The following is a 260,465-nucleotide window of genomic DNA, read 5'->3' as shown; positions in this document are numbered from 1 at the left end:
TTCTACAAAAAGTACCTGAACGTGGTGAAAGGCACCTATAGTCCCAGCTACCCGGAAGGCTGAGGCAGGAGGGTCGCTTGAGCCCAGGAGGCAGCGGTTGCAGCAAGTCATGATTGCATCACTGTACTCCAGCCTGGGCAACAGAGTATTTATGGATATTGTGGGGTTCTTTTTTCAATTAACAGTACAAATTCAGGAGAATCTCAGACAAATTATTAAAATTAATAAGACAGGGCTGGGTGAGGTGGCTCACACCTATAATCCTAGCACTTTGGGAGGCTGAGGCGGGTGGATTACGAGGTCAGGAGTTGGAGACCAGCCTGGCCAACATAGTGGAACCCTGTCTCTACTAAAAATACAAAAAATTAACCAGGCGTAGTGATGGGTGCCTGTAATCCCAGCTACTCGGGAGGCTGAGGCAGGAGAATTGCTTGAACCCGGGAGGCGGAGGTTGCAGTGAGCTGAGATTGTGCCACTGCACTCCAGCCTGGGTGACAGGGACAGACTGCGTCTCAAAGGAAAAAAAAAAAGTTTTTTTTGTTCCTGGCTAGCTGCTCCACCCATTGTCTTCATGTTCCTGGAATATGTGTATAAAAAACAATGGATAGCCAATCAATAGCTTGTTATTTTAATGTAAATTTTTGGTAAACAATTCAGGAACTCCCCTTCTTTTCCTTTAAAAATCATCTAGTAACCACTACTAACTGGAGTGGATATTCAGGGCAACTTGAATGCATGCTCCGGGTTGCAGTCCTCAGGCTTGGCCCAAATAAACTCTCTACTTACATTAATTTTTCCTCAGCTTCTTCCTTTTAGGTTGCAAACCAAAAATAAAATCCTGGCCAGCCATGTTGGCTCACGCCTGTAATCCCAACATTTTGGGAGGCCAAGGCAGGTGGATTGCTTGAGCCCAGGAGTTCAAGATCAGCCTGGGCAACATGGTAAAACCCCTTTTTAAATACAAATACAAAAAATTAGCCAGGCATGATGGTGTGTACCTGAAGTCCCAGTTACTTGGGAGGCTGAAGTGGGAGGAATGATTGAGCCCGAGAGGTCAAGGGTGCAGTGAGCTGTGGTTGCACCACTGTACTCCAGCCTTGGCGACAGAGTGAGAGCCTATCTCAGAAAGTTTTAAGGGCCAGGCACGGTGGCTCACGCCTGTAATCTCAGTACTTTGGGAGGCCAAGGCGGGCAGGTCACCTGAGGTCAGGAGTTTGAGACCAGCCTGACCAATATGATGAAACCCTGTCTCTACTAAAAATACAAAAATTAGCTGGGCGTGGTGGCGGGCACCTGTAATCCCAGCTACTCGGGAGGCTGGGACAGGAGAATTGCTTGAACCCGGGAGATGGAGGTTGTAATGAGCCAAGATCACACCATTGCACTCCAGCCTGGGAGACAAGAGTGAAACTTCGTCTCAAAAAAAAAAAAAAAAAAAAAGCTTTAAAAATAAAAAAAAATAATAAATAAAATCCTAAGCCCCCCAGTGGACTGAACAGACCCCTCTTGGCTAAGGGGACCCCAGAGAAACCTGAAAAACATCATTCCTGGCCATGACGAGAAGGGAGGCTGGACATGCCTCATTCTCCCCTCTCCCTTTTGGAGTTTAGGCACCACCGGCCAGCATCATTAAAATAGAGGTCATGAGACTGACAAAACAGACTTTTTTTTTTTTTGAGACAGAGTCGTGCTCTGTCGCCAGGCTGGAGTGCAATGGCGTGATCTCAGCTCACTGCAACCTCTGCCTTCTGGGTTCAAGCGATTCTCCTGCCTCAGCCTCCCAAGTAGCTGGGACTACAGGCGTGCGCCACCACGCCCAGCTAATTTTTGTATTTTTACTAGAGACGGGGTTTCAACATGTTGGCCAGGATGGTCTCCATCTCTTGACCTCGTGATCCACCTGCCTTGGCCTCCCAAAGTACTGGGATTACAGACGTGAGCCACCACACCCAGCCAAAACAGACTCTTTATGGCAACAAGATACCAAATTCCAACCAGACTCTTGTATAGCACCACATGACAGATAGCAGACCCTGAAGGAAAGGAAAATATTTTACCTCAAAATATATTTCTTTTTTTTGTTTTTTTGAGATGGAGTCTCTCTCTGTCGCCCAGGCTGGAGTGCAGTGCCATGATCTTGGCTCACTGCAATCTCCACCTCCCAGGTTCAAGCAATTCCCCTGCCTCAGCCTCCTGAGTAGCTGGGATTACAGGTGCCCGCCACCACGCCCAGCTAATTTTTGTATTTTTAGTACAGATGGGGTTTCACCATATTGGTCAGGCTGGTCTCGAACTCCTGACCTCAGGTGATCCACCGGCTTTGGCCTCCCAAAGTGCTGGGATTACAGACATGAGCCACTGTGCCCAGCCCCCAAATACATTTCTTTGACATATTTTGGAATGGCCCTGCAAAGCCATCTTCTGTGGGGGAAATTTGCATCTGTAAAGAACCTCCATTAGGAGCCTGGCCTTTCCTTTCTAGGCGTTTCCCAGATTTAGGAGAAATTAAATGAGAGTCTAATACAGGTGGGTCTGATCTTTTTTTTTTTCTTTTGAGACAGAGTCTCTGTCACCCAGGCTGGAGTGCAGTGACGCGATCTCTGCTCACTGCAAACTCTGCCTCCTGGGTTCACACCATTCTCCTGCCTCAGCCTCCCGAGTAGCTGGGACTACAGGCATCCGCCGCCACACCCGGCTAATTTTTTGTATTTTTAGTAGAGACGGGGTTTCACCGTGTTAGCCAGGATGGTCTCGATCTCCTGACCTCGTGATCTGCCCGCCTCGGCCTCCCAAAGTGCTGGGATTACAGGCGTGAGCCACCACACCCGGCCAGGGGGGTCCAATCTTGTAGCATCCCTAGGCCACATTGGAAGAAGAAGAATTATCTTGGGCCATGCATAAAATACACTAACACTAACGATAGCTGATGAGCTTAAAAAAAATCACAAAAACATCTCATAATATTTTAAGAAAATTTATGAATTTGTGTTGGGCCACATTCAAAGCTATGCTGGGCCTCGTGTGACCCATGGATCACAGGTTGGACAAGCTTGGTCTAACACCTTTAGGGTCTGAGAAGAGACATTCACCCTCTATTATCTCTAAGGCTGCTACTTGGAGGCTTCATCTACATAATAAGAACCTCGGTGTCCATAACCCCCTTTACCTTAACTCGAGCATTTTTTTTTTTTTTTTTTTTGAGATAGAGTTTCACTCTGTTGCTCAGGCTGGAGTGCAGTAGCGCGATTTCGGCTCACTGCAACCTCTGCCTCCCGGGTTCAAGCTATTTGTCCTGCCTCAGCCTCCCAAGTAGCTGGGATCACAGGCGTGTGCCACCATGCCCAGCATATTTTTGTATTTTTAGTAGAGATGGGGTTTCACCATGTTGGCAAGGCTGGTCTCGAACTCCTGACTTCAGGTGATCGCCCACCTCCACCTCACAAAGTGCTGGGATTATAGACTTGAGCCACCACACCCAGCCAACTCAAGCATTTCTTTCTACTGACTTCAAGTCTTTAGACAAAGCTTCACTCTTTCAACCAGTTGTCAATCAGAAATTCTTTGACTCTACTTATGATCTGTAAGCCCCCCTCAGCTTCAAGACCTCCCACCTCTTTAGGCTGAACCAATGTAACCTTCCATGTATTGATTTATAATTGTACCTATATATCCTGTCTCTCTAAAATGTATAAAACCAAACTGTAACCCAACCACCTCGACGGCACTTTCTCCGGACCTCTTGAGACTGCTTTCTGGACCATGGTCACTCATTGGCTCAGAATAAACTTCTTTAAATATTTTACAGCTTTTTTTTTTTTTTTTTCGTCAACAAGGTTGACACAAGGTTGCTTGATGGAAAATTAATCTACAGAATCAACTCCTGTTCTAAATGACAGCAAAAAGCAGAAAACAAGTGTTTAAAAGATACCATTTACAGGCCAGGCGTGGTGGCTCACGCCTGTAATCCCAGTACTTTGGGAGGCCAAGGTGGGCAAATCACCTGAGGTCGGCAGTTTGAGACCAGCCTGACCAACATGGTGAAACCCCGTTTCTACTAAATATAAAAAGTTAGCCGGGCATGGTGGTGCATGCCTGTAATCACAGCTACTTGGGAGGCTGAGGCAGGAGAATCCCTTGAACCTGGAAGGTGGAGGTTGCAGTGAGCCGAGATTGCACCATTGCACTCCAGCCTGGGCAACAAGAGCAAAATTCCGTCTGAAAAAAAAAAAAAAGATACCATTTACAATAATTTCAAAATATATCAAATACCTAGAAATGGGGATGGATGCCCCATTCTTTATGGTGTGGTTATTCCACATTGCCTGCCTACATCAAAACATCTCATGTACCCCATAAGTATATGTATCTATTATGTACCCACACAAATTAAAAATTAAAAAATACCTAGGAGTATTCAGGACTTCACCAAAACTTTATTTTATTTTATTATTATTATTTTTTTGAGACAGAGTTTCGCTCTTGTTGCCCAGGCTGGAGTGCAATGGCACGATCTTGGCTCACCACAACCTCCGCCTCCCAGGTTCAAGTGATTCTCCTGCCTCAGCCTCCTGAGTAGCTGGGATTACAGGCATGTGCCACCACGCCCGGCTAATTTTGTATTTTTAGTAGAGACGGGGTTTCTCCACGTTGGTCAGGCTGGTCTCAAACTCCCAACCTCAGGTGATCCGCCCACCTCGGCCTCCCAAAGTGCTGGGATTACAGGCATGAACCACCGCGCCCGGCCGGCACAAAAACTTTAAATGGAGAAATTTTATGAATGGAAACCTCACTATTTAAATTCAAAAAAGATAGCAACTATAGAAATCTGACTAAAGTATGCACTTGAGTTAATAATAATGTATCAATATTGGTTCATTAATTCTCACAGACCACACCAAAGTAAGACATCAACAATAGAGAAAATTGGTATTGGGGCTATATGGACACTGTACCATGTTTGCAATTTTTCTGTAAAACAAACTCTTCTAAAATTGTTAAAGCTTATTAAAATATACCTTTTAAGAGTGAAAAGGAAAGCCACAGAACGTGAGAAGAAATTTGCAATACATATGATTGCTATGGAACTTATATTCAGAGTCTATTTGGAAGAGAGAAACCACACCAATCATTTGAACTGGGAGAAATAAATATAAGGAATTGTTCGCTAAGTACAAAGTTGTTAAGTTCAGAAGAAAAAAATAACTCTAAAATATCCTAAAGTAGCACCTGCAGGAAGCAACTACCACCACCCCTAGGGATAAGGAACAAAGGGAAGAGGCTGGAATGATGAAAACCTAGATGCTTAGAGGAGGGACCCATGAAGCTGCCAGAAGTGTCCAAACCAGAGTGACTCCATCTTGAATGAGAGAAAAATATAGTGAGACCTGCTGGGTTACATTCCCAGGAGGTGAAGCACTCTTATGGTTGAGGGATCAAGTTAATGATGCTTAGTAACTAAACAGACCCAGTACTTCTGGAAATGCCCTGATGTCCTGATATCTTAAGAACAAAAACTTTCTTAATTTAAGAATAGGTTTGGGCCGGGTGCGGTGGCTCAGGCCTGTAATCCCAGCACTTTAGGAGGCCAAGACGTGTGCATCACCTGAATCCAGGAGGTTGAGACCAGCTTGGGCAACATGGGTGCCATCTCTACCAAAAACCAAAATTAGCCAGGTGTTGTGGCACACACCTGTGGTCCCAGGTATTCGGGAGGCTGAGGTGGGAGGATCATTGAGCCTGGGAGTTTGAGGCTGCAGTGAGCCATGATCAGGCCACTGCCCTCCAGCTTGGGTGAGGGGAGTAAGACTCCCATCTTAATAAAAAAAAAAAAAAAAAAAAAAAAGAATAGCTAGATACAAACATACACATACTTAATAGGCAAGGGAATCTATGGAGCTGTTACAAGCCTTGTTCCTGCAACCAGTCCCGAGGTCACAGTGTATCACAGTCCCGAGGCCACAGTGTATCACAGTCCGGAGGTCACGGTGTATCACAGTCCCGAGGCCACAGTGTATCACGCAGTGGGCATTTCCAGGGTTCCTCCACCAGCCAGCAGAATCTCATCTGCTCAGGGTTCTTTAGCCAGCAGGCTGACTTATGCTTTCGATCCCCAGGGGCATGAACCCGCGATTACACTGCCCTTTATATGTTTATGTTCAGTTGCTATAGCTTTCTGTTAGCCTCTACTGTTGGGTAGAAATGCTAAAACGCACCTCAGAAAATCCCCTGGGCTCCCACATACACTGAGCCTCAGTGTAGAGCCGCGACTCACTTTCTACTTGGCATTAGGCATCAATCATCCCAGCTAGTAAAGTCATGTGCTTCTTGGTTTGGTTTTGTTTTTGAGACAGGGTCTTGCTTTGTTGCCCAGGCTGGAGTATAGTGGTTCAATCACGATTCACTGCAGCTTCCACCTCCTGGGCTCAGACGATCCTCCTGCCTCAGCCTCCCTAGTGGCTGGGACTGCAGGCATGCGCCACCATGCCTGGCTAATTTTTTACTTAATTTTCTTTTTATAGAGACAGGGTTTTTCCATGTTGCCCAGGCTGGTCTCGAACTCCTGGACTCAAGCAATCTTCCTGCCTTGGCCTCCCAAAGTGTTGGGATTATAGGCGTGAGCCACCGTGCCTGGCCCTGCTTCTCGGTGTTTTGATGCAGTGTAATGAGGACACCAAATTGCCAGGTGGTAGTCTCATTTTCCAAATCAGAGGAACCATCATTGAATTCCTCGGTGGAAACATTCCTTGCTTGAGAACCAAGACTTCGGAGCCATCAGATCCCACCACTGTGGGTGGGCAGGCTGCCAAGTTAAAGGCTTATCAGAAGTACCAGTCATAGGAGCCACTGCCCTTCTAAGCCCCGGTTCCTGGACACATGTCGTCCAGCTGCTGGGGAGACAGCGTGATCTGTTTGTCTCTGGTTCAAAGCATACACTTTAATCTGCAGATGAGGCCCTCGAACCTCCATGACGGCGTTTTCCAGAGGTGCCGTCACTGTCCTCACTTGGTAACAGCACGCTAACCACGTGGCCTGTCCATTCCTTTTATCAGGTGGCACTTCGGGAAAGGGGCCTATAGTCAGTCTAGTGACTTCTTTTGCTCAGGAGTGAGTTTCTTGCTTGGAAGCCATGTTGTGTGGGACACCATGGCAGCTGGCAAAGCATCTTGGCGTGGATGGCAGGGCTGGCAGAAGGACTGCGTGCAGGAAAAGCAACCGTGTCTATTCCAATGAGGCCGAGCCCCCTTCTCCTCCATGGGGAACGAAGTCCAATGGCATCAACCTGCTGCCACTTGGCTGTCTGCTTCCCCAGGTGATGGTGTCTTACCAGGAGCTCAGGGCTGGGTTCATTTTTCTTTTTTTTTAATCAGCAGGTCAGGTGTCCAGCAGTGACAGTGCGCAGGTCAGCTCTGGAGGGGGAGGTCCATGCTGCCGTCCATGCCCAGCCTCCACCCTTCCCCCACTCCACACTTGGAGCCCATCAAACATGCACGGGAGAGCTGGCAAAAGAGGCGGATGATGCCTGCAGAAGGGGCAGCTGTGGAGATCTGAGCACCGAGAGCCCCTCTGAAGCGAACAGGCCTCAGAGACACCCGCCCGGCACAGCTATACCCACAGCTGTCCATCTGGTACTTGGTCCCAGAACTCCTGGACACTTGCTCCCAATCCATTCATTTCCAAGTCCTTAACCATCCTAACCATCCTAACCATCCAGCCAGACATTCACAACTGCTCAGGAGTCAGTGTGGATGCATGCATGCAATACTATCCAGGGATTAGGAAGAAGTGAAGGGCTGGAACATGCCAGTAAACCTGAAAACAATGTACACAAAGTACACAGATTATATGGCTCTGTTTCTGTGAACTGTCTGGAGCAGGCACATTCGGAGAGACAGCCAGTGGGTTTGCGGTTGCCAGAGGCTGGGGTTGGGTGGGGTGGGGGAGAATGGAGAGTCATGGCTAATAGGAACGGGGTTTCTTTTAGAGAGATAAAAATCTTCTAAACTTCAATTGGGTGATGGTTGCACAGGTCTGTGAATATACTAGGAAGCTTTGAATTATACACTTTAAATAAAGGAATCTTATGTGAATTATATCTCAATAAGGCAGTTTTTTGTTTATTTTGTTTTGTTTTTGAGTTTTGCTTTTGTTGCCCAGGTTGGAGTGCAATGGTGCAATCTCGGCTCACTGCAGCCTCCACTTCCCAGGTTCAAGCAATTCTCCTGCCTCAGCCTCCTGAGTAGCTGGGATTACAGGTGTGTGCCAGCATGCCCAGAAAATTTTTGGATTTTTAGTAGAGATGGGGTTTCACCATGTTGGCCAGGCTGGTCTTGAACTCCTGACCTCAGGTGACCCACCCACCTCGGCCTCCCAAAGTGCTGGGATTATAGGCATGAGCCACCGCACACCCAGCCAATAAAGCAGTTTTTAAAAAGTTAATCATGACTTGCTCAAGGATATCAGCAAAAATTGTGGAGCAAGGAACTCCCAATTCTGCCCCTTCATAAAGGCAAATGAAAAAATCTGCAAAAATTGTTACAGTAAAATTGTTTTGCAGCTCAGGAAATTCACAGGAAGCTTGCAGCCACTTAAGGAACAGTGATTCAAAAAGAATGGCTGATGTTCATTAGGAACGGTGAACTTGGTGGCTTTTTCATTTATCCCAGTCACATACCCCACTTCCTACAAAGATTTTAAGAGAATTGGACTAGGATCAACACAGCTAGCTTGGCCCCAATGGGACAGAGAAGGTACAGAATGAAAGGAGACCTTTTGCCCCCAAGCTTCTAAGGCAGGAATGAAGTTAGGCTCAACAACAAACACAACACAGCCCTCCAATACCATGTGACGCCCAACACAGATGCCATGTTGTGCGGGACACCATGTCGCAGTTACAGGAAGGAAAAAGAATTTGTGCCAAGAACCATGAGGAATCATTCCTGGGGGCTCCACGAAGGAAGTGGCAAAGTGCCCCACTGGCTTTGAGAAATGATGGACTTGGGGCTGCTATGTGCTCCCCCCAGCCTGTGTTCCCACTCTTCGAACTGGAGGGTCTATAGCAGCTTGTCCTGTGTCCACTGGGTGTGCAGTCATTGGGTGTGGGGCAGACAATCAGCCTCTTAGTCTTCCGTCCGCATTGGAGAGGAACTGTAACAGGTAAGCTGCACCTGAGGCCTCTCATTTGCACCTGGACCTAATTATATCACAAGCGCAGGAGGTCATGATAGATGCAGCTTTGTGGGGAGGGGTGGGTGTATTCTGCATGTGCAAGGAATATAAGTAATTCATGGCTAGAGGATGGACTGCTTTGGATTTAAACACGTCAAATGCCTTGACACTTCTCTCATCAAAATTGCAGCATAAGCCAAGGGTGGTATTGCACACCTGTAGTCCTGGCTACTCAAGAGGCTGAGGCAGGAGGACCACCTGGAGGTCAAGGCCTGGGGTGTCAAGGCTTCAGGGAGCTGTGATGACACCACTGTACTCCAGCCTGGGGGACAGAGTGAGACCTTATCTCAAAACAAACAAACAAAAAACAGGCTGGGTGCGGTGACTTGGGAGGTCAAGGCAGGTGGATCACTGAGGTCAGGAGTTTGAGACCATCCTGGCCAACACGGTGAAACCCCGTCTCTACTAAAATTACAAAAATTAGCCGGATGTGGTGGCGAACGCCTGTAGTCCCAGCTAGTCAGGAGGCTGAGGCAGGAGAATTGCTTGAACCCGGGAGGCAGAGGTTGCAGTGAGCTGAGATTGAGCCACTGCACTCCAGCCTGGGCAACAGAGCGAGACACCGTCTAAATAAATAAATAAATAAATAAATAAATAAATAAATAAATAAAATTGCAGCCTAAGCCTTCTCCCTTTGAATGTGTGCTATTCTGAGTGACTCGTTTCTTTTTTTCTTTTCTTTTTTAGGGGACAGGGTCTCGTTCTGTCACCCAGACTGGAGTGCCGTGGTGCGATCACAGCTCACTGCAGCCTCAACCTCCTGGGTTCGAGTGAGCCTCCTGCCTCAGCCTCCCAAAGTGCTTGGGTAACAGGTGTGCACCCCCGCACCTGGCCCCTTAGTGAGTCCTTTCTAAGGAGTGGTATGTGGCAACAGCAACACTGCGTGGCTTCTTTGGCTGGGTGGTGGCCTCCATCTGGCTGTCTTGGCCTTGGGACGCTTGCAGGGGCTTCTCCTGGACTAGCTTGTGTTCTTTGTTGCTCTCTGCACTGCACGGCTCCTGCCCATTTCCAAGCCTGGGCTTGTGAGCTTCCTAGAGATACTGTGAGCTACTGATATTCTTTCCTGATCCGTTCGTGGGGTGTTGGATCCTCTGACTTGCAGGTAAGAGCTCCGTATTGGCCTCCTGGGGCTACTGTAACAAACTTCACAAACTTGGTGACTTCCAATGACATATTTATTCTCTCGTTCTGGCAGTCAGAAGTCTGGAATTAAGAGGTCGGCAGGGCTCCCCCACTCCAGAGGCTCTGGGGGGATTTTGTTCCGTGCCTCTCTCGGCTTCGGGAGGCTGCCAGCAATGTTTGGCCTTCCTTGGCATCACTCCAGTCTCTGCCTCTGTGGTCACTGAGCATCCCCCTCTTCTGTCTGTCTCTCCTCTGTTTATCTCTAACAAGGACACATCATTGGATTTAGGGCCTACTCAGATAATCTGGGATGATATCCTTAGTTAATTACATCTGCAAGGACCCTTTTTCCAAACAAGGTCACACGAACAGGTTTCAGGGATGTGATGTGGATGTATCTTTTGGGAGCCCACCATTCAACCCAGTGTAAACCCTAATGCAGAAATTGGTGCAGAAAAAAATGGGGAGAATCTGGGATTGGCTATCTGGCCAGGCAGTGGCAAAAAGCAATGAAGATACTGCTTGTCTTAGGGAATGGGACAAAGGGTGGTCCCTTGGGGTCCCCTGGGAGGAGGAGCCCAGTGAAAGTCTCTGGGGTTTCAGGATGGTGCCCCAAAAAGAATTCAATGGCTATGTCTATGGTGTGGGATACTTTTAAAATAGCTCTTCAAGAATGAGAATAAGGCCAGGTGCCGTGGCTCATGCCTGTAATCCCAGCATTTTGGGAAGCCACGGTGAGCATATGACTTGAGCCCAGAACTTCAAGACCAGCCTGGGAACATGGCAAAACCCTATCTCTACAAAAACCAAAAACCAAAACTGAAAACAAAACCTAAAAAAATAGCTGTGTGTGCCGGTAGTCCCAGCTACTAGGGAGGCTGAGGTAGGAGGATCGCTTGAGCCCAGGAGGTCAAGGCTGCAGTGAGTTGTGATCATGCCACTGCACTCCAGCCTGAGCAACAGAGTGAGTACCTGTCTTAAAAAAAAAAAAAAAAAGGCCAGGCCTGGTGGCTCATGCCTATAATCCCAGCACTTTGGGAGGCCAACGCGCACGGATCACAAGGTCGGGAGATCTAGGCCAGCCTGGCCAACATGGTGAAACCCTGTCTATACTAAAAATACAAAAATTAGCTAGATGTGGTGATGGGTGCCTGTAATCCCAGCTACTCGGGAGGCTGAGGCAGGAGAATCGCTTGAACCTGGGAGGCGGAGGTTGCAATGAGCCGAGATCATGCTAGTGCACTCCAGCTTGGGCAACAGAGCGAGACTCCATCTCAAAAAAAAAGAAAAAGAAAAAAGCCAAGATTCCTAAATTTTAGTTCAAAGAACAGACCTATAGCCCAAGGTGCCGTCTGCCTGAAGCCGACCTGTGGCACCGCATCCAGGAAGGGGCCTCAGGGCAGCTTCCAGCAAGGGGCCCATGCCAGCCTCTAACAGGCCCAGAGGTTTCTTTTTTCTTTTCTTTTTTTTGAGACAGAGTCTCACTCTGTTGCCTAGGCTAGAGTGCAATGGTGCGATCTTGGCTCACTGCAACTTCTGCCTCCAGGTTCAAGTGGTTCTCCTGCCTCAGCTTCCCAAGTAGCTGGGATTACAGGCGTGCACCACCATGCCCGGCTATTTTTTTGCATTTTTAGTAGTGACAGGGTTTCACCATGTTGGCCAGGCTGGTCTCAAACTCCTGACCTCAGGTGATCCGCCCGCCTTGGCTTCCCGAAGTGCTGGGATTACAGGCATGAGCCACTACACCGGGCCAGGCCCAGAGGTTTCAGAGGGGTCGTGAGGAGTATGACTTTTGGGTGTGTTGCCCTAGGTGTCCCTGACCTGAGTCTGTGGCCACACTGGGTCCCAGTCAGGGTCCTGCTGTTGACCGAAAAGACTTGCTAAGCTTGTGAATCTGCCCTTCTCTAGAGCTCCTCAGCTTGGGCTGGGCCAGATCTCAGCTTTTTCTCCCTGGCAGCCACCAGAGCTGAAAGCCTCTTTATAGAAGCTGCCAAAGAGGTCCTCTGGCTTTCCTGCCTCACTGGAAAGGGTGATTAATGGCCCTCAGCTGCTCGCTGACTTTCCTCAGTGCATTCAGGGCTCCCTGCAACAGCCATCCATGGCCACCCATCTAACGATGAACCCCCAGCTGCTCAAAAGTCTGAGGCATCGCAGCCACCAGTATGTTCCCTCCCATGGGCGTCTCATCGCAGCTCACCACTGGGGAAGGTTTTAGCGATTGCTCCCTTGTGCTAGGGACTCTCCATGCCCACCTGCCCTCAGCAATGGGGTTCTTTAAGGTGAGCCAGCCCATAATAGCATGCAGGGGTCAGCGTCCTTGGGCTCCTCCAGGCACTAAGTGGTGGGAGCGGAGGGGAGGGGGCAGGACGCCACTGGCTACTGGGGCATAGCAGGGTCCATTTCACCTGGAGAAGAGGCGGTGGGGCCAGAAAGCCAGTAGGTCCCTCCTGGGGCGCGGCTGGCAGCACTGCTTGACCCTCTCGGGCCATGGTAGCAGGAGGGCTGGGGACACAGCTGGGTGTGGGGATGTGGGGATGGCGGCCATTGACAAAGGCCTGTCGTAAGCACCATAAGAACATCAGTGATCAGCACCTGGATGCAGAGCTGGCCGGGTTCATGACACCCCAGGCTGCCAAGGCAGACAGATCATCAGTGATCAGCACCTGGGTGCAGAGTTGGCCGGGTTCATGACACCCCGGGCTGCCAAGGCAGACAGATCATCAGTGGTCAGCACCTGGGTGCAGAGTTGGCCGGGTTCATGACACCCCGGGCTGCCAAGGCAGACAGAACATCAGTGATCAGCACCTGGGTGCAGAGCTGGCTGGGTTCATTACACACCAGGCTGCCAAGGTGGACAGATCATGAGGACCATGATCTGCATTTTGGCCCTGGAGGGTCAGAGAAGGGAAGCCGTGGGCTGGGGGAGGAGAAATAATAATGCAGTGCCTGGTGCAGTTCAAGTTAAATGTTCCACAGGAGGACACACCTGTGTTGGTGCATGTACCTGTCGCCGTGGGACGGCCCCATGTCCAGGTGGCAGTGGCGAGGGTGTGAGCAGGGGCCTCAGAGTGGCCACCTCCAGGCTCACATCTGAGGCAGCCAGGGCCTGGGAGGAGCCAGGCCAGCTGGGCCACACTCTGGGCCAAAGGTTCCTGGTGACAGACACAGAGGGGAGCTGTCCAGGCTGCACGTGACCTGTGGGGGCTGAGCATCCACCTCCCCACTGCCTGCCTTCTTTGTGGCAGGGCGCTGGGACCCTGGATGGCCCCACTGGTGTTTGAGAGAAGCGGGTCCACCCTCTGCCGAGTAAGCCCGTGGGAGCTTGGACCATTCAGGGAAGTGGAGGTGGCTATGGGAGGGACTTCCTAGCGTCGCGGCAGGTGAGCACGGAGCTCTGAGCTCCGACCCTGGAGGAGACTGCATGGGCCCTGAGCCAGGGGAGGGTCAGCTGTCCTCAGCGCTGGGCATGCAGCCATCTCAGGGCCCTGGGTACCTGCTGTGCCCATTTCACACAGAGGCCAGAGGCCAGAGGTTTTGACTCGCCTGCCCAGGGCCTCAGAGTGACTGGGTGGAGCCCCCACTTGGGGAAACCCCTGGCTCTCCGACAGTCAGCCCCGAGCATGTGTGAGAGGCTGGGGAGGCCAGACCTTGGGGTTCTTCTCAAGGGGTTCCCAGTTTCAGGAGGCCATTCCTACTAGCCTCTCCCATCCTGGATGTACCACAGCCATCACTGGGGTCTGAGATCAACATCTCCAGCCTGAGCCCACCCCTGGGCCCCACAGAAGCTGCAATCAGACCTTCAAATTCTCCCACGGGATGGAGCCAAGAAATTCACCATGGCCCTAGAAGCAAAACCCACTCCTTTGGAGCCAGGCTGAGCCTGGTGACCCTGGGAGAACACTTGCCTTGGAGACCTCTGTTAGGTTCAGCACAGTTGCCACACAGCATCAACATGAAGCTCAGGGTGTGTGGTGGGATGGGAGAGGGCTCAGGGCATCTGCAGGTGTCTAACTCTGCTCAGAAACAACACAGCACCCTCTAGGACCCCTGGGACCTCCCTAGCAGACAAGAGGCCAGGGCGGCAGCCTCTGTTTCTCAGACACATCTGACACCTCCCTCCTGACACTGTGACAATCCTAGACTGGCTCTGCATCTCCCCAGGCTTTGCACAGGGTGGATGGATGGATGGATTGATGGATGGATGAATAAATGTACAGATGGATGGATGGATGGATGGATGGATAAATGTACGGATGGATGGATGGTTACATGTACAGATGGATGGTGGATGGATGGTTGGGTAGATGGATAGACACATGGGTGGATGGGTAGATAGGTGGATAAATGGGTGGATGAATGGATGGATGATGGATGGATGGATGAGTGGATGGGTAGGGGGTGGATGGATAGATGGAGGGCTGAGTGGATGGATGGGTGGGAGGATGGAATGGTGGATGGGTAGGTGAGTAGAAGGATGGATGGATGGGTGGATGGGTGGATGGATGGGTAGGTGGATGGATGGGTGGGTGGATGGGTGGATGGATGGTTGGGTGGATGGATGGGTGGATGCATGGATGGATGGATGGAGGGATGGATGGATGGATGGGTGGATGGATGGATGGATGGATGGGTGGATGGATGGATGGATGGATGGGTGGGTGGATGGGTGGATGGAGGGTGGGTGGATGGATGGGTGGATGGATGGGAGAATGAACTCATGCTGGTATCTAACTCTCATCAGTTGTGCTCAGAAACAACACAGCACCCTCTGGGACCCCTGAGACCTCCCCAGGAGGCAAGGGGCCACGGTGGCAGCCTCTGTTGCCCAGAGACATGCTAGACCCTGTTCTGGGTGCTGGGAGGTAAGCCCACAGGCCAGGCCCCCAGGAGGCCACCCCACACCCGGGCAGACATTGCAGGACCTCTAAGCAAGGTACAGAGGGCACTGGCGGGGCCAGGAGATGGTCCCTGAGGGAAGCGATGGCTGAGCTGGGTTTTAGGAGGCATACACATTTCCTGGGGGACCAACCTCCCCTGGGCCCACTGCTGGACAAAGCCAGACGCAGCTTGGTGCGGAGAGAATTTCAAGAGCATGAGTGTTGTAGGATTTGGGGTGGGTCTGGAGAGTGGCATAAATTAGACTGAGAGGGCTGTGAGGGGTGCAGAGGGCCTTGAGAATCATGCTTAGGAGGCTGGATGTGCTCAGAGGACGGGGGACCCAAGATTGTTGTTTTGTTTTGAAATATAACAAACAGCTTTATTGAAATATAAGTTGCATACTGTACAATCCACCCACAATTCAGTGTACAATTCAGTGGTTCTTAATGTATTCACAGAGTTGTGCAGCCATCACCACCATCAATTTTATAACATTTTCATCACTCCCCAAACCCCTGTACCCATGAGCAGTCACTCCCCCTCCCCACCTCCTGGCACCTCGCAATCTACTTTCTGTCTCTCTGGGTTTGCCTGTTCTGGACATTTCATAGAAATGGAATCATACAACGTGTAGCCTTTGTGTCTGGCTTCTTTCACTGAACATAAAATTTCAAGCTGCATCCATGTTGTAGCATGGATCAGGAAACTTGATTCCTTTTCAAGGCTGAGTAATATTCCACCATATGTTTATCTGTGTTTTTTGTTTTTGTTTTCTTTTCACTCTTGTTGCCCAGGCTGGAGTGCAATGGCACGATCTCGGCTCACTGCAACTTCCGCCTCCTGAGTTCAAGCAATTCTCCTGTCTCAGCCTCCCAAGTAGCTAAGATTACAGGTGCCCGCCACCACACCTGGCTAGTTATTATTGGTTTGTGTGTGTGTGTGTTTTTAGTAGAGACGGGGTTTTACCATGCTGGCCAGGCTGGTCTCGAACTCCTGACCTCAGGTGATCCACCTGCTTTGGCCTCCCAAAGTGTTGGAATTACAGGTGTGAGCCACTGCACCTGGCCCCGTGTTTTGTTTTGTTGGACTTTTGGGTTGTTTCAGCATTTTGGCTGTTTTGAACAATGCTGCCATAAATACAGGTGTGTAAGGTTTTCTGTAGACACAAAGGTGGGCTTTGAGCAGCAGGGGGCACGATCACATTTAAAGGGGTCATTCTTCCTGCAGGTGGAGATGGGGGTCAGGTGGAGAAAAGAGCCCAGAAAGGCTTGGCCAAACCTTGGGGAAGTATCACCCACACTCTCTCCCCAGTTCCCAGCGAACGCACATGCACACGTACATGTATGTGTGTACATCTGAGCAGCCTCCAAGGCCTGCTTTTGTTGAGCCTCCCAGGGACAGGCAAAGCTGGCCCAGTTCTGAGCTGATGGAGAAAAGTCTCTTCAGTAGCAATCCTTGCATTCTTGTATTGATATGGGGGGTCAGCCTCAGTGCGGAACTGTTTACATCCCCGCTCTCCCAGAACCCCTATGGCCACGGGTGGGGCAGATTGCAATATGGCCGCTCATGGGAGAGGAGACAGAAGGTCATGCTGGTGGGGCAGAACCAGGCTTCAGGCAGGTGGACCCAAGTCCAAGTTCAAGATATCAGTGGCCACCAGGCATGTGTGGCTTCTGAGCTGTTGAAATGAGGCTTGTCTGACTGAGGAACTGAACCTTTATCTAATTTGTTTTTTGTTTTTTGAGACAGGGCCTTGCTCTGTCTCCCAGGTGAAAGTGCAGTGGTGCAAACATTACTTGCTGCAGCCTCGACCTCCTGGGCTCAAGCGATCCTCCTACCTCAGCCTCCTGAGTAGCTGGTACCACAGGTGTGTGCCACCATGCTTGGCTAATTAAAAAAAATTGTAGAGATGGGATCTCACTGTGTTGCCCATGCTGGTCTCAAACTCCTGGCTTGAAGCAATCCTCCTGCCTTGGCCTCCCGAAGTGCTGAGATTACAGGCGTGAGCCACTATGCCTGGCCTCTAATTTTAATTAATTTAAAAATTGATACTCAATTTCATTTTTGGCAAACTTCTAAGTTTATGTGAAACAATTTGGGTATGCAAATCTACTTTTTCAACTGTGAATTCTGTGAAACCTAAACACATATCAAATGCGTCTGATGAAAATTTAGGGTTCAAACTGAAATATGCTGTCAGTGCAAACCACATGCTGGATTTGGAAACTTGGTGAGAAAAAAGAATGTCAAATGTCTCTCTAATACATTTGTACATTGATTACATATTGAAATGACAATATTTCAAATATACTGGATCAAGTACAGTGTATTACTAAAGTTGATTCCACTTACTATTAATTATTTGTCAGCCATAAAAAGGAATGACATCCTTCCTGGTGCACGTTCATGGTGAATGGAACTTGGCATTGTGCTGGAGGGAAGAAGCCTGGCACAAAAGGCCACACGTTGGCTGATTTCATTGAGATGAAGTGTCTTGAACGGGCAAATCCATAGACACAGGAAGCAGCTTAGTGGTTGCCATGGCTGAGGGTGGGCAGGGTTGAGGAGGGCAGCTAAGGGCTACAGGGTCTCTTTTGGGGGTGGCAGAAATGTCCCAGAGTTGGAGTATGTGAGCTGTGGTCTGGCAGGGATGCTGTCTAGCAGGGTAGGGGTGGGCATGTCTCCTTGACAGTGCCCTTACTGCCCCTCAGGAGGTGCTGTGGCTAGAGGACAGCTGGAGGGGCCCAGGACAGGGTGGCATTGAATGCCATTAAGGGTGTGGACAGGCTTAGAGCCCGGTGTGTCTTGGCTGTGTCTTCCTAACACCAGGGTGTGCTGCCTCCCTTTCAATAACAGCCAAAGCTTCCAGAGTTCAGCAGGCTGAGTCTGCCAAGGAACACATTCAGGAGGCTCCCCAGCCTCCCCCTTGTATCGCATAACTCATAACCCATTCCCATAACTCACAGCTGGCCATGTGGGGCTTGGCTCATCCTCCTAGCTGGTCTGGGCCTTGCCTCCCTCTTCTGCATTGCGTTGGCCTGCTGGGCTGTGATGAGAGGGCTCCTGCAGAGATCTCAAGTCCACCTCCACACGCTGCCCAGCCTCCAGCCTACACGTGCATGAAGTCTGTTCATGTTCACGGAAGGGAAGACTGTTTTCCCCTTCTTTAAAGCCTTGATTAGGTGACCCTGAACTCATGAGCTCAAAGACTCAAGGCAGTGCTCACAGAAAACTGCCCCGGTCTCCTAAATAGTCACTGGAAGGTGTCCAAACAATGGCCACTTGGCAGTAAGATTTCAGAGATTTCAGTTTAGGGTACGATCCATGGATTATGGCATTTGATTTAATTTTGAAAGTTGAACAAAAAGTAAAAAATCTATATTTTGCCCTTTCAAACAAAATGTAAAGGCCCCCACCCAACAATTCAGTCGGGCATACTCTGACTCCATGGTGGGCCAGATGGTCTTTTTCTACACCTATAATTTCCCAGAAATTGTGACAGCTGAATTTGCATGATGTAGCTACAAATGGAATTTGCACAATGTGTGTGTTCATGTGGTTTGGACATGAGAATAATTCCCTTATCCCGTCATGCTGGGAAGAGTCAAAACATTCACTTACCCTTCCTCATGAGCTCAGTCAGTATTTTCTATGTGGAGGATGGAAGGATGGGTGGAGGGATGTGAGAGGGATACACAGAGGGATGAATACAGGGATGAATGGAGGGATGGGTGGGGGAGGGGTGGAGAGATGAATTTAGTGGATGGAGAGACGAATAGAGAGATGGATGGGTGGACGGATGGAGGGATAGGTGGATGCATGGAGAGATGGGTGGAGGAATGGATGGGCGGAAGAATGGGTGGAGGGATAGATGGAGAGAGGGATGAATGGGGGGGTGGGTTGAGGGATGGATGGGGGAGTAATGGGTGAAGGGATGGGTTGAGGGATGGGAGAAGGGTGGAGGGATATAGGAGGGATGGGTGGAAGAATGAATGGAAGGATGGGTGGAGGGATGGATGGATGGAGGGATAGATGGAGGAAACAGTGGAGGAATGGATTGGTGGAAGGATGGAGGGATAGGTGGAAGGATGGGTAGAGGGATGGATGGACGGAGGGATGTATGGAGGGAGGGATGGGTGGAAGAATGGATGGAAGGATGGGTTGAGGGATAGATGGGGAAGGATGGAAGGATGTAGGAGGGATGGGTGGAAGAATGGATTCCAGGACGGGTGGAGGGATGGATAGAGGGAGGGATGGGTGGAGGAATGTGGGAGGGATGGATGGAGGGGTGAATGGAGGGAAGGATGGAGGGATGGGTGGAGGGATGGGTGGAGGGATGAGTGGAGGGATAGGTGGAGGGATGGGTGGAGGGATGGGTGGAGGGATGTGGGATGGGTGGAGGGAGGGATGAGTGGAGGGATGGATGGAGGGAGGGATGGATGGAGGGAGGGATGGATGGAGTGATGGGTGGAGGGATGGGTGGAGGGATGAGTGGAGGGATATGGGATGGATGGAGGGAGAGATGGATGGAGGGATGTGGGATGGATGGAGGGAGAGATGGATGGAGGGATGGGTAGAGGAATGTAGGAGGGATGGATGGAAGGAGGGATGGATGGAGGGATGAGTGGAGGAATGTGGCATGGATGGAAGGATGGGTTGAGAGATAGGTGGATGGAAGAGTGGGTAGCAAGATATAGGAGGGATGGATGGAGGCGCAGATGGAGGGATGATGGACAGACTCCAGCCTTGGGTGGAGCTCCTTTGAAGAAGCTTCAGTCTATCCCTGGGACACTGGCTGTGGAATGAGGGTCCCCTGAGCCTTGGACCTTTTGATGAGAAGTACTGAGACCTTGCAGCAGGTCTTGGTGTTTTGTTGGGGAAAACTGGACTGAGAAAGTGCCCAGTCTGGCTGTATGGAGGTTCTCTGGGAGGGCCTGTATGGAAAGAAACAGTCTTGAATGAGAGGTAAACTCTCAAGCCCTTCCACTGTGGCACGTAACGCGCTAAGGGACACATGTATTCCTGTTCAGAAACCAGACCCTGGGGCTGCCCAGCGAATGAGGACACCAATTTGATGAGGGCAGCTCTGCAGAAACCCAGGAGGGGGGCACTGGGCCAGTCGTGGACTCAGATTGTCCTGTGCCACTGCCCTTGAAATCATTATTTATCAGCAGAAAACAAAAGCAAACCTCTCAGCTGGAGGCATGGGAGAAGGTGGACCTGAGTTCGAATCTGAACTCTGCCAGTTGCATAACCTTGGCCAAGTCACTCATGCGATGTGAGCCGACCTCATCTGTAGCACAGTACAATGACAGTCCTTGCCTCCTAGGGTGTGGGTGGTCCTGGCTCAGGGCCTGGGTGCAGGAAGGACATGCTGAGTGGTAGGTGGAGCATCACTCGTGGTGCGAGTGACTGTCTGGGCAGAGAAGCCAGAGGGGAAGCCCAGCCGACATAAGGGCAGCCACCTGTCTACCCACTCCTTCCTCCAAAGGTCTCCTCTCTGGGACCCCGAGGATCCAAGAGTCACCAGGCTTCCAGGACCTCCAGGATGCGTGGAGATACTTCCAGCTGCCCTTCCCTCCTTTAAGTCAGATTTGGACCCTTCGGCTCCTGTTTCTCAGCCTTGCTACTCCTGCCTGTACTAAGGGCTCATTTCGGTACCACAGTGGGGGGTGTGTGTGCCTGTGGGCTCCAGGCACTGCGCTCTGTTGCTGACTCAGTATCCACGTGTTCTAGACATCAGATCATTTTCCCTCCCTCGTCACCTCCCCATCCACATCAGTGCATTAAGGGAAAGCAGAAAGTTCTAGGCGTGGAAAGCCCTTTCAGCAGCAGCCTCTATTTGGGGGTGCACGCAGGTGTCAATAAGGCCTGGCATTTGGACTTGGCTTTTTCCTGTGTTGGTGGGTGACCTTGGGCAGCTCACCAATGTGCTTGGTGAGTTGGTTTTTATGTTGGACCACTCAGTACAATAACAGTGACTAGAAGTGATGGAGTGGCTTGTGGTTTAAAGGAGGTGACCATCACCTAGGCCAGCCACTCAGACTCAAGACACAGGATTGGTTACTGCAACTATGAATGCTGTTAAAATATAACGACTTGAAAGTGACAATGTGCGATGTAACTGCAATCTTACGTAGTGGAACGTTACGTAGTGTGACGTTAATTCACATAGCGATAGTGTTAAAATATGCCACAAGTCAATAAATAAGATTACATTGCCTTTTGTTTATTTTTTATTTTTTTGAGATGGGGTCTCACTTTGTCACCCAGGCTGGAGTGCAGCGGTACGATCTCGACTCGATGCAACCTCTGCCTCCTGGGCTCAAGTGATCCTCCCACCTCAGCCTCCCAAGTAGCTGGGACTATAGGCGTGCACCACCATGCCAGGATAATTTTTGTATTTTGGTGGAGACAGTGTTTCACCATGTTGCCCAGGCTGGTCTTGAACTCCTGGACTCAAGGGATGTGCCCACCTCAGCCTCCCAAAGTGCTGGGATTACAGGCATGAGCCACCACTGTCCAGCCTCCGATTACATTGCCTTTTATAAGCTGTCTTTGGATCAGTTTAACGCATCTGTGGCTTCTGTGAAAGAATAAATTGGATTTAAAAATCACAGTTACAGTGATTTACTAGATTTTACCTCCAGTGAGGGGGAAGCCCAGAGGGCGCCCATCCGTGCAGAAGAGAGACAGGGTGTCACTGAGGGCTGACTGGGTCCTTGCTGGCTGCGGAGGACAGGTGGAAGGGTGGAAGTGGGTCCAAGGAGAGGGGGCCTGGGGCTTGGTGGGGGTGGGCCAGGAGTGGGCAGATGCTGGACAGAACAGGAAGGTGGACTGCTGGGACTCGCTGTCCACATGGCTGCTGGGGAGAATGAGACAGGAGCTCAGGAGGACACTGCGGTTTATTGTTCAATGCCTGAGATCATGGCAACGCTGAATTCCTTTGTGGTGTAAAAATCAACTCCTGCCCAAGCCCACTCCAGGCAGAAGTAGTTCTCCCATGTCTGTCCCTCCATCCTCCATGTCACCGTCTCGTAGTCACCGCAACCATGATCAATCTCTGGTTGTCAACTCAAACCTCAGTTTCTCCTGGAAGCCTTGCCGCCCCCTCCCTGGGTGTGCCCTGCCTCGTACCCTCCTCCACTGCCTGTGACCCTCCCCCATACTTGGGGTATGTGGCCCATGCTGGCACTTCCCGCTCCCTGGTTTAATCTACTGGGCTGGACTGGCAGCTGCTCACTGGCAGTCTGTGTAAGCAGCTCCCCCTGGAGCCCATCTCCAAGGTGTGATGGGCCTCTCGCCCCGTGGAGGTGTGCAGCCGGCAGTCCTGGCGGACAGCCCTGAGTCCAAGTGGACGTGGATGGTGGCAGGATTTTCCGGAACAGCGTCCCCTCTATTAGTCTTCCCGGCATGTGCCTTGAGTCCACACAATCTTGACCTGCTCATTACACTCACACTAAAGGTTACAAAGGGAGCTCCTGCCCCATTTTCTTTACCTTTTATTTTATTTTCAAGACAGGGACCCACTGTGTTGCCCAGGCTGGTCTTGAACTCCTGGACTCAAGCCATCTGCCTGCCTGAGCCTCCCAAAGTGCCGGGACTACAGGCGTGAGCTGCTGTACCTGGCCCCACCAAACTTTTATTCATTGATTCACATCCATCCTGCCCTCAGAGCCTCCAAGGATTCTGGGAGGTGCACAGGGCTGGTGAATGTCCTGTGCAGATCAGGACCTGGGAACCAGGGAGGCCTGAGTGGCTCAGGGCCACTGTGGTGAAGTCTGTGTCTCCTGACTTGGGTCTTCTCAAGGGTCAACCCCAGATTTTCTGTGCAGCCCCTCCTGGGTGCAGCCAGGTGCCCCGTGGCGACAGCACCACCAGGGGGCAGCAGGTACCCATGGCATTGTTGGCGGGAGGCTGCCTGGGTCCCAGACCTGGCCGGTCCTCTTGGCCAGAGCAGGCACGCCCAGGACAGTGAGGAAAGAGGCCCCCTTCTTGCTGAGGGAGCCACCTGGGGAAAGAGACATTTAGTGCATCAATGCGCCGTGCTCCAGGTGAGGGGTTCGGAGAGTGGGTAGCTCTTCCTCTCTGAGCCCTTTCTGTCCCAGCATAGTGGGAAGCCTCTGGATAATCTATCCGTCCATTCTTCACAAGCAAGTCTGGTGGGAGCCGGGTCTCCCCACTCTGGAGACGAGGGGATGAGGCTTTGCACGAGGAGGGATCAGTGCAGGTTCTCAGATGGGGCTGGAGGGCCCCGCTCAGGTTTCACTCCTGGCTTTCTGATTTCTTAGGGAGATGCTGATGGGTCCACCTGCTGCCCCATCTTGCTTCGGTGAGGAAGGCTCTCCCCCTTGCCCTAAAGGTGCCCACTGCTGCTTCCTCGGGGAAGGGCAAGAGACAGGAGCCCCCGGCTCACCAGCCACCTGGCCTGAGTTTACTGCTGCAGGGGCCAGCTTCTTCCTGACCTCTCTCTACGGGCCAGACCCTAAGCTGGGACCCCCTGCTTCCACCTCAAGTGGAGAAGGTGTGAGTCTGACTCTCTGCAGAGGCCAATTTCCACGACAGGACCCCCATCGGAGGCCCTGGGCCCAGGGGACCCTCTCTGGGCTCGCATCCCCGTTCCGGCCCCTGCGCAGGGAAGCCACGGGGTAAGGGGTCGGGGGGCTGCCCAGTGCTGCCGCAGCTCATACAGGCCCAGGATTCCACCGGAGTCCAGGGTGGGAGCCCTCAGAAACCGCACCCCAGCCTCCGGGCTGAGCCAGTCTCAGAGAAGGGCTTGGACTTGCCCGGTGTCCCCCAGTGAATCAGCAGTGAAAACCCGCGGTTCCCGGCAGCTGAGCCAGGATCCATATAATTTCAGTTGCAGAATCTGTTTGTCCTTGAAGCCCCTCCTACCGTCACACGTTGCCAGCTGGACAGACCGCGCCCCCACCACCCAGGGACCCTGGGCCGGAGAGCACCTTCCTGCCCTCATTCTTGTCACGCATTCCGCCCTGGACGCCAGGAACTGCCCGCTGGGCAGCTGCGAGTGGCCAGGACTCTGGCCAAAAGCTGGAGAATCCTGGCCTTTATGCAGGGTCGGGGGTCTTCCTGTGGGACCCCGGCCAGGGCGGAGGACAGGAAGAGGGCTCTGGGAGTCCTGGGCCCGTGTGCCTTCAGCCTCAGCCTCGGGTATTCTGCCGGGGCGGCTTGATGGCCAAGGGGGCTCAGAAAGCTTCGGCCCAGCCCGGTGCCCCCTCCCGAGTCTGTCGTTTCCGAACGGCCATGCGAGGGCGCCCGGCCCGACAGGGACCACCTCCTGACCTCCACGGAGGACCAAAGGCACCCGGGGGGACGCCCGGCCATCACTCCACGGGCGAGGTCGCTCCCCCAGGGAGAAGGGCTCCCCAAAGTCCGAGCGCCCTTGGAGAAAGTCGGCTGGACCTGGGCTTGCGCCGCAATCCCCGCCCACCGCAACTTTCGCGGGCGGTAGCGGGGCAGGAAGTGGGGGGGCGGGGGCGGTGCTTGGGACGCGGGGAGGTGCCAGGCTAGTGCTCCGGTCCCGCCCCTGCCCCGCCCGGCCGTGGCCGCGCCCCCTGCGCCCCCAGCGCCCCGGAGCCGCGGAGCTGCCTAGCCGCGGAGTCGTCGAGTCGCAGCGCCGGGCGTGGGGACTGCGGGTGGGGCGAACAAAGCGGCGGCGACGCGGGCGGCCCAGGCCCGGGACGCGCGGAGCGAGCGACCCCGCCGGGCCTTTGTCTCGGGCGGGGCAGGAGCGGCGGCGGCCGCGGGGCGCCCCGAGCGCAGAATGCGGCGCCCGGCGGCGCGGATTGGGGAGCGCTGCGGCGACTGGCTGCGTGGAGCCCGGCCCGGGGCCCGCAGGCACTTGCGTGTGTGAAGCGGGGAGATCCGGCGCGCTGCCCGTTGCCCGCCCCGCGGCCGCACGTGGGCGGGAGCGGCGGCCCGAGAGGAGCCCGAGGAGGAGGAGGAGGAGGAGGAAGAGGAGGGGACGCGCGGCGGCGCAGCGGGGGACCTGGGGCAGCCCGCGCGAAGCCCCGCCCCGGCCCTGAGCCCCGCGCGCGCGGGCGGGATGCCCCGCGGCCGCTGCACTTTGGCTCGAGCACTGCCCTGAGCCGGTCGGGCCCGCGGGCGCCATGGAGCAGTGGCGGCAGTGCGGCCGCTGGCTCATCGACTGCAAGGTCCTGCCGCCCAACCACCGGGTGGTTTGGCCCTCGGCCGTGGTCTTCGATCTGGCGCAGGCGCTGCGCGACGGGGTCCTTCTGTGCCAGCTGCTGCACAACCTCTCCCCCGGCTCCATCGACCTCAAGGACATCAACTTCCGGCCGCAGATGTCCCAGGTGAGCGCCCGGCGCGGCGGGAGGGCCCCGGGGCTGCGGCGTTGGCGCTGCCGGACGCGCGGACTGAACGCGGAGGTCGCAGCGGCGGCGGCCCAGGCGCCCTGGCTGGGGCGGCCGGGCTCCGGGACGCGGGCGGGCGGCTGGAGGGTGCGCCCCGGGCCTCCGAGACGCGACCTCTGGAGGCGCGAAGTTGGCCAAAGTCCCTCCAGCCTGGGTCGCGCCGCCGCCGCCCCGCACTGCTCTGGTGCGCCGGTTCCGCGGTCTGCGCGGCCTGGGATGGGGGAGGCTCCGGCGCTGCGCTCGCTCTGCGGGGCCCTGCGAGTGTCCCCTCATTCCCCAGGGAGCCTGCCGAGCCGGGTGTGCGCGTCGTGGGTCGCATCCTCGGGCCTCGCGCCTCCAGGCCGGACGCCGGTGGAAGAGCGTGCGCTGTCGCTGCGCCGGCCCGGGGCGCGGGGCGGGAGCCCTCGGGGCCGGAGGGAGCTGGGTTCGCCCCGGGCACCGCCCCCTCGCCGGCCTCCGCCTCTTCCCGGACCCGGACCCGGGCCACTTGGCGCCAGTCCTGGCTCCGGGATCGAGCCGCCTCGAGGATCCCTAGGGCCACTTGGCTCCAGTCCTGGCCCCCATCGCTTTCCCAACACCCCCACCCCTCCTTCGGGCGCTGAGTGTGGCCTTTGTCGCGGCGGAGGCACGCGTGCGGCCGCAGGGCCAGGCAGGAAAATGCCTGCCCCGCCGAACGGAGCTGCTTTTCTTGGTCTCTTAAAGGGAGCTTGGCTAAGACTTGAGAGAATCGAGGCTTCCGTCCTGTTCTCCGGGGGTCGCGGAATCCTTTACGGGAACAGCTTAGAAAAAGTCGGGGGAGGCAAAGGGGGTGCCAGCCGGGTCCAGCCAGCGCCGACGAGGCGCGACCTTCCAGCCAGCTCAGCAGCCCCTCACCGCGCGCAGTGGCAACTCCTTGTGGAGAGAGACCATTCACCATTGGGACTTAGGACGTGGTTCCTGGGAAGGAGGGAGAGTGAGTCACCAGCGATTCCAGGCTGGGCTGCGAGGCCTCTGCCCTTTGGCGGTGACTACGTTTCCTAGGAGACCGGGCCCTTCTCTGCTGGGTTGGGGGGCGCTGACAAAGGCAAGCCCTGAGGGGAAGGGGCCGCCTTCCCACTGGGTAATGATTACCCAGCACTGCCTGGACCGGCTTAGCAGGAGCCCTCAGGGGCCTCCCTGGGAGCCAGCCCCTCTTCCCGCAGGATGCCAGTGGTCAGGTGCAGGTGGCGGAGGTGGCGGTCACCGCTGCAGAGAGCTTCCCCAGTTCTGTTCTCAGAGCCCCACGGGGACTGGGAAGTCTGGACTCCATTTTATGGCTGGAGAAACTGAGGAGAAGGGTAGCTGTGGGGGAGCAGGGCTGGGCCTCGAACCAAGGCGGCTGCCTTTGGTATGAGTTCCAGGGGCTGCCCGGGCTGACTTGCTCGGTCAGGATTCCCTGCTGCTTGCAGGCTGGGGCTCAGGGCAGAGGCAGGGCAGCTGGGTCCGCACAGAGGAGGCTTGGGAGGAGCCCAGCCTTGCCTGGTGGACTCGCTGGGTCCGGGGGCTGCCCCTCCCCAGCTGTGGTTTGGGAAGATGGGAAGAGGAGGGGGCCGTGGCTGTGGCAGGTGGCTTGGCTCAGCCCCTGCACTGGAAGTTCAAGCCAGAGACTTCCTGGGGTCTCTGGAGCCATTGGCCAGGCAGCAATACGAACCCTGATAGAGGCCCTTTGAGCCCTGCTGCTGGGTGGGTGGACGGGTGTCTAGGGGTCGCGCTGCTGGGCCGGTAGAGGGGTGTTTAGGGGCCCTGCTGCTGGACTGGTGGAGGGTGTGTAGGGGCCTGGATGGTAGGAGGACCAGATGGGTGTGTGTCTGTGTGGCTCTCCACTCTGATTGAATCCTGGCACTGTTCCCTCCCAGGTAGGCAGTGACCTCCAGAGCCTCAGTTTCCCCATCTCTGTCATGAGAACAGTCATAGCAGTCCCCTCTTAGCCATGCTGTGAGGATTTGCTAAGGGCAAGCACAGAAGGCACACTCTTAGCACAGTGCCCAGGAAATGACCATCACCTGGACACTGGTACATATTGCCCTGTGTAGCTGAGGCTGATCTTGCCATCCACTCCTCTGTCCCGTGGAGGGTGGGCCACCTTTGTACGGCTGTTGCCTGCACAGGGATGGCTGCAGGTGCTCCCTTAACCCTCACGCTGGCTGTGACGGCCCTGCCTGTACATTCACACGTGGAGAAAGCACTTTACTGCATCTGGCTGCACACAGGGGTTGGGAGAGGGACTTCGTTTCTCTGTATTGCTGGTGTTTGTTATCTGGGAAACTCACTTTTTTTTTTCTTTTTGGAGATGGAGTCTTGCTCTGTCGCCCAGGCTGGAGTGCGGTGGCACAATCTCAGCTCACTGCAACCTCCACCTCCTGGGTTCAAGTGATTCTGCTGCCTCAGCCTCCTGAGTAGCTGGGACTACAGTCACGCTCCACCACGCCCAGCTATTTTTTTTTTTTTTTTTTGAGATGGAGTCTCGCTCTGTTGCCCAGGCTGGAGTGCAGTGGCGTGGTCTCGGCTCACTGCAACCTCCACCTCCCGGGTTCAAGCAATTCTCCTGCCTCAGCCTCCTGAGTAGCTGGGATTACAGGCGCCTGCCACCATGCCCGGCTAATTTTTTGTATTTTTTTTTTTTTTTTTGAGATGGAGTTTTGCTCTTGTTGCCCAGGCTGGAGTGCAATGGCGCTATCTCAGCTCACCACAACATCCACCTCCCGGGTTTAAGCGATTCTTCTGCGTCAGCCTCCCAAGTAGCTGGGATTACAGGCATGCGCCACCATGCCCGGCTAATTTTGTATTTTTAGTAGAGACGGAGTTTCTCTATGTTGGTCAGGCTGGTCTTGAACTCCTGACCTCAGGTGATCCACCCGCCTCGGCCTCCCAAAGTGTTGGGATTACAGGCGTGAGCCACTGCACCCAGCCTGTATTTTTAGTAGAGACGGGGTTTCACCATGTTGGCCAGGCTGGGCTCGAACTCCTGACCTCGTGATCCACCCGCCTAGGCCTCCCTAAGTGTTGGGATTACAGGCATGAGCCACGGTGCCCAGCCTACGCCCAGCTATTTTTTGTATTTTTAGTAGAGATGGTGTTTCACTATGTTGGCCAGGCTGATCTCGAACTCCTGACCTCATGATCTGCCCGCCTCGGCCTCCCAAAGTGTTGGTATTACAGGCGTGAGCCACGGTGCCCCACCCACACCCAGCTCTTTTTTGTATTTTTAGTAGAGACGGGGTTTCACTATGTTGGCCAGGCTGGTCTCGAACTCCTGACCTCGTGATCTGCTCACCTCAGCCTCCCAAAGTGCTGGGATTACAGACGTGAGCCCCCGTGCCTGGCTGAAACTCATGTTTCTTAAGGGGTGGGGATGGGAGAGGGAAGAGGTCATCTCCACTCTTGGTGGTTGGGTCATAGACAAATCACATCTGCCCTTTCTTCCCTGCCCTGCTGTGGCCTAAGCACAGCCCTAGGTGGGTTGCCACCTGTGTTTAATAGGTGAGGCCTTCAAGGTTCGGAGAGGTTGAGTGACTCCCCATCACCCCACCACTCCTGCCCAGAGCAGTAAGTGGCAAAACCAATATAGAGATTGCAGTCTCCCTCCCAGAACTGTTTAAATAAATGATGACTGCAGGCCTTCCTAAGCTAGCTTACTCTCTTGTGGACTTTCTGAGGGATGTCCCTGGCCTCATTCTTGGGTTTTGGGTTGTCATGGTGTGTGTCTGTTTTCATGGGGTGGCTGGGGTGGGGGGTGGGTGCCTGTGATCCCTGGCTGGTGAGTTGCAGGGCCCCTCGAGGGCACACGGCGAGGAGTCGCCCACCTCCCTGCCAGTCATGGCATATGGGGCCGTCTAGCCCGGAGGCCTGCCTCTATGATGTTCCTTCCTTCCAGAATTTGCCCTGGCTTCTCATGGTGACATCCTATTTTCAGAGGACTTGGAGCGTCCCTCCCACTTTGAGTTTAATCTGGGCTGGGTTATTTGCCCTAATGGAGCATCATAGCAATGTGCATTTATGCAGCACCTTCTGTGTGCAGAGCCGGGTGCTAGGAGGTGATCACAGAGATCCCAGTTGCCCACCTGGTTATTTCTTCTGAAGCTGGCAGGATCTACTTTATTTTATTTTGTTTTTTATCCGAAGTGCCTGGAAGCCCCGTGGGTTTAATTAAACTAATTGGGTATGGCCACAATCTGCTGACCCTAACAAGAGATCGGGTATGTCTGGAGAAGCTTCGGTTGGGAGGTCCTGAGGTTGCCTGTGCCAGCATCTGCAGTTTGCACCCTTAAGGTACCACCCGCCGCCCAGCCTCTGACTTGCCCACTTTGCCCTGGTGGCCTCCTCCCCATAAAACAGATCAGGCAGCCATTGCTGGGACACCATGCAAAGGCTTGGCCCTGGGCCTGCCAGAGTCTGTCCCCCACCTCCACCTCAACTCCTTGTGCTCCCTGCCTCTTCCCGGACACGCCAGCCTGGCTATAGTTTTGGCATGCCCTCCCCCCCCCAGGCCTTTTTGATGTGTGCCATCATGAGCTGTGCCCTTGCTGGAAGACCTTATCTCCTTCTAGCCTGGTTCTTCCCGTAGGAGCTGGTATAGGGGCTCCCTCCCCTTGACAGCCTCCTTGGGTTTCAGCCTCTCCCCACCCTGTCCTCCACGCGCTTTGAACCTCGATCTCACTCCACTGTTCCAGGTTTCTCTCTGGCCTCGTCGTCTCCACTCTTTGTTTCATTACACGGTACCCTTGCTGCTTGTTCTGCAAAACTCAGCAGATGGACAGCTGGAGAGTGTGAAGGATGATCCTAACGAGAGACCGAGTGTGTCTGGAGCACCTTTGTGTGGCTGCCCCCCTTCCAGGTCTGAGCCCCTCCAAGGCAGGGCCACGGCTGGGCTTCCTCCTCTCTGGGTCCCTCAGAACCGTGTGCCTTCATTCGAGAAATAATAAATAAATAAATAAATAATAAATAATAATAATAAATAAAATAAATAAATATAATAATAATAAAACCCTGCTGTGTGCCACGCAGGCTTTGTGCCTGCAAGGGGAGGGAGAACAGGCTGGGGCTGTCCCCGCTCTCATGAGGCTTCTGGTCACGCAAGGACCCCGGTGGATGTTGATGAGGTGATTGGTGACTGAAAAGCGACACGAAAGTACCCGAAGGGCCCCCAGTGCCAGCAGAAGGGGCTTGGCTGGTGTAGCCGAGGTCCACAACACAGGGCTGCTGGGAGCAGAGGAGGGAATGCCAGTTGTAAGGAAGACAAGGGCATCTTTTCTTTTTTGGGGGATAGATTTTATTTTCTAAAAAAATTTGAAAATATCTCAGTCGTAGGAAAAGTTACGAGTACAGCGCAGGTAACTTTTTCTTGAACCATTTGAGGGTAAGCATGGGGCATCAGTGCGTTTCCTACAAACAAGGGCATTTTCCTCTGTAACCACAGCACCACTGTCTCCGTCCAGCCAACAGCAGCAATCCGTGACCCGTCCACTTCTCTACAATTGTCCTAGCAAATGCCCTTCACAGCATAGAGCAGCCTCAGGACTTTGGGCTGCCTGTTGCTGTGTCCCCCTCTGTCAACCTGGGGCTGCTCCTCAGCCTTTCTTTGACGTTCATGACCTTGACTCTTTGGAAGGTTACAGCCTCCTTTGGTTACAGAATGCTCCCCCATCAGCAGGGTCAGGCCATGCACCTGTAGGGGTCTAGCTCAGCCTCCACGCTCCATCCTTCTTGCCTCCTAGCAGGTGGTGCGGGGCTTGGCTTTGCCCCATTGCGGGTGATGTTCTGTTTAGTTACTTGGTGAAGGTGGAGTTTGCTTGATTTCACTGTACAGTTACTTTGTTTCCGTTTGCTGTTAACACATACTTAAAGAAGATACTTTGAGGCAATATAAATATCTTGATATTTGCTTCTCCTTTTCTCCCTCCTTTCCTTCCTCTCTTGTCCTTCTCTGCTCATCTCTCTCAATCTTTTCTTCCTTTTCTTCTCATCCATCTCTGCTTTTCTTTTCCCTCTCTCCCTCCCTCATTCTGTCCCTTCCTGCCATGTCTCCAGTTTGGATTATGGTTTCCTATTTTATTCCATGCATATAACCTGTTACCATCATTATTTATATATATTGATGCTCACATAGTCTCAGGTTTGAACAGTGGGAACTGTGTTACACCAGCTTGCTTCCCTGTGTCTTTTGATTCGTCCTCATCATTCTTCGAGCTGCAGAGGACATGTGAATACCGTGCCTGACTTTCTGGCTGGTAACCCAGGCTGGTCAACAAGATGTTCCAGGCTCACCTTGCATTTCCATTGTCCCAGCTTAGGAACCAACTGTTTGTCCAAGGAACTCTGGTTCCTTGGTAGTGGAGAGGGGTATTTAGAAGGCAAGATCAGGGCCAGGTGCAGTGGCTCATGCCTGCAGTCCCAGCACTTTGGGAGGCCTAGGTGGGCAGATCATTTGAGGTCAGGAGTTTGAGACCAGTCTGGCCAATATGGTGAAACCTCGTCTCTACTAAAAATGCAAAAATTAGCCAGGGGTGGTGGCATGTGCCTGTAGTTCCAGCTGCTCGGGAGGCTGAGGCAGGAGAATTGCTTGAACCCGGAAGGCGGAGGTTGCAGTGAGCGGAGATCGTGCCACTGCACTCCAGCCTGGGTGACAGAGCGAGACTCCATCTCAAAAAAAACAAAAACAAAACACACACACACACACACACACACACACACACACACACACACACAAAATAAGGCAAGATGGGATGAGGTGTGCTCAGTGCTGCTGGGGTGTTCCTGTTTCCAGGCACTCTCAGTGTTCACACCTGGGGAATTGGTGTATGTATGTATATGTATTTATTTATGTATGTGTCTCTGTGTCCATATATGTCTATACATGTTGACATGGGTGTTTGTTTTCTGTCTATATCAGTGCTGCCAGACAGAAATATAATGTAAGCCACATCTGTATTTTCAGAATTTTGGTGGCTGCAATAAAAAAGCAAAAAGAAATGTGTAGCACTGATTATAATAATATATTTTACTTAATCTATGCTTTTTTTTTTGAGACAGGGCCTCCCTCTGTTCCTCAGGCTGGAATGCAGTGGCACAATCTTGGCTCACTACAACCTTTGCCTGCCGGGTTCAAGTAATTATCACATCTCAGCCTCCTGAGTAGCTGGGACTATGGGCTTTTGCCACCACGCTTGGCTAATGTTTGTATTTTTAGGAGAGATAAGCCTTTGACACGTTGGCCATGCTGGTAACCTATGCATTTTCAACAGGGGCATTACTGCTCTTGAGGGGGCAAAAATAAAATCTTTGGGGATGAAGAAGTATTCTTATTATGAATTATTTTTAGAGACAAGGTCTCACTCTGTTGCCCAGACTGAAGAGCAGTGGTGTGATCGTGGCTCACTGCAGACTTAAACTCCTGGGCTCAAGGGATCCTCTCACTACAGTCTCCCAAGTAGCTGGGACTACAGGTGTGTGCCACCGCGCCCAGCTAATGTTTTAATTTCTTGCAGAGATGAGAGCTTGCATGTTGCCCAGGCTGGTCTTGAACTCCTGGGCTCAAGTGATCCTCATGTCTCGGCTTCCCAAAGTGTTGGGATTACAGGCATGAGCTGCTGCAGTCAGAAGAAATCTTATTTTCACAAATAAACTACAGATGTGCATGCCACACAAAACACAGAGACAGACCAGGTGCAGTGGCTCATGCCTGTAATCCCAGCAGTTTGGGAGGCTGAGGCGGGCGGATCACCTGAGGTCAGGAGTTCGAGACCAGCCTGGCCAACATGGTGAAACCCCCGTCTCTGCTAAAAATACAAAAAATTAGCTGGGTGTGGTGGTGCACACTTGTAATTCCAGCTACTTGGGAGGCTGAGGCAGGAGAATCACTTGAACCCAGAAGGCAGAGGTTGCAGTGAGCTGAGTTCACGCCGTTGCACTCCAGCCTGGGTGACAGAGTGAGACTCCATCTCAAAAGAAAGAACAAAAAACCCACAGAAACAGTGCATCTGCAGTATTAAAATTTCTTTCAGGGAGGGAGATTAGGAAAAATATCTGAAAAGGCTCCTTGGAGGGACAGTAATGAAAATGAGGGTGAGAAACTCTCATCTTGCAAGCACTGGCATTCCTGCTGGGCAGGAGCCAGGGAGCATGGGGTGGGGTGGGAGCCCTGGTTGTTAGTGACAGGGACTGACTGGGAGTGGGACTTGAAGGCTGTGTTGAGTGGGATTCCAGGCTCAGGCCTGGGGTCAGCAGGAAGGACCCTAGGCTGCAAGGAGGGCATAGCCTGGCGTTGGCGAAGAGAGAGAGTTCTCTGCCGAGTGTTGTGATTGCAAAAAACAACCTGGCATTGGTGTGGGGTAGGATGAGACCGGGAGGAATGCTGGGTGTGAGGTGTGGAGGCCGCCGTGAGAGTGACCTGCATCTCCCTGCGGTTTGGGCCTTGGAGATGGGTTGGGGCCCTGGCATCAGGGCGGTGGACTCCTGGAGGCAGGACCTTCTTGGGGGCCTGGTGTGGGTGAGCATCCGCCCCACCCCTGTGCCTCTGTTGAGCCCTTTCTTGCTATGAGGCACAGGTCATGAGGCTGTCTCCTCCTGGAGGAAATCTTCCTGGTCTTCCTGGAAGGATGCTGGGTTCTGGCCTGGGTGGTGGGCAGTATGATGCCCTCTTTTGAGGAGACTTGTGGGGACACATGTTCGTCCCTGTGTCCAGGCCATGTCTGTGGGCTGTGGTTTCCCAGTTTGAAGGGTGGGACTCCCAGGACAGGGACAGCGTTGGCAACCCGGTGGGGCCAGTGTGGAAGACCCTGGCTTTATGCAGATGCCCAGACCCGAGCCCCCAGCTGAGGCCCCAGCAGGCCTCCCTCCTGACTGCTCCTGAAGTCACCTCCTTCTCTCCTGGTGTCCCAGCCCAGCCACTGCTGTCTCTCTCCTAGAGCAGGCAGCGGTCTCTCCCGGTGTCCCAGCCTGGCCACTGCCGTCTCTCTCCTAGAGCAGGCGGTGGTCTCTCCCAGTGTCCCAGCCCGGCCACTGCCATCTCTCCCGGTGTCCCAGCCCGGCCACTGCCGTCTCTCTCCTAGAGCAGGCGGCGGTCTCTCCTGGTGTCCCAGCCCGGCCACTGCCGTCTCTGTCCTAGAGCAGGCGGCAGCAGATGTTCCAGCGCAGGGCTGGATGGTAAATATTTTAGGTTTCGTGAGCCAGACGGTCTCTATCACGACTATGCAACTCTGTCCTTGCAGCACGACGGCAGCACTGGGTGGTCTGTAAACGGAGGAGCGTGGCGATGCTCCCATGAAGTTGATTTTTGTAGAATGAAATTTGAAATGTATTATCATTTTCACATATCATGAAATATTATTCTTATGCTTCCCGCACCACCTTGCTCAACCATTTAAAAACGTAAAAACCTTTCTTAGCTTGCAGGATGTACAAACCCAGGCGGCAGCCAGAGACTGCCGCACCCTCCTGCCCCGCCAGCCAGAGTCTGCTGCGACCCGTCCTAGGTCCCCTCTTGTGGCCTCCTGCCTGGCCAGCCTGGTCGGCCGTGCCCCGTCCCAGGTGCCCCTGTTGCGGCCTCCTGCCCCACCAGCCTAGTCTGCGGCCACGTGTGCCGCAGCCACGCACAGTTTGGTGCTCCTGCCCTGGAGGCACCCCCCTGCCTGCCGTCGCCCCTGCCGAGTCTCCCTGGCCTTCGGTGCCCCAGCCTCAGGCACACTGGCCACCTTCCTGTGCCTCCCGGTTCAGGGCCTTTCCCCTGCAGTTCCCTGGAGGGGAACCTTCTTGCCTGGCTCCCTGCTGCCGTCTGCTTAGAGGCCTGTCCTGGGAAGCCTTTCCTGCCCCCAGGCCCGCTTGAGTCCCCTGACAAGGGCTCTTGGTCCCCCGGGCTTTCCCCTTCCGGGTCGCACAGTTTGTTGCATTTACTGTTCCGTTTGTATCTAAAGCCTTTGGCAGGGGCTGGTCAAACAGGAAGTGCTCAGTAAGAGCAAAGCTTTCTCCCAGGCCCTCTTCGTGCCAGGAGGCGGGTTGAGCGCCTCCATGACCCCCACCCCCACCCCCACCCTTAGGGCAGTCTAGAGGGGGCTTTGCTCTCAGCCCCATTTTCCTGATGGAGGCCTGGCTCCTCGTGTCTGGAATGACACTGCCAGAAAGAGATCCTTGGAAATGCTTGGAGACATGATGAGTGGCCCGCAGGGGCGGCAGTGGGGACCACACTCGCCTGCTCGGCCACGCTTAGCATCTTCTTGGTGGCCGTGTCCCTCGAGCTCAGCCTCCTTGTCTGAAATGGGGTGACGGTGGCCACCTTGCAGACTCTTGGAAAGATTTGGTGCAAAAAGTGTGTGCCTGGTGCCCAGCGCAGTTTCTACCCCACAGCAGGCCCCACTGAGCCTCAGGACTCGGCACCCTCACCCCGAGCCCAGTGGCTCACTCCCAGAGAAGGACACTGGCCCTCGCCCGCCGCCTGCCCTCCCTCAGTATCAGAGCAGAGTGCAGCGGGCGGCCTGAGGGAGTGGCTCTCTTCCTGAGACTGCCGCCTCACCACCCACCTCTCTTCCCCTCCCCTCTGGCCGCCAAGTGGAAGGTGAAGCCCTGGGCACACTGCTGGGCACACCTGGACACCGCACTGGTATAGTGGGGGGGGGGGTGGCTGTGGTCGCTAGTGCCTGTCTGCAGAAGGAGGCATTCTGGGGCAAGCAGAATCAGGTGAGCCAGATGGTCCTGCAACACCTAAGTCTGAGATGGGGAAGGGAGCTGTTAATAGTCACATGAGGACCATGAGTGAGGAAGAACCTGCCGGCGACGCGGGATGCTGAAGAAGGAGCCTCACCTCGTCTCCTGCTTCTCCCCAGGGCCTCCTGGGTTGGACTGGGCAGAAGATGGGGCACGTGCAGGCTTTACTGTTGGCAGGGTCAACAGCAGGCTGTGCTAGTCCTCAGCAAATGCGGTATTTAGATCCCTGGGGGCAGGGTGATGGTGGAGAGCTTCCTGGAGGAGGTGGCACTTGAGATGCCCTGAAAAGTAGATAGCTTTTGGTAGCTAAGGGTTGGACACACGTGGTTGTTCTACAGAGAGGGCTCTGTGTGGCCACAGACTGGAGGCGCTGCTACACTGCTTCATCTGGATCATTGCTGGAAAGGGTGTTGCAGTTTTTGAAATCCACGTTCCAGCAGCAGTTGGGGCAGAGGAAGCTGCATGCCACCAGCTCTGATGATTAGAGACATAAGGCAGCAGCCACCGCTCACTGCAGAGCTCGACCTGTCTGGCACTGGGCCACCTGCTTGGTGTCCTTCCCTCTGCCTTGCAGGGGATGGTGTTTCCCTGCAGCAGCAGATGAGTCTGAGACCCAGGGAGATGCGTGATAGAAGGTTCCAGAGAGGTGGCCATGCCCCATGGCTGGCCGGGCAGCTGGGTGGTGATCAGCCTCTGCGGTGTCAGAGTCGGGGGCAGCACCCCAGTGTCCTGGGGAAAGATCTGGTTGCCAGGGCCCCTCTGCCCTGACACACGCCCTTTCTCTATTCTGGGTGGGTTTGTTTCAGGACCGCCCAGCACTGGCACCTCCCCTGGTCCTTGGAAGACTCTGGGCAGCATCAGGTGGGGGAGGCTCTGCCCTGGTTAATGGATGAAGGAGGGACAGGTGACGGGCCAGTCTGAGGTCATGCAGTTGTGTGGGGGTTGAGGCCTTGTGCCAGCCGTGCAGGTCTCTTGCCTCTGGAGTGCCATTCGCTTCCCTCCTCCACCAGCAAAATGGCCCCGTGGGTTGGTGGGAGGTTGGGAGACAGAGAAGCAGGTGCCTGAGTCCAGAGATGGCCCCAGGGCTGACCAGCTCTGCCCTCTGGCCACATGGCTTCCGGTCCTGGGCCTCCTGCTCCCGGGTGGCTGTTGGCCCAGCCTGTCCTCCACCCCACTCTGTTTGTCGTGCACTGGCTTGTGGCATTGAGCAGCAGAGGCAGAAACCCTGTGCTTGGTGTTGCTGGCTTTCTGGAGGGTGCACAGAATAAGGATGAATGGAGAGAGGAAGACGGCACTTTCAGATGAGAGAGAGAAGGCAGGCAGAAGGCAGGGCTGCCTTCAGGTGACTCCGGCAGGCTCCCTGACGAGGTAACAGGGCGGCGGGGTGTGCAGCTGGTGCCGCCTTCCCCTCACCACTAGCACCTGTGCTCCCCGATTGCTGTTTCAGCTGAGTGAGTTCAGCTGGGGCCTGTTGGGGAGCTCAGGGCCCTGGCAAAGTCAGCAGGCTGACAGCAGGAGGTCCTCGTGGGCCAGAGGTCAGTGGTGGGGCTCTGGGGCATGGCCGGAGGCGGGGCCAGGCCCGGGTTAGTGCCTGGCTGCCTGTCCTGCCGGCGGCCGTGGCTCTGGGCTCTGTGTCTCTGCTGCAGGAAGTCTCCATTTGCTCGTCCTCCCGCCCTGTTAACATCCTCTGTCCGAGTTCCGGACGGCTGCGGCGTCCGCTCCTTCCTGCTGCCCTGGCAGCCGAGTCGTCCTCATGCAGCCCCTGCCTGGGGACCCATCTCCTCTGCGCCTGGCTTCGTGTGTGGTTGGGCACTGAGCGGCCCACACATTCCTAGGGTGGAGACTGCACAGCGTTGAGCCTCTGACACCCGCGTTCAGATCCTGGCTCAGCACCTTGTGGCAGACCCATGGTGCCTCTCTGGGCCCTGCATTCTCCTCTGTGAAAGGGGGTATTTTAGGAGCCCCTCCCAAGGGTTGGCTGAGGACCCGGGTCTCAGCCCGGTGCCTGGCAAGTGGGAAGCGCTCGGCTGACATGTCCCCCAGCCCCTGCAGGGTGGAGCCATGAGCTCGCCTCTCTGACACCCCCACCCCTGGCACGGAAGCTCTTCCCAAGCCTCAGTGCCCCTCCCCACGTGCTCACTTGACATGGCTGGGGTGCGCTCCAGGACCTGCAGACCTGCTCTTACACTGGGGTCAGGAGCTGGCTGGAGGAGACCCTAAACCCAGCAAACTCCCCTGCCCTGACCTCGTCAGCTCTGATGAACCCCCTTCTTCACCAGGGCAAGCCCCATGCTCAGGTGCCCGGTTTTTGGTCCCCTGAAGCTTCATGCTCTGAAGGACTCTTCGCCTGGAGCTGCAGACACTGTTTGGCTTCTGAATCCAAAAGATAAACAAGAATGACAAATACAGGACCACGGAGGGGACAGGACTGGGCAGTGGGAGCTTGAACTTCGGGCCAGACTGAGTGGCCGCACCCGAGTTAGGTCTCCCGGTGCCTGGCAGCTGCAGGTTTTGCAATCCTGATGCTGCTAGAAACAGTGTTTCTGTTTTGTGGGGTTCATTTGTCAGTCTTTAAAGAGTTTGTGTAAGGATGAAGAAAAATCATTTTAACAGACCCACTCCTTGTCCCCCTCGGCCAGGTTGGCCTTGAAGTCATCAATATTTCTGTTGGTTTGTTTTGTACTTTTGGTTTCAAAGGCAGCGCGAAAACATGGTATCTTTCCTTGACCCGCCAGGTGCTTGTGGGCCGTGGCCTTCCCAGGACTGGGGAGCCGGTCTCCAAGTTTCCTGAAGGCCTCTGAGCCCTGTGTTCTTTGAAATCTGCACAGGGGTGGGGAGGGGGTGCCTGTCTGTCTTCTGTTGTTAGGGACTAAAAAATGCGGCGTTGGCTGCCTCCAGGGTCATCCTTCCACAGGGGGATCCTTTCTGCAGTGGCTGGAGTAGGAGAGGGTCCCCCAGCCCGCAATGGAGGAGGCTGCAGTGAGATCCTCCTAGTGGACCCTGGGACCAGCATCCTCTGTCAGGCGGGCCAGGGAGGGCAGTTTCCCCAGCCCTGCCTCTCCTGGCCTCACCCTCGAACACCGTGTGCCTCCCCGCTCCTGGTCTTGGACGCGTGTCCAGTTTTCAGCCACATTTGTGGGACCATCACATTTGTCTCATACACGTAGGACATCTTCAGAGGCAGGGGGCATGGGAGCTGTATGCCCCAGGGCAGGTGGACGCCCCATCCCCTTTGCCAGCCGAGGGGCAGAGGCCTGAGGCACTGAGCCACCTGGATTTGGCGTGGCCTTCCTGACTCAGGCGCTGCCCCCTTGAGCTCGGCTGCTCCCCCGTTTTGAGGCCTGTGTTTTGGTTTTTCTGCCTTGTTCTGTTCTCTGGCGTGTCTGTGGTTGGCGTCCGGCAGGGGCTGCAGGCTGCGTGTTGAGGGGCAGGCTCTGGACACTTGCCTGCAGCTCCAATGTCCCACCTCCGACTGTTGTCAGGAACCAGAGGTGCCAGGTGAGTGACAGCTGTCATGGATGGGGATGGACCGCCTGTCATGTCATTTGCCTGGGTAAGTGACAGCTGTCATGCATGGAGGGTGACTGGCCCCGGGGCCATTGCCATGTGTCCCCGGTGCACAAGGTGCCTAGACAATCCTTGTCTGGCAACATTCTGTGTCCCAGGCCCCCTGGGGTGGCGGAAGGTTCTAGTCCCTCATGCTCATGAGCGCCGCATCCTGAGACCCTCCTGCCCCCTGTGACTGGGCCATCTGTGCCTCCCTGCCTCAGGCCCCAGCTCATCTTTCTGCTGGGACAGGAGAGAGAAATGATCCCACAGTCATTTTGGTGAAAGCCAAGACCCCCTTCAGATCTGAGCTGTTCCGTCTACAGCTGCTGGGCTGCTCCTCAAATGGACACCAGGCACCCACTGGATGCCAGAGGTCCGCGTGGGATGCTGGCGGGGCCTCACTCTGCCTGAAGTCCCTCTTGGTTTTATTTGTTTTCATTCCAGAGCTGGGAGGAGGCAGGCTTGGGGCAGGGCGGCTGGGCGTGGCCCGGGCCTGGAGCTGGGCCTGCTGGGCTCCGCGACTCCCGGCACCTCAGCCTCACTGCATCGTCGCTCCCCTCTGGCCAGAGTCCCTGGCTGTAGGAGAGGCACACACTTCATCCCTGGGGTGTCCAGGCACAGGGCAGTGTGGTTAGGACCTAGGGCTGGAGTCATGGAGCTGCTGACACTGTGTGCTTTTGAGCTTGACCTTCCAGGAGCCTCAGTTTCCTTCTCTGTAGGATGGGGATAAAAAGAGTGGCTTCCTCAGTGGATGAATGGGGGATCCACACAGAGTCCATCCATGCAGTAGAATATCTGTGGATGAACCTGGAAAATGTAATGCTAAGGCGGGGAAGCCAGGCCTGAAAGACAAATCCTGCGTGATTCCCTTAAAACGTCCAAAATAGCCACTCCGTCGCAGAACAGAAAGCAGATGCGCAGCTTCCGGGATGAGGCGCTGGGGAGAGAGTGCTCAGGGGCTTGGGGGTCTGTTTGCCGGGCGTGAAAAAGTTCCACAACTCCATAGTGCGGAAGGTTTGTGGCATTATGAATGTATTACACTAAATATCACTAACGGTAAGGTTTATGTTGTGTGTACTTTACCACAATTAAAATAAATAGCCTTTCCCTTGTGGGGAATGAAGGCCTCATTTCATCAACTGCCCCCCTGAGGCAGAGCCCATCTTCTTACTAGGGCTCCAATCTAGGGTCTCACTGTCTCCTCCTCCATCGAAGGTGAGGCCAGGAGAGGCAGGGCTGGGCGGGGCTGGGGGGACTGCCCCCCCTGGACTGCCGGCCGGAGGATGCTGGTCCCAGAGTCCACTCAGAGGATCTCACTGTCGCCTCCTCCATCAGGGGTTGGGGGACCCCATCCTAACTGCTGCAGAAAGGATCCCCCTGTGGGAGGATGACCCTAGAGGCGGCCAACATAGCATTTTTTTTTTTTTTTTTTGAGGTGGAATCTCGCTCTGTCACTCAGTCTGGAGTGCAGTGGTGCGATCTTGGCTCACTGCAACCTCTGCCTCTTGGGTTCAAGCAATTCTCTGCCTCAGCCTCCCTAGTAGCTGGGATTACAGGTGCCCACCACCACGCCTGGCTAATTTTTGTATTTTTTTTTTTTTAGTAGAGATGGGGTTTTACCATCTTGTCCAGGCTGGTCTTGAACTACTGACCTCCTGATCCACCCGCCTCAGCCTCCCAAAGTGCTGGGGTTACAGGTGTGAGCCACGGCGCCTGGCTAACATAGCATATTTAAAAGTCCCCTGACAACAGAAGAAGTGTGGGAGGATTGGAGGAGACCCCTCTGCCTTCCTGGGTCCCTCTCTCCATGACAAATATTGAAAGTCCTCTTCTGTGACTGCACTGGCATGAAGGTGAACGTGCAGGTATGAGATACTTAAATATCCTCTTAGAGCTCAACACTCTCTTGGACCCAGGACACTGTGCCTCTGTGCTCTTGGGTGAGCAGCCCCATGTGGGCTTCCCTTGGCCATGCCAGGCAGGCTGGGGGCTCAGAGACTTTGGAGGGAACTAGACTTTGTGTCCTTTGTCATTTCTCAGTTGTGTGATTTTGGCCACATCACTTCTGAGCGTCAGTTTCCTTATCTGTAAACTGGGGCTGTTGCTGCTGCTGATAATACTTTCTGCAATACATGTCGTGTTTTGAAAGTTGAGGGGTTCGTGTGAGTGACAGTCTCTGCCCAGGGCTGGCAAGTTTTATTTAATCCTGTTTTGTAAGGCTCTGAGGCTGGGCCCCCCAGAAACAGACCCCAAGATGGGAGGTAAGCCAAGTGTGGGAGGCCAGGCAGGGAAGGAGAGAGGCAGATAACATTGACCCAGCAGGTTCCTGCCGTGGGCGACAGGCTTGGCCCTCTGAGCACTGAGCGAAGATGTGGGTTTGTGTCCAGCCCTCCTAGCTCCTGGTCGGGGAGGCCATGGATATGGAGGGGTGCCGGGGCAGGCTGGGGTGCCTGCCTTTCCTAGTAAGGGGATGGGTTCTGCCTCGGGGTAGGAGTTGATGAAATGAGACCTTCATTCTATGAAATGGCCTGTTAGTGCTTTCACCTGCCTTGGTTGGCGTCAGCAGGAAAAGGCTGTAAAAAGGGCCTTGAGGTGGACCACACCCGCTCTGGGCCATGATGCACGCTGGGTTCTGCCAGGGGCATGAATCACGTGGAAGGCCTTGCAGGAGGAGGGTGGGTGAGGCCCGCTCCCCATGGTACCACAAGGTACAGACCTTGAGGGAAACTGTTGGCCTGAGAGATTGGAGGTTCTTGGAAGACTTCGGGGGCCAGTCAGAAAAGTGAGTGTCCTGTCTGGAAGTCCTGGAAGCAGAAGCCTTGTGTGCTGACCTGTCTGTCCATGGTGCAGCGCTGCGTGCAGTGCTGGGCGCAGGGCGTGACCTGTCTCTCTCTGGCGCAGTGCTGGGCGCAGGGCGCAGGGAGTGTGTGGATTTTCTGAGTGGGTGAATGGCACAGTGAGGAAGAGGACCACGTTAAGGGAGCTGTTTCCAAGTCCAGCTTGGAAACTGTAGCTTGCTCATGCCCTTGGGCAACCTGATCCACCTTTCTGAGCCTCAGTTTACCCATTTACACAGTAGGAAGGTGGTGCACTCCCCGTCCTCCGGGTGGATGTGGAGTGGTTACACCTGACACAGGGTGCAGGTGTGTGCTTGGCCCAGCGCAAAAGCAGGCAGCAAACAGAGGCTACTGCTGATGTGACTGCTGCTGCCCTGTGCCCTGGTCACCTCACCTGACGTCCGCTCCCACCTGGCGAGTGGCTGCCTCAAGGAGAGGCTGGAGGTTGGAGGGGCACTGTGGGCCGTTCTGGGACCACCTCCCTGTCTAGGCCCTTGTGCAAGGGAGCCGGAGTTGTGGTGGGCCTGGGTATTCACTCACCCAGCAAGCGTTACTGACCGCTACCCCGGGCCTGGCAGCCCTGCTTGCGGCCCAGGAGGACACAGGCAGATACCACACAGGCAGTGTGGAGGGAGTGTGAGGAGATGCTGGGCCCTGCCAGGAATGTGGCCAGCGGGTGGGTGGGGCAGGGTCTGGGGCTTCCTGGAGGAAGTGACCTTTTAGCTGAGCCCTGCGTGACAGTGCACCAGGTGAGTGTGAAGGGAGTGTTCTGGAACAGGTTCACAACACCCCAGCCCCCACCTTCCTGGCCTGGTGATCTGGGGTCAGGACTCTGACCTGCTGGATCCTGCTTCCGCGTGCTCATTTTCCTCCTGAATTGCCGTGTTGTTTTTCTGCCCTGCGGTTCTTTCCCAGCAGTCAGCTGAGTGGGAATTCGATGCTTATCCCAAGGCCTGGGGGGGCCCTGCATTTTGTCTTCCTCTTTAGGGACACGCAGGTGTCCTTTCTCATGATGGAGGTGTTGATGGGTGGGTAGGCGTGGGTAGCCACACACTGGCAATGTCCTAGGGACGAAGGGCGAGGGCGTCACCCTTGCGCGGGGTGTCTAGGGTTCCTCACCCGCCACCTTGATCACTGGAATTGGGAGGGAGAGCTCATCGTCCTTCTCTGTAGGGCGCGCGTGGGTTGGGCACTGTCAGCTCATCCGCCCCGGCTTCTTTGGGTCTCCTTCCTCTCTGGGGGTGGTTTTCTGCACCGTTGCCCTTTGCAGATGGCCTTCCGGGGAGGGCTCACCTCCAGGGTCAGGACCAGAGGCCAGCGGCATAGGAATGCCGGGGTGACAGGATAACTCTCCAGTCCCGCCTGGGGGGCGTGGGAGGGAGGCTGATGTTACCATACACCGGAAGCCTGTTCTTTCCTGGTTGTGGGACTTTGGCACATTTCTGAACTCCGAGTTTCGCGGTACAGCGCCAGTTTTTCCTGGGCAGAGTGGGTGTGAGGATGCAGGGAGGTGATGCCCTGCGCAGGCTGAGCGCTGGCCCAGGCGGGCCAGATGCCGGACAGAGGTCTCTGCATCTGTGTGCAGACAGGGGGCTTGCAGATCCCCTGTGCCCGTGGACCTTCCTTGGGCCCTCCTTGGCACTGGGTCTTCACTGCCCGCTGACTCGGTACCGAGGCAGGGCTCCCTGGGGATTCCTTACCGTTCCCTTCTCTCTCCAGGAGGGAGGCTGGTTGGTGAGCCAGGCAACGGCTTCCCCAGTGCCCGCCTCCCACCTTTCCCTTGGCATCTTCAAGGTGGTGATGGGGAGCTTCTCCACGGACTTGGGAGAGACCCCTTATCATGCGAGTAGCCAGTGCCTAACTCCGGTTAAGTGATGAAGGAAGATGGGTCCAGTGGGCACGTGAGATCTCGGGCCACCTGCATCATGCCTGGGCCTTGGTTGCCTCATCTGTAAAAGGGGGCCATCATTTCTGCCTGACGCCTCCAGGAGTGGGTGGGAGGCGGGCTTGGGCAGGTGTCTGCAGTCAGGTTCCCCTTGCTGGAGTGAGTGGCAAGAGCCGCCCCTGCCTTCGGATCTGCGTGTGTGATGACTCTTGCGGGAGGCCCTGCCGATGACTCCGACTGTCTGTTCTGTGCTCTGGGTGACAAGTTCCCTCTTCTGCTGTTTCTTAAGGAGATGTTTCTCAGCGGGGCTCAGGCTTGCAGGAGGCGGGCCACCCCTTGGCTACATGTGTCTGCGGGAGCCAGCGGCAAAGACAGTGTTTGCTTTTAATAATGACATGGGCTCTCCACTGCTTTCTTTGGGTGAATCTCCGTTTTTCTACATTAGCTAATGACGCAATGTGTTCCTGGAGCCTCCCCCACCCCTGCCCTGCCCCAGCATTGGGGCGCCTGGGCTGCGAGCCTGGAGATGTTCTTAGAGAAGGGTCGGATGGACGGGTGCCCAGCAATTTCTGACTGTTTAGTTAGCGGGAGTAGAGGGGCGTGCCTGGTGAGGACAGGTGCCTTATCTGGGAGTGAATAACCGCGTCAATAAATCCAGGCCATAAACCTCACCTTTCGAAGCAGTCATGTGTGTGTTTTATGGGTTGGCTGATCTGTGCGGCCCGAATTCTTGGCAGCATGAATTCTTGGGACTTTGGGGTGTGTGTGGGTGCGTGTGGCTGTGGGTGAATCAGAATGGCCTTTGGGGACAGGAATTGGGGCTTGGTCTGCATCCGCGCTGTGTGACCAGGGGCAGAAGACTTCCCTTCTGTGCCTGTCTGCGTCTCTGGTGAATCCGGGCCATGCCGTCCACTTCCTTGAGGTGGTTTTCTGCCCTTTGAAGTGACCAAGGGCTCGGGGATCCGCAGCCCCAGGGGTCTTTTTTGCCTGCAGAGGTCTGTGTACTCTACGGGGATGCCCTTTCTGTTGGGGGAAGCCCTGGCCGCCTCCCCATTGTGAGTCAGGACCCGGGTGGTGCAGGTGGCTCCAGGCTGTGGGCTTTGTTGACAGCTGGGGACCCGTGACTGGCTCAGCCCACACCCTGGACCGGCTCCTGGGGCCCCTGTCCTGCCCTGCTCCTTCCCGCGCCGGCCTTGACTCTGCGTGTCAGCAGCCTCCACGTGCTGGCCATGGTTGTCCTTTGCAGCATGAAATGAGTGGCCTGGGCAGGAGGCCAGTGTCACAGTCACGACTCACCTCCCCAGTGGAGCAGCTCAGGCCCCCCAGCCTTTCTCTGGTGTTGCTGTCTGGTGGCCTGGGTGGGCGGGCCGGCTCCTGGGCTGCCCCTCTGCGTGTGGGTGGGCCGTGGGCCTGGCCAGAACGGTTTCTAGGCTAGAGAGTCATTGGCCTAGAACATGTGGCCCCTTCCTGGGTTCCTGGGTTCCTGGGGCACAGTGGAGTCACCGGTCCCATGGTGCCTGCTTGCGGCTGCCCCTGGGCTGCTGCGGCGACCCAGATGGTGATGATCAGTTAAACACCGAGGGGCCAAGTGGGCCTGGCCCCCAGAGGTCTTTCCCTGCCCTCGACAGCGCCTCACAGCAGTAGTTACGACTGTTCCATCCGCAAGCTTTGGAGACTGAGGCTCAGAGGGCACACGGACTCTGCGTGAATTCGCCGGGGGGAGCGGTGGTGGGAGCGGAACCCAGGGCTTCCCGGTCCAGACCTTGGTGTCCCCCCTCCCCGCAGGAGGCACCGCGTGCTCTTGAGATACTGTGACTTGCACCTGTAATATATATATATTTCTTTCAAAAAGGACAAGATAGACTTTTCACACACCATTCCCTTCTCATGCAAATGAACCTTGGGAGAAATCGGCCTGTCATCTCTTTGGGTGTATTTTGTGGTAATTTAGCTGCTTAAACGAAACATCTGTTAACCAGGGAGAGCCAGGCTGTAGACGAAAGCAAGAGTACAGAAGCCGTTTGCATTTACTGTGATTGAGGAGTGGCCTGCTAGGTCAGGGCTGCCCTGCAGACGGACAGACGAGACCATTTGACACGAGAGGCTGTGGGGCAGGTGACAGGCCCGAGGCTTTCTGCTGCCTGCCCCTGGGGCCTGAGGAGAGGCAGCTTTCTTGTTGGTAGCTGGGCCAGAGGCTGGGGCTGGGCTTCAAAGTTGGAGGTGCTGGGCCAGCAAGGCTGGGCCCAGGGAAGGAGCCGCCCCCATCTCTGCAGCCCCACATGTGTCTGTCAAAGGGACCAGGTGCACCAACCACAGGGCTGTGGGTGCCGTGGACAGCCTTGTGATCGCCACTGCCACGCCTCTGTGGGCTCCTCTGTAGAACGGGCTGTGGGGGTGGTCCTGTGAGTCTCGGTGGCCTCGTGTGGGCCAAGGTCCCTGGCTCCCAGCAAGCACCAAACGTGGTGCCATCCCCCAGCCTCCGCTTGGGAAACTGCCTTTTTACGAGACTTGTATTTTCAAGACATGGCGGGTGGGGGTTTTCATCACGTCGCTTGCTGTGTGGGGTCATCAGGTGGGGCCCTTCCCCAGGCTTTCCTGTGCCCAGGGAGCTGAGGACCTGGCACTTGTGAGTGATTGGCCCTTGGGGCAAGGGAGAGATGGCTGAGACTCGGTCTGCCCTTCAAGGAGTCCTGCAGAGTCTGAGGGGAGCGGGAGGAGTGTGGCCATTGTGGGAGCTGTTGAGTGAGCAGGGAGGGTGGAGGCCCAGGACAGCAGGAGCAGCGGGTGCTGAGGCCAGGGGGTGCAGACCACCCTGCACGTCTGGGGGGTGGCAGGAACTCTGCGCCACTGCCTCGAAGGCTGCAGGGAGGCAGGGCCGGCTTCATCCTGGGTATGCCAGGGAACGCTGGGCAGGGTTCGTGCAGACGTGGTGTGCTCAGATTTGACTTTGGAAAGCTCCACTGTGTCCGCACTACAAGGACCGCTGGAGAGGGAGGCCTGGAGCCCCAGAGGCTGGGGCAGAGGCAGATGGGGGTGTCCAGGCTGGGGGGTGGGGAGAGAAGTGGGAATGGAGAGAGATGGACGGCCCCGCTGGAGCGCAGGAGGAGTGGGTGGGCTTGGGATGGATTGGACTTGGGTGATGAAGAGGGTGCTCTGGGGTCAGGCTCGAGCAGTGCGATGGACAGTGGGGCTCATCTGGAGTTGGCCCTAGGGGTTCAAGTCCCCCACTGGCCAAGGTTGCAGGGATGTCTGGGCTCTCCCAGCAGCCTTCCTGGAATCTGCTCTGATCAGGGTTGGGGTGTTTCAGCTCCACCCCTGAGGTTCCCTGGTTGGCCTCAGGCTTCTCGTCTCAGTGGCACTGATGCTGGTTGGTGTCCAGGTTTGCTGGACTTGAAGGTGGGAGGTCAGTGGTCTCGGTGGGTCTGGCCGCAGCCTGGGAGTGACCAAACTTAGCAGCCTCTGGCACAGTCAGATCCCTGGAGAGAGATGTCTGATTGGCACAGACTGAATTCCAGATCCCCCCTCCTTCCCTGTTCGTTGTATTCCCTACCATGCGAGCAGCACAGCCGTGAGAAGCCGCAGTTCATCCGGCAGGAGGGAAGCAGGTGCAGACGCTCGTCCTCGCAGCCCTGGCGGGCACGGTGGAATCCAGCTCTCTGGGGAAGTGTGAATCCCGGCATGTGGGATTCATCTCAGGCAACAAGACGGCTTTCACCGACACCCAGCCAAACTGCCTCAAAACCCAAAACAGTTGTCTCTTATTTTTAAGTGGTTTTTGCCTGTGGAAAGAGTGGTTTTTCTTAAAAAAGGGCACTGCCTTAGATTGATTTTTGGGGGACTCGTTTATTGCTATTGATCTGCTAAAGCTTTAATCGGGAAATAGCCTCGTGATGGTTCTGTTGAGGTGGAAATAGCCTCGCGGTGGTTCTCAGTGAGGCATATTTGCTGCAACCGAGGGTGGTTGCGCTGTCGTGAGCCGCTGAGCCAGCCAGCCAGGGGTCTCGCCCTCCAGATCTGAGCTGGGGACAGGTCCCCAGCTGAGCTGCCCTGGCAGGTCCCAGGAGTGAGCCCAAGGCTGACAGAGGACAGTGCCATGGTCTGAAGCTGCACGAGAGGCAGAGGCCGAGGGTGGCTCTCTCTCCCGGCTACAAGGCTCTGTGATGGGACAGTGTGTGGCTGGAGGATGTCCCCAGGCAGCCCCGGAGCCCGGGTGGCGTAGGCTTTGCCCTCTAGAGGACTGGCAGCTCTGTCCAGGCCCCCCGGGATGGCCCCAGGGGTAGGGACCCTGGGGACCATGGGACTGGCCCCGAGCGCGTTTCTCTTCCTCTTTATGTTGCCTGGTGCATGGGTGGCACCAGAGCTTTGACAACTGCATCTCTGAGCCTCTCTTGCCTTTTGGTGGTTTTTTTTTTTTCCCCACAACCTTTTAAAATGTATTATTTATTTAATTGGTACATAATAATTGTATGTTGTTTATGGGGTACGTGTGACACTTTGTTACACATATACCGTTGTTTATGGGGTATGTGTGACACTTCAATACACATATACTGTGTATAATGATGAAATGAGGGTCATTAGGATGCCCATGATCCCAAACGTGGCATTTATTTGTGTTGGGAACATTTCACGTCCTCTCTTCTAGTTATTTTGAAATATGCAATAAGTTATTGTTAACTATAATCCTCCTACTGTGCTTCTGAGCACTAGGACTCATTCCTATCTAATTGCATGTTTGCCCCCATTAACCAACCTCTCTTCACCTTCCTGCCGCCCCACCCAGTCTCTGATGTCCATCATTCCACTCTCTGCCTCCATGAGATCAACTTTTTTAGCTTCCACATATGAGAGAGAGATCATACGATATTTAGCTTTTTTTTTTTTTTTGTGATGGAGTCTTGCTGTGTTGCCCAGGCTGGAGTGCAGTGGTGTGATCTTGGCTCACTGCAACCTCCGCCTCGTGGGTTCAAGCCGTTCTCCTGCCTCAGCCTCCTGAGTAGCTGGGACTACAGGCGTGCACCACCATGCCTGGCTAATTTTTGTATTTTTAGTAGAGATGGGGTTTCACCACGTTGGGCAGGCTGGTCTCAAACTCCTGCCCTCAAGTGATCCACCAGCCTAGGCCTCCTAAAGTTCTGGGATTATAGGTGTGAGCCACTGCACCCGGCCCATATGATATTTAGCTTTCTGTGTCTGGCTTTTTTCACTTAACAGTGACCTCTATTTCCATCCACATTGCTGCAATGACAGGATTTTATTCTTTTTCATGGCTGAATAGTATTCCATTGTGTATATATGTCACATTTTCTTTATCCATTCATTCACTGATATTTAGGTTGATTGTGAATAGTGCTATGGTAAAAATGGGAGTGCAGATATATCTCAAATACTGATTTCCTTTCTTTTGTTTATATGCCTGGTGGTGGGATTGCTGGATCAGGCATATCTATTTTTAGTTTTTTGAGGACCCTCTGTACTGTTTCCTATAGTGGCTGTATTAATCTACATTCTGACCAGCAGTGTACTAACGTTCCCCTTTCTCTACATCCTTGCCAGCATCTGTTGGTTTCTTGTTGATAATAGCTATTATAACTGGGGTGAGATGGTATCTCATTGTGGTTTTGGCTTGCATTCCTGTGATGATTAGTGATGTTGAGCATTTTTTCATATGCCCATTGGCCATTTGTATGTCTTTTGAGAAATGTCTTATTATTAACAACAGATTATTTACCCGTTTAAAAATCAGATTATTATTATCATTACTATTTGCTTTTTTTTTTGTTTTTTTTTTTTGTTTTTTTGAGGCAGAGTCTTGCTGAGTCACCTAGGCTGGAGTGCAGTGGTGCGATCTTGGCTCACTGCCACCTCCGCCTCCTGGGTTCAAGCAATGCTCCTGCCTCAGCCTCCCAAGTAGCTGGGATTGCAGGCGCCCGTCACCACGCCCAACTAATTTTTTGTATTTATAGTAGAGACAGGGTTTTAGCATGTTGGCCAGGCTGGTCTCAAACTCTTGACCTCAAGTGATCTGCCCGCCACGGCCTCCCAAAGTGCTGGGATTACAGGCATGAGCCACCCGCTCGGCCCTGCTATTAAGTTGACTTTTTTTTTAAGTTTTAAATTTTTTGTGTTTTTTGAGGCAGGGTCTTGCTCTGTCACCTGGCTGGAGTGCAGTGGTATGATCACAGCTCACTGCAGCTTCTACTCTACCTCCTATGCTCAAGTGATCCTCCCACCTCAGCCCCCAAGTAGCTGGGACAATAAGTGTGTGCCACCACACCTGGCTAGTTTTTGTATGTTTTGTAGAGACGGGCTCTCGCCATATTGCACAGGCCAGTCTGGAACTCCTGGCCTCAAGCCATGTTCCCGCCTTGGCCTTTCAAAGTATTGGGATTATAGGCGTGAACCACCTCACTGGACCGCGTTCTTTATGTATTCTGGTTATTAAAAATCCCTTGTTGGATGAATAGTTTGCAGATTTGTCCCCCTATCCTGTAGATTTTCTCTTCACTCTGTTGATTATTTGCTTTGCTGTGTGGAAGCTTTTAGCTTGATGTAATCCCATTTGTCTATTTTTTGTTTTGTTCTGTCCGGTTTTGAGGTTTTACCCAAAAAATCTTTGCCCAGACCAATGTCCGGAAGCATTTCCCCAATGTTTTCTTTCAGTAGTTTTATGGTTTTGGGTCTTATGGATAAGTCCTTAATCCCTTTTGATTTGATTCTTGCATGTGGGGAGACATGGGAATCTAGTTTCATTTTTCTGCATATGGATATCCAGTTTACCTATCACCATTTATTAGAGATTGTTCTTTCCCCACTGAATGTTCTTGGTGCCTTTGTTGAAAATGAGTTGACTGTAAATGTGTGAATTCATTTCTGGGATATTTTGTTCCATTGGTCTAGGTATGTGTTTTGTTTTTATGCCAGTATCATGCTGCTTTTGTTGCTGTAGCTTTGTAGTATGTTTTGAAGTCAGGTAGTGTGATGCCTCCAGCTTTGTTGTTTTTGTTCAGGATTGCTTTGGCATTTCAGGGGCTTCTGTCTTTTCAATATGTATTTTGGGGTTGTTTTTTCTATTTCTTTGAAGAATGTCATTGGTATTTTGATAGGAATTGCATTTAATCTATAGATACTTTGGTAGTGTGGTCATTTTCAAATTATTAATTCTTCGAATGCATGAACATGGGATGTCTTTCATTTTTTGGTGACCACTTGAATTTTTTTAATCAGTGTTTTACAGTTTCCCTTGTAGGGATCTTTCACCTCCTTGGTTAAATTTATTCCTAGAAATTTTAATTATTTTGTAGCTGTTATAAATGGTATTGCTTTCTTGACTTTTTTTTTTTTTTTTTGACAGAGTCTCACTCTGTCACCCAGGCTGGAGTGCAGTGGCATGATCTTGGCTCATTGCAACCTTCATCTCGTGGGTTCAAATGATTCTCCTGTCTCAGCCTCCCTAGTAGCTGGGACTATATAGCTTCCCACCATCATGCCCACCTAATTTTGTATTTTTTTTTTTTTTTTTTTAGAGATGGGGTTTCACTATGTTGGCCAGGCCGGTCTCAAACTTCTGACCTCAGGTGATCTGCCCACCTTGGCCTCCCAAAGTGCTGTGATTAGAGGCATGAGCCACTGTGCCTGGCCTTTCTTGATTTTTTTTATTCTGCTAGTCCATTGTTGGTGTATGGAAATGCTACTGGTTTCTATATGTTAATTTTGTATCCTGCAATGTTACTGAATTTGTTATCAGTTCTGGGTTTTTTTGGTGGAGCTTTTAGGGTTTTCTGTCCATGTCTGCAAACAGGGACAGTTTGACTTCCTCCTTTCCAATTTGGAGGCCCTCTGTTTCTTAATTGCTCTGGATAGCACTTCTAGTACTACGTTGAATAAGAGTGGTGAAAGTGGGCATCCTTATTTTGTTCCAGTTCTTAGAGAAAAAGCTTTCAGGTTCTCCCCATTCAGTATAATGTTAGCTATGGGTTTCTCATATATGACCTTTATTGTGTAGAGGAGTGCTCCTTCTGTACCTAGATTTTTGAGGGTTTTTTTCCCAAAGGGATATTGAATTTTATCAAATGCTTTTTCTGCATCTGTTGAGATGATCATATGGTTTTTGTTCTTCATTCTGTTGATGCGATATATCATGTTTATTGATTTCTGTATGTTGAGCCATCCTTGCATTCCTGGGATAAATCCCATTTGATCATGGTAAGGGATCTTTATATTGTGTTGTTGGATTTGGTTTGCTAGGATTTTGTGGATGATTTTTGCATCTATGTTCATTAAGGTATTGGCCTATAATTTTTATGTTGTGCTAAAATGTATTTTTCATTATACATATATGACATCCATTATAAAAAGCATACACATGCAAAATTATATATGTTATATAATATATACATAAATATGTATATGTATATATATTTATGCAAATGTAAATACATATATTTCTGTGTATTTGTACAAATGTAAATACATGTATTTGTGTGTGTGTGTGTATATACATGTGTATATATATATATATATATATATATATATATATATATATATATATATCAGGGCTCACTGCAGCCTTGACCTCCCAGGCTTAAGCCATTTTCCTGCCTCAGCCTCCTGAGTAGCTGGGACTACAGGCGTGTGCCACCGTGCCTGGCCAATTTTTGTATGTTTTGTAGAGACAGGGTTTTGCCATGTTGCTCAGACTGGTCTTGAACTCCTGGGCTCACACAATCTGCACCTTGGACTCCCAAAGTGCTGGGACTACAGGCATGAGCCAACTTGCCTGGCCTATTCATTCATATATATATATATAATTTTTTTTAAAGTTTACTAGTCTTCTTATCACCTAGCGGAGAGCTATTTACATTTAATTGTGGGCACCCATGTTTGATTTACAGAACTGGGCTGTGCTATACTTTCCATTTAGGACTCAGCTTTTCTCATATCCTTGCCTATCCTAAATGGTTTTCCATGTACTTTATTTCATTGATTCCAAGATGACATAGTTTTCCTTGCATGTTCTGACATCTCTGAAGCCAGAGCGGGTCATGGAAGCCTTGTAATCAGAGGCATAATTAGAGTTTCACGGGCATTTTTTCCCCTGGCGACACATAAAATCATGCCGTGTTTCACGTGTGACAGTCCTTGGATGTGATACAACGTGGCGTTTTATATTCTTGTTTCAATGGCTTTCTGGTGCTTGGAAGTTCTGGAGTTGACCAGACCAAGCCCTTGTGATTGGATGCCCACAGCCCTGCTGTGTAGAAAGCCTACCTTGGTTATCCCCAACACAGGGGACAGCCACCCTGAGAGCTGCCTGTGGGCATGACTGGACCCTGCTGGCCGACTTGGAGTGTGGAGCTCATGTGCAGGCTCTCTGTTGACACAAATTCTTAGCGAGCCGTCTCATGAGGACAGGCTGCACCGTCTCTGCCCACCCTGGGTGCCCCCAGCCCTCCCCGTTTGATGGCCTCCGTGTCCTCTCTCCCTTGGCGTTTCCTGGGTCTTCCTGGCCGTGCTAGTAACCCTGGGCTGCTGACTCTGCTGAGGGCTCAGATCCCTGATTGGTTGATTATTAATTGATACTTACTAGAGGAATACTGTCTTCACAGAGCCTCCTGGTGCTGGGTCCTGGGGAAGCTCTTGTAGCTTCGACCCCAAGTTCTGCTGGGCACCATCCCGGTTTCCGTGCAAAGGGCCTTTGCTCCAAGACATAATGACTGCCTTTAATTAAGTTTTAAGATGCTTATTGGTAGAAATAATCAGTCCAAAATAAAAGTGACTGTTAATAAAGCTGTACCCAATCACGTTATTGACTAAAGTGGATGAAAAGTCAAACCTCTTGGCGAAATTGAGATTTGCAAAATTTGCTCTGGAAAAAGAAGACTTTTAGCAGCCATGAAAGAACCTCAGGAGGGAGGAAGGTCAGAGGTCTGGGGAAAACCCAGGGATGGAACCAAGCCCTCAATGTGGTTTTGAAGCAGAAAAGATACTCTTAATAACATAAAAGGGAAAGTTGAAACCTACAAAATCAAATAATGGTATCTAGAAAACCATTCAAGGAATTAATGCACTCGGTAGAGCTCAAATCAAATGGTGCTTTCAATTTCCTTAATGTTGATGAAATTATCACTAAAATGTTGGTGTTCACAGCACCGCGAGCTTTGTGGGGGGTGGGGCAGGGGCGGGGCTTCTGCTAACTGTGCTTGGAGTGCTGGAGCCAGGCCTGGGTGGGCGTCCCAGGGTACCTGATCTGCAGGACCCCTGCAGCAGCCCAGGTGCCCCGGGTTGGGGGATGAAAAGCCCCTCAAGACCCAGGGAAGTAGGGAGGACCCAGCTGCTCCCACCAGCTCCTCTCTGCAGGGACACCCGCACCCCTCTGCCTCTGGATGGAAAGCCTACCTTAGTTACCCCAGCTGACAGGGGACTGCCACTTTGAGAGCTGCCTGTGGGCATGGCTGGACTCTGCTGGCCGACTTGAGTGTGGAGCTCAAGTCCAGGCCCTCCTAGAAGCTGGGGCTTCCCTGCATCTCCCTCCTGCCTTCAGAAGACACTGGTCATTGAATCTGGGGTCCACCCTGATCCTGGTGGCCTCATCTTGAGATCCTTACCTGTTACCCCTTCTTCATCCCCCTCTGTGCCCAGGAGGGTCCCGTAGAGGAGCTGGTGGACAGGGTGGGGTTGGAACTCTAGTGGGGTTCTGTCTGCTCATCCCCTCTACCCCCAGTGCTGAGCCAGCTGGCTTTGCTATGTCAGTGCCAAGCCTCTGGCTTCCATGAGGCCATCAAGGTGGGGATGGTGGTGGCTGAGGACCATTCAGGAAGAGGGTCCCCAGCACTCGGCATGGGGGATGATGCTGGGTTCTGGCAGGGGCCACTGTGGGGTGAGGAGTCAGGGTGGCGGCACCCTCTGGGTGGATGAGGCTCACGGTGAGGGTCTCCCTGTTCCCAGCCTAGGCCTGGGTGGCCACCAGAACGAGGGGCCGCTCTGCTCCTGTGGGCAACCTGGTGTACGCCATGCAAGCCCGGGTCTTCTCCCTGAGCCACTGGGCCGTGGTTGTGTCCTGTGTCTTTTCTGCAGCTGGCTCGGGAGTTCGCAGGCAAACCGGCGAGGGGTTTGCAATGGGAAGTAAAACTGGCTGAGGCTTATGCGTGCTCTGGGGACTGGGGCAACTGGGCTGGGCCTCCCAAGCCAGCCCCATGGGTCTTTGTGAGGTCAGAGGGCATTAAAGACCCTGGAGAGGTGAAGCAGCTGTGCTTCTGTTGAGTGGCGGGTGGGAAAGGGCTCCCTCCGTGCCTCTGACCTTGGGTCACTGAAACCCGACTGGGTTGGAGAAGGGGATTCCAGGGCCCTCTGTGGTCTGCAGCCCCAGATGCTGGTGTTCCCCGACCCCGGTTCCCATCAGAAGCCTGACCGGTTTCTGGGTGCAAAACCACACATTGCTCATTCCACTGCCCATGGTGTTTTGGCCACAGGCCGAAGCTTCAGCCCTCATTGGCTGACTCGAGTCCTGGCCGGCGTCCCTGGGAGGCCTGCTCTGAGAGTGAGGGACCCTACTCTTACTGGACACTCCTCCGAGATCAAAAGTTTGACTATTCTGTTGGACTGCGGTGATTGTTTCTTGGGGACCGCTTGGTGAATGAAGCCGAGGTGGCCTTGGTCCATGTTGGGCTAGCTAAAAGCGCTCAGCAGCTCCCACCTGGAGAGCTCGGGGCCGCCCGTGATGTGTGCCGGGTGTGGGCCAGTGGAGGCCCCTGCTCCCTCACCTGTGCTCCCAGGTAGGCGTCGCATTGCAAGGCAGCAGGTCTGTGGTCACTGTTCCTCTCCAAGCATGCCCTGTCCTGCCTCTGTGCTCACCATCCTCCTGGGCTTCTCCAAGGCCGGCTCGAGCACCCTTCCCATGACGGCCTCCTGCCCCGTTGGCTCTGTCCCCAGGGAGCCTGGCACCAGCCAGCGTGGAGTAGGTGGCCCCTGAGCTTTACTGATGAGAGTCCTTCTTCCCTCGGGGAGGCTGCAGCTCCTCTCTGGGTTCGGGACTCCAGCGTTCCACAAAGGGTGTTACAGAGTCAGGCAGACAAAGCGCCACATGCCGGGGCTGGGGGAGGAAAGAGCCTGGCCCGGATGCCAGGCACCTCCCTTTTCTGTGCCAGTCAGCAGGGCGTTCACTGAACTCCTAGTGAACAGGAAAAGAATGCACTTTATTTCCCGTTTTCTCCGCAAATAAGTCCTTGATCCCCTGGCTTGGGAAATAATTGGTGGCCGCTATTAAGCGGAGACACAATTTGGGGGAGAGGCTTCGAGGAGCCACTTTCATGACACCTCCCACACATGTGGGAGTCAGAGGCTCCCGTGGCCACACTCAGGGTCAGCCTGCAGGGTGTGAGGCTCCAGTGGGGTCCCCCAGCTCCCCTGAGCCTCTGTCCAGTGTGGAGACCTTGCCAGAGACCAAGGAGCAGGTGGCCAGTGCAGGCAGGAAGATTGAGAATTTAAACTGAGATGATGAAAACCCCCACGGATAAGAACTTTCTGGCCCCGGAGGGCGCCCTGACCTCACAGTGCACCTGCAGCGATGCCTGTGGGAACGCGTCGTCTTGCTGGGATCTGCTGGACTGTCGGCCGCAGCTTGGTTCATTTGCTGCTTTTTTGCAGTTCTTTCTCCTGATAGAGAGTGGAGCAATGAGTGGTAGCCCCGGGGCAGGGGCGATGGCAAAGAGGATGCCTCAGAGACGAGGGCCTGGCGGCTGTAAGGTTTGGGGGCACCCGTCTTCCTGGCTCTCACTGTGTGCTTTGTGGCTGCCACAGCAAATGACCACAAACTCAGGAGCTTTGGACAACAAACGTGCATTCTCCTCCAGTTCCGGAGGCCAGAGGTCCGAATTCTCAGGGACATCAGGGCTGCAGCCCCTCCCTCTGGAGACACTAGGGGAGGGTCCCCCTGCCTCCTCCATCTCCCGTGGCTCTGGGCCCTCCTTGGCTGGCCAGCCTCTGCCTTCATCTTCTCAGGGCCTCGTCCCTATGCCTCTCTCCTCTTCTGTCTCTTAAGAGGATGCTGGTCATTGGATTAGGGGCCCACCCTAACCTGGGATGGCCTCTTCTTGAGGTCCTTACCTCAGTTACATCTGCAAAGACCCTTTTCCTAAATCAGGTCACGTTTGGAGGTTCTGGGAATCAGGACAAGGTGGGGGACGTGGTGCACAGTCCAGCCTCCACACTGCTTACTCTTTCCTCCATCCAGACGGTCACGGGGTGCTTGGTGCCTCTGTGCCCTGGGCTCCCTGGTAGGGAGGGGCCAGGGTCAGAGCCTGCCCTGAAAGCTCAGGCCTGCAGCAGAATGGTGTGTGAAGGGGGTGGTGAGAGGAACAGCTTGAGAGCTGGGCACCCTGGGAAGGAGCAGTCTGGCGCAGAGGGTGGGCAGGAGCTTGGGGAGGTCACTGTCGGGGAAGCCCGGAGCGGAGGCCTGAGTGGGGCGGGTCGGGGAACAGGGCCTGGGTCTGGGCCTCCCAGCTGTGCCTCTCTTGTGGCTTCCGTGCAGCAGCTGCCCCAGGTGACAGCCAGGGGCTTGGCCCAGCAAGTTCTGAGCATCTCTCCTGCAGCCTGGGGTTGAGGACTGTTGGTGGCAGTGGGACCATCTCTAGTGCCTATGGATTTGCCATTTTCAGTAGCTGTCAGCACGGAGGAGAGCTCAGTCAGGAACCCCATCGTCTGGGGCTGTCTGTGCTGCAAGCCCTGCCCTGGGCCTGGGCCCCTGGGGCTGTGGCCATTGAGGTGGCCTGTGCTGTTTCTCGGCACTTCTCACTTCCCTGGGAGGCCCCTACCCCCTCCTCCAAAAATAACACCTGGGGCGGGGCAGGGAGCACCTCGCAGGCCTGGCCTGGGAACCTCGGGTTGTGACTGTCTCTTCCTGTGGGCAGGGCCCAGGGCTTTCTTCCTGGTGCCTGGAGCCTGGCACAAAGTAGGACCAGACACAAGATTGAGGAATGAATGAATGAAGGATGAATGGATGAATGCAGGTGGTGATGGAGCTCTGCTCTGCGGCGTCCTCGTTGGCTCCACCATTTTTACTTGGTGGAGCTCATCTTGGCCATAGGCTCTCGGGTTGTGACAGTCACTTGGAGTGGCCCGGGCAGGGTGTCCCGGCTGAGGTGGGGCCAGCTGTGATGGTGACAGCGGGTGCAGGGAACTCAACACTCCTCCATTTCCTGCTCTGCCCACGGGGGTGACGTCCCTCTTGCCCTGGCCAGGCCCGCCTGTCCCTGGCCTCCCCTCCTCGCCCTGCCCTGCAGCCGGGGAGGCAGGGAGGTGGGACACCTGTGCTGTCAGTGAGGGGGTGCCGGGACTCAATATGCTGTATTATTCCCAGTAGTCAAATACGTAGAAAACACCACACACACACATAAAAAAACCCGTAAAAACCCAGAGTCAAGAGACGACAGAAAAACGCCCTCAGTGGTTAGTGGTGTTTTAGGATGGGAGTTCTTTTCGGTTTCATGTTATTCCACTTCCTGCCCTCATCCAGGCGGGGTTATTTCTATACCGGGAGAAAAAAACAAACCCGTTTCATCCCAGGGAGCAGCGTCCTGGGGACACATCCTTCCCTGGTGAAATGAGACCGGACCTGCAGCAGCTGGTGCAGGGGAGGCCCGTAACTGCCAGGCCGAGCCTCCGTTTCCCCACCTGGTAAAACAGGGACGGTTGTCCCAACCGGGAGAGCACCGGAGGGTAGGCCTGTACAGAGTGAGGAACCAGAGAGACACCGGTGGCGTTGGAGAGAGTCCTGGGTACCCGAGGCAGGTGGGGAGCTGGGCGGGGAGCTGGGCAGCTGGGTGGGCGCTGCAGTCTGCCCTTTTTGTGACTGCGAGCAGGTGCGCCCAGGACTGGAGTTCAGCTCCCTGCTGAAGTACCAGCTCTGGCACGGCTTTCCTGCTTGAGGACGGCCGGGTTTCCTCCCTGGCCTGTCCTCCGCAGAGGGCTCGGTCCCAGGCCCTGGCAGGGGCAGCCTCCCTCCCATTGGGCTCCCGCCTGGGTGGGGGCGGAAGGCGAGGCTGCAGCTGCAGCATTCCTGACCTTGTCTGGCCTAGCTGTTGGCCTGGCAGCAGGGAATCCCCCTCCCGCTCCCTCGCCCCCTGGTGCTCTGCCCGCCAGCCGAGGGGCCTGGTGCTGGTTCGCCTGGAATTTCCAGAAAGCACAGCTTCTCAATTGATCTTCGCATTTTGTGACTTCTCAGAAACTAGCTGGCTGCGTGCTTTTTATACATTCACAGGACTCCCTCCTCCCTAACCCAACCCAAAGCTGAGATAACTTTTTAAGAAATTCTAAAAGTAATGTCTACTCGTTGGAAAAAAACAAAACGAAACAAAACAAAGCAAAAGAAGAAACTCAGAAAGGTGGAAAGACAGAGTACCCTAGAACCCCTTTCCCCACCAGGCCCCCAGACCCGCTGGGCCCAACCCCACGGCTGAGAACCAGAGACCCTCCCCAGGGGCTTGGGCTGAGGGTCACAGGGTAGGGACGGGCTGCGGGGCCCAGGGGAGGCTGGGTAGACGAGGGGATCATGGCACCTCCGGAGATCATCGAGTTCCTGGCTTGCAGACCTGTTTTAAAGTGTCGGAACCCCCTTCCCTCCCTCTCTCCCTGTGAACTAGTGAGGAAGCTCCCTCCTCCTCAGGAATCCAGGGAATTCATTCAGAGCCACTGGGTTGGGGAAACTGAGGCTCCAGGAGGGTCAGCGACTTGTCCGAGGTCACCCGGGAAGCTGTGCTTTGTGCCTCCTGGCCCCGTGGGCTCCAGGTCTTGACTCTGTGAGTAAGCAGGAAAGGAGCAGATGGGCAGTGAGGTGCTTGCTGCCTGTCCGAGAGTTCCCCGGAGCAGGGGCCTCCAGCAGGGGCCGTGCCCTTGTGCTGAGCGGAAGAGGCAGGAACTGAGCTTCACTGAGCAGCCTGAGCTGGAGGGTTTAGAGGGCTCCCCTCGGGCTTGGGGAGGCCAGAGCTGTGGGGAGGAGTGGGGAGGAGTGGAGTGCAAGTGGGGGGAGTGGGGAGGAGCATGGGAGGGGCGTTGGGGGGAGTGGGAAGCAGCGTGTGGGGAGTGTGGGGGAGTGGGGAGGAGCGTTGGGAATGGGGAGCAGTGTGGGGGGGCGTGGGGGGTAGTTGGAGGAGCGTGGGGGGGAGTGGTGGTGTGGGGAGGAGCATGGGGGGAGTGGGGAAAAGCGAGGAGGTGGGGAGGACCGTGGGGAGTGGAGAAGAGCGGGGGGAGTGGGGAGGAGCGTGGGGGTGGGGAAGACCATGGGGAGTGGGGAGGAGCATGTGGGGAATGGGGAGGAGCTTGGGGGGCATTGGAGGGACTGAAGAGGAGCATGGGGGGAGTTGGGGGAGCGTGGCAGGGGGAGTGGGGAGGAGTATGGGGTGAGTGGGGAGAAGCAGGGGGGTGGGAAGGAGTGTGGGGAGTGGGGAGGAGCGTGGGGGGGGGAGTGAGGAGGAGTGTGGGGAGCGGGGAGGAGCGTGGGGGGGGAGTGAGGAGGAGTGTGGGGGCCGTGCTTCCGACTCAGCTTCAGCAGCCAGGAGCCTCGCCTTGGCATTGGGCAATGGGGCCACACTCCCTGGCTGGGCTTGTGGAGGGTGGCATGACTATGTTGCTCCCCGTGGGGTCCCCAGAATCTGAGTGATTGAAGGGTTAGGACCTGAAGGGACAGGAGCTCCCCACAGGAAGCAGAGTCTGGCTGGAAATAGCCTGGTCAGGTTCTGCCCTTCCTGTACCCCTGGCCGAGCCTGGAGGCGACCTCACCGCTGCCTCCCATCTGCAGGGGTGCCCTAGTTTCTCATGGTGTGGGTGTCTGTGGGGTAGCCGGAGGAAGGAGTGTCTGCCTTCCTTTTTCCTCACCTCAGTGCACTTGCATTCATTGCACGCAAACAGCAGTATAATGAAAACGAAGTAACGTTTAAACAACAGGAAAAATCTGTTTACATCTTACCCTCCACCTGTTTGGAGTTCAGAATGATTTATCTCAGTCCTCGCTCTCCTGCAGATGTATTTTTGCTTAGCTTTATTTATCATAATGCAGACACACACACCACACATACATACATCACGAGCATGCACACATACTCACATGTGCACACACATGAACACACACACACACCTGTACACCCTCATGCACCTGCACACCCCCACATGTATGTGCATGGGCACCCCATACGCATACACATGAGGACACACACATCACAGACCTTGCCCTGCTCGAGCGTCAGCAGCATCCCCTACCTGCCCCGCAGGTGTGTGGCACCCGCTCCCCCCAACCTCCCATGGCTGGACCTGCGATGCCTCCTCCGGAAGCCTTCAGGCGCGCGTGGATTTCACTCAGATTCACTGCGCACCTGCGATGTGCTGCTGCGGCGCTGAGCACTTTGGGTCCTTTCCAGCACCAGGCGAGAAAGCTCCTTGAAGTGCAGGCCCCTCTCCTGTTGGGCGTCTCACACGCACTTGCTCCTCCTTGTGCCTTGCTGCCCCATGGTGACAGAACTGATTTGGCAGCCTGGGCCATGCATGCAGGGCCACAGGCCCTCAGCAGGTGCTGGTGGGCGGATGGACAGATGGACAGAGGGACACCAGGCACACGCCACTTCTCAGAAATCCCTGGAAATGTCTGGGATGGTAACAGAACATCACAATTGACTCTTTCTTCTCTAAATGATTGGTGCTAACCACGGAGTGATTCCCCAGCAGCAGACAGGTGCGGTGCTTTCGGTGACAGTTTCGGCCGTGTTTGTTGCACGTTGAGAAGGGTGTTTTACATCCCTTGGCATTTATAGTGCTAGGATCTTCAGAATGTCACACGTGCAGTGGGTTGTCCCACATGTGGGGCCACCTGCCTGTGCAAGGGGTGGTGGGAAGCACTGCCTGTCAGGTGCTGGCTGCAGCCTCTGGCAAGCAGTGGGTGCTTCTGCAGAGGGAGGACACCTAGGGATGGAGGCCCACAGGTCTTGGTTTTGGGGTACTCGGGCCAGGTGCCTTCTTTGGGGAGGCAGCTGTTGGACAGGCAGGCCCGGGAGCCTGAGACGTGTGGTTAGCCTGGAGCCGGGGTCGTGGGAGCTGGGTTTCCCAGGGTGGGTGTGGGGGGCCTTCAGGATTTGAACCTGCATCTCCCTGCCGGAAAGGTGCCCCACCCTGTGCCTGAGCCCCCGTCCCCACTCAAGGGTGTCTGAAGCTGGGCCCCATGGTGGTCAGAGGGAGCTGGGTCTGAGGTTCCACACAGGTGCTTCCTGACTTCCCACCCTGCCAGAGTCCCTCTGGGGACTTTGCTTCCCAAAGAGCCCTGAATTGAGCCCGGGGATCGAAACCACATTTTCAGAGGGCCCCAGTGTGCCAGGCCCAGGGCCTCCCAGCTCCGAGCTGGGGTGCAGGGCAATGCGAAATCCATGCTGGCATGAACGGGAACAAAGGGTGGAAGAAACTAGGAGAACTCTTGCCTCAGTTTCTCATCCAAGCCCTATTCATTCCATCGTGTGCCCATTCATCCCACAGTCACTCCAAGTGCCTGTTGTGGTGGGCTTGGGGGACACAGCACCAAGGGCACAGGACTGCCTGCCACCAGCTGGCCACCGGAGTTGCCCAACAAAGAACCACAGACCAGCGCCTTCCAGCAGCAGCCCTGGAGGCCACGAGTCTGAAACCAAGGTGTCAGCAGGGCTGCGCTTCCTCTGGAAGCTCTAGGTGTTGGCGGGGCTGTGCTGCCTCTGGAGGTTCTAGATGTTGGCAGGCTGTGCTCCTTCTGCAGGTTCTAGGTGTCTGTGGGGCCGTGCTCCCTCCAGGTTCTAGGTGTCCCAGGGGCTGTGTTCCTGCAGGTTCTAGGCGTCTGTGGGGGCCGTGCTCCCTCCAGGTTCTAGGTGTCTCAGGGGCTGTGCTCTTTCTGCAGGTTTTAGGTGTCCGTAGGGCCGTGCTCCCTCCAGGTTCTAGGTGTCCGTGGGGCCGTGCTCCCTCCAGGTTCTAGTCCCAAGGGCTGTGCTCTTTCTGCAGGTTCTAGGTGTCCGTGGGGCCATGCAACCTCCAGGTTCTGGGTGTCAGTGGGGCCGTCCAGGTTCTAGGTGTCCATGGGGCCGTCCAGGTTCTAGATGTACATGGGGCCGTGCTCCCTCCAGGTTCTAGGTGTCCGTGGGGCTGTGCTCCCTCCAGGTTCTAGGTGTCAGTGGGGCTGCGCTCCCTCCAGGTTTTAAGTGTCAGTGAGGCCGTCCAGGTTCTAGGTGTCTGTGGGGCCGTGCTCCAGGTTCTAGGCGTCAGTGGGGCCGTCCAGGTTCTAGGTGTCTGTGGGGGCTGTGCTCCCTCCAGGTTCTAGGTGTCAGTGGGGCCGTCCAGGTTCTAGGTGTTCAGGTTCTAGGTGTCAGTGGGGGGCCATGCTGCCTCCAGATTCTAGGTGTCAGTGGGGCCGTGCTCCCTCCAGGTTCTGGGTGTCAGTGGGGCCGTACAGGTTCTAGGTGTCTGTTGGGCCGTGCTCCCTCCAGGTTCTGGGTGTCAGTGGGGCCGTCCAACCTCCAGGTTCTAGGTGTCAGTGGGGCTGTGCAACCTCTGCAGGCTGTAGGAGAGGATCCATCCTGCCTCTTCAAGATTCTGGTGGCCCCAGGAACTTCTTGGCTTGTGGCCACATCACCCTAATCTGTGCCTCTGTTGTCACACGGCCTCTTGTCTTCTGTCTTCTAGGGACACTTGGATTTAGGGCCTACTGGGTAATCTGAGATTATCTTATCTCCAGAGCCTCAGGTTTTTTTGTTTGTTTTTGTTTTTTCGAGACAGAGTCTTGCTCTGTTGCCCAGGCTGGAGTGCAATGGTGCAATCTCGGCTCACTGCAACCTCCGCCTCCTGGGTTCAAGTAATTCTCCTGCCTCAGCCTCCCGAGTAGCTGGGATTACAGGTGCATGCCACCATGCCTGGCTAATTTTTTGTGTCTTTAGTAGAGATGGAGTTTCACCACTTTGGCCAGGCTGGTCTCGAACTCCTGACCTCATGATCTGTTGCCCCGGCCTCCCAAAGTGGTAGGACTATAGGCGTGAGCCACCGCACCTAGCCTTGAGAGCATCAATTTAATTTTACCTGCAAACACTGTTTTTCCGAGTAAGGTCACAAATAGGCTTCTCAGGGTCTGGATTCAGACCTGCCTCTTTGGGGCCCACCCATTCAACCCATTACACTTGCTGTTATGGACTGAATGTTTGTGTCTCCCCAAAATTCCTGTGTTGAAGCCCTACCCCAAAATGTGACGTTATTAGGAGCTGGGGCCTTTTGAGGTAATTGGGTTTAGATGAGGTCATAAAAGCGGACCCTTCATGAATAGGATGGTCCCTTTTTAAGAGTACCAAAAGGGCCTGCTTCTCTCTACTCTTTGCTGTGTAAGGAGAAGCCACTGGAACCTGACCATGCTGGCACTGGGCTTCCAGGCTCTGGAACTGCAAGAAGGAAGCCCCTGGGTTTATAAGCTTCCCGGGCTGTGGGATTTTGCTGTAGCATCCTGAGCTGCTGCCTAAGACTCTGGGCAGATAACTACACTTCCTGAAGCTGCTCTCTGCTCATCTGTAAAATGGGGAAAACGCCTCTGCTTTCCTCTGCTTTCCTCTGCTTTCCTCTGCTTTCCTCTGCTTTCCTCTGCTTGCCTCTGCTTTCCTCTGCTTGCCTCTGCTTGCCTCTGCTTGCCTCTGCTTTCCTCTGCTTTCCTCTGCTTTCCTCTCCTTTCCTCTCCTTTCCTCTGCTTTCCTCTGCTTTCCTCTGCTTTCCTCTGCTTTCCTCTGCTTTCCTCTGCTTTCCTCTCCTTTCCTCTCCTTTCCTCTGCTTTCCTCTGCTTTCCTCTGCTTTCCTCTGCTTTCCTCTGCTTTCCTCTGCTTTCCTCTCCTTTCCTCTGCTTTCCTCTGCTTTCCTCTGCTTTCCTCTGCTTTCCTCTGCTTTCCTCTGCTTTCCTCTGCTTTCCTCTGCTTTCCTCTGCTTTCCTCTGCTTTGGAGATCATGTTCCTGTAGCAGAGCCAAGCAGCCTAAAAGCCTTGTCCCCAGCACAAGGTGAGTGACCCACCCGTGGTCTGGTGTCAGCTGCTGTGGGTATGACTGCCACCTCTGCTTGACAGCTGAGGAAACTGAGGCTCTGAGAGGTGAAGGGCAGGTCCCAGGGCTCCAGGCTGAGAGGGGTTCTGGTCTAGCGCTCCCAGCTCCCACATATGGGCCTCACGAAGCACAGGGACTGCTGCGGAGGAAGTGCCACATTGGGTCCAGCTGGGGTGGCCTGGCGGGTGACAGCCACTCCCCGGTGGGTGGGGCTTTGTAGGCACCTGCAGGAGAGGCTCCAGCAGGAGCTCCAAATGGGGACATGGCAGGCGTGAGGGACTCTTTCAGGGTGAAAGCCCCACAGTGCCTGTCCCACTCCTGCTCTGACCCTGCTGGGTGCCAGCTCTTGTCCTCCAGCCTCCATAGTTGCCCGTTTGGCAACTGGCTAAGAAGAGTTTTTGACACTTTGCTGTTGCGTGGCTGGCTTGTGGCCTTCCGCAGGGGAAGAGGCCGCCTCCCACCTTGCTGCCTCCATAGCCGGGGGCCGTGCCTGCCTTTGGTTTCCGATCATGGAAGGAGGCTCGGTTTCACCCCCCTGCTTGGGAAGCTTTCTGGTGCTGCGGTTGCATTTTACCTTCAATATTTTTAGCCCAGCAGGAAGGGATAATAGCGAGAATCATTCCTTCAGACTGGAGAGCGATCATCCAGTGTCTGCTGGCTGTGAAGGGATCCATTTGGCTTTAATTTTAGTGGGCGGTGGGGGAACGGGAAGAATCGCGCCCTCTGCTTGGGTCCGTCTGGAGTTGGATTGTCCAATTGTGCTGGAGATAGGGCGCTCCAGAGAGCGTGCGAATGCCCTCATGTTGACCTCGGAGGCCGCTTTCCGGAAGGGGGAAGAAATGGAGAAAATGAGGTGGCAGAGACAAGAGCCCGTTTCACAGACGGCTTGTGGGCTGTAGCAGAGAGGAGGGGCTGAGGTCCTATGAGAGCAACCCGGAGGGCCGAGGCGCAGGCGTGCATCTGGGCTAATTGCTCAGAGCCAGGCGGCCAGATAGTAGGATTTGAACCCCCCGGCACTCAGAAGCCGGCTCAGGGAAGATGGTTATAAAGAGAAATCCTAGAAAAGTAATTTCCTGCTAGCTTTATAGAAAACCTTTGGTTTGACCCTGACCTTGAAGTCCTGATGATGTGGGCCACTCTTTATACCCCCCCGCCTTGGCTTAAACCCACCGTCAGCAGCAGAGGTGGGTCCTTGGAGGGCTTCGGGGGAGCAGGCGTGGAAAGCTGAGACCTCTCTCAGCTGCTGGCTCTGAACAGGCACAGCGGGGCCGTGGCCTAGCACGCGGTAGGTGCTGCCTATTCGGTGTCTGACTGTGGACTGGAATGGGGAGCAGAGTTGGATAGGAGCCTCCCAGCTGCCCACCTGCTCCACTCAGACTTCCAAATGAGGCTTTTCCAGAATTGATTTTTCTTGCTCGGTTTCCCCTCGAGTGCTGCTGAGGAAGGACTTGACCGTCAGAATGGAGGGGGCAATTCTGCAGCTTGGCCTGGCCCTGCCTGCATGTGCCCAGGGCTGCTGGGCAGCCAGAGTGTCTCTCTTTTCTTGAGATCTTGACTTTTCAGCCTTTGAGAACCCACTCCCCATGGCTCAGGGGCTGTGGACAGACAGACCCTGGCAGCGGGTGGGAGCCCCAGCACTGGGGATCCTGGACTTCATGGCTGCTGGTCCTTGCTGGTTCTCAGCGGCTGGGCGCTTGAAGTTTGCAGCAGAGCTTGTTTGGAAATCAGGCTGCACAGGAGCGGACTGTGAGAAAAGCTGAGCGTGAAGCCCCTAAATAGCAGGAGACACCCGGGGCGGGGGCAGGTGTTCTGCCTCTCTGGGACCTCCTGGCCTTGAGCCACAAAGCAACCTTGCCCTATCCCTTTTTTGGGAAGATTCTGGGATTCTGGACCCAGCGCTGCCTGCATGCTGCAGGTTGGAGTTTGGGGTCTGAGCTCTGGTAGCAGACATTTCGAATCCATGCCTCCAGGGCCCTGTTTTGGAGACAGCTGGCTGGGCCCTCTGAGTCTTCTGGCATCTTCTCTGGGAAGCCCGTTTCCCATCTCGCAGCAGCATTGCCTGGAGTGTGGTGAGCAGGTGACCCGCCATTCGAGGGGGCAGCTACAGTGGAGGAGAAAGGCCATTTCTTCCTTTCATGAGCTGGGCTTGGGTTGAAAGAGACTAGGTCAGGAAGCGGGGATAGGGAACAGTACTCAGGCCACAGGAACTGCATAGTCAAAGGCTCAGAGCCCTAGCGGGTGCCAAGTGTCAGCCACGTGTACGCTCCAGCATCCAGGGCCCCCAGCCCACCTTGGATGAACCAAAGCCGGAAAGCTGGGGGTGGGAGTGGCCAGGAGACCTCGTGGAAGGTGACGGAAGGCACCGGAATTGGGTCGGGGCATCCTGGGGGAAGGAGGGGAAGTGTGCAGAGACAGGGGTCCGGAAGCTTGCTAAGGGCAGGGACTTGTCTCTGTGGGTCTGACTTGGAGGGCTCCCTCTACCAGTGCTGAGGTGGTGTAGTGCGTTGTGAGTCGCGTTTTGGTAGTCATCCTGGGAGGTGCCCTGGGAAGCAGGAGGGCCCAGCGTAAGGGAGGAGCATGTTTCCCCCAAGGAGCGCCGGTGTCAGAGGGATGGAGAGGCACCCACCGACAGAGCCGGTGTGCAGCTAGCTCTGCCTTCACCCGAGCCAACCGGGACCCTCCCTCCTCCCAGGTTGTCCGCAGAGTAGGCTGCCTCTTGCCTATACCGTGGGGCTCCCATGGGGACAGGACCACACCACCTGGATTAGACCTGGGTCCTCCCCTCACTACCCCGATGAGCAGGGTGGTCCCCGAGCCATTTCTGCACCTGTAGACCAGGGATACGTGACAGCTCCTGAACACGTTAGCAGGATGAACCAGAGAGGAATGTCAAGGGCTTAGTGCTGTGCCAGGCACGGACTCAGCGGGCGCTGTTTGTTATTGGAGAAAGTGGATGTGCCACCGGACATTGTTTTAGCACATTGAGTGTTGGTGAGACTCAGAATGCTGGAAACCTTTACAGAATAGTGAAATGAGACATGCTGTTGATGCAGCCCTTTCTGTCATTCCTGTGGACAAAGGTAGCAGCCATGGCTCAAGCTGCCTGCTCTTGGTGGGGGGAGCTCCACTCCTGAGGGCACGCGGGCCGCCTGCCCTGCTGATCTGGCCTGCCCCTCTCTCTGCCAGTTGCCTGCCCCTGACCTGGGGGCAAGGCTGGCCCCTGAAGACCTTGATGTGCACGAAGAAAACACCACCCCACTCCTCCAGATCACAGCAGGTAGAGCAGCTCCACACCCCAGCTGGGCAAAGGGAGACACACATGTGAGGCCACGCGCAAAGGCAGGTCGGGTTCATTACTCAGCCTGCTGGCCTGACGCCTTGGCCCTAGTGCATGCACAGCTGAGGAAATGGGCCCGAGCGAAGGAAGTGTTCATGTTCAATTGTCCAGACAAAATCGACTCGCGACACTCCTCGGTCAATCCCTGGCTGAGCTGTGCTTTCCCTGCCTGGAGCAGTGAATGAGCTGGAGCGGGCTCGGATGTCTGCCTTGGGAGCCCTGCACTGCAGCGTCTCTTTAAGGGCTCAGTGTGGTCTGGGCATGGTTGCTCATGCCTGTAATTCCAGCACTTTGGGAGGCCGAGGCAGGTGGATCACTTGAGGCCAGGAGTTTGAGACCAGCCTGGCCAACATGGGGAAACCCCGTCTCTACTAAAAATACAAAAATTAGCTCGTCATGGTGGCACAGGCCTGTAGTCCCAGCTGCCCAGGAGGCTGAGGTGGGACAATCGCTTGAACCTGGGAGGCGAAGTTTGCAGTGAGCCGAGATCACGCAACTACACTCCAGCCTCGTTGATGCAGTGAGACTCTGTCTCGCACACACACTCACAAAGGCCTCAGTGCGGGGGCCCTGGTGATGGCCTGGGAAGCCTCTCAGTGTTGATGATGACTGTCAAGTTAGACCAGTTTTTTTTTTTTTTTTTTTTTGAGACGAGTTTCACTCTTGTTGCCCAGGCTGGAGTGCAATGGCACAATCTTGTCTCACTGCAACCTCCACCTCCCGAGTTCAAGCGATTCTCCTGCCTCAGCCTCCTGAGTAGCTGGGATTACAGGCATGTGCCACCATGCCTGGCTAATTTTGTATTTTTAGTAGAGATGAGGTTTCACCATGTTGGTCAGGATAGTCTCAAACTCCTGACCTCAGGTGATCCACCCGCCTTGGCCTCCCAAAGGGCCAGGATTATAGGCGTGAGCCACCGCGCCCGACGACAGACCAGTTTTAATGCAGATACAGGCCTCCCTGAGTCTCGGTCTCCTCGTCTGTAAAATGGGCGATAAGGGACCACCCCCGCCCCACGCTAGAATCGTTATTGGATCTGACCAGCTAATGGGTCCCTGGTGGGCTGGTGTGTGGAGTTGTGCAGGTGACATTGATGTGTGCAGGAATAAGGGGTCGAGGCCAGACCCTACGTTCCACCTGCTTGCTTGTTTTCGGAAGAGTTGCTTCTGGAAGCGAGGTTGCCACCTAAGCAGCAGTGGCTGTCCTTGGGGGCCCCGGACGCCTTGGAAGGCATCGTGGACTCTCTGCTGCTTGAGGGGAAAGCAGGGCCCTTTGAGAGGTGTCAGCAGTCAGAGGGCACCTAAGAGTGCTTCCTAGACATTCATTCATTTGTTCATTCATTAATTCATTGGTTCATTTGTTCGTCTACCAGATACTGAGCCCCTGTGATGGGCTAGGCATTGTCCAGGGCATTTGGGACCCAGAGGGAGCAAACGGCTTCAGCTCCTGTCTCCGTGAGCACCTGGCCAGCCTGTCACCCAGGGTCACCTGTTTATCTACCTGATGGGCCCCAAATTTGATCCATTCCATCAAGCTGCATCTGTTGAATAGTAACCAAGCTATTTTAAGTGGTTTTTGGAATGAGCATGGCATAAATAAAACAGGAAATTAATTTGTTTTCCCATTTTTTTATTGATCAAAGACATCCTCAGCTGCCAGTCAGAGCTTCTGATCAGCACGTTGCAGCATTGTGGCCCCAGGGAGTCAGCACCACTCCAGCCGGAAGCAGAGCAGCCAGGCGTGCAATCGTTCTCTGCTAAGCGCAGTGTTAGTGACACTTGTTGAAGTATTTCAAGAAAACGCACTATGTCTATCTATGTCTGTGGGTACTTCCTGGAGCCTTTGCTGCAGAGCGTGGAGGCTGCACATGGAGATCCCGACTTGCTCAGAAAGACGCAGGGGCTTGAAAAGAGAGTGCCTGTTCTCCTGAGGCCCAGAAGCTGTGGTGCCCTGTTTCTTTCAGGGCTGTGGTGCCCAGGTTCCCTTTTGCAGCAAGGGGCACGTGGGGTGGGGGTCTTCACCTCCCAGTTGCTGGGCTGCTCTGGCCACGAGCAGAGAGCCTGAGGCCGGGCCCCAGAAGTCCCTTGTCGGCCTGTGTCCCTCCCCCAGTCCCTGGCAGCTGCCTTGAGGAGCTCTGCTTTGAACTAAAGGCCAGTGGGGTGGCGGGCTAACAGCTCCAGGGTGGGACCATGGTGATGAAGGGCCCAGGTTCTCGTGCGGTGTGGCTGCTCCTCAGCTGCAGCCAACTGTGCCCCCCCCAACCCCCCTGCCGGCTCTTCCAGTGACCAGTGTCTCAGGGGACTTCTGGACTTCCCCAGTGAGGTGGCCTCAGTACAGTCTCTTTATTTTGAGTGAGAGTCCCAGCATTGTGGGAGTCAGAGGGCAGGGTTCTCCTTGCCCGTTTTACAGATTGAGCAACTGAGGTACAGAGAAGCTGTGTGGCTGTTGAGTAGGAGCAGGCCTGGGTTGTCCCCACCTGGAGCACCTGCTGTGGGGTCTGCACTGGAATGTGGTTGTGTGCAAGAGGCCGGGGGGAGGTAGGACTGTGCAGGACAGGAGTAGGTGGTTCAGGGATGCCAGCCAGAGACCTGGGAGGAGCCCTGCCTGTTGGTGACAATCTACATGGATGGGGAAGGTTGGGCCAGGCAATTTGGAGACCCCAGCTTGGGGCTTTCCCTGCAGGACCCCACCCCCAGCTGAGTGTCACTCCTGGGACTGAGGACACCCAGGCCCCTGACCTTCCTGGTGGGGCAGCCAGAGGGACTTTCCCGGGGGTGGGCCTGCCAGAGGCTGGGGGCATCCTGAGGGGAACCGGGCCTGGGTTCAGATCGCGGGTCACCTGCCTTCTGGTGCCTCCATTTCCACATCTGACGGAGCAAATGTGGATGTGAAAGTGCTAGCGGGCTGTGAAATGGCGCATATGTGCTAGTTAGTTATTGTATGCCGATCAATCACCTCAGCCCCCTCCTCTCTGGCCCCATTCCCAAGCCTTGGTTTCTGTGGGTGGGGCCTGCCCCTCAAGCCCAAAGTCCGGGCTCCTACACTCAGTGCCTCCCCATCTCCTCTGAACAGACTGAGTTTTCGTCAAAGTACTGTTGTCATTTTAAAAAACAAAAAAAAATGGGATTTCCCTGCCCAGAAACCCATAGACAGGATAGCTTAAAGGCCAGCAGTCTGGCCTTGGGGGTCAAACCATCCCAGATCTGTTGTTAGCTCAGTTACATCCTTGCTAGTGACCTTGGGCAGGCCAGGTGACCTCCTGAAACCTCAGTTCCCTCATCTGTGAATTAGGAATTGCTGCAGTGACTCAAGGGAGCTCTTAGCCCAGTGCCTGGCCTTCTGGAAAACCTGGCGGCCGTGGAGCGCCTATAATCACTGTGAGTCAGCGCACCGAGACGCGTAGCCAGTCTTGGCCGGAAGGGCTAGAGCTGTGTGCCAGAGCCTCACTGTGCAGATGAGGAGACTTGTCCGAGCTCTTCTGGGAGGAGGGGGTAGCGAGGGTCACCTCCCATAAAGGTCAGCCCGGCCCCACGCTCCTCCTGCATGGCCCAGCTGGGGCCGGGGAGTCAGCCCCTGAGACAGTGTGGCACCTGCCTTGAAGATGCAGGCCTTTTGCCGCCGTCCTTGGCGAGACAGGACTTTCTTGCATCTCCTTAGGCGGGGGCCTGCCTCCCTTTCGCATCCCGGCCACTCCATTTGCCCCTGAACCCTGGGCCTACCCGTGAGCTCACTGCCTGGAGCTTGGTTGTCTGTCTGTGCATGGGCCAGTGCACACCTCACAGGCTCTGCAGGTGGTGAGTGAGTTGGCTGTTGGTGCACGTCAGCATCCACCCTGCCTGTGGTCATTGTCAAGCTCTGCCATTACTCTATTCCCATTGCCCAGGGGTCGATGGCCAAGCCACCTGTGTTCAAACTGCAACTCCCCAGCTGAGGTGGGCTGGCTGTGTGACTCAGGCAAGTGGATTTGCCTCCCCCGGCTTAGTTTCCCCTTTTGTACCCCTCTCAGGGCAGGCCAGCTAGATGCCAGCTCTGGAGGGCGAGGCAGGCCTGTCCTGTGTCCCACTCCAGCACTGCTGGTGACCCGTTGCCAGTAAGGGGCAGTAGAAGGGCCCAGATAGGCTGAAGGGTGCCCCGCTCTCGGTGGGCTGCCGTGGGTTCTGCAGGGCAGAGAAGCCTGTCCCTGCCATTGTGTCCCCATCACAATAGATTGTTTCAGAGACCCTAAAGAGACGTGACTGTCCTGTGAGCATGTGAGCTTGGCCGGTGAAGCTTGCCATCCAGGATGCCCTCGGGCCTCACCTGTGGCTCAGACCTGGGGTCCTGGCTCTGGGGTCTTGGCTCTCCAGCCCTGCCCTGCCTCTTCTGTCTGTGACGCCCCGCCCTGGTGGCTTGCAGGAGCTGAAGGACAGTGCAGCTGAGCCTGGGGAGGTGGGCGGCTGGGCATGGAGCCTGTGTCACCACACTAATCCGATTTCAGCCTGATTAGATCTGCGGCTGCCGATGAATGGGCCGGAGAGAAAGGGGCTGACGTTTCCAGGGCACACTACACGCTGCCTCTCATTGCAGCGGCAGAGCCTGGACAAGGGATTCTTGGGGCCCAGGGGCGGGAGCCCTCCCTGCAGTCTGCGGCTGTGGAGAGCAGGAGGTGGGGTAGCCCATGCCCCCTCAGAGTGCCCTAGACAAACACAGTGGGGACCCCATAGCCGCCAGCCTGGGGGAGAGGGCACTCAGCCCTGGGACCCTTGTCACAGGGCTTGTTTTCTGGGGACAGACCCTTGCTGTGGCCACTCAGCTGGACTTAAAGTCTAAGATGTTCAGCTGGACCACAGGCCACTCAGCTGGCCCAGGATGCTGGGGGAAGCAGTGGCTGCCTTTGTGGGGGGTCCCGAAGGCCAGGTTGGATCAATGAGAGAGAAGAATGTCGCTTGCTCCTGCAGCCACAGGTGACAGCTGAAGCCAGCCCCCACAGCTTGGGCATGGACAGGGGACTTTTCACCTGGCACTGACCACCATCTGGGCCTCCCTTGCCCACTGTCCCTTGGCCTGTGTCCTCAGTGGGCCCCTGTGGCCACGATGCACCTGCAGCAACCTCAGCCTTGGGTCCAGTCCCTGCCAACCGTCAGGGTCTCTGTCTAGAACCTGGACCTTGAGGCTCTGATTGGCTCCGGAGCGACCACAGACCTTGCAAACCGGGCCACTGAGGAAAGGGGTGCAGGGATGGCAGGAGGGACCCGGTGCCTGCCCACACACCCGTCCTCTCAGAGGGCCTTTGCCCTGGCCGATGCCGACATGGCTTCATTCTTGGTGCTGCCGCCCTCTGGTCAGGTGCCCATGTCCTTAAGTCTCTGTGCCTCAGTTTACCTTCGTGGAAAATGGGATGAACTGTAGAAAGCACAGGAAACGCTCCCTGAAGGGAGGCCGGGCCGTGTGTGGCCTCCCTCGAGGTGGAGCCTGGCGTGGCCCCCAGGCTTTGTCCCGGTCTCTGTCGTCCCCGTCCATGCAGTCCCTGTCCCTGCCATCTGCATCAGCCTGTGTGGCTCAGTTTTGCAGAGACCACCCTGGGTTGGGCCCAGAGCTGCACCAGGAGGACTTCTTAAAGGTTAGGGTGGCCAGAGTGGCCACGGGTGGGGCCGGGCCAGGCACAGCAGTTGCTGGGCCCACGGGAAAGGGGTGCTCTGGCCCCATCCTGCGCCCAAAAGGAAGCCTGGGCCTGGCCGGCTGTGATTATGGTTGGGATCTGTGTAATTAACTCTAAACTTAGGAGGCTGAGGAAGAATGAAAATAAATGCTTAGTGGAAATTACAGACAAGCCATATTCAAAAAATAGTCGCGCCGGGCTGGAAGCTGCAGCACGCGCGCAGCCCCTGTCCCAGCTCAGGCCTGCTCCCAGCTCCAGTGCCTGGGGCTGTCCTAACCAAGCACCATCGACCGTGTCCCAGCTCCAGTGCCTGGGGCTGTCCTAACCAAGCACCATCCACCGTGGTGGCTTCAAGCAGCAGAACCTTATTGTTCCCAGGGCTGCAGGCCAGCAGCCTGAATCAATTGTGTGTGGCAGCAACAGCTCCTTTGTGGGGCCTCGGAGGAGAGCCCGTCCCACGCCCTCTCCCGCTTCTGGCGACAGTGGCCACCCTTGGTGTGGCTGGCCCACAGCTGTGTCACTCCCAGTTGCTAAGGAAAGGGGCCCATCGCCACATGCACTCCTCGTGGGTCTGTGTCTCCATGTCTCTCCTAATTAATCTTTTTATCGTGGTAAAATACACGTAACATAAAACTCAGCGTCTTCTCCGGTCTTCCTCTAGAGCACCGTCCAGTAGCGTCAAGCGCATTCACTTTGTTGGCAAGCGCCATCACCACCATCCACAGAACTCTCTCGTCTTCCCAAGCAAGAGTTCTGTTCCCCACGAAACCACCCCATCGCTCAGCCCTTTGAGGGCGCCCACCATTCTCCTTTCTCTCCTGTGGATCTGACAGGGGCCTCATGTAAGTGGAATCACGGCCGGGCGTGGTGGCTCACGCCTGTAATCCCAGCACTTTGGGACGCCAAGGCAGGCAGATCACCTGAGGTCGAGAGTTGGAGACCAGCCTGACCAACATGGAGAAACCCTGTCTCTACAAAAAATACAAAAATCAGTTGGGTGTGGTGGTGCACGCCTGTAATCCCAGCTACTCCAGAGGCTTAGGCAGGAGAATCGCTTGAACTCGGGAGGCAGAAGTTGTGGTGAGCCGAGATCGCACCATTACACTCCAGCTTGAGCAACAAGGACGAAATTCCGTCCCCTGCCCCCTAAAAAAAGTGGACTCACACAGGATTTGTCCTTTCGTATCTGTATTCTTCAGAATTAACAGGTTGTGAAAAACAAAGATCATGGAGTGTTTTATATTCACGTTGTCTAAACTAGCAGTTACTAGCCACATGTAGCTTTAAAATTTAACTTAAAATTAGCAATCTAGTTTTTCAGTAGCCACTTTTTTTTTTTTTTTTTTTTTTGAGACGGAGTCTCGCTCTGTCACCCAGGCTGGAGTGCAGTGGTGCGATCTTGGCTCACTGCAACCTCCGCCTCCTGGGTTCAAACGATTCTCTTGCCGCAGCCTCCCAAGTAGCTGAGACTACAGGGGTGTGCCACCATGCCCGGCTAATTTTTGTATTTTTAGTAGAGACGGGGTTTCACCATGTTGGCCAGGCTGGTCTCAAACTCCTGACTTCCAGTGATCTACCCGCCTCGGCCTCCCAAAGTGCTGGGATTACAGGCGTGAGCTGCTGTGCTCGGCCAGACTAGCCACATTTCGAGTGTTCGGTGGGCACAGGTGTCTAGTGGCTGCCCTATTGGATGGCACATGGATAGAATGTTCCTATCATTCCAGAAAGTTCTGTTGGAGAAGATTGTACCAGATTAATGGAGACTGAAGAGGCATGGTGGCGAAAACTGTGTGTGATCCCAGATTGGAACCTGAGCCAGTTTTTTTTTTTTTTTTCTTTTAGCTATAAGGACATTTTGGTTGTCCTTTGTGTATTAAGGAAATGCAAGTAAGGTCTATAGATAAGAAAACCGTGTGGTGTCCATGTTAATTTCCTGGTTTTGCTATAGGTACTGTGATTATGGAAGAGGATGTCCTTGTTCTTAGGAAATACACACTCAGGTATTTAGGGATAAAGGAGTATCATTACTGCAGTTAATCTCCAGTGTTCAGAAACACACACACACACATACACACACACACACACACACACGCGGACAGAGAGGGACTCTAGGATAAAACAAATGAGTCTGTTGTCTATGAACAGCAGCCGACCCCTGCTAGGATGGAGGAGTGGCCTGAGGCAGAGGGGGCTGGGGTGGGCACTGCCTGCTGTGAGGCAGGGGAAGGGGCTGGCAGGGGCGTGTGTCCTGGCTGGGGGACCCTCTGCTCCCAGGGCGTTCTCAGTGCTGCTTGGTTTATGCTCTTAGGCTTTGATTCTGACCTGCACTAGGTCTAAGTCTGTCTATTTGTCTAAATTTCCAGTGAGCAGGGACAGGCTCTCTGAACTTCTCTTGGAGCTGGGCAGTTTGTCCGTAGGGGACGGTTATTGATGAGGACAACAATCCTGGGCTTTTCTTGGACCGTGTGTGCCACGCCCTCCCCTTATGAATCCCCATGCTGAGCCGGATTGGGGGGCTGATGGCTCCCACACCCCAGTGCCCACTCTGGTCATCAGGGCACGTGATTAATCCCTTGAGGCAGGTGGCGGTAGGAAACCAGGCCTGGCATAACCACTCACCCTGGTCTCCCTGCTGGAGTCAGCAGACAGGATTCCAACCTGGGGCCTGAGTGACTCCAGAGCCTGCCCCCCGGGCCACCTCACCTGCTGCATTATAAGTTTCCTTACCAGCTGTTTCTCCACGAGGACTGGGCCCCTGTGGCACATCAGGCACGGTGAGGGCCGAGAGCTCACTGGTTGGCAATGGGCAGAGAGGAGATGACCCATGCATTGATTTGGGAATTCTGGCTTTTGTGCTTCCTCCACCCTTCCACTGTAGTTGGCACCTGCCACTCTCTGGGTCCTCCGTGGCTTCCTGGGGGTGGCCCCTGGCTGTTGGCTTTGTCACCCATGATTAGGAAGGATGTGTTGGTGTTTGTCAGAAGCCTCGTGTGTGTACGCACGCCTGTGCACGTGCCCACGTGAGCATGCGCCAGCCATTCTCGTTGACTCAAGGCTGGCATATTCTGCCCCAGCTGTGACTGTCGGCCTCGACATGTGCTGGGTGCGCCTGGGAGGGCTGGGTTGGATGGTCATGGAGGGCCCAGGGCGCTGCCTTGCCGCCCTGACCAACCGTTACGGGGAGTGGCGTGTCTTCTGAATGCAAAGGCCTTGGGGGTTTTGCAGCTGTGTGATGAGAAGGCTGGGGGTGGTGGTGGTTACACACTTGGACGTGGAGCTGGGCTGCCTGCTTCCACTTCCATCCAGGCCTGGCTTCTCAACCCCCAGCCTTGGGACGGGGGGTTTCATCATCTCTCTGAGCCCATTTCCTCCTGAGAAAACAGGAATGAGCTTGGATGTGTTGGCGCACGGAAGCCAGAGCTTGCTGCTGTTGCTGTTGTGGTTTTTACAGGCTTACAGTTTTAATAAGTTTTTCCTTGCCCTTTGTTTTTTCCCTTTAGTTCCTGTGTTTGAAGAACATACGCACCTTCCTGAAAGTCTGCCACGATAAATTCGGATTAAGGAACAGCGAGCTGTTTGACCCCTTTGACCTCTTCGATGTGCGAGACTTTGGAAAGGTGAGCAGTCACTTTCTCCAGCCTCAGTCGCCCAGCTGTGGTGTCCGATTTGCTGGCTCAGCGGCAGGTGGGCCAGATCCATGGAGCAGCCTGATTGGCTCCAACACAGAGCCAGTGGATTTCTGCACCCTCGTGTCTGGGAGGTGCAGGCAGGTTGTGTTAGAAACAGGAAGGTGTGGAAGCCAGATTTGTATGTCGGGGCTGGGACAACGGGATGGCCCCTTTCTCCCTCCAGTTAGGGTGAGGCCAGGCGTGGTGAATTCAGGCGGGTGGGGGAAGAGCAGAGCGCAGACAACCTTGGCCCTGCGGTTCTAGCCAGGGGACCCTGAGCATTTACCTCCTGCCCTGAATCTTGATGCTTCCTCTGAGAATGGGCCGAAGTTAGCACCACCTCCTAAGGGGTTGGGGAGATGAGGTGGGGAAAGCATCTACTGTGTGCTCTGTGAATGGATTATCTCAGTTACCCTGGGACAAGCAGAGCTGTCTTTGACTCCGGGAAGATGTTGGGCAAAGAAGGGGTATTCTCCAGTGGTGACCCTGGGAAGTGTCTCTGTGTTCTCAGGAAGCCTCACATGGCACCAGTCCTGCAGGAGCCCGGCTGGTGCACATGAGGGGACCCTGAGGCTGGCAGGTGCAAAGGCCCCGGGAGGCTGTAGTTCATTGATGGCCTCCTGGTGAGCCTGGGTACAGAGGGACGCAGGGGCCACCTGCCTTCCAGAGCCCAGCAGCTCCACGGTTACTCTTTTGAAATGGATGGGATCAGGGCCTCGATAGCTTCCTGATGGATTCCGGGCTGGACGCCGGAGGTGCTAACGGTGGCCGAGGAGGCCCCAGGCCCCAGGCCCCTGCCTGCTGTTGGGCTGCCTCTAGGAGACACTGCTTCCTGGACCACCGGGAGAATGGATTTCCACCTGCTGATGGGAAATAACAAGATATTTACTGCCTGGATTATTTGAGCATCATTATCAGGGACTTGGTGTCTAAGGAGATGCTCTGTGAATGCGTGATTTGTGAGGCGCAGAGGGAATTTGGGTTTGCAGTGGCGCGTGCTGAGAAGTCAGTTCTGAGAGGAGCGTGTGGAAGTACTGTACGGCCTCAGGTCAGGACCTGGAACAAGGGCATTCCTGGAGCCACCAGGCCTGGTGCTTCCCTTCCTCGCTCCTGGAATTCTCCAGACATGAGATCTGGGGACCTTTCCATGAGCCCGTCTCTGTGTAATCATCGAATTCTTAGAAGTTTGTGTCTCTTAAATGACTCACTGAGGCCCCCCCTGCAGCAGCGCACGTGCCTGGGAGTTTGATGGCCTGTTGAGGCCCGTGGGTCCTGCTGTCCAGGGGCTTGCCTGCTGGGCTGGAGTCAGGGAGGCTTGAATGGCCTGGGCCTGTTTCTTTCCTGTAAGTGGCTTCTCAATTCCTACAGATTTGTTTTGAAATGGTTTGGAACTCTCTCCTGCTCCTTCCCTGCAAACAGCAGAGATGAATTTGCCTGCAGGGCCCTGGGTAATGGAGAGGCTGATGGTTCTGGACTTAGTGAAGGTCCTTCAGAACACACACACACACACACACACACACACACACACACACACACACTTTCTTGTACCCACCCCACACATGTTCACACTCACGCTCAGACACACACAGCTCACATACACACACACACACATTCACAGACATGCAGTCTCACACACACATTGACACAGACACCCATGGACACACCACACACAAACACACATACACACACTTGAACCCATCTTCCATGTTCACACCCACACCCAGACATGCGCAACTTAACACACACACATTCACAGACATACAGTCACCCATACACATTCACACAGACATCCATGGACAGCCCCCCAGCACGGACGTATCAAACACATTCACACACACACAAGTCTTACATGTACACACATACTTATACACGCAATTGGTATTTATAATAACTGTAAAGAGAAAAATATAGGAAAACCCTGGCCAAATCTACTTCTTGGCGAACAGTTAAAATGCAGCGTATTCAGTATATAATTTCATTTTGCTTTTAATTTGCTATGGCGGAATGCAGTGATGTAAGACGTACATAAATTTGGATTAAACTCTCATTATTCAACTTGCCAGCTGTGTGGCCAGGCAGTTTGCAAATGGGCAGCCCTTGTCATCGTCCGTGGTTTCCAGTGAGGCGGCTGCGGCTCTGAGGGGCCGCAGAAGGGGCTTCTTCTCGTGCTAGCCTCTGGTCTCCCCACGTCTCACCGTGGCGGTCAGTGATGGTGCTGGCCAAGCTGTGGCATCTCTCGTGGAGAGCTGGGAGTAGATGACGGGTTTGGACCATGAGTCATGGTGTGGGGTGCTGGGAATGGAGATGATGTCACCGTGCAGACCCCTGGGCTGAGCTGAGGAGCCTGGGTAAGGCCCACAGGAGGTGTTTGTGAAGCGCAGGTCGCTGCTGCCACCGCCCCCACTGGTCGCTTAAAACAAGTCCAGACTTCCACACACAGATGGCAGCGCCTACTGTTTTTCTCTCCATTATTTTATACATAAAGATGCAATGGCTGGGCCGGGCGTGGTGGCTCATGCCTGTAATCTCAGCACTTTGGAAGGCTGAGGTGGGCGGATCATTTGAAGTTAGGAGTTCGAAACCAGTCTGGGCAACACGGTGAAACCCTGTATCTAATAAAAATACAAAAAGCAGCTGGGTGTGGTGGTGGGCGTATGCAATTCCAGCTACTCGGGAGGCTGAGGCAGGAGAGTTACTTGAGCCCAGGAGGCGAAGGTTGGAGTGAGCAGAGATCACGCCACTGCCCTTTAGCCTGAGTGATAGAGTGAGACTCTGTCTTAAAAAAAAAAAAGACGCCATGGCTGCACCTTTGGGAGACAGAGCAGGTGGCTGAGCACATGGACTTGGAACCCGGCAGGCTGGCTTTGAGTCCCAGCCCTGCCATCTCCAGGGTGCGGCCTCACCCAAGTGACTCAGCTTCTCCAAGTCCCATTTGTAAAATGGCAGTGACACTCCCACCCTCAAAGGTCCCTTGAGCAGGTCAAGCCGTGTGTGCAGGGTCTCAGCGCCGCATGTGCCCCAGGGCCCCACCACTCTGGGGCCTTGCTGCTTCTGGTCTCCGCATCTGAGCCACGCCCTTTGCCTCCTGGAGGCTGCGTGAATGTGGCCTGTGGTGTGTTCGGGGACAGCTGGCTGGGGACCGGGCCCCCTGGGACCATGTGCTGGGTCCTGGCGCCCTGGGAGCAATGGAGCCGGAGCCCGCACTTGCCCTCCAGGGTGGGCCTGGCCTTGGCCCCGCCAGCCCTGTTCTCTGTGGCGGTGCTTTCTTCCTTCCCTGGATGTTTTTCCTACCGTGGTCAAGCTGTGGTCAGCACTTCCAAATGGAGTCTGGCCTGGGGCCAGCGGAGGCTGGGGAGCCGGGACGGTCACCACAGTCTGGAGCCTGACGGTTCTGCTCTGCCAGCACCTCCTGGCTTCTCCGGGACAGGTGCTCTGGAAAAACAAAACACAAGCAAAAGCCCAGCTCCTCCCTGCGGCCTGGTCTGCCCAGGTGCTCAGACTCCTGGGGACCTCTTGCCGGGCCGGGGCGTATTTGTTGCAGTCCCTGCCGTGGACAGGGGGGAGGAAGGGTCAGAGCAGGGAGGGGACTTGCCGAGGCTGCTGGTCTCTGGCCTCCCGGACTCCCAGCTGAAGGGGTGGGTCGCCCCTCCACACCTGTGGGTGTTTCTCGTTGGGTGGAACGAGAGACTTGGAAAAGAAAAAGACACAAAGTATAGAGAAAGAAATAAGGGGACCCAGGGGACCAGCGTTCAGATCCCCGTGGCTTCTGAGTTCCCTTAGTATTTATTGATTATTTGTCGGTGTTTCTCAGAGAGGGGGATGTGTCATGGTCACAAGACAATAGTGGGGAGAGGGTCAGCAGACAAACACGTGAACAAAGGTCTTTGCATCATAGACAAGGTAAAGAATCAAGTGCTGTGCTTTAGATATGCATAGACATAAACATCTCAATGCTTTGTTAAGCAGTATTGCTGCCCGCATGTCTCACCTCCAGCCCTAAGGCGGTTTTTCCGTATCTCAGTAGATGGAATTGGGTTTTATACCGAGACATTCCATTGCCCAGGGACGGGCAGGAGACAGATGCCTTCCTCTTGTCTCAACTGCAAGAGGCATGCCTTCCTCTTATACTAATCCTCCTCAGCACAGACCCTTTATGGGTGTCGGGCTGGGGGACGGTCAGGTCTTTCCCTTCCCACGAGGCCATATTTCAGACTATCACATGGGGAGAAACCTTGGACAATACCTGGCTTTCCTAGGCAGAGGTCCCTGCGGCCTTCCGCAGTTTTTGTGTCCCTGGGTACTTGAGATTAGGGAGTGGTGATGACTCTTAAGGAGCATGCTGCCTTCAAGCATTTGTTTAACAAAGCACATCTTGCACAACCCTTAATCCATTTAACCCTGAGTTTGACACAGCACATGTTTCAGAGAGCACGGGGTTGGGGGTGAGGTCACAGATTAACAGCATCTCAAGGCAGAAGAATTTTTCTTAGTACAGAACAAAATGGAGTCTCTTATGTCTACTTCTTTCTACACAGACATATTAACAATCTGATCTCTCTTGCTTTTCCCCACACCAGCTTGTTGACCACAAGGAGCCGGTGTGGAGGGCGGGGCTGATATGCCTGGTTCCTTCCTTGGCCATTCCATGCATCGGTCCCTCTGGCCACAGAGGTGAAGAGCGAATGCCCCTTTCATTTCTTCAGGGCGTTTACTGAGCATTTCCTACATGTCCAGATTCATCTTTTGTCGTTCTTGAGCTCAGCCCAGTAGGGACGCCCTGGCCATTCCAAATGAGCTCGGTGGCCTCCAGCAACCTCAGACCATGAAGATATGGCTGCATGCCCTCCCCCTGTTCCTCCCACCCTTGGCCTGCCCAGGAGGGGGGTGGCAGCTGTTTCTCCCCAGAACACAAAGCTCTGCAGTCAGAACTGACTGCCGTCTGGGGTGGGTGAGGCTGGTCAGGGGTAACCGAGGGGATGTGGGGCTGGGGACTCCAGGGCTACCAGGGGCAGAGCTGACTGTCTTACTCCTTGTCTGATCGGCTCCTACTTACATTCACAGCATTCAGGGCTGAAAGGAGCCTGACGGACTGGCCGGTGCATTAGTCAGGGCCCTCCAGAGACCAGACAGACAGAAGCCGCCGGATAGAGGCAGACAAGAGGGGCTGACTGGGAGCATCGGCTCTTGCGACTGTGGAGGCTGAGGGCCCCCAGCAGGCTTTCTGCGAGCTGGAGACCCAGGAATGGGGGTGACAGGGCTTGGCCCCAGTCCCAAAGCCTTAGAACCGGGGAAGCAATGGTGTGATCTTCAGTCTAAGGCCAAAGGCCTGAGGACCTGTGGGGCAAGTCTTGGAGACCAAAGGCTGGAGAGCCTGGAGTTCTGATATCCAGGGGCAGGAGAACAAGAGTCCCAGCTCCAGGAGAGGGAGAGGGAATCACATTTTCTCTGGCTTTTTGTTCTATCTGAGCTCCCAGCTGCTTGCATGGTGCCGCCCACAGGAAGGGCATCTCCTCACCTGCTCACAGGCCAGTCTCCTCTGGAAACCCCTGCACAGCCACACCCAGAAACAATGCTTCCCCGGTTCTGCAGGTGTTCCTTCATCCAGTCAAGTTGACACCTAAAATCCACCATCACAGCTGGCTGGTGTCTCTGGCTGGTTTAGGAAATGCCATTTCCCCTATTATTTAAGGAGGTTTGTGGTGTTTCAGGTCTTGTCTAGGCTCTGGGTTTGTTGTCATTCATTTTCTAAACAACTGCCTCCCGGCTTCCCCAAGTCTCTCATGGTGTGGGAGTCATTCCTTGGGAAGACAAAAAGCATTCATTTATACATTCATTCACTCCTCCATCCATTTATCCATCCGTCCATCCATCTATCCATCATCCATCCATCCATCCACCCACTCACCCACCATCCATCCATCAGTCATTCATCTATCCATCCATCTACCCATCGACCCATCCGTCCATCCATCCTTCCATCCATCTACCCACCCATTCACCCGTCCTTCCACCCATCCATCCATCCATCCATCCACCGTCCATCCATCCATCCACCACCCATCCATCCATCCATCATTCATACATCCATCCATCCACCCATCCTTCCACCCATCCACCATCCATCCATCCATCCACTCATCCATTCATCCATCATTCATCCATCCATCCACCATCCATCCATCTATCCACCCTCCATCCATCCATCCACCCATCCATTCATCCATTCATCCATCCATCCACCATCCATCCATCCACCCACTCACCATCCATCCATCCATCAATCATTCATCTATCCATCCGTCCACCCAGCCACCCATCTGTCCATTCATCCATCCATCCATCCACCCACTCATTCACTCGTCATTCCATCCATCCATCCATCCATCCACTCACCATCCATCCATCCACTATCCATCCATCCATCCATCCACTCATCCATTCATCCATTCATCCATCAGCCATCCATCCACCATCCATCCATCCATCCATCCATCCACTCATCCATCCATCCATCCACCCATCCATTCATCCATCCATCCACCATTCATCCACCCATTCATTAATTCATTCATCCATCTATCATTCTGTTAAGCATATAATTTACCAAGTATTTAGTAAGCACTTAGTATGCTGGAGTTAAAATGAGGAGACTCACATAGTCTTTGCCTTCACAGGGACCCCCAGATTAGCTGCTGAGCAATTAATGGTAGGAGAGAGGAGTGAGAAAGTGAAAACTCTGGAGCTTTGGCCTCGAGGCCTCCTGGCTCTGGCCCACATTCAGCCTTGGACACTGGAGTCTTTCCTCTGTGATTTTATCATGGAAAGGATCACTCCATGTGTTAAAGGGACACTAACGTGAATGAGACTGTCTCCCTCTCCCAGGGATGGCCCCATGTGGAGGCTGGTTTGGCCAGTGTTTTCCCTGCTCATGGCCCTCACTTGCCGCTTAAGGGCGGTCTCCGCCCACTGGCCCTTGGGTTTTTTCTTCTGCCTTCCCTTTGGGACAGGTGTAGAGGGTTTCCTTAACCCAGGAGGAGCATTGGGAGGGGACCCACCATGAGTCAGCCAGGTTCCCTCTGCTCCTGGCCCCTGCCACCTGGGGAGACCTGGGCAGCAGGTGGATGGACCCCTGGAAACCCTCCAGGTTTTACAGCCCTGGGAAGCCTGCCAGGTGGTCCACTGCACCTGCCTTCTGGTGCCTCCTCTCATCCAGGCTCCGTGGAGCCAGGCGGGCCCTGGAGGAGGCAGGCGGGTGAGAGCAAAGCTTCAGTCAGACCTGGACGCGAGTTGGACTCTGTAGATACTTGGTCTTGTTGAGCCTTTGTTTCTGCAGGGGTCAAATGAAGCTTGAGACTGTCCCCTTGGAGGTTTTGCTGTAAAGGACTCAGTGAAAAAATGAACAGCAGGTCCTAGTCATTTTTATTAGCATTTTCTTCCTCTTCACTCACCCCGCAAGTTCCAGTAGGAACTAAAGGATCCAGAAGGTTTATTCCAGAAGTGTTTCTCTTCTGGCTGCCTATCCTGGTATTTTTTTCAAAGGGTTGCATTAAAGAGATTAGGTTTTGGCTCAAATAAGTTGTGTCCGGCTTCTTGTGCTGCCCGGGGTGGGCGTGCTCGGGCCGAGTTATGGCCGAGCGTGAAGAGTGAGTCCGCAGCCCTTGCTGATGGGAGCTGTTGGCCCTGCTCCCCACCACGGCCCGTAGATCCTTTCCTGTTTTCCTCTGTGCCCTGTGTCTGGGTGGTTTGTCCAGTTGCCCAGCTGGGAAGGAGTGTGGAGAAGCCCATGGGTCGCCAGCTCTGGCGGCTTCTTCCAGGGCTTGGTTTGCCCCAGCTTGGAATCCGGTCGGGCATTTGGAGGGAGGATTCTGGTGAGGCTGCGAGGTTTCTGTGGCTTGCTTCTGAGATTCTGGTCCCTGGACTCTGCAGATCATGATAATTCCTACCGTAGGGACTCTGATCTCCTTATTGCGAGCTGGGACTGAGCACGGGTGTGCGGGACGGCAGGAAGGCACCCCGGCAGCGCACTGATTGTTTACCATGCGCTGTAGTGTCGCCTGTCTTATCCCCACCTAAGCAACTGGTGCACGGTCACGTGGCTGTGTTTCTTGGGTCCTCAAACCCTCGCTGTCCTCCCTCCCCAGGTGCCTGGTCACGGCATTGTCATTGGGATCCATCCAGCTCCTTCGCGGGGCCCTGGGCAGGTGGCTTTCCCTGAGCCTGATGTCCTCTCCTGTGACGTGAGGACAGTGGTCCCGCTTCCCCTGTTGATCAGAGGCTCCTGGGCACCGGGTCACAGGCAGCTCTTTGTGTAGGGCTGGAGCAGGGTGAGCAGAGCGTGATGAGGATGCCGTTGGCTGTCTCCCTTTGTGGGGACAGTCGCCATTGACAGTGTGCACTTGCACCCTAGGTCACGGGACAAAGGGACAGACTCATTCAGGAGGTGAGGGCTGCACTTCCAGGCAGAGGACAGGGAAGGCAGGCGGGCAGAAGGGAGGGAGAAGGGAGGGAAGAAAGGAGGGGAGGAGGGAAGAGGGAAGGACGTGTTTCTCCTGAGCAGCACAGGGTGCTCCCTGCCTGCAGGAGGGGGGCCCCCTGGGCGCAGGTGCTTCTGGTTGTCAGAGGGAAAGCTCCGTCCTCCCTGGTCCCTGCCCCTTGCTCCTCCTCGCTGCTGTGGAGCTGCTTCAGCCCCTCCTGCTGCTGGGCTCTCTGGCTGCCCCCTGCCTGGAAGGTTCTCCCCAGAGCTGCTGGAGGCCCTGCTGCAGGCCGTTACTCAGCTCTGGCCCAGCAGGGCCTGCCCTGATGGCGCCTTGCCCTGTGCAGGGACAGGTTTCGGAGTGAAGTCTGATGCTGCTTCTCCGGTGTCCCAGCCCAGGCCACCCTGCCCGGGCCACCCAGCCCAGGCCACCCTGCCTGGCCCCAGGAACCTGCGGCGCTGGCTAGGCAGTGCACTTCACTCCAGCCTCACTCGGGGCGGAATGAACCTTCCCAGAGGAAATCGCTAGGCCGCTTCTCTTGCTCGAGTTAAAGAGCAGAGCGCACCTTCCAATAAACAGGCTTAATTCTCCTATTTATTATTCATTAAAGCATTTTGGGAGGCTCAGAGACTTCTGAGGCAGTTAAAACTGGCTCTCAGCACTGTCTGGGGGCGGCTCCATGGCTGCTTACAGATTCTGAAGTGCCAGCTGGCGACACTGGACACACACCACCGGTCACCTGAGTACCGGCCTCTCCTGCTGCCCCTCCCTCCCTCCTCCATGGGAGTAATCACTTGTGGCTACTGGACCTTTATGTCCACGAGCACCTGCACCCTACAGGGACCTTAAGAAGTGAGGAAGGAAACAGGCACAGAGAAGATGCATCTCACTAGTGCTCCGCAGTACAGTGGAGCTGGGGGCATCCTCAGGTCCTGCTGATGGCAGGGGCCCCGTTTTTATCTGCTCAGCTGTGCCCTCTTCCCTCCGACTAGCAAGGCAGCTGTTGCACACGGCACAGTTGGCTGTATGGAAGGCGCACGGAAGACAGCCAGGATGCCGGGAGGCAGAGAGGAGGCCAGTAGGCAGAGTGGAGGCTGGTGGGGCTGTCTGGGGAGAGGAAGTAAAAGGCCTGACCCTGGAGGGGAGGGCGCTGACCAGCAGTCTTTAGGGGACGCAGCACAATGACCACCAGTGTCTGTGCTGACGGTGTTAGTGCAGATATGGATCATTCCCTTCAGCTGAGAATCTCAGACCACTCTGCGCCTTCTCAAGAGGCTGGGAGGAGGAAGGGAGGGCAGGGCCCTGCTATATTGGAACAGCTCCACTTTTATCTGTTTTTTATATGGCATTTTGCTGACATTTTGCTTAAAGAAAGGGTTCTGAAGAGGCTAAAAACATAGTTGGAAACCATTGATCCATCACAGCTGAGGAAACCTGCCTCCTTTGAGTTGGGCCTGGGGGCGCTGGTGGTGGGGACCGGCCGCTGGGGACGCTGGCTGTGGGGACCGGCCACTGGGGGCGCTGGCGGTGGGGACCGGCCCCTGGGGGCGCTGGCGGTGGGGACTGGCCGCTGGGGGCGCTGGCGGTGGGGACAGGCCACTGGGGGCGCTGGTGGTGGGGACAGGCCGCTGGGGGCGCTGGTGGTGGGGACAGGCCACATCACTACATCTAGGATGACGGAGTCGGCTGTGCACCTGCTGCAGATGATGGACGGGCAGCTGCGGTCATCCCGGTCCCTCTGGCCCTGGGTTTGTCAGCAGCTGAGAGGCCCCTTGGCTTTTGCAGGCAGGCAAAGGGGCCCTTCCTCCTTGCCGGAGTAAGACCCCTCCCTCACCACCTCTGTTCCTCTCCTGTTCTGCCTGGGACCCTTGTCCATCAGCCTTGGGTTCTCCCAACCCCATGGAAGCGCCTGGCACGTGCTGTCACTCTACCCACCTGAGCCAGGGCAGGCACCTTGAATCCATCCTGGCACCTCCCACCTGTCAGCACAGCACCCCAGCACCCTAGCACCTGGCAGTCATCAGGAACTGGCACAAGGGGGGACCCCAGTTTGTCACCCTGGACTCCCCATCCGCTCCCCGGTTGTTGCCACAACCCCTGCCATTGCCCCTTCCCCCCCACAAACACCCAACCACTACTGTCCGGACTTGACCTTGAGGGCTCAGTTTGGAGACTGCTGGTGCTTCTGGGGCCAGGTGAGAGTGGACCCGTGAAGACACCATTGAGGGCTGGGGACAGGTTGTGATGCCGAGGATCAGGCTGTCATCAGGACCCAGTTTGTCCCACAGGTTGCTTCAGGTCTCGCAGCTGTCATTTCCCCATCTGTAAAATGGGTCTAAAGATTTGCCTCCCCCATGCCGAGGGCTGTGGGAGGGAGATTCCAGATGGTGCCACTGCGTGTCTGCATGAGGCGGGTCTCCTAAGGAAGCTCCTGGGAGTGGTGCTGTGATTGTACCAGCTGCGTTTGAGCACGTGGGTGATGACGCTGGCAGTGGGCAGGGGTGCATCTGATGGCCATTCCAGTGGCTTGGAGTGCCAGCCTCATCCTGCCAGTGCATCCTGCCCCACACCCACCATCCACCTGCCCTGTGTCTGGGGCTGGACAAGTGTATCCAGATGCCGTCTCAGCCATGTCATTGATTTCTCCATTTTACATCTGCATTGATGAATGTGTCCCGCAGGCTCTGTCTGGCCAGGGGAGAACACAGCAGTAACCTTGGGGTATCGATCCAGCACCCCTTATCTCCACACCCAGGCCCCGAGGCTGCACGTGTTTGTTCATTTCCTCTTCGTATTTGTTCATTAATTTGCTGAGTGCAGAAGACTTTGTGCTCACCCGAGGCCTTTCTGCCAATCGGTCTGATGACTCTTAGATGCTGATGCTGCGGTGAGTTCATTTGCACTCCCTGCCTTAATGCTGGCAGTGAGACGTGCTAGTCTTTTTAGCAGCATCCACTCTGCACTAATTACTTATTAAAATGCAGTCGCTCCTCGCTGGGGAGGGGAGCCACCTCGGGCTCCCGGCAGAGCCCGGCGCAGGGGCTGTTGGCAAAGGCCTTCAGAGTTTCTGCTTGAAAACATTTCCTCTTTTATCTGCTACTTGTTGTCACTTCAGGACGTTATTCACCCACCCACTTTCAGATGAACTTGACAACCAGATATGCTGCACATGGTCACAGACACACACATGCACGCACACACACAGACATACACACATGCACATGCACACACACACACGGAGTCTGTAAGCCCATCGGGTGCTGACCTGCCGTTTTATAACTGGGGATGGGAGAGGTTTTTCTCTGCTTTCTTTTCCAGGCGGGAGCCATGGCCATCATTACCTTCACACCGGGCAAGGGTGGAGGGTGGTTCAATTTTGGTAGCCGAGTCCCTACAGGTCTGATGAGCTGCGTGCCTGGAGGTCAGGCTCAGCCCACTGTGCTTCATGTGAGGTGGCTGAGCCTGACGCAGCAGGCCAGGAAGCCTGTGGGTCTTTGCCTCAACCCTGCTCACAGGATCCTAGGAGGCTGTGATTTCAAGACCTGAGTTCAAGCTCCGGGAGCGGCCTTGGCCAATGAGTGGATCCCTTGTTCTCCATGCCAGTGGTGTGAGGTAGAGATTCTTGCTCCTGTGCCAGGAAATATGGTCTTGTACCTGCTTGAGGGTCATTACTGTTGGCTTTTTATAGAAGGCTAAGGGGTGAAGGAATAGAAACCAGAGTGATAAATGCAGAGGGGAGGATCTGGGGGCCGGTTGGAGTGGGGCCGACTCCAGACAGAAAGGCAAGGGTGCAGGGGCTGAGTTGGGGTGCTGGGTGTGGGTGTGTGTCCAAGACCTCAAGAACAGTGTTTCAGTGAATGCCAGGCCCCACGGGCCACCCAGCACATGGATATCCAGTTTTCCCAGCCCTGTTTGTTGAAAAGACTGCCCCATGGCATCGGGACAAGAGCCTCTGGGCTGAGCCTCTGCTGTGTTCTGTGACCGTGGGTGGCCTCCCATCTCTTCCCTGTGCCTACTACATCAGTAGAGGTAGGAGCCTAATTGAAGACTTGGTTAATCCTGATCGATTGGTAGTGGCTGACTGGAGGGCTCAGCTGAGAAGGGTCCCGAGGCTCAGCCATTGATTAGCGTTGTCTGCCATGGGTGTGGTGTGAGGGCATGGGTACATGTGCTAGGGGTTTCCCACTCCTGGGCTAGCTGGTCTCAGGTTTCGTGTCCCCAGAAAGAGGAGAGAACACAATAGCTGAGGGGTGCTTTCCAGAAGACTGCCTTGTTCTTGCCACCACTGGTAAGGTAGGTCCTGATAAGAGCATGTGTGGGGGGGACTCAGCCTGAGTAAAGCAAGGACTGGATGCTGGGTGGGCACCTGCAGAGGTGCTGTGGGTGTCTGTGACAGGCTGCCTGGTGTCTGCAGAATTACATTGATTTTTCTGAGACGGCTGAGGTTTGGGGAGTTGCTATAGTTGTGGCCAGGGCTGGTGCTGGGCCTCCCCATCCCTCCGCAATGGGGCTGTTCACAGGAGGGTGGCCGTCTCTGCTTCTGTGTGCTCTGCTCAGCTCAGCTGGTGCCAGGACATGCAGCCTCAGATTATTGGAGCCTGGGAAGACAGGGAGCCAGGGACCACTGCCTACTGTGCAGAGTAACAGGGACTGTGGTGGGCAGAGGCGTGTTAGACAGTTGAGCTGGTCCAGGAGGGCTTCCTGGAGGAGGTGCTGGGGTTCGAGATGTGAGCTGCAGTTCACCAGGTGAAGGTGGTGGTGTGGGAGGACTCAGGGGCAGCATGTGCAAAGATCCAGAGGCTGGTGGCGGTGGCCTGGCCTGCTCAGGTTTAGAAGAGAGGTCTGCTTGGAGTAGGAGACTGGGAGGGGCAGGAGCTAGGGCAGTGCCAGAGAGCCCTACCAGAGAGATTTGGGGTGCTGTCCTGGGGCTTTCAGAAGGGAGACCCATGATCTACAAAGCGGCAAGCCAGCTCGTTCGAATTAGCAATAAGAACTTAGCACCTGCTGGGCTGCCGTGGGCTGGCGCCCTGGGGAGTGATGCCCACCTGTTGTCTCCCTTCCCTCTTAGGACTTGGCTTTGGGAAGAGGGGCCTCTGGGTGGCTGTGGTGGCAGCAGCCCACGCCTGAGGACGCACTAGGAGCAGAGGAGGTGTGCTCAGGCCCTGCCATTGTTCCTCATTGTACGTGGACTGGTCACTGCTCTCCTCCCTGGGCCTCAGTTTCCCCATCTGGGAATCAGTCCATTTGGTTGGACTAGCTGGATGACCTCTTGGGTGGGTCTTTGTCACTTCTCTTTCTCAGCCACCCCATTGGCTGAGAGCTTGCATTTTCTTAGCTGGTCCTGGTGCAACTGGTGCATGCTTTTTTTTTTTTTGGGTCCATGTGCGCAGTTAATTAAGTTTTAAATGGCTAATTGTTTCTCCCCAGTGCCCCCAAGACATTAATTGTGTCTGTTGGAGCCTGACAATTTGATGTTTGCAGCAGAAAAGCCGAATGAGACCAAGAAGGAGAAAAGAAAAAAAAATACCAAAGTGGAAATAATTAATTATAACAAAGTGTCATTTCTTGGCACCCTGGAAGACCTTTCTCCAGGAGTACTGGTTTTTTGAAGGTAGATAGGAGTGGGCGGCTAGCCTGGGAACAGGTATCAGCCATGGAGTCAGGCCCTTGGGGTTGGGGAAGGCAGCGGCTCTGGAATGACAAAGTGTGTGGCTGTGAACTTGCTGGGCTTCCCGGATCCCCAGCAGCAAGGGCGATGGAGAAACATGCAGATTCCTTGGCCACTCTGCCCCTGGGGACTTTGGGGCTGGAGCCCTGGGTGATTCTTTTGATTCTCAATCTTTAAAAAAAATTATTGTGGCGGGGTACAGTGGCTCATGCCTGTAATCCCAGCACTTTGGGAAGCCGAGGCAGGTGGATTGCCTGAACTCAGGAGTTTGAGACCAGCCTGGACAACGTGGTGAAACCCCGTCTGTACTAAAAATACAAAAAATTAGCAGGACGTAGTGGCGCCCACCTGTAATCCCAGCTACATGGGAGGCTGAGGCAGAAGAATTGCTTGAGCCCGGGAGGCGGAGGTTGCAGCGTCCCAAGATTGTGCCACTGCACTCCAGTCTGGGCAACGGAGCGAGACCCTGTCTCCGGTGGGGGGAAGAAAAAATTATTGTGATAAAATAACATAACATAAAAGTTACCATTTTAAAGTGTGCATTTCAGCAGCATCGAACAGATTCACAGTGTTGTACAACCATCCCTCTGTCTTGTTCTGGAATTTTTTCATCACCCTGAAACAAAATCCCATTTCCTCTTGCCCCATCCACTAGTTCCTGGTAACTACTAATGCATTTTCTGTTTCTGTGGATTTGCCTGTTCTGGACATTTCATGTAAGTGGAATCCTACAATATGTGGCCTGTAGCGCCGGCTTCTTGCACTGAGCGTGGTTTCAGGTTTCAACCTGCGCTGTGGCAGCCGCCAGTGGGTCATTCCTTTTTGTGGCTGAATCATATTTTACTGTTTGGATCGACCACAGCTTGTTCATCCATGCACCTGTCGGTGGACACTGGGCTGTTTTCACCTTCGGCTCCTGTGAATATTCATGGTCATTTAGTCCTGAGCCCTCTGGCCCATAGCTCCCCTCCCTTCCAGGGCTCAGGAGACCATCACCATGAGGATCCCAGGAGGTGACATTGCCCCTTGGACCCTGAAGGCTGTTCCTCTTGAGGGAAGAGCTGGTGGTGACCGGCCTCCTAGTGGATGTGTTCTTGTCCAAGCTCACGGGCAGGCCTGCTGCAGTGTAGGTGGCTTAGTGTACAGATTGGAGCGGTGGGTAAGGCGAGGCTGGGGGCTGTTGTGATGACTGCTCTTGTTAACTGTAGCACGAATAATAAGGGCCAGGCGCAGTGGTGGCTCAAGCCCGTAATCCCGGCACTTTGGGAGGCCGAGGCCAGTGGATCACTTGAGGCCAGAAGTTCGAGACCAGCCTGGCCAGTATGGCAAAACCCCATCTCTACTAAAAATACAAAAATTAGCTGGGTGTGGTGGTGCATAACTGTAGTCTACCCCAGCTACTCGGGAGGCTAAGGCAGGAAGATGGCTTGAACCCGGGAATTGGAGGTTGCAGTGAGCAGAGATATACCACTGCACTTCCAGCCTGGGCAACAGAGTGAGACTGTCTCAAAAAAATAAAAATAAAAATAAATAATGCCTTCAAGACCCCGCTTTGAATTCTTTTTTTAAAAATTATACTTTAAGTTTTAGGGTACATGTGCACAATGTGCAGATTTGATACATAGGTATACATGTGCCTGTTGGTTTGCTACACTCATCAACTCATCATTTACATGAGGTGTTTCTCCTAATGCTATCCCTCCCGCTTTCCCCCACCCCACAACAGGCCCCAGTGTGTGATGTTCCCCGCCCTGTGTCCAAGTGTTCTCATTGTTCAATTCCCACCTATGAGTGAGAACATGCGGTGTTTGATTTTCTGTCCTTGTGATAGTTTGCTGAGAATGATGGTTTCCAGCTTCATCCATGTCCTTGCAGAGGACATGAACTCATCCTTTTTTATGGCTGCATAGTATTCCATGGTGTATATGTGCCACATTTTCTTAATCCAGTCTATCATTGATGGACATTTGGGTTGGTTCCAAGTCCTTGCTATTGTGAATAGTGCCGCAATAAATATATGTGTGCATGTGTCTTTATAGTAGCATGATTTATAATGCTTTGAGTATATACCCAGTAATGGGATAGCTGGGTCAAATGGTATTTCTAGTTCTAGATCCTTGAGGAATCGCCACACTGTCTTCCACAATGGTTGAACCAATTTACACTCCCACCAACAGTGTAAAAGCGTTCCTATTTCTCCACATCCTCTCCAGCATGTATTGTTTCCTGACGTTTTAATGATCACCATTCTAAGTGGCGTGAGATGGTATCATTGTGGTTTTGATTTGCGTTTCTCTCATGACCAGTGATGATGAGCATTTTCTCATGTGTCTGTTGGCTGCATTGCTTTGAGTTCTTTTGGCTATATACCTAGAATTGGAGTTGGTGGATCATATCACATAGTAGTTGTATGTTTAATTTTTTGAGGAGCCTCCGTACTGTTCTCCCCGGTGGCATCACCGTTTTCCATGCCTACCAGCTGTGAGCGGGGCTCCCATTTCTCCACATCTTCACCAATACGTGTCTTTTTGTTTGTTTGGTAATAGCCATCCTACTGCCTAGGTCTGAAGCTCATTGTGGTTTTGCTTTGTATCCCTGAATGATCAGTGATGTTGAGCATCTTTTCATGTGCTTGTTGACCAGGTTTACATCATCTTTGGAGAAATATCTATTCAAGTCTTTTGCCCACTTTAAAATCAGATTTTGTTGTTGTTGAGTTGTAGGAGTTCTTTACATATTGTGGATATTAACCCCTTATGAGAGACATGGTTTGCAAATATTTGCTTCTATTCAGTAGACTGCCTTTCACCCTGTGGATGAGTTCTTTTGCTGGGCAGAAGTTTTAAAGTCTGATGTAGTCTCATTTGTCTATTTTCGTTTTTGTTGCCTGTGCTTTGGGGTTATATCAATAAATCATTGCAAATCCAATGTCATGAAACTTTTCCCCTATGTTTTTGTCTAAGAGTTTTATAGTTTTAGCTCTTATGTTTAGGTCTTTGATCCATTTTGCTTTAATTTAATCTTTGTATATGGTGTAAGATAAGGATCCACCTGCATTCTTTTACATATAGGTGTCCAGTTTTCCTAGCACTATGTGTTGGAACGATGATTCTTTCCCACTGAATGGCCTTGGAATCTTTGTGAGAAGTCACTCAGCCATGTACCTGAGGACAGGTGTTTGGTTCATAATATAGAGCCTGCGGGTTGGCAGCCAGTAGCCGTCACCTGATGGGCAGGAAGGTAAATGCTCACAAATGACCAGGTCAGCTGCTCACTGTGAAGGGGCTGCCCCGCCAAGCTCAGTTCTTTTCTGCCCCGTGCCCCTACATTTAAATTCCCCCACCCCGGCATTTTCATCACCAGGCCCCTTGGTCCACTGGGCACATCTGCTTCCCCGTGGGTGTCAAGCCCCTTCCTGGGTATGTGAAGTCCAGGCAGGTAGACGCTCTGTGGTCACAGCTATGACGCGAGCCAGAGCGAGGACTTCTGCAGGGCGAGGTTCCTTCTCCTAGCCCAGCGAGGCATAGCAGGTGGGTGCTGCTCCACCGCCTCCCAAGACTGGGCTGGAGAAGCTTCCCACTGCCACTGGGCAAACAAAGCAGAGGGAGCCGGGTCCCCCCTGCAATGCGGGGCTTGGGGTCCAGCAGGCGGGGCCCATTGCGTGCCTGCATGCATGGCTTCTACACCAGCCAAACACACCTGTGTGCCATTAGCTGGCCTGCTCGCCCTGCCAGTGCCGGGAAGCAAGCAGGCTGACTACTGCCCACCAACAGGGTTAGAACCACCCTTGCTTCCAGTCCCATCACGATCAGAACCACACTCGCATCCAGCACAATTAGAACCACCGTGATGGTTCATTTCCATGACGGATGGGGTTCTGCTGAAACTCAAGTTCATCCGCGGATGATTTCTTGTTCTTGCTCAGGCTAGGGGTCCTTGTGTGTGGCCGAGCCCCTCCGCGCTGCAGAGGCTGCTGAGACCACTTGGTCAGAGGAGCAGGGCCTGGGCCGTATCTGGGCTTGTTGTAGGAGTTCTTTACCTATTGTGGATATTAACCCCTTATGAGAGACATGGTTTAATCAAAGACTAATTATGAGCTATATCCCCAATTAGAGTTTCTTTCCCCAGCCTGCAGGGAGAGGCGCAGGGAGAGGCTGCAGGGAGAGGCGCAGGGAGAGGCTGCAGGGAGAGGCACTGGGAAGCTGGGTTTCTTCGAGTGAGACACAACTTTCTATCTTTTTTTATTACTGTTTTTGAAAAATTAGAGATAGTGTCTTGCTGTGTTGCCCAGGCTGGTCTCCTGGCCCCGATCAGTCCTCCCATCTCTGTCTCCCGAAGTGCTGAGATGACAGATGTGAGCCACCATACCTGGCCTCTGGACGTTCAGTGGTCTGAAGAAGAAGCCGTTCATTCACTCATGTGTTCATTCATTCATTCGTTCGTTCATTCATTCATTCATTCAGCAAACATGGCGCTCCTGCCATGGCCAGGTGCAGGGGTGGGGTGGTAAGGGAGCAGAGCCCACAGCCCGGCACGCACAGAGCTGTCATCTGGTGGGGACTCACTGGTGTCTGAGACAGCAGGCGGAGGGAAGTGGGCTGACTCTGCATCCCCCGCCAACTCCCCTCCAAGGACCCCTCTGAATAGCCTCCCTTCCCCTCTCAGGGCTGCACGGCTTCAGAGATTATGCATATTAAACCGACGACATTTATTAAGTAATTGGTTTTCTCATTTTTTAATTAATCAAAGACTAATTATGAGCTATATCCCCAATTAGAGTTTCTGATTCCACATGATAGCAGGGCCCCCCATGGAGGGCACTCAGGGCCCCCAGGAAGGGGGTGGGCAGAAGGGTATGAGTTAGACTTTTGGGGATGTTCAGGGTGCTTGGAGGCTCCTGGGACATGACCTTCAGGGACCTCGGTTGGGGCCCCTTTCACTAGTGGAGGTGCGGCCTTGTGTCGTCAGGCAGCCGCAGCAGCAGGCGGCCAGTGTGTTCCCTGGCGCTGGCCTGCTGTGGGGAGACAGTGACAGGCAGCGTCCCCCGCCTTGAGCCGAGCATCTGATTCAAGGCTCCTCTGTGTGATGGGGCCTAGGGGCGGGCAGGACCTGGTCCTGGATGGGTCTGTGGGGCGCTCAGAGGGAGGGACACCTGGGGAGGGGGCACCTCACCTGCTGGTATCAGCGATGCTTTTCCATGTGGCCTCATGGACCTCAGTGCTCAGGCCTCCCAGACCAGCTGGGCAGGTGGAGGGGGCACAGGACACCACTGCGCAATGACCATGGGTTTTCAGTGAGTGATCCAGTGGCGTGGTTCTGGGCCAGCCCAGCACCGCCTCCTCTGTGAAGCCACCCTGGATTACCCCAGCCTGCAGGGAGAGGCACAGGTGCTCACACGGCTGGCGAAAAGAGCCCTCAGCTGTCCTGCAGCCTGAGCCCCTGCTGTGCAGTGGGGACACTGAGGCCCGGTGAGGGCCAGGGCTGCTTCGTGGCCCTTTGTGGACTGGAGGCAGAGCCCGGGCTCTCTTTCCTGGCCCCTGGCCTCCGTCTAGGCCTTTCTGGGGCCAACTAGAAGGAGGCTCTCAGCTCTGCCTTTGATGGCAGATCCCTCTACCTGCTGAGCTGTCTGCTGGCTGCATGTGCAGGAGTGAGTGAGGCCTGGTTCTCGGTGTGCAGTAAGAGGGAGTACCTGTCAGTTCCCCGTGCAGCTGGAGGATGGGGTCCACACTGGGTCCCACGCCCAGGCCTGTCTGGCCTCCTGGCACGTGGCTTAGTGCAGAGAACAGGTGCTGACTGACGCCTGGGGCCCGGCAGAGCAGGACTGGGCAACGTGGAAAGCGGCCTTGGGTCCGCCGCTGTACGTCCAGCAGAACTGTCTCTGAGCTCCACAGAGGACATGCGGTTGGGTGGTGGGTGAGGCAGGGGTGGCAGGGGCGGCAGGGACAGCCGGGGCAGCGGGGACCTTCCATCTTCCGTGTCTCTGCCCCACGGATGCCAAGAATGTGCTGTTTGTGTTGCTCCTCTGAGACCGGCCACGTCCATCTGGCCCCGCTCTCTGCGCTGTTTCCGGCTTGCATTCCTCTCTGATCTGAGACTGAAATATTTGAGCTGGTGGCAAAAGTGGCTGAGCATCTTTTCTCTCTCCCAAGATGAGAGGAATGTTCAGGAAAAACCCGGTGTCCTGGTGGCTTCCCTTGCTGAGTGGGCAGCCCTTGACCCGTGGCTTAGAACAGCCTGGAAATTGCCAGCCGACCTGGCCCTGGGGGACAGCGAGGCCCTGGGCTGGGAGCCGGGACACCTGGGCTCCTGGAACCCCTCACCCAGGGCTGTCCAGTGAGGAGGCCCCACCCAGTGAAGCAGAGATTATGGCCTGCAGCTCCCAGGATCTGGTTTCAAAGCCCAGTGGGGCCCTAAGAGTCTCCAGCCTTTCTGAGCCTCTATTTTCCCACAAGTGCCAGCTTAGCAGGATTGCTGTGAAACTCAGGTGCCAGCCCCAGAGAAGGTTCCAGGACAGCAGGCAGTTGTGATTTTACCTTTCAGTGGTCGGTGGGGAGTGTCAGAGGTGCCAGGGCACAGCAGTGAGGGGGTGTGTGGAGAGGCTGTGGGCAGAGCCAGGCCTGTTGGAGAGGGCGGAGCTAGGTCAGTGAAGAAAGTGTGAGGACGGGAGGTGGGGAAGTCTTTAAAAACATGGCAGCGGCCGGGGGTGGTAGCTCTCGCCTGTAATCCCAGCACTTTGGGAGGCCGAGGTGGGAGGATCACGAGGTCAGGAGTTCGAGACCAGCCTGGCCAACATGGTGAAACCCTGTCTCTACTAAAAATACAAAATTAGCCTGGTGTGGTGGCGCATGCCTGTAATCCCAGCTACTTGCGAGGCTGAGGTAGGGGAATTGCTTGAACCCAGGAGGCGGAGGTTACAGTGAGCCGAGATCGCACCACTGCACTTTAGCCTGGCGACAGAACAAACACACACACACACACACACACACCCCCCACTGCGCTTTAGCCTGGCGACAGAACAAGACTCTGTCTCAAAACAAACACACACACACACACACACACACACACACACGGCGGCTGCTCCTTGGGAGGCTTAGGAGCCCAGGGGTTGAGAATGGGACTTTTGGACTCAGATGGGCCTGGATTTGAGGTCTGCCTGTATGTTTATTAAAGGTGTGACCTTAGGCATGCTACATAACTCTGTGGGCCTCAGTTTTCTTACCCACGAAATGGTCATAACAGTATCAGCCACGTGGAGTTGTGAGGCAGGAACGAATGAGCTGCTGTAAAGGACTTGGCACTGTCCTGGCACTAGTGGGGGCTCAGAGATTCCAGGCTGACCCTTACAATGGGTGCCACCGAGAAGGAGCCTGCCGCCTTTCCAGGGCCTCTGGCCTGGGCTTCTGAGTGTTTCCTGGTCCAAGAAGGAGCCTGCTGCCTTTCCAGGGCCCCTGACCTGGGTTTCTGAGTGTTTCCTGGTCCAAGAAGGAGGCTGCCGCCTTTCCAGGGCCTCTGGCCTGGGCTTCTGAGTGTTTGCTGGTGGTGGTGGTAGCCTGGGCTAGCAGTTGGGCCCGGGTCCGGACCAGCAGATGAAAGTGCGGGAAATGCAGACCCAAGGCTCGGAGCCAGCGCCGCCTTCCTGCTCTCTGGTTCGCTTTTCTGCCGCTGCGGAGACCGTGCTCCTTTGTTTAAAAATAGTTTCTAACCGAGCTGGAGGCACCGAGTCCTCTTTAGCATTTCCGACGGTTTCCCTATTAATGTCACTGGAGGGAACCACCCCGAGATGCCTTTCAAGTGGAAAAGGAGAGCTGTCCTAACACTGTGGGCATATCATTAGGAAAAGCAAATTAAATCATGTTTAATGGTGTTAGAGTCTCAATCACTTTGGAAAATGGAGTTGGTGAAGCAGGGAAATGAGAAATTGCTGACGTCCTGTGGAAGGAGGTCAGTGAAGGAGATCTGGGAGTTGTGCTCGTGTAAGTGGCAATGGGCTGGGGATTCAGCCGGGAGGGTGGGGGGATCAGGGCCGGGGACCAGGGTCTCCAGGAGGCTGCCTCAGTTCTCTCTCCCACAGTCTTGGTCTCGCTCGGGAGGGTGTGGGTCCAGAAGCCTTTTCTGTCCGCAGGGTTCTCTCTCTGGGTTCTGTTCGGTCCTGTCCTTGGGGGCCCAGCATAGGTCAGTGTCCGATGGGACCAGCTTAGTCCTTCAACTGGATGCCCGGCCTGGGCCAGTCGCTTTCCTCCCTAAGCCTCGGTTTCCCCATCAGTAAAGGGGAGGATGGCACTCGCTCAGGCGGGCTAGGACAGGGAGTGAGGCCCAGAGGGGGCAGGCAGAGTCCCAGCTGCGTGGCCTCTGTGGGATGGGCAGGGCCCCTGTGTTCTGTGTTGACATTTTCAGTGGCATAAGTATTCCCTTTGGAGGTTATGTGTCTTTGTGACTTACTAGAAATGATAAATAAAACCCTTCTAGCCAAAAAAAAAAAAAAAAAAAAAAAAAAAAAGTGTTTTCTGTTTTTCTCATGGTGGGTTCCCAGCTCTCTGTTAAGTCAAAAAATATTCGGCTTGACATTCCATCATTAGAGAATCATTCCTCTGACTTGAGAGTTTGTCCCTGTCGGCGTAGGTAATCCATTAGGCTCCACCATTGCCTTTTGAGTGCTGAGTTTGTCACCTCCTCTCCTGAAAATGGGTTCACATCAGGAACAGGTAATGCACTTGGCCCCTGGAAGAGGAGGACAGGGATAGGGCCCCTCAGGGAAGGGAGATGATTTAGTGAGCTCTAGGGCTAGGCTGTCATAGGCCCCTGGGTGGAGAGCGGGTCTGGGGCCTGCTGGGTGGGCTTTTGTGCAAAGAGATTTGCAGTAGACAAAGAGGAAAGCCCGGGGTGAGATGTACAGGGGACAGGACCCCGTGAGAGTGGCAACCTCGTCCTTATTAGTCCTTGCTGAGTGTTCGCAAAGCTCTGGGTTTCTTTGTATGTGTGTCTCATTTAGTCCTCACATTTGATGGACGAGGGCGCTGAGGCTTAGACGGGGTTGGGTGACTGGCTCCGGGTCACACAGACAATGGCAGAGCCAGGACATTCTCTTCAACTCTGCCATGCCAGCATCTTCCTTCTCACCCCTTGACCTAAACGGTCCCAGCATCTGCATTCAGAAGGTACTTAATTAATGCTTTTGGCATGGCTGGAGGCATCCGGGGTGTCCTTTGCAGGGGAACCGACAAAGTTGTGCTGGTCCTGGAGGCCCAGCCGTGAGCCTCTAGCCAACACTTCCTTCCAGCTCAGCTTCTGGAATCAACACACAGGCACTCCTGGCCCTTCTCTCTCCCTTTCTCTGTTCACCCCCTCCTTTCCCTTCTCCATCCATATCACCAGTGAGACCCCCACTCACCCAGCCCCACATCCTCAAAGTGCCCAGCTCCCCAGCAAGAGTCCCAGCACTTCCCAGGGTGGCAGAGAGCCCGGCTCTGGGATGGCGACGCCGACGCTTTTGTTAGTCCTGGGCCTGTGTGCCCGGGCCCTCGTTAGCGCCCACCACCTTCCCTTTCTACAAAGAGGGCTTTATCCCGTGGAGAGAAACTTTCCAAATGAATCACTGTCAGTTAGCATTCAGCGCAAGTCACAGGCTCGGCCGGCAATTCATCTTGCGCCTTTCTTCCTTCTTATCGAGCGGGACCAAGCCCAGCTCGGTGTTGCCTGTCCGCCTCCTCCATGGAGCCTTGGATAACCCCGCTGGCTAGCAGCTGAGAGGCGTGTTTGAGCAAAGCCCCTCCTTCCCTCCATTCTCCCTGGGGGAGCAGCTGTGGCTTATGCCCGTTTCCTGCCAGGCTTCCTTCAGTAGGGAAGGTGCATGTATGCACGTGTGTATCTTGTGTGCATGCGCATTGTGTGTGAGTGTGCGTGTTGCCTCGTGTGCATTCCATGCATGTGTGCACATGTAGATCATGTGTGCATCGTGTGAGCGTGTACGTGTACGTGTGTGTGCATCGTGTGTACATGTACATCGTGTGCGTGTGTGCATTGTGTGTGCATTGTGCGTGCACGTGTGCATCGTGTGTGAGTGTGCATGTGTGGGTCGTGTGTACGTGTACATCATGTGCGTGTGCATTGTGTGTGCACGTGTGCATCATGTGTGAATGCATGTGTGCGTCGTGTGTACGTGTACATTGTGTGCGTCTGCATTGTGTGTACATGTACATCGTGTGCGTCTGCATTGTGTGTACATGTACATCGTGTGCGTCTGCATTGTGTGTACATGTACATCGTGTGCGTCTGCATTGTGTGTACATGTGCATCGTGTGTGTGCATGTGTGCGTCATGTACATGTACATCAGGTGCGTATGCACATGTGCATTATGTGTGCATTGTGTGGGAGTGTGCGTGTGTGTGCCTTGTCTGTGAGACTGACACCAGTGTTTCTAGGGGGCTTCTCCATGGAGACAAGGGGCCCAGCGAGGGCTCCTGTTTTCAGGGTGCTTTGTAAAGTGGGCACAGCCCCTTGTCCTTCACATTTTTTTCAGTAGAGACTTCCTCACTGCACCAACTGTGCTCCTTGGGAGAAAGTCAGCTGGCCATTGGCAGGTGGAGTCTGTGGAACACCAGATCGTGCCGAATCCCCTTGAAAATATCAGATTGAGGGGTGTGGATGGTGGCTGCCGGGAATTCAAAAAGTGTAGTCATGAAACCACGTGATCATAAGGAGTGCAGGACGGTGGTGTGGGGGCTGACTGCGGCTTCCAGCTGTGGATGTCCCCGCTGCGCCCCACCATGGAGAATTCCCCGATGTCCCCAGAGCCAATGAGGATTAGAGCTAAGGCCTCAGAAAGTGGGTGTGAACTCCCTGAGCCAGGAAAAGGGGACACTAACGGAGAACAGGCCGGCGCTCTTCCGGCCCAGCGGCCCGTTTCAAAGCACTCCTTGGTGTTTTCAAGATTCCCAGACACAGCACCCGTGCTTCCCTGCTCCCTCCCAGGTCCTGCCCATGCATGAGCTGCCCTGGGCTTGATGCCGCTTGGCCCAGCGCTGGTGTGGCACTGAGTGGACCGGGCTGACCTTGGTCACATTCACCTGTTCCAAAGTCCCAAACCTCCCTCTCCACTTTGTGGAGCCGTGGGACAGCAACAGAGATACAGAAGTGAATGCCAACCTCTCCCCTCCCCTCCCCTTCCCCTCCCCTTCCCCACCTGTTCCTTCCCCTCCCCTGCCCTCCCCTCCCCTCTCCTCTTCTCCCCTCCTCTCCCCTCCCCTCCCCTCCTCTCCCCTCCCGTCCCCTCCTCCCCTCCTCTCCCCTCCCCTCCCCTCTCCTCCTGTCCCCTCCCCTCTCCTCCTCTCCCCTCCCCTCCTCTCCCCTCCCGTCCCCTCTCCTCCTCTCCCCTCTCGTCCCCTCCTCCCCTCCTCTCCCCTCCCCTCCCCTCCTCCCCTCCTCTCCCCTCCCCTCCCCTCTCCTCCTCTCCCCTCCCCTCCCCTCCCCTCCTCTCCCCTCCCCTCCTCCCCTCCTCTCCCCTCCCATCCCCTCCTCTCCCCTCCCCTCTCCTCCTCTCCCCTCCCCTCCCCTCCTCTCCCCTCCCGTCCCCTCCTCTCCCCTCCCATCCCCTCCTCCCATCCTCTCCCCTCCCCTCCCCTCCCCTCTCCTCCTCTCCCCTCCCCTCCCCTCCCCTCTCCTCCTCTCCCCTCCCCTCCCCTCCCCTCTCCTCCCCTCCCCTCCCCTCCCCTCTCCTCCTCTCCCCTCCCCTCCCCTCTCCTCCTCTCCCCTCCCCTCCCCTCCTCCCCTCCTCTCCCCTCCCATCCCCTCCTCCCCTCCTCTCCCCTCCCCTCCCCTCCCCTCCTCCCCTCCTCTCCCCTCCCATCCCCTCCTCCCCCCATCCCCTCCTCCCCTCCTCTCCCCTCCCCTCCCCTCTCCTCCTCTCCTCTCCCCTCCCCTCCCCTCTCCTCCTCTCCCCTCCCCTCCCCTCCTCCCCTCCTCTCCCCTCCCCTCCCCTCTCCTCCTCTCCCCTCCCCTCCCCTCCCCTCTCCTCCCCTCCCCTCCTCTCCCCTCCCCTCCCCTCCTCCCCTCCTCTCCCCTCCCCTCCCCTCCTCCCCTCCCCTCCTCCCCTCCCCTCCTCCCCTCCTCTCCCCTCCCCTCCCCTCCCCTCCTCCCCTCCTCTCCCCTCCTCCCCTCCTCTCCCCTCCCATCCCCTCCTCCCCTCCTCTCCCGTCCCCTCCCCTCTCCTCCTCTCCCCTCTCCTCCTCTCCTCCTCTCCCCTCTCCTCCTCTCCCCTCCCCTCCCCTTCTCTCCCCTCCCATCCCCTCCTCCCCTCCTCTCCCCTCCCATCCCCTCCTCCCCTCCTCCCCTCCTCTCCCCTCCCCTCCCCTCTCCTCCTCTCCCCTCCCCTCTCCTCCTCCCCTCCTCTCCCCTCCTCCTCCCCTCCTCTCCCCTCCCCTCCCCTCTCCTCCTCTCCCCTCCCATCCCCTCCTCCCCTCCTCTCCCGTCCCCTCCTCCCCTCCTCTCCCCTCCCCTCCCCTCTCCTCCTCTCCCCTCCCCTCCCCTCTCCTCCTCTCCCCTCCCCTCCCGTCCCCTCTCCTCACCCCCCTGCTCCCTTCCCTCTCCTCCCCCTCCCCTGCTCCCTCCCCTCTCCTTCCCCTCCCCCTCCCTTGCTTCCTTCCCTCTCCCTCCCCTGCTTCCTGCTTCCTCCCCTCCTTTCCCCCTCCTCTCTCTCTACCCCCCTCCTCTCTCTCTCTGGTGGTAGGAATACACACAGCAGAAATCCCACCCCTTAGCAGCCATCACCACCCCCCCCCCGCCCCAATCCCCGCCGCCCTGGGTCACCAGAGTCACACGCTGTGTGCCCTTCCAGTCTGCGTCTTTCCCTGAGTGTGGTGTCCTGCAGGCTCACTAAGTCAGCGCTTCGTTCCTTTTTCTGCCTGAAGAATATTCCACGGTCCAGGTAGACCACGTTTTGTTTATCCATCCATCTGCTGATGAACATTTGGGGTGTCTACATCTCTTGGCCACTGTGAAGATCACTGCTGGGGACATTCGTGTCCTGGTGCATTTTTGAACACCTATCTTCTGTCCTGTTGGGTACATACCCAGGAGCGGGATTGCTGGGCTTCACGGTAATTCTGTGTCTGGCCCAGTGAGCGCTGCTTTTTCCGATGTGTGCTTGGCCCACCGTGAGACACGTCTGTCTCGAAGCCCCAGGCAGCCCATGCTGGGTTTGGAGGCTGGCCTTTCTGACTGAGTTGGACTGTCCAGGGCACCTCCTGGGTCTTCGGGTCTCAGGGTTTTGCGCTGAGCATAATCTTTGGTTGCATGTTGGTTTATGTTTCAGGATAATGTTAAGTCATAGCCAGCAACCCTTGGAGCAGGGACCGAACAGAAACCCCTTCAAAGAGCTCCAGGGAGGTGGGAGGCAGAGTCTGGGGCAGCGGCTGAGGAGAGCCAGGCTGGCATTGCTGGGCCTCTGTCTGCTGCGGGCTCCACCTCCTGCTCCTTCTTTGCTCACCTGCTCCCCAGAGATCCCACCATGGCTGCCCCCAATGGCAGCTCCCACGAGCATACAGCCGGCCCCGAGGCTCACTGACCCGGGCATGGTGCCCCAGGCCTAGCATCTGAGCATCTCCGTGGGGTTGGGTGTTCTCAGCCGTGGCCTTGCTGTTTGCCCTGACTTTGCCCCCTCCCTGAAGGTCTTCAGAAAACTGGCAGGTTCCGTGATGAGTGTCAATTGTGCACCTACTGTGTGGGCGTCCGGTCCCCTGCCTCCCGTGAGCCATGTGTGCAGGCTCTGCCTTTGGTTTTTTACCAAGGGCAGATGGGGCAAAGGATAGGTCATTTCTGCACTTTTTGGAGAAACCGCCCTTGAAGATTCTGATTGGCATCCCTGGCATAGAAGCATCCGGAGTGGGGCACCAGGAAGCGTGCACCGCCCCTGACAAGGACTTTGGTTTCTTCTTCTCGCTGGTGAAGTGAGGTCCCTTCTGTGCTGACTGCCAGGTGGCTGGTGCCTGCGATCGTTCCCCACCTTCCTGTCTTAACCTTTCGCGTCTCCCGCTCTGTGTGGTGGCGACGCGTGTTTTTATCGTCCTTCTCACAGGGGCCGTGGCGCCAGCTATGAGCCGTTGTTTGGGATCACAGGGGGTGTTCCAGCCCAGAGTCACCAAAACATTGGGCCCCGGGACATTGTCTCACCAGGGGTGGGTGTTGGGGGGCGCCCCTCTCAAAGTGCCAGCTCCCTGGAGAGGAAGAGGGGGCAAAGGGCTCCACCCAAAGGTGACGTTTGTCTTGGAAGTGAGGTGAGGTTTGCACGGTCTGCGAACAGCCCTGGGTGTGCAGGATCAGGCTGGGCCTTCAGAGGACAGTGCCTGCCTCCCCAACCCGGTTCCAAATGGCACCCCACCGCCTGTGGACTGTGCTGGCTGAAGTTGGATTTTCCTCCTTAAAGTCACCAGGATCAGGAGCCCTGATTCTGATGAATGGAAGCTATGTCTGGGACTCACAGGACGACTCTGATTTTAGAGGGATGGAATGAGTACAGGACAATTGTGATTTTAGAGGGGCTGAACAAGTACTTATTAGCTTAATGGAGAAATAAAAGAACACAACTGTCCCCCCTAATAGTCAACCACCGGTGACTGCAGCCCCTGAGGACGGCTGCCTGGCAGCTTGGGAGCGCCTCGGGAGTGCTGTGCACGCGTGGAGAACAGCATCACACGTGTAATTTGTGTTCCGCGATTGAAATGGGCAGAGAAGCAACACATTAGGGTGCAGGAGCCTCTCCCTGTGTGCCCCCACCCCCAGAATTTGGCTGCAGCTCCCATGCTTGGACCCAGCACCAGTGACATATGGGTGTTGATATATCCTGACATGTTGGGGTACAGATGGAAAAGCGCCACTCCGTCCTGGTTCCGTCATCTAGGCACACTGTCCTCCAGAAGCCTCTGGCTCGTTTGTGTGGCAGGACTGTGGGGATTTGGACATAGCCTCATGTTCAGCCCGGGTCTCATGTTCCCAGACCTGGAAGTCCTTCCTGCCTTCTCGGACTGTCCTACCGTGACGGTGTCCTGATGCCGTAGGTTTCTGGTTTGTCTGTTTTGTACTAAAACACTCCTGGTTGTCAGCCCTTCTCCCACGTGTGTTGGAGGCCAGGACTGTAGCCGCAGCTTATCTAAGTTCGCCAGCGGGAGCTGGTGGCTGTCCTGAGTGCGGCTGACACCCCATCTTTGAAAATCAGCCGTCTTTGGAAGGCAGGGAGGGGCTCAGGAAAGATAGCTAATGGATGCCAGTTCTAATACCTAGGTGATGGGATGCTCTGTGCAGCAAACCAGCATGGCACACGTTGACCTATGGAACAGACCTGCACATCCTGCACGTGTACCCCTGAACTTAAAAGTTGGAAATAAAAAAAAAGAAAATCTGACTTTCTTGGCCTGGGCAGTCCTGACCTGTGGGGCTCTGAGCCACGTGAGATTGGGTTTGGAGGACGTTCAGGGTGTGGTTGGTAACTGGCACCCTTGAGGCTCTTGCTGAAGGCCTGTGCTGACGAGCAGCCCTCCCCGCCCAGGCGGACCTTGTTTAATGCGCTTACTTTTGGACATGGCGTCTTTAGTGTGTGTGTGATGCAGAGGTCAGGAGGTTGATGGAGGAGCAGGAAAGACGAGTTACCTGATGCTCAGCTAAAGTGCCTGCCACTCTGACTTAGGCCTCAGGAATGACGCTGGCCATACAGTGGGTGGTCACCAGTGGGCACTAGAAAACATTTTGGGGCTGGTGAATATATTCACCATCTTGACTGTGTTGACAGTGTCACGGGCGCGTACATATGTAAAAATAAGGACATGACACGCTCTGGAGCGTGTGCAGCTTATTGTCTGTGGATCATACCTCCATAGAGCTGGTAAATTCAATACAGTTGAACGTCAAGGTCTTAGTCTCGCCAGCCACATTTCACGTGTGCAGGCTGCGTGTGGCTGGCGGCCCAGGCATCCGCGGCACAGATACAGCGTTTCTCTCTTCACAGAAAGTTCTCCTGGGCGGCATGCTCCAGGGCGAAGGGCTGGGGAACGGGTATTCCTGGTGGGACTTGCTTAGTGAGTGAGGCAGGCTCTCTCCTATTTTAGTTTTTATTAAAAATGTGCTTCCAGTCTCCAGTGCATGCGTGAATACATTCCTTTCAGTAAATATGAAACTGTAGGGATCAGACCTGTGCTCCCGAGAAGAGGCGTGCCCGGCCCTGCTTCCTGCAGCCCATGTAGCCTGGCCAGGAGCTGGGGTGCTCAGGAGGCCACGGCGCTCCCAGCTGTAGCTTAATCTCTGGCTCTGTCCCGTCACTGCCGTGACCCATAGACAAACACAGTGTGCTGGGATGGGCTTGCCCTCTTCGGGACTATGTTAGACTCCCATGCCCGCCCCTGTACTGGTGCAGACAGCTCTGGCTGCATTTCTGTTCTCAGTTTTCTTTTTCTTTTCCTTTTTTTTTTTTTTTTTTTTTGAGACGAGTCTCGCTCTGTCACCCAGGCTGGAGTGCAATGGCATGATCTCGGCTCACTGCAAGCTCCACCTCCCGGGTTCACGCCATTCTCCTGCCTCAGCCTCCCGAGTAGCTGGGACTACAGGTGCCCGCCACCACGCCCGGCTAATTTTTTGTAATTTTTTTTTTTTTTTTAGTAGAGTCGGGGTTTCACCGTGTTAGCCAGGATGGTCTCAATCTCCTGACCTCGTGATCTGCCCGCCTCAGCCTCCCAAAGTGCTGGGATTAAAGGTGTAGCCACTGCGCCCAGCCTTCTGTCCCTGATTTTCTAGCTGTGTGACTCTGGGGAAGTGACTCACTGAACCTTGGCACCTCATCCGTCAAATGGGCTTGGTGCTGGTTACATGAGAGAGCCCACCGTATGGTGCCCTCTTGAGTCTGGTGTCTCCATCTGGAAGGTCTGAACTCGCAGCCTGTGCCAGTTAGAATAGGCTTGACTGCTTCTAACAAAAACCCCAGTATATCAGGAGCTGAAACTCACAAGGGTTTGTTCGTCTTGGAGGGTTGCAGGTAGGGCAGTCTAGGATAGGGGTGACGGTGCCATAGTCTCAGGGACCCAGTTGCACCCAGCTTCTTGTTCTACCTCTTCCGTCCTCATGGTCATGGTTCACAATGGCTGCAAGAGCTCCAGCCATCACTTCTTCATCCTAGGCAATAGAGAGGGCCGGGGTGGGGGAAGCTGATTCATTGAAGCCAACTTTTCAGAAGCTCCAGTCACTGTGTTAATTCCTCTTTATTGGCCAGATTCTGGTCACGTAGCCTCACATAGCTCGTGTGGCTCATGGGGCGCTGTCTGATGGAGTGCTAGCATAGCTGGTGAGGATGCGGGGGAGGATGGAGGATGGGAGGCCACCAGCCCTGTCCTTGCCCTGTGAGCTGCCAAGCGAAGGAGGGAGAGTGAGTGGCAGGCTCATCCCTGTTGGCACACATAAAGAATCTGAAGTTAATGCATGTGTTTTGGGATGTAAGAGGGCATGTTAATCAATGGAAATATTAATACAATCCTCAGGCACAGTTTCCAAATAGAGGAGAGGAGTCTCAGGGCAGAGTGTTTCTTCCGGCCTCACACACCGTGTGTCTGTCATCTTCTGTAAGGCTGTCTCCCCCTCTTTGCCCAATCGGACCATCTAGTCTGCAAGCTCTGGCTTCATGTTGTAAGTGACAAGGAGGAAGGGATAGCCGCTGGCTGGGCTTGTGGATGGCACAGCCTTCCATCCTTGCGAACCTGCAGTGAGCACAGATTTGTGCTAGGCACTGTTCTGAGCACTCTGTGTGGCTCATTGAGGTGGGTCCCATAGCTGGACGGTATTTAGCTCCAGGCTTTGTTTGCTGCAGTAGTTGACCTACCCTGACCCATTTTGCAGATAGAGAAACAGAGGCGGAGAGAGATTGTTAGTTGCTCCCATAGTTAGCAGTGCGAGAACTGAGTTTTGAACCTGCTGCTGCGCTTCAGGACTCAAACTCAGCTCTGTGAGTGGCTTAGAGGCCAGGGACTTGGGGGAGGCAGCTCACATCTTCACCCCCCTTCTGAGGAGGCAATGAGACCAAAACACTCAACCCAACCTCCCCATGTCCAGATTTGTCTCCACCAGGAGACAGTTTCTCGGAACGAGTCAATAACCATCTTCATCAAATGCTTCCTCTACGAAGCTGGGCCAGCCAAATCCATCCTTTGTCGCGATTGCTGGGGGTGCCTAGAGTTGGGTCCCTACTTTGCAGTTTTGTAACTCAAAGTTAATTTCTTTTTGAGTTTGATGTTCTTACCAGATCAGGTTCATTCCCAATCATTCCTCATGGGTCCCTGCCCCTTTTAGTGGAAGGTGTGAGTTCTGTGTGGAGATTCTGGGAGCGCAGCTGCCTGCATGCCCACTGGGCCCACGATGGCCTTGCCCTCACCAGATTGCGGGTGCCTGGGTCCCCGAACGTTGTTTTCAGAACTGCAGGGGCTGCAAAACCAAACCAGGCAAGCAGTTGGAAGTCCGCTCCCGAGGGGGCCTGCTCCTGGCGCCTGGTTTGTAGCTGTGTCTGCCTCAGAGGGGTGCAGTGCCGGCAAGGGCGTGGGGACGCCCTCCCAGCGGTTCCCATAGTGGAGGCGCAGACCCACCACAGCCTGCTGCCTTCCCCGCCCTGAGTCTTCCTGGGCCATTAGGTTCAAAGATTCCAGACTTCCAAGGAAGCTCTGGGCTTGGTGCAGGCTGCCCTTGTGTACCAGGTGGTGCTGTGGGGGCCTAGGATGGGCTGGGGGTGGACACCAGGTTGGGGTGGTCACTGCAGTTGGGGGGCGGGTCCTTGTCTGGCTTGGGGACATCGGGGAAGGGTCTGAGAGGTGAGGGGAGATTTCCAGGGAAGAGGGTGTGAGGTCAAGTGACCGAGGGCCCCCACTGGGGAAGGACAGGGTGCCCACCAGCCTTGCATGGGGGATTTCAGCTTTGGGTGTGGTGATGCTGGGGGACGAAGTCTTGGTTTCTAGGGTGGCATTTTCCCTCTGTCTTTTCCTGCGGTGGGTCCAGGCTAACCCCCTCTCCGCCCATCTCCTGGCCCCTTGGAGCTCATGCTTTAAGTGGCTGCAAGGACTGTGGTGCCAGTTCAAAGGGGAGGGCTGCCCCTCACTTTAGCCTCCACCCACTTCCACTCTTTGGGGGGCCAGTGAAGGAAGGGGGCATGGTGGGTGGGGCGCCCCCAGACCTTCCCTCCACTCTCTGGGAGAGGGCTGTGAAGGAAGCGGGTGGGGTGGGAGGGGCGCCCCCGGCTCTCCCCACTGTGCCGTCTGTGCCACTGCAGTTGGGACTGCCAATGACTGGCATTCTCTTTGTTACTTTCAGCCTGGTTGTTTCAAAACTCAATAGGCTTGGCATTTATTTACAAAGGCTGGCATGGCCCGAGCCGAGCAGAGAGCGGGAATTGATTTACGAATATGTTGGTGGATCTAGGAAATGTCAGCATCCCTTCCAGAGTCTATACATCAGTTTTCATTCCGGCGAGGCCTTCTCTCATCCCCTAAAACAGCTCCCAGGGGGCTCCCCAACTTGGTGGAGCTTAAAGTTAGTCAGCCGAGGAGCTAGTCTCCTGGGTTTGCTGAACCAGATGGATTAAAGAGCTTTCTCCCCGTTCTGTCTCCAGGCCACCAAGGTCAGCTGGGGTGTGGCTGTGAGGTTCCCTCTGTCTTTTGTATGAGGGACAAGTGCCCAGCCAGGATCGGCCTGGGCTTGAACCGTGATTGGATGGAGTGACCGGCATTCGGGAGCTGCCTCGGGGAGCAGTGGCCTCCCTCCGGTGTGGCCTGGGGGCTCTGAGCTGGCCTGGCGGGCTTGTTGGCCTGGGCAGGGCAGGGCTTGCCGGGTTCGATGTTCTGTAGGGAGCGAGGATGCATTTGAGGTGCTGGGGCCACATGTGTCCATGTGCCCAGGGTGGGCTGGCACCGGCAGCCATCTCCCTGTCGTCACTGCTCTTGGCAACATGTTTGGGTCCTTGGCTGAAGGAGGTATGGACAAGAGAGTGTGGACACCGGAGAGCCACACCAGGTCTTTGTCCCTCCCCTTGCCGCCGGCCAGCCAGGCTGAGGCAGGCCTGAGGGGGCCGAGCAGCACAGCCGCCATCACTCACGGAGGGGCTCGCTGGGCCCAGTGGCAGGCCAGGGTCCCTGCTTCTGCAGGACTCTATGTCTGTCTGTTGTGAAGGGATGGGACGGGGCGAGGGTCCCCAAAGAGTGACTTGAGTGGGCCCCTGGTGTAGAGCCATGGGTCTCCGCACGTCAGAAGGGAGGGCTGAGGACCCAGAGCCTGGCTCCGCAGGGACCCCGCTGCCCCCAGCTCTCCAGGCGCCACTGGGTTTTGTGTCTGTGGTTCTGACTTGTGAGCTGTGCCGGGTTCTGCGGCGTGAAGTCATGGGTGACTTGGGGAGATGTGGATTCCAGTTCTGTGTGCAGAGGTCCGGGGTGTGGGGTCAGTCTCTTGGCCTCAGGGGTGCCTTGAGGCTCCGCCCAACCATGGTCTCATCAGTGTTTTCATGGACCTGGTTTCATTGCCGGCTGATCGGGCCCAGTGGCTCCCACATCCTGGCAGGATTGAAGCTGGGGGTCCTGGCTGGCTCTCTGCAGCCTTCCTGCTTGGTGCAGTCTGAGCTGTGAGTGGGGCAAGTGGGCAGGGCGGGGGCGGCTCCCTGGAGGACTGTGATGGGCCTAGAACTTGCATTTGGAGCAGGAGGGGCAAATGACATGGCTCACATTGTCACACACCACGATTCCTCCCACACAGGGAGATGTGGCTGCGTTTAATACAGGTCCCCTCGTGGAAAACAGCCCTGCGTTCCCGTCACTGTCATGGGCGTTTTGACCCTGGCAGATAGTGCAGGCACACAGTGTTGTGTGCAGGGATGTTTGAAGGTCCCCAAAGAGCCCCAGGCCATGGAGGGGCCGGCACCTGTAGCTTTTGGGATCCACGCCACACTGGGGACTGCCGATACCTCCAGACTTACCGTCTGGAAGGTCTAGGGGGCAGGCGGTTTCGTTGTAGGAACCTCTTTCATTTTTTGTATATTTTGAGACAGGGTCTCACTCTGTTGCCCAGGCTGGATTCAGTGGTGCGATCCTGGCTCACTACAGCCTCTACCTCCCAGGCTCAAGAGATCCTCCTACCTCAGCCTCCCGAGTAGCTGGGACTGCAGTTGTGCACCACCACGCCCAGCTAATTTTCGTATTTTTTTGTAGAGATGGGGTTTCGCCATGTTACCCAGGCTGCTCTTCAACTCCTGGGCTCAAGTGATCCTCCTGTCTTGGCCTCCCAAAGTGCTGGGATTACAGGTGTGTGAGTCACTTCACCCAGCTACAGGAGCCTCATCTGTGCTGCACCCCAGTGATCCACTACAGAGGTGGCTACCCCCCAGGGCTGGTCTTCATGCCCCATTATCCATCAGCTCCCAGACGTCACAGGGCCCTGAGGGTCTTCCAGGTCATTTCTGTGCTGCTTCAGTCTCCAGGCTGGCAGGAAGGGCAATGGCAGTCGGCAGGGCCTAGGCAGCTGGAACTGGGGAGAAAGGATGGGCATGCTGGGTTCAGAATGGCATCATGTCTTTGGTAGGCTCCTCCCCGACCCAGAGCTGCTGTCCCTTTTTTTTTTTTTTTTTGGAGACAGAGTGTTGCTGCGTCGCCCGGGCTGGAGTGCAGTGGTGCAATCTCGGCCCACTGTAAGCTCCGCCTCCCGGGTTCATGCCATTCTCCTGCCTGAGCCTCCCGAGTAGCTGGGACTACAGGTGCCCGCCACCACGCCCGGCTAATTTTTTGTATTTTTTTTTTAGTAGAGATGGGATTTCACCGTGTTGGCCAGGCTGGTCTTGAACTCCTGACCTCAGGTGATCCACCCGCCTTGGCCCTCTGAAGTGCTGGGATTACAGGTGTGAGCCACGGCGCCTGGCCGAGCCGCTGTTCTTGCTGTGGTGCTATGAAGTGTGGGCCAGGGCTTGGTGAGTGACTTTACACAGGGCAGCTGCTCAGAGCCCCCGCCCTGGGAGAAGCCTCCATGTGTGGTGCTGCCCGTGGCACTGCCCAAGCCACAAGATGCATCCTCTCCCTTCAGCAGTGTGCCAAGCGCTCCCTACATCCCCTCCCTGCCGGGGCCCCGAGTCTGACTGCTCAGTGCAGCAGTGCTGGTGCTGTGGCCCTGGACGCTGGATGAGGGCCAAAAACACTATCATTTCCTCAGGCGAAAGAGTATTTTGTGCTCAGTGGCCCAGAGAGGGCTTCTGTTCACAGCCTGGTACTCCGGGGCCTTCTCCGGGTGGTGAACTTCACAGGGTCCTCAGCACCGACTCAGCAACTTGGACAGTAAGGGGTACGTTGAGAAGCTTGCGGGGAGGACGGAGCCCTGGCTGCAGACCTGGCACCTGATGGCCCCGTGGCCAGTTGCTGTGTCCTGGGAGCAGCGGGCTTGTCATCGGACTGCACCGGGAGAGCGTGTGCTGCGTGCCTGTGCCATGTGCCTGGTACCCATGTTCGGGCTCGGCTGGGCACGTGCTTTGTTGCAGGGGCTGCTTTCCTGCAAGTGCATTTGCCGTCCTGAGCCTGAGTACTCATCGAACTCCACGTGGTCGTCTGGGAGTGATTCCAGGTGCTTCCTGGTTTGAATTTCACAGGACCCTCGAGGACATGAACTCAGAAAATGAGGCATTGATGGTCGCTTTTATTGGTATATTAGATGCATTGAGGTTTTGAAAGGGAGGACTTGGGATTCTTCTCTGTCTTTTTAATGTCTTAGAGGGTCTAGAGATAGCATTTGCTCTTCAGTTCTCTAGAGGGGTCTCCCAGAAGAACAAAGCTGTGTGTGGCAGAGTGGTTCCCTTTAGAACGCGGAGCTCTGGGGGAGAGCCTGGCGCTTGGGCTGGAGCCGGCCCACTAGGGCACGGGCTGGAGCCCCATTCGCTCATCTGTGATTTGGAGCACAGAATGTACCCGAATAGGAAGCAGCTCAAAAGACAAGCTGGTTCCACCCCTTTCCCAGTAAGAGGATTTTAAGTTTCTTGGTCAAGATGATTTTATAAGCTTTTAGGGATAGATGAAGTAGTTCAACATTTACTTAAATATTTAATTTGCTCAATTGTTTACGTCTTTAAAGACATAAAAATAACATGTTCTTGTAGAGTTGCCCTTTTTTACTCAGTGTGTGAAATGGGTTTCTTCAAACTCTTCCCCTGGGGTCTCTGCCTCCCCGAGCCCTCTCCGGGTCTCAGTGTGGACCTGACGAAGTGGATTTGCATGCCCTCCAGGGACCCCTTTTCCTCGCCACCATCCCCCTGTTGAGAGTTTTTTCTGACGCCGTTTTTCAGTGACGCCCACGCTTGTGAGATCAGAGCCCTAGAAGCAGGGGTCGACCTTTGCTAAATTTCTTTATGGTTCAAAACCAAGTGAGCCTCTGTGAGCCACCAGACCCGAGGCTGGCTGAGGCCATGTCCGACTTTGTGTCCTGAGAACCCCAGAAAAGACTTGTATGCAGCCCCCACCCCCATATTTTCTAAGTGATACAAAACCTCTCCTGACTGGCAGGTGATGTGGCCATCACATCTCCCGGGATTGTTGTTTCAGCCCCTGTCTTTTGAGCCTGATGTGGGGCTCCAGGGGATGGGGCAGACCTGGCACGCCCTCACAGAGGGAATCCCGGTGCAGGGTGGGCATGGGACCCTGAGCCGGGAGCACCACCCAGCGTGGGGTAGAGGAAGAGGCCCGAGGGACAGTGCAGCGGGGAGGGAGGGAGCCCTGTGAAACAACCGAAATGTACTGGAACTGAAATGAGGCTGGAAGTCTGAGATCAGGGTGGCGGCGGGGCTGGTGCCTTCTGGGGCACAGGAAGACTGTGTCCTGGGGCACTCTCCTGGGCTGGCAGATGGCGTCTTCTCTTTTTGTATTCTTGTCATCTTTCCTCTGTGCCTATCTCTTTGTCCAAACTACCTCTTTTTTTTTTTTTTTTTTTTTTTCCCTGAGGCGGGGTTTTGCTCTTGTTGCCCAGGCTGGAGTGCAATGGCCTGATCTTGGCTCACTACAACCTCCACTTCCTGGGTTCAAGCGATTCTCTTGCCTTAGCCTCCCTAGTAGCTGGGATTACAGGTATGCATCACCACACCCAGCTAATTTTGTATTTTTAGTAGAGACGGGGTTTTACCATGTTGGCCAGGCTGGTCTTGAACTCCTGACCTCAAGTGATCCACCTGTCTCGGCCTCCCAAAGTGCTGGGATTACAGGCGTGAGCCATCGCGCCTGGCAAACTTCCTCTTTTTATAAGGACACGGGTCATATTGGATTAGGTCCCACCCCAGTGACAACATTTTAACTTGATTTCTCTTTGAAATCTCTGTACAAGTAAGGTTAAATTCTGAGGTCCTGGGGATTAGCACCCCTATGTATCTTTTTTGAGGGAACACAGTTCAACCCGAAACACTCCCTCATTTTTCTTTTGAGCAGATGTGTCTCTTCCCCTGCACCAAATGTGGGAACCTGTTTGCAGCCTGCACCCCAGCACCCCTGACCTCTGGATACCCTGGGGGGTTTGTGGGTGAACAGTTTCTTTACTGGGGCTCTGGGAGAACAGAAACATCTCAGTGTGGAAGTCTCCCCACTTCCAGTGCTGGCCGCATTTCAGGCTCCTCAAATCTGGGGATGTGGTAGCCCCAAGGCCGCAACTGTGTCTGCATGGAGGAGGTTTGGTCAAATTCAGAGGGCTCTGCCTTCGTGGGGCCAGGTGTCCTGTGTCCTGCAGCAGAGGCTTCTGACATGTCCCAGGCCCCATGCATGTTGTGTGGATTGTCCTGCGTGGTCCTCACACGTCCAAAGCAGATGCCCGTTCCTATCCCAGTGTATAGACAACGAAGTTGGGGCTCAGGGAGGCCAATTGCAGGGGGAGCTGATGGGCCTGGCCTTAAATTGGATCTCCCTGGGTCCAAGTCTGTGAGCTCCATGGTCCTGATGAAACTGTGTCACTTTTGGCCCAGAGAGGTGGGGGTGGGAGGTTCTGGTCTGACCTGTAGGACACGGAGGCTCGGAGCATCCACAGAGTCTCCTGACGTGCAGACGGCTAAGGCAGGCAGAGATGTGTGGTAGGAGGACATGCATGGTAGGACGTTGGCCCATTTCCTTTGGCCTCTGGAGCGCAGCTGTCCTCCCCACCCCAAGCCCCCTCTGATGGTGGCGGCACATTGCCACTGACCCCATCGGCCCGTCTCCTGGGAAAAGGCAGAATCTGGCAGTGGGTGCTGGGGTTCCAGAGTCAGAGACAGCGGGGCTCTCTGTGCTCACAGGAGGGTCTGGTGTCAGAAAAGTGGGGAAATAAATACCCCAGGAGGGCTGGGCCCAGCCCAGTGCCTACAGACCTAGGCAGAGTCACCAGGCCGGGCCGGCAGGAGTCCCTCAGAGCAACTCTGGGCCCTTGCTGGAGGGCAGGAGAGGCCCCTGCGGCTCAGGGCCAGCCTCCCCGTGTGGGCTCTTTGGCAAGGTAGTTGGACTCTTTTATGTGGCACCCACGGAAGCTTCTAGGCCTCATGAGACCGGGCTCGAGCTGGTGCCATGGCTGTCCCGACAGGCTCCCCTGGTCAGAGCCACCACGGGCCATGCTGGATCCGGGGAGGACACAGACCCTGCCTCTTGATGGGAGGAGTCTCAGAGAGTGTGCAGCCATCTTTACTCAGCCTCGGGGTCCCTGTCACAAACGGGGAATAACCATGCCTCTTCTGAGGCTCGGGAGGAGATGATCTGAGGAGACCCATGTGGGTAGCCGGCCTGTTGAATGGCAAGTGCCCAATAAATGGTCGCCACTGTGACCACTGGGTCCCCGGAGTGGTGCTTTTACATGAAATGTTCCTAAAACTGGTCCGTGGTTTTCAATATCAGTTGAGAGTGTTGGGGCTAAGGCTCTTGGCCCCCTTATGGTTCACTGGAAAATCAGACAGGAGAGGCCGGGCACGGTGGCTCATGCCTATAATATCAGCACTTTGGGAGGCCGAGGCGGGCAGATCACCTGAGGTCAGGAGTTGGAGACCAGCCTGGCCAAAACGGCGAAACCCCGTCTCTACTAAAAATACAAAAATTAGCCTGGCGTGATGACACGCACCTGTAATCCCAGCTCCTCGGGGGAGCTGAGACAGGAGAATTGCATGAACCCGGCTGGGAGGCGGAGGTTGCAGTGAGTTGAGATCCTGCCACTGCACTCCAGCCTGGGCGACAGAGCAAGACCCTGTCTCAACAATAAATAAATAAATGAATAAATAATAAATCAGACAGGAGGTAGATTGATTAATTGGAGAAAAGGCAAGACGATTGAACATTTATACAGGGGAACCTTCTAAATACCTTCTAAATAAAGTCCCAAAGATAGGGGAAATTGCTCATTTTTATGCGTAGGTTCCACAAAGCATGGGCAGGCAGATGAGCCTGGATTCTTCCTGGCCTCTCGGAGCCGCGCCCCTTCCTTGTGAGTGTGGGGCAGGACCCTCTCTGAAATGGTGGGTCTTATGACCTACAGTCAAACAAGGTAGGTCAGGGAATTTCTTTATGGCCAGTTTTTACACAGATACGGTGGAGGGACGGTTAGAATATTATTTTTAGGTTTGATGACTGGCTTTAGGGGAAAGGGGTTCTGGTTTCTAAGACCTGCTTGGGGGAAGAGGCGTTCTAGTTTCTGTGGCCAGCTCCAGGGAGAACGGAACTAGTGACAGGAGGACCTTCATGTTGGAGTGTTTTCTGAGCCCCAGTATTACCAGGGGGCCTCAGGAGTGGCTTTTTTCATGAAATGTTCCTAAGATGGGTCCATGGTTTTTATTTTCCCTCCCTCCCTCCCTCCTTTCCTTCCTTCCTTCATCTTTCTCCCTCCCCTCCCCTCCCCTCCCTTCCCTTCCTTTCCTTTCTTCTTTTTTTTTTTTTTGAGACACGGTCTTACTCTGTCACCCAGGCTAGAGTGCAGTGGTGTAATCGTGGCTAACTGCAGCCTTGATCTCTGGGTTCCAGTGATCCTTCCTGCCTTCGCCTCCCGAGTAGCTGGGACCACAGGCATGTGCCACTATGCCCAGCTTTTTTTTTTTTTGAGATGGAGTCTTGCTCTGTCGCCCAGGCTGGAGTGCAGTGGTGCAATCTCGGCTCACTGCAAGCTCTGTCTCCTGGGTTCACGCCATTCTCCTGCCTCAGCCTCCCGAGTAGCTGGGACTACGGGTGCCCGCCACCACACCCAGCTAATTTTTTGTACTTTTAGTAGAGATGGGGTTTCACTGTGTTAGCCAGGATGGTCTCGACCTCCTGACCTCATGATCCACCCGCCTCGGCCTCCCAAAGTGCTGGGATTACAGGCATGAGCCACCACGCCCAGCACACTCAGCTAATTTTTAAATTTTTAGTAGAGGCCAGGCATGGTGGCTCATGCCTGTAATCCCAGCACTTTGAGAGGCTGAGGTGGGCGGATCGCCTGAGGTCAGGAGTTTGAGACCAGCCTAGTCAACATGGTGAAACGCCGTCTCTACTACAAAAATTAGCTGGGTGTGGTGGCGGGCACCTGTAATCCCAGCTTCTTGCTACTTGTGAGGCTGAGGCATGAGAATCGCTTGAACCCAGGAGGCAGAGATTGCGGTGAGCTGAGATCGTGCTATTGAACTCCAGCCTGGGCAACAGAGCGAGACTCCGTCTCATAAATAAATAAATAAAATATATTAAATTTTTGGTAGAGATGAGGTCTCACTATGTTGCCCAGACTGGTCTCAAACTCCTGGGCTCGAGTGATCCACTCACCTCGGCCTCCCAAAGTGCTGGGGTTACAGGTATGAACCACTGCACCCGGCCTGAGGATTCCCAACTCCCCGTGGGTCTCCTCAGGTCGTCTCCTCCCGGGCCTTGGAAGAGACACTGTTATTCCGCGTTTGTGATGGGAACCCTGAGGCGGACTAAAGATACCTGCAAACTCTCTGTGATTCCTCCCATCAAGAGGCAGGGTCTGGGCGGGGTGCGGTGGCTCACGCCTGTAATCCCAGCACTTTGGGAGGCCGAGGTGGGTGGATCACGAGGTCAGGAGATCGAGACCATCCTGGCTAACGTGGTGAAACCCCATCTCCACTAAAAATACAAAAAATTAGCCAGGCGTGGTGACGGGTGCCTGTAGTCCCAGCTACTGGGGAGGCTGAGGCAGGAGAATGGCGAGAACCTGGGAGGCGGAGCTTGCAGTGAGCCGAGATTGCACCACTCCACTCCAGCCTGGGAGACAGCAAGACTCCGTCTCAAAAAAAAAAAAAAGAGGCAGGTCTGTATCCTCCCCGGATCTGAGACAGCCTGTAGTGGCTCTGACCAGGGGAACCTGCCAGGAGAGCCACAGCACCAGCCTGGGCCTGGCCTCATGAGGCCTAGAAGCTTCCCCGGGCACCACATAAAAAGTCCAGCTACCTCGCCACTCAACTGATGGTTTTAAATACCAGTTGAGGGGATTAAAAATGATCTTTTTATTTATTTTTTATTTTTTTGAGGCAGAGTCTCGCTCTGTCACCCAGGCTGGAGTACAGTGGCACAATCTCGGCTCACTGCAACCTCTGCCTTCCAGGTTCAAGTGATTCTCCTGCCTCAGCCTCCTGAGTAGCTGGGATTACAGGTGCCTGCCACCACGCCTGGCTGATTTTTGTATTTTTTTTTAGTAGAGACAGGGTTTTGCCCTTTTGGCCAGGCTGGTCTTGAACTCCTGATGTCAGGTGATCCGCCCACCTCAGCCTCCCAAAGTTCTGGGATTACAGGTGTGAAGCACCACACCTGCCCTAAAAAGTCTCTTTCTGTTGAGGGTCTGGCGTTGTGGAGAAAGCGCTAGACTCAGCCTTGGAGCCCCTCTGGCCACCCTGCCGGCTGCCGGTGACACTAGGTCAGCCTGTGTCCACCCGGCCTCAGTTTCCTTCTCTGTGCTTTGCAGCCCGAGGCAGGCCCATCTCCGAGGTCCCTCCCAGCCTCAGGGTACCCGGATGCAGTATGTTGGAAGCGCTTGGGATTTTCAAAGGGGGAAAGTGATCGTGGACTTCCCTGGTAGGAGACTTTGCATGGTCTGGCTGGGCAGAGTGTCCCTAAGCCCTGCTGGGCCCCTTCCAACCACCAGCAAGCCAGCTGCCTGTTTCTGCCTTCACAGGTTTTCTGAAGTTGGTGGGTGCTGGACGCTTCTGAAGAGGAGTTTTAATTGGCAGAGGCTGCTGTCTCCCTGGCAGGGAAACATTCTGGAGGCCTGGGGGCGGGTTGTTTTTTCTTCACTCCGTTAATACCAGTGACCTTTTTGCCTCCAGCGTTAATTAAATACAAATGTTTCAGGCATCTGCATGGTCATGGTCTGGCATTATCTTGACCTTAGGTGACTTGGAAATTCCATATTTGGCCTTCACTAAACGAGGCATAGAAGAGCAATCATGGACAATCTGGAAATGGAGGGCTTAGAGCCACACCTTGTGGCCACCCAGAGGGGGGCCTGTGTTGCTGCGGAGGTGGTGAGAGAGCAGAGCTCTCTGGCTTGACCACCATGGATGAAGCTGGGCTCAGCTCTGGGCTGGGGGAGACAGGAAGGACCTCACCCTCCTGGGACCCAGTTTCCTTCAAGGAGACACAGCCCAGCCACCTGGGTAACAGGTGATGAATGGGAGGTAGGGATGGAAGATGTCTTGAGGGATGGGCCAGACGGTGGGTTACAGAGGGGCAGAGCAGGGTGGCAGGTGTGAGCCCAGATGTCAGGCTCCCCACCTGGGTATGCCCTGTGCTGGGCTCCTGACCCAGAGAGGCTGAGGCTGGCACCCACCTGGACACCTCTGCCACTTGGGCGGAAGGAGGGGGACTTAGTCTCTTGCTGCTGCTCAAAGGAGCGGCTTTCTTCCCAAGTGTCAGCTCATTTTCCCGCATCCTTCAGCAATAACCAGCATGTGCTGATAGGCTCCCGAGTCGCTTCCTAGTGCTGTGTTCTCACAAGCCCGACATTTGTTTTGGCTGGATTTTTTTTTTGCTCTGTCGCCCAGGCTGGAGTGCAGTAGCACGATCTCGGCTCACTGCAAGCTCTGCCTCCCAGGTTCATGCCATTCTCCTGCCTCAGCCTCCCAAGTAGCTGGGACTACAGGCGCCCGCCACCACGCCCAGCTAATTTTTTGCATTTTTAGTAGAGACGGGGTTTCACCGTGTTAGCCAGGATGGTCTTGATCTTGTGACGCCTCGGCCTCCCAAAGTGCTGGGATTACAGGTGTGAGCCACCGCACCCAGGCTGGTTGGATTTTTTTTTTAAAGTTTCTAAGCAAAAGACAAGAAAAGAAAATGTCATTTATATTAATATCAACTTTTTCTCATAAACACAGTTCTAGACACAGCTGGTAGAAGTTCTGAAATCAAACCAGAATGGAATTACGGTGTTGCTTATGTGAATGAAGTGGCACATGGATCCAATAAAATGAGCAGCTACCCTCTGAGAGTGACCTTAACAACAGTTTGAAAGTTTTGCATAGTGGAGCCAATGACGAAAGTTGCCTAGATCTAACACTGCGAGAGTGGCTGTCGTCCCCACGTTTAGACCTGCTCTAACGTTTATAAAGATTTTATTCTTTTGTATTTTATTTATTTATTTTTTTGAGACTGAGTCTCACTCTGTTGCCCAGGCTGGAGTGCAATGGCGCGATCTCAGCTCATTGCAACCTCTGCCTCCCGGGTTCAAGCGATTCTCCTGTCTCAGCCTCCCGAGTAGCTGGGATTACAGACACCTGCCACCATGCCCATCTAGTTTTTGTACTTTTAGTAGGGGCAGAGTTTCACTGTGTTGGCCAGGCTGGTGTGAACTCCTGACCTCAAGTGATCCACATGCCTCGCGCTCCCAAAGTGCTGGGATTATAGGCGTAAGCCACTGCACCCGACCTACTAACATTAATAAAGATTTTAGTGTGGCCGCCAATTAAGAAGGCCGAGAACCAGACAACTCTGGCCTTACAAGACAGTTTTTTGCCAATGTGTAGAAAGCTGATGTTCTTGCCCTTTTTAAAGTAGTAGCATTGTTGAGATGCAGTTCACATACCGTGGGATTCACCCATTTGAAGTGTGCAGTTCGGGGGTTTTCAGTGTATTCACAAGGCCATGTATCCACCACTAATTTTAAAACATTTTCATTACCCCCAAAAAGAAACCCCAACCCATTAGCAGTAACTCCTCATCCTCCCAACTTTCCCCAGCCCCTGGCAGCCACTAATTCAAATTTCTGTGGCTTTGCCTGGTCTGGAAACTTCCTATAAATGGAATGTCACAATAGATTGTCCCTGTGCCTGGCTGGCACCCCCTGGCACATTGCAGTGAGAATCAGAGCTTCTCTCCTTTTCACGTCGGAGTGATAGTCCACAGTGGCTCCACTGCAATTTGTTTACCCATTCATCTGTTGACGGACATTTGAGTTGTTCATTTACATTTTTATTTTTAATTTTTGTCAAGGTAATGATAGATGCACACGGCAGAAACAGTCACGTTACAGACGGGCTTGAAATGAATGGTGGCCTCCTGCCTCCCCGGCCCCAGCCCTGCCAGGCCTCCCCCAGGAGCTGCACGTATAACTGTGTCTTTAATTCTCCTGCAGTCACCTTTGGAGCCTCCAGAGATCTCCATAGAGCCCAGCCCTTGATCCCTGCTTTCAACACCTGTTGATTCTTTGCTGTAGGAGATGAGCCCCTGTCCCCCTCCCCTGCCCCTTGTGCTGGTGTCATTCTCCTGCGGGCGGCCCTCGGCGCCTCGGCTTGGAGCTTAACTCCCTCTTTCTTGTCGCCCCTGTCCCACGCCATCTCCGGACGCCCCCACGCGACCTTCAGAACATCGACCTCTGCCCTTCCTCCTGCCTCCCGCATCAACAGCGGTGACGCTGATGGCCAGGGCTCTGTGTTCCGCCTGTGCTGTCTCCCGTCCTTTACCCCAGGGTCTAGGGCAGGTGAGGGCCAGCAGAGTGCTCAGCTCTGGACCCTGCCTGGGGTCATGGCAGGCCCTGCTGGGGGACAGGCTGCTGTTTCTTCTCGGGGGCCCCAGGTCTGGGCTTCTTTCCCTGGGGGTCCAGGGTGGGTGCCAGGATCCGGAGCCTCCTGGGGTGTCCTGTGTTCTGGGGAGAGGCCCACAGCCTTCCTTAGATTCCTGGAGGGGTTTGTAGTCCCCTTGGGGTTAAGGATCTGCCTGAGATGGTGGGGAAAGGGCTGGCCCCTCCTCCTCCTGGGAGCCTGTGAACCCTGCTGGGCCCTCAGGCCTCCCTGGACAGAGGGCAACTGTGGCAAAATTTCCCAACAGCCGCCTTGTGTGGGGTCACCCGGGGGGTTCTGGAGGTTTCTGGGGGCCTCTCCTTTGGGCTCAGAGGCCGTAAAGGTGGTTTCCGCCTTTGCTGGGCCCTGTGATCCTTGTGGCCATGGTGTTCCTGTTGGTTTTGTGGAGGGATGCACCCAGCCGCCTCTCCGGTCACCGGCCTGTGTTGAAGGAGCTTAGGTCTCCTTCTTGGGTCAGTTGCACCAGGTCTGGGTCTGGCTGCAGCTGGTGCTGATGGCTGGCACCATCCCTGGCCAGGCTGAGCCCCGGTTCCCCCATCCTTGGGAAAGGGTGGAACCCTGTGTGTCCATGGTCCCTGGAGCCCTCACAGGGCACTTTAGAGCGGACATGGTGGTGGCAGTGGGTACTGTGGGGGATCCAGCGAGGTGACCTCTAGGGTCTCACCCGCGCAGCTTCCCCGAATTCTGACGGGCAGTGAAGGCGGGGAGTCGGGGATGGATTCTCAGCCATGGGCTGTGGGGTAGATGTCATGCTGCTTGGCAGGGTGGCCTTGGGCCCATTGCTGTCTTCCTTCTCTCTGAGCCTCAGTTTCTGCAGATGTAAGGTGGAGATTACGACAGAACTTTCCAGAGGGCTGTGAGGGTCCGTGAGGTCCTGTAAAGCATTCAGCTGTGTGTGCGGTACACATGGGCGCCCGACTCTCGCGGCTGCCGTGTGGGTCAGGTGCGGTGGGTTTCAGGGGCGGTGGTTGGACTCTGGCTTCTCTGCCACTTGCTGCAATGCTGGGCCTCGGTCATCGCAGCTGTGGGTGGAATCGCCGTCCCGCCACCCTCCGAGGATCAGGCAGTGAAAGCTGCCGCGTGGCGACGGAGGAACGCTTGGGCTCCTCCTCTCCTTGGTTGGGCTGGGCGCTCGCCCCTGTTCTGTAGGCACCCTTGACTTCCTGCAAACCCTGTTTCTTGAAGGTGACCTTTGGAGCTGGCCGGAGTGGGTGTCGGCCCTCTTGGCTCCTCTGTCTAGATTTTGCTTTTATGAAGGCCGGGGAGGAGGGCTCGCCCCTGGTAGGCGGCCGTGCAGGGCAGGTCTCTTGCCGCCTGAGGACCCCAGAGTTGTCGCTAGGGCCTCCTCCTCCACGCTGCCCCTCCACGGCGCTGCCCGACTGTGGGATCGAGGACCAGCTGAGGCCCAGCTGCTGTTGCCACTGCCTCTACCACCTGAGCCTCCTTCCTTCTTTCCTCCCTCCCTTTCTCCTCCTTCCCTTCCTCTTCAGCCCTCTCCACCCTCCACCCTGCAGCTGTGGGGCCTTTGTGTGACCCCTCCACAGCCTGAAGGCACCTGGCTGTCAGACTCCCACCTTTAGAGGCCTGTGGATTTGGGAGGGTGGCGAGAGGAGTCTGCGAGGGAGGTGGGACTCAGGCTGTCTGGTAAGTGCCCAGATCGGACTCAGAGCCGTAGATCTTGGATTGTGCTATCCTCTGACAGAAAGAGCAGCTGAGTCCGCCTTACTGTGTGTCTAAGGGCCAGGGCCCTTCACCGCCCAGCAAAACCTGTGCCTCATGACCAGGAAGGAGGTGTTCCTGGGCTCACTTTGAAGTCTTTTTGTGAGACATCATCCTGATGATAATTCTCGGGTGGGCTCGGGCAAGTTCCCCACGGATAGAAACCGCTTGGCTCTTTCTTTCCCCCTTGCAAGAACCTGGAATGGTTTTTATTGCCAAGGCTGGGCCAGGTCCGCTGTTCTCGTCTGCAGTGGCCTCTGAGCCGAAGCCTGGCACGGATTCGCCCCTCCTTTTGCATCTCTGGCCTGTGAATCCTCTCCTCCCTCCAGCCCTGCAGCTCAGCCTGCCCTGCCCTCCCGAGCTCCTTGTGCCCCCATGTCCCTGTTGGAGCCGAAGGACAGTTGTCTCTGCTGGACTCTGACGCCCGATTCAGGCACGGAGACCCAGGAGGGACGGCCAGGCAGGTTAGGTGCTCGGCTGCCCTTTGGCCGAGCCCTGCATGGGGCCCAGGGATCGATGCAGGTTGATTTTTGCTGACCCCTGGGATGACCTTGGCCAAGTGACTTAATTCTATCTCCTCCCCAGTGTGCTTATAGACAGAGGTGTATGCACCGGTAAGGGTGCTCTAACAAGTGTTGGCTTTCACTCCCCACCTCCTCAGCCCCCACATTTCCAAAATAAACAGAGGCTTGTTTGTGTTCAAAGGACGCTCCTGGCTCACAAAGCCCTGTAGCCCCGCGGAGGCACCAGGAGGCCTCACTTCCAAGCAGCACCGCCCCATGGAGCCAACCCGGGCCACCTGTTCCCGCTGGCACCTGAGCAGGCCCCTTGCTGATCCCCACCCCCTCCCCTGTATCTCCCCTTTATCCCCCTCTACCCCTCCCCTGCACCGCTGGCCTCTGTTCATCATCCCCCACACCACCCTTGGGTCCCCTCCACCCTACCCAATGCCCCCATCCCTCTCCTTCCCCCTCCTCCCCACACCCCACCTCTTTCATCCCTTTCCTCTCCCCACACCCCTGGCACCCCATCCTTTGTCCCTCTCCTTCAACCTCCCTATCCCCCTTTCCTCTCTCCCTCTCTCCATCTCTCCCCCTCTCTCCATCTCTCCCCCGACTGCCTTGGTCCACTCACCCACTTCTTTTACCCCTCTCCTCCATTCTCACTCCACGCCCTCTATCCCCACCTCTCCCAACCACATCCCCATGCCTCACCCTCCATCCCTCCTCTCCATCCTTCCCCTCCATCCCCTTCCATCCCTCTCCCTCCATCCCCCTCCATCCCTCCCCTCCATCCCTCTCCTTCCCTCCCCTCCCTCCCTCCCCTCCATACCTCTCCTTCCATCCCTCTCCATCCCTCCCCATCCCTGCCTCTCCTCCATGCCTCCCCTCCATCCCTCTCCTCCATTCCTCCCCCTTCATCCCTCCCCGTTCATCCCTCCCCATTGTCCCTCCCTCTCCATCCCTCCCCTCCATCTCCTTCCACCCCTCCCCCTCCATCCCCCTCCCTCCCTCCCCTCCATCCCTCTCCCTCCTTCCCTTCCCTCCCTCCCCTCCATCCCTCTCCCTCCTTCCCTTCCCTCCCTCCCCTCCATCCCTTCCCTCCATCCCTCGCCTTCCATCCCTCTCCATCCTTCCCCCTCCATGCCTCCCCTCCATCCCTCTCCTCCATCCTTCCCCTTCATCCCTCCCCCTCCATCCCTCCTCTTCATTCCTCCCCTTCCATCCCCCTCCATCCCCCCTCCATCTCCCCTCCATCTCCCCTCCCTCCCCCTCCATTCCTTCCCTTCTATTCCTCCCCTCTGTCTCTCCCCCTCCATCCCCCCATCCGTTCCCTCCATCCCTCCCCACCATCCTCCCCACCATCCCTCCTGCTGAGAGTGGGAGGGAGGGAGGGAGAAGAAGCTAGAGCTGGAAACTGTGTTCCCGAGGGTGGCGTGAGTGCCGGGCCCTGGCAGCCCCCTGCACCCTTGTCCCCCGGGCCTCTGCTTGCTGAGCACCTTGAGCAGGGCTCTGGTGCTCCCTTGCAAGAGCCTCGGAGAGAAAATCCTCTTTGCCTTTTTTACTTTTTTCACTCCTCTACCTTATTTCATTTAACTTCCCCACTTCAGACCAGAAAATGCCCAAATAGATATTAGAAGATCTTAAAGTATTTTTGTTTATCAGGTGTGAAAGGTGGCAGGTCCTTGCCAGTTTGCAGGGACGGGTGGCTGGCAGTGAGGTAGCAAGAGAGATGCTCCTCCATAGTGCCCACGTCCCAGGCAGTGCCATAGTCCCCACAAGCAGCTCAGGAGTGCTGAATATCTCACTCTGCCGTCACCAGTGTGCAGCTTCCACCTCGTGCTTCAAGGTGGCTGCTGAGCTCCTGCCATCTCGTCCATGTTCCATGCAGCAGGAAAGAAGCAGGGGAGGCAGCTGTTTCCTTTTAAGTGCATGACCCTCCCTCACCTCCCCTTCCTTTCTTACACAGTGTCCAGAACGTGGTTCTGGGGCCATTCCTTTCTGCAAGGGAGGGTGGGGAGTGCTGTCTTTAGCAGGCAGCCCTGAGCCATCAAGCATCTGCCTCTCATGGACAAAGGGGAGAAGGACTGTAGGGGGGTGGTGGGGGGTGGTCGTCTTTGCTCCAACTAGGGAGAGCTGTGGCCCCTTGACCCTCGGCACTTTTCCCATTTCTGCCCTCCCAAGTGGTTTCTTCCTGCACCTCTTGGAAGGAAGAAATGTAGTCCGGGGCTGGGAAGCTGCAGTCCGTGCTCACTCCTGGGCTTACGGCCACGATTCCTCCTGGATGCCCCACGGCCTGTGTGAGGCGCGCCATCAGTCCCTCTGTGACAGGCAGCAAGGCTCCGTGTGGTCGCGGTGGAGCTGAGTTCTGGCTCCTCGGAAGAAACCACTGCCCAGACTCCCGGCCTGGGCTCCCTGGTTCCACCCCCTGGAGTCTCGGCTGTGTGGAGGGCTCTGTGCCCTGTGGACATGCCAGGCTGGCGCGATCCATGCCACCCGTGCCCTGGCTGCCACTCCTGCCTGGGGACCTGCCTCAGCCCCCCGCGGGTCACCCTCCCACACCCTGGCGCCATAGCCTCCCGGATTGTGCCCGAATCCTGTTAGTTACTAGCTAATTTTCCCAGCCAGGATGACAGGTCCTTTCACTGCAGAGACAGTAATTCGTGGGGTCATCCCAGGAGTGGCTCTGCGGGGTCATGTATTATTCATGGGAAGCACTAATATTCCAGCCTGGAGTTCTTTTTTCGTGGAAGCTGTGAGGTCTTCAGCCTTGTGTCGATATTAACAGTTGAGACATGAGTAAAACACCATCACATCGGGAAAGCCTGATTAGGTTTAACGGGGGACAGAGAAGAAAGAATTTTTTTTTTTTTTGGTAAATGAAATGTCTTATGAACAAACAGCCGAGCCTTGTTGGGTGCCCTGGGGAGTTTCCTGGGATTTCATGATGCGCTCGGTCGCTGAGGAAGCAGGTGCCGACGGGCCGGCTGGCTTAATGTATTTGTGCAGTTGCAGTGTGGGACTGGGGTGGTCCTCGCTGCAGAGCTGTGGGCTGCCCGCACCTGCCCCAAGGCAAGCTGTGTGCTCCCCCAGGCCCCGGACCCAGTGCCTTTCCCTCCCAAGCATCCCTCAGTCTTTTCCACGGGTCTCAGGATGGCCCTGGGGAGAGAAGGGAACCGAGGACCACAGATCACTGTGCCGTAGCCACCTTCCCCCACCCCTTTGACTCCTAGGCTCTTAGGAGGGGTCAGGCCAGTCTAGAAAGCCAGCAGCTAGCACCCAGAGTGGGCATGCTGTCTCCCACACAGGCGCAGGCATGTTCTAGGCTCGTGCCCGTGAGCCCCCACTCTTCAGCACCCCCTGTAAGAGGAGCACTGTGATGACTCTAATTTCCTGGACGAGGAACCCAGGCCAAGACCTGGGGGCCAGCTTGTCCGGGGTCACCTGGTATCCGACCCCTAGCCTGTGGTTTGCTGGGCCTCGGTTTCCCACCCCGAGGGCGGAAGAGCAGGCGGCACTGAGACCCCTTTCAGCTCAGCTCAGCTCCAGATCCCTGCTGGGCCTGCCTCGGGCCATCTTGATCTCAGCAAAGAGCTCCTCAGAAGTGAGGCTTCCCCGGGGACGGGGACGCGGTGTCCGTGCCCCCCTGGCAGGGGCGCTTCATTTCCATGCTGTTCGTGTCGTCTCCTTGCGAATGACGGGCCGTCCTCCAGGGCCCGGCGTCCTGTAATTGGGGTAAGTGTCACTTTTGTTTCTGAGGTGGGGGAAATTAAATTGTGTGTGTGCACACAATTAATCTTGCTAATGGCAGCCTCCCTGGATCTGGAAATTAAAGGTTAAGTGTCTTGAAGCCAGCCGCTGGGATGACGCCCTTTGGAACACATCAGTCAGCTCAGGCTCATGATACTAATTGGGGTGGAGTCTGGTGTTTGTCTAGCTCTGACCCTGTTTGGGGGATGTTGGTCTCATCGTGTCCACGAAGAGGCTGAGACTTGGAGATGTGGAAGCTGCAAAAGCCCTTCCCAGAGCTGCATCTGTCTGTCTGTCCGTCTGTGAGAGTGACGTGGCTCCTGGACACAGCGGTTTCTATGGAAACTGCCCCATGACCCAGGGCCGGTGGTGTAGGGACAGACATGTCTGGGCCTGCCTGTCCGTGTTTGGCCTTGGGTTCAAAAGAGCTGGAGGCCTGGAAGGTCCAGGTGTGTGTGGCCCCCACATGCAGCTGCTGCTTTGTTTTGTTTTATTGCCTGTGGTAAGATACACAGAACATAATATTTAGCTTCTTAACCATTTTCCAGGGCACAGGTCGGTGGCTCTGAACACACTCATGTTGCTGTGCAGTCATCACCACCGTCTGTCTCCGGAACTGCTTCATCCGCCCAGGCGGACGCTCTGCCCCCATTCAGCGCTCACCCCAGCCTCACCTGGCTCCTGGCTCCCCACTTCTGCTTGCTGTCTGCATGAGTCTGCCAGCTCCAGGGGCCTCATGTAAGAGAGTCCTGCGGGGACCTCCTGTAGGGAATCCCGTGGTATTTGTCCTTTGTGACTGGCTTATTTCCCTTAGCACAAGGCCCTCAAGGCTCATCCAAGGGGTGCTCCTAGGTAGGGTCTGCCTCTTCAGCCTGAGCTCGGGCTTGGGAACTGGGGGCTCCCGGTGGGGAGCAGCGAGAAGTGGCTGCTTTCTGTGGACACTGCGTTGCTCTACGTGGAAGAGGGTTGCTGTGAATGTGCCTCGTCTTTCCTTCAGGGCTGGTGGTGACGAGGCTGGCCACGCAGGATCCTTACCTTCCCTCCCTCTGCGTCCGGAGGCCTGTCCTGGGCAGGTGGGGAGCTGAGAGTCCTTGGGAGAAGTGGAGGCAGCCGGGGCCACAGGAGAGCCCTGGGCCGGACCAGCTCTGTCACCTCCACCTGCAGCGTGCCCTTGGGCAGTGATTTCCCTCCTCGGGCCACAGTTCCCTCATCTTGCAATGGGGGCTCATCCCACCCACCCCCGGTTCTCATGGGGATGTAATGGGAACTGAAGGTGAGAACCCCTGAAGATGCAAAAGCAGCCCCTGGGTCGGGGGTGGGGGATGGGAGGCAGAGGCAGGGGCAGGGGTGGCTCCTGGCCTCGCTGATTGCCGTATCAGGCCGGCCATCATCCCTCTGGTCTGTGTCCTGGCTGCTGTGATCTCATCCCTCGGCCTCTGATGTCCCTGGGGTGCTGGGGGTAAGTGGAGTCCGTGATGTCCCCAGGGAGGCACGTGGGGAATGTGTGTGTGACGGTGGTGATGGCGTGTGAGTGTGTTCAGTGCTGCTAACTTGTGCTTTTGAAAACGGTTAAGAAGTTACATTTTGCGGGGTGGGGTGGCGTGGGATCCGGGTGGCCCTGGGGTGGCCGTTGCTGTTTTTGGAGTTAGGGCAGGATCTTAGGCCCTATGAATTCCCTGGGGCCAGATGTCCATGCCTCTGAAAATCCAGCTTCTGCTGGGGCATGTGCTCCCTGGAGTAGCAGGTGGGTGGGCTTGGAGCAGCTGTGTTCAGCTTTGTTTCCCATCCAAGGGGGTCTGGGGCCCTCACTGCCCCTTCCCCCACCCCCATCCTGGGGTGGTTTTATGCTTCGAGGCAATTAGTTTCCATGGCTAGTCCCCGAGGGCTGTGGAGGTGAAGAGGTCCCTTCCTGCTGAATGGACCCGGCAGATGGCCCCTACCCCACCCTGCCCCAAAGGAGGTGCGATTTCTGCGTGGGGCCTGCTGCCTGGGCCCTCCTCTGAGTTGGGCTGAGCCCCAGGGAACCCCTCTGGGAACCACCACTGATGAGGGAGAGCAGGAGGGCCCAGGGTGGGGAGCGGGGGCTTGGCACCTGCCTTGTCTGGCTTCCCTCCCCCGTGTGACTGGGAAAGTCTTGCCTGAAGGGCAGCCTCTGCCCCTGGGCCTCCTGTGCATCTTGGAAGAGTGGAACACACCTTTTCCTGTCCACCTGCCCCAAGCCAGGTCGCTGTGCTCTGTGAGCCCAGCAGACCCCTGGAGTATGGATTATGAACACAGGCTTTTGCGCTTGCAGAATTCACCTGCTCTCCTGGTAACAGAGCTCTGACCCTGCATGCAGCCACTGGGTTGTTCTGGACGTGGGTGTTGCCAGCAGAAGAGGAAGGTCTTGGCAGGGTGAATAATGTGTGCAGGTGCCCCTCAGAGCAGGGCTGAGTGGGCTCCGTGCTGTCTCTGGGCCTGTCTTGTTTTCTTGTCTCCAGTAGGAGATTGGGGATTTGCACCCCCCAGACACAGGCGCAAACACATGGGCCTCACTGACTCTGACACGGGGCCCAGGCTCAGATGTGTGGTGCTGTCAAGTCTGGGGCTTCCTCTTGTCTGGGACGAGGTTAGAGCTGGACCCTGGCCAGAGCTCAGACTGTGGCATCAGATGGACATGGGTTTGAGTCCTTCCAGCTGGGCAACCTTCAGCAGGCTACTTAGCCTCTCTGAATTATAATGGACCTCCCTGTGGCAGGGTTAGGCACGCGGTAGGCTCTGAGACTCCTCCTCCAGGATGGAGACTTTGTGGCCACTGCTCAGATGCCTCTGGGCTGAGGCAAGCATCAGACGAGGCCAGTCCCTCACGTGCTGTTCTCGCGGAGTTTCTTGCACGTGGCAGAGCCTTCCAACCTGCAGGAAGCTTTGGGGTTGCCTGGGACCCTGGGTCCCACATGGGTGCTCCTTTCTGTCTTTCCCTTCCCGCCTGCTCCAGCCCCTTCACCCCTGGTTTCTGAGCTGCATCTCAGCCTCCCAGGGTGGCTCTGGGCCCGGCTGGGCCTTTCCGCCCCCCAACTGTCAGTACGGAAATGAGACCAGATCAGTCTCCTGCACATGCTTCTCTTTCTGGGATTTAACAAGTTTAAACTTGGTTGTCTAGCAAAGTCCCCTTAATGGTGAGTTTGTAGGTAGCTGAGAACTTTGGTTCTCAGGAACACTCAGGAACACCTGAGTTTGGTTGTCACCAATGGGCCGTCCCAGTGGCACCTGTGGTTCCTTCCAGCCCAAGGGTAAGTGGGTGAGTGCTTTGTTAAGGGTTTGTGCCGGCACCGTGGTGGGTTTGCAAGGTCAGGGAGATGGCATGGAGCGTGTGCCCACCTCCACCTTGGGGCAGCTGAGCATCACCAGGTGAGGCCAGATGCAGAGTCCAGTCATTTCAGAGCTGTTAGATGGAAATCGGAGGCGGGGGGCCCAGCAGAACACCATGCCAAACTTGGGAGGGGTCTGCCCTGGGGTCACGTCTCACCTGCAGCCTGAGCACCTTGCTTGTGTAAAATCTGAATGACATTGCACACTCCTGGCGGTGCACCATTATTAATAAATACGACACTTGCAGAGTCCACAGTGGCAGGCCCTCAGGAAGTACCGGCCACCGCTGTGCCCTTGAATCAAGACTTGTTTTGGAATGAGAGGGCTCTGAGAAACACAAGTCACTGGGCCGTGTTTGCTCATCGATGTGACAGGGATGCCTGAGCACACTGAACTTGAGCTTGTGGGGAAGAAGCAGAGGCAGACAGTGCAGCTGGGCGGGGCAGGCGCTTCCACTGCAGCTGGACATGGACCAAGTAGACAGCCGCGGGGGCTGCATGCATGCCCTTCCCTGGGCCGCCCTTGGTTGAGTGGGCTCAGAAGTTCAGAAGAATCAATCGCAGGACACTGTAGAGCAAATGAAGTCACTGGTTCAGAGAAGATTCATGCATTTTGATGAATATTGGCTGTGCTTTCCAGTCCTCTGGAGAGAACCCTCCAGAAGGGCCCAACTTATCTAGGCTCTGCCTGTCACTGTGGCTGGCTCAGGTAGGGTCATCAGGCTGGAAGTGGGGCTGAGTGTGTGAGTTGTGGACAGCACCGTGCCCCTCTGGCTGAGTGGGAGGGGATGCTGGTGTGCACCTGTGGTCTCTGATAGAGCTGCCTGCCCAGTGGTCCTTCCTTCCCTGGGTGTTTGGTTCTGCTCCCTACCAGCATTCTCACGGAGCCGTCAAGCTTATCCGTGTGTTTTGAGTGAATAAAGCTAATTAAAAATCTTTGGAGTTAAAACATGTTTAAAGCCAGAGGTGTTTTTTTTTTTTTTTTATTTTTTTTTTTTTTAGCAAACTTCTTATTGAAGCATCTTATGCATATAGAAAAAGGCAGCTGTGCCAAGTGGTCAGCTTGGTGATGTTCCATAAAGTAACAGCCTGGGAACCAGCCTGGGTGGAGAGGCTGGCCTGGGTGGGCCAGCATCCGTTGAGTGCTTGCAGAGTCCCCACCATGCCCCCCAGGCTGGCACCCCCCTCCCTAATCAAATGACAAAGTGTGGCGGGCGTTGAGAAGGGCAGCTGGCCCACTGCAGTGGGCACCCATGTGCCTAAGGAAGCACTGCTTTGATGAGTGTCCTTTGAGTTGTACTTCGGAGGAGCCTGGGGTCCAGCTGGGAGGCAGGGCAGGGGCGCCCCGGCGGAGGGAACGGCGCCGGCACCGTCGTAGGAGTGTGAGGCAGGGTGCGTGGTGGTGGTGGGTAATTAATGATCACCTGTTCATTCAGTGTGCTCCTGTGCTGCTCATCTAGGTGGCTTCATTGCACGTGTGCACGTGGGGGTTGGTTACCGTTTATTTTGGATTCCCTCTTTTTGCTCCTTTGCTCATGAGTTGCTAGAATCTTTTTTTTTTTTTTTGGTTGAGACTGAGTCTTGCTCTGTTGCCAGGCTGGAATGCAGTGGTGCAATCTTGGCTCACTGCAATCTCCGCCTCACTGCAACCTCCGCCTCCCAGGTTCAAGCGATTCCCCTGCCTCAGCCTCCCAAGTAGCTGGGACTACAGGCACGCACCACCATGCCCGGCTAATTTTCTATATTTTAGTAGAGATGGGGTTTCATCATATTGGTCAAGATGGTCTTGATCTCCTGACCTCGTGATCTGCCTGCCTCGGCCTCCCAAAGTGCTGGAATTACAGGTGTAAGCCACCACACCCGACCTACTAGAATCAATTTAAGCAAAGCTGCTAGTCACCTGTGGACCTCAAGTGTGAGTTTTGGGGTGTACTTGAGCCTCACAGTGGCACTGGATCCCGGGGAGGCTTCTCGTCTGCCACCTTGGGTAGTGAGCTCCCTGTCATGGGAGGCATGCAAGAAGCTGCTGGTGGCATTGCACAGGTGACCGGAAGCCTCCCCAGGTCCAGTGCCTGGGGGCCTGCTCCGGCCGAGCTGAAACCTGCCTGCTTCTGGGCAGCCTGCCTGCCGTGGCTGGGGATGACTTGGGAGTCTCTGCTGGGCTGCCTACCTGCCGTGGCTGGGGATGACTTGGGAGTCTGCAGGGTGAGTGGTTGTTCTATCCCCTCATTGTTTCAACATCTTCCGATGAATTTTTAAGTGCCTGAGCTTCTGCAGCAGGTCAGCAGCTGACTCAGCTCTGTTCCTCTCCCCGGCCCTGACTGCCCACTGTGGCTCACACCCATCAGCCCCACACTCACTTGACACACCCCGGCAGGGAGGCTGTCTCAGCGGATGGGTCTCTGCACCTTCGCTCCTCTGTGGGTCCGCCATTTGTGCAGAGAATCGTTGTCAATTACCAGGGCTCTTTGCATGATTAGGGGAACGTAAAATGAGCAAATGATGAAGGGCCCATCTGCTCCAGGAGTGGTGTGTGGGGACAGCCGAGTCTTTTGCAGGCTCAGGGACTTGACTTTCCATGCCAATTAGGAGGGAAGGATCCAGAGAGAGCAGCAGGGGGTGGGGGCACAGGGATGGAGCCTGGGGAGGTTGTTCCCTGGGAAAGAGGGCCATTAGGGGGCCAAGCCTGGCATGGGGTGGGTGTGGGGCCCACATCCCGAACCCAGGGTGCCAGGGGCCTCTGGGGAAGGTGGAACCCCTGTCCCTGCAGTCACAGCACACCGTCCCTGACTTCTTGGCATGGCAGAGTACCTCTCGTCCTCCTGGGCCTCTCAGCTGTCGCCCCCCACTCCCTGGGGTTCCTGTCTCAGTGGCCGGCTGCCTCTGCTGCAGGGGTTCAGGGGCCCCGGGGGTCACCTTATGGCATTTGTATCCCTGAGCCTATCTGCTCTGAAGGGCTGAGCACTGTGTTTGTGACATTTATCCTCGTTCTGGCGTCCACTCTCTGCCGTAACAAAGTATCACGGGCCTGGTGCCGCAAAACAAGGGTGATTTATTCTGCCCTGTCCTGGAGGCCAGAATTCCAAACTCAAGGTGTTGTCGGCAGGGCCACGCTCCTTCCAGAGGTCCCGGGAGCGGATCTGACTCCACGTGGCCTCGCCTTCCTCCCCATGTCTTTTCTCTTCTCTTGAGGGCCCTGGTCACAGTGGATCGAGGGCCCACCTTACTCCAGGGTGACCTCATCTTCACTCATGACATCTGCCGTGATCCTATTTCCAAAGAAGGTGGCATTCTGAGGTTCCAGGAAGGACATGAACCATAGGGGATGCTCTCCAGCCCCGTACAGATGTCGGTTGGCTGTGACAGCAGCATGTTCGGGCCAGGCACAGCAGGGCCGCCCCTTCGGGGCTGTGAAGGCTGAGCAGACAGGGTCCGTGCCCTTGGCGGCCTGCGTGCTTCACCTGCGTCACTGCAGGGTTCAGTCTGGACCCAGCATGTTCTTTGCCTTGCTTTCTGTTTATTGACAGTCTGCTTCCTGCCCTGGAATCTCCGAGAGCTCTGCAGGGCGTGGCTGGACCTGTCTGTCCACTGTGTCCCGTACAGCCTGGGGCCTGCCACACAGCTATCTGGGGATGGCTGCCTCTTGCCTCTTTTGTTTTTGGCACCATATCTCTTGGGGGAGGAACCTTCTGGAGAGTCAGTGGAGACTGGGTTGAAACCTTGACGCCCTCCTTTGTAGCCCCGCACACCCGCTGGGCACCTGCCAAGCAGGAGGCGTCATGCTGGGATCCTGTGCCAGGCACCCTGGCAGGTTCTCAGCACGTACTTGCTGCATGTCTGATCTGCACCCTCCCCGGTGTTGCCGTGATGCCAGCTGGGGTCACTGAACTCTTCCGCCCCCACACGCTGCCTGGAGTAGTATGAAGGATGGAATTGGTTTTGATAGGACATTAAATAATTAATTCCTGTCTGGGCTGAAAATATAGAATATTAAATTATACATTTGGTATCAGACACATGAGAGAGCCTCTCAAAGTTCCCGGCCACTTGTAGGCCACCCTCAAGGACGTCTGGGACCTCGGCGGTTTCCATTGGCTGGCTGCCAGGCTCACCATAGATCTCAGGCCTTTCTCTGCACCTTCCCCCTTCCTTGTGTTCCCGGCTGTGGACTGAGGAGGCTGCTGGGCCTTGTCAATTCCTCGTCTCCACCTGCTGCCTCTGCTGGAGGCTCGAGCTGCCTGGGAATCCGTCAGAGCTTGGCTTGGAGACTCCTTTGCAGCCTTCGTGCAGGGCCTCCCCTCCTGTCACCCAAGCCCCGTGATGGGATGCAGGAGAGCTGGGCGCTCCTCCTTCTCAGTCCTGTTCACAAGCCCCGTCTCATTGGGAGGAACCTTGTGAGGCAACCCCAGACACATTCCAAAGGGCCTTGTCCCACGTCTGCGCTCTGCTATCTGCAGATAGCATCATGCCTGCCGGAAGGCCGCATCTCTCTGTGTCTGGAGCCCATGGCTCCAAGGCAGCTTTTCTGGGGACAAGTTCTCTCGGTCGTGTGGTGGGAAGCCCAGCAGCCTGAAGGCCAGTCCTAGCTCCGCCACCCCGGGCCCTGTGCCGGCAGGGCCTGTCTCCCTGCCCAGCCTCTCTGGGACGTGGATGGGCCATGGCTCCCAGCTCTGGGCTGCTGGCCCCTTGCTGAACCTGCCCCTGTGTGGAGGTGGGTGTTGCTGCCCCTGGGAGCACCTGACAGTGGGGGGACTGTGCTGTAGCCACCAAAGGCAGCACCTAGGCTTGTGCCCAGGGATCCTTGCACGCTCACCTGCCTCCATCCTGAGCCACGGCCAGTGTCCTGGAGGGCCGACCACAGAAGCTGACCTGCTGCCCACCTGACCCGCCAAAGGGGCAGCCCCCGCTTTACCTAGATATTTTAGAGCAGTTTTAGACTCAGCAAAATTGAGAAGCTAGTGCAGAAGAAGATTGTATTCCACACCTGGGTCCCCCATCCACACCTTACGGTAGTTGGTGCTTTGGTTACAATGAATGACCAGTGTGGACACATTGTCACTAACTGAAGTGACTCTGGCTTCCTCAGTTTCCCCCTTAGGTCCTCTGTCCCAAGACCAATCAGGGACCGCACATCACATTCACTTGGCCATCTCTTGGTCTCCTGGGCGGTGGCATTGGCAGTGCCCCCCGCACCCACCCCTTCTTTATATGCAAGATTCCTACTGGAGAAGTTGTCCCTGGTGCTTCATGTAAAAGGCATCTTTTATAAAACCATCGGTCAGATCCAGTCTTTTCTGACCTGGGAGTTCCCCATGGCTGCCCCTAAGGCCATTGTCCTTCCCTGCCCGCCTTCATCATCTCATGAGTCCCTGAGCCTGGCTGACAGGTCCCTCACCACCTGCCTGCTTCAGAGGCTCCCTTTCAGCTCAGCTGCTTCCTGCCTACTCTCCCTCCCTGTGCTGCCTGCCGGCTCCTTCCTCCGGTGGGGCACACAGAGCTTCTTGGGGACACACCTTGTACCCTGGTGTCCAGGGCTGCTCGTGAGTGCCAGGTGGGCAAGGGGCTGGTGGAGGGATGCCTAGCCCCTCTTCCTGCAGACGGCGCAGGTGGGTCCAGGTGGGTCCTTCCTTGGCCTGTCTTCCCCATGAGCGTCTCTTCTTTCTCCTCCACTTCCAGATGGCCTTGTTCTTATCCGTGTCCTCACTCTCATGGTCTTAGAAAATCTATTCTGGGAAAAGTGCATTTTTGAATCCTACGCTTAGACAGGAAAAGAAAAATCCATAAAGTGGCCATTTTGGGAAGTCCCTTGATGGGCCAGGATTAAGCAGTCATCAAGGTAAAACCGCTTGGAAGCGAATCTGGACACCAAAGCTTCGTCTGCGGCCAGTTTCCATCTGTTTCCATAAACACAAAGCACCGGGGAGGAAAAATCACTTTAGACTTTTTTCCTGCAGGGGCTCACATTGCACAGATCGGACTTGCAGCTCGCGAGGCTGTAGGGATTCTCGGATCGGTTCTGCTTTGGAAAGGAGAGCAGGTTCTTGGTGGTTCATCTGAGCCAGCAGTGCTGTTCGTCCTGGTGTGTGCGGCTTGTTGCTTAGATTTGCATTTGGCAGAGGACACAGATGTGCACTTGGTTGCCCTGTGGGTCTGTAATGTCAGGTGCTCAAGGCCATGGCAGTGCCCTGGGGCCACCTACTGATCGATGCCTTCTTATAGGAGGCTTGCCCATGTTTATGGTGAGCCTCTGACACACACTTGTCCATCACCCAGCTAACTCCTGCTCATCCCGCAGGCTTCAGGGTGACAGCACCTCCTCCAGGGGGCCTTCTCTGATTCCTGGACAGCTCCTGCCCCTTGCTTTGCTTGGTTAGGGACTCTGCTGGACTTCCGTGCCTCCCAGCTGCTCTGTTCTTTACCCTGTGGCATTGATCACACCTTGCTGGTTCCTTGGAGCTCCAGAGGTCACCCTAGCACAGTGCTTGGTACATAGCAGCTGCTCAAAATGTATTGCACACCTGAGTGAGGAAGCAAGAGCCCCTAAGGGGCCTCGTTACAGAGGAGGGCCTGGGGCGCAGAGAGCTCCGGCACTGCTGCGAGTCTGCAGCTGAGACAGGGTCCAGGGCCAGGTTCAGCAGCACAAGCCCGGCCCGGTCCCCTCTGGAAGGCTGTGTCACAGGACGCCTGGGATGGGGGCGGATGATGCCTGGGGAAGGGGGGGATCCTGAGGAGACACCTCCCTGCCCCTGCCCCGCCATGCTCCTGCTCCATGGAGTCAAATGCTGGATTTGTTGATCTCTCGAATGGGATGACCCGACCCTGGGGAAAGGGTTTCTGCCCCTGCGGAGGAGCCTGGCATATGTGCAAAGAAGGCCAGGCTGCCCGGGCCGAGGGCGCTTCCACTCTGAGTGCTCAGCCGCTGTCCCTGGCCCCTGCCCTCACCGCCCACAGCTCTGCACACCCATTGGAAACCCACTGGCTGGATGGGGACCCCCTGGCATGGGTGGCGGGGACGTGGCCACTGCTTGGAGGATCCCCCTGTGGTTATGATTTCCTGGGAATCCTCCTCCTGAGACGGGCGGCAGGTGGGGTCAGCAGGGATGGCCTCTCAAAGGTTAAGCTCTGTCCTGTGACAAATGTGCACAGAGGACTTGGCAGTGGTGGAGGTGGGGACTTGCATCTGCGGGGGGGGGGCAGCAACGATGATGGTGACGGCAGCGGAGCAGCCGTGGGCGGTGTGTTGTCTCCCTTACTCTCGCGGGTGCGACTGCCCCCATCTCACAACTGAGGAAACCAAGACTCTGCCTCACTCACCATGGGCCACCTGGCTGGGGATGGATGGGGAGCTGCGTCGGCCAGACTCTGAACAATCTTTGTGCTCAGTTCGGTCAGATCCTTTCAGAAGCACCCACCCAGCCTCGATCGTGCTTGGATTGCAGTTGGCTCTGTAGTGTGTGTGGTTCGCGCGAGGCCTTCCTTGTGTGGCTCCTACGGCCTCGGCGGTGCCAGCAACCTGTCCCTGGCCTCTGAGCCTCCCCCGGCTGCCACATGTCAGCAGAGGTGCCCGCCCCGTGGTACACCTGGAGCATCTGTGAGACGCAGGCCGGCGGAGAGTGCTGAGCTCAGCCCTACGCTAAGAGACTGGTCAAAGAGACTTCGCCTGCTGAGCCTAAGGGCCTGGGTGGGCCCCACACCCTCCTTCGCCGTCAGACAGCCTAGGGAAGAAATAGTGGGGGGTGTCGGGGGGCCAAGTGCTTTCCCAGGCCCTTCCAGGCACTCCTGCGGGAGTTCAGAGCAGGAGCAGGTGTGGAGTTGACGTCGCAGAGGAGATTCATGCACCTTCCTGTCCCGTGTTAACGCTTGCACTTAGTAACTGAGTTACTAAGTCATCGCTTCAGAGATAAGGGTAGATACTGGAAAGTTATTGCTGTAGTGTTAGAGATACAGTTATTAGTCCCCTTCCCATTAAAATGGCCATTAATTAGGGAGGCCAGTGAAGCCACTGGAAACCCATCAGCCCCTCCAGGTGATGGCTGCTATCACCTATCCCCATTAGCAGACTGGGAACGTGCAGTGGATGACCAGGCCATGAGAGGGGGGTTCTGGGGCGAGGCTCAGTCGGGAGGATGAGGCCGTTCCTTCTGGGTGCTTTCCCTTTAAGAGCTTGCATCAGACCATCAAGCTGATGTGTGCAGGTGACTACTCTGACCCTCAGTTTCATCATTTGACAAGGGGCATCATAACATTGACCTCATTGGGTGGTTGAGGATTCATGGAGGCAGCGGGGTAACTTCTGAGCCCAGAGCCGAACGTGTCACCCAGAACACGAGCGCTGGCTGTTCCAAGAAGGTTCCTGGCAGTGTGATGGTCCCGCCCTGCTTGTGGGCAGTGGCTGGTTTTGGGCTTGTCCGCCTGGCCAGTGGATAGCTGTGTGTCTGGGTTGTGGGTCCCAGCTTTGTGGGCTGCATCTTTGTATCATTGCGCAGAGTGTGGAGTGTGCCAGTTACCTGCTGGGGAAGAAAGACGGCTGGCAACTGTTTGAGGGCAGAGGGAGCCTCTCCTCATACAGCCAGGGCATCCCAGGGCCAGAGGAAGGTAGCAGAAGGGGGTCTGGCAGGCCGGGTGGGGGTTCTGTGGGAAGCAGAAATGGGGTAGTTGTGGCTCAGATAACCACATGCCTCTCAGCCTCCCCTTTCCCCAGGTGGGTAGGGAGGGAGACTCGGGGCAGGCAGCGACTTCCTCAAGGCCGCACCAAGGGTTTAAGCTCAGCCTCGCCCAGACGCCAGCCCTGGCATCCCCTGCCTTCCCCTCTGTAGCTGGCCACTGTGCGTCCAGACCCCAGTGGCCAGCGTCCCCCATTGTCCCCGTTCGTCAGGCCAGCTCTTTCTGTGTCTCCTGGCAGAAAGGACAGAGGTGGTTTCTCTCTTCCCTGCCTCACTCCTGCATCCAGGCAGCTTTGATCAGCCTCTTAAACAGTTCTGGCTGTGTCCTCTCTGGCTGTGTCCATCCCTGTGGCCTCCTGCCCAGGCCTTCCTGCCATCGTGCACCTGGCCTGGTCAGAAGACTCCTTGGGGCCGCCCCCACTCCCGTGGTCCTACCTTCCCTCCACCCAGTATCCTCTTTGCAGCCCGAAGCATCTCTCAAACACCAGCCTGACCCTGCATTCCCACTGCCCCAGGCGAGGCCAGCTCCTTGGCCCTGTGTCTGACAGGCCTCCGCTCTTTGGTCCCCTGTGTGGCCACGGCCGCTGTCCGGGCCTGTGCGTGGGCTCTCCCCCTGCACATTCTCCTGGCCTTGGCTGACTGGCTGCTTTCCCTCAGTCCCAGGGGGCCTGCCTTCCTTAGGGGAATTGTCTTTGCTCCACACCTACCCCGTCCCTTGCCTCCCTACCACTCTTGTCTCCACAGCGCCTCTGCTGGCAGCAGTCAGTGGTGCTGGGTGTGGGAGAAGGGCGTGCCCGAATGGGGCCATCCCAGGGGAGATGTGTGCTCCTTTCCAATATTGTATTAGTCAGGGTTCTCCAGAACAGCAGTGCCGATAGCATATGGATAGATAGGAAGATTTAATACCAGGGACTGGCTCACACGATCCTGGGGGCTGAGAAGTCCTGAAACCAGCTGCTGTGAAGCTGGAGGTCAGGAAGGCTGGTAGCGCAGCTCCAGTCCTGATCCGAAGACCCGAGACCCAAGGGGCCTGATGGCGTGAGTCCCAGTCTGAGCCCAAAGGCCTGAGAACGAGAAGCGTCGATGTCCAAGGGCAGGAGATGATGGCTGTGCCTGCTGGGCAGTGAGTGAATAAGGCCTTCCTCTGCCGTCTTGACCTGTTTGGGCCCCTGCAGTTGAGTGAGGCCCAAGGGCACGGGAGGCATCTGCTATACTCGGCTACCGACTCAGATGCTGGTCTTTTCTGGAAACACTGCCCAGCCACTCCAGAGATAATGTCCTACCTGCCCTCTGGGTACCCCTTAGCCTGGGCAGGATGTCGCCGTAGCATTAGCCATCACAAACGTCAATTCATTCTATAGCCTCTTGTGCTAGAGGGGACTAGAGCGGGGGCCTTGCGTGTGTTCCTGTGGTGTTTCTCAGCAGGCCCTGGCACAGGGCGGTTGGGGGCTGAGTTTTTGAAGGGACTGGCAGGATCAGCCCTGCCGTGCGCTGCAGTGCCGGGCAGTCTGTGTCTTGAAGGGGATCGCCTGTTTCTGTGCTACTTTATCATAGGCCTGTGCCTCTTCCAGGCAACCCTCACTTCGAGCTGCTCAGACTCTCTGACTAGGATTCTGGGTTGCCCAGAGCCTGCCTTATGTCTGTGGGGCCCCCTCTGCCTGCTCAGGGCCTGCCCTCTGCCTGATGAGCTCCTTAACCGGCAGAAAGGTGGCCTGTTCCCGTCAGCTGTGGATAGCTCCCTGGGGCTGTGGCGCTGGGCTGTGTGGTGGGGGCATTTGGCTCTGTGAAGCCAGGCCAGGCAGTGGCTGGGGCCTGGGTCTGGCCTTGGCACGGAGGGTTCAGCACTCGGCTCTGGCCCAGTGAACCCGGGTTCCCAGCCCACTCTGAGTGACCTCCTGAGCCCCAGCTTGCACGCACGTGACCTGAGCGTGGTGAGAGTTCAGAGCTTAGGGGCAGTGAAAGAAACACAGGTGATCCCGTGAAGCGCTCAGTCTGGGGTCTGCAGCGGGAGAGCCTGTGATTCTGTTTTCGGTGACCGTCCTCATTCCCACCCTTGTTCTTTCTGGGCCTGCTCTGCCCCGACTGGCTATGGGGCCTTGGATGAGACGCACCCATTCCTAGACCCGTCTTCTCCGTGTGTCAGGTGAGGGTTCTGGACGCATGTTTCCCCCAAGGCCTCCTGCAGCTCGGACATGGTGCACAGTGGCTGGCTCCATGAGGCCTCCACGCCCCACTTCCTGCCTGGACAGCTCTTCTGCAGGTGTGGGCTGGGGAGGGAGATGGATCCTAGGGTCCCATGTGGGAATCTGCGTGTGTAGACGCCTGTGTTCCAGCCCCTTGGTTCACTGTCTCCACCTCTGGGAAGAGGGAAGGGTCCAAGGAAGAAGCAGCACAGGAGGCTCTTGGAGGGGGCGAGACATCCGTGCGAGAGCGGGGTGGGGTGGGGGAGGCCAGAACCCCTCCCTCCTGCCTTTGCGGTGCTGTTCCCCTAACCCCGCGTTGGCCTCAAGGTCTGGGCGGGTACCTTGAGCTTCCTGTGGGATTCTTGTACCTTGGAGGCAGTGACTCACGTGCTAGGCAGCAGATCTGTGTCATGGTCTCTGGTCTTGCCTCTGATTAAAGAGGGACTGATGTGGCTCATCTGCAGCCCGGGTCTGGGATGCCTCCCACATTGGAACCCACCTTTTTCCTGGTGGACAGGGGAGGGAGGCGCCATCTGTGCCTGGCTCCTGCAGCCACAGCAGCGCTGAGTGATGCCCAGGAGGGGCTGGGGAGTGTCTCTGGGAATGAGAGAGCAGCATTCGCAGACAGTGAGTGGCCCAGCCTACCCAGCCAGTCGTGCTGGGACAGGTTTACTGGCCTTGCAGGCTGCAGGGCCCCACTCAGAAACCTTGCTTTTGTGCCTGGAGGCTGTGGTTTGTCCCTCAGCTTCAAATCCAGGATGGATAGCCGGCCCTCCGGGGCAGGGCGGCGTGGAGAGCCGGGCTCTGCTGCCAGAGGCACCAGCTGTCTGCCCCAGCCCTAGTGACTCCTCCTCAGAAAGGGGAGAGCCAGAGAACCGTCTCGTGGGGGTTTTGAGGGAATAAAATGAAATAAACCTGGGAAAGATCTGGCAGGCAGGAGGCCTAGACGGTGGTTAGCTGTCCTGGAGGACGCCATGTCTGGGAGAGACAAGCCTCAGGCTCCAAACAGGAACCCCTGGTTCTAGGCTGGGCCCTGCCTGGAAGTTGCTGGGTGGGCTTGTGAAGTTCTTGCATCTTCCCAGCTGGGTTTTAGGTTTCCTATCTCAAAATTGGAGAATTTGGACCAGATGGCTGCTAAGCTGCTTCCATGAAGGACGGGAAATTCCCCCCAACAGCCCCTGACCCCCAACTGATTCCTGTAGAGTTTCCTGGTGGGGAGCAGCTGCCGCCTGATGCCTCGTCTGTGCTTGCCCAGCCCTGGGACACAGGGCTTCTGTGCTGGTATTAGGAACTGGGGACAGTGGGCAGTCAGTGCTCACGGGACCCGAGGCTATTGGTCCAGGCGTTTCCCAGGGCAGTGCCGCTCCTGTCTTGGGTGCTGATTGCTTTCACAGGCAGCGTCTGCCCGGAGCACTGTGCAGAGACAGCTGCAGAGGCCAGTGTCTTCAGCAGGGGCATGGTGACCAGCTGGTGACTCCACCGTGAGCACAGTGGGAGTGGGAGTGTGGCGGGACGCCCTTTGCCATCTGTATGTCTTGCGGTTTCCGTATTCCACACACAGGGAAACCGAGGCCCAGAGAGGAGTGGCTGAGATCATCCGTGGCAGGCTTAGGACTTGATCCCAGCTCTGGCATAATGTCCTGGTCTGAGCCTCTGTACTGTTTTGCTCAGGATCTCAGATTAAATTGTAGCTTCCCTCACATGCCCAGCACAGAGCAGGCACTCAGCTAACATGTGAGTCCAGTTGCTGTTGTGTGTTTTCCTGTCTTCCTCCCTCCCCCACCCTCCCGCCCCCTCCCTCTGTCGTCCAGGCTGGAGTGCAGTGGCTCAAGCTTGGCTCGCTGCAACCTCCGCCTCCTGGGTTCAAGCGATTCTTCTGCCCCAGCCTCCCAAGTAGCTGAGATTACAGGTGCACACCACCACACCTGGGTAATTTTTGTATTTTTAGTAGAGATGGGGTTTCACCATGTTGCCCAGGCTGGTCTAGAATTCCTAGCTTCAAGTGATCTGCCCGCCTCTGCCTCCCAAAGTGCTAGGATTACAGGCGTGAGTCACCCCCTTGTGTGCTTTTCTGTCCACCCATCTGCCCCCCTTCGTGAGTGGTAGACTCTGTCTTAGTCAAGAAGCTTCAAGAGCCCCATGGTTGGAGTGGCCGCCTGGAGAAGATGTGCTGCTCCGGATACTCCACCAGCACACGCCTCCTCCTGTGCTCCAGGAGGCCACCTGGGCCCACTTCTCCCTTCCAGCCTCTTCTCTCCCCGGGTCCCAAGGTGCACAAAGCGACTCTGACCCCCGGGGCTTCCCTGCCAGCCTTCCTGCCTCTGCTCCAGGCTTTGGGTTTCCTCTGGAGGTGTCGGGAACTGGGCCTAGGACCCCGACCCTTCAAGCCGAGGAGAGGCTGTGCCCCCACATGCTGGTTGGGGCAGCTGGGCCAGTGTAGCTGACTGCAGTGGGGAAAAGACGGTGCGCAGAGTGAGGACGCCATCAGCCCCTTTCCTCTAGCCTGGCCACACCATGGCAGAGAAGAGGGGGAAGTTAGACTCGCGGTCACCCACCCAGTACAGCCATGGAAACATGGAGGACGTGGGTGCTGGGAGCCGAGCATGCAGGGAGGAAGCCAGGGCTTGCAGTTTTCTCTGGGGCTGGCCCCTGCCCCTGCCCCTGCCCCTTTCTTCTCTTCCCTCTTGGGGTCAACCAGGTCACTGACGCCCTAGTTCACATACGATCCGTTTCCCCACATCCCTGGCCCTGGCCAGTGTCCCGTTCACAGCTGTGCCATCCCTGGGGGCTTCTTCTCAGCCACCCCCTTGAGGAGCTCACAAGGATTTTCAGGTCTGCCCTCTGTGCCAGTGCCTGAGAGTCCTGGATGTGATTCCAGCTGGGAGAACCTTCCAGACTAGAATCCCAGCCTTTCATTCCCAGTGAAGCAGACACTCAGAGGAAGGGTGGAGCGAGGACCCCATGGAGCCAGGGTCTAGCTGGAGGCTCTGTCCCTGAACCACCTGCTGGGGACTCAGAAGGGGCAGGGCTGGCCTCCGCTCCTGGGCAGGTGGTGGCTCTCAGGTACCTTACTATTAGGAGCTGGGCTTTGAGTCAGACCCAGGCTTCAGCCTCCCACAGCAATGAGACCTTGGTCAAGTCATGTTACCTCTCCGAACTTGGGTTTTCTCAGTGGCAAAATAGGGTCAGTGGTGCCTTCATGGTGGGTGTGTGACCCCCACCATGAGGGAGGACATTTGTACAGAAATTGTCAAGGGTATATTAGGGACTCAGGGAGATAGGTATGAGGCTGCCGTCAGGGGCTCATCTTCTCTCTTTTCTCTCCTTACTTCATCAGAAGGGACTGGGGCAAAGGGATCTCTCTGAGTCAGCATCCATCTGCCCACCATCCATCCATCCATCCATCCATCCATCCATCCATCCATCCATCCATCCATCCATCCACTCATCCATCCATCCATCCGCTCATCCATCCATCCATCCATCCATCCATCCATCCATCCGTCCGTTCATCTATTCATCCATCCATCCATCCATCCACTCACCCACTTACCATCTGTCCACCCGCCCCTCCATTCATCCATCCACCCCTGATTCATCCATCCACCCACCCACTTATCCATCCACCCACCCACTCACTTATCTATCTGTCCATCCATCCATCCATCTGTTCACCCACCCATCCACTTATCCATCCACCCACCTACCCACCCACCTACGTACCTACTTATCCATCCATCCAGCCATCCATTCATCCACCCACTCATCTATCCATCCATCTGCCCATCCATCCATCCATCTGTTCACCCACCCACTTATCCATCCATCCATCCATCCATCCATCCATCCATCCACCCACCCACCCATGCATTTATCCACCCATTCACCCACCCACTCATCTATCCACCCATCTGCCCATCCATCCATCCATCTGTTCACCCACCCACCCACTTATCCATCCATCCATCCATCCATCCATCCATCCATCCGTCTACCCATCTGCCCATCCATCCATCCATCCATCCACCCACCCACGCACTCACCCATACCCTTATCCATCCACCTACCCACCTACTCACTTATCCATCCACCCACCCACCCACCCATCTGTCCAGCCATCTGCCCATCCATCCACTCACCAATCTATCCATCCATCCACCCACCCACCCACCCACCCACTTATCCACCCACACACCCACTTATTCATCCATCCACCCACCTGTCCACTCATCTGCCCATCCATCCATCTGTTCACCCACCCACCCACTTATCCATCCACCCACCCACCCACTTATCCATCTATGCCGTAGACAAGGAGCACCCACAGAGTGTGAGACAGAAAGATTCGGGCTGCTGGTCCCCAAGGCTCAGGTGGTCTCTCAGACTCCTGCATTTGAGGGTGTTGATCCAGACCCACTGAGATGAGGAAGCATATATTTGGGCATCATTTTACATCATGTTGAAAGCTCCAGGAAGAGTGGGCCAATTCTGAGCTATTTGTTTACAGAGAAGATGCTCTCACCTTTTTCTTTCCTTCTAAATGACTTTCGAGCCCTGATCTTCTTTGTAAGGACAACCAGACCCTCCTTTCATGCATTCCCCTTCAGAGTTGCTGCTAGTTGCCTGGCTTGAGTGAGTGGCATTTTTCATTTTGCCGCTCGGCTGTCTTGGGGCCTGGGGGCGGCTCCCACCTTTCTTCCTGCACTCTGCCGGCTCCCTAGAAGAAACTTCCGATATTGATGTTGGGCCCCACAGCCCTGCCATTGCCGAATGCAGTGGCTGAGAAGTGCCTTTCCTGCTTGCTTTTGTTTTTCCAGCCTTCTCCTGGTGGCAAAACCTGAATGTGAAGCTGTGATTGCACATGTTTTGTAATTATCACTGCTCGATGGTCGCTTGTCATTCTGAAGTCAAGAACCCCAAGTTTTTCTGACCGTGCTTTCCACGTGAAAAAAGAAAAAAAATGAAGGATAACACAGGCTGAGTTAGAGAAAGTAATTTATAATGATTTGCTTCTGAATATGCAGCAATAGTAGCTGTAGATTTCCAAGGCAGATAGGTGAGTTTCCGGGGCAACATATTTAAATGAGTTTGATAATCTTGCCATTTGGCTCCGTTGGGCTGCGTGTGTGTGTGTGTGTGTGTGTTTCCAGATGCGTGGTAATGGCTGATAAGGAAGGTCTGCAGCTGGGGCCAGGTCTGTGCAGTTCCTGCTTACTGATTGCTAATGACAGTTGGAGGGTCGGGGCCAGAAAGCTCTTCTGATCAGCAGAGCCTCTGAGAGCAGCCTGGATCAGCGGATGGCTCATCATCACGTGGTCGCCAGTGTGGCTCAGGGCTCCAATTTCTTTTTAATTTTTATTTATTTTTTGAGATAGGGTTTCACTGTGTTGCCCAGGCTGGAGTGCAGTGGCATGATCCTAGCTCACTGCAGCTTCGACCTCCTGGGCTTAAGTGATCCTCCCACCTCAGCCTCCCGAGTAGCCAGGACCACAGGTGCATGCCACCACATCTGGTTATTTTTATTTTTTTATTTTTTGTAGAGATGGAATCTCATTGTATTGCTCAGGCTGGCCTCAGACTCCTGGCTTCCAGCAATCCTCCTGTCTCAGCCTCCCAAAGTGCTGGGATTGCATGTGTGAGCCACTGCACCTGGCCTTAAAGACTTTGTTGTTGTTGTTGTTTAAGAGATGGGGCTGGGTGTAGTGGCTCCTGCCTGTAATCCCGGCACTTTGGGAGGCCGAGGTGGGCAGATCACCTGAGGTTAGACCAGCCTGGCCAACATGCTGAAACCCCATCTCTACTAAAAATACAAGATTAGCCAGGTGTGGTAACACTTGCCTGGAATCCCCAGCTACTCAGGAGGCTGAGGCAGGAGAATCACTTGAGCCCGGGAGGCAGAGGTTGCAGTGGGCGGAGATGGTGCCACTGCGCCCTAGCCTGGGTGACAAGAATGAAACTCTATCTCAAAAAAAAAAAACAAAAAAAATAGATGGGGACTCACCATATTGCCGAGGCTGGTCTCGAACTCCTCATCTCAGGTGAGGCTGTAGCTGGGATTACAGGCATGAGCCATTATACCCAGCTTGATTTCCCTTTGTAAGGCACACCTGCATCCACCTGGGTCATTGTTCTGGGTCACTATTGCCTGGCTTGAGTGTCTTGACTGAGGTTTGGCTGGAGGAACCACGTGCTCAGGTTCACATCCCAAGTACCAGGGGAAGCTGTGGGGCTGCAGAGATAGGACAGGCCAGAGCGGCATTCCCAGGAGATGGCGGGACACTTCAGGGGTTCTGGGTGTCTTCTAAAGTCATAACAAACATGCACGCTTCTGGCCCTGAGCCTAGTACTTTGCTCTGTTTTTGTTTCTTCATTCGAGCAAGTGGAGGATGGAGTGCAGCCGTGAGTCCCTCCGTGGGCCTTCTGATCGGGCACAGTCCCCTTTCCGCAAGCTGTGCGTGAGTCCCTGCTTTGGGCCAGGCTCCGTCTCATTCACCTACAGCCACACAGGTAGACGCTGTTATCCCCATCTCACAGATGAGCCAAGCGAGCCTCAGGGAGCCTCAGCACGGTGCCCGGGAAGGGCAGATTTGAACCCAGGGCAGTCTAGGCTCTTCCCACTTTGCGGAGCATCTCCTGGCCAGAGCCAGAAGACTCATTTCTCTTCCTTCTCCCCACCGCGCCCCACCTCACGGGGATGTGGCGCCTGCTGTGCTGTGGGCAGGTTGCCCCTCGTGTTGCCGCACAGACCCGTGCCCCGGATAGCTCACAGCAGTCGGGTTGAGTCAGGACCTGACCGTTACTTCAGATCGAGAAGCACGGAGGGCAGCGAGGATGCCCGTGGCCATCTTGGGAAGTTTCCTGAAGACGAAGGGGACTTTTAAACGTGGAACAAGACAGTTAACAATCATTGGAGAAGCCGGTGGCTCTCTCACTCCAAGTCTCCTGGTCTGTCTGTCTGAGGTGCACTTGGGGCCTTGGGTAGGGAACAGCCGGGAGGTCTTCCTGAGACCTCAGATCCCTGTCTGAGCAATTCCTGTAGGCGGTGTGGGAGGAGTGGCTCATTTCCATTGGTTCAGGAAACGATGCTGGAGGCTGCTGTGAGCCCAGCACTCAGCTGAGCCGGGGCCGGGTGGACCGCCCCACACTGGACCGTTTCTCCTGGCAGCTGTCAGCATCCTCAGTCGTCCAGCTAGAGGACCGTGGATGAGTCGCTGGATGCAACAGAGCCTTGCTCCTTCTGGGAGAAGGTGCATGTGCTTTCCAGCTCCAGGTGGCAAGAGCTGGGTGGGACATCTCGGGTCTAGCACTGCACTGAAAACCATTGGCTGCTGCTACTCTTGTCTTCACCTGTTCCATTGGGGTCTGTAGGTGGTGACCAGGAGGGTATGGCTGGCCCTGCCTGGGGGTCCTGGAAAGGGAGATTCCCTCCAGAGGCTCTAAGCAAAGCCAGTACTCCTGGAGGCTTGACGAGGGTCAGAGAGGGGCCTGCCGGGTGCCGGGGACTTGTCAACCTTGTCAGAGCACGTGGTACCCCTCCCTAGGGCCCCAGGCGGCCCCACCGTAGGGGCACTCAGTGGCTTCACTGGCTCAAGTGCAGGGTGATTGGGTCACTTTTTTGGCTTCCATCTCTCTGAGGTGCCAGAAAGAGAAAGCTAGAGTTGCGCACGTACCACCTGGCGAGATGGGCTTCCTGGAGGGAGGCCTGGTGGGCACTGGGTGTTGAGCCTTGATGCTGGCCTTGGCCTGCCCAGCTGCAGACCTGCTCCGAGGACCCCGTGGTCCCCTGTGTGGACAGACACCTGCTCCGGCTCTGCAGGGAGTGCTAGGACCATCAGCAGACCCATGGCCATGTCCTCACTCGGCACTCACGGGCGGTGTTGTGTCCCCTCCAGGGGCGTGTCCTCCTGCAGGCCCCAGCAGCCTTGTGGTGAGACCTCTGTTAGGACTGTGTTTTACTGTTGAGGAAACAGGCTCAGGGAGGCTGAGAGTTTGCCCCAGCTCCAAGAGGGAGGCTGACATTTGAACCTGTACCTGTGCGGCCTGGAGTTCCCGCTTCCGTGTCACTGTCCCATGCTGCCACCCTGTGATATGTGCTAAACAGACACCACTCCATCATCTATCATCACAATGGCAAAATTGGCAGGCTCCTCTTTTTTTTTTTTTTTTTTTTTTTTGAGACGGAGTCTTGCTCTGTTGCCCGGGTTGGAGTGCAGTGGCACAGTCTTGGCCCACTGGAACCTCCACCTCCTGGGTTCAAGCCATTCTCCTGCCTCAGCCTCCCAGGTAGCTGGAACTACAGGCATGTGCCACCACGCCCGGCTAATTTTTTTTGTATTTTTAATAGAGATGGGGTTTCACCATGTTGGCCAGGCTGGTCTCGAACTCCTGACCTCAAGTGATCCGCCCACCTCGGTCTCCCAAAGTGCTGGGATTATAGGCGTGAGCCACCGCGCCTGGCCAGGCTCCTCTTTAAAATCATCGCAGTGCAGTTGCCCCCACACTGACTGATGTTGAGTAGGCGTGTCCTCACTCCCACCGATGGGCTGCAGGCTCACGGGGATTTGACGGCTGTTTTGCTTGGAGGTTCTTGTGAGTTCCTGCTCTGCGGAAGGCGTAGGGATTTCTACAAAACACAGTGGTCCAGTGAGCGTGGGCTCCTCCCCTCAACACATAGAATCCCTCTTTAAATGAAATAATGCAGACTAAAACATGATTACTAGGCTTAGAACTAGAAAGGGAAATCCTCAATTGTCAGAAACCAAGAGGGATGTCAAAGACAGAAAGAGGAGCCAGGCCAGCTTGACTCCCCACCCACCCCCTGGGAGGCCTGGAACCAGGCCCACCCCAGGGCCTGGGCCCTAACAGCTGGGGTTGCGTCATGGTGGAGGTGAGGGAGATGGAATGGAGGCAGTGCAGAGAGCTAAGCCACGAAGGCCGAGAGGGCCATGGAATGGGGACCAGAGAGCTGTACCCTGGCACACAGAAGCAGCTGACCATCCCAGGCTGGGCAGGGAAACAGTCTCTGGCAGGATCCACCCTGCTTTGGCACCAGGCGTGGGGTGGGGCCTGAAAGCCAGGGGGAAACCAGGAGAACCTCATAGTTATGTCTCTCAGAGCTTGGGGGCTCCCTCCACCCATGGAAAACAATTCCCACTGAGGATGCACTTACAGCATAGAACAATATATACGTGTGTTTATACACAATACGTATAATCTGTGAATATATGTATGTTTACAAGACTAGCCAGCTGGTGCTCAAAAAGAAACAAATCAGCATGTGGGAGGGGGCTAGCAGATGCAATCGATGAGAGAGAATTTCTATTCTCGGAAAAAAGGAACAGAATGCAAAAGAGAAGAAGAGAAAATGATGAGCAAACAAGCAGGACAAAAAGAACAGATGGAATTTGAGAGAAGAACTAAATAGAAATTCTCAAAATGAAAATTGAGGTTGTTGAAATGAAAAACTCAGTATGTGTCTTAAACAGTAGTCTAGGTGGAGCCGAAGGGAGAATTAATGAATCAGAAGACAGAACTGAGGAAGTCACTAAGAATACAGCACAGAGGGATGAAGTTACAGGTGTGAAAAAGAAGTGAGGCAGAAGATGCAGAGAGAAAGTGCAGAAGGGGCAGTGGAGACTGGGATGAAGTCACATGTGAATAGCTAGATGTCTGGGTTCTTTCCAGAAGGCCATGCAAGATTGGGTGATTGTCCTACAGTGAATCTGCAGTCTACGTTTCCTTTTTCTTCCTGGCCCTGTCTTGAGTTTCGATTGTGGATGTTTAAGTTGCAAATACTGTGAGCACAGCACCTCTGTCCTCAGTTTGGAAACTTGGTGCAGTGAAGTAAAAATGCTGAAGTGTTTTTGCGGAAGGACCCATCACGTGGAGTTTTCGGTCCCTGGGCTCTGGGATCACTGAGGCTTCCTATCCTCTTCTGAACCTGCAGCATAGAGCTTTGCATTTACAGTCACTGTGATCTAAAGGTTTCTCAGGTGGAGTTATAGCTGATGGGCCTTCAATGTGAAGACATTGGAGATAAATCATTCAGCAAAGCCAACTTAGTTCCTACCCTGGAGGAGCTCACAGACCGCAGGCCCTTCCCTGCATCCTTCCTGAACCCTCTGCTTCCCTGTCCAGTGTGGAGGGGCTTCAGGGACCCTGTAGGCGTCCACAAGTGGACAACTGGGACGTGCTCCTGGCTTCCCGCAGGCTTTGACCCAGTCTGTGGTGTTACCCGTCTGGCCAGTCCCTGGAGGAGACAGAGGGCCCCAACAGGCTACATATCCAGCCATGTGGGCCCTGAACTATAAATGCAGATTCCCAGGTCCCAGAGCCTGTGGGGTGGGGGGTAGGATCTAGGGTCTGTCTTTTAAAGTGCCGCCTTTAAAAGGTTGTGCTGTGGCTGTGTGGAGGCTGACGGGCTGCCGGTGTCTTGGAACCTGAGGTCAGAGCAGGCCATGGTTGGGTGGGGACAGAGCCAGGGCTGCCATCCAGGATCCGGACTCAACCACCCCAGCCTGTCCTCTGAGCTCTCCAGTCCCCACCTCGTTCCTTAGTGAGTCTCACCAAGCGTGGCCTGGTGAGGCCTGGACGTTGGTGAATGGCACAAAGGCCTGAAGCTTTGGGAGCTGGTGGTGCAGGTGGGCTCCCCAGCATGCCTGGTCGTTTTGAGTGGCACATCATTCCCCTTGTCTTTCCTCCCTGTTCCTTGTCCCCAGCACACACACACTCCTTTCCTCCTGACTCGGTGGCTGTCTGCAGGAGAGGGAGGGAGGCAGGAAGGGAAGTACAGCTGTGCGTCTTCATTCGTTTGTTAACTGGGACTCGGAACAGACGAGGTAATAAAAGTAGGGAAAATGTCATTCTTTGACATTTGCGATATCGGAAGAGTCGGCTGGGGCTGTGGGCTAAGAGGTGTTTGATCATTGCCTGAGAGCGGGGCCCCTGGGGACACCCAGCTCTCTGTCCTGGGAGTGGGGTGGGCACAGCCAGAGGTGCCCTGGGGAGCTACTGTAGGGCATCCCTCCTCCTGCAGGGAGGTACTTCTGCTCCTAACCTTTCAGGCCAGTGAGTTTCACATGGGGCCGCCTTTGCCCCATCTGACCCCATGGCTATCTCGGGTCCGGCGTCTGCTCCAGCAGCCCCTGCCCTGGGTTTTGGGTCACTGGAGTGTGGTTCCCCGTGGTGGGCCCCTGAGCTTCCCCCCATCCCCAGTGCCAGCCAGGAAGCCTGAAATTCAGGCCGATGGAGGGACAGGGCTCCTCCAGCATAGCTGGCCACGCTGAACCCATGGAAGGAGCTGCCCCATCGATGCTGCAGGCCCTCCAGAGCCCTTCATTAGCTACTTGCGACACGTTCATCCTGGGGCAAAGCGCCCCACGCTCGGGGCTGAGGCTGCTGTGGTCATAGCAGCTGTTGAAATTGCCCACAGGGGCCACAGATGCATGCACGCAGGAGACCCATGTTCTGGCCTTGGCTGGCTCACCCGCCATGCCTCCTCTCTGTCTCCGGTTCCATCTGTACCACCCGACCTGGGGCCTTTGCGCTGACTCCAGGTTGGCAAACAGGTTCTTGTGTGTCAGCGCTGACCGAATGCTGGTGCCTCCTTAGACTCCACGGAGGAGGGCTGTGGGCCTGCGCCCGGCTCCTTGGAGGGGTTGATCAGCCATGTCTGCCGCGGGAGGTGTGTGAGGGGGGGCTCGGGTGCCCTGTAGTTGCCAAACCCTTTGGGATCTAACATTCTTCCAAATAACTATAAGGACATACAGCAATATTGCTTTCATTTTTGTTTTCCCTAAATGCTTAGAGCTCTTAAAAGCCAAAAACACTCCAGAGCCAAGTTCCTCATTTGTGAAAGGCCCCTTGTAGCATCAGATGGGAGTGCGGCTGGGCCAGCCGCATAATTGGCCCATTGAATCTTGTCTGAGGAAGCACAGAAGGACCCTGTCCTTCCACGACCCCAGCTTCCCTGAGCGCCAGTCCCGAATCACGAGCACCTACAGGAAGGCAGCACGCAGCCACCGCCTCGTTGGTCGAACCAGCCATCTCTGTGGTTCATTTTCTTTCTTCTCCCCCTTTTGAAAATTGCTGCTGGAAGTGGAACAGGCTGAAAGGAAGCCTGGGGGGTGCATCCGGCTGGGGGGCTTTGGGCAAGTGACCGAGCCTCGGTTTTCCTGTCTAGCAAATGTGCACTGCAGGATGGCCTCGTGGGGTTCCCTGGTGTGGTGTGCGGCACACAGAGCGCTCTCTGGGCTCCATTCCTATGACGCCAGCACCCAGTGGAGGGTGTCTATGAATTCGGCACATGGCCATCATGGGCCTTTTCTTGTTGCCCACCCCCAGACACACATGCACACACAGCCATGCAGCCATGCAGTGCACACACAGACTTGTAGCACACGCAAGCAACATGCACACACAACCACACACGTGAGCTTTCACACACAGACTCACACACATACTCAGTGCAGTTTCAACGTCGAGGCCGCACCTGCCTCCTCAGGGCCTGAGTCTGGCGCGCAGGAGCTCCATTCACCCCGTGAATTGTGACAGCTTCCCGCCCATCTCATGTGTGTGACAACCTGTGCCCCTGGGCCAGCCACCTCCCTGTCCCCTGCCCCGGGTTCCCCATATTCATCTGCAGAGCTTCTTGCCCTGTCTCTGGCCTGATTCCCACCTGTCCCTTTGGAGATCTGTGGAGTAGCTGTGTTGGGCTTTTAATGCCAGGAGACAGGTGGGTCCTGCCTATCCAGAGGAGGCCCACATCACGGGGCAGGCCGGTTAGGCGGAGCAGAGGGAGGAGGAGCGGCTACTGCTTCTCACCAAACCTTCCTCTGGACCAGTCTGCCGGCCACGGGAGACAAGGAGAGATCCCGTCATGCCGCTGTGTACCTGGAGCTCTTGTCCTTCTGCGTCCCGAGCCCTCCATGGAGCCAGGCATCTGTTTAAATGTCATGCAGGGGAGGGCTTGAAGGGAAGCAACCAGTACCCTGGGATATTTGCATGTGCGTGGTGCCCTGGCTGCTGGGTGACTTTGGGCAGGTCACTTGACCTCTCTGGGCTTCCATTTCCCCATTTCTGAAATCTGTTGGCACCTACTGTGAACACGAGCTGTACTTAGTCATATGGTACCTTGCAGAACAGCAGCATGGGATGAGTGAGCCCTTTGTAAGGGTGGCCTCGGTGAAGCCCTCTGGCAGCCCCCGATGAAGCAGACCCTTTCTGGGTGAGAAGGCAGCTCGGGAGTTGTTAGCAGCGCGGCCACAGGAGCCGGGAGTGCAGCAGTGCCCAGCAAATATCAGCGCATCCAAATGAGAAGTTTTGCTCAGCAAATACAAAACAAGTATCTAGCCTACAAAATGCTATGCCATGTTTCTTACCCAGATGCGATGTGCTTAGTTAACAGTTCTCGACGTCCTGCAAAGCACTGTCCCCAGTTCTGTGATGGCTTTCTGGTTTCTTGTGAAATTACAGGAGCGTCTTTTCTTGTCTCCCCCAGGTCATCTCCGCGGTGTCGAGGCTCTCCCTGCACAGCATTGCGCAGAACAAAGGGATCAGGTGAGCTCTCCGGAGTGCGCTGCCAAGGCCAGGTCCTTTCATCTCCATCGACCCCAGCGTGCCTTGTCACAGATACTGGGGTTGGAAGCAGATGCCCTCTGCCTGTGTCTTTATCATGCATTTGCAGCGTGTTGTCGCGTAACCTGTTGGCGGCTGCAGGAAGGGGTGTGGGGGGGTGGGAGGCTTCAGCTCACACCGGGGAAATCTTGCAAGCATGTTACTGACGGCTGCAAAATCTCTTTCGATTTAGGTAATAAGATCAGCAAATTAATCCTTTCACAGATCATTGCCTACCTAAATGCACTCTCCACACATCAGAACCGGGGGCTCTGCGAAGAATGAGGTAGCTGGGATCTGTTTGCAGGGATGGGGCCGGAGCATGGTGGACTTGCCTGGATTAGGGGCTGCAGGTCCCTGTGCAGGGCACTGGACAAGCCAAGCCAAGGAATTTCTCCACTCTCCGTTTATTCTGCTTGGACTGCAAAATTCAGCCTCAGAGGGTCCCATGACCCCTGTGATCTGGCCTCCTGCTTGGACACTTGGATGGGGCACTTGGGCGTCTGTGAGAGGAGAGAACGGCCCCAGATGAGAACTGGTCACTGTGGGTTCTGACCCACAGATTGAGGTCAGGGAGACCAGGTTCCTGATTGGGCGGGGACGTGTGTCTGGGAGATCCTTGGGAGGACAGGGGCCAGCAGGGTGAGGAGAGGCTGGAATGGCAGAGAGAGCCTGGCCTGAGAGCAGCGAGGATGGGGTCACATCTGGGCACAGGTGACATCATGAGGGTGCCCTGACTTTGGGAAGGGGCCTCACCCTGATGTGATCCGTGGGGGACGCTGTGTGTGGCTGCAGGCTGGGGGTCCCAGGACGATGGTACTGGAGCTTTTGGGTGGCGCAGTTGCCCCTTGGTGGGGGCCATTTGCTCAGGTTCACAGAGGCACTGGGCAGGGGTCAATGTTCCTAAACCCACGGGGACTTCCATTGTTGGATTCTCAGAGGACACGGAAATTCCTTTGAATTGAGGTTTTTAAAAAATGTGAAATATAGGATAGACTCTTTTTTTTTTTGAGACAGTCTCGCTCTGTCGCCCAGGCTGGAGTACAGTGGTGCTATCTCGGCTCACTGCAACCTCCGCCTCCTGAGTTCACACCATTCTCCTGCCTCAGCCTCCCGAGTAGCTGGGATTACAGGCGCCCACCACCATGTCCAGCTAATTTTTTGTATTTTTAGTAGAGAAGGGGTTTCACCGTGTTAGCCAGGATGGTCTCGATCTCCTGACCTCGTGATCTGCCCGCCTCGGCCTCCCAAAGTGCTGGGATTACAGGCGTGAGCCACCGCGCCCGGCCATGGATAGACTCTTAAATATTAAGCACATACAAAAGAATATTTAGAACACATTTGGGGCATAAAGAATAGCAGTCAAAAACCCAGTGCCCAGCACCCTGAGTACTTTCTAGAGGATAACTAACGCCTCTGAGGCCGCACCAGTCCCTCCGCCAGGTGCGTAGGCTATTTTCCAGCTGGTGCAAAGTCTGTAATAGGCACCGTTTAAAACATGTTTAATTGTTTTTAAAAGTATCATTTCTGGATACAAAGACTATGTGTTTTTTGTTTGTTTTTGTTTCCAGAAATGATGGTTCCTTCTTCCGTCCACCAGCCCATGACAATACAGTACTGTCAGTGGCATGGTTATACTCCCCAGCCTGGTTTTTTTTTTTTTTTTTTTTTTTTTTTTTTACATATTATTAGGCAGGAAAGAGATTCATGCAACAAAAAATCAGTCATTTTAATTGCTCCTGCACAGAATACTAGACTTTTGATCTCTTCTCCAAATCCATTAGACATTCTCCCAAACTGGAGGCCTGGTGCTGCAGAGCCCACGTCAGACGAGTGACCTGATTCTGTTCCTGGGGAGGCAGTTGGCCCGGCTTGGCATTGGCGTGGTCCTGCTGCAGGTGCCCACAGCCCTATCCCCTCTCCTGCTGCAGACAGTCCTTGGTCACAGTCCTGGGTCCCAGCTGTGCCCATGTCAGGCTCTTGATGCCCCTGCCCTCCTGAGGCTGAGGTGCCCCGTCTGCAGCTCTGAGGGCCTGTTTCCCTTGGGGTTTACAGGTGGCAACGGGAGCCCACTGGTGGCTTCAGGGGTGGTGAGAACCATGGAAAGGGCTGGCCCTGCATCTGTCCTGCATGTGTGTCCTGCTGATTGATGAATGGGGAGGCCCTTTGAGGCCTGGGGTGGGCACCCTTCCTCCAGGCCACCACCTCTGTCCCCCACCTCTCTGGCCCCTCCACCCAGCCAACCCCAGAGGACGCTGCTGGTGCTTCATGCTGCCGCTCCTCCCAGGATGGGCAGAGCAGTCGGTTGGCCCTGCTTGCTGGCCCTGGCCCTGGGGCTGGCAGATGTAGAAGGAAACCTGCCCTCTTCCCTCTCAGGTCAGGGAACTGCCCAGGCAGCATGTGGGCACAGTGGCCCCCTGGGGACTGTAGACCCCAGACCTGAAGGCTGCCGCCCCACGGGAGACCCGAGTGGAGGCGTGACGAGCCAGGGCTGCATGTCGATGGACCCAGCTCTGAAGCCTGTGTCCTGCTTAGCTGTGGGCCTCGTGCCGGAGATGTCTCCCCGAGCCTCCCTTTTTACATCTGCAAGATGAGGATAAACACTGGAGGTTTCTCGGATTTATTGAGATGAGACCTGTAAATCCCAGGGCTCAGGGCCCGGCCCAGGGAAGGGCTCACTAAATACTCTCAGTGACAGTAGCAGGGTGTGTGTGGGGTCCCCAAGACCATCCTCAGGTTCTCAGATTCACCAGGAGGAGCCATTATGGCTGCAGAGAAAGGTCCAGACTCAAATCAGCAAATGGAAAAGGCCCCGGGGTGGAGCCAGGATCCATCGGGCATAGGTTTCCGTTTATCCCCTCCCCATGGAGCCTTCTGCATAGTGCTTAGTTCTCCCAGCAACGGTGTGTGACAGTAGGCACGTGTGGCAACAGCCACAGAACATTGCCAGCCACGGAAGCCCACCCAAGCCCTGGAGTGTGGGTCCTCACTGGTGGTCGGTGGGGTTGGGCATGCCTGTGAGGCCGACCTTAGTTACTCCATCCCCAGCCCCTGTGGAGGCCACACTGATCCTGCGTTGCCCACAGCCCCACCATAAACCACATCATGAGCATACGCTGTGTGGCCCAACGCCTCAGGTATACAAAGACCCTCTTATCCAGAGGGCTTATCTGGCAGACACTCCGGGGCTTAGAGGTTAGAGGTCATCTCCTAGGAGCTGAGCAAGAGCCAGTCTTGTCTTTGGCATGTGGAGGGATTGAGCACCCCAAGTCTGCTCAGTTACCCCTTTCTGCACACAGGATAGGCAGACGTGAGAGACGAAGGGGAGGTGTTTGCAGGCCAAAGGGAAGGGCCTCCTGGGTGCAGAGCAAGGCTTTGCAGGCCCTCCTCCCCAGGGCCTGGCTTTCCTGCCCTTCTCCTCCACCCTCCCTCCTCTGAGCCCCACTCTGGGACTTTTCCTGGGTCCTTTCCCTCTGCAGTCCTTGGGGTTGAGCGCGGACCTCCACTGGTTCACATGCTCACCCGAGAGCTCAGGAGACAGGTGATAGGCAACCCTCCCAGGCAGCCCCACTTGGTGGCTGAGTTTGAGCAATGTCCCACCTTGCTCCGGATGGGCTGAGATTTCCATGGGGAGTTGAACCTTCTGGGGGCAGCCACCAGCACTTCACAAGACACTAAGTGTTTCATTTCGAGCGTTTTGTGGTGTTAGTGATTAGCAAAAGGTTCTAGTTTAACACAACCCTTTCCTTCTTGAAAACCCACAAGCCAAGCCCCCAGCCCTGAAGAATCTCTCCCTCGTTTCATCGCTGGGTAGGAGCCCAACGTGCTCCTTCAAAAAATCATTTTCACAACCCTTGCACTTTGCATAATGAGCTGATTTTCCATAAAAGCCCCAATTATACTTCTCAGAGGCTGATGAATGGGAGACTTAATCTAAGAATCCCGCCCTGGTGCCGGCTGGGGGATCAAACGTGTTGGGGAAGGGGGACGAGGGGGAGGATTGTGGTTGTAGAGTGGGAGAGGGGTTTGTGGAAGGCACCCAACGAGGTGTGTGGGGGTGTGGGTCTTGCTGTGGCCAGAGCTAGCCCTCCAGATTGGGGGTGCCCTAATTTGGGGTCATCACAGCTCTGAACGGCTGGGAGGGAGGAGATGGTGAAGGGTAGGACTTCCTGAGAAGGAAACCGAAAGGTGCCCTCAGACTGGGAGGTCAGGTCCCATGAAGGAAGCTTCTGTCAGCCAAATGACCTTGGGCAGGGATGCTCTTGGAACCTTTGTCTCTTCTTCTGTAGGCTGGGAGCATGACTCTGCCTCGCGGGGTTGCTCTGTGTCTGTGCACTGTGAGCACAGCACCTGGTCCTTGTTGAAGGCCCGCGGCTGCTAGGTGGATGTCCTAACCCCCGAACCCTGAGAGTGTGACAAGGAAAAGGGTTTTCGCAGATGTAAATACACATAATTTTAAGAGGGAAGCAGGAAGGTCAGAGTCAGAAGAAGGATATGTGACGGCAGAGGCAGAGAGCGATGGGGCTGTGGGCCAACGAATGCAGACAGCTTCGGAAGCTGGAAAAGGTAAGGGACAAATTCTCCCCGGCACCTCCTGAAAGGGACCAGCCCCTCGATACCTCGATGCCAGCCCCTAAGACCCGCTTCAGACTTCTGATCCCCTGAACTGTAAGAGTCTGTGTTGCTTGAAGCCACCAACTCTCCAACTCTCTAGTGACCTGTTAGAGCAGGAGCAGAGCCCCCTGGATTGGCTGGGAGGCTGACTGAAGGCCCAGCTATGTGGCGTGTCTGGGCACATATCAGCATGGGGTCCCAGTGGGGGGCACATACCAGCATGAGGTCCCGGTGGGGAGCACATACTAGCATGGGGTCCCGGTGGGGGGCACATACCAGCATGGGGTCCCGGTGGGGGCTCAGCCCTGGCTCCTCACTGGGCTGGGCTCCTGGCTTTGACTGTCTCATCCTGGCCCAGCCGTGCCACTCTCTCTTCTGCTTTCTGACTTTTAAAAATTGAAATACATTCATATCACATAAATGTAACCCTTTTAAAGTACGCAATTCAGTGGCATTTAGTACGTTCACAATGTTGTGCAACCACCACCTCTATCTGCTTTCAAAACATCTTCACACCCCAGAAAGAAACCGGTCGCCATGAGCAGTCACCGCCCTCCCCAGCCTCAGGCAGCCCCCATCTGTTTGCCTGTTCTGGATGTTTCATGTCCGTGGAATCATACGGTGCGTGCCTCTCGCACGTGGCCTCTCCCGCTCCGCATCTTGTTTTCAAGGTTCACCCAGCCATAGCCGGTCATTGCATCATTGCTCTTTATGGCCGTGTAACATTCCATTGTGTGGCTAGGCCGTATTTTGCGTATCCGTTTATCACGTGATGAACTTTGGCCTGTTTCACCTTTTGGCTCCTGTGAATAGCATTGCTGTGATGGCTGCAAGGCAGGGGACAGGGGTCAGGCTGAGGTTGGAGTGAGAGAAATGGAAGTAAGCTGGAACTTCCTGCTTCAATTTGAAGTGAATTCTCAGAATATCAGACATACCCGTATTGAATCTAAGCATGACAAAACATTAGGAACTATAAGCAGTGACTCGCATTTCATTGTGGCTTTGAGGACCCGCCTTTTGGTCTTCCCATGTGCAGGGGAAGCTGGTGGCGGGTGGTGGGCTTTATCCCGGAGCACTGGGCAACGAGACCTAAGACGCGGCTCATGCAGGGAGAGGCCGGGTGCCCTCCCAGGATACAGAGGCAGCTTGCAGAGACAGCCTCTTGCTGAGTTCTTTCCTTGTAGCCTCTGCTCCTGCAGTGGCCTGGAGAGCACTGGAACCCTGTTCCTTGCTGGCTGGCCCAGATAATGAGACAGTCTGTTTGTGCAGTGGTGAGGGCTGCGTCCTTGACTTCCACTCCCAAACCTGGTTTTGCCTTCCCGAATCACCTACAAGGTACTAAATACCTCTCACGTGAGACATCTCAGCCGGGGGCTCCGTGAATGGGCCTTGGCAGACTCTGCAGTTCCCACACCTCCATGAACGAATGTGCTACCCTCTGTGCACACTGTGGGCCAAGGTGAAGGGTCAGCACGCCAACACCTTGTCCTGCCCCGAGAGTCCCGGCCTCTTCTCCCCTGGTCTTTGCTGAGTTTGAAGACATTGCTGTGACTCCTGTAGCCTTCTCTCTTGGGCACAGCATCCCCGGCTCTCTCCGCTCTCTTCCATCCGGGCTGGTGTCCCTTTTCCCATCTGGTGCTGCCTGCCTAATTCCAGGTAATTGGGCTGAGAGGAGATGGGGACGGGAGGCAGCAGTCATTATATGCTTAGCAGCTCATCCCGCCTGCAAGATGGGTTTAATTGTCCCACCTGGTGACATCAAACGTCCTGGCCACCTGTCCTCAGTGGGTCTGCTGTGAGGGGACAGGATGACATGTGAGTCCCCGGGCCAGCGTTAATTGGAGAGTCTTTTTTTCCTTTTCTTTCCTTTCATTACAATAATGGATTCAACCTCCTCTGCATAGGGAGTGGGAGGGGAGTAATTGGAAGACATTAAACTCCTTCCTGGGGAGGGGAGGTCAGAAGAGGCCACCTTTGGATTGCTGGGCTTTGAGGCTGGGTTCCGGCCCCCTCCAGCCTGCTTCTGGTCACAGCGGCCAGCTCTCTGAAGAGTAGGCTCGAGTCACCAGCTGGCTTGCTCCATTAATCTGGCACCTCTTCCACACCCCAGGCCCCTGTTGCCCTGGTTAGTAGCACAAGCCAAGGGCAACTCAGTGAGGAATAGCACTCAGTGAGGAATAGTTCTCTGGCCTGGCATGGTCACTGCCTCATTCGCACCACTGCTCCTCGTCTGCATTTGTCCAGCCACGGCTGGGGCCTCCAAGTTTAGGCAGAACAAACTGTGTTAGATGGTGCATGTGTATGGGTGTGCGCATGTGTGTATGTACACGTGCACATGGGGGTGTGTGTGCATATGGGTGTGTGCAGATGAGTGCATGTATGTGTGCAGGTGCACATGGGTGTGTGTGTGCATATGGGTATGTGCATGTGTGTGTGTGCAGATGAGTGCATGTATGTGTGCAGGTGCACATGGGTGTGTGTGCAGGTGCATGGGGTATGTGTGTGCATGTGCAGATGGGGGTGTGTGTGCAGGTGTGCAGGTTCTTGGAGTGTATATGTGCAGATGGGTATATGTGTGTGTGCATATGTGTGTGTATATATGCTCATGTGCCCACACCCATCTCTGCACTGGGAGCTCCCGGCAGGCCTGGATCTTACTCATTCTGTATCCCAGTATTTCCAACAGAGTCTGAGTGTAGGGATCATGCCAGCGGGAGCAGCAGGCACCCAGAGTGTTTTGGATCCTCCCTGGGGCTTGGTTGCAGGTTCTCAAGGGCTGGTGCTCCTCATGGTGAGGACGGGTGAAGGGAGGGTGCTTGGCTGTCCTGTCTGGGCAGTGTTGGCACAGGGAGGGAGAGCCCAGGGCACTCAGGCCTGGCTTGGTTTCTTTTGGTTTAGGGATGCCAGTGCTGATGTGGCAGCCAAGGCTAGTGACACAGCTGGCCCTGGGTGGGGAAGCACTTTGGTGCAGCAAAGGGGCGCGGCATATGTGGGTTGGCCATAGTGCAGGATGATGCGGACTCTGCTCAGCCGCTCCCTGCCCTGCTCTAGCCTTTTAGGTGCTTGTCAGATGGAACCTGCCACACCTGTGGGAGCTGCCGCTGGTGGGTGGGACTCAGAGTGCAGACAGGGGACAAGCAAGGGGTGACGTCAGCAGAAGCTGCTGGGGCAGGGCCTCCCCAGTGCCTGAGGGATTCCTTTTCCATGCACTAGACCTGGCCTAGTGTCCAGTTCTGCTGCTCAGCATGGGGGCAGCTCTGTACCAAGCCTTCCACCCGCTCTTGGCCGAGGACCCTCTCCCCATGCTTGCTGACCGGAGACCCCCCACTTGGGAAGGAATGAGTGGCCCTGGGGTAGAGGGAGGCCACATCTGCAGGAGCAGCAGAACACTGACCTTTGCTGTGCTAAAGCCACAACCTGGCCCACTGGCCACCAGGAGTAGTGCACCTGGCTCCACAGAGAAGGCTTTGAATCCATTCCCGCTGTCCCGGGCCCTGCCACGGCTTTTACCTGACAGCTGAGTGGCTGGCGGCTGGAATCCAGTCTTGCCACCTCCAGGACCTGGGATGTCGTCTGTGAATAGGGTGACTATGGCATCTTGGTGGGGGGTTTTCATAAGGGCTGAGTGAGAGAATCGGGTGACTCTCTGTGGTGCACACTGGCCAGTGCGACCTGGGGTGAGTCTGTGTGCAGCACAGAAATGGCGAGGGGGGCCCAACGGGTCAACAGGGGCTGTGCCCCCACCCTGCACCCCTAGCCGAACGGCAGAGCTAGGGAACACTGGTGTGTCCTCTCTGCGGCTGCCACCATGAGGATGATGGTGTGAAGGAGACACTTTTGTTCAGAAATACAATAACTGGCTGTTTGCTGTGTGGCTGGTGTAGATGAGCTCCCTCATGCTGGAGACAGTTGGAGAAGCAGGGCTGGCAGCCCGGTGCGGGGCGTGAACAGCCAGCCTGAGCTTCTGCAGTGGGGCAGGGATCTTCCTGTGTCTGTCTTTAAAAGACAAAATGCAGCTGAGTTTCTCTCTTTGCTCCACTCCCAGATCATCACAGCCATTGTCAGATGAACTTGCTGAGCTGCCAATTTGCCCACTGAGAATACTTCTCTGGCTCATCTAATGGATTTTATTATGCTTTTCTCCTCTCACTCCCTCCTTCCCATCCACCCCCTCCCACCCTTCTGTTCTGCCTTCTTTCCTTCCTTCTTTTTATTCTTCTATCTACTCACTTATCTACCCATCTACCATTCATTCATCATCTATACACATATGTATCTACCCATCTGCCTGTCCATTCTTTCATCCATCCACCCATCCAGGTACCCTACAACCCATCCACACACCTACCAACCACCCATCTCCCTGTCCATTCATCAGTCTGTCCATCTGTCCACTCATCCATACATCTACCCACCCATCCATCATTCAAGTACCCTATAACCCATTAAGCCACCTATCCACCCATCCATTCTTCAGTTTGTCCATCTGTCCACTCATTTATCCATCCATTCATCCTTCTATCCATACATCCTTCTACCACCCATCCATCCATCCATGTATCCATCCATGTATCCATCCATGTATCCATCCATCCATCCATCCATCCATCCATCCATCCATCCATCCATCCATCCATTTATTCACCCACCTATCCATCCATCCACCCATTCATGCATCTATCCATCCATCCATCCATTTATTTACCCACCCATCCATGCATCCACCCATATACCCATCCACCCATTCATTCACCCATCTATTCATCCATTCATTCATCCACTCATCCATCCATCCATCCATCCATCCTTCTGTCCATTTCCCTCTGCCCTATTTCACATGAATATCAGGTGACTGGTCTCAGTGTGGTACTCTAGAATCATTAAGGCCGCAACCTTTGTTGTGAGGTTAGGACCCATCTGCTTCCAGGCACATAGTAGGCACAGAACAATATGATGTGGGTGGATGAATGAGCTGACTTGGTTCACTTGGGTGCTGATGAGATGCTGGATCAATTTCTTAGCCCCTGAACCTCAGTGCCCTCACCGGCCCGTTGGAGTTACTGGATTATTATGAGGATTCAAAAGATGATGTCTGTAAAGTTCTCAGTATAGTGCCTGGCACACAGTGGGTCCAAAAGCTGAGAGTCAGGGGGAGGAGGAGGAGCTGCCACTCTGTGCCTCAGGTTCCTCACCTGCAAATGGGGATCTCCCGGCACCCACCTGGAAGGCTGCAAGGGTTAAAGGAGGTTGTGTGACCAGACTTTCCATGTGGCACATGGCTGCAAAGTTGTCTCCTAAGTGCATGGTGGAGGCCACGTGGCTCCATCTGCAGCGGAACTCAGGAATCCCCTAAAGCCTGCAGAGCCCCAGGGGCATGACTGTCCATGGAAGTGGTTTTAGAAGATGATGGAGAAAAATGTGCCTCAGCAGTTGTGTGTCTGCTCCAGTTTTCAGCTCCCGAGCATCACGCCTGCCCTACGCCTACTTGGGCAGCTCAGGTGCCTGGAATTTGGGCTTGTTCTTCATGGCACCATGATGGGGGAGGACATCCTTGGTGTGCCAGTCAGCAGCAGGGTGGTACCCTGCCCACCATTGGCTGATCCTCATGGATGAATGTCACTTGTGTCAAGATGAGAGAACCCTCTGTTTGAGGAAGAGCCCAAGGGTGTGAGCTTCCTCTTGGGCTGAGGCACATCAGGGCAGTGAGATGGGAAAACAAAGGGATTCAGGGCAAGTCCTGGGATCTGGCAGGTGTCTCCAGGTGACCCCAGTCACCTGGAGGCCCTGCTGGCTCACATTTCAGAGCCTGTGTCCAGCTCCTAGAGCCTGGCACATTCACACCAGAAGGATCTTTCATTCCCTCCCCTTACAGATGGGGAAACTGAGGCTCAGAAAGCATCACCTTCCTGAGGTTTCATGATGTTGATACTCAGCCCAAGGAGTCCATAGCCGTCCATTTGTTTCTTTATTTGTTTGTTCCCTCATTCCCTCATTCATTCCTTATTCTATTGGTGCCTTGTTCTGCTGGGCCCGGAGCCAGGTGCTGGGACATAGCAGGAGCTGGCCAGCCTTGGGATGTGCCTGGTCATGTGGCGTGTGGACACCGGGCCCCTGGTCACGTGCAGGTGAACACACTGCAGCCGTACCTGGGTCAGGGCAGAGCAGGGCAGGGCGTGGTGGGTCCCAGACCCAGAGGCTCAGGGTTAAGGGCCTGGCCTGAGGTTGAGAGACTTGGGTTCCAGGCCCGGCTGGGATCCTTGCTCCTGGTGTGACCCTCACCAGGTTCCTTAGCCCTGAGCCTGTTCCCTCATCTACAAATGGAGGCCCATGTGGGCCTGATGGGCAGAGCTGGTGGTGAGGGACCCAACCAGTGAGGCACAGCCCCAAGAGGTGGTTCTCAAAGTAAGGCCTGAGGACCATGCATCCGGGTCCCCTGGCTTTCCATCTAGATCCCAGACAAGCCTGGGGGAAGGGGGTGTATTGGGTGAGTGGTGTTCCCCAAAAGCTATATCCACCAGAACTTGTGAATGGGACTGTACTGGATAAAGGAGTCTTCGCAAATGTAATTAAAGTAGGGTCCTCTAGATGAGATCATCCTGAATTACGTGGTTGGGCCCAAAATCCAATGACAAGTGTCCTTATAAGAACCACACAGAGGAGAGACACAGGGAGAAGAGGAGAGGGTCGTGTGAAGAGGGAGGCAGAGGTTAGAACGATGTAGCTATAAGCCAGGGAACACGTAGAGCCCACCCGAGCTGGAAGAGGCAGGAAGGACCCTCCCCCAGTGCCTCCAGAGGGAGCACAGCTCTGCAGCGCCTGGATCTCAGGCTTCTGGCCTCCAGAGCTGGGAGAACTGGAGAGAAGAAATTTCTGTTGTTTTAAGCCCCCCATTTGATGGTGCTTGGTTACGCAGCCCCAGGACACGAACACAGCAGGGACATGGGTTTTGCTGCACAGCCAGCTCTGGGATGCAGGGTCCAGGAGGGGGTACCTCAGCCACGCCTCCTCAGCCTAGCCTGCCTGTGGGGTGGAGGCCGGACCAGCACCCTCATGAGCCCTAACCAGTGCTTCTTAACATAGCCCTGGCATCCACAAGAACTCCCGGCCCAGGAGGAGGCCCACCGCTGGTGGGGGAGGTTTGGGGTTCAAGGACCCACCTCCAGGTAGCAGGGATGAGGGGTGAGCCTTTGGGGTCAGTGGCCTCCTCCTTCCCAGTGCCCTGTCCCAAGTATAATAGCATGGTGCATTCTGTGCTGGAGGAATGTCCTGTGCCTGGTCATTGGCATGAGGCGAAGCCCTTTCCAACTCCTGTCCTTCCCTTTAGGGAGCGAAGATGGTTTTACTTTGTAACAAGCAAAACAAACCAAGGCCGCCTTTTCAGCACCTGTCGCCATTAAAAATTTATCTGGGCAGCTGGGTAACGTTATCGGCTCGTTTTCAGAGACTGAGAAGAAACAACACATCATGTTTTATGGTGGGATTTATACATAAGCAGATGAGACGTGCGATCATTAAAAATGTCCCAGAACAGAAGATGACGTCTTGGCATGGTGGTGTCTTGGGGGACTGTGGTCATGCATTCAGGGTGTGGTGGAAACAAACCCAAACACGGGCCTGGGTGACTGTAGAGCCAGTGCCAGGCTGCCATGGGATGGGCTGCCAGGAGTTCAGGGGAGCCTGAACAACGCAGGAGCCTGCCTGAGCCCAGAGCTGTCTGCCTCACCCCCAGCCCATGGCTTTCTTTCCCCAAAGATGCCCGGCTCCATGCGAGGAATGTTCCCAGGGGCCCGTGCCCACCAGCACATGGCCTGGTTTTGAAGGCAGCACTTAGCGGTGTTTCGACAAGAGAGGAAGGAACCCTGGGATCAGCCATCTGGCGCCCTTGCTGGTCGCTTTCTCCAGCCTTTTGTTCCGCTTTTTCCCTATTATCTTTATTGATGCATTGATTTAGCTTGTAATTACTTTGAACACTCACAAGCTGGCCAGTCAACCCAAGAACAAGAAACTTGAAGTTTCTAACTCTTAAGACACAAAGGAGCTGCGTCTACTTCAGCGCCTGCCAGGAAGTAACCACCATCCTAAATTTGGGGTTTACCCTTTACTTTTATTAAAATTCAAATACAGTTTCATTTCATCTTCATTGCTTTGGATGTTTTGTTTTGTTTTGTTTTTTGAGACGGAGTCTCACTCAGTCGCCCAGGCTGGAGTGCAGTGGCGCGATCTCGGCTCACTGCAAGCTCCACCTCCCAGGTTCACGCCATTCTCCTGCCTCAGCCTCCCGAGTAGCTGGGACTACAGGCGCCCACCACTACGCCTGGCTAATTTTTTTTTTGTATTTTTAGTAGAGACGGGATTTCACCGTGTTAGCCAGGATGGTCTTGATCTCCTGACCTCGTGATCCGCCCATCTCAGCCTCCCAAAGTGCTGGGATTACAGGCATGAGCTACCGCATCCGGCCCGTTGCTTTGGATCTTTACATGAAGAGACCCATCCCTGTTGAAGCGGACTCCTTGGACTTGCTTCTCTCCCTCCCTGTTAGTGAACAGCACAGGTTTTAGCAGGCCACTCTGTGTCCCATCTGTCACGGTGGCCCTTCTGGAGCTGCCCCGTCCACCCGCCATCATGGCAGCCACGACCAGGCATGCACAGGGCCGAGCATCTCCCAGGCGTCAGCTCATTAAATGTTCCCCTTGATCGTAGGAGTCAGAGATTTTCACCCCCATTTTGCAAAGGAGGAAATTGAGGCTCAGAGAGGTCACCTCTAGCCCATGGCCAACCCGTTGGGCAGCTTGGGGCTGGAACTTTATCTGACGTCCTCAAGTGGGGTCTGCCTGGGAGTTAGGGGGCCAGGGTTCCGGGCCCAGCATTGATCTAGGCATGGAGCCCCTGGCCCAGGGTGTCCGGGCTCTTCCCGCTCGGTTCTTGGTAGGACTGGCCTCTGACAGCTGAGGAAACCAGCCTCATGCGTCATCTGCTGACCCTGGGGACAGGAGAGGCTCCACTGCCCCTTTAGGGTTGCTGGTGGGGAGACTGAGGCAGGCCTCAACCCCTGTCCAGCACCGAGGTTCCAGCCCTCCCAGAGGTGGGGCTGCTCATGCTGAGGCGCGGTGCGAGGTCCTGGCTAGGGTTGGTGGCTGCCGGGTCCTGGGTTTTCTGCTATTTGGAGAATTTTGTTCTTGGATCCTCCCTTTCCTTAGCACCCACTTGGTGGGAGGGGGCAGCTGCAGGACAGGAACCCTGCATGTCGCTCCAGATTGGGGATCTGGCATTCTGGGAGCAGGGAGGGTTTGGATGGAACAGGTATCCCAGGAAGGCAGAGATGAGGCATGGCCAGTTCTGATTGGAACTTAATGCTGTAGGCCTGAGGCTCCAAGGTGGGTAGTTGGGGGACTGGACAGCTGGCCCTCGCCCAGCCCCACCCTACCCAGGGCCGCCTTCAGGCCCACGGCTGGCACCACCCACAGGGGTCAAAGCCCAGTTCTCTGCTGCAAAGGAGCCCAGCCAAGCCCATCCGCTCGGGGTTACTGTGGAGAGCTGGGCTCTGTCCTCATCCTCACGCTTGCTGGGAGCCCCTCCCCAGTGGCCTGGTGACCCGATCACTGGGGCGGACAAGTCGCTCCCTCTCATCCCTGCCGCCCGTCAGCCAGTCATGTTCACCTACTGTGTGCAGCCCCTCTAAGGCTCAGAGTTCCCGGGACACGGTCTCAGGGTGGCAGCAGAGGGATGGGGCGAGGTGGGGACCCTTGGATGCAGTGGTCTGTGCGCCTCACTGAGGAGGCCACGCCCTGGCTGGGCCCTGACGGCCATGGGGAGGTCTGGGGCAGGGAGGCCCAGGCAGAAGCCCTGGGGAACTGTGCTTGGCGGCCCTGGATAGAGAACGGCTGGGGCCAGGGCAGCCAGGGACAGGGTTGGACAGGGGAGGGAGCAGCGTGTGAGGGGAGCCCTGGGGTTCTGGCAGGGCAGCGGCCTCTGAGATTTTGTCCAGAGCCTTCTTCTGGCCCTGGCTGGCCTCAGGGGGCTCCAGAGCGGAGGCCAGGGCCACTGAGGGGCTGCTGTGGACGCCTGGGTGGGAGTGGCGGAGGGTTGTGGGGCGGGATAGCAGGAGGAGGGTGAGCGGGGCTGGTAGCCAACAGGAGGTGCCAACAGGAGGTGCCAGGGGTGACACCCAGGCCCTTTGGTGTGGTCAGTCCCTTGCGATGACCCAGGGCTGCTCTCCGAGGCATGGCCAGGTGGTGTGAGGTCCTGGCTCCCAGGCCAGCTCTGCCACTTTCAGGCTGGCCTCCTTGGGCAGCTTTCTTCACCTCTCTGGGCCTCAGTGTCCTCTTTGGGATGGAGACGGAACTCCATCTCGTGGGGCTGTCGGGAGCTTCAGCACAGCTTCCGTCCTGTGAGGCCTTCCCTTTCCCTTGCTCTGTGAATGTAGAGGAAAGATTGGGGCCCCACTGTGCCCTTTCAGCTGGGTGGGTGTGCCCCCACCCCTGCTCCAAGACTCCCACCACAGAGGCTGGTGTCTGTGGAGCAGCTTGACCAGGCTGTCCTGGGACTCCTGAGACTGGCCCCACCTCGGGCAGTTGATGCCACAATGGAGGGTTGTCCAGGGCTCTCCCGGAAACCCGCTCTCTGCTGGGACTGGCATCCCTAACTGTCTCACCAGGGCTGATAAATCCATCGACCACCTGGAGTGTGTCCATCCCAGCTGGGCTCAAAGAGAACACTGATTAACTAGTGATGCCTGCCGTGGGCAGGGAGTAGAAGGGTAGTGGCTGCTCCTAGACAGGCCCTGCGGTTGCTGTCCTTGTCACAGCTGATCCTCCAACGCGAGGTCCCGTCACACTAGGGAGACTGCCAAGGCCTTGGCCACCCAGCTGACCCTTCATTTCCCAGCAGACAAGTCAGCAGGAAGTGCGGGGAGGGGGAAGAGGGCCTTCAGCTGCTGTGTCACCCAGTCCCCCTTGGCAGCCTAGAGAGGAGAGGGGTCTTGCCTGAGGTGACACAGCAGATTGGTGGTTGCATAGAACCCCCAGTGTGGCCCCCCATTCTGGGCCTCTCACCCTAGCTCTCCGAGTAGGGGTCCTGCCTGCAGCTCCCAGCTTCCGAGTGTTTGCTGGAGGAAGGTCTGCATTTTAAACTTCTTGCTTTGGACATGCCATGTGGGCTGCTCCTCCTGGGTCTCAGACCAGAGCCCCTGCCATCCAGCCCGTGGATTCAGCCCCCGGCCTCGCCCAGCGCGACCATGCTTCTGCCTCTGGCCAGGGTGGGACACACGTGCAGACAAGCCGCTGTGGCCCATGTCCACCCACCCCAAACTGCCCAGCCTGGCTTGTGTGATCCGGCGACTGTGCCAGACTCGAGAGCGGGGGAAGCTCAGGAAGCCGTTTGCGTGCTGCCCTCCCGCAACAGACCCCCACTGGCCCAAGGAAGGAAACTGCTGTGTTCAGGGAGAGGGAAAAAAAGGAACGGTGTTTCCAGTAGCTGACAGAGCGTTCCATGTTCACAGGAGGATCTCAGAGCTGTCCTGGTTGGGGCTGCTGAGGAACCGGGGAGCTGTCCGGGGCCCTCATGGGCACCTTCGGGCACAGAGAGTGTTGACCTGCAGACCTGGAGTCTGGAAGCTTGGGCAGACCCAAGCCTTGCCTCAGTTTCCTCCTCGTGAATCATACCTGTCGTGTCTGTGTTCCTGTGCCATAGTCCTCATTAGTCACTCTGTCCACCCTTCTCTGCCCAGCATGACTGAGCTCGGTCGAGGGTCCCCAGGCCAAGGCCAGGAGGACAGCTGGGGGCTCTGGCCCATCAGTGCCCAGTTTGGAAGTGTCCTGATCCCCGTCCTGCGTCTGCAGGGAGTGTACTGTAGCTTTTGGTTTGCAGAAGTGAGATGCACAGAGGCCTGACCTGGCAGCTGGGTGGAGCAGCCGTGTCAGGGACTGGGGGTGCAGGCCTCAGCCCTGGAAAGCCCCTGCTGGCCTGTGGGCCGCAACGCCCCTGTCCTAGAGCCTCCTCCCTCAGCCCCGTTCCCTGATGGACAAACCCTAAGTGTTTGTCCAGGGGGTTTCCTGCCAAGCCTGGGCAGGTGTCCCCTGGGAAGAGGGCTGTCATGGAGTGAAAGGCAGAGTAGCTTCAGGGGCTCTGCGCGCTCACCGGGGAAGGACACCCTGTGGGCCACTGGCCATTTCCTTCCAAACCGGTGCCAGCCGAGGTTCCCTTACGAGAAGCATGTTGGAAAATAAAAATACATATTGTGCTTTACAGCTGCTGAGAAGTCACATTCCTCTGTAATCAGCAGCCACGCCAGGCCCCTTCCTCTCCCAGACAAAGTAGAGGGGGCAGGGGACCAAGCATTTCTTTCCATCTGTGAGATCCGTGTCTTCCTCTGCCTTGCCGAGGTTCTGGAAACAAGGGCAGAAACAGCCTTGCTGGATTGGGGGTCACGTGGGGTCTCTCCTCTGGGGCTCTGGTGTATTCACCATCTCCCCTGGTGGCCTTGGAGCTGGCCATACCCCCACCTCGCTGGACCTGCCATGGCAGACGTCAAGGTCATGGCTGGGGCTATGGCAGTGGTTGTGCCTCAGTGCCCCCACCTTCCAACCCGCCACTCCATGGAGCAGAGACCCTCCTATTTCCATCCTGACTTTGGTTTCAGACCCTGGTGGCCACACTGGGCCAGCCCATTGGTCACTCTCGACTCCAGCCCCGTGAGACTCCTGCCCCACTTGGCACTTGAGTCTTCATCTACCCCCTGCCCAGGCTGCCTGCTCCAGCCCCTAAACCATGCCCATGTCCATCATCACCTTCCCCCTCCTTCCTTCACATATCACATCTGAGGCAGGTGGCTTGTCCGAATATCACAGTGAGTGAGCTGAGGCCAGCGGGTGTAGGGCCCTTAGCAAGCCCATAGCTAGGACGTTTGTGGCCAGGGTTCCTACCGCAGCCGGTCTTATACAAAGCTGGAACTCTGGGCCAGGTACAGTGCCTCACACCTGTAATCCCAACACTGGGACGCCAAGGTGGGAGGACTGCGTGAGGCCAAGAGTTTGAGACCAGCCTGGACAATATAGCAAGACCCCATCTCTACAAAAAAAAAACCAAGAAACCCCAAACAAAGTCAGAACTCTGAACTGAAAATTAGACTTTACTCTTCACACCAGCTCCCTTGCCACCTCCTGCGAGAAGCCTTTCCTGGTTTCCCCAGATTCAGACTCCCTGCCACCCCGAGGGGTCTCTGCGTGCTCCCTGCACCCCTTGGCCCTGTGCTGCCTTCGTGCTGGGTGTGTCAGGCTCATCTCCTGACAATGGCATCCCCGGGCCGGGTGCGGCCATGGGTGGGAGGCCGGGTTCGACCTGGCCTCCTCCCATTGTGATATCCCTTCTGGGCTGGGTGGGATGGCACGCTGAGGAACGAAACGTGATCTGTGGGCTTGTTTTGACAGTTGGAGCTGTTTAGCAGGAGAACCGTTTCTAATAAGCGAAGCCCTGGTGCTTCAAGGCCTCCTTGCCAATTAGAAGGCGGCACCCGGGTGACTCCCTCAATAATTAAACGGGTCTGGCGGGCCCTCCGCGCTGCGCTTCCTGATGTGCCTTTCAAGTTTGCCTGGCTGCTGTGCCAAAAGGGCTATGGCCCGGCTCCCATGCCCTGGGTGTGGGGTCCCACGGCCCCTCCGCCCATGCTGTTCTCTTTCTCCTCACCATGGCCTCTGCCTGGATGAGATGCCACTGTACCTGGTAGTGTTCCAGTGCCAGGCCGGTGCCTGGCCCTCCCAAAGCCTGATTTTGAAGCTGGTTTCAGAATTGGAAACTGAGGCTTAGCCAGGCCCCCCCTCCCCCGCCCCCCAGTAGTGTCAGTACCTTAAATGGAAACACTCTTGTCTGCCATCTGCAAAACTAGGGTGGCCAACTTGTCCCAGTTTGAGCATCAAAAGTCCCGCATCCCAAGAAATCCCTGTCCCGGGCAAACCCGGACAGTAGATGTCAGTGCTGCCCGAACCTGGCCTCAGAGGCCGAGGGCGCTCCCTTGGGGCCATGAGCCGGTCTTGCCCTCCAGGATGTAACTCGAGGCTCTGCCTGTTCTCTCGGAGGGCTCCGGCTGGGCAAGGAGCACCAGGGTCAGGTGGAGCAGCCTCCCTGATGCGCTGCTGGTGAACACAGTCCTTGGCAGTCACCGTGCGGGGTCTTCTCTTCTGTGAGTCGGGTCCCACTTTCTTTCTGTACCGGCCAAGTGGAGGCATTAGGGACTGTCTCAAGCCCTGGATCCTTCACCTGAGATGCCAGCAGAGTGTGGGAGACAAAAACTGTGTCCCAGACTCTGTGCATGGTGGCTGGATGAGCCAAGCACTGATTTCTGTACCTTCTGGAATCTTCAGTACCTTCAAGACTCTAAACGTTCATTGAGGGCTGCGTTCTTGTTCAGATGTAGTGTGGGAGGAAGTGCTCGGTGGGGTGCCCTGCCTGAGCCATGGCAGGGCCAGGTGGACCATCTGTGGGGAGGGGGCGCTTTTCCAATTGTGATCCAGGAATTGGTCCCACTGCGGCTGGCTCTGGAGGCAGAGTGGGCTCAGAGGCTGAGCTGGTGGAAAGCGGAAGGGGAGAGCCCTGCGCTGGCACATGCAGGATGCTCACTAGGAGGCTTATGCACCATCTCCCTTGGTCTTAGCAATTGCTACTACCGGCCCCCATTCGGCAGTTGGGGAAACTGAGGCTCAGATGGGCAGAGCCAGGGCTTGAACCCAGACCCATTACCTGCAGAGGCCTTGCTCTTAGCTCTCCCCACAAGGTCTCCTCTCCAGTGAGCACAGTTGAGGTGCTGGGGTCTGTGCTGTGGCTTCTCCCTGATGTTATATCTGGGTGTTTGGGGACAGAGCCTGGGAGCTGCATGTTGGCCCCGGGCAGGGCTGTTTGTGGACACTCACTCCAGGATGAGACGCACACCTGCTGGGTGGATTCGCTGTTTAAGAGGCAAGAGGGGCTTCCCTGCTCTGAGGTGGCGATAGCTCCCAGGGAAACAGGGCCAGGACTCCAGGGCTGCAGGAGTGGCCACGAGCTCTGCATGATGGAGCCCGGGAGTCCACTCAGTATGCAGAGGAGGCTGCTGCCAGATGGGGTCAGCAGGCCCAGCGCTGCATCCAAGCTGGTTTTGAAGCACTTGAGCAGAACCTGGGGTGGTGGTGTTGTGGGGGCCCAGCCTTCTCTCCCTGTAGCTGCTGCTGTTGTGAAATCTTAGATCAGCACCAACAAGCGGTCGTGCTCCCCATCGAACCCCACGTTTGAGGCCCCACAGTCCTCGTGGAAGCACAGTAAGGCGTGAGCTGTCTGGGCTCGTCCCCTAGAACCCAGGCACCTGCCACCTGCCTGGGAAGGAGAGCAGCTGTGTTTAGGGTCCTCCTCTCTTTGCTACTCTGGTCTTTGTCTTAAAAACCAAATCTGGCTGCCGGCTCCTCAGGGCCTTCCAAGAAAGCAAACCCAAGCTGTCCTCCCTCTAGCTGAGATCCTGAGGGTCTGCACTGACACAGACCTGTGCTTGCTACCCTCACCTTGGAGACCCCTGCGCGTCCAATGTTCCCCTCCCTCCGGACTGTGGGGCCACCATGCAGCTGTAGGCACAGTGAGTGGCACAGGTGGTGCTCTGCAGACGCCATCGTTTCTAGCAGATTTTCACAAAAGTCCTGAGGGCAAGGATAGGAGCCTGATTTATTATCCCAAAGCAAGATTCAAGCTGCTCCTTCTCCCTGAATCAGTGACAAATGGCCACCCAGGCCAGCCCCATGCAGGTGCCCCGTAAATCCCCGAGGAAGGACGGGAGGAGAGTGAAGGAGCTCTTTGGAAGCAGGAGCTGTGTTTCCTCTGCTCTTTCTTCGGGGTTTGGGTTTGTGTGTAGGGTGTTCTGTTTTCCGGTCTGTGTCCTCTGGCTGGTGACTTATCTGGCTGTAGCGCTGGGACTGTGATTGTCCTGCCCAGAATTGAGCTCATGGGGAGGCCTGTTGGGGGCTGGGGGAGCTCCTTGAGCAAGCAGTGGCTCAGGGGCAAGAGTGGGGAGTGGGTGCTGAGGAAGCTTGGGGAGTGGGATTGGATGGGTCATTTGGGAGGAGGGGCTGCTGCCCAACTCGGGCTCTGCTGGGGATTTCTCTGCACTTGGCACTTGTGGTTTCTCTGCTTCCTGTGCGGACATCCGCTTCGTCCCCTTGGCGGTGCGGTGGGAAACTCCGCTTCCCGAAGCCAGGCACGAGGAAATGCATGCTCAGGAAGGCTCTACTGGGAGGAGAGGGATGCAGCCGCTCCTGGGGAACAAGGATGACTGCTCTCGGGACAACTTCTGGATAGGCTGTGGTTGGCCTTCTCTGCTTCTCATTCCCTGCTTTTAACGAGCAAGGCAACACCACAGGGCAAGGTGTGGGTAGGGGACACTAGGGGTAAGTGTGGGTAGGAAAATCAGCTGGTGCCTGAAGATGGCCTCGGGAGTGGGGAGTGGGGGGTGGAGCTAGGCCTTGTTGCAAAATGACCAGAGCCTCCACCCAACCCACCCCCACTGGGCTTTAAGTTACAACGGGGATGTAGCCCCAGAAACTCTGCGTAGACATTCTCTGTGCAAATGTGTGTCACACTGTTTAGTCGAGGTCAGTGTTTACAAAGTACCTACTAGGGGTGACTTGAATACCTCTGCGTGATCTCTTATAAGCTGTCCTTGAAAATACCTCCTCGTATAGGCTGGGCGCAGTGGCTCAAGCCTGTTATCCCAGCACTTTGGGAGGCTGAGGCAGGCGGATCACGAGGTCAGGAGTTTGAGACCAGCCTGGCCAACATAGTGAAACCCTGTCTCTACTAAAAATACAAAAAATTAGCTGGATGTGGTGGTGGGCGCCTGTTACTTGGGAGGCTGAGACAGGAGAATCACTTGGACCCGGGAGGCGGAGGTTGCAGTGAGCCGAGATCGTGCCATTGCACTCCAGCCCGGGCAACAGTGTGAGACTCTGTCTCAAAAAAAAAAAAGCTTCCTCGTATCTAATTTGAGACTGCCATTTCAAGGGGTAAAGAAAAGCCTGAGAATATATGACACCCACCCTTCTGTCCACTTATCCATCACCCACTAATCCCACCCACCAACCCACTCATTTGTTCATCCATCCACTCATCCATCTGTCTATCAGCCCACAAAGTCCAACTACTCTCTCTTCCATCTGTCCTTCCAGACATCCATCCATGCACCCATGAATCCAGCCACCCGACAACCCATTTATCTATCCTTCCATCCACCTACTTACCCACCCACCCATCTACCACTCATCCACCCATCCCACCAACCCAGCCATTTACCCGTCTAGCTACCCATCCATCCATCCATACATCCATGCACCCACCTAGCCAGTCATCCAGCCACATGCCCATCCATCCATTCATGCATCTGTTCATCCATCCACCCACCTACCCACCCATCCATCCATCCATCCATCTACCCATCCATCCATCCATCCATCCATCCATCCATCCACCCACCCACCCACCCACCGATCCATCCATTCATCCATCCACCCACCCACTCACCCACCTATCCATTCATCCATCTACACACCCACTTATCCACTCAGCCATCCATTTATCCCTCCATCCACCCATCCATTCATCCACCCACCCATCCATCCATCCACCCACCCACCCACGCACCCACCCAGCTAGCCACTCAGCCGTCCATTCGTCCTTCCATCCATCCATCCATCCATCTATACATCCACCCACCCACTTACCTACGCACCCATACATCCATCCACCCACCCACTCATTCATCCATCTAGCCACCCGCCCACCCATGCATGCATGCATCCATCCATCCACCCACCCACCCACCCACTTACCCACCCATCCATTCATCCATCCACCCACCCACCCATCCATGCACCCACTCAGCCAGCCAGCCAACAATCCATCCCCCGCCATCTATCCTCCACCCACTCATCCATCCATGTACTCATCCATGCTTTTCTAGCACCAGGCACTGTGCTAGGCAGAGGCAGACCCAGGCTGAGAGAATGATCAAGTCTTCCCAAATGCAGTAGGGCTTGGATTCAGCCCTGAAGGATGCTAGCACTTGGGTGAATGGTGGGAGGGCAGGGGACTAAAGGCAGAGAGCAGAGCAGGTGCAAAGGTCAGAGGTAGCATGGGCATGGAGGGCTGTGGGGAGAGTGGAGTGAAAGGGGACTGGGGCCTGGTGAAGCCTCCTCTATTCTGCGTATTCCTGCCCCAGTGGCCCGGCGCTGAGGCCCTGCACGGTCCCTGACAGGCTGCCTCCCTCTCCTGCTCTTCCCCTTCTGGCAGAGCCGTTGTTGGGCTGTGGCAGAAATTAATTGGATTTGCAACTCCATTCTCAAGGGGATTTGTGGCCTCAAATAGGGATCTTAGAATAAAAGTAGTAAAGATTTTATGGGCAGCAGTATAATTCTTTGGACTTTAACATTCCTGCTTTTATCTCCTCTGGGTTGGGCAGGTAAAGGAGATGACAGGAGGGGTTGAACAAGACACCAAATGAGATGCAGGGAAGGGAAAATTATGACAACCATAGCTCAAGGTCAGGTTTTTTAAAAGGTTTTTTTTTTTTTTAATTTATTTTTTTGAGATGGAGTCTTACTCTGTCACCCAGGCTGGAGTGCAGTGGCGTGATCTCGGCTCACTGCAACCTCCACCTCCCGGGTTCAAGCGATTCTCCTGCCTCAGCCTCCCGAGTAGCTGGGATTACAGGCGCCCGCCACCGCGCCCAGCTAATTTTTTTGTGTTTTTAGTAGAGACGGGGTTTCACCATATTGGTCAGGTTGGTCTCGAACTCCTGACCTCAGGTGATCTGCCCGCCTCGGGCCTCCCAAAGTCCTGGGATTACAGGTGTGAGCCACCATGCCCGGCCGACAAAAGGTTTTGAAGTGACTGTTGTGCCTCATTTTAGTGGGCACTTACTTTCTGTGTTAGGAAACAAGATTCCAAAATCATCATGGCGAGTGGGGCTCTTAGGCCCTAACGAGGCATCAGATGGCAGTTTTCTTGGGTAGCGGAAAGTGCCCTGAATGAGGATGATACTAGGAATACTAAATCACAGCTGCCATTGTTGGGCCCCACTAAGTACAGAGCATTCTGCTGTCCTACAGCTGCTCTTCCCAGCAGCCCTCTGAGAAGGCACTATTGCTTCCATTTTCCAGGAGGAGAAGGCTGACACTCAGAGAGGTTAAGTAGGTTTTCCAAGGTCACAGGGAGCAGGGGGTGAGCCTAGGGTTCACACCTGGGTTTGCCCAGCTCCAAAGCCTTTCTGCTCCTTTGCTGACCCAGGCTCAGCTCTCCTGGCAGGGCAGGTGGGTTCTGTCTGAGTTCCAGGACTGATGGAGGAGTAGAGCCCTGTGTTAAGAACCCTGCGCTGGGCTTCAGGGATAGGAGAGCTTTGATTGATGAGTGATGTCTGCCTGGGCACAGGAAAAGTGAGAGGCACGTGTGTGTGCTCACTCACTGTTAGGGTGGGTTTCCTTACAAAGTGTGAATGCATCTCTCGATCGGCTTAGCAGGGCGGGTTCTAGAAGTACAGTCCCCGAATGGCTGTCCTGTTGATAATCCAGGGTTCGATGGGATGCCCTGTTTCCCTAAGCTGTCGCCCACACTCAGTGATCAAATTTGAACAAGATCACAACCTCAGGAGTTTGGTATTTTCTCTTCCCTCTCTACATTCTGCATGAGAAAGCACGTTAATAGTTTGCCACGATGTCATTTTATACATAACATACTTTTATAGGAGATGAGTGGGGTTTAAAATTTTTTAACTTATGATGAGGACACATTTTCATAATGAGAATTTTGATTCTATTTTTCTTTATTATGGAAGTCATACCAATCATCACTGAAAATTTAGAAAAAGCAGAAATGACTGACGAGGTTGGAGACAGGGATGGTTGGATGTAAGCGAGGGGCTAGCATGGGAGCGGTGACGGCCCTGGGCTGGTCCTGGCAGCGGGGTTTCAAGCCTCCATCTCTGGGTCCTGAAGTCACATCTCAGCCTGGCAGAGCCTCCCTGGCTCCTGGCCCCCCACGTGCTCCTGCGCTTTCTGGGGTCACCTGCGTGTGGGCCAGTCCCTCCAGGTTGTGGCTCCTCAGCCCCACCCCCATCACCTGGGCGGGATCTGTGTCAGCGTGGGACTCTGCATATCACGGGAGGAGATGGATTCCTTGAGGGGCTTCTTGGCCGTGAATGGCGCTGTGTCAGCGACAGAGCCCTGATGGTGAGGATGTCGTGGCAGCCTCAGCTCTGCCTGTGACCCAGGGACACACGCCTCCACTGGGGGATGCTGCTGTATGGTGATGGGTGGAAGGAGGGAGAGTGGCTGGGAGGAGAGAGCTGAGCTCACCCACGCAGAGGTCAGGCCTGGCCGTGCTGCGCCCTTGGACACGGGCTTTTACCAGGAAGCCACAGGGGCACGCTGACCAATGGCCCGGTCCCTGCAGGTCTGTGACAGAGCCAGGTAGGACCCAGGCCTCCAGCTCACAGATCAGCGGACTCCCCCTGCCCTCCCACAGGAGCACAGGTCCCCGGCCTCTGGGTGGGGTGGGGCTGCCAGGATGGACCGAATCCCTGCTGGATCTCGGGCTGAGCAAATGTCAGCCTGACCCCAGGTGAGGAAGCAATCCCAGCTGGCATCTGGGCCCAGGCAGCCCCTCCAGCTGGGATCTCCTGTCCCATCCTTAGTGACAGGTTTCCTACCAGAACACGCACCCTGGGGCTACAGGGGGATGTTTGGTTTAATTAAGGGGCCTTTCGGGTCTCCTCTAGAGATGAGTGGATTTGGCCCATAGCGTTGAGCCAGCTGCAGCCCCCTCTCCTGGTGTTTGATCTGCCTCTCCTGCCTCTCCTCCCTCCCCACCCCTCCCTCCCCTCTGCCTCTCCCCCCTCCCTGAGGCTGGCCTGACATTTCAGCTCTGAGTAGTTGGCCTGTGTTGGCCTGGGCTCGCCTTGTGCAGGGAGGCCTGTAGACTCGGGGCCACACCCATCTGTCTGTCTGCAGCGGATGGAGCAGAGCGATGTTTTGGGTCCTGGGGGAGGAAAAACCGCTTCCTTCCACCCCTCCAGGTTCTTGAGCTGGTTTATGAATTAAATTGACATAAGACAGATGAGCAGGAGAAAAACAATTATAATTATGTACATATGCATGAGAGTTCCACAAAAATGAGACTCAAGAAGAGCCCAGATGATTAAAGTTTATGTGTGTATATATTTCTATACCATCATGAACTGCAGAAAGGCACCAGGGTTGGGGCGTCTGGGGGGCGGAGTGTGAGGGGGAGCACCGCCGCATTCCTTCTGGGGAGTCCCCATGGGGCTTCTGCTCCCTTTGTAGGAGGGGAGGCTGCGGATCCAGGCAGAAGGTCCGAGGGCTTTTCACTTTCGGGACTCTCTTCCTGACCTCAAGCCAGTGGCTGGTGGGTGGGGTGGGTGAGCCCCTACCCTCGGTGCCTCAGAAATCACCCCTCCCTTCCGGAGTCCCCTCCTGCTTCCTCTCCTGCAGGGACTGAGCTGGCAGCCCTCCCACCTGCTCACCAGGAGGTGTGCGAGGAGCCTCGTCTCCACTGTGAACCCCCTGGAAGTGGGAGGGCGAGTAAAGGGGAAGGCAGGTCGGCCGGCAGATGAACGCTTTCTGTAGCCCTGACCTGGGCCTCTCATCTTCCCACTGGACACCCGGAGCCCAGAGTGGGCATGACACATTCCTTGTCCCCTGGCGAGCTGGGCATGGGTCTCCTCTTGCCCTATGGCCCAGTTGGCTCGTCCTGTGACTCCGATCAGTGTCCGCGCACCCCGTGTCCTTCCAGAGAGTGGACAAGAGCCCCTTTGCTCCTGGCTGGGCCACACTGGGGTCTGCTGTGGGGTCCAGCTGGGGTCCCACTGGCCGGCAGTGCCAGGACCTGCTCACCTCCCTCTCGCCTTCTCTTCTGCAGGCCTTTTCCCTCAGAGGAGACCGCAGAGAATGACGATGACGTCTACCGCAGCCTGGAGGAGCTGGCCGAGTAAGGCGGGGAGATGGGAGGAGGGATGGAGAGGAGGGATGGGAGGAGGGATGGAGAGGAGGGATGGGAGGAGGGAGGGGAGGAGGGATGGAGAGGAGGGAGGGGAGGAGGGAGGGGAGGAGGGATGGAGAGGAGGGAGGGGAGGAGAGATGGAGGGGGGAGGGGAGGAGGGATGGGAGGGGGAGGGGAGGGGAGGGGGAGGAGAGGGGGGAGGGGAGGGGGAGGGGAGGAGGGATGGAGGGGGGAGGGGAAGAGGGATGGAGGGGGGAGGGGAGGAGGGAGGGGAGGAGGGGGGAGGGGAGGAGGGAGGGGAGGAGGGAGGGGCGGGGAGGTTCCTGGTGGTGTCCAGGGAGTCAGGAGGAAACATGGAGGCCACGTGCAGGCAGAGCTGGCCCTTGGCTCTTCCCACCTGGGCATCTCCTCATGATGGGTCACGGCGGCATGGGTTCCCATGCTGAGTGGGAAGGCAGGCATCTATCTGAGAGGCCTCAGAGATGAGCAGATCTTCATATCCCTTGTACATTCTAGAAGGCTGCCCAGCCAGTCTAATGGCTGGCCCGGGTGTTGGCTCGTTGCTCTAGCAGGGTCCTCTATGAGGGCTTGTCTCTGCGAAGCTGTGGGGCAGAGAGGGGGCCTGGCCATGCTCCCCAAGCCGGGTCCTGGGATGCCGTGTCGTGAGGGGGGAGCGGTGCTGCCAGAAGCAGAGGCCCCTGGAGCGCAGGCTCAGGGCACAGGAGTGTGTGGGCTCGGGGTTAACACGTGGCCCGGCAGGCACTGCCCTGCCCTGGTGGACCCGCCTCTGCTCTTCTCCGTGTCCACCTCATTCCTCTCTCTGAGAGGCCTCTGCTCCACCCAGGCGCTGCCCAAGCCTGGCCACAGCATCAGGGCTGCAGCCCTATCGGGACCGTGGGAATCTGTGGCCAGGGTGGGATCACGTGGCCTGCTCTGGGAGGAGGGGGGTAGGAGGAAGGGGCCTTACCTGCAGGCGAGGGACCTGGGCTGAGACCGAGCATCCTTGCCGGGGGCTCACGGCCTGGCTCATCCACCGCCCTCCCAGGCCAGTGGGAGATGGTGCCTTCGGGCGTCCTTGCTGCCTGGGGGCCTCTGGAGCTGTTTGACAGCAGCTTGTGTGTTCTTAGCTCAACTACGGTTTCTTCTGGGAAGACTCTTAGTGTTTCTCTCTCCCTTCGTCTTAGAGCACAGACTGAGAATGACAACCGGGAGAGGAATAAGAGGGGGAGCTGCGTGTGTTGAGCACCTGCTGTGTATGCTGGGGCTGTCCCTGTCTTACTGCTCAGCCCACATCCAGGGCTGCCTTTAGCTTGCAGGGCCCAGGAAAATACTTTCTGCAGGATCCCTGTGTATATGCACAATTCAAGTCATCCCCAAATCAGCATGCGGCACCACGCTGGCGGCCCAGTCTCATGCACTTCTGTAAAAGAAATTCCTCACCCACCAGCTGGAGTAGCTGCCACCAGCCCGTCCCTTTGATGCTGGGCTGGCCACGGGGTCCTTGGGAAATCCCACTGGCTGGACTCCCAGAGCTCCTCTGGACATCCGGTCGGCCCCATGTGGGTCTGAGGGTTGTAGAGCATCCTAAAGGGGAGAGGTGGGCACAGGGGCCACGCAGGTCACAGCCAGGCCTGGGGTGCCCACCTGGAGGCCACTGTCCACCCTGACCAGCCTCAGGAATCTGAGGGAGACTTCGAAAATTCCAAAAAAAAATGCTCACTCCTGGAATCCCAGCATTTTTTTGGGAGGCTGAGGCGGGCGGATCACCTGAGGTCAGGAGTCGGAGACCAGTCTGGCCAACATGGTGAAACCCTGTCTCTACTAAAAATATGAAAATTAGCCAGGTGTAATGGTGTGCACCTGTAATCCCAGCTACTTGGGAGGCTGAGGCAGGAGAAGCACTTGAACTCAGGAGGTGGAGGTTACAGTGAGCCAAGATTGTGCCACTGTGCTTCAGCCTGGGCGACAAGAGTGAAACTCCATCCGGGGGAAAAAAAAAAAAGAAAATTCCAAAAACGGCTCACTCCAGCATGCAGGCTCCTGAGACTGACTGAGGGACTGTCCATCTCAACCCTGTAAGGGGGGAGGAAACTGAGGCTCAGAGAGGGCAGGGCTTCTGGCTGGTGGCATGGCCAGAGGGAGGTCCCTGAGGGATAAGGCCCCAGCCCCCAGCAGAGTCTGCAGCCACCCTACTTGCTATGCTCAGAGTTGGAACATACCCCCCCCGTACCCTTCCCGGCATTCCCTGCCTTGGAAATCCTCTGCCACATCCAGGCCAAGGTGTCTCCCACTGTGTGAAGCCTCTTTTGCTCCATCCTGGCCAGCGCCCCCTCAGCACCCATGCCTCTGTTGGGCCTCTGGGCTGCTCAAGGGGTGCACTGTGATTAGGGGGTTAAATGCTTGTCCCCTGCCTATCAGAGGGTCAGACCCTGCATCTTCTTCCTGTCCTCTCCTGGTCCAGCTCTAGCAGGGCAAGCCTTCTGCACATGGTAGGACGCCTGTACCCACAGGACAATGACAGCAACAGTGGGCGGTGCTTATGAGCTTTTTTGGGGCTGGGCACCGCTGGGCTTCATTCCCTCACATCCCCCACCCTCAATTGCTCTGTGAGGTCTGTTCTGTGGTTGTCCTCATTTTACAGATAAGGAAACTGAGGTCCAGAGAGGGGACACCACTGGCCCATGTCACCCAGCTAGTAAGTGGCAGAGCCACGATTTGACCCTAACCCCCCACCACACAGAGCCTGTGCCCCCTAGAGCCTGGGGAGCTCCTGGCCGGTGTGAGGGCAAGTTCCTGACCTGCTGTTTCTCCTAAGTTACCAGCCTGAGGTTGGGATTCTGTGCTCTCCAGGAACATGCCTCAGGGTTTCTGGACAGTCAGCACAGGAGGGCTCCGGGACGATGGGGACCACATCGGCCTTGTGTGGCCAGGAACTGGCATGAAATGCCCACTCCGTAGGAGCCTCCTGGGTGTTCAGCCCAGGACACTTCCTGAACTACAGCTCCCACATGGCCAGGCCTGCCCCTGCTGGTTTATAGTGCACATTCAATTTAGAGGATTTCTGCCTGGAGAGTCAGGCTAGATCCCAGGTTTCTTTTTCATTTTTTTTTTTTCTTTTTTTGAGACGGAGTTTTGCTCTTGTCACCCAGGCTGGAGTGCAGTGGCACGATCTCAGCTCACTGCAACCTCCACCTCCAGGGTTCAAGTGATTCTCCTGCCTCAGCCTCCCCAGTAGCTGGTATTACAGGCATGCACCACCACGCCTGGCTAATTTTTGTATTTTTAGTAGAGATGGGGTTTCACCATGTTGGCCAGGCTGGTCTTGGGCTCCTGACCTCAGTTGATCCACCTGCCTCGGCCTCCCACAGTGCTGGGATTGCAGGCGTGAGCCACCGCGCCCGGCCAGGTTGCCCATTTTCCATCTTTCTCTGCCCATCCTGATTGTGACTGATCTCTTGAACCAAAATACAAGGTGGAATTCCTCTCACCCAGAAAAGCAGCTCTGGGGAACATGTGGCTTTGCACCGTCCAATAATGTTATTCCCTGACATTAAGACTGAGCCTCCTTAATCCAATGAGCTCTTTATGACTGCAGTTATTGCAAACGTAAATCATGAGTTCTAAGGAAGGGGAATGCATTTGAATCTTTAACTTGCAATTTGGTCCCAGTGGCTCAAGTTTAATAAATTTTTTATGTTGTTTTCCCCCTCCTCCTTTCACTGAAAGGCAAGATTTCCTATCCTTTCTCTGTGGACTTGGTGTGGATATTTAGCCATTATGGCAATTTACAAGACACAAGCACATGCCATTTCTTACCTGGATCCTACTTGGGGAGAGAATGTAGTTGTGAATTTTCAAAGCTGGAGCTGGGGAAATGGTCTAATCAGAAGCCAGGTCTATTAGTATTATAGTTTAAAGATTGCTTGAATTGTAAAGGAAAGAGGTTTAGTTGACTCAGTTCCACAGGGCTGGGGAGGCCCCAGGAAACTTACAGTCATGGCGGAAGGGGAAGCAAACACGCTCTTCTTCACATGGCAGCAGCAAGGAGAAGTGCAGAGCAAAAGGGGGAAAGCCCCTTATAAAACCATCAGATCTCGTGAGAACTCACTCACTATCACAAGAACAGTATGAGGGATATGAGGGTCACCGCCTCCATGATTCAATGACCTCCCTCCAGGTCCCTCCCACAACACGTGGGGATTATGGGAACTACAGTTCAAGATGAGATTTGGGTGGGGACACAGCCAGACCATATCAGCAGGCACAGGAGTGAGGAGAGGGAAGGGACATTTGGAGCAGAACGCACCTGTTCTTTGCTTTGGGCCCATAGCCAGATGCCCAACATGAGGGTCACCTTGAGTGTCTAAAGGACTCCCCTGGCTGCCCAGACCCCAGGCACTCTGCAGCTGTTTGGGGAAAGTCAAAGACTGGCTCACAGATGCAGCTTGTCTCCCAGGGAACCTGGAAATGTGGTTTTAGGAGACCAGCGAGGGGCACCGTGTGAGTGCCTGTGTGCTTTCATTCATTCACACGATCATCGTTCATTCCATCATCAGCTGGTTCCTAAACACTCTCTGTGTGTCAGGCTTGGGACCAGGAGCTGGAAACACATTAAGATGAAGACACATTTCCTGCCTCCCAAGACCCAGGCCCCATGGGGAGTGTGGAAGCCGAAGGACAGTTTCAGGGCAGCGTGGTGGGATTACAGCGGAGCCATGTCAAAAAATAAGAAGGGACAAACTAAATTAATCTTAAGAATGTATTTTATAGGCTGGGCATAGTGGCTTACACCTGTAATCCCAGCACTTCACTTTGGGATTGCTTGAGGCCAGAAGTTCGAGACCAGCCTGGGCAACATAGATCCTGTCACTGCACTCCAGCCTGAGCGACAGAGCAAGCCCTCATCTCTTAAAAAAAAATGTATGTTAGTTTTAACCCAGCATATTCAAAATATTATCTGGGTCACCTTGTGATCAGTGTCACAGATCATCCTTGGGCAGCCTACGTTTTGTGGTGCTTGCGCTGAGTCCTCTGATCTGGCATATGGAGCTTGCACTTGGGCACAGATCACTGCAGCTTGTCATGTTGTGAGCCGGACAGCCACACGTGGCCAGTGGCTCTGTGCCGGGTAGCACAGGTCTTAGATCCAGAACATCTTTCTGGGAGCTGGAGCCAGTCCCCTGCGTGGGCACGTGTAACACTGAAGTTATTTTCTCAAGTGCTCTAAGCTCGCTTTTGAGAGCTTTGAATAATGCATAATCAAATAATAAGAGCAGCTGGTTGAAAAAATTAACACAAAATATTGCCACTTAAAAATGCTTTATCAAGCAAAATAAGCCCAAATGGAGGGCCTGTTTTTAAATTGCTCTAATAATCAGTACCTTGCATTTGCATAATGGCTTTTCCTTGGCAGGCACTGCACTTCCCTTTTCGTTCCTGCCCTACTCTTGGGGGCCCAGGGCTAGATGCCTGCACTGGGGGGCTCCCAGCCTGGAGTCCGGAGGCAGATTTGTACGCAGAAGAGTGACATGCACAAGATGGCTGGCTGTGGGAGCAGAGTGGGGCTGGCGGAGTGCTGGGTCAGAAAGCAAGGAAGGCTTCTCAGAAGAGGTGACAGCCGGGCCTCAGCACCCAAGGAGGAGTTTGCTGAAGACCGGGACAGTATCCCAGCAGGAGGAGTTGGGCAGGGTGTGGGAGGCGAGGCTGGAGGGCAAGGTGGGGCTCCCCATCTGGAGGCGTGGCTGAGGGTTGTTCCAGCACAAGTCCAGCATAGTATGCTATTGTGGGACAAGGCTTGGTGTTTGTAAGGAATCAGAATTATGGAAGTTCCCCAGGGACTCACAGGGAGGATCACCTTTCCCCCAGGAAGGCACAGGGCCCACATCAAAATGCCTGCCGTGACCCCAACTTGGTGGCACTGCAGTGACAGTGTTTCTCCGCGCGGTAGAAGGACACCTTGGGTCAGCCTGTGCTGGCTACAGGGGGCAGCGCTGCTGGGTGTCCAGGAAGGTGGCCGCATGCCGGCAATGCCCGTGCTCAGTGGTCAGCCTCAGTGGTAGGTGGTGATGCCCCCACTCAGTGGTCAGCCTCGGTGGGCACAGCGGTAGGTGGCACATTGGCTTCTTCCTTCCAGCTTTGAGAAGCATCTCTCTGATTGCTCTGGCCTGGAGTTCCAGGGCCCTCTGTCCCCCTCCTGGCACTGCAGCCAGCGTTCCTGATTCCCATTTTCCGTTCACTGAGGCTGGGCGTGGTCCGCTGCAGTCTGTAGGGGGCCCTGGGAATGCTTCCAGGCCTCGATGGAGGAGGATTTGGAAAGGGCACCCGGATTGGGTGCCACAGAGCGCCGTGATGAGTGCGTCTTGCGAGGACACTGGTGCCGCTGTGGCAGGGTTGCTCTTGCCTGTCTGTGAAGCAGGCTGCACACCCCAGTCCCCAGCAGGGCCAGGCCACCTGCCTCTGCCCTCCCTCCCGTGGTGCAGGCAGGTCAGAGGCCCCCGAGAATTCTTAGGGGAATTGAAGGGACACGGGAGAAATCTGAAAGCTCTCACTCGGGACAGATGAGAGGCCAAAGGAAGGACGTGGACATGAGACCGAGATTTATTTAGCCACCGCTTCATCCTGTGTGGCTGGGGGAGGGGTGGTTGGACCTGGAGCCTCTTCCCGGGGTGTGCTGCTAGATGTTTGATGGCCAGCTGGTAAACATGCCCCACCAGGAGCATCCTTGTCTGCAGAGCAGGGTCCTGCGACCTCACAGGCTGCTGTGGGAAGGCACCCCGCTACTCCAGTGGCTGTATGAAGAGGGAGTGATCCCAGACACAGCCAGGCTCTGTCAGGTACTGCATGTCCTCCTGGCTTCTCCCCAGAGAGCATCTGAGCAGGAGCATCCTTGAAGGGAGAGCTGTCCCTGAGTACCAGCCAGGAGGGAGATTCTGGGGTCAGGGCTCTGGGCGAGGGCTTGGATGTGAGGCTGCAGCTGCTGGCTGCTTTAGTGTGGCGGGTCACCAGGGCCCGAGGTCTAGCTGGCCTTTCCTTTCCTTTCAAGGGGCTGCTTCTCTGGGCAAGTTAAATGCCACTCAGGGCCTCAGTTTCCCAGTCTCTGAAACGAAAGCATCCACCCAGATGGTCTGTGAATCCCACTGAGCTCGACGAATCCACAATTTTATGATTTAGGAGCCTGCTTTGCATAACACTGGTTTCACTTTCCTGGGAGTTGAAGTGATTTTCAGGATTAAACAAATGTGATGGTGACACGGCAGGGAATGTAATTGATCCGCGAATGTGGAGCTGCATGCTTTATTGCATCGTAAACTGACTGCAGCTTTAAATGTGCCGTGTTAGCGTCGTTGGGATAATTTTTTAGAGTGCATTAAATGTAGAAGGAGTTTCTGGTGTCAAGGAGGTTTGGACGTCTTCTTTCTACCTGGGGAGTGAGTGGGAGCTGCCTGCTGGCAGCGACCTGGGAGGGGAGAGGCCACGCTTCTCCCATTGGATCCTGCCCTGGGGCCTTGGACACTGTGCTGTGCCCTTTGTCTGCAGGGGTACAAGGAGTGAGGAACAAATCGCTGTCCTCTGTGGCCCACCCTCTCCGCCATTGTCCTCACCCGGCCCACCTCTCCCAAAGGAAGTTTGTTTAGATACCATCTCCTGAGCTCATGTTGTTCATCTTCACTCCGGGAGGTCTGCGTTGTGGAGGACGCGTGAGTGTGGAGCCCGAGTTGAGCTGGGAGAGGCTGAGTTTGGGATGCCTTATGTTCACCCCAGAGGATTGTTTTTCCAAAGGCGACAAGTTTGAAAGCAGACTCCACGAAAACGGCCCCACGAGAAACAAGCAAATGAATCCAGCCCTGTCAGACAGCCCCCGGCCCCAGGCACATGCAAAGCCTGCCCTGGTCTGAAGGAGGCCGGAATGAAGCCCGCTTCCCCAGCGGAGGTGTTGACAGGCGTCCCCCCGTCCCTCCCTGGTGGCCCAAGGCTCGTGCGGGGATGGAGGGGAGGCTGGAGGGACAGAAGACAGGTGGGGTTTCTTAAGGTGGGTGATGGCCGGGACAGAAAGGCCTTTGCCCCCCTGCCCCCTCCCCGCCAGGTCCTTCATCGACAAGGACACCTGGCTGGACCGTGGCATCGTCTGCTTGGAGCTGCCTCCCTGCTGGCCGTGGTGCCTCATTTGCACAACAGACCCTTTAAGACTGCGTGCTCCGCCCCACGTGGGCTTTTCCTTGGCCGTGTGTGGCTCCCTCAAATGCTGCCAAGGGTCTGTTGCTCCTTGGTGTGACTCTGTGCAGCCAGGCCTCTGTGGGGACTGGCAGAATGGAGTGAATGAAGCCAGCGTCCCCAGAGGGTGCCTCTGTCAAGATGCTTCCAGTTGCATCTCGCTGAGCACTGCAGGCCGGGCCCTGAGCCCTCTCGCTGGACAGGAAGGAGACGGGACTCTGAGAGAGGAAGGCACCTGGTCAGGGTCGCACAGAACTAACTAGGGGGCAGTGCTGCAATTTGAGCCCAGCTCTGTCTCTCCAAGGGTCATTGTCAGACCACCCCTCCCTAACCCCAGGGGTGGCTAAAAGAGCCCTCCCTGCCCCACAGACCTGGGACCTGGGACCCTGTTTGGGCCCCTGCACTTCTCACTCTTGAGGCTCCTCTACCTCCCACATGTGCTATCCAGGCAGCAGCCTCTGGGGGCAGACCCTGCAGGAGGGCAGGAAGGCTTCCTGGAGGAGGTGTTCATTTTGAAGAGTGTGTAGGATTTGCCAAAGTGTGATTTAGGAAACCTGCTCTTCCCCCCTGTGCCAGGCCAGTCACTGCCTTGTTTTGGACTGGAGTTTTAAGAGTGTCTGGGTCTCTTCTGTGTCTGTTCTCAGGAACTGAGGGCCGTTTTGGGCTGGGGTTTTAGGAGGGTCCCGGTCTCTGCTGTGTCTGTTCTCGGGAACTGAGGGCCGGTGGACCTGGTTCGGTGGGGATCCTCTGTAGGCAGTCCAGCCTTTCTCGCTCCTGTGGTCTAGACAAGCCCAGTCCCCGTCGGGAGGTGGCTGCGGGACTGCTGGGTGGGGGCTCCCTGTCCTCACCTTCCCTGTTAACGGAGCCATCAGCACTTCCCTGTGGGGCTGGCTGTGGAGGATGCAGCTGGTAGAGATGAGAGCCCCACACTTTCAGGGGCCCTCCCTGCCCCCCTCGGACATCTTGTTGGCCCCTTGGTACTCTGGCACCACAGTGGGCCCCAGCTGTCTCCAGAGGCCCTGCTGCCACGTGGCTGGGGGCTTCAGTGACCTCAAAACCCCGCTCCCCGACCCCCACCACTGAGGGAGAGGCCGTTTGTTCCTTCTCAGTGGGAGATCGTAGGGGAGCCCTCTGACGCACGCAGAGCAGGTGCGCGTGACCACCCAGCCCGCTCCACATTCCCGTGTGTGTGTGAGCAGGTATGGCCTGGGACTTCCAGGGGTTTTCATTTTTAATACCTCGTTAAACTCGAGTGCTTTCAGGACTGATTCAGTCACAGCAACTCTCTGGTCTCATTTAATGCCGTCTCTGCAGAGGGAGGGGACTGGCGCAGAAGGGACAGCTTTAAAGACATACACATTCATCTTGCCGTTTTCCAGGAAGGGGTAGGCAGCTGGGCTGCGGCCCGAATGAGAGGGCTGTGCTGTGTCTGATGAAGGTCCCTCCCCCTCTAAATCGCCCTCCTCGTGCTGTTCTGGAACCCCAGGAAGAGGAAGACTTCTCCCTTTTGACGTTATTTCCCTTGTTTTCAGCATAGATCTGACTGACACACAGTGGCACTTAAGAAATATTGTTCAAAATGAACAAGCGTCACATGCTGGGTTTTATTGTAAAAGTCCCTTCAGGTACATAGTATCTCCTATATTGATTGCCCAACTCCTATTCATTCTACAAAACCCAACCTGCAGGTCACCTTCTCTAAGAAGCAGCCCCCAACCCTACCAGGCTGAATTGAAGTTCACCTTCACCAGATGCTTAGAAAGGACAGCAGGACAGTCTCTGCCACCAACTTTCCCTTGTCTTCCTGCTTCTGTTTCTCACTGCCAAGATAAACACTCCATAAGGGTCATTGGTAAAGGAGCAGAGCACAGAGAGGACACCTAACTAGGCCTGGGCCTAGTGCTCTGTGGTACGAGGAAGGGTTGGGGGTAATGAGGTCTGGAGAGCATTCACGATTCCCGTACTGGAGGATCTGAGCCATAGGTCTGTACGCTGTTCGACAATCCCTGCTCCTGTCCCCTGAGAGCGAGGCCCCGGGCTTTGCCGCTTCATCTCAGCCCTCACAGCTCTGCAAGGTGGGTGCTCCAGCCCCCACTTTGCAGTTGCACAAATTAAGGCTCAGAGAGGGTAGGTGACTTGCCGGAGGTCACACAGCATGCTTCACATGGCAAAGGGGGAAATGAAACCCTGTGCTGTGGCCGGGGACATTCCCCTGGGCCCAGTCCTTGTGACCTGGCCCCCGGGGCTGTTCTTTTTTGGTTCCTGAATATTTTTAGATGGTGGGAGGCTCTTTTACTGCTTAGAAAGAAGCCCCCCAAAAGAGGGAGTTATGGCCAGGAGGGACAGTCAGGTGGACGGGTCTCCTTCCGGGAATCCGGTAGCCGGGTCCTGTGCAGGTGCCCGCCTACGTGGCTTGGCGAGCTGGGTGACTCTCATGCCCTCTCTGAGCCCTGGTTTCCCCACCTATAGAAAAAGCAAGGCCTTCCTCCCTCATGGGTCGTGGCGAGGGTCTGCCAGGGCGTGTGGGAACAAGCTCCCTGATGTGTAAAGTGGTTCTTGTCTGTCTATCTGTCCGTCTGTCCTTCCCCACATGCACACCATCCACTTACCAGCCGGCTTCTTCAGAGGCTTGATGCGCCTTCCCTCCGCCGCCCCCACCCCAGTCCCCTGGGGATGAAGCACCCTGCGGTGTGGACCGAGGTCAGGAAACATCCGACTCGGTTTCCTAGTAACACACTAATGGCAGCTTGGTACCCTGCTTGGCGGCATCAGACAGCCCGGGGCCAGTATGGCGCATCCCATCCTGTCAGCAACACTATTTTATGTCCGCCGTAAACATACAGGCTCACCAGGGGCAGAAAGCAGAGTTTGTTGGTTTTCTTTGATTTTCTGTGGGCGGCAGGGGCAACGGCCTCTGAGCAGCTGCATTTCTGTAACAGAATCGGGGCAGGCAGGCGAGGCTGTTGGGCTGGGGCCTCGGGGTCTCGGGCAGAAGGTGAAGGTGGCAGGTTTTGCCGTCCCTGGAGGGCTACAGCCGTGCTCGGGGCCCCTCCTGGAAGATTTCAGGCTATCGTGAGGACAAAAATAATGATCAGGATTTAGCATCTGTCAGCGCAGCTGACTCCCAGAAAACAGCAGGAGTGAAAGGATGAGGAGGGGTGGTCACTGGCCCGGGGTGGAGGGAGCTGGGGTGGAGGGAGCTGGGCTGGGGCCCAGGTCTGGCCGTGGAGGCCCATTCACGTCTGGGCTTCCACATTCCTGCCTGGCCATCTCGGGCCTCCTCATGGGCCACTGGACAGAGAAGAATGATCCCTGAAACCCACAAAAGCAACACAGCTAAGCAGGAACTAATGCAGCACCAATCCCCCCATCCAACTTTCTAGTCTCCTAGGTTTTAAAAAATCTGTCATTTTTAATGCTGACCACACTATGTGTTGAGACCGGCCCCTGTGCTAAATGCCGTCTCATTGAATGAGCCCCTCCTCTCGCCCTCTGGGGTGATGGGCCATGCTCCCACTTATTGAGCACCTACTGTATGCTCAGCCTCTACTGGTCTTGTACATGATGGCTGATCCTTGCAACTGTCACCCTCCCGTTGCAGATGGGAAACTGAAGCTTAGGTTATCCTGGACACAGTTACAGAGCTAGAAACAGGAAGGGCTACAAAGACAACCCTAGTTTGCCTCGCTGCCTCCCCTCCAGGGGCTCAGGAGCGACAGTCAAGTTCCTGCCAACAAGAGACCCACTGCTGCCCGCCTGTTCCGAAGTGATGAGGACTGGCCAGCTCTGTGGACCAGACACTGGTGTGGCATGGGTGTGGAGTTTTTCCATGAAGTGTAGCCTCTGATGACATGGAGCCTCCACACACTTCTTTCTAGCCAAGACACTGATGTGAAAAGGATCAGTGTGTGACACAGCAACCTGCCACAAAGCCACGGGAGAGTGATGTAATTGTGCCACGGAGATTCCGGAGCCACCTGCAGACGTGGCAGGGCCTTGGGGTGCTTTTCAAGGAGTGTGGGAGTGTGGGATGGGTCCAGAGGGAAGGCACGACAGCCCGGCCCCTCCCCTGTGGGATTGCGTGGAGGGCCACGTGGGGCTGGCTCTGGTTCCACGTGTGCCAAGTCTTAGCTGAGTTCTCCTCAAGCTCATGTCTAGTGAGAACGCTGAGGTGAGGGTCCTTACACAATGGGACCCTCCTCCCCTGTCACTGCCCTGCACTCCCAGGAGACTTCAGACCCCTCAGTGGGTCTCATGGTATACCCCTCTCCCAGCCCAGCCCCTGAGGGTTCCCTCTTCCTCCCAGTGGACAGCTGTGGCCCTCAGGTACACTGGGCCTGCTGGTCATGACGCAAGTGAACCTGCCTTCCAGGTGACTAAGACTGGCCATGTGTCACCTCCTTGTGCAAGAAACTTATTTATGGAGGCCGGGCGCGGTGGCTCACGCCTGTAATCCCAGCAGTTTGGGAGGCCGAGGCGGGCGGATCACGAGGTCAGGAGATCGAGACCATCCTGGCTAACACAGTGAAACTCTGTTTCTACTAAAAATACAAAAAAAAAATTAGCCGGGCATGGTGGCGGGTGCCTGTAGTCCCAGCTACTCGAGAGGCTGAGGCAGGAGAATGGCGTGAACCCCGGGGGCGGAGCCTGCAGTGAGCCGAGATTGCGCCACTGCACTCCAGCCTGGGCGACATCGAGACTCCGTCTCAAAAAAAAAAGAAACTTGTTTATGGAGAAGATGGCACCTTTGCCAAGAAGCCAGGTAGCAGTGGCATTTCCACGTCAGTGATGGCCAAAGGAAAGGAGCTATTAGGGAGCAGAGCTTGTTACCCAAGTGACACCACAGTGGCGTCTGCCTCTAGGCTCTGTTCCGTACCTGGGAGATTTCCTGGTGCCAGGATTCAGATGCAGCTGCTGCCCAGTCAGTCTCCCCACTTGGACTGTGAGGTCACTGGGACAGATGGCCATTGTCCCCTCTGTCCCGAGGACCCAACATATTTCTGATGCAGAATGGGTCGTAGGAGAAATACTGGTTACACCCATTACATCTGGTAGGTTTTTATCTTAATTACTAAGTTTATATTATTAACATTGTTTTATCAAATACGTTTGATTTTATTTTCCTAATTTAATTTAATTTTTTAAAAAACCACTTCTTTACTGTTCCCTTTATTTCTCCCTCTCTCATAATTTAGAATATGTGTGTCATGAAATTTCAGTTCCACTGTTTTAGAATTTCAAATGGCACACAGGAACCTGTCTCTCCCAGTGTTCATTGACCAGAATACAGATGGTTGGGAGAGCACTTTGGACGAATGAAAAGTGCCATCTGTGTGGCCAGGCTGATGACCAGTGCTCTGGGCTCCACAAGGAGGGCCCGGTAGGAAGGGAGCCTAAGGGTGTGACAGGCAGAACTAGGTGACCCCAGGTTCCGTCCCCCCCAGTATCAACAGGCTTCGGATAACTGACATTGGACGGAAGGGAGAGAAGGGATGTTGTCTGCATGTTTAAGATGATTCTATCCCAGAGATAGATTCCCAAACACAGCTTCTCCTTCAGTGTTTTTGGTTGCTCAGTCTTTTTTTTTTTTTGAGACAGAGTCTCTCACTCTGTCTCCCAGGCTGTAGTGCAGTGGTGCAATCTCGGCTTACTTCAAGCTCCGCCTCCCGGGTTCATGCCATTCTCCTGCCTCAGCCTCCCAAGTAGCTGGGACTGCAGGCGCCTGCCACCATGCCCAGCTAAGTTTTTGGTATTTTTTAGTAGAGACAGGGTTTCACCGTGTTAGCCAGGATGGTCTCGATCTCCTGACCTCGCGATCCGCCTGCCTCGGCCTCCCAAAGTGCTGGGATTACAGCTGTGAGGTTGCTTACTTTTAACCTCGGTGCCCCGGGCAAATGACAAGAGGTTAATGGGAAGTGGTGCGTGAAGAATGAGCCTGTGTGAAGGAATGTTCCTCGTAGTCGTGGATTAAAGAAAACAACACAGGTGTGGCCGGGCGCGGTGGCTCACGCCTGTAATCCCAGCATTTTGGGAGGCCGAGGCAGGTGCATTGCTTGAGGCCAGGAGTTCGAGACCAGCCTGGCCAACATGGTGAAACCCCGTCTCTAGGAAAAATAAAACAATTAGCTGGGCATCATGGTGAGTGCCTGTAATCCCAGCTACTCGGGAGGCTGAGTATCGTTCATAGCATCTCGGGTCCAAGAAGGAAATCACCAAACACAAGAAACAGGAGAAAGTGAGTCATGCTCAGAAAAGAAGAGTCAATAGAAGCCAGCCCTCAGATGACCCAGATGTTGCAATTAGCGGCTTCCAAGAAGCATAACCAGTGGGATCTCCGTAGATGGGCTGAGGGGATTTATTATGGGAATTGGCTTATGCAATTATGGAGGCCAGAAAGTCCTACCATATGCTGCCTGCAAGCTGGAGACCCAGGAAAGCCAGTGATTTAACTTAAGTCTGAGTCCAAAGGTCAGAGAACCAGGGAGCCAGTGATGTGTCAGCCCAAGGCCGAAGGCCTGAGTCCTGGTGCGGGTTGGGCAGGCGCTGGTGTGTGTTCTGGAGTCTGAAGATCTGACACCCAGGAGTTCTGATGTCTGAGGGCAGGAGACGGTGGATGTCTCAACTTCAGAAGAGAGCAAGTTCGTCGCCCTCCGCCATTTTTTTTTTTTTTTTTTTTTTTTTTTTTTTTTTGAGATGGAGTCTTGCTTTGTCACTCAGGCTGGAGTGCAGTGGCACGATCTCACCTCACTGCAAGCTCTGCCTCCCAGGTTCACGCCATTCTCCTGCTTCAGCCTCTCGAGTAGCTGGGACTTTAGGCGCCCGCCACCATGCCTGGCTGATTTTTTGTGTCTTTTTTTAGTAGAGATGGGGTTTCACCATGTTAGCCAGGATGGTCTCGATCTCCTGACCTCATGATCCGGCCACCTCGGCCCCCCAAAGTGCTGAGATTACAGGCGTGAGCCACCTCGCCCGGCCGCCCTCTGCCTTTTTTGTTCTACTTGGGCCCTCAATGGATTGGATGACACCTGTCCGCACTGGTGAGGGTAAATCTTTACTTGGTCTTCTGATTCAAATGTCAGTCTCTTCCGGAAACCCCCTCACAGACACACCTAGAAATAACGCTTCACCAGCTCTCTGGGTAGTCCTTAGCCCAGTCAAATTCACATACAAAATCAGCCGTCACAGCAGCTATTATATATACGGTCAAGGACTTAGAGGAAAATGTGCGAAGAATGAATGAACAGATGAGGAACCTCAGCAGGGAAATAGAAACTACTGAAAACTGGCAAATGGAAATCCTAAAACTGAAAAGCACGATATCTGAAATGAACAATCGCTGGATCAGCTTGATTAAAAAGTTGCGCGCGGCAGAGGGAAAAGTCGTTGAACTTCCAAGTAGTTCAGTGGAAGTTATGTACTTTAGTATTTTATTTTTTATTTTTTTGAGACAGAGTTTCACTCTTGTCTCCCAGGCTGGAATGCAATGGTGCAATCTTGGCTCACTGCAAACTGCACCTCCCAGGCTCAAACAATTCTCCTGTCTCAGTCTCCTGAGTATTTTTAGTAGAGATGGGGTTTCACCATATTGGCCAGGCTGGCCTCGAACTCCTGACCTCAGGTGATCCACCCGCCTCGGCCTCCCAAAGTGCTGGGATTACAGGCGTGCGCCACCGTGCCAGGCTGGACGTTACACACTTTAAATAACAGGGAGGAAAGAAGCCTGGAGAGAAGGGACAGAGCCTGAGACATGTGGGATGACGTCAGGACGTCTAACATGGATGTTATTGCAGTCTCAGAAGAGGAAGAATGAAGGAAGCAGAATAAACGTTGAAAAAGAAAAGGCCCAATTCTTCCTAAATTCCAAAGCCTCTGTCGTAATACTACAAAATGTTTCTGAGAGAAATTAAGGAAGACTTAAATAAAGTATATACTATGTTTATGGATTGGAAGATGTTATCGTTAAGATGGCAGTTCTCCCCAAATTAAACTGTAGACTCAATACAGTGTCTACCATGATCCCAGCAGACATTTTTTAAAAATTGACAAGACGGTTGTAAAGTTTACGTGGAGATGCAGAGGACCTTGGAATAGCCTAATCAGTCTTGTAGAAGAACAAAGCTAGATTTACATTACCTGATTTCAAGAGTTTCTATGAAATTTATCAAGACACAGAAGTGTTAGCATAAAGATAGACAAATAGATGGATGGAATAGAGTAGTTATTCCAAAATAGACTCACCCTTATTTGGTCAATTGGTTTCTGACAGAGATCCAAGCAATCCAATGGTAAGGTTTTTGTTTGTTTGTTTTCTAAGAGTCAGGGTCTCACTCTGTCACCCAGGATGGAGTGCAGTGGCACGATCATAACTTATTGCAGCCTCAAACTCCTGGACTCCAGCAATCCTCCTTCCTCAGCCTCCTTAGTAGCTGGGACGACAGGCATGAGCCACCATGCCCTGCTCGAAAAAGAGGAGTTTTGAGAAATTGTTCTGGAACATGTGGATATTCCTATGGGAAAAAAAGTGAACCCTACTACTTCATACCATGCACATAAATTAAGTTGAGATGAAATCAGAGACCTAAACATAATGGCTAAAACTATGAAGTTCCTATAAGAAAATATATTGTGATTGAAAGACAGCAAAGATTTCTTAGACAAGACACAAGGATTTCTTAGGACACAGGACAGAGCCAGGATGCGACTAAGGAAAGATGTGATAAATTAGGCTTTATTAAATTAAAGGTGAATGCTTGAATATCATTAAGAAAATGAATAGCCAAGCTAGAGACTGGGGGAGGAATCACAAAACATATCTGACTTTTATCCAGAATATGTGAAGAACTCACCGAATTCAGTAAGAAGACAGACAACCAATTTTTAGAAATGGACAAAAGTCTTGAACAGACTCTTCACAAAGGAAGGTATACAGTAAGGACACAGAAGACCCCTCAGCAGTGTTAGCCATCAGGCAAGTGCCAGATAGAACCACAGTTCTGTTTCACTCCACACGCACTCTGGGGGCTGAATGGAAAAAGACCGGCCACAGCAGAAGCTGACGAGGATGTGGAGCAGCAGCTGGGGCTGGTGAGCGCTGCTGGCTGGGGGTGTGGAATGCACCCACTTTAGAAAAGCATTTGTCAGCTGCTTATGCGGTTGAGTCTAGACCTCCCCTTTGACCAGCAGTTCCACTCCTAGTGGAATTTTGTTTCCAAAGGAAAAGAAAGCCTGTGTAACCCCCCACCCACCACACATGCGTGCGCGTGTGCATACACACACACACACACATACACACAAACACACACACAACTTGAATGCTCATATAGCAGCGTTTATTCACAATAACCAAAAACCTGGAGGCAACCCAAATGCCTATCAAGAAAGAGAATGGGTAACACGTTGTTATTCATGCCGTGGATTAGTACTCAGCAGTAAACAGGAATGAGCTATACAGATGTGGGCAAGTCAGAAGGGATGTGTCTCAAACTCAAAGATCCGATGTTGAGGGGAAGAAGCCAGGCACAAAAACAAATCTAACGCACAACACCATTGACATTACTACAGACAAGGCTTGTCTAAACGCACGACACCGTTGACATTCTACAGACAAGGCTCGTCTGTGGTGAAGAACAGTCAGAACGGTGGTTGCTGGGGGCGGGAAGGAGACTGATGGGGAAGGGCAGGAGCTCCGGTGAGATGAAAATGCTTTGTGATGTGGGAGGGCATGAGTGACACAGGTGTATCCACTTGTCAGAAAGGTACCACTAAGGGTGTATTTTGATCCCTAAAAAGCTTAGCAAAAATATTGTGAGAACCTTGTGCTTGGCATTTCTCACCAAGCTTCAGAAGCAGCGGGTGCTACATAGACGTGGACTTGTACCTAGATCCGGGCGTGACAGTTCTGACTTCAAGATGGGGCCAGGGAAGAGGGAGGCGGGGGGGGACTCTGCCTTCCACACCCCTTTTCTAGGTCCACCCAGGCTTCAAAGCATCTTTCGAGTCTCATCTGTTCAGGAAGATTCTGACCATCCCAGCCTTCCCTAGCCTCTCCCTCCTTAATATGTTTGGGCTCGGGATGGAGCTCGTGCCTCTTCCATCCCGGGATCAGTGGATCGTATCCTGTATTTCCCGGAATACGCTCAGGCCTTGTCAGAGCTGGGCACGTCGTAGAGTACGCAGTAAATGGCAGTGCAAGGCCACTGCTGTGGGAGGCATGGGTGAAGGATGTGTGTCCATGGCATCTGAGAGAGCTGCAGCAGCCCGGGCTGGGCTTTCCCATCTGCACCATGACAAGCCTGGGAATCCTGGGGGAGAGGAAAAACGTTGCATGTCGTCAGCAGCTGATTCTGGTCGACCCGTGATGGGGGTAGCACGGGGGCCTTTATGAACAGGCTCCTGAGTGGTGGGGGAGAGCCCTGGGCTCTGTTGGGACGCCCCACAGTGTGGCCGTTTGCCATCCCTGCACGGGATGACCTCCAGGCCCCTGTCCAGGTCTGGCTTGCAGCCGTTTTTGATCCATGTCATCAGCTCTTGCAGCATTTAACAGCCAACCCCCCTTCCACCTGGCCTGTTGGAGAAAAGCTGACGTCTGTCTCTAGACAGTCTGAGTGGCCTCATTTGCCCTTGAGTTGTCTCATTCAGCAGCCTGGAAGCTTCCCTGTCTCGCCTCGCCTCCAACTGTCAAGAGTTTTCAACAGAGGCTTTGCCGCCAGCCTCGCTCTGCCGCGTGACGGAAACGGGGTGGCTGGCAGCCGCTGAGAACAATCCCTGCAGTCACTTGCCTGCGTCCCTGGTAGCCTGGTGGGCAGAGAGGTGGGGGCTGTGTCCTTGGGGACAGCATCTGGAGAGGCAGGGGAGGTGATTTGTGTCATCGCTGGTGACAGTTTCTAAGGCAGTCGCCGAACCTGGCTGGGGACAGACCTTTGAGATGGGTTAGTAAGAAAACCTGTGAGCTCACAAACACCCTTCCTGCGTTCATGCCTGTTCCAGGGGGAGCCTCTGTCACCAGAATGTGGGCCCAGCCCGTCTGACGGCTGCCTTTACCCTGACTTCAGCCCTCCTGTATGCTGAGTGACACCCAGATGGACCTCTCACGGTGGAGGGCGGGTGGGGAGAGAGGAGAGGACAGTGAGCGAGGGCCGCAGCCCTGCCCCTTGCTGGCTGTTTAACCTCAGTGTGTTTGTTTTAATCTGCACAATGGCCACAGTGCTGTTACCGCCAAGGAGTCTGTGAGGCCCAAGAGAATAACTGTTTTTCTACAGGCGCTGGCACACAGAGGGGCTTGCCCATGGGTGGGTGGCTCTTTGAATGCTGGTTGGAGGGTTCGATCAGCCCGGTCTGTCCAGGGCCATCTGCCCTCTGCCAGCCTTGCTCCTCTGGCTGGCTTTCATCCTCCTCACTCACAACTGTAGCGGTGCAGAAAATGAAGTACCCGGAGCGACAGCTTCCTCTGCCTCCTTTGCCCGCCTGCCTGCGGGAGGCTCCACAAGACAGGAGCTGGGCTCGCCCCCGGCTTCCCCTCTAGAGAGGCACAGATGCTTCGCCCACAGACGGACGCCGTGTGGCTTGTGCATTGCAGCGTGTCCTCCAGGGAAGGTGCTGAGGGCCTTCCTCGAATGCACACGGGCCCTCCCTCTCTCAAGTAGACCTTGAATGGTCCTCCCCAACCCAAGCCTTAAAAGGCGACAGCTGATATTCAAAGGCGAGGTTTGGGATGAGGCCGTGGCATACAGTGTGGCTGGGGAGCCCGTTCCTGAGTGCCGCAGGGATTGTTCCTGCCCTGGCTTCCGTCCCTGCCTCGCCTCCCTGCGTGCTGGCCGTGGTGGCAGTGGAAGGGGGGTGCTCTGCATTTATTTCCGTCCTTCTCGCAGTGAACTTTGCCACCCACTTGGAGCCCGGGATGTGAGATGCGTCCTTGTGCAGGGGTGAGGGCTTGCAGGGCTGAATACACAACCGGTCTGGGCCTGGGGTAGCTCCTGCCCCTCCACCCCCAGGTGCAGTGAGCCCCCAGCGGGGCCTGTGGGAACAGGGGGTGGTTGGATTGGCTCAGTTGCTGATTCAGTGAAAGACTTGCTGAGCCCCAGCAGGTCAGGTGTGGAGCGTCAGGAGGGCTGAGGAAGCCCAGTGTGGGGAGGGGCCAGGCTCATCCGCTGCCACTCACAGAGTCACTGGAAATGTAGCCAAGGAGCTGCATCGAGTACACGAGCGCCTGCAAGAGTCCAGATCACAGACCAAGTGGGGATCCTGGTGGATGTCTTGGAGGAGGTGGCCCGTGAACTGAGTCCTGCAGGCAGAGGGGTGGCTTGTTGGAGTAGGACCGTGAGCTAAAACAGAGCTTTATTGTATTAGATTTGGGTGGGAATTTCTTTGGCTCTGGTTTCAGAAGGCAAATGACAAACTCCGGGTCACCCTCCATGTACCCGGAACCTTTGCACCTTGGCTCCAAGGACTGGAAGAGCCAGGGCTGAGCCGGAAGTACTCAGGTCTCCAGGTCACAGCTGTGGGCGGGAGGAGAGAGGCTTCTGGTCTGGAGGCAGGAGCTGGGTGCTCCCGTCAGGTAGGGGTGGGAAGATTCTGGTGAAGGCAGGGGTCCCGCCCCTGGACCTCTGGCCTACGTCCCCAGCATTTACCAAAGGGCTGGAGAAGTGGGGGCTTTGTCCTGGCAGATCCCTCTGAAATGCACCTAGTGGAGGCAGCAGGCAGACTACTGGAGGATGCTCCCTACGCTGCCCAGTTCGCACCCACAGATGCCCTGCAGGCGGGGCCCACCCCATTTTGTAGACTGAGGCCCGGGCAGGTGACCTCACTGTGGCCCCAGCCGCCTGCATCTCTCATAGACCCTCGTGCTCTGCGGCTCCCCGGTCAGGGTGGCGGGAGCCTCCCCTCCCCTCTAACCTGCCTCCTCCTGTGCAGCGAGCATGATCTGGGGGAGGACATCTACGACTGCGTCCCGTGTGAGGATGGAGGGGACGACATCTATGAGGACATCATCAAGGTGGAGGTGCAGCAGCCCATGGTGAGCCCTGCCCCGCTCCTGCCCCGCCCCTGCCCCGCCCCTGCCCCGCTCTTCCCTCCCCTCCCCTCCCTTCCCTCGCAGAGCAGCCTGGCCCTTGCTTAACACAATACCGAGCCGTCCCCATGTCTGAGCCACCAAGGGGGAGCTGCTCTGGATGCAGGGGGACGTCCAGAGGGTGCACCCCTTGGTCCTTCCCAGTCCCCACGGGGCTCCTCTGAGGAGCATCCTTGGAAACCCTCACTGACTCCTGGTCCACTCTGTACCCTTCCTCTCTATGGAGATGTCCTCAGGTGCCCCAGAGGTGACACCACCCCTGTCATGACCCCCGCCTGTGTTGCCATGGGATTCTCCTTCCAAGGGTTTGCAGGACCCTCAGTCCTTCCTGCCCAGGGAGCCTTAAGATAGTAACTTGGCGCATGGTCTAACAGCACGCGTCATTTTCCCCCTTTGTGTGGAGAATGATGAGACCAATATTGGCCCAATTAGCCAGCTGTGCGTCTTTTATGTTTGGAGGATGTTTATTTCCAAGCAGGCACTGGCGAATAATCTCTCGGATGCCAGTTTGCTCCGCGTGGGTTTATTGCCAGCAGCTGCTGTGTGGAAGGTGGGGATCTGGCGGAGCTGGAATGGGGAGACAGGGACCTGGTGGGGCAGGTCACAGGCCCTCGGACCCCCAGGCTCCTGAGAGTAGGCGAGATGCCACTTGCCAACCGTGGAGGCTTTTGATGCCATTGGTTTCCCCCGAAGAAATTGGAGATTTCTCAAAAAGCTGATTTCAGTGTTTTCCTTTAGTGTGGGAGTAACCAGCTGGTGGTGGAGAGGCAGAAAGCTGGGGAAACAAATCCCTAAAGAGGCCTTGCCCGCTCTGCTGGCATCCTGCTGGGAGAGACAGGCAGGTGCAGGGCTGGGGGTCTCACAGCCCCCAAACTGACTCTTAAGAGCAGGTTTCTCTGCTTGTCCTTGAAGGGTCTCGAGCTGAGTTTTGTTCCCCGCCGTTACTGGGAGGTCTCCCCTCAGGGATGGTGGTCCTTTGTGGAGGCAGCAGGGCCTCCAGTTTGCCTTCCCGGGGAGCCTGGCTGGGTAGCTGTTAGGGCTGGAAGGGTGAGCCATGGCCCTGCTGCTGGGGGCTCCCTTCGCCTCCCCAGAGCTGGCCCGAGAGGTCCCGAGGTGGCCGGTGAGCTGTCTGGACTTGGGAATGAGCTCTGACTGGTCAAGGCCAGTTCATTCCCCAAGTTGTTTGAAAGCTGGGCGTCCTGCGGGTAAACTTCAGCAGGTGGGTGCATTGCCTGTGAGGTTGTATGGGGGATCCTGACCCTGGATCATGCAGGCCCTTTCTCTGGAGACCCCCATCCGTGCCTGGTGAGAGTGGGTGCTCCCTGGAGCCCACTGCTGTCCCTGGTTCTGAAGAGGTCTCAGACCTCTTTGAGAAAACGCATGTGAAAGGACATGGAGTGTCCACAGAACCTGCCAGGCTGGGGAACAGCACTGCCTGTGTCCCGCTCTGCACAGTGTCCTCATGCCCAGCGCTGGTCCAGCTGGTCTCGAGCTGTCCAGTCCATCCAGGCAGGGACTGGGGACAAGGGGCAGTTCCTCCTTCCTGCCAGGGTCCTCTGAGATAAAACAGCTGCTTCCATGTCCTTCCCTGTCATGTCTGGAGCTCTCTGAACAACCCCAGTAGAAGGTAATAGAGATGGTGACTTCCCCAAAGGAAGAAGAAGCCAGAGGGTGGCAGGTGCCATTTCCAGAGCCTGGGTAGGGGACTGCTATGGAAGCTCTGGCCCATGAGCCATCGCCCTGCCCAGCTGGGCAGCACGAGGGGCCATGATGTGGCTTTGGGTCTGTTGGCTGGTTGTGGGGTGATGTTCCTGATGTCCCAGGCCCAGCTTGCCAGGACAGTGTGGGCCCTGCTAACTGGCGCTGTTTCTGGTTCTTTCTCCATGCTTGCAGATTAGATACATGCAGGTGAGTGGCCCGGAAGGGGAGGTTGGGGACGTCCTGCCTGCGCCGTCTTCTTGACCTTTCAGGGAGGTCTCAGACCTCTCTGAGAAAACTCAGGACCCTGCCCCCAGGGAGACATGGTCAGGCACACATGACTTCGGGCGTCACAGACCCTCGGCACCCCCGTGGTCCTGTACCCGCAGCCCCATCATGCACATTGCCTTAGAGATCTGCAGCCCGGCAGACCCAAGGGGACCCTTGGGGATTTCTTGGAGGATGATGATGGTCTTAGGCCCGACACGAGCACTGGGGGTCACAGCGCCATTTCTCCAGAGCCTTCTGACAGGTGGGGTTCACTCAGACTAACAGAACCTTAAAGACAACGTCAGGAAAATCCACCACTGCCCCACAGTGACCCCAACTGTCACCTCACCCTGGACCACTGGCCAGGCAATCTCTGAATAGTCCTGTCCCGGCCACATTCCACCAGAGGTGGGGGCAGGCCCTGCTCTGGAGGAGGTCCCAGGGACCCTCAGGCCCCCTGGCTAGAAACCAGTGGACACTCAGGGGAAGAGTCCAGCCTGCAGGTGGCTGTACTGAGACGTGCAATGGTGGATGTGGTCTGCATGGAGCCGAGCACACAGTCTGCCATATAGAGAGGACTTATGCATGCAGTAGGTGCTTTAGCAAGTCACTCCTGCTCCTGTGCTGGAGGGGATAGCTTCTGAGGCCCTCGCCCCCATCTGGTGAAGAATTGAGATTCAGAATCAGAGGAGTAGGAGCCTGGGATTCTAGAAGCCTCTGCCTCCAAGCCTTCCTTGGCACTGTCCCCATGTCACATCCCCTCCCCGTGCCTCAGTTTCTTCATCTGCAAAATGGATGGGAAGGGGTTGGGCCTCTCTATCACCCAATCTGGCTGCAGCACTGCACACTCAGTGACCTCGTGGCCAAACCCAAGGAAGAGTCCTCTTTTGTGGAGGTGTCTGGGTGTCACGGTGCAGATGTGCAGGTGGCAGGTGGCCGGGCCCATGGGGTCCTGCTGACGCCCCCTTCCCTCCTCTAGAAAATGGGCATGACTGAGGATGACAAGAGGAACTGCTGCCTGCTGGAGATCCAGGAGACCGAGGCCAAGTACTACCGCACCCTGGAGGACATCGAGAAGGTGAGGGCAGGCGGCGGCCGCCGGAAAATGGCAGCGGCCACTGTGGTCACTGCAGGGCCACCCGTCCCCTGGGAGTGCATTCCGGAGGCAGGGCCATAGGGCCTCTCTGAGGACAGGTGAAGGAGACTTGGTGGCCCTCCCAGCTCTGCCTCCAGGTACGCCCTACCCAAAAGGAGGGTGCCCTCTCCTTTCCTCTGCAGCCCCTGAAGTCCCAGCCTGCGCCTGTCCCTTTTCCTCCTCTGAGCCTAATCGGGGTGGGATTACGGCTTCAGCTCCTGAACATTGCTCTAAGGCAGGCGCTGAGCTAGCTCCTTGCATATTCCCCCCCACCCCACCTAGAGCTGCTCCCCAGCCTCTCCACACTCAGCCTCCGCCTCTGTAAAATGGAACAAAGCTCCCATGGGGGTCTGGGAGTGTCCTGCACAAGGCATGGTCAGGCCTAGTGATCAGAGCTGCAGACTCCAAGCTCCTTGCCCCAGCTGTTCCACTCTTGTACATCTGAGTCCTCTCTCCCGCTGGCCTGCTGAGCTCCTAGAGGGCTGAGAATTGGCCTTCACCTCTCCTACCCCACCTGGGCCTCCTGTAGGCACCTGGTCAGCCTGGCCCTGGGACGTTTCCCAGCATTTCTGAGTCTTCATTGCCAACTGCCACTGTTTACTGGGGAAAAAAACCAACCAGGGTGGCCGTGGTGCCTCCAGCCGAGAGACCTGGGCTGCCCCCTTGGGCCCAGGCTGGCCTTGCTCCGGCCGGGCCCCCTCCTGCTGCCCCCCCTGGTCCTTAGCTAGCGGCCTTTCTGCACACACATCTGTACACCCTGGCCCAGGTCCTTCCAGCTCCCTCGAAGCCCCGCCCATGCGCTGGCTTCTGAGAATCCTGGCTCTGAGGTCGGCCTCTGCCGGGGTCCTGCCGGCCTCTGCATCCCTCCACAGCTGAGTGCTGCTGCAGAAAGCAGGAGGGCTCCTGGGGTCTGTCTCCACCTGGCCTGGGGCTGCCACCGGGTGTGTTTGCTTGGACAATGCTCTCTGTGCCACGGGGTGGCCAAGGAGCGGTGCAGCAGCTGGGCCCAGAGGATGCCTGCAGAGCTGCTGGCTGCCCTGACCAGGAGCCACTCGGGGAGCAGGAGAGGAGAGGGTGGCAGGGCCTCCCCGGGTCTCCAGAGCAGGGTCGGCAGCCTCACACGTCCTCGTTTGCACTTCACATCCCACCTGAGGCTGGAGCTGGAGGACTGTCGTCCACAGCCTGCCCCACCACTGGCACTCCTCAGGGTGGAGAGCGTCTCTTTTGATGACAGTTTTGGGGTCATGCTCAGGAGCACAAGTTCAGTGTTTGAGTGCTGGGTGGGGACCATGGCCCTGTCCATCCAGAGTCCCTGTGGGTGATGGCCCTGCCTCCTGGGTCTCAGCCCCTCACCGCAAGCCACAACCCTAATGCCCACCTCAGGGCAGCCATAGCACCCAAGTCCACCCTGTGTGTGAGTGGCCACCACAGGACTCTGCCCCCGTCACGATGGGAGCGTTAGAATCTTTCCCCCCGCACCTCCCCCGCCCTGCACTCACCCCCAAGGAATGGAGCCCGATGTGGCCAGAACACAGGCACACCCCAGTGCCTGCCTCGGAGCTGCCCTCAGGACCCTCTCCTGGCAGCTGTGACCTTGAGAGGGCGGGCGACAGCAGCAGGGTGGCAGTGGTGGACTTCTATCTTCCAGAACTACATGAGCCCCCTGCGGCTGGTGCTGAGCCCGGCGGACATGGCGGCTGTCTTCATTAACCTGGAGGTAAGGGTTCCAGCCCCCCTCGTTCATGCCACGCTCTGGGCCCTAACTCGGCACTGGCCACACATGTCCTGCTGTCCCCAGGGCCTTGGAGAGCTGCACCCCTGCGGCTCCATGGTGGTTCGTGCTGGCCGGAAGGAGGAGCCCCCCGCTCTCTCCAGGGTCTTTGGATTTAGGAGCTAGGGTAGCAGGTTTCTGGGCTCCGCTTGTCTGCCGGTGAGGGCGGCACAGACGTGCGTGGCTGGAGGCACGGATGACGCTGAGAATGTAAATGAAGTTTTTGTCGACGGCCACAGAGAAACGTGTCCCTCCACCCCTTTGAGCAGACCCCCAACGTAGTCATAGAAAGGCAGTGCCCCATTCAAAGAGTCACCTTGACATGGTTAGCAGAGCAGGGCGCTGGCACCAGGCTCTGGCGGCTGTGCATGGGTGGGCTTCCTCTGGGGATATGCTGCTCCTGGCCCTTCCTCCTGGCCTGGTGGCCACAGGTGCCAGCAGCCCATGCGGTGGCTGTGTCTTGCCTCCCTGAGCGCCTCATTAGCTGCAAGGGTGGGCTCTGGTCACGCTGCCCTGGATGAGGCTGGCTTGGACCCCAGAGCTTCCTATAGTCTGTGTCTCTGACCTAGAGTTCATCTGTCCTTGAGCTGTGGCCAGGATGGAGGACCACAGACAGAAAGAGGCCTGGGGCGGGGATGGGAGTCCCCAGGTGCGGCCTGAGCACAGGAGTACTGCACTGTGCCGCCCCACTCTGTCTGCAGAGCCCGCCCCGAGTCGGCCACTGCGTGTCGGATGGGCTGTTGCGGGCTGTGGGCGGCTTTCCTCCCACACATACTAGCTCTTCTGTGCACCATCGCCATGGAATCTTCTACCTGAATCACACCCTGGCATGCACAGAGATGTGGGGTGCAGGCCCAGCACCCGGGCCCCTCACCCCTTTGACAGGAACCACAGAACCACAAGGGCGCGTTAAGGGCGGCGCTCCCGTCTAGCCTTGGGTGGGCCTGGCCAGGCACTCACGGCTGGTTTTCAACCCAGGACCTGATCAAGGTGCATCACAGCTTCCTGAGGGCCATTGACGTGTCCGTGATGGTGGGGGGCAGCACGCTGGCCAAGGTCTTCCTCGACTTCAAGGAAAGGTGAGTGGCTGCCGGCCCCTGGGGCTCCTCGGCCCCTCCCTGTCTGCGGGAGAGTTTACACAAGTGGGGCTCTTGTGTAAGTGGGACTCTTGGGGTGTCCTGAGGCAGGGGCCGCCCCTTCTGGACCCCGTCCTCCCTTGTTGAGGATGCCGCCCACCCCGAGCCGCAGCCTGGTTGATGGGGAGGGTGCGGAGCCTCCTGTTCTGTGGGAGCTCGGCAGGGGCAGGATTGGGGTTCTGGATGTTTCTAACTGGCTGTGAGGGGTGTGGCCATCCAAGTGGCTCGGCTGTCCCAGCAGAGATCTCGGGCCCCAACTTCTCCCTTCTGCGCCCTTGTGGCCAGTTCTTTAAAGTTAGGATGTGGACAAGGATGAAAGGAGGTGGCACGTGGAGCTTAAATGATGCCGAGGCTGTCGGAGGCCAGGGAGGTGATGTTTCTGGGGCTTAGACGATGCCCAGGCTGCCGGAGGCTGGGGAGGTGGCGTTTCTGGGGCTTAGATGATGCCCAGGCTGCTGGAGGCAGGAGAGATGGCATTTCTGGAGCTTAGACGATGCCCAGGCTGTTGGAGGCCGGGGAGGTGGCGTTTCTGGGGGTTAGACGATGCCCAGGCTGTCGGAGGCCAGGGAGATGGCGTTTCCAGCTACGGAAGTCTCGAGAGAGCCCCATCAGGGGACGGTGCCAAGCTCTCTGTCCCTCGGGGATCCTTTGGAGGAGCCCGAAGGGGTCTATGCTAATGCTTCCTGAACTTGGCTGCGCACTAGAGCCACTGGGGAGCTTGTTACAAATACCATGTCCGGGGTTCACTCTTGGAAGTGTCTGCTGTGGGGCGTGGGGACTTGTAGAAGACCCCACAAGTGCATCTTACCACGCGGCCCTGGGCCTAGGCATTGGGCGCCCAGGTCCATCTCTCCCTCATCTCTAGGAGGGTCCCCTGCGTCATCTGCCAGGTGGCCGTCAGCACAGCTCACACCCCTCCTGTCCAGGCAGCCGGGGACAGGCCCAGGGCTGGATTCTCAGGCACGTTGCCTGGGAAACCCTGCAGGTGCTTCCCCGTGTGCTCTGTAGCTCCAGGAAAGGCGCTACCCCCTTCCCTGTGAGGAGGGTCCCAGAGCCTGCTCTCCAGGGGCCATGGCTTGGAGGGTTCCCGGAGACGCGAGGGAGCCGGCAGTGCTTGTGGTCAGGTGGCAGAGGGGACCAGGAGAGCTGACGAGGCCCAGCAGGTGTGAGCACACTGGCCAGCCCCGGAGGGGTAAGAGTGGGCAGGGGTCGGGGGAGGACAGCTCCCTAACCTGCCCCCAGCAAGGTGTTCCCTTCATCTGCGAGTGAGCCGATAGTGCCCGGCTCGCAGGTCGCACTGGCTGTCGGCCCAGTCCTCGGCAGGTGTGTGGTACAGCGGACCTTCTCAGCGCCTTGTTCATGCTGTCCCTCCGCCAGGAAGGGAGGGAGTCACGGATGAGGCGTGGTTTGCTTCGAGGCCCATCAAAGGCTGAAGCCCTGGAGCAGGAATGGCTGGCTGTGTGGTAGAGTGACAGGGTGGATCACCTGCCCTCTCCCAGGAGCCTCCCTCTACAGTCAGGCTGCCTGGCGACACCCCTGGCCCTGTCCTACCAGCAGGACTTTGCATGGGTGGCTCCCCCTGAGGAACAGCGGGCATCTCTGCCTTGGAGCACCACTGCAGTGCGGGCAGCGTGTCCAGTCACAGGCCCGGCCCAAGAGCTCTGTGGACGGGCGGCTCTGTCCCTGGCAGCGAGGCGCGTGGCGAGACCCATCAGTCGGGGGTCTGTTTGTGGAAGGGGCTGTCAGCGTTTCATCAGAGCTCATCACCAAATCATCGTGGTTCCGTCCCAGCATCCAGCTTTTCTGCCCCTTTCCTCTCATTTTGGAGTCGGCCCCAAGGTCCTGGTTCTCGCTTGCTGGCTGAGTCCTGAAGCTTTTATAGGGTGCCCACTGTGTACGGCTCCTGAGCTCTGGACCGAGGACACGCAGTGAACAGAGCTACTGGCCTCTCGCTGGGTGGGAGGGATGAGAACCAAGACAAGACAGAGGAGCTCCGGGTGGGCTGTGGCGTTGCTGGAGAGCCCAGGAGACCCGTGAGGGCTGCACAGCTGAGGACGTGTCTGCCTGAGCACAGTCCTGCAGGGGTAGGGCGAGGCGGGTGGGGGAGCAGAAGCTGGGGGGAAGGTGAGAGGCACGAGCCCAGTAGGAAAGGGGCGGCTCTTCAGGGAAGGGCTGGAGGGTCCTTCAGGGGCTTCCAGGCTAAGGGAAGGATTTAGAATTTTTCTTTTATTAAGGGAGGGCACGAGGAAGCTGCTGAAGGGCTTTGTGACAGGGTCCTGGCAGCTCGTCGGGGGTGAAGGGTGGAGTAGCATCCCAGTGTGGCATGACCAGCACTGAGTGGCAGGGGACAGTCACCTCCCTCTTTTTGAGGCTATACTTTCATGAATGCAGGCTTGGTCCTCAGACAAGGCAGGAGCTCCTCTTAGCCTTGCCCTGTGGTCCTAAAAGGGGGCATCTCCCACCCAGAGGGACACTGGGCCTTGGGAAGGAGCTTGCATTCTGCAGCTGTGGACATAAGACAAAGCCGTGTGGTTTTTCTCTGTGGCTGGGGCTGGCCAGGCTGGGCCTGGAGTCCAGCTCCTGGTGGCTTCCTCGAGTGGGGCAGTGAGTCATGCTGCGGGGAGTGGGGGCATACGGGGACGTGGGGGTGGAGAGCTACAAAGGGAACGGCCTCGGGGAGCTGGCAGCCCTGCAGGAAGGCCACGGACAGGCATTCAAGAGGAGCTCTCTGTGGAGCTTTGCACAAGCGCTTTTGGGAGGAATGCAGAACAGAACGAGACGAAGGCCACGCCCTCCTCCCCCGGGGCTGGGTGGGATTTCCCTGCGTGTTTGGAGATGAAAGAGCCGAGACAGGTGAGCGCTTTGGTGCACCGAGACTTCCACTCGGAATCCTGGAACGAGTGAGGCTGCCCTGTGGATGGTTCCTACCCGAAGCCCAAGGCTGGGTGGTTCAGGGGTACGGCCTGCAGGGAGAATCCCCGGCTGTGGTCCACCCCAAAAACCCCAGTAGGTGTTGGCTTGGCCACCTGCTCTGGCAGGGCTGCCTTTGGGAACCTCTGAAGTCAAGAAGCCTCAGCTCCCGCTCTGTCTAACCCCCACTTCCCAGATGGGGAAACGGAGGCCAGAGCTGGCAGCTCAGCCGTGCATCCGCTTGTTCCTCTATCCTTGGTCCATACCTGAGCCCACGGCCTGTGGTCCTCAATCCGCGCTGGCCTGTCCCTGGGCATCTTGAGAGGTTGGGGCTGTTTGGACTGGAGGCAGAGGTGACACCGTGAGGAAAATGGGCAGAGGAGAGGCATCTCTGGAGGAGGCATTTGTGCGCCGTGCGGTGGGGTCAGAATTTGACGTACTCAGAAAGTTAAAAAACATAACCCTCACACAAATACCCACGGAGCTCGGGCCACGGGTCTGTCAACTCACAAACAAGGGAACCACATACCTTATCAGCAGAGAGGGGAGGTCGAGCAGGATGCTGGACATGGCGGGCCGTGCCTCGCAAGGTGACCACACTGAGACCTTTGGGGCTGTGTCCTCTATCAGGACAGAAATCATCTGCGCCTGAACAACTTTCTCCAGGGGAGGAGTCAGCCGGAGTGGGGCGGGGAGGGGGAGGCTGCCCCTGGAAGGTGCTCCAGCCAGACCAGGAATGCATGAAGTCGTGTGTGTGTGTGCGCGTGTGTGTGTGTTTGTGTGCTTGTGTGTGTGTGCTTGTGTATGTGTGTGTGCGCTTGTGTGTGTGCGTGTGTGCTTGTGTATTTGTGTGTGTGCTTGTGTATGTGTGTTTGCGCTTGTGTGTGTGCGTGTGTGCTTGTGTATTTGTGTGTGCGCTTGTGTGTTTGTGTGCACATGCGTGTGTGCGCGTGCATGTGTGCCCGTGTGTGTTGTCTTATTTCCAAGTTTTGGCTCCTTTTTCTTAACGGTAGTAAATGTGGTTAGAATTCAGGCCTGTAAACTTTTGCCTCCTTAACTGACTTCCTCCAATAGGCTTGGAGTCACTGTCATTTTCTCTCCATTTTTTGGGGAAAAGTCAAACTGTGCCCCCTGGGGACTCTGTGGCCCACGCTGCCTGGCATGCGGCAGGTGCTCAGAGTCCTGTGGTGTGGACGGAGGGTGAAGGCGTCTGTGGGAGTGACCTGGCTTGGCTGTAACAATGACCGCAAACATGGTGGCTTGAAACAACAGAGATGTCTCCGTTCTGGAGGCCAGACTCCTAGTCTCACTGAGCCAAAGTCCAGGTGTGCCCGGGTCATGCTTCCTGCAGAGGCTTCAGGGGGATCCTTCCTACGTCCTGCAGCTGCTGGGGGCCCCGGGCGTTCCTGGCTGGGGCTGCTTCATTCTCTGTCCCCGTCTCCGCATGGCCTCCCTGCGTCTCTGTGTCCTTTTCTGAGGCCACTCTCATTGGAGTTAGGGTCACCTTCCTTTGGCATGGCCTCATCTCGGTCCTTACCTTGATTGCATCTGCATCATGACCAAATAAGGTCACAGTGTGAGGCTCTGGTGGACCCACTGCAGCCGAGTTCTGGTCCGAGGCCCTCTCCATCGCCAGCTGCCCGTGGTCAGTGGGGCTGGGGGTGTGCAGGTGCTGGTATCTGCTCTGCACCTGGGTCAGGCGAGAGAGGGCGCGGGCCCCTCGAGTGTCCTTCTGGACTCAATGGAGAGAGAGTGTCCCTCTGCAGAGGCCTCACCCTGGGGCCCTGAGGACCAGGGTTGGGAGCTACGTGCATTTACTTTGGAATCTGGCCCTGTTCCCCCTTGCTGGGCGGCCTCAGAAGTCACGTCACCTCTCTGAGCCTCAGGGCCCCTGTCGTGAAAGTGGTGTTTCTGTGAGAATGCAGGGAGCCCAGGTGTGAAGCACATCCCACGGCCAGGGCCCTTTCAGGCTCTTCATGGAGGTCTGTCTCTCTCTTTCCCTAGAAGTAGTTCTCCTGTTTGCTTCAAGTGTCTGCCATTCCCCCCACCCCCAACCCCCAACCCCCAACCCCCTGCATCCTTTTATCAAATGGATAGAAGGACCTGTGTCCAGGCTTGTGGCTGTGGCCACTCGCAGCCGTTGTGAGTGCCTGGTGCAGGCAGGCTCCGGGCTGGATGCTGGGATATGGGGAGGAGTGAGACCCATTGCAGGAGCTCAGAGCTGGTGGGCGGGGGTCACCCGGGGCAGTCTCCTCTTTGGGCTCCCACTGACTTTGGACAGGCCTCTACCTGCTGCCCTTTGACCTATCTCCTTGCTTTTCCCTCAGGCCCTGCTGGGGCAGGGGTTGAGGTGAAGAAGGTGGCACAGAAGGGGCAATGATAGGGAAGAGTTTGGACGGATGAGTAGAAGTTTGCCAGGTGGAGAAGGCTGCCAGCTCAGCTGTGCTGTGGCTGATGTGGGTGTTCCCGGTAGGGCATGGTGTGAGGAGAGTGAGGCTGGGATCTGCACCCCAGCCCCTCGTCTGCCTAAACCTTGGGTCTAGGTGACCTGGTGTGAAATTGAAAGGCGGAGCTCACAAAGTTGGTTTGGCCACACTAGAGCTGCTGGCACCAGGCATGTTATCTGCTGGGCTTCAGTTGGGTGCTTTTTCTACCTACATGAAGACTTCCCTCGACGGGGAGGGACTGGGGCCGTCACTGGGCCCAGCTCACCTGAAATGCTCGAAGCCGAGTCCGCAGTGGCGCAGGGCCTGGTGGGAAGTCAGGCAGTGTGGTGTCATGTGATCCCTCGGGCCCGAGCGTGGCCCCAGCCCCAGCAGCAGCAGACGTGGCTCCGTGCCGGGAGGACCCCTCGCTGGGGGCTGTGTCTTTCCTTTTCCCCAGCCCAGACTCGTCCTCCCGCCTCCAGGCAGTCTTGGGAAGCTCTGAAAGCCTTCAGGTTCACCACCTGCCCTGGCTTCCCCACCTAGAGTCCTCAGGCCAGGTCAGGGGCACTTTTCAAAGGGGCCACAGGGGTGGGCTGGGGGCCTTGGGGTTTGGGGTGCCCCTGGACCTCCTGCCGTGCTTCTGGTCTGGTGTCATCATCAGATGGGAGGCACAGCCAGGAAGCAGAGCAGTGCAGCCCCAGGACAGCCCCAGGACCTGGGCTTTGGGGTCGGTGACTGCTGGTGTGATTCCCTTCTCAGCTACAGGCCTCTCTGAGCCCCAGTGTCCCCATGGGTAGAACGGCGACAGTCACGGTCCCAGAGCTTCCAGCCCAGGTCCTGGCACCAAGTGGTGCCCAGTGTGTGTGGCGTGTCTTCTGTGCATGGCTCTGACCGTTCTCTCAGGGTGGAGAAAACACCGATCCGGAGCGGGGCAGGTGCAGGCGGCCACCAGGAGTTAGTGTCTTGTCTGCTCACTTTCAGGCTGTCCGGTGGTCTCTTAAATGTCCCTCTGTTCCTTCTCCCCTCTCCTACTCTACCGGGGGCTTCTGAAGCTTTTGTTCATTTTTTCTTTAAAAAAGGGGAAAAACCCTTTTTCTCGATTGCTTCCAGAGATGATAGGTTTTCAACAACTTTTATATGAAAATGATCAGTGTAATAACAGTCATTTAGGTGGAAACCAGGGGGCAGGTTCCCATTTAAAGTGGCTCCCGGTCAACACACGGCCCCAGCACCAGGCAGGAGGCAGGCGACCTTTGCAATGATGGTGATGCCTCCATGCAGACCTCCCAGGTCTGTGGACACGGGACCCACCCGTGGGGACACACTCGTGCAGGCCCCACGTGTGGGCCATGTGGGACTGGCCATGGGTGCTTTGCTTGACTGTGGCTGGGCCAGGTGAGCTTCGAGCAGATTCAGGTCCTTTATCAGAGTCATGGACTGTCAGCCTTGCATGTCAGAGGTGTCCCTGCAGGCTTGTGAGGGAGGATTCTCGGGTGGCCTGAGGAGGTACCAGTCACTGGACCCCACGCGTGGTGCTGCGAGGGTGTCAGGGCCTCTGTCGCCCCTGGCCGTGGTGAGGACAGCCTCATGAGCATTTGTTGGGAGTAGGAAGTGTGTCGAGATGCCTGTCCCTGTGCCTGAGCCAGCTCCAAAGGGACATGTTCCCCGGGCAGAAAGTGTGTTCTCAGCCACCGTTCTGTTCTTCTGAGCCCAGAACTCCAGAGTTGGGAAGAAAGTGGGCATCGTGTGGTCCAAAACCCCACGGGTGTGGGGAGCGGGGCCTGTCTAGGGACCCATGTGGCAGAGCCAGTTGGATGGAAACCTGTCCCTGCATCAAGACCTCACCATCAGGACGCTTCTCCCCGAGGGCCGCCCTCCACAGAAGCCAGGCTACAGGCCCAGCTGCCCGCCCCGAGCCCCAGGCCAGGTGCCCTACAGCAAAGCAGCTCTCATGATGGAAAGAGAAATGGCCCAGAGGCCATGGTGACCTGGTCCCGAGAACCTGCCCTGGGCTTCCCGGGCCAGGGAAGCCTCCAGACACTAACACGCAGCCCTGCCAGAGAGCACATCACCAGGACGCTGGGTCCGGCCCAGCCTTGCAGGCCAGACTGTCAGCTCCTAGCAAGTTCACGGATGCCTCAGTCTCCCTCCCTGAAGAGTGGGGCTAATCACCCCCATCTTTACAAATGGGCGAATAAGTCATAAGGCTTGTCGGCAAAGCACCTGGCAGCAGCTGCCTCAGCGAGTGGTGGCTCTTGTCATCCTTGTTGTCACCAAGATTGTCACCTGGTGTGGTTCTTCTTTGGGACTGCCCTGTCGGTGGGGTGACAGGGTTTTAAAGATGAAGTTGCAGGCTGGTGACCTGAGACCCTGAGGCTCCGGAGGCCGGGAACCCTGGGTTCCAGTTTGTGGAGATGTGGGCCCAGTGCAGGGCGAGAGAGAAGGTGCCGTGGCTGAAGAGACCAGCACAAGGCACTGAAGTGGGAATCAGAGTGGCCAGGAGAGAGCAATGCCGGGGACAGGAGGAGGCGGTGGGCAGGACACGAGGGCCAGCCTCCTGGGCATCCTCCCGGGACCCTGCTGGTCCTCCCAGGTCTGGGGGCCACCTGCCTGCCGGCATCCCTGGTGAAGAGGGGGCTGTCACTGCTGTTGTCCCCTGCTTGTGGAATCCAGGCACCATGTGGAATCCAGGCACCAAGGGTGACCCTTAGGGGTTCCCCACCTGGCACAGCACGAGGGTGAGCCCTGAGCCAGCGCAGGCCTCGGTGCTCAGGGCCTGGGAGCAAGATTCGGAGCCCTCCTGGGGTCTTCCTTCCTGGGGGGGATGTCAGGGGCTTCTCTTTCCTCCAGTGTTGGCCCTTTCTGGGGGTGGGACGGGGGGTTGAGAGCTCCACCCTACATCCCAGCTGGGACCTGACCTAGAACCACCTGGGACTCAGGAAGAGCAGGGGCACCCTCTCTCCCAGCACGCCGGCAGCCCTCCTATGGCCCAGTAGCTTCGGGAAGGGGAAAGCAGCCTCCTGGCCATTGAATATGTCCACGCGCAGGGAGCTGTCAGGGGAGGGGCCTGTTGGTTGCGCACCTACAGCCTGCTGGGAAAAATGGACGGGCTCACTGCAGCCCCGAGCTGCTCATTAAATCTGTGTGTGTGTGTGCGTGTGTGTGCACTGTCCAGGCTCCTGATCTACGGGGAGTACTGCAGCCACATGGAGCACGCCCAGAACACGCTGAACCAGCTCCTGGCCAGCCGGGAGGACTTCAGGCAGAAAGTCGAGGTGAGTCCTGCCAGGCATTGGCCCTGGCCCTGGCCCTGGCCCTGGCTCCAAGGTTGCAGCTTGCAGGCCAGAGCTCGTTAGGTACCAGCCTCTCTCTTGCCCATTTGTTGGGAAGGTGGTGATGGGGGTGGTGACGTAATGGTTTTTTGTAGAGTTTTCTTTTTTGCATTGTGTTGGGTTGGGGAGTGGGTCCGGTGGAGGTCACCATCCCAGGCCAGGACACAGTGAGACTCCCCATGGAGAAAGGTCCTTGGGACTGAATCTAACTCAGCTGGGGGCTCTGGCTGACCCCTGATCCCGGCCTCTGCTGACTCCAGGGAGCCCCAGGTGCCATTTGCTGGGAACTGCGGGACCACCCACCCCTCATCCATCCTCACCCCAGGCCCAGGGCGAGTCTCTATCAACTGGGGGCTCTGACTGACCCCTGACCCTGGCCTCTGCTGACCCCAGGGAGTCCCGGGTAACATTTGCTGGGAACTGTGGGGCCACCCACCCCTCATGCATCCTCACCCCAGGCCCAGGGCAAGTCTCTATCAACATCTAGTGTTTCTCACATGAGCCCCTCCCGGTCCCTCCTGTTCCCAGCTGGAGTTTCCAGGCTCCATCTGGTCAGTGCAACCTGGTTTGTGTGTGGAGCCTGGTGTAGAGCCCCCTGGCTCTAGCAGTGATAGAGGCAGTGTGACCCCCTAGTGGAGATGCACGTTGCCCCCCAAGTCCAGTCAATGAATGGGGAAACGCCCTGGTTCCTGGGAGTGGCCCCACAGCTCAGTGCGAGTTGGTGCCCCACCTCACTTCTCCCAGAGGCCGGACCAGAGAGGGGTTGGTCAATGGGGGATGGCCTGCTGCCCTTCTCCAAAGGACCTGGCCTGGCGGAAGAGTCAAAGCCACATCCAGGCAGGCCCAGCAGGCGCCCCGAGAGGGTTCCTGTAGCATCGCACGTGTCTCACTGCGTCCCAGTGTGGCCAGGGCAGACATGGCAGGGTGGGAGCCATGTGTTGTGAAGCCCACCCCTCCGCCCACACCTGGTGCGTGGACTGGTTCTGGGAGCCCGGCTAGAGAAGGGCCAAACGTCTGGGCCTGAGTTCTGGGCTTAGGTCTCCCCTCTCTGCGGGTGGGGGTACAGGTGGGTGAGTTCAGGCTTTCCTCGGGGAGGACTCTCCCATCGCCCTGTCGCCCTTACAGGAGTGCACGCTGAAGGTCCAGGATGGAAAATTTAAGCTGCAAGACCTGCTGGTGGTCCCCATGCAGAGGGTGCTCAAATACCACCTGCTCTTGAAGGTGAGGCCCTGGGCCCCGGGTGCCTGTGGAGTCATCACTGCTGGAGTCAGATGAAGGCTGGCAGCTTCCAGGGGATGTGGGATGCAGTGCACAGACAGATTAAGTTGAATATAAACAAATCAGTTTGTGCTTAGCTCATAATCACTGCTCAATGCATGTGATGAACGATTATCACAGTAAATATACATAGGAAAATGATGAGTCAAATCACTAATGAGGTCAGAAAACTGAAAGAGACAGAAAAGCGTCCTCACAGCAGGAATAAGAAAGCTACTGTGGTTGATCTCTGAGCTTGCTGGTGGCCACGGCAGAAATGGACATGGAAGGGCTTCAGGAAAGACAGGCCTGGGAGGGAAGGTGGTGGTTTCTGCCCGGCACCTTGTGAGGCCCTTTTCCCGTGAACTGCTGGCACAGAGCCTTGCTTTTTGCTGCCTTCATATCCCTTCTCACAGTCACTCCCTTCCTTTATCCACAAGGTTTGGGAGCACCCCTGCCAAGAAGTGGGGTGTCCCCTGTGGAGGAGTCACTCTCTGTCCTTTGGTGTCGGGCAGCCAAACCCAACCTGGGCTGGCAGGTGGGGGTGGCTTTCTTCTGAGGACTTTGTTTTGTGCACACCCCCTGCCCTGGGTAGGGGCCAGGGCAGAGGCCAGGACCCCCGAGTGGTATCACGTGACACTCTTCTCACCCTTCCAGGAGCTTCTGAGCCATTCCGCGGAACGGCCTGAGAGGCAGCAGCTCAAAGAAGCACTGGAAGCTATGCAGGTAGGTGGGTAAACTGAGGCAGGGGAGAAGCCATCATGCGGCTTAGCACACCATGCCCAAGGTCTTGGACTGGAATTGGGCTCATTAACAAGCCCCGATTGTGACTGTAGACATTTTCCTGGGACAGCAGGAGTTAGGGCGGGGTGGGGTGGGGCAGCGCAGGGCAGTGGGTGAGACCCACAGGAGGTAGAGGTGACGGGTGGAGGGCACTGCAGGTCAGGTGCCCCCTCAGGTGTCCCGACTCCTAACCTCACCTGTTCAACAAGACCTCCCTTGAGCCTCCCCTCCCCCTGCTTTCCCCCCAGGCACTGGCCTCCATTCTGGGCTTTCTGGCCCAGTGCTTTTCACTCCCAGCCCTGAGGCTTCTGCTTGTAAAATGCCACCTCCGGTGCCATCTCTCTGCTACCTGCCTGGGGAGCTCCTTCGCTCCTGGCTGTTTTGAGGAACCCCCTCACCGCCCAGGCATCCATGCCTCCCTCTCTCCCCTTGTCTGGGTGAGCTTAGCTCATGCCACTCCCTTGCTCAGAAACCTTCTGTGGCTCCCTCTGCCCATGAAGCAGGCATGGGCTCCTCACTCTGGCACTCCAGGCCTTCTGTAGGATACTTGCCCCTGATGTTGCAGCTGTGTTTAGCACAGTTCCAGGCAGATTTGATCCCTCCCAGGCTCCTGCACGTGCCCTGCACTTCCCCGGGTCCGGGTGTTGGCTCAGGTGCACCCTCCTCCTCGTCACCTGGCTGCGTCCTGCTCATCCTGCCTTCACCACGGACAGGACGTTTTTCAGGGAGGATCGCTCCCCACTGGGTTCCGTCCTCAGGGAACTGGCTTCCCCGTGGGTGGCACTCTTACTCCTGGATGCACTGGTTCATGCCAGCTCCTTCCCAGCCAGGCCTGTGTCAGCCATGGTCACCTGTGTCCTCAGGCCAGGCATGGCACCCAGCATCTGTTAGGTCTCCTCCAGCTGCATCTGGGTGGAGGGATGACGACTCCCCCAACATCTCCCTCGTCGGGAGCACGAGACACCTCTGCCAACCCCCCTCAGGGCTGCAGTCCTGCCCTCTGACACCTGGCTCCTGCCCTGTGGGCAGCCCCCTGGGCTTTGGGCCCCCTTTTCCTTTCCCAGATACCTCATTTAAGGAGCTCCCTCTGGGTGGTGGAAGGGCTGTAATCTGTCTCCGTCTATAACTGCTGTTGGGCCGGGATGGGAATGGGGCCAGTGCTTGGCTGCTGGTGCTAAGAGGTTCTCTGAGCAGGGCTTGTGCTCTGGGAGAAATTTACTCCAAATCCTGTGGGCACTCGTGTGTGGGCACGGGAGGTGGTCCCAGAGACCTTCAGATTCTGTGCCGCTCGGCTCCACTGGGCAGCAAGCACCCTGAGGAGTGCTCCAGGAAAGCCTCCTGCCATGACGGGCTGACAGAACTTTCTCAGTGTCAGCTCTGCGGCCCCCAAGCCGCCCCTCTCTAACACCTGCTCTGGCCTGTCTGCTGTGAGCCACGGTGTGTGAGCCAGCACGGATGTGTCCTCTGGGGCTCTGAGACAGTGACAGCAGGTGCAGTGGGCCATGCACCCAGGCCCTGAGTGTGGTCTTGCATTTCATACTCTCAGCACTCGGTGTCTGGCCTGCGGGTGGCTCTGAGCCCCTCGACGGGACAGTTTCCCAGGAGTGTAGCTCACGGTGCTGCACAAAGTACTCTGTGACTTGCGGGTGTGTGTCTGCCTTTCTGAGAGCCACCGAACCTCATCATGAGACTTCAGGGCTGGGGGGATTTTAGAAGTCTTTTGACCCATTCCCAATTTATATAGGAAGTCATTCATGCAGCCACTATGGGAGTCGTCATTGTACCTGGGCTTGATTTCCCCTAGGGACTGAGAGCTCACTCCTTGTAAGGGACAGTGTCTTTGAGAGTCGGCCCCCGTGCCTCTGTGGGCCTGTTTGTCTCCAAGGGAGTTGCGGTTTTAGGTCCAAGCTCCATGAGCTGACTGCAGTCCTGCCTCTGTATCAAAGTACAGACATTTCCCTCACCTGCTCATTCATTCGGGCAACTTCCATCTGTTCCTGTTTCGTGCCAGGCATTGGGCCAGGTGCACGCAGGGGCCATGGTGGTCAAAGTTGTAATGTTTCTGCCTTTGGGAGGGGGGTGGTCCTGAGCTCTAGACTTGCTATTGGAGTCCTTGTCTCTGGGAATTTATTCCTTATTTTAAACGCAAGTGGACAAGAAAACAGAACACCCCTTTCAGACAGCGTGCTGCAGCCTCCCCAGGAAGTTCCCTGCTGGGGGTGGGTGGGGAGCCAATGGTGAGGTCTTCTAGGAACAAGGAAGGGCGGGAGCGATGGGAACCTGCTGATGACCTGGCTCTGGCTCTGGCTCTGGCTCTGGCTCTGGCCCTGGCTGGTCACTGGCATTTTGGGGAATTCCACCCGCTGCTCTGGGTGGGCAGGGCCAGGACCACCCACGTGGCCGGCTCCCTTGGGTTCTGCTGTGGGCCAGGTCCGGACACTGCATTTTCTGGACTGAAGTGGGCACTGCTCCCTGGTGGCCAGCACGAGGATTGCAGCATGGCAGACAGGCGCCGGAGTGGGGGTGGCCAGACCCATGGAGAGAGGGACTTCTGACCCCTCACTCTGTCCAGGCTCCAAGGGGAGGCCGTGGCTTGGAGAGGCTGGGGAGAGGGAAGCTTCCCAAAAACGAGGACATAGGTCAGCCCAAGCCTAGGTGGCTGTTATGTGGCCTGATGTGGCTCCGACACACAGGGCTGCTTCCCTCTATTAGGATGTTTAAGAGGGACCACGTGATGGGGTAGAAAGAAGCGGCACCAGCCAGGAGTTTGGGGCTCTTGGCATCGTCACTCATGAGGTGTGGCTCTCGGTCAGTGTGCTCCCTTCCCTACCTCAGTTTCCTCATCTGTCATGCGGAGGTGATGCTTTTCAGCCCTCCTGTCTCAAGGGCCGCCTCCCCGGCAGGATGGAGGAAGGAGGTCCAGAAATGCCCGGTGCCTGGATGCTGGGTTGCGGGGGGCGGGTCCTTGGGGGGCTGAGTTCCTGCATGCATGTGTGTGCATGCACACACACGCTCACACACACACCCTGCACAGCACAGTTTGCTCACACACACAATCACACAGACACACCCCACCCAGCACAACCTGCTCACATACACACACACCCAATCACACACACCCCACCCAGCATAACCCCCTCACACAATCACACACACCCCACCCAGCATAACCCCCTCGCACAATCACACACACCCCACCCAGTACAGCCCACTCACACACACATGCTCTCACACAATCACTCACACACATACACACCACAGCACAGCCCGCTCACACACACTCACACACGTGCTCACACATGCACCCCACCCAGCACAGCTCACTCACACATACACACAATCACACACACATACCCCACCCAGCACAGCTCGCTCACACACCGCACACCCCACCCAGCACAACCCGCTCACACACACAATCACACACACCCCACCCAGTACAGCCCGCTCACACACACATGCTCTCACACACACACACCACAGCGACAGTCCGCTCACACACACTCACACATGCTCACACACACACACCCCCCACCCAGCACAGCTCATTCACACACAGTCCCACACAGCCCACCCAGCACAGCCTGCTCACCCCTGCCTCTTGTTTTCAAGGACTTGGCGATGTACATCAATGAAGTTAAACGGGACAAGGAGACCTTGAGGAAAATCAGTGAATTTCAGAGTTCTATAGAAAATTTGGTGAGTGGGGCTGACTGTTCAGGCTGGGGAAGGTCGGTGAGGACAGTACCTACAAAGTCACGTTCACAGCCCCGGTATTGAGTGAGCTCCATGGGCAGCCACATGGCTGCCTGTTGAGAGAGTGGTGCCCGGCAGCTTCTGAGTTCGATCTCAGACCCCCAGCACCCACACTTCCTTGCCCACCGCGGCCAACCCAAGTGCCCTGTGCACTGAAGACTGCCTGTGCTCCGGGGGGGGGGGGGGGGAGGGGAGGGGACAGGGGAGGGACTGTATTCATTGCCCAGCCCCCCTTCTCCCCCCAGCCTAGACAGAAGACCCCTTCAAGTCCAATAGGAGAACTGTGTCTCCCAGGGGCAGGAGACGCCCCCTGGTTCGTGGACCCCTGGCCTACTCTCACCTTGACTCTCCCCTCCAGGGGCAATGGACAGGGTTTGGGCCCAGGCTCGGTGGGGCCGGCAGTCGCCTCTGCTCCTCGGACCCCATCAGGCAGGGCTGCCACCTCCCAGGACTCTCCCCAGAGTCTGGCCCTGCAGAGGCCAGGCTTGGGCTGCCGAGTCAGTCGCCTCGTCCTGCCTGGGGAGAGGGGATGCGCCACCCCAGGAAGCAAACTCCCTGGTCTGTGCTGACCGGAGCCGACTTCCCAAGGATCTGCTGGTTCTAACCCAGGCTTCTCCACCTCAGCACTGCTGACATTTGGGGCTGGATCATTCTTGGTTGTGGGACCTGCCCTGTGCGTTACGGGATGTGGAGCAGTGTATCTGGCTGCCACCCGCCAGACACCAGTAGCACCCCCACCCCCTCAAGAAATGCCAACCAGATATGCCTCTGGACATTACCAGAGGTTCCTTTGGGTGGCAAAATTACCCCTGGTTGTGAATCACAAACATTTTCACCCTGGTGATTTCACTCGCATGAAGCTGGCAGGGGAAGGTCCCCGATGGCCAGGCCACACCCACCCAGTGCCAGCAGCACAAAGAGAATGCCCTCCTCAAACGTGGGGCACAGAAAAGCACCTGCGATACGTCGGCGATGAAAGAAAAAAAAATAAGCTTCTGAAGGGCATTATGATACTGCCCCCTTCATCTTTCATTTTAGAAAGAAATTAAAATGTGTGGGTGCAGAGGAGACCGAGGACAGCCACACCCTGCACTGTCAGCACCCGGCGGGTCCATGCTGCCGTGAGCTCCTGTGCGAGGTGTTCTCAGATGCGTACAGTGAGCAGGACGTGAGGAGAAAAGTTCGTTTTGTTTTTGTTTCTTAAGTTTTTACATAGAAGTAATATTTGTTCATTAAACAACAAGAACAGGCTGGGCGTGGTGGTCATGACTGTAATCCCAGCACTCTGGGAGGCTGAGGTGGAAGGATCGCTTGAGGTCAGGAGTTCGAGACCAACCTGGCAAATGTGGTAAAACGCTGTCTCTACTAAAAATACAAAAATTAGCCAGGCGTGCTGGCGGGTGCCTGTAATCCCAGCTACTTGGGAGGGTGAGGCAGGAGAATCTCTTGAACCTGGGAGGCAGAGGTTGCAGTGAGCCACGATTGCGCCACTGCACTCCAGCCTGGGTGACGGAGTGAGACTGTCTCAAAAACGACAACAACAAGAATAAAACAGCATGGCCAGCAGACGTCGAGCATCCTCATGAGCCAGGCCCTGTACCCAGTCCTGGCTCTGAATCCCTGCGCCACAGGGAAGGTGGTGAGAGCTGAGATCGGAGGCCTGGAGCAAGTTGACTGCAGCTATGTGGCACCAAAGCTGTCCTTGCAGCCTCTGGGGCTGAGACCTTGGAAGGAGACGCTGAGCCTGTGCCTCCAGCACCTCCCAGGCAGGACCCTGTTTGTGTCTCGAAGCATTTTCCTCCACCTTTTCCTGTCTGCGTGGACACTTTGAAAGCCACGCAGGGAACATGTCAAGAGAAGCTGTCTCTGAATCAGAAGACTCACAGAGACAAAACCAGACGGACATCGGAAATGAAACGTCATGGAACCACACAGGGGTCTGAATTGAAGCCTCACCCTTGGCAGGACCCTGGCCCCACCCGCCCTGCAGCAGATAGGCGCTGTTTGTTCTCTCCTAAACGTGGGGCTTGGGCGTCTGGCTTTTCCGACCGGGTCCCGCTTGGGGCTCCACACAGCAGCGGGCTCTGTGAACACAACCGGCGCCGTCAATCGCCCTTTGTCCCCAGAGCTGAAGGGAGCCCCTTGGCGGGGCTGGCCGGGGAAGGGAGAGAAGCTGCCAGGCCCCGTCCCTTCCCGGTCTTCTGCACCCTCCCTCGTCCATCCTGAGCACCAGCTGGGAGCCACAGGGGCTGTTTGCCTTCGTCCCGCCTCTGCTGCCTGTGGGGAGTTCCCTTGGGTGCACAACAGTGCCCTGCCCGTGCAGTCAGGAGAACTGGGGCTGCTCCAGCCCTGGCTGACGGCCCCTCTCCTTCCTAGCAAGTGAAACTGGAGGAATTTGGAAGACCAAAAATTGATGGGGAACTGAAAGTCCGGTCCATAGTCAACCACACCAAGCAGGACAGGTGAGCGGGGCGCGTGTTGTGGGCTGGGTGGCGTCCCGCCAGGGTCTGGCTCTTCCTCCCAAGGAGCCGCTCCTAAGTGGCTCTGGAAGCCAGGCCTTCCTGTGGAAAGAGCTGCCTGGCGGTGGCTTTGTGTTCAGTTTTAATTGCTTCCTTCCTTCTCGTCAGCGAGCGGGCGCCACAGCAGTGGGGCTTTTGTGCCCGTGGTGGGCACCAGGCTGGGCTGGGGCAGCCAAAGGTGAGGGCCAGGCCCCTCACTGCCAATGCTCAGCCTCCAGGGACCCAAGACAGGCCCAGAGTGGTCGGATGAGCTCTTTGCCAAATGACTGCCGGAGAGTGTCCAGGCCCACGGTGGCCCAGGCTTGTCCAGGGCCCTCCTTGTGCACCTACTGTGTGCTGGGGCAGGGGTCACAGCAGATCCGGGTCCCGCCCTCTTGAGGTTCCCAGTCCAGTGCGGGATCAACTGGGAGTGGCCGTCGAGGGTCAGTGCTGTGTGGGAGGCCAGCGTGGGGGATGCAGGAGCCCCTTGAAGGGCTCCTGGCACAGCCTCAGTCACGGGGTTAGGGAGCCAAGGAAGGCTTCCTGGAGAAGCAGCGTGGGGACAGCCGAGACCTCACCGAGGCTCAGCATTAGCCTGGTGAGCCAGGTGAGGGCAGGGCTCGCCCGGAGAGGGAGCCGCGTGCCAGAGCCTCAGGCTCAGCTCCTGCTGCCTCCTCGAGCAGAGCACACAGTGCTGGGGTGCTGATCCCCCGCTGCGCTGCCTGGCCCAGGTACTTGTTCCTGTTTGACAAGGTGGTCATCGTCTGTAAGCGGAAGGGCTACAGCTACGAGCTCAAGGAGATCATAGAGCTGCTCTTCCACAAGATGACCGACGACCCCATGAACAACAAGGACGTCAAGAAGGTGGGGCCTTCCGGGTCCCCCCTGCTACCCAGGAACCTGGGGGTGGCCTGGAGAGAGGCACTGGTTCCAGACCCCAGGGGAAGGGGACTCGAAGTCAGCCGCTGATGCTGGCTGGGCGGGTTGGGGTGGGCGTCTCTGCCCTGCAGGAGGGCTCCTCTCTGAGTCACTGCCTCGCCATCGTGACTACTGCTCATAGCAGGCCTGCTCCTCGCCGGGCCCAGCGCCCCCCAGAAAGGTGGGCAAGACCAGAATCCTACTCCCCAGTGAGACGGCTGAAGCAGAGGGGAGAGGCCTGCCCAAGGCCTCTAGCGAGGGTGGGACTTTCAACCTTGGCTTTCCATCTGGCCAGCCTGATTCTAGCCCATGTTGTCCCTTGTAGCAAGCAGGCTTTCCTCTCCCGTCCCACCCTGCGGTGCTTGGAGGAGGGCTGTGGGTAGGTCTGGCTGTGGCTTGTCCAAGACTCTACATGTAGCTGGCCGGGGCCTGTGGCTGCTGGGGTGGGGCCAGGGCTGCAGGGGTGGGGCCTGTGGCTGCTGGGGCGGGGCCAGGACTGCAGAGGTGGGCCTGTGGCTGCCAGGGGGTGGGGCCAGGGCTACAGGGGTGGGGCCAAAGCTGCTGTGGGGCAGGACCATGGCTACAGGGCTACTGCTGGCTGGCTGGCTGGTTCAGTCCTGCTTTAGCTGAGGCTTCTGCCCATGGCACTTGAGCACCTACCGTGTGTAGCCCTGGTGGTGTGGGGGGCGGGGGTCAGGAGCCCATGTTCTGAACGTCCAGGCCCTGACCTCCAGGGCTGGCATTGTAGCCCTGGTCCAGACCCAGCGAGTGCAGGCTGGATGAGCCGTTGAGGGTGACCCTCCCTGCCCTGATACCCAAAACAAATAACTGGGGCCCACGAGGCAGTCCCTGCCACCAGCACCCAACACTCTGGGAAGAAATTCCTTTCCCCGCTGATCGCCCACCCCCAGCCTGAGCACTGGGGGGTGTCCCGTCTGCCAGGGCTCCTGGCGCCCCCACACTGCGGCACCCACCACAGGGCCGGGCCAAGCCTCTCACTGACCGTCTCCCCCTTCCTCTCCTCATGCTTCCTAGTCTCACGGGAAAATGGTAAGCACCTAGCGCCCAGGTCCTCCCACCTGCCTCAATCGTCCCAGCCTGGCGCTGGTACTTCTGCCCGGAGCCAGGGGACCCAGGGGCCTGAGGGGCTGGGCTCAGGGTTTTCTTGGTCCTTCGTCCTCCTCTCCCTTTCCCGATGATGAAATGATTTGTATTCATGATGAAAGACTTGCCCGCTAAGACAGTGTGAAAGGAAAACCCCGTGATCCTCAGTCCCTGGAGCTCGGGGTCAGAGGCTGGGGTTTCTTGGTCTCTCTTCAGCTCTCCATCATCCTTTTTGTTTTTCTGTGTTCTCTCCCTCCTCCCTCCCTCTTCCTCCCCTTTTCCTCTCTCTTTCCTTGTTTCTTTCCTCCTCCCATCCCCGCTGCACCCTTCCCCTCTCCATCCCACCCTTCGTTCCTCTTTCCCGCCATCTTTTCTAATCCAGTAGGCTCCTATTTGCCAAACTCTTTTTGTCTGGACCACTTTGAAAGCCCTCTGTCCGAGAGCTCGGAGAGATGGCGAGGCCTATGGGGTGGCTGAAGGGGAGACAGGGAAGGGGGCAGCTGTGGGTTGCTCAATGGGGGATGGCTTCACAGAGGGTGCCCCAGGCCCATGGCTGTTCCTGCCTTTTTGTTATTGTTCTACTTCAGAGAAGTGAGGTTTTTTTAGCATCACATTTAGGAAGTGAAAGTGGGTGGTCAGGCCTCGTGGAGGGGCCCTGGGTGGGGCCCTGCACTCATCCTCTCTGGGGTCTTGTCCCCACTTAACATTTATCTACATATGCACTCAGTGGAGCATCCTTGCACATGGGCGCAGGCAGGAGTGCAGATCTGCCCATGCGTGTGTGTGTGCACACACAGGAGAGCTCACACAGCACGGGTGCACGCGAATCATACATGTTAGGACACGTGTGTACCTGCAGGGACAGACACAAGTGTGTGCGTGCACATGCTCACAGGAGCACTGGGCACACTCAGGCACAGGTGCACACGCATAGACACACGTGCAGGCACAGATGCACACCCATGCACACAGGAGCACACTAGTATGCATGCAAAGGTGAAGGCACAAGCACGTATGTATTCTCACGTGAGGGTGTGGGCACACAGCTATGCATGCATGCATACAGAGGCACATGTGTGCACATACAGTGTGGGCAAGACTGCAGGTACACACGTGAGAACATGTTCACACAGGCACAGGCACCTGTGCATGTATGCATATACGCACGTGCACATACTGCACAGGCAAGAGTACACGTGGACATGCGCCAGAATGTCTGAAGCCGTGTCTGTTGCAAGCATGGCCCCTCTTCCCCCCCACAGTGGTCCTACGGCTTCTACCTAATTCACCTTCAAGGAAAGCAGGGCTTCCAGTTTTTCTGCAAAACAGAAGATATGAAGAGGAAGTGGATGGAGCAGTTTGAGATGGCCATGTGAGTTCCAGGGCGGCAGCCCCCAGGTCCCGCGCAGATGAGTTGTATGGGGCGGTGGAAGCCCAGGTGGATTGTGTCAGTGGTTCCTCTCAGACCAGGGGCGGTGGGAGGCAAAGTTGGAACGTCAGGGACACAGACAACCTCCATCACCCCTGGGATGCCAGCCTCAATCAGTGACATCCTCTTTAACAATCGATCCAGAGTGAGAGGGCTCTCCCTCTGCCACAGCCTGGCCCAGGCAGGCTCCGCTATCCTGCTGGAATGAGCCATCCCACCCTTGAGGCTGAGCCTGGCACGCCTGGCCCACAGAGCAGTGACCGGCTGGGAGTGGCCATGATGCCAGAGGATTCCTGGTGACCCCAGTCTTCAGGGTCTTACGGGCTGGTGGCTTGGCACCTGTTTTTGAAGCCACAGAACTATTTTTCCATGAGGTCCAAGAGGATTCACATCCTAAATATGTGAAACAGAGAAAGATGATGAGCGGGTTCCCGGAACACAGACCCTGGAGGGCCAGCAGGGTTGTCTGTGCTTGAGCTCTGTGGGCAGGTGAGCTGGAGCCTGTGGGCAGGTGCACTCGCCTCTCTGACCGTTTCCTCTGGTGAAATGGAGAGGGGAAGGCCTGTGTTCTGGCCTTTTTGGGAGGATCAAAAGGGAACCATTGGACACAGCAGGGCCAGGGCCTGGCTCGTGGGAATAGATGCAGCCAGCTGGTTTGCACCCAGGCTCTGTTGGGGAGGCCTGGGGCATCTTCTCTTCAGCCACTCACTTTCCATGGCCTGTAATTTTCTCCCCGACATCCTATTGTGGAAAAGTTCAAGTGTTCATGGAAGCTGAAGCGACATGATGGTGAACAGCCGTCTTCTCACCACGCTGCCGCCATCCGCATCACCCCACCCCACCCCACCCCAGCCATCCAACAGTGGGTCTGTGTCAAAGTGAATTGCAGCCCCCCTAAGTACCTCAGGGGGCCCAATATTTGTTTAGCTTCTGAAATTTCAAGCTTATATCCCATGAGGCAAACAAATCTTAAGTATATGTTTTCTGAGTTTTAACAAATGCCCACACTTGCCCACATCCTATCCCAGTCAGGACCTTACACCACCGCCCCCCACCTGGAAGGTTCTCTCAGGCCAGTGCAGCAGTGTTAAAGCTTCCTCTCTGACCTGCCTTCTACCAGCAGGGAGTCTGGGCCCCGAGTCTGTCCCATGTCGGGGGCAGAGCCAGGCTTGGAGTCCAGGCCCTCTCGGATTCTGCACAGCCTGGGTCCGGAGCCCAGCTGGTTCCCAGGATGGCTATATGATGGGGCTCGGGGAATCTAGCGGGGAATCTAGCGTCTGCTCTCTTTCCCTCCTGCCAGGTCAAACATCAAGCCAGACAAAGCCAATGCCAACCACCACAGTTTCCAGATGTACACGTTTGACAAGACCACCAACTGCAAAGCCTGCAAAATGTTCCTCAGGTGTGGGAAACCCCCTCCTACAGCCCTCACCTCACTCCACGCCCACCCCAGGCCTCCAAGGGAGCTTGGTGTTCTATCTGTCCCATGTTCCCTGTGGGAGGCCCTGAGGGGTTAAGGGAGTATACCCCACAAGAGTCAGGCCCGTGCCAGGCATGGTGGCTCAAGTCCCAGCACTTTGGGAGGCTGAGGCAGGCGAATCGCTTGAGCCCAGTAGTTCAAGACCAGTGTGGCAACACGGCAAAACTCTGTCTGTACAAAAAACACAAAAGTCAGCCAGGCATGTTGGCCTGCACCTGTGGCCCCAGCTACTCAGGAGGGTGGTGTGGGAGAATTGAATAAGCCCTGGAGATTGAGCCTCCAGTGAGCTGTGATGTCACCACTGTGCTTCAGCCTGGGTGACAGAGTGAGACCCTGTCTCCAAAAAAAAAAAAAAAAGACCCCGCCAAGCCCTTGGAATTTCAGATCTAGCCAGGAGGTGATTGTTTCTGGGTGCCTGGGATGCTGTGTGGGACAGGGAGGCAGGCTGGTAGAGGTAGGGGAAAGCAGGTGTCAGGCTGTCTGGTAAGGGAGGAAGGGAGGGTCCTGGATATGGCTATGAGGGTTGTATGTGCTGGGAGACAGCCAGCCAGGTGAGCCTGGGTGGGGACAAGGGCCTTGACCTTGGCAGAGAGGCATGAGGAGCCGGCCCCAGCCTCGACCTCATCTCCTGCCCTCCCCTGTGCAGGGGCACCTTCTACCAGGGATACATGTGTACCAAGTGCGGCGTCGGGGCACACAAGGAGTGCCTGGAAGTGATACCTCCCTGCAAGTTCAGTGAGTACACCCCCGCACCCCAGTCCCTGGCCACGCCCGCTCACTTCTGCCCTCTACCACCTGGGTACTGGGCCTCAGGCACCGTCTCCCACGGGGCAGCAACCAGATGAGGACACCAGTGCTCATGTGCCCCGGGGCAGACACCTGCCGCACGTCACACACTTATCAGGAGACACAGCCGGGATGAATTCCATTCCAAGCCCTCTCTCCTGATGGGTACTTGAGGACCCCTCCCCATCTCCTGCATCCTCTGCCCCACTCCAGGAGGAAGCTTCTAGAATCTCCACCCCCAAACACGGCACAGAACATTCTCAACAGGTGCATGGAGGTTTCTCATCACAGAAACACCGGTCACCCTGGGTTCTCCCGGCGGGTGAGGCCTGGCCATCAGTAGCTATAGCCATGTTAGTAAATGGTTCAGACACACACACATGCACGCGTACACACATGGCACTTACAGTGGGTCCCTTGTGTTCATGCCCATTTAGGGAAGCTTGAGGCTCAGGGAGGGGAGAGGATTGAGCCAGGCTGGCAGTGGGCAGAGGCAGGGATGCGCCCTGGAGGCTCCTCTGAAGCATCTTGGGTCGGGGGCATGCATTTGGGGTTGTGCCCAGCTCAGGGCAGCTGGACAGCGGTGCAAAGCCTGAGACGGTTCTCTCCAGAGAGGTTTCAGACATCAGGATGTCACCTCCATCATCAGCCCCAGAAACTGAGGCTTGAAACTTTCAGCGATTTGTCTACACTTATTAGCGGAGCTTCCATTCAACAAAGAGCCCCCAGTGGCCCCAGGCCGCGTCTCTGGGTCTTGTCTCCTTGGGCCTCCTGAAAGTGTCTTAAGGCAGAAAAACAAGTCAGGCCAGCTTGTCACCCAGAGACGCCATTGCCCAGAATACATTTTGAGCTGTGACTTTAGATCAATAGTTAATTCACCATTTACTGTGAGTGCCAGCCCAGTACCCTAACCTGGGGAGAGGGCCGGAAGGTCAGCCCAGACCCCCTTGTCCACATCACAGGCCCATTGCAGCCCCCTAGCTGTGCACAGGATCCCGCAGCCCCTGGAGTTAGTGCTGGAGTTAGTGCGGGAGGATTCCGCAGGCAGCCTGTGGCCTGAACGCAGCTTTTCAGCTGTGCGCATCAGTACTGCCCTCTCGTGGCCGCATGTCCCCAGACGACTGGCTGCAGCTACTTAGAATCTTTTTTTTCTTTTTCTGATTCCAAAAGTAATACGTTTACTTATCAAAAATTTGGAGAAAAAAAAAGAAATGAAATTTTAAAGAAAGTATCACCTGGGAACTTACCTAGAAGTGATGAAAGGCAATATTTTGGTATATTTCCTTCCGAGTTTTCTTTGTAATTTTTCTTTTTCCCCCCTGATTATTAATTACTGACTTTCCATAGAAAATTTGGAAAATGTAGACAAGTGTAAAGGAGGAGAGAAAAACTACTACTCCTATCCCCAGGCAAAGCCAGCTGCCATGAGGCCCCGAGCACTGTCCTGCTTTCTGCAGACGTGCACGCCCGCCCACCCCGTCTCTGTATGGTTTTGAATTTTTCTTAGTATGTGTAGTTGGGGTCCCACTAGATAGGCAACTGCAGGTCTTTTGGAAGCCAGCATTGCTGTCTGCATTGTCCCATGTCCTGGCAGCACCCTGGCTGGCACCAGCTCCATTCTCCCCAGGGGCCTGTGTCCTTGCCCCCCTCCTCATCCCTCTGCTGGGGGACGCTGTCCTTGCCACTTGTAGCCATTTTTCCCTTAACAATGTCCAAGCTGCGTTCCCTCTGATCCAGGCTTCTTCCTTTGCTCTGAGGTTTGGCTCTGGGCAGTGTTCCTTTGACCATTGTAGCCTTCACCCCGGGCTCCGCTGAGGCTGGTTTAGCTGTTTGCTGCCCATGGGGGCCGAGATGTCCTGGAGAGATGCTGGCCTCTCCTGAGAGCCCTTCCTGTGGGAAGCCCCCATCAGGCACAGTCACTGCTGCTGTCCAGCTGCCCCCACCCCGACCCCTGCCCACGGAGCTGGAACCTGTTCTGTGGTGTCTGTGGATACCTCTGTCTGCCCAGAGCTGTCTGCACTGTGAGTGCTGGGTGGTGTGGAGGTCACATCTGCCGTGTGTGTGAGCTGTTGGGCTCCTTGCCTCCTCTGGTGGTGGGTGGCAGCCAGCTTGGCAGATGGCTGGGCCCTAAAGGGTCTTGGGAACATTGGCTCTCCTGGCACCTAAGGTCTTGTGTCCTTGAGCGTGTTGGCACCTGGGTGTCTGAGCTGAGGATGGCAAGCAGGTGGCATGTGTACCAATGCCTCCTCATCACTTGCCCCGGCAGGCATCACTAAGCGATTGTGGAAATCTCCCCTTTGAATGCCAGGTACCACCCCATGATCCAGGCAGCTGCCACCATTCAAAAGAGGTGGCCCAGGCGGGACAACCTTTTTGCCAGCTCAGGTCTATTACCTAGTCCAGGTTCTCCCATGAGCCCCCTAAAGCCGGAGCTCAGACTTTGCTGCCAGAAGTAACTGAGAGGCTTTCACAGCCATGAGCTCGGACTTGCGTGTCCACGATCCATGTCCAAAACAGACCACTTTGTAGCTTGGCTCACTTACCGTCTTAAGCTTGGCCCAGAGGCTCGCGTCAGTGTGAGTGAGAGCTGCACGGGGCCTTGGCGTCAGTGGACTCCCCTCTAACACCTGACTTGCTTCCTTTCCAGCTTCTCCTGCAGATCTGGTAAGTCCCCAGAGTTTTTCCCCTCCCTCTGCCCCACCCGTGCCACAGCCCTGTGTGCCCAGAACCAGAAAGACCCAATTGTCTGTCTCTCACCACTCCTGGGGCCACACTGGCTTGGATGAGCCACTTTCAGTCACAAGAGGCCTCTGCTTTCCTTGGTGGGTGTCAGTAGAGTCCTCCTAGGGGCCCCAGCAGTGTCTTCCTATCCCAGCTGCCCCCCTCATTCCCTTGCCCAGTGGCTGCTCACGGCTATGGGTACAGCTCTGGGACCTGCACCAGCCCTCCTGCCCCCGAGTACCCCAGTTGGCTCAGAGCCCTCTGTTTAGCTGATGTGGGGATGGAGTCACTTCCAGGGGCTTCGTGTGCCCCTCGAGCTGTGGGGTCCACATGAACCAGCCTCCATGGAGGATGGAAACTTAGTCGTATTTGGCACTGTGTGTCCCAGATGGACACCACAAAGCCCAGGCTCAGAGCGGGTGGTCAGGGCAGGCTTCCTGGAGGAGGTGGGAGCCTGTGGTAAGAAGTGGGAGAGGGAAGGCTACAGACCTTCCAGGAGTGGAGGTGCACAGAGTTGGAGTATGTTGCCCTGGTGGGGGTGTCACATAGGGAACAGTGTCCCTCTCCTCCCCTGCTCCTGCCTTGACCCCTCTATCTAGGAACGAGTGGGGACAGGGAGGGTGGGGTGGGTCGATGCGTGGGCCACAGTCAAAGAGCAGCCTTCCCTCATCACTGTGTTCTGTCCTTGTCCTCACAGGACGCCTCCGGAGCGGGACCAGGTGAGTCTTCTGGACCTGGGCCCTCTGTTATCACGCATGTCAGCCATCACCTGGGAGCTGAGCCAGGGCCTGGTGTGGTGATGGCCAGGCCTGCCCAGCCACCAGATGCTCCAGGCTCCTGGATGCTGCTGCCTGGGGCCCCTCCCTCCTGCCTCTCCAGCCTCCATGGCACCTCCTTGGGAGTTGGCTCTGTTTCTGATAAGGCAGCAGCAGGCTGTGGGGACAGGACCCAGCCTGCAGAGGAGCAAGGGCCTTCTAGCCAGGGAGGGGCACCGAACTGCAGCCAGAGACCTGAGATCAAAAGGCACTGCCATCCTCCCACCTCGTCCTCCGTCCCCTTCCTGCCTTGCTGCGGGTTTCTTAATGGAAACGTGGTTTTAGACAGTGTAGAAAGCATCGTGTTCTCTGCAAACTTGAGTGCAGTCCAGGCAGTGCTCAGTACAGCCTCGCCCTCATAGGCAGAGGACAAAAGATGAAAAACACCGCTGCTGCTGCTGGGGCCAGGCGGGAGCTGGGCTGGGAGAGCCATGGGCTCCTTGACAGCTACAGGCAGGGCTGGGTCAGAGCAAGGCTTGTCTAAGAGCAGCCTCCACATTCCCTGGGGGCACAGCCAGGACCCCCATTTCAGGCCCAGAGCACCTTTGTGAGCTCTGTGGCGTTGGGCAAGCTGCTGGGCCTGCTGACCCGTCGCCCGTCTCTGACACGAGGGATCCCCCGTCTTCTGCCCCGCACAGCTGCCTGTGGGCCACAGATCTGAAGGGTGTTTGGAAGAAAACGCAAAGTGCCATCTGAAAATAAGCTGCTGTTCCATGATGACCCCTGAATCTGTTTATTGCATAAATAATTTACTTACAATATTTATCAAAAAGACACGAGGCTTATGGAAAGGATTTAGGGAGAGGGGAGATGCAGGTGCAGGGCTGTGTGTGCTAGGGGAGGCCGAACTCGGTGATGGGGTGGGCTGCCAGCCGGGGCCAAGTCAGTCACCGAGTGAGCTCTCCTGTCCTTTGCAGGTCCCAAGATGGTGGCCATGCAGAATTACCATGGCAACCCAGCTCCTCCCGGGAAGCCTGTGCTGACCTTCCAGACAGGCGACGTGCTTGAGCTGCTGAGGGGCGACCCTGAGTCTCCGTGGTGGGAGGTGGGTCCTGGGGCCCGGGAGGGTCGAGGGTCCCCGGCTCCGGCTCCTCCCTGCTCCCCGGGGCAGAAGCGTAAAGTCCTGCACATCCCCAGGCAGAGGCAGAGGGGCGAGAGACCACAGGGAGGAGGAGGCACAGGGCGGCTAGCAAGGCCTCTCCCGCCTCAGTACCCCTGTTCTGCGCCCATGGCGTGCGTTCTTGGGAACCTTGGCCTGGGCTCCCCGGGTGTTTGCTTTGACACGGTAGGCGATGCAGCGTCCCTTCCCGGGAGAGGCCCTCCTGCCCTGGTACCCAAGGCCTTTCTCCATTGGCCTCTGTCCTTCCTACCTCTGTTGTGTCCCGTAGGCCCTCCTCAGGCTTCTGCCCTGGCCGTGCCATGCCTACCCTCCTCCCCACCCCTACCTCAGTTCAGGCCAGCAACCTTCGCGTGATCATGGGGTGAGCGGGTAGGTTCGCTCCTTCCCCAAGTGGGCACAGATGTTGTCATCGTGATGTGGTTTATGGTTCTGAGCCAGGAATGTGCTGCTCTGTTTCCAAGGCCCACAGAGTGGAGACCTTTGTGGGTGTTCATCCCCACCTTCAGCAGATGGCTGGGCTGTAAAGGGTTCTGGGAGCATTTGCCCTTCTCCTGACACACTGAGACCCCATGTCGTTGAGCATGCTGGCACCCAGGCATCTGAGCCAAGGACTCAGATACCCAGTCCTGGGCCCCTCTACCAAGCCCCAGTGCTCAAGGGAGCCCCAAGACCCGCAGGTCAGCAGAGCACCACGGGGCCTCGAGGGCACTTAGCCCAGCAAGGTAGCTTCCCACGGGAGCTGACATTAGAGCTGAACGTTTGTTGATGTTCAGGTTACAATGATGCTGTGGTCATTTTGTCATGGTCATTATCAGTCCATACTCGGTGATGAATTTCTTGTACCAGACCCTACATTCATGTAACAGGAGGTTCAGAGGGTGCAAAAGGCCATCTGAGCTGTGCAGAGTATCAGTCCTGCTTTGTCCCTCCCCGGGTATGACAAAGGGCTGCCAGCTTCTTGGGGGGCCTTGCAGAGGTGTTTTGGCGCTGTGCCAGGCCTTAGTGCTCTCATGTCTAGGGTGGGACGCCCTGCACCTCCCTGCCCTAACTGGCTGCCAGGTCAGCTGAGGTTGGGAAAGAAGACATTGGCTCTCCCACCCTCCAGGAGCGGGATTGGCATACACTGAGTCCGTCTAAATGGCCCCACACTCCCATAGGCCAGGCTCGGCCCCCTTGTCCTAACCATCTCTTTCCTCTGCTAGGGTCGTCTGGTGCAAACCAGGAAGTCAGGGTATTTCCCCAGCTCATCTGTGAAGCCCTGCCCTGTGGATGGAAGGGTGAGTCCTTTCCCACAGAAGCTTCTGGAGCACAGTGGCCTGGGTGCTGAGGGTTCTGGGAGCTGCCTCCTCACGTGGACATTTTTGGCTTGTTCGGGATGTCCTTGCTAAATTTAGGCTGCTGTGAGCTGCTTTCTGGAGCTGGAGCCCAGAAAGAAGATGAGTGGGGGGCTGTGGGGCGGCACGCTCTCCTCTGTTTAAAGGGCTCAGCCGATCGGGTGTCGTTTCGTCGTGGTTTTAGAAACACCAAAACAGGCATTTCTGCAGCAGCTATAATGGGGTGAAGACCAGCCAGCTGCCTTTCACCAGATTTCGGGGACTCTGTAAGTTCTCTTGGACTATTACGCAGCCTTAGAGAGAAAAAAAGGCTCCCCTCAACCATAAGGATTCAAAGCTAGACTTGATGCTATTTAAAACAAAGGCAATATGGCATTTCTTTCATCTGAGGGGTATGGAGCGAATTCTCGGCTCTGTAATGAAAGGCAGCAGGCAGGCTTGAGTAAATGAGTTACCCCACCTCCACCCCGAAAGGACAGCTCAGAGTGACAGCGTGGAACCTCTGAAGGTGCAGAGGTGGGTTCCTAACCCCACTGCGGCAGCCCCAGTGCCCCCCACCCCAGCCCCAGTCCCGTCAGCCTGTGTGCTACCTCTGCTGAAAGAGCAAGTGCTCAGCGCTTAGGGCGCTTTGCGTGACCAAGAGGACCAGGCAGCAGGGGAGGACAAGAGTCACGAACTCACTAGGTGGCCTGGGGCAGGTTCCTTCCCTTCCCCAGGCCTCAGTTTCCCCATCTGCATCGTGAAAAGGGTGCGAGGGAAGAGGTAGTCTCTGAGGCTGTGCCCAGCCTGTAGCCCAGTGAGGCCAGGGTGGAGGGCTGTAGCCAGGGAGGGAGCCCTACCTGCTCACTGGAGCGGCAGCACCTGCCTGAGTGTGGCCACCACCAGACCCCCACCCCGGGGTTTTTCAGACCTCTGGAGCAGGGAGCTTGGCTGTGGGTGTGCTCACATCCACTGGCTGAAAACTTCCCGCACCTTCGGTCCTTGCTGTCCCAGGGGATCAAGTCAGTGTTAGCTGGTGGCTACGCCAACATCTGTTCCATCAGACCCACGGGGCATCTACTCAGAGATGAGGTTGTCCTGGCCACTGCCCTTGGGCACCTCCCAGGCCAGGGGCGCTGGGGCTAAGTCCACAGACGGTCCCGTCCAGGGCAGCCAATGCTGGGCCTGGGGGTTAGGTCACTGACAATGACCCCCTCTGAGCCCTGCTCTGTGGGTGGCCCTGGGAGGACGTTAACACTCTTGTGCTCTGCCACCAGCCGCCCATCAGCCGGCCGCCATCCCGGGAGATCGACTACACTGCATACCCCTGGTGAGTGGATCGTGGGCTGCAGACATGGGCATCTGGTGGCCTCTTTGTTATGGGGGCATGCCCGGCGGGTCTGGGTGGTGCCTGTGAGCAGCCCGGCAGGGTGGAGGCCCCAGGCTGCCTCTTGCCATCTCCAGGGCACCGAGCCCAGTGGCTCCCAAATGCCTTCTCTCCCTCCTGGCCTGTAACTCTCCAGGAGCCTGGGGGAGTCCTTCTCCTGTAGGCAGCTGTTAACCCTCTCTAAAACAGCTCAACTGGCCCAGATATTTCAGGGAATTAAACCCTTTTTAAATTTTATCTGCACCATAAAAGTGGTATATTTAAGATCACAGGTGTAATCCACTTACTGACAATACATTTGCTTGGTGGGAACAGTGAGGCTGTTTGAAATCACAGAAATCCCAACTGTCCTGACAGTGTGGCAGCAGATTTTGGGAGAGAGCTTGCCTTGCCCTCTCAGGGTGGGCTTCATTGCAGTACAGGTGGCAGGAAGAGCTTCATTTCAAAATCTGTTCAAAATTCAACTGACATAGATGTTGGCAATCTCCAATGTGTTACCAAAAAAATCCATATAAGCAGTTATGACTTTACTGCTTTTGAAATAGTGAAAATATATTTTAGGAAAGAAATTGGATCTACTGAATACTCTGAACTCCTCTGGCAGGCCCTCGGGGTCTGTAGAGCAGAAGACAGCATGTGGGACTGGCTGGTGGCCGTAGTCACCCCTCTATTTTACCCCTCTCAAGATCTGTCCTGAGCCTCACTGTATCCCACCGTAGGCAGGGTTGGATGCCAGACCCCCCCCTACCCCCCCTACAGTGGTGCCCTGCTCATAGGGACCCAGCCTGTTCTCTTGGGTTCATTAGGAGATGAGCTCTCAGATGAGGACTGCAGAGTACTTCACGTGGCCTGCCACGCACGGAGGGCTGGGCACCCCTTGGACACTGTCCTCACTGCTGCTCTCATTTCCTCCTGGCCCCCTCCTGTAGGTTTGCAGGTAACATGGAGAGGCAGCAGACGGACAACCTGCTCAAGTCCCACGCCAGTGGGACCTACCTGATCAGGGAGCGGCCTGCCGAGGCTGAGCGCTTTGCAATAAGCATCAAGTAAGTGGCGGCTCTGGGTTCGAGGAGACCCATCCCCCAGTGTGGTTCTGAAGTGGAGACCACCATCCTCTCCATGTCCTGAGCTCGTGGGGTTGGGGTGGACATGTCATCTGTTGCCCAAGTGAGGATATTATTGAGATGAAAGCGGTGCTGAGGGGTCAGGGGGTCTCCACAGGTGTGCTGGGCAGGGCCTGAAACCCTGGCATTCACAGATGGTCCATGTTTACATCACTCCTGGCTGCCCTGGGGGCTGGGTTGGACATTTCTGGGTTACGGGAACCAGATAAGCTCAGGTACAAGTGGGTGGGTGAGATGCTGTGTGAGCTCAGGGATTTCCCAGCAGCCCCACAGGTTGAGAGAATGGACTTGTCATGCTGCTCTGAGGCAGCCGGGGGCCTAGGAGAGTGTCTCCTGTGACTACTGCTGCCTTGTGGCTTTGGCATAGTCTGGGCATCCTCCTGCCCTATGCCCTCTCCCTGGGAGCTGCCTCCTTGTGGGGCTGCAGTTAACTCTCCAAGAGACAGACCCTGATGGGCTGGAGCCCACCAAGCACTGAGCTGGTGGGACATTGCCCACCTGAAAGAAATTCTCAGAAAGCCTTCTGTGTGCCTGGCCTGCAGGAGGCTAAGATGGGCCTTGCCGACCGGGAGCTGGGGGTGGGGCGCACACCCTCATGGCGCACATTAAATCCAAGGAGAAACAAGATGGGTGCTGTATGAAGGCCTCACAGAGGACCAGGCAGCCAGGCCACCATTTGTTTAATGACTGTTTATTACATTAGCTGATTTCCAGATGTTAAACCAACCTTGCATTCCTGGAATGTCCCACTGGGTTGTGGTGTGGAGTCCTTGCTATGTGTCTGGTTTATGTAGATAAATACAGTCATGGGCCACATAATGACATTCCAGTCTGTGACGGACCCCATATGTGGTGGTGGTCCCATAAGATTATAACGGAGCTGAAATGTTCCCATGGCCTGGTGATGTCATAGCGCAGCCCATTACTCAAGTGAGTGTGGTTGTGCTGGTGTAAACAAACCTACAGTGCTGCCGGTCATATAGAAGCGTAGCACAAACAATTCTGCACACACATAGTACGTGATCATCATAATACATGAATGTGTTACTGGTTTATGGATTCACTATACAGTGCTTTTTATTTTAGAGCATACTCCTACTCACCAAAAAAATACTTAATTGTAAAACAGCCTCAGGCAAGTCCTTCAGGAGACATTCCAGAAGCAGGTATTGTTGTCATAGGAGTAAAAACAACAACAACAAAGGAAAAAACCAGAAGAAAGCTTATAGAATAAAGATACAAAGAAATAAAATATTTTTGTACAGCTGTATAATATGTTTGTCTTTTAAGCTAAGTATTATTACCCAAGATTTAAAAAGTTAACAAAAATTAAGAAGTTCATAAAGTAAAAGAGTGACAGTAAGCTAAGGTTAATTTACAATTGAAGAAAGAACGTTTTAAAAATAAATGTAGTGTAGCCTCAGTGTCCAGCATTGATAAAGTCTACAGTGGTGCACAGCAATGTCCTCAGCCTTCACGTTCACTCACCACTCTCCAGCTCACCCAGAGCAACTTCCAGTCTTGCAAGCTCCAGTCATGATAAACGCCCCATACAGCTGTCCTGTTTTTTATCTTTTCTACTGTGTTTTTACCATACCTTTTCTAGGCTGACCTCATGTTACAACTGCCTACGGTATTCACTAGGTCTGTAGCCCAGGAGCGATAGGCTCTGCCGTCCAGCCTAGGTGTGGGGTGTGCAGTAGGCTGTGCCGTCCAGCCTAGGTGTGGGGTGTGCAGTAGGCTCTGCCGTCCAGCCTAGGTGTGGGGCGTGCAGTAGGCTCCGCCGTCCAGCCTAGGTGTGGGGCGTGCAGTAGGCTCCACCATTCAGCTTAGGTATAGGGTGTGCGGTAGGCTCCGCCGTCCAGCCTAGGTGTGGGGTGTGCAGTAGGCTCTGCCGTCCAGCCTAGGTGTGGGGTGTGCAGTAGGCTCTGCCGTCCAGCCTAGGTGTGGGGTGTGCGGTAAGCAATGCCATCCAGACTTATATAAATGCACTCCGTGGCGTTCGTACAGTGATGGAAGCACCTGCCTGCATCTCTCAGGACAAGTCTCCCTGGTTAAACGCCGCCTGACTGTATGGGGGAGAGGTTTGGTTTGCCAGCTGCTTGCTAAGGATTTCTGCGTCCATAGTCATTAGGGACATTGGGCTGTAGTTTTCTGGTGATGTCTGTGTCTGGCAAGGGGGTAGGTGGCATTCGGGGGGGATATGGGGGCTCCTCTGTAAGGTCACATTTGAATTGAGACCTGAGGACATGAGGGGGCCTTGAGGACAGAATGAGGTGAGTGTCTGGCAGGGGCAGCAGCCGGTGCCGAGGCCCACACAGGCTTGCGCTCAGCACCTCTGAGGAGCAGGCCCGAGGCCTGGCCGGCCAAGCGGACATGCAGGGAACGATGTCAGGAGATGTCAGGGCTGGGCCCAGCTGCTCCACAGGGAGGAGGAGAGGCTTCTGGTGCCAAAAAGCAAATGAGCAGAAGCCTAGGACAGGAGGCCTCAGCAGGGCTGGAGGCCAGGAGAGGCGGAGAGCTGAGCAGCCAGGGGTTCCGGGCCCCAGACGAACAAGGAGGGCAGGCAGGCAGGCAGGTGGCAGGAGCTGTCTGGGGCTGGTGGCCCGAAGGGCTGGGGTAGGACAGGGCTGACAGGGAGTGGCCCTAGGGGCCGGGGACAAGGGGCTTTGCTGCAGCAAACACAGAATGAGCCTGGCTGCCAAGGGAGCCGGGGCCATGTGGCCCTCATGTGACTGCCGGGGCTGTGTGGCCCTTATTCAGTGACCACCGGGGCCATGTGTTTGCCCAGGTTCAACGATGAGGTGAAGCACATCAAGGTGGTGGAGAAGGACAACTGGATCCACATCACAGAGGCCAAGAAATTCGACAGCCTCCTGGTAGGTGACTTCCGGCTCCGGCCGGCTCCCACCCCAGCCACAGGGGACAGGTGCTTCCTCCCGGCCCTGAGCGAGTGGCCATGTTTCTTGTGAGGATTGAATCTTCCCAGTGTGGGAAAGATTTAGGGAATTGGTTTTTAAGGCACTAGGACAGCTAGAGCTATGTCACAGCCTCTTGAATTAGGACTTCTGACCCCCAAAGCTTGAGCAAGGTGGTTGACCCTGGTAAACAGTGCAGGGGTGGGGTGGGGGCAGCCCAGGCCACCAGCAGCCCCAGATTCCTCTCGTGCTTATCCTCCTGCGAGAGCAGAAACTGACGCCCAGTGGGGCTTCCAGCTGGGGCCTAGCTGGGTAGCCCCGTTACACATGTATGGCTTCAAACAGCTTCTTCTCCAACTCACCCCCACCCTCCGTCCCAGCCAGAATGCAGTTAGAGGCATAGTCCTTGAAATGATTTTAAAGTTATGCCTACATTTTCTTTTCTTAATTACAAAAGTTGTATATATTGAGAACTCCTGATTAGAGCCCCCAAGCTCTTAGCTTCCCCGCTATGGCCACAGAAAAGCACAAGGTCAAGCAGAAATCCATAATTTCGGGCTGAGTGTAGTGGCTCATGCCTGTAATCCCAGCACTTTGGGAGGCTGAGGTGGGTGAATCACTTGAGGTCAGGAGTTCGAGACCAGCCTGGCCAACATGGCAAAACCCCATGTCTACAAAAAATACAAAAATTAGCCAGGCATGGTGGCACACACCTGTAGTCCCCGCTACTTGGGAGGCTGAGGCACGAGAATTGTTTGTACCCAGGAGGTGGAGATTGCAGTGAGCCGAGATTGTGCCACTGCACTCCAGCCTGGGTGACAGTGAGACTCCGTCTCAAAAAAAAAAAAAAAAAAAAAAAAAAATCCGTAACCCCATCCCCACCTCCAGAAAAACAAAAGCGGAAACCAATGTTCGCATCTCAGTGAGTCCTCAGGACCTCTCTCCACACAGCTTAGGTCTGGTTTATATTATATAAATAATAATGCTGGCAATACCCCAGCTGATTTTTAGCCGACTTTTCGAGGCCACAAACATTCACCATTAATGAATCTTTCCCTGGCTGATGGCCGCATGGCTGTCTGTCACTTGGAGATCTTGTTATTTCTAGAAGCTTACCGCAAGTGCTGGGTACAGAGTGTTTCCATTTTTTCCATTATAAAGGCTGTTGCAGTCAGCATCTGTGTTGGTCAGTCTTGGCATCTTTTGCAGATTATTTTTTCTAGAAACATTTGGGGGAGTTGCTGTTACCTTCGAGGTACTGACCACCCACCATGGGCTTGGGGGAAGTGGGGAGTTCTGAGGAGTCCAGGAGGCTAGTCTCCCCCACATGAACCAGGAGGTGGGAAAGGGAGGCCAGGTCACTGGGGGAGGACTTCCTGGAGGTGGCAGCAGCTGTGAGTGAGTGTGTACGCCCTGCAGGAGTTGGTGGAGTACTACCAGTGCCACTCACTCAAGGAGAGCTTCAAGCAGCTGGATACCACACTCAAGTACCCCTACAAGTCCCGGGAACGTTCGGCCTCCAGGGCCTCCAGCCGGTCCCCAGGTAACGCCCCGGCCCAGCCAGCACACCAGCACTCCTCGGAGGGGTCTGCCCTGGCCCGCTTCCCAGGGCCCAGATCCTGCCCTCACAGACCCAGGCCAGGAGTTCCACCCCCGGGAACACAGCCCCGTTCCCCCACCCCCAGTGTCACAGATGCTATCGTGTGGCATCTCCTGGGCCATGTGACAGGCGGGGACTCTGCACCTGCTCAGAATTGCTGCTCTGTGTCTTGGCTCCCTCACCCAGAGACCACCGGGGGTTGGAGGGGCCAGGTCCAGGCAGAGACCTCTGTGCATGGAGCTGTCACTGGTCGGAGAGAAAAGGGCAGGCCTACCTGTTCCCAGATCCCTCCCTATGCCCAGCCCCTGGGCCTCCTCTGTGAGAGGCAGCCTGTTTGCAGATTGGACTCCACAGCTCAGACCAGGGAAGGCCACATGGAATCAGGGGCAGGGGCAGGCCCCGAGCATGCGGCTTCCCGCTCAGGACTGTGTCCAGAGTCACCCTACGTCCTCCAGCCCGTAGGGACCTGCAGGGCCATGGGTCCCACACAGGCCAAGCTGGACAGGAGAGGAACAGCTGGCCTTAGTGAGCACCTGCTGTGTGCCAGGCGAGGGCATGAGAGGAGGTGGTCCCAGTTTGCTCTCAAGGACACAGGTGCAGAGAGTGGCTCCAGGGTAGCTCAGGTGTGGCCGAGCGGCACCTGTGCCTGGGTGGGGCTTGACAACCCGTGCTGCCCCCTGCCTCATTTGCCCCCCTGTAGGGCCTCTCCTGCCAGAGGGCCTGCCCCACCCCATGCCCCCTGGCCTGTAGCTGTGCCCACCGTGACTGTGCATGGATGCCCTGCTGCCCGCCTCACGTTCTCTCTCGCCTCTTTGCAGCTTCCTGTGCTTCCTACAACTTTTCTTTTCTCAGTCCTCAGGGCCTCAGCTTTGCTTCTCAGGGCCCCTCCGCTCCCTTCTGGTCAGGTACCGCTGCTCCCCAGGGCGTGGGGGGACCGGGCCTGTGGCAGCTGCCTTGGGAGACCCAGCACGGAGCTGCCCACTGGCCCCACAGCCCTGCCTGACGTGGCCACAGTTGTCCGCAGTCTGGCACTGGGTGGAGGGGAGGAAGGGGCTGGGAAGGCCGGGCAGAGGCTGCTGCGGGCACCTGAGGACACGTCAGGCTTGGCCCCGCCCTTGTCACCACCCACCCCCTGTGGACATACCCACCCTGATGGCCACTTCCCCAGCCCCATCCACTGCCATTCCTCCTTGTTCATCAAGAGCTTTGCTTCTGGTAGCAGAAAGCAGGTGGCCACGAGGAGGAGCTGTGGGACTTGGGTGCAGGGAGGAGGGGGTTTCAGTCAGCCCTGACCTCATGGCTTTCGGCTGCCAGAGTCAAAGTCCCTTACCAGCAGCTGTGTGTGTTTCGCCCTCAGCCATGGTCATTGTCACCAGTCTATCAGGATTCTGCGTCTGGGCCAAGCTGGTTCCTCTGGGTTTCTGGTTGGATTTGGGCTCCGGAACTGGGGGACCACTGGAATGATGATGGTCAAAGCCTGGGCACCTGCTCTTGTCCCTAAGAACATCCTCGTTGCAGGGATTTGGATGTGCTGTTTCCCCAGACCCAGAGGGCAAGGGGCCCTGGGACTGGAGGCCAGTGTGTCCCTCCAGAGCCTTTCTGCTTGACATCCTTCCTCTCTGGGTACAGAGCAGGGTTCTGGGCACTAGGGGAGAGACCCAGCTTGGCCCAAGGGCCTCCTGGATCCCTGGGCTCCTCCTGCAGCTGTGTGACGCTGCCCATCTCCCTCAACAGTGTTCACGCCCCGCGTCATCGGCACGGCTGTGGCCAGGTACAACTTTGCCGCCCGAGACATGAGGGAGCTTTCACTTCGGGAGGGTGACGTGGTGAGGATCTACAGCCGCATTGGCGGAGACCAGGGCTGGTGGAAGGGCGAGACCAATGGACGGGTGAGTGGCCCCACCCTGAGGGTGCAGGGCTGGCCTCGCTGCAGCCCCCACCTGGTTGGGCTCAGGCAGACTAGCACCACAGCTATGTCCACACCCCAGGCCCTGTCCCAGACACCCTCTGCAATCTCCCGCCTCCTCACAGCAGCCCAGAAGGTTGGCATTCACAGGGGGAAACCGAGGCTCCAGATGTTTACCACAAACCCAAGGTCACACAGCCAGGAATCGGCTACAGAGGTCTGATGTGGATCCAGGCTCCTAGGACCCCCCCACCCTGTTCCAGTTTTATTCTGGGCTGCCCTCATAGCTGCACTCGCCAAATTACTTGCAAGTCCCCAAGCTCTGTTTGCAGGAAGGGAAGTCACAGGACTGAGGAGGACACGGTGTCCTTGCTGGGCTCCTCCTGCCATTCTCTAAGGCCCCATCTATGCCCTGGTGAGGCAGTAGGGATACAGTGTGTCCCCAATCCCTTCACACTTTCCCAAGTGCCAGGTGGGCCTAAGAGTGCCCTGGCCACCCTAAGATTCTGCATATGTCCATGGCCTCTTCATCCCAACACCCCATCTGGACCTCTAGCTTTGACCCATGTGTCTCAGTACCTATCCATCCAAGCACCAGAGCTCCCTGTGCCACCAATTAGAAAATGCCCAGCTTTCTCTGTGAGCTGCAAGCTGCACAGGGCAGGTGCATGGGGCTTCAGAGGGCCAGTTAACCTTGGCTCCCAGTGCTGACCCTTCCATTGTCCAGTGGCCGGAGCTGCTCTGCCTTCACCTATCAGTCTGCCCCTTGGAGGCCCTCAAGTCTGATCCATTTTTTACCCAACTGCCCTGCAGAAGTGTCAAGGCTAGTGAGGCTTAGGTAGCCCACCTAGGGGGCTGGGACCACTGGTTCTCAAAGTGGTCCTTGTGTGATTGGCATTAAAAGTCCCTGAAGCTGTAATTTAATAAGTGCATACCTGGGCCCTTTCCCAGATCCAGGTATTTGCTATACAGCATTAAGTTTTATAACAACTAGTTTGAGTATTACTGGATAATTCCTGTCAATTTGACCCTGTTACCATTATGAAACGTCTCTTCTTTTCTCTGGCATTTATTCTTGCTGTAGTCTCCTTGATCTGCTTTTGTGACACCAGCTTTCTTGGGATTACTGCTTTGTGTGGTGTATTATTTTCTCTCATACTACTTAAACTTTTCTATTTTTTTAATATTTAAAATGGATTTCTTATAAATAGTTGGGGAAGCCAGTCTGATCTGACAGTCTTTGGCTTTTAATAGGCATATATAGTCCATTTACATTTAATGTAATTACTGAGCTGTTTGGGTTTAAATTATCTAACTTTATTTTCTAGTTGTCACATCTACTCCTTTTTTCTTCTTTCCTGCCTACTTTTGAATTAATCAATATATTTTAAATTCTACTTCCCCTGCCCTACATTGGTTTGTTAGTTACACACTTTTTTTCTGAAGTGGTAACCTTAGACTAGAGATTACCTTAAATGAGTACTTTTTTACTATTTCCCAGACAATGCAAGGAAGGACCTTGTAACTTTTGATTGTATCCATTTTCCTCCCAACTTTTGTGCAAGTGTCGTCATGTATCTTAATTCTATATATATTCAAACCTTAGAAGACATTGTTTTTGTTTTTTTGTTTTTGGGTTTTTATATATATATATATTTTTTATTATACTTTAAGTTCTAGGGTACATGTGCACAACGTGCAGGTTTGTTACATATGTATACATGTGCCATGTTGGTGTGCTGCACCCATTAACTAACCTAATTTACATTAGGTATATCTCCTAATGCTATTCCTCCCCCCGTCCCCCTCCACAGCAGGCCCCAGTGTGTGATGTTCCCCTTCCTGTGTCCAAGTGTTCTCATTGTTCAGTTTCCACCTATGAGAGAGAACATGCGGTGTTTGGTTTTTTGTCCTTGTGATAGTTTGCTGAGAATGATGATTTCCAGCTTCATCATGTACCTACAAAGGACATGAACGCATCATTTTTTATGGCTGCATAGTATTCCATGGTGTATATGTACCACATTTTCTTAATCCAGTCTATTATTGTTGGACATTTGGGTTGGTTCCAAGTCTTTGCTATTGTGAGTAGTGCCGCAATAAACATACATTGGAGAGGATGTGGAGAAATAGGAACACTTTTACACTGTTGATGGGACTGTAAACTAGTTCAACCATTGTGGAAGACAGCATGGCAGTTCCTCAGGGATCTAGAACTAGAAATACCATTTGACATTGTTTTTGTTTTAGGCAGTTGTGCTTATTTAGATTTACCCCATGTTTACCCTTCCCAGGGCTCCCCATTTCCTCCTGCATTATTGGATTTCCACCCAACACCATTTCCCTGCTGCCTGACATCCCTTCTCTTTCATATTTTTTAAAGCATATCTGCTATTAATGAATTCTCAGTTTCTTTTGAATCTAAAACCATGCTTATTTCACTTTCTTTTTAAATATTCACATCGTAAAATGTTTGTAACATAATTTTGAAACAAAATTTCAAACGTATAATTTCAAAATTTCAACTTAAAAGTGTCAGTCACCTGCCCAGATTTACCAATTGTGAATGTTTTGCCCCATTTGCTTTATCATTTGCACTGTGTGTGTGTGTTTGTCTATTTCTCTCTAACTCATTTGAGAGTAAATTGCAGAAATCATGTTTCTTTACCCCTAAGTATTTCCTAAGACCAAGGACATTCCCCTTTGATATAATACAATTATCTAATCCACTGTCCATATTCAAATCTTACCAGTCATCCCAATCATGTCTTCTCTAGCTCTTCTCTCCTGGTCCTGGATCCAATCCAGGATCATGAATTGCATTGACTTGCTATGATCCTTAACTCTCTTTAATCTGGAATATTCCTCAGCCTTTCTCTGCCTTATATGACTTTTACATTTTTGAAGAGTTTGAGCCAAGTATTTTTATAGGATATCTCTCAATTTAGGTTTGTTTGATGTTTCCTCATGATTAGATTGAGGTTCCATTGGGAACACCACAATGGGGACGTTGGTACTTTCTCAGTGCCATAGTGTCCTGTTAGGACATGAATTATGCCAGTTTGTCTCATTATTTGTGACATTAACTTTGATCATGTGTTTAAGATTATATTTGCTATGTTTCTACTGTGAAGTTACTGTTGACTGTAATTAGCAAATAATTTGCAGGGTAATACTTTGAGGTTAGGTAAATATCCTGTTCCTCTTCAAACTTTCATGTACTAGTTTTATCTTCCCTTGATGAATTTTATCCTATTATTTCTATTATGGCTGAAAAATAGTGATTTTTTTACTATCTATAGATATTAGTTGGCATTCTGCTGTAAGGAAAACTTTCTTTTCTCCTGTACTTATTCATCTTCCCCCAGGAATCAGTCGTTTTTCCAAGGAGACCTAGTTCCTTTTTGTGAGGAGTTGTTTTGAGTTCATTTTTGAAGTTCATTTGAAGTTTTGAGTTCATTTTACTATAATGTGCCTAGGTGTGATTTTATTTATTCTGCTTAAGATTGGCAGAGATTTTTTTGAACCTGTGGCTTGATGTCCATCACTTTTGGAAATTTCTCAGCCAGAATAGTATCTGCAGACAGCGTGTCTGTTCCATTTTCTCTCTTTTCTCCTTGTAGGACTTCATTCACAAGGATGTTAGAACTTTTTACCATGGCCTCATTTTATTTCCACAATTTTATGTGTTTTTCATCCTTTTTTCTCTCTGGTTTTCTATCTAGTCACTTTCTAGTGACCTATCTTACAGTTTATTTGTCTTCTCTTCTGCTTTGTCTAAATCCCTCTATTGGATTCTTCATTTCATTCATTGTATGTTTCAGTTCTAGGATTTCTATTTGATTTCTGATTTAGTTTCTCTGGTAAAATTGTCTGCCTTTTCATCCGTTTTCTTAAACGTACAAATTAGAGTTATTTATCTCCCCTGACAGATGACCTCAATACCTGTGGGTTGATTTCTACTGCCTGCTTTTTCTATTGGTTTTTGTCATTTGGTCCTGACTGAATGCCAAGCTTGTGTATTAAGAAAAAACTGTAGTTGTTCTGGAGGACGTTCTTTTCCTCAGGAGGATTTATTTTTTTTCTGACTGGCAGCTGGAGGGTGGGCAGATCATCTTAAACTGGCCAAGGGTGGTGTTTTTCTGGGTTGCTCTTACTCCCAGGCAATGGTTCCACCAGGTCCTTCCGAGAACTCTGGACTTCTGAAGGGCCCCCCATCTTCATGAGCCTCTACTTGCCGTCACCCCAACACAGACACGCACACACCTGCTTGCACACACACATACACACACACACACAGACACGATCTTGCCATCTTTTTCAGATTGGCTGGTTTCCTTCAACGTACGTAGAAGAGGAGGGCATCCAGTGACAGCAGGAACGTGGACCAGACTCGCAGATTTTCTTGGGAGAGTCACTCCAGCCCTTGAAGTCTGTCTCTAGCTCCTCTGTGACTCAGAGGGGAAATACCAACCTCCCAGTCTTCCACCGCCCACAGGGATAGGGAGGGTGTTGAGAATCCTAAACTCGAACCGTTTCACTGTCAGCCTGCCCTCGGCAACCCATCACTGGGTATGCTATTGTACATAGAGGAAACCTGGGCTAGCCCCACCCAGAGCGCAGAGGAGGGGGCACCAGCAGCGCTGCGAGCCAGGCTCTGGGTGGCAGCTGAGGCCAGAAGCCCATCGCCTGCCCCCGTCCAACTGAGATGGCATTCAGGAGCCTAGGTTTGAACAGCAGATGCTGTCCCAGGAAGGGCTAGGGACATCAGAGGGGACCTGCCCCCAGCCCCTCTGCTCAGCTCCTGGACTCAGCCTTGCCTGTCTTTTCCTGCTGCTCCCAGGGGGAGGTGTCAGGCCTCGGGAGGCAGACGGGACCAGAGCCAGGCTGTTCCCTGTGGGCCCACTTGCCCCACTGTGCTAGGGCGCAGGAGGAGAGAGCACTGTGGTGGCCCTCTGCAGCCACTCTGACTCCCCAACTCCCCTCCATGCCAGGGGCACACCCAGACCCCACACGGCAGGTCCCTCTCTTGGAAAGGGCCTTTGCAATGATGAAATTCCAACCCTGCTGCCCGGTCAGCGGTACTGTTTCCTGCCCTGTCTCTGAGAGGCCCTTTCTGGAGTCCTGGGAAGGTATCTGCCTGGCCCCGCTGCCAGGTCAGTACATCTTTTGTAAAAACCCTGAAATGGGCAGGGAAAAAAAACGGATTTCCCCTCTCTAGATCCCTGCCAGGTCCCTCTCCAGGAGGCCCCTCTGCTCTCCTGCAGGGTGGTCCCTGAGGGTCTGCCCAGCCTTGGCACGAGAGGTTGCTTCCAGCCCCTGGCAGGGCTTCCTTCCAAGGTCCCCTGCAGCCTACAAACTGGGCCTTGGGCGACTCAAAATAAGTGCTCTTGGGGGTGGCTCTACCCCATTACCTCCCCCAGCCACGACTCCTGGCCTTTGACCTCTGGCTGGGTTAGCCAGACCCTGGTTTCTCTACCCTGATGTTGCGTGAGACCTGGTAACAGTGTCTCCCTCCCAGCTCCTTGCCAAAGCCTCTGTTGAGACCTGGGCTTCCTGTAGCCCCTTCTCCCTCTGGCCAACCGCACAGCCTGTGGGAGGTGCCCGGCCCAGGTTGGATGTGGGGGAGGCTGGTCCCTGCTGTGGGTGGTGCTGGGGACCTAGGGGCTCCTTCTGAGGTTGGCCTTGTGGCCTCTGGGCTGTACGCCTCTGGGGTGTAGGGTAGAGGCGGGAGGAGTCATGGGGATGGGGAGCGGCAGGGGGAGAGAGGGGCCCCCGACAAAGGCTTGGGAAATGAGGGGAGGTGGAGGCAGGGCAGGGAAAGCGAAGAGTTGGCTTGGGAGAGAGCACCCTGGGGCCTCCGTGTCGGGGTATCCCCAGCACTTTGAGCCCTGCGGCCCAGCAGGTGCCGAGGATGGCGGGGAGGAAGCCAGCAGCCCCTGTGTTTACTGTCGTCAGAAAGGTCTTGTGTTTTGGTTTTGGGGTTTTTGTTTTGTTTGTGTTTTGTTTGGCTTGTTTATTTTTTAAGGGGAAAAAAGTTTGTAATTATTTCATCCAAATCTCCCATTACATATCTGTGAATAATAAGAGATTTTATAATAGCAAGAAAATGATGTATATTTTAGTTTGTTGACAAATAAGTCATCATGATCACAAAGGACACTGAGACAAAATAATTTAGAACCCTGGTTTTTGTGAATGTTTTTGTTTTGTGTTTGTTTGTTTTGAGATTTGTGTTTGGTTTGATTTTTGCACTGCACTAAGGCAGGAGGGTTGGAGGGCTGGGTGCAGCCTGGGAGTCCGATGGTTTTCAGCAGGAGACGGGGTGTCCCCTGCAGGGGGCTAAACTGCAGGGACCTGAGATTAGCTGTGAACATGTGGGAGCCCGATGCATGCGGGTCAGGTATCTGGGGGCCCCCCCAGCTGGCGGCAACCCCAAATGGACACAAACTGTACATTTGCCAATGGGTTTTTTTCAGACCGTGGTTTTTACTTGCAAATAAACCTGAGTTCTTTTCTGCAGGAGTGGTCAGCCTTTCGTGCCAGGGGAGGAGGGAATGGCTGGATTCTTCCACCTAAGTCCAGCAGGGTCTGTCTGACTGGGGTGCTTGGATCTCAGGGTGGCCCAACCTCAGCAGGGTCTGAGAGATACGGAGGTAATGGTGCCATGGCCACCTCCCGGCTGGCACAGCACCGTGGGTTTCCCATGCGGTACCCTGGAATTCTCCAGGTGGCATCAGGCATACAAATGGGATTCTAATTCCTGCCCCATCACTTGGGTACCTCCTGAGCCCCTGTTTCTTTACATGTATATTGAAGATAAAAATAGCCTCAGTGGAGTGGCACACACCTGTCATTCTAGCACTTTGGGAGGCTGAGGTGGGAGGCTGAGGTGGGAGGATGGCTTGAGCCCAGGAAGTTGAGACCAGCCTGGGCAACATGGCGAGACCCTGTCTCTACAACATTTTTTTTTAATAGTTGGGCATATGGTGGTGCACATCTGTGGTCCCAGCTTCTCGGGAGGGTGAGGTGGGAGGGTCGCTTGAGCCCAGGAGGTCGAGGCTGCAGTGAGCTGTGATTGCACCACTGTACTCCAGCCTGGGCAACCGAGCAAGACCCTGAATCTAAGAAAAAAAAAAAAAAAAAAAAACTCTCCAATTTGGTGGGTTCTGTGGTGTATGATAGAGAAAACCAAAATAGAAAATGAGAGATTTATTTCTCCTTCCCCTCATGGAGGACCATCCAGAGGCAGCAGCTCCTTTGCCTTGCCCTGGTCCCCGAGCCATCGGGAACCCTGGTTCCCCAATCCCTGATCCCCTGGCCTCAGGGGGGATCCTCTTTCCTCCTCAGAGACTCCTCCTTCCTGATCCCTCGTCCTCAGAGGCTCCTCCTCCCTGATCTCCCGTCCTCAGCCTGTCCTTCCCTCCTCGTGGCTGCCTCGTGGTCCACGGTGGCTGCTGGAGCTCCTGCCACAGGGCCATGAGACAGGACAGAGATCCCCTCACAGCTCTGGCCAGTGCCTGGTCAGGAAACAGCCCATTTTCTAGAGGTGGAAACTGAGGCTGAGATATGTGAAGTGACTCATCCAAGGTCACACGTGGCCCTTGCACAGCTCAGTCTGATGCCAGAGCCCACGTTTCTGTTTGGGCAGCACCCAGCTCCTAAGCAATGAGTTTCTGCCTCTCAGGCCAGCCCCTGGGTCCCCCACCCTTCCTGCAGGCTGGACCCTGGCCAGCCTTCGCCCCACTGAGGCTGCTGGGAGACGGACCCGATGGGCAGGGTGAAAATGCCCCCTTCTCCAGGAGCTTCCAACCCCGGGAACCTCTCCCTTGGGCCAAGCCTTCTTCTCCCGGACGCACAGGCTGGACCATGGCCATCTGACCCGCCCTCGCCCCCATTCACTGGTACGACAGCCGAGTCCCCCGGAGGGACCCCTTCCCAGGGCCGGCCCCACCCTCCTCACGCAGCCCTCTCTGCTGCTCCTGGTCCCCTGGGGTTGGCAGGCAGGTGTGGGTGCAGGGCGACCCCTGGACAGCTGATTGTGGAGTGGGTGTCCCAGGCTGGTGATCAGAAGGCTGAATCAGGAAGAAGTGATGGGGCCTTGCGTTCTGAGAGAAAATAAAATAGCTCCCATTTACTGAGTGTTTTCTTCTACCAGGCATGGGGGCTCTGGGCGAGCACATCCCTCCCCTTCCTCCATCCTTGCCATCCCTCTGTCCCTGCCTTCCCTCCATCCCTCCCCTCGCTCCACCCCTCCCCTAGCTCCGTCCCTCCCCTAGCTCCATTCCTCCCAGTGTTCGGTCCCTGCCCCACTCCGTCCCTCCGCCTCGCCCCGCCCCTCCGCCTCGCCCCGCCCCTCCGCCTCGCCCCGTCCCTCCCCTCGCTCCGTCCCTCCCCTCGCCCCGCCCCTCCCCTCGCTCCGTCCCTCCGCCTCTCCCCGCCCCTCCGCCTCGCTCCGCCCCTCCGCCTCGCCCCGCCCCTCCGCCTCGCCCCGTCCCTCCGCCTCGCCCCGCCCCTCCCCTCGCCCCGCCCCTCCCCTCGCCCCGCCCCTCCCCTCGCCCCGCCCCTCCCCTCGCTCCGTTCCTCCCATTGTTCCGTCCCTGCCCTCGCCCTGTCCTGGTTGGCTCAGGCTGCCGTGAGCGCTGTGGCTCAGGCCCCAGACCTGGGTGCCTCAACTCTGAAATCTCCTTCCTTATGGTTCTGAGGCTGGAAGTTGGAGATGCAGTACGGGAGGTCGTTGGTTCCTCCTGAGGCCTCTGCACGCTCATCCCAGAGCTCTCTCCCTCTTCTCATGAGGACCCCGTCCTCTTGGATTAGGGCCTACCCTCAGGACCTCGTGTCATCTCTTCAGAGTCCTTCTCAGAGTCACATTTGCAACAAGTTCTCCACGATGGCTTTGCAGCAAGAATCACTTCCACTCACTCCACAGTCCTAGGAGGGCCCACTCTGTGCCTTTTTGATGCCCGGGAGGAAACCAAACGGAAAAGCCGCCACCCGGGAAGCTGATATGTTGGGAGTGGGGAGGGGTTGGGGGAGAATTGAGGCAGCTCTGGATTGTTTTTCTTTCTGCTCCTTTTCTCTCTCCCCCTGCTTGTCCCTCTGCCCCGCTTTCCCTGAATGTGTTGCAATTTTCTACGGGACTCATACAGTCCCTACTTGACCCACTTTGGGTGTTTTCTTTTCTTTCTTTTTTTAAGCAATAGGGTCTCACTCTGTCACCCAGGCTGGAGTGCAGTGGCCCAGTCCTAGCTCACTGCAGCCTCACGGTCCTGGACTCAAGCAATCCTCCCACCTTAGCCTCCCAAGTAGTTGAGACTACAGGCACGTGCCACCCTGCCCAGCTAATTTTTTTTTAAATTTTTTGTAGAGATGGGGTCTTGCTACTTCACCCAGGCTGGTCTTGAACTCCTGGCCTCAAATGATTTTCCCACCTTGGCCTCCCAAAAAACCGAGATTACAGGTGTGAGCCATCGCACCCAGCCTAGGTGTTTTCTTTTATCTATTAAGTGTTGCAAAAAATATGAATTTTGTGCTTGTGCTAAATTTTCTCATTTATCCAATCAATTTGTATTGATTCCTTACCCGAGATTCAACGTTGAACAAGACCAACAAGGTCTCAGCCAGTTTCTAGTGGCATATCAGGCTGAGCTAACATGGAGGCCTCTCTCCCTCCACTGCCAACACAGAAATCCTTGAAAAAAACATGCATAAGGCATAGCTGAGCTGGAAAGAAGGGCCCATTCCAGAAAAAGAGAAATCGAAGCCAGAGGAGATATTGGGAGCTAACCCCGGGGCAGTCTCCGGGGTCTTGGCCCCTCTGGGCCTGGGACTGGTTCCAACACTCTCCTGGCATTGAGAACCACAGTTGCAGATCCCCCATGGCCAGAAGCCAGCACTGGGCCCCATGCATAAAGTTAAGCATCTCAGAGAACCCCCGCTGTGCAGAGGAGACTGACACACATGTATAGTTGAGAGTGTCTGGAAAACAAAGCCAAAATCACAGAGAAGGATAAATGTTTTAAAATATTTTTTAAAGTTTACAGAAACAGAATAAAAAGGCACACCATACCTCACGCCAAATGAACCAAGAATGGTTAACCTTGGAGTTCAAAGATAAAAAGTGATCCACTGGGCATCCAAGCAGAAAGAACAAGTCTCTTAAGAGGAAAAAAAAAAAAAAAATCAGGTTTGCTTTAGACATTACCCCAGTAACAGTCAACGCTAGAAGGCAATGAACAATTCACGCGAGATCTTCATGGCAGGAGAGACCCAAGAGTTTGATGCTCAAATAGTTGCTCACTTGTCAGGCAGCAAGTAGGGCATTGCTGCATGTAAAGACTCAGGGGCGGCCCGGCGGGGTGGTTCACACCTGTAATCCCAGCATTTTGGGAGGCTGAGGCAGGTGAATCACTTGAGGTCAGGAGTTCGAGACCAGCCTGGCCAACACGGAGAAACCCCTTCTCTACTAAAAATACAAAAATTAGCTGGGCGTGGTGGCGGGCGCCTGTAATCCCAGCTACTCTGAGGCTGAGGCAGGAGAATCGATTGAACCCGAGAGGCGGAGGTTGCACTGAGCTAAGATTGTACCACTGCACTCCAACCTGGGCGACAGAGACTCCATCTCAAAAAAAAAAAAAAAAAAAAAAAAAAAGACTCGGGCTGTTACTCAGGGGAGCACTTGTTAGAACAATGACCAGGGGCAAACTCCGGCTGGAT

General features: G+C 55.7%; 2 protein-coding genes and 1 long non-coding RNA gene across 6 annotated transcripts; 2 read left to right on the top strand and 1 right to left on the bottom strand.

Annotated features, from left to right (window-relative positions):
• Window positions 1-25,209: 25,209 nt before the first annotated feature.
• VAV2 (vav guanine nucleotide exchange factor 2) lies at window positions 25,210-256,271 on the top strand. Of its 4 annotated transcripts, XM_054519341.2 has the most exons (29): window positions 25,210-25,559; window positions 78,145-78,261; window positions 158,133-158,191; window positions 184,799-184,867; window positions 206,000-206,102; window positions 209,104-209,202; window positions 210,908-210,976; window positions 212,009-212,109; window positions 220,678-220,777; window positions 221,960-222,055; window positions 222,749-222,817; window positions 226,487-226,573; window positions 229,007-229,092; window positions 229,860-229,992; window positions 231,082-231,096; window positions 232,413-232,522; window positions 233,880-233,981; window positions 234,706-234,794; window positions 237,493-237,509; window positions 238,264-238,285; window positions 239,299-239,426; window positions 240,704-240,778; window positions 242,092-242,144; window positions 243,131-243,247; window positions 246,117-246,204; window positions 247,663-247,786; window positions 248,662-248,748; window positions 249,578-249,732; window positions 254,074-256,271. In XM_054519341.2, the coding sequence occupies exons 1-29, from the start codon at window positions 25,356-25,358 to the stop codon at window positions 254,119-254,121; spliced, it is 2,622 nt and encodes an 873-aa protein (XP_054375316.1). In that variant the 5' UTR covers window positions 25,210-25,355; the 3' UTR covers window positions 254,122-256,271.
• Window positions 41,185-54,323, bottom strand: LOC129048043 (uncharacterized). Its single transcript, XR_008510046.2, has 3 exons — window positions 54,190-54,323; window positions 48,154-48,382; window positions 41,185-48,079 (listed from the first exon to the last, which is right to left on the bottom strand). It is a non-coding gene; the product is annotated as an uncharacterized LOC129048043 (long non-coding RNA).
• Window positions 124,826-126,766, top strand: LOC100462255 (uncharacterized). Its single transcript, XM_054520861.2, is given in 2 exon segments — window positions 124,826-125,733; window positions 125,736-126,766. Coding segments are annotated over 2 exon segments (672 nt in total). The 5' UTR covers window positions 124,826-125,378; the 3' UTR covers window positions 126,053-126,766.
• Window positions 256,272-260,465: the final 4,194 nt, after the last annotated feature.

The sequence above is a fragment of the Pongo abelii genome, chromosome 13 (genome assembly GCF_028885655.2).
Source record: "Pongo abelii isolate AG06213 chromosome 13, NHGRI_mPonAbe1-v2.0_pri, whole genome shotgun sequence".
Lineage (NCBI taxonomy): Eukaryota > Metazoa > Chordata > Mammalia > Primates > Hominidae > Pongo > Pongo abelii.
This window is presented reverse-complemented; position numbering and strand designations above follow the sequence as displayed.

Bases quoted from the DNA above. Each gene is read 5' to 3' on its own strand.
- VAV2 (XM_054519341.2), top strand. From the start codon at position 25,356: ATGGAGCAGTGGCGGCAGTGCGGCCGCTGGCTCATCGACTGCAAGGTC. The intron at 209,203-210,907 runs GTGAGGGCAGGC...TCTATCTTCCAG, and splicing joins CCCTGGAGGACATCGAGAAG to AACTACATGAGCCCCCTGCG. The intron at 242,145-243,130 runs GTGAGTGGATCG...CCCCTCCTGTAG, and splicing joins GACTACACTGCATACCCCTG to GTTTGCAGGTAACATGGAGA.